At 40.2% G+C, this 288,358-nt stretch overlaps 1 protein-coding gene across 1 annotated transcript; it reads left to right on the top strand.

Annotated features, from left to right (window-relative positions):
• The first annotated feature begins 57,969 nt into the window (after positions 1–57,969).
• TAFA1 (TAFA chemokine like family member 1) lies at positions 57,970–286,530 on the top strand. Its single transcript, XM_054838181.1, has 5 exons — positions 57,970–58,800; positions 60,916–61,036; positions 236,968–237,108; positions 277,664–277,788; positions 282,644–286,530. The coding sequence occupies exons 2-5, from the start codon at positions 60,919–60,921 to the stop codon at positions 282,659–282,661; spliced, it is 402 nt and encodes a 133-aa protein (XP_054694156.1). The 5' UTR covers positions 57,970–58,800; positions 60,916–60,918; the 3' UTR covers positions 282,662–286,530.
• Positions 286,531–288,358: the final 1,828 nt, after the last annotated feature.

Below are 288,358 nucleotides of genomic sequence, written 5' to 3'. Positions count from 1 at the left end.
ATGTAACAAGAGTGAATCAGTTATAGCAGTGTTAATTGAACAAAACAGGAACCGAAAATAGAACAGTTTGAAGGAAATGCTGGATTGACATATGCTGTTTTCGTACATTTGTTGAACATTATTGAGCCCTTCTAGTGCAGTAATCAGAAAGTACGAAAATATCTGGGAGTGTTTATTTGATAGAGTTTACATTACACAGCCTGCAATACAGCCAGAGCAGCATTTTGTGATCTCTCTGATCATACAGTTCGGTTATTTCTCCTCTTTGCCAAGGAAGTTGTTATGATCAAAAATGACCGCTGAGTGACCAGAGCTGACATTTCAAAGTCTGTCTAATGAATAAGAAGCCCATTAGCAATGGGAGTCCTCTCAGAGTGGATCAGAGGCTGCGGCACTATTGCTGAAGAAGCTGCGGAGTTCACTCCTTCACTGAGGCTGTGGCATTGGATGCTTTTATCTCCCACAGTCTCTAGTTTGCTCTGCCTGGTGAGTCAATCAAGGTGGTGGTCGTTCATCCCCTGCACCACAAAGCCCGTTGTCCTTCAGGCCCTTTTTGTGATGGAATTTCTTCATCTCAAGGAGAGCAACTACAGACAGAGCTCAGATCTAGCTCACTTAATTCCTTTTTGGCAGGACTGGGCTCTCCAGTGACATTTCAATCTCCCTGGAGAACAGAAAAACTAAAGATATGGGATGGCTGGACTCATCCAGGTGAAAATCAATACTGAAGTCAACGAAACTGAATCAGGACATAATTTGTGCAAATCAGTAGATTCTCCACTGAAGTTGTTGGAATTGCTGCCATGTCAAATCTAAATTAATGCTTTACTTTAAATTACATTATAATATCCTTACTTGCTACCATGTTTGTACAGACTCAATGTTAATCACATATGGCTTTGTGCCTTTGATCTGCAAATAAACTCACTGGACTGAACAGGTCAAGCTATCTTAGGTAAAGATAAATTTTTAAGAAAAATCTTAAAAAAACCTGTACTTGATCCACACACAATTAGGTTGAAATTAAGGTTTTGGGTTTTTTTCCCAGATAAGGAGAAAGATAAAATCTATTCCCTTGAAAGGAAAGATTACTATTTAATGTTTTGTTCTTACCAGAAGAGCTCAACTCCCAGTGGCCCCCATGGCTGACCAGACTGAATACAAGGACTGAGTGTGATGAGCAGAGGGTCAGTTGAGAATTTACATTAAGTTAGCTAATATAGAATTACTTATTGTATCTTTGTCATGGTGAGATCAAATCCTCTAACACAGACAAGAATTTATGCTGTTTTTTTAAGTGGCCTAAAAGAATTAGGCACTCATCTCCAATTAATTACCTTTGCAGAAAGTGTGGTTTATATTCTTATTTCTGTTGGTACTGTAGTACACTGTAGAAACTATCTGTGGGTGAAGATTTTCTTCTGCTGGGTATTAGGGTTATGATTTTCAAAGTCAGGGACCCTTCCGAGGTGTTTGCAACCTAAATATCATCTCTAATCTAAATATAATACATTGTGAGGTCTGCCATGAATCTGCTGTACAACTATTTTTTCTTTCTGTGCATCTCTCTCTGCTCTGATCTTCTGCCTGTCTGTTTTATGTAACTTCTACACCCTGTTGTGGGAATTAACCTTTCTGGTATGTCTATATAGTACCTAGTATAAAGGGGTGTTAATCTCAGTGGGGGCCTTTGGACAGTATCATCTTGCAAGTAAGAATTTAATCTGTAACATGTCTGACCTTGTTGTTATCAATGCTTCCATGCATCCAAAGAAAAACTAATAACAAAGGGAAACAGACTCAGTTGTCATACAAGAGATGTGAATACTTAAATAGCTGCCTGCTCTCTTTCATATTTTTAAGACTTAAATGTTCATGGGTTTTTTCCCCTTGCCTATGTTAAATGAAAACATCTTTACTTGATATTCATCATTCTACAATGGCCATTTCATCACCTAGACAACATGAATAAAAGTTATTATTCTTACTCATTAGTCACTCAGTCAGGGAAAAGAGAAAAATTGAACGTTTTAGAACATTTTACTTTTCTGTCATTTTAGAGTAAATGACACTCCTAAATGATGGCCAGTCAAACCTACAGAATCTATTAGTAACTTGATAATAAGTGTGAAGGGATGCTGGGACCCAAAGGAGTCTTAAAGTGGCATTTATCAGGCATGTCACATCATTGCTACTGGTAATAAAAGCATTTTTGTTTTATGCTGCAGCGTCTATAGAGAATAATATTTTTTGTGCTATAGCCAAAAGTGATATTGCTACATTCATCACACTGTTTGATATGAAATAGCCTAAAAGCACTGGAAATTGGCTGTCATTATTTGTTTCTTCCTTTTTTTTTCCTAATCAAGGAGCCTACTACAGTGGTGGAAAAAGTTTTCCTTGTCTTCAAGTTAAGGCACACAGACACACAACAATTGTAACATTTATCCATCAGAAATCTAACCCTTTGTTTCTAGCACTGTCTTAAAGTTTTACTGTCCTTTCAGAAAGAATATGGTGAACTCATTTAATTTTCATTTTGTCTCTCCTCCTGAAAGTAAGGCTCAGTGTGTTTGGTTTACTATTACAGTCTTCCGTGGCAAAGTCTTCATGGGCTGTACTGACAATTCTGTATGTTTGGGGAGTGCAGGATGATGACTTGGGATGTTAGCTTCTGAGTGTTAAAAATCAGAAAGTAATCAGTTGCCTGTGAAGGTGAGAAAATTATTTGGCTTTCCCTCTTTATTAAATCTTTTAAATAAGATAATTTAAACAAGGACAGGTCACAACTTCACAACTACAAAGGTCTCAGTGCTATAAATCTGTTGAAACCCCTGGTGAAAGGATAGTGCGTACCGCTGAAAATAGTTTTCCCTGCTGGCATAGCTACTGATGATATAAACTAAGTTCTTTTAGGGGGGATTCTTGAAGTATGTAAATTTTTTTTTCAGGCCTGAAAGACACAGTGAGACCAAGCTAAACTTTTCAGTGTAGTCTTGGCTGGTGACACCATGGGAAACTACTGCTGAGTCACGAACTCAGTCTGTGACTGTGATAGACTCTGTTCTTTCCAAAAAATAAAAAATACTGGTAGCAGTAATGAAATGTTAAAAGTGGAAAAAAAACCCCACTAACAACAAACCAACCCCACAAAAAACCCTAGAAGAGTCTTTCTTCTTTTCAGCTGCCTTTCTTGGTAGGAAAAAGATCCATCAGTTACTTTTTATTGATGGGTCAGCCAGTCATGGCCTTGTGCTCTGTGTCCTCTAAACAGCTGCTGCAAATTTGCATGGGAAAGCTTGTGCAATTTCCTATGGAAATGTAAGGCTAGGATAGGCAAATGCATCACAGGAGCTCCTTTAATAGCAGAGAGGAAACAGAGCACATTTATCATATTGAATTCTTTCCTACAGATATTCATCATTTGCATGTAAAAATGCCATCTGATTTTCTCCCTCATAAACCCAGTGTGATGTTTTCCTTTTTTCCTGTTGTTGTTATTTTGGTTTGGATTTAAATCTGTCACTTTTGAAAACTTATGCTTTTTAAGCCCCACTGCACTCTGGAAGTAGAAACAAATGGGATTTTGAAGGACTGGGGAAGTTAAAATACTCTTTGTTGAGTGTGCTTGTGCAGTGCGATGGATTTTATAATTACTCGAGGCTGTTCCTGATGGTGGGGTTGCTCTTTGAAGCTAAATTCTGTCCTGACCATCTTTTTTCAGACTACAGAATTTGTCATATTGATGGACTGTTAAGATCTGGCATGTCTTATTAACACTCTTCAGCAGAGCAACCCACTCTTTGAAACACACAGTCAGGCAAGACTGTTTGAAGAGCTAGAGCAACCTTTACACTTCTTAGGGACCTGATGGCACCAATATTGTGAACAGTTCTCTGCACTTCTTTCATATTAAACTTATTCTGTCTTTATAATGTGCTGACATATCAGCTGATTCCATGGGACATTCAGTCCAGTAAGAGTCTGATGCTATGACAAATTACTTCAGGTTTTTAGAAGTTCATGCAGACAGACAATAAAAAAAGGCGTAACATGCAGAAACGTAGAAAAGCACCACAAATGCAGAAATGCTATACCATTAATATGGATGGCCACATTTAAACTGGGTGAATAGTTTATGCCTTCCTTTTCCTTGCTTCTTATGTCATTATTGTGATTCTTTGCACAGCAATTAAGTACTTGCAGATGAAGCAAGCTGTCACTTTGAGGTCAAATATATCACTCGTGGAGTATAGTGCTAAGCAATAGCCCTAAACAAATAAGCTTATTTGTAAATAACACTAATTTAATGAACTCAAGAACTCTCTGTATGAAGCTGTTCATCCTTTCAGAAGATATGACATGCCTCAAACCACTGGTTGAAACACTCAACAGTTGCAACAACCTGCAAACCACACTGAGAAATCATAGAATCATAGAATGGTTTGGGTTGGAAAGGACCTTTAAAGGCCACCTAGTCCAACCCCCTCCAATGAGCAGGGACATCTTCAACTAGATCAGGATTCTCAGACCCCCATCCTACCTGACCTTGAATGTTTCCAGGAACGTTTCATCTACCACCTCTCTGGGCAACCTCTGCCAGTGTTGCACCACCCTCATCATAAAAAATGTCTTCCTTATATCTAGTCTGCATCTACCCTCTTTTAGCTTAAAGCCATTACACCTTGTCCTGTCACAACAGGCCCTATTAAAAACTCTGTCCCACCTTTCTTCTAAGGCCTCTTTAAGTACTGAAAGGACTCAATAAGGTCTCCCTGGAACCTTCACCAGGCTAAACAATCCCAACTCTCTCAGCCTTTCCTCAGAGGAGAGGTGTTCTACCTCTCTGATCATTTTATGAATGCCTTCATGAATAAACACTCACATCACCCTGCACAGACTTAATTTCTTCTATGTTCCTCTTCCCCAACAGCATTCCTTACTGAAGCTGTTTCTGGCAGAGATCAGTTTGTGTGGCCTTAGAGTGACTCTTGTGGATGCTGTTTTCTGCCAGGGTCTGTTTTCCTAAGAGTTCTCTACCCCTTACTCTGGTAGTATTTGCTGATATAATTCTGAAAAGATAATGCATACACTAGCAGACAGTTCTGCAATAATCATGTCTCAGCAGTTGTCTTTGGTCACCAGTAATGAGAAGAAAGGAACGAGCTCAAGAAAATGCTCTAATTAGGTCCTGTAGATCAGAACTCTTCTCAGCTGAAATAAGCCATGTGTCTTCACAGAGCTAATGTCATTGCACTGACATGTGCGCTTTTTTTGAGGAAAGAAATTGCAGTATGTTTTAACGGACAAACCAAAATAATTTTATTATGCAAAACAAACAAACTGCAATAGACTGAGGAGAGGAAGTTCAAGGTTTGTATCTGAAAATCTCAAAATCAAATATGCTTGTATTTATATATTTATATTATTACGTATTTATACTCATATTTAGTTTGTTATGCTCTGTGCTTTATGGCTATTTTCAGACTGGGTTTCTTATGCTGTTTACAAAAATTCACCTTTTGTTTTTTCAGTCCTCAGTTTCTTTCTTGCTAGTTTCAAACATCACTCCCTCTCTTATTGGATTTGAACTAAGCAAAATGACCCACTTTTGCTTTCGTTAGTATTTGCATGCAAAGCTAGAGATATTTGCAAAGAATTCATGAATTTATTCTACAAGAAAATACTGCTCCTATTGCGAGCAAAGACAATTTTTCTATGTGAGTACAGTGAAATTTCACCAGGAGCAAGCCACAGATGTGTTTCACTGAGACAGCTTGCCATTTGTTAGTAGAAGCACCTTGCAGCTTCTAAAATATCACTTTTTTCAGGAGCAGTTGCCTCAGCCTCCACTGCATGTTCTGTTGAGTAACGTAGGTGTGTGAATTGCTGACATCCATTGCATACACACATCTACCATATATGTGCACTCTAACTTATCTACCTATGCCCTCTTTAAACAGAAGGAAAGCAGAATAGTGACTTTTTCCTGCCCAGCTATTTCTTTGCATATGTTTACCACTTTGCTTCAGGGCTGTATCCCCTACCTCTTGCTATAAGAATGAGTTGTGAGTCAAACTAAAGGTCTATCTAGGCAAACATGTTGTCTCTGACAACTGTCAAAAACAGATACCTTGGGAGGAGTAGAAGAAGGGGCATATATATGATTCTCCTCTCAAAACTTTTGCCAGACTCCAGCTGTTCTCTGTATGAGTAGTACATTTTTAGTAAACATCAATGGATTTTCATTCCATGGACTTCCCTGTCTTCCCTCAAACCACCCTACACTAGCATCCACAACACCCTCTGACAAAAGGTTTCACAGACCACATGCCTGTTGCAGGAAGTACCACTTAGCTTTGTTCCAAGCCTGGCTCAGAATTTCCTATTTCTTTTTTTTTTTTTTCTTTCCCTAATTTGAAATCAGCTTATAGCATTTCTATGACCTCTTTCCTTCTCTCCCCCTACTGATAGTATCTAGCTCTTTGTACTGCTCTTACCTTCTCGACTCCAGTCTCCTCCAGGTATTTTACATGGAATTTGTAACCAATAGACTATGAACGTAAAATCTTCAAAAGTGTATCTTGCTTAGGTGGTTCTCCTCCTTTAACTCTAATAGGACATAGGTATTTATGTAAGGAAAATGAAGTCTATGTCTTTGAGGGGTGCCATTTCAGCAGGAAATGACAAATAAGATCAACTTGTTCCGTGCCAGTTTGTCATTTTTCTGCCACTGAATGCATAGGAATTAACTTTTTATCAGCCATTCAAAGACTATCCTGAGGCATTTCAGAAAAATACATTGGAATGACTCAGCAGTAATAAAATATTCCAGGCTCAGATGCAAAGTCAAATGCAAAAACATTTCAGCTTTAACTAAACTCTTGGAAAGAGCATCCTAGCTTAGGAGCTGAATGAGGCTACAGGTAGTTTCTATCCAATTGCTAAGGTCTAATGCTTTTCCGGCTGAACTCCAGTAGTATGTCTGACATTGCTTTGAGCACAGATAATACTTTGTGACACTTACAAGGCCACAAAGGCGTTTTTTGTTGTACATCTTTGTAAATACTGATGAACTACTCTACAATAACTCATTTGTGTCACCAACTTCCTACATTCCTCTCTCCATTTAAAGGGCCTATCCTTGGTTATTAACCTATGGACACTTTGAACCCCAAGGATTTTGGAAGCTTGTCACACACATGAATGTGAAGTCTGCAGGAGTAGAAGTATTTAGCTGTCAAAAGGGCTAGAGGAGCAGCTAGCTAGCAGGAATGCACATGGAAGCTGCAACGACATCCACATAATGATTAGGAAAGGGGAGAGAAAACAGGAGTGGGTAGTTGACTGCTTGAAAAGAAAAAGCATAAAAGTACATATGAAAGCTCTTAGCATCACAGAAATCATATTGTCAAATCCAGTAGAGGAAGGATATAGATGTGAACTTTCATTTTATGCTTAGCACTCAGTGAATTCTTTGGATTCCTAGGTGTTATGAAAAATACAAACAAGAAGCCGAACTTTCACATGAAATTTAACCAATAACAGAGGGAAAGACATGATGCTCACTGTAACATACAAAAGCTTAAAATTTCCATTGAAGTTATTTTTCATGGCCACTTGAGTAGGAGAGAAAAGAAGTCAGGAAGTGTCTAAAAGGCACAAGCCTACTTGTGTCACACCTCTGTCTGCAAAGTAGGTGTTTCCTCTTCAGTGAACCAATGGAAGGAGACCGGTACCCCTCTGTCTGATCTTTCCTGACTCAGCTGACATTCCTGAGGTCTTTCAGAGTTTGGATTCCACAGGGAATGGAGGGGGAAGGAAAGTTCAGGGTGTCATCGACAGGTTTCATCAGCAGGTTTAATAGAATTTAATATCAAAACAAAAAATAAAATCAGGTCTATTCTGTATGTAAGAATTGTAAGTATTGTCCTTTTGTGATCAATGGGAAATGCTTTTTCTGATATTTGGCTGAATATTTTGCTGTTTCTGTTTAGTTAGTCTGGTTATCTGTCTTTGAGAATGGCTTATAAAGTTTGGACGTAGCAATTTTAGTTCATCCAGACTCTGGATCTGGACAAATAGCTGAATTCTTAAATTCTTCATTCTTGGGAAACTTTACATAAGAACTGATACCCTAAACAGCTAAGCTAACATAGAGTTAAAGCTGGAAGAAGGCTAAAATTGGTATCTCTAAAGTCCTTAATGTATTACTGGATGTTTATAACTACAAGGGAAAGTTTCCTGTATAAATGGGAATGAAGGCTATCACTTACAGTTCATTAATATATACTGATAACATATCATTGTATTTATTACCTAGCCTTACAGAGAGAATTCAATTCATTTGATAGAGAATAGAGCCAGATGCACCGTCTTCCATTAAAGTCGTGACTGTTAAAATGGTTGTGAGTGTTAAAATGTCACTCATTCTCAAAAAGAAAACTACTGACTGTTTTTGCATGCTCACCAGTTTGTTGCAGTCTTGTATTGTGAAACGTAGGTGATGGCATTTCTGGGACAATCCTGCATGCAAGAAACTCAGCATTTCCATCTCCTAGAAGAGGCACATCTAGTGGTGACATTAACAATGATGCATAAAACAGCAATGATATTACATTTCCTAGTCTAACTCGGAGTGATCATGCTTTGAGAGGCACCTAGATTTCTTCAGTTGTTTCTATAGCATCCTTGTATTTGTGTATACAGTCTGTGTGTATGTAGTTCCAAATCAAAGCTGATGAAGGTGGGAGGAATATAGAATGACGGAAGAGTAATGTTTGCAGGAAAAGAGCTGAAAAAAGGAGAATTTCACTTATCCGGACAGCTGGATTGCTGTGGAAGGCAATATTTGATGGAATACCCATGCAAATGTCAGGCAAGAAAGCAATACATTCTGACAGCTATCAGAGATCTAACAGAAAGATGCCTCTGAAAAGTAAAGTGAAGTTCTACAGCAGCAACATCTTCAGTGTTTTCTGTAGAGTGGAGACGTGGCAGGTAAGACAGAGTAGAAATTGGATGCTTTGGTACGACATTTCTAAAATCTGTCTGGAACTGGAGAGCAGGGAGGGGAATTGTTAAGCAGATTTTTTGCAGATCTACCAACCAGATATTTGAGCCAGACATTGTACAGCAAAAAAGGGTACATTTTCTAGTGAATTCATTGCTTTCCCATATTACTCAAAGCTTGAATAAGCAAGTTGTCAACTGCAGCTCACAGGGACAGTGAAGAAAAATGGAAGACAAGAGTATGACAGGTTGGGGCGTTAGGACTGAATACAGAAAGGGAGGACATCATGTGAGCTGAATTTGAATGGAGTCCAGGAAACTGAGATGCAAACGTGTCACCTCGTGATCTCTCTGCGCAAAGGAACTTACATGGTCAAAATCATCCAGTACTGCAAAAAAGTGCCCTACTACTGCAGAATGGTTTGAAGAGGTACAGTGTTATGACCTTTCTACTTGGGAAGACTGATACAGATATAGTAGCTCAAATAACCACTGTTCCCACTGCTGCAGTCATTCTTGTATCAAACATAAATACAGGATTTGTGCTTATCTTTCCGGGTAACAGTTTATATTTTAGTGGGAAGGCCTCTGTAAATTAATCATGCTTCAAAGACCTTATCTCCTTGTTTAGTCCATTCTCCTAGGTAAGTAATAGATGGCATAATGCAGTCCCTGCAGCTCACAAAGGATCAGAGAGCCTACTTTTGTGATTGTAGGAAGAGGGCAGTGTTTCTTTCACTTCTAAGCATGTTTTGGAAAAAAAAAAAAATAAAAATAAATGAGTGAAATATCTAAGATGTTAATCTGGAGGAGGATTTTTATCACATGTAGACATGCTTCAGATGGGATAAGACAGAAATTCTCAGTCTTGCCCACATAGGGAAATATCAGAACCATAGATTTAAGGGAGGAAGCATGTATCTAGCTTAGGTACATTTCCTGGCATTTTAATTTTAGATCTACATAAAGTGTATATATATTATTATATATATAATATGTATATAATACACATATATATTTATATCTACACAAATTTCTGGGTGTTTTGTAGGTAACTGTTTGCATCTACCCATCTGATTAACCCTTGGACAACTCTTACCTGCAAGTGCAGCCAACAGGATAATTATTTAGAGCAGCACTTTGCATCAATACTCTGCATCTTAGCAATGAATGGGTATTGTGTAGATACTAAGATATAGGGCAGACTATGCTACTAGATTACATCAGATTTTAGGTATTCAGGGATATAGCTTCAAAGCATGTATTTGAAAAACTGACTCTAAGTATAGTGCTGCCTTCCATCTCAGTTTCCATCACTAGTCATCCAGGGTATTTGGTAATATGAAAGTCTGTCTGATATTCAGTTTTTTTCATTTTACTCTTGAACCTCTTCTCCTTTGAAAAACAGTGTTAAGAAGAGGTTACTGGCTAGTTTTTCTGTAAGGTGAGCTACCATGTTATTTATACCAATTTATCCTGTCCCCCTGTCCATCTAAATCATCCCTGACTTAAAGATCACTGTTAAATAGTATATTTTTATAACACGAAATAGGAATGATTGCTATCTGGCCAAGTGGAACTGAAATAAGATCCCACAGTTTGTGATAATAGCTTCATAGAGTGTCCTGAGGGCAGCTGAGCCACTGCAGTTCTATTGATTTCAAGATATTGCATACAAGTTCTTAAAATGTATTATTAAATAGGATTTTCTCCTATTATTTGTTATAAGTAGAATGTGAAACACCTCACAGAAAGTCATAGTGGAAGGACAGCTAAGGAGGCAGGTGTGTATGACTTGAGTCACTGTAATACTGATGATGCCCACTTTATTCTAACAGAACCAGGTTTGTGTGAAACACAGACATAGCAGTTCACAGGTGGACCTCTCATTTTTGTTGTATGCCAAGTTCATACCTCTGTGACTCTTTCTTGAGATTTTTAATCCTGCAATTTAAAGGAAATGAATTTCAGCCACTGGCTTTTGCATTGCTTTCTAATAACTGCAAAATCACCCAGGTTCTTTGGAAATTGCCCAAGGATCATGAACTACAACAAACCTTTGGAAAATATTGTTATAAGTTCCAGATGCTCTTAGGAGTGTTTCCAACAGCCTTTGGTGATAAAGCCTGGACACTTTCCAAAGCTGGTAAATGCATCTAATTCCCTCCAGGTCCAATAGCTACTACAGCCTCCCTTGGAGCCTTGAACCGTAAGCACACTGTACTTTTGTTGGGTAACTCAGACTTTCCTTTAGTAGATGATCAGGATGTAATCATGTTAGCAGTGAATTTTACATTAAAGCAATCCCAAAAATACTACAAATCACTTTAAGTTTATGAATCACATCTCTCAGAAATGAACCTGAGTAACAGGAATTGTGTAAGAGTCAGATAATCCTTCCAGCTGCAGAGAACTCTGCTAGCAATTGTTTTAAGCTGTTATTGGGGGATGAAAGGACTGCTTTAGCTGTCAAACAGTAATAAATGGGGCTTTTTCTTACACAGCACTTTTTTTTTCTTTTTTCTGACCATCACCTGATCAACTGTGTATTTTAATCCGATGCTGTAATGGTTTACCTCAGTTTTTCTCTTACTGCTTTTCAGCCCAGAGACATTTTATTTCATTTGCTTACATTCCCTAATACTTCCTTATGTATCTCCCATTACAATGATCACTATTGTTTTGGATGGTTCTTGATCTGGAAGATACTGCAATTATTTTACCCACATGAGTTTCAGCCTTGATGGGGTACAGAGCAGGATTGCTATTTTGGGTAACAGTAGGCTTTGTATATGAAATCCTTTCCTTTGACCTGTACCATAGAGCATTCAAAACTAATAGCTGTAAAAATATTTGGCTGTGGGCCCGTGACTGACTGTATTCTAGTTGTAACAGCTAACCAAGTCCACCTGCCCAGCCAAGGCATAGCTGGGGACAGTAATATCAACTCTGACAGCTAAATCCAATTGGGCTATCTGTTGGGAAAACCAAGAGCAAATATCTGTTCAGCTTCAGAGCTCAGCTAAGCTGTAGCTGCCAATCTGAGGTTTTTCTCACTGGATGGGGCAACCAAGGCAGGTGAGGTTTGTATGTGTACAAGTCCCAAACAGTCAGTAGAGGCTTCAGCAGTCATCTGGGGGATTAAACTTGGATTGCGAGTGAACCTAGACCTTCCAGCCCTCTGCCTGATCCTGGTTGACATGTTTTCATTCTATTCGCAGGACACCAGAACATCTTATGAACGACTCCTAAAACTATTCCGTTTCCCAGTCAGTGCATTAAGTGAACCATTCTCACGTTATCTAATAAACCAAACAGATAACTACTGAGTCTGATGCTTCCTCACAAGCTATCCAGCTATCCTCACCATGGTGACATCTCCCATCTGTGTGACAGGTGAAGATCTGGGAGCAGCTATCTCTTGGTCAGGCAGAACACAACACATCCTATTGCATGGGGCACAGTCCCATGGCTTACATTGACAGTTTAGGGGCTTGAGCAGACAAACTTCCAAATTTATAATCCATAAGGGATCTTTTTCAGATCAATAAGATGATCTGGCTCTAGTCTCATCCAGATGCTATTTTAATCTCTCTTTATAGGACAAGTCTAAAAATCACTAAATGGTGGGAAAGGAAATGATGAAAACTTAATTCTGTTAGCATAACTTTTTAGGGATTTTTACTTTAACCTGCTTCCAATAACTCATTGGTACTTGGATTATTAGGCTTTGAAGCTGTGTATTCTGCCTCAGATTTAAGTTTTAAATATGGACAGTCTTCAGAATGGAGTGTTAGACTGCATCAACAATGTTTTTCATTACACAAACTCTAAATTTTGCGTGTAAAAGTATTTATTTTTTTCTTGCAATTTTTCTTCAGTGTTTGCGGTGACTGTAATGTCACCATCTGTTCAAGAAGAAACAGAATAAGGTGCCAGCTCAGATGTGTCAGAGAGATTAAAGCCCTGTAATGTTCCAAAATTTCATATTATGATAAATCTATCTGGTTTTGCTTCATATATGTCTATACTGGTTATTGATTATAGTCAGAATGCCCAAGTATGAGAGCCATATGTGAGAAGCTCAGGACTGAGTGGATACTCGGGGTGAAATCTTGGATCCAGAGACGTTGAAAGCAGTTTTGTTTTCTGACTTCAGTTTACAATGTTTCTGAAGTCAGTTCTAAAAATTACCTGCTTATTTTGGGCCTACTTAATAAAACACTTAATAAAACATTGCCTTAGCAGATCAAGTTGTGTTCAGTCTAGTCCTGCATTTCAGCTGTAGCAATCATCAACCTTTGATGCTTCAGTAAGAGTGATGCTTCTATTATATCCTTGTCTGAGGCAGTCTATCAGGGATGGGATTATACTAGATGTCAGGTCTTCCACCTTGGCACAGGCGGTTTTCAAGTCGACATTTTATGACTAAACAATCGTACACACTCATTTTATCTAGTGACTTTTGGGTGGGTCCTTTGAAAAATTAATCATAGACAATTTTTTTCTGCAATAGCTCTTTCTATTATTAAAATATTTATAATGTGAATTATTTAAAGAGATTCCTTTATGTAAGGGGATATTTGCCAAACAGATTGCACAGGAAGCAATGATTATGAGATCTATATGCAAGCTGCTTGTTTCTGTAAAAATATCCAACAGGACTGGATGTCCCCTTTGGAAACAATCAAACCAAACTAGAATCTGCAGAGGGACCAAATCCAATTACATTGTGACAGGATCCTCTTCTGGCATTCAGATCCATTAATCTATATAATCCGATAGTTTCTAAACTCTTCTACTCATTCAGTGTCCAAAGCACATATGAGATTTCTTCTGCCATGAAGAATCCTCTCCTCTGACAGTGAGGATTGGCTGAATGCACTCCCTTGCCAAGGCTCCAGAGTTTATCACAATGTTAAATTTCACATGACAAAGAATGAAACTGTGGTAATGGTGATACTTGCATCAACAAAGAGTGCTGTCATCTCTCTGCATCTCAGAAAGTTCTCAAGGACCTCTGGCTTCAAAGCCTTATTAGGATCTTTCCTGTTCTGCTCCAAATAGAGATTCAACCTGCATACTGTGATGTTAAGTACATTCTCCTGCTAGCATGGAGCTAGTGCAGCTACTGCAAGTTCAGAAGTAATTGTAGACATCAGAACAGGGCATGAAGGTCTGACTGAGGAAATGTTCAGCCTTGCAGATATTTTTAGATGGCTGAACATCTCTCTTAGTGTGACTTTTAGAAATAGTTTTAAGGAGATTTACATAATAGTTCACTTCTGTGTGCAGAAGGAGTATTTCTCAAGATTAATGTTGCAGAAGTTATAAGCAATGCCTGTACTGAGTACCTAATGATGACAGTCAGTGAAAAAGTTAGTGTTCAGGCTACTCCAAGACCTCTCTAGAAGTTATCATATATTGTCATTCTCCTTCAGTAAACAGTTTGAATTTAAGGTTTAAATTCAAGAAAGGTTTAAAAAAATTACCAAGCACTGAATAGTAAGATTTGACTCAAGCATAGCTAGGTAATAAATCTGCTTAATTTCACTCTAACATAAACCAGCCACCAAGTTCATAAATGCAGGTAAACACAGTAATTTTCCTTCAGGCAACTAGGACAATTTGTGAGAATGCTATCTAGGTAAGAAATGGATGCATCTTGATAGCAAGTATGTGGTATTGGAATAGTTCCTCTTTTTGTGTATACAGCAGATTCAGCAGCTACTCTGTGTAAGAAACTTGATATACTCTAGGATCAGACATTATTTGGAGAAATAGTTATGTTTTAGAACAATCTGTCTCACTTTGGAGAAGAATCAGTGCAACTGAAATGATCATTCTTTCTAGCCGGATGATAGGGTTAGCACATTCCTCGTGAAAGGCTGCAGGTGGGATTCAAAGAGCTTGTACAGTTTGGAGGGCAGGAATGCTCTTGAGATACTGCATCATGGAAGATTTTGTCAGTTCAGCAACTCCAGTATTAAAACAAACAAACAAAGAAAAAAAACATGTAGCAATGCTAATAAAGTACAAATCTGTATGAGTTGCGGTATTTAAAGTTCAATTTGAAATATAAAGCATGCTTCAGTAGTTTACATTAAAAGTAATACTTCAAATTCAGATACTTTAGTATCTCTACAGTATGAAAGTAGGAGATGATAATCTTCAAAATGCCTTAAGGCTACTTTTTTTTGAGCATTTTTAAACAAGAGCTTAATCAGTACAAGGAAATGGGTGACAAAGGCTTTAGGCATATATAAGACAACCCAAAACTCATATTGCCAAATCTCACGCCATGGACAGGATCAGATGAAACATATGACCCTGTCAAAATCCTTTTTTACACTGAATGAAACAGAAGCCTCTGGGCAAGTGAACTCAAGCATGTGAAGAAGTGAGCAAATGTTTCTAGAGTAGTTTAGTTTTTTCATAACCTGTTGAGTTTGTTCTTTTAGTTGACTTTAGAGTAGGATACCTACAGCTGTCTCAGGTACAAAGTAATGGGTGCTTAAAAACTGTGGAGTAATTATAAAGGAGACAAGATCTGAGGTCAGATCTCTACATTTTAAGGTAGTTTTGTCTCCTGTCATGCTGTCAGTCACAGCTCTGTTAGTGGTTGGTACCTAAAACCAGAAGGACTGAATAAAAAGTATTATAGTGTAAGCCAATTGTTCCCTGATGTAAAAAGGGGGGAATTAATGTTTGACCCCTGTGAGCTGACTGGCGTATGTCTGGAATATGAGATTTAATTAAACAGATGGTAGCATACATTACTGCTTTAGAAATGTGATTAATCATTATAACAGTTCTAGGTCCTTTAAAAGAATGACTAGAGCATCTGGCTTTCCACACTGAAACAATGTACACCCACCTGACAGGAATCCATCTCCATAACGTAGATGATACTTGTGTTTATGTTAATTACTTTGCATCTTTATGCTTCACTTCAATGGACAAGTGCTGCCACATTCTTTTAAATAAGGCAGATTCATTCTGAAGTTAGACTACATTTAGATTCTATCTACTATGGAATTTTAGCATCAACAAAAAGCATGAAGCAAAAAAATCCAACCTTAACCTACCAGTTTTCAAGAATCCTGGAGATGAAATTTGATGTAGACTTTTAGACTAGGAAAAGGCAAAGTGCCTTTGCCTGCTGTGGGTGTACTTTACCGAATCATCAGATCAGTAATATCCCATCACTGTAAATCCTGGGCAGGTGCACCAACATCAGTCCTAACGTGTTCTAGCTGACATGCTCACCAACTCATTTCAGAATAGTTCTCATGTTACACATGCCTGTATTCCAACTTTATCAGCAGTCAATGAACAGAAGAGCTGCCTGTCTGAAGTTCTCTGATTCTCATCTATATCGTCCTAACACCATGATTGCAGACCAGGTGTCTTAGGAGTATTCCTTACACAGGTGCTTGGCAAATGCCGAACAACTTGCCTGCGTTCTTCTGAGGGGACACAACGTGAACTTAGGAGGAGCTTGCTAATGCTGGTCAGCCCTTTCTGGTGAGTGAGTACCTTTCCTTGGATGGTTATGAGCATGGTGATTTATTTGCTTCAAATAGATATTATATTTTTTAGTCCTCTATATTTATCCACATTCTGTCATTTAGTTCCATCTGCTGTACACGGGAAATGGAGTCTTTATTTTAGAATCCAGTTCTGCAAACTGCTATCAGCTTGAGGCTTTCAGAGACTCACAGTGCTTAAAGCTGGACAGGGCCCTTATTTTCAGTCTGTTCTCTAAAGTGCATGCCTCTTAATTTATTGGTGTTGTCCAAATGCACATTGCTGGCTGATTTCCAAAGTATATAGCAGTTATGCAGGAGATGTTTGGGGCCTTGCAGGATGGGGAGATTCCCACAGAGCTCTCTGAGGTCTCCCTCTTCTTGGGAACATTTCAATCATGCTCAAAGAAATAAGATGAGACTAGCTTGAGGCTGAATGATAGCCATCAGGTCAGTAGCCAGTGTTGCAAAATAAGTACTGTAGACTTAACTGATAACCTAACTATATAGATTTCTATACACGTTTTCATTTGCTGAAAGTCACATTAAGAGCCAAATATACTTGGACAAGCCAGATTGTTCTGTTTCTCTTGTTCAGCAGATCAATGGATTAATGCTATCTGTCATTTTCATATGACTCGAAAGGCTTACAGAAATAAACTTACTTTAGAGGATTACCTTCTAGTTTCTGTGCATTTATAAATGCCATCTGTTCATATCTGAGAGCTGGGTGTTATGGTAACCTGAGTCTTTTAGACTTGAGCTAATTGCAGAGTACATGCCCATATTCATGGAGCACATATGCATGTGAGTGCATAATGCTGGCATGAGGATGATGACAGGGAAAATCCAGAATATGAGAAGCCTTTGAATGGACCTTGCCTGGCACAGTGGTCTGTTTGGAAGCAAGGAGGTTGTCCTCTCCACAAGCCCAGGAAGAAAGGAAGGTTACTTGTAATACTACAACATGCCCAGAGGCCAGGTGACAAGGGCTCTGCTCTTTTGACAGTGTAAATCAAACTTTGGGGAAAAGATGAGGGCAGGGTGGAAGCTTCTGTGCTGAAATTTTCTTTTTCATATGAACTTTGAGATATCTTGTGGGTGATTCAATGTGAAAGTGTCACCTGTTCAGTTCATTCCATCTGTACAAAGAAAAGCTCATGATTACTGTGGCCATGGAGTGAATTTCAATCATCATGCACACAATTCTGCATGCATTTACTGAACTTCTTAGGTTATTCTTCATAGAGAGTAATTTGGCATATGTACACAATATCGTCTCAAATGACTTTTGCTCTTAAAAGTGTCTTTCAGCATGTGGCCATGTAGATCTAATAAAAGTTAATAAAACAATTTCACAAAGTTGGACAGGTACACAGCCTCGTTCCCCATAGTTGACTGTTGTATTAACTACTATACTGCTATTGTTTTCCTGCTCTGTGGATCCATTAATTATGGATCAATTATTCAATTCTTTAGGAACTCAGGTGATACCTGGGCTACTGAGTTGTGAAATTAAAGCAATGCCACAGTGAACAGGAAAGAGCATGCATTTACTTTAGAACCATCATCCTACAATACTGATATTCCTAGGACAAAAGCATTTTTCTTCAATCAATAATTAAGCCAGTTCATATGAATATCCTTTTCCCCACAAGGCTTCTAACTCTTCTAGCATAATATTTGTCAAGATCTTCTTTCTGAGTAGCAATCTTTCCACATTTTTTAATGACACAATCAAAACCTGAAAGCCAAATGCCTGTTATCATCATAGGCATAATTCACTGTGCTCTATATTCTTTCCTAAATGAAACACAGAACAATTACCAAAAGAACAACTGCTTTACAAAGTGAATCTTGTAGTTCAGTAAAATTTAGCCACTGAGGATCAGCTCAACAAATAAAGTATTAATTTGCTATTTGACATGCTGGAAAAAGTGTCAAACCAAAATGAGAGTGGTGGCTTCTCAGCTGCTGGGACCAGGAGGAGTAGCACTCTCCAACATATTGCTCGCATTGCAGTCACTCTCTTGCTTATGATTTCACTTAGATTCCTGGAATGTTTAGCTATTTAGCTGGTTAAGTCAGTTCCTCTTTACCTTTGGGGAGTGAAATTTCTGATGACAAGTCTTTTGTTAGTAAAAATTGTTTGCTTTTGAAAAATGTTCTCTAGTGTAAGAGCCTGAAGAAAATTGAAACCAAATATTTACACAAAATAAAAATATGCTAACAAATAAAGATAATGGCCTGTTTTTCATTGCTCAGTCATTTTCATTTTTAAGTCATCTACATCAATCAAACTAAGTAATTAAACAAATTACAGGAAAAAATCTAACACTTTACACTTTTTTACATGGAGTAGAAAGGGAAATTAAGCTGATATTGTTTTCAAATAACTGTCATTTTACTAAAGTGCCAAGTCTTTAAAGAGTTCTATATTCAATGCACAACCTCTTTGGCATCAACTGCCATATTTTAAGTTATCTTTAATAATGCAGTGAGAGGTCATGCTTGTATATATAGGTAGGAAGGTTCTGCATATACGTTTCCATCAGGACTGAAACTGGTGGCTATCTCACAAATTTGTTAAATTTACACTGAGCCTGCAATGTACAACAGACCACACAGAATGCCACTGTGGGAGCACAGGTAAAACTGTGGCTCCTAGAAGTATTTGCAAGTATGGCTTGTGTCATTAAGCCCAGTAAGTGTGGCACTGATGTCTGTGCTGGTGTCAGAATTCTTTAAAACCTCAGGACAATGGGCGTAAATCAGTTTATGCCAAGATTTCTTCCAGTTCCATTATAAAATGCTGCTTCTGTGCTATGTAGCAAAGGGTTGTTCACACCATCCCCCTGAGGCTGTCTTGGACATCTCAGCCAAATGCTACTTAGAGACTCCAAATTTGGAAGACCAACCTTCCTCTACAGTTAGTGAAAAAATGTTAAGGGCTTCTAGTTCATTCATGACACCGAAGTTAGAAACCTGATGTTGAGTGGGTTAAAAACCTCTTCACTCTCTAAGTCTTCCAGATGCATGCATTTCATGTTCGGCTCTTGCCAAATCATTCAGCCTTCAGAAATACTTTTTAGTGCTCAATCTCTGAAGTATAGTTTAAACTTATGACCCAGAAGGACATGCTTAAAAAAAGTCTTGATTTTCTTTTTTTCCTGCTAGGTTACCTGGAATTTCAACTTGAGTAAAGCAGAGCTGTGGACAGAAAGATATGTTTGTAATTCAAGCTTATTTAGAAATAAAAATGTTTTCTGGACTTTCTATTTTGCTTTGGGGTTTTTTTGTTTGTTTGTTTGTTTGTTTTTGTTTTCCAGAGAGGAGCTCATAACCACATGTGATGGGAAAGGTTATCTTCTCTCATGTGGTCTGTGAAGGTGTGAAGTGTATAAAATGAAAGCTCAAAGTGTTTCTTTTTTTGCTTTTTTAGGTTTTAGCATTTTAAATGACAAAACAACTTACTTCAGGGTAGTCACATAGCAGTGATTTTTGGATCATGTGAGGAGACTATAATATTGTGCTGTTTTGGCTGAGCTTGTACATATCATACTTTCAGAGGTTCTTGGTGAGCAAGAAGTAAGAATGTGTACTAGGAATTCAGAACAACTTTTTGGCATGCATGATTTAACATAGCGTTACAATATAGAGAAATTTTCAGTGGGAAATCTTTAACCTTTGAAAAAGATGTGTTGGAAAATTAGTTTGTTAATTTAAAAATGAAGGGGTGAAGCTTCCCTTAGTTTCTTTTGAAAGCTTCAGCCTGCATAGATTTGCCAGTTTCTTCCAAAAAGTACTTCTCAGGTGTAATAGCTGCCGAAGGATGGTGACAAGGTGCACTGTTCTGGTGGTTATTCATTCATTGACAAACTGACTGCTTTTGGCACTAGATTTATATGGTCATTTAAAGAGAGAAAATTCAAGACCTGTAGACTAGACAAGAGCATCATAATGTGCTATTTCTCCATCTAATGGAAATGTCTGCTTCCCTGGTCACTTTTTCTTCTGCCCAAGAAATTCTGTGCCTTTGAAGGGCAGATGTGTTTTATACAGGATGTCTCTAATGAAAAAAGGCTCTTTTTTTGCCTCCTGATGGAGTACTTTTTGTGTCCATGTGTGGAGCGCTCTAGAGAGGGACAGACCTGGAGGGAATCTGAACATTTGTGGTCTGGCTGGAAGGAGCACCAGTGAGCTCAAGTCCAGTCCTCTTCGGGGATCCGTATCTTCCTGAGATGAATACAGACATTTCCAACTTACCTGTGCCAGAAGGCATAACGATCCCATGGAAGAGTTTGCCCATCACCTTTGATGTGCAAGTTGATTGTTCAGGAACCAGGAACTGCAGTCTTAGAAAGGCTGCATGTCTGGACCTCAGTTTGGCAGTCCTTTTGATGGAGCCAATAATATCAGCTTTAAAAAGCAGCTAGAGCAATTTAGATAAGTTACTTAGTCAGAAGTATTATTAATAGGCTTTTTCTGACAACCAAATAGGGATGACACTTTTCACTGCTATATATCAAACACGAGTTTTTCCCTTCTTCATGATGAGTTGGAATAGTGTTAACAACCATGGCAAACACATTTCCTGATTGCTTTTTCCTTTCTTTTTAACTTCAGAATACATTACTTCAGGGACTGCGTATTATTTACTGAATTGCTTCTGTTTGCCTCCCCCAGCCACCACCTGCTTTGTCAGCAGTCTGGGATCCAGCCGGTGACATTTTTCACTCCTTGTCTCAGAGGCACGCGGTGCTAAGTCCTGCCCAGATGCTCTTGCATGCTTTTCTGTAAAGTCGAATGATAGAGCTATTCAACTGAGCGATACTCATAGCAAGAGGGGCAGGTCTTGAGAAAGAAAATCAGGCAAACAGCAAGCTTGCCTCAGATGCTGAAAACAGTTGGGGAAGAACTTAATTTCGATTTAAAGAGTACTTCTGCTTTGCCAGTTCTGAAGTGCAACGTGTGGTAAGAAGAGGTGATTATGCTGCACAATAGCCTGAATATAGTCACTGAAACAGGTGAAATTAAGAAAGGTTCCTTCTTATAAGGCATGATGTAATGATTTCCATCATGCTTACAGCCATAAATGAAAATAGCAACTCATTACACACCAAAACTAAGCAAATACTTGAGGCTGCAGGTAGTACATAAGTAATAAAACCAAAGCCAATCTAAGGACCTAGAGGCTGAGTACCTTTTCTACTTTATTTATTAGTTTTGATCTCGACCAGAATAGACTAGACTAGAAATAACCATCCACCTGCTCTGAGCACCCTGCCAATTATTTCAATCTACAAAACCAAAATGCAATATGAACAGCTCACCGCTTCTAGCAAAGTGCAATACCCACTCAGGTATTCCTACCCCTCCTTTTCCACCAGTACTTTAATTCATTTCTCCCTCTCCCAGTGCCAGGTCACATAGATGAATATTGCAAGCACTGCTGATAGATGCAATAACTAACTATTCTTTTCTTTTCCTCATTTTTCAATGAAAAGTAGAGAATGTTGTGTAAAGTGCAATGAAAACACTTTGCAGTGTCTGGTTTTAGAAGCAGGCTTGTAAATTATCAGGCTTTTGTTCCTTGTCCTGACTTTCTTAAGAGACTGCTTTTTCTCTTCTTGTCTGTGCTTAGCTACTTTATGTAATATTTTGACCTAACAGTTTCCTCTCTATGCTCCATTCTACCTTTTAACTTAGTCAAACTTGAGAGGATCAGAAGCAATATTGCTTTTAGTAGGAGAAAGAGATATGAAAATCTGCCAATGTTCTAGCTATTTAACCATCATGTCTTTATTTCTTTTAACCTCACTGGAGGTTAAATTTGAGAGTAAAGCATATATCATTCTAAAAGGATTAACATCTTAACAGTTAACATTTTTAACAATGAGTTTAACAGGTGTTGCTGTTATTTAGATATAGATCAAGAAAACAGTTCGTTTTTCCCAGACACATAAAAACTATTCTGTGTTACAACAGTAGTTGTGAAGCCATAGATGAAATCTTAGCACCCTGTAGATCAATGGCAGAACTTCCTAGCGTGCCAGTACCTAGATTTTCAAACAAAATAAGTGCCTAGATCTCTTTGCAATCTCGACTTACAGAGATTTTGGGTTTGGATCTGTTACCTCACCGTAAATCCAGAATTACAGTGCAAAGTAACCCCATGGCAGTGAGATCAGAATTTAGCACGGGACTGCTGAAAGAATTTAAGAGACTCAGATGCCTGTATTCATGATTACTCCTTCCAGTGCTGCTACAAATATTATAGGTTCATGCCTCATCTGACTCCCCACAACTGGGTGTAAGGCTGCAGACACACATTCTCTTCTGGAGCATCTGTGCTGCTTAAAGAGGTTATGCCCCCCATCCCACACCCATCTGTCTCCTCTCCCTCTTGCTCTCTCTTTAGTTTTCATGAATCAGCTGGTACCCTCCAAGTCTTCCAGCTGTCTGTCCAAATCTCACTGCTATTAGCAATAGCCACTGAAGGCTGGGTCATAAAATAGGAAATGGGAATTCTTTCATTGAAAGGAAAAGCATTATTTTCCCTTTTCTAATCAAGGAAAATAAGTGGAAAAGATGAGATGTATTTTTCTTCAGCCCAAAGTTCAAGATGAAAGGTGGATTTCTCATTGGCTTCACTTTGTGGCTTCCTTAATTTTTTATAAAACAGAAAAAACAGCATGGTGAATGCATGAGGCATTTCAGATCTGCTCTGAGTTATGCTGCAGGGGAACCCACCCCTTCTCCAGTGGATGCACAGGATCCTCAGGGATGAGAGTCTCGGTATATCTTCCTGTTAGTATGTACCCCTTAGGTTTTGATACAATATATGTCATATAAGCTCTGAGCTGAAACATGACGTACATATTTTTTTGCTGTTTCATTTCAGGAGATGTGTTAGCTTGGTACATAAATAAATCTGAAGGTGACTACACCAGATGAAATATTAATAAAAACTCCTCCCTCTTGCTTCTACCATATCTTTGGTGAGTCTTTGCATCCAGGCAAACCGGCTAAGTGACTTTCTGAGCTGCAGCAGATGCTGCCTCTTCCCTTCTGGTCCCTCATAACCCCTACTGTAACCCCCGAGGCCTGGCTGGTTTCTCCCAGCCATCTCGGTCTCTGTGCTTGCTGCAGGCTCCTGGCGCCCTGCTGTGCACAGCTCCTTCCTGCTCTATTCCCTGAAACCTCTTTCTGGTCAGATTTAGTTGTTCCCTCAATCAGAAGCAATGTTCCCCTTCCCAAAATGGTTGCCTGACAATGGCAATGCCCTTTCAAAGGATCTTACTGGACAGACAGAGAATAAATAGATGCTATCACTCACAGGACAACTGAAAGCCTTTGCTTAATCAAAAGATGTTGTATGGCCTATTTAATATTAATAAAATTGATTTTTAAGCATAATTCAGAGAGACCCTTGATACACAACTTGCCTCATGTGTTTTATATAAAGGCTGAAAAGTGCCTCTGCATTTCTAGACTGTTTTCCTTCCATTGTTTTAGCAGCAGTAAACAGTGATGTGTTGCTCTGGAATTCCTTTGTTTGCATGCAAAACTATATTTGAAATGGCATAAAGACCTCCTTTAAATACCTTGGCAAATAAAAGGAGATAAAATCCAACTTATGGATGCAGATTGTAAAATTCCATATTCGGTGCCCTTTAAGTATTGCAATCCTATGTTCTTGAGATTCCTTACAGATATATTATCAGGCTTAGACCTCAGTAAAGGTGAACTTTATTAAATAAGTTCATTATAATGGTATTTCATAGGTTTGGGCTTGCGATTAATGGATTGTAAATTTATACTTTAAGACTAGAAGAACATGATCATATAAATAGCCTTATTGAAATTAACAGGGTTGTTCTTTGAAGAAAAATGCCATTCAGCAGAACACTTAAATGTATGCATTGCTCTAAGCATATGTTTAAGTTCAAATGAAGTCAATCTGTTTGGTTTTAAGAGGGCTTGACTGTGCTTAGGTTCCTTGAAACATTTATATTAATGTATAGGGTGACTGCTGCAGTAGCCTTGGGATGTCATTAATGTTTTAAAAACAATAGGCTTTCTAAGCACTCATGACCATTAGGTAGGAGAACTACTATTAGTTGGCAGCCAGGTTAAGACCTTAAAAACTGTCATCTGATATGTTTATTAAACTTTTGTATGTATTGTACAGATGCAAAGAAGAGAATTTAACTGCATACTAGTCCCTACTGCCAAGTGATGTAGGTAAAAAGTTGCCAGAGTGCAGTTCAAGAATGGTGGTAAGAAAAGGATTTGGTATTTCTAGTTTTTCTTCCTAAATACTTAGAAAAAAAAAATTGTGGATTTGCTCTAGAAGTAATTTTCCTTGAGTTATTTTGGACTCTCTCTCCCCGCATAGACTGTTATAGTACGTTATGGAAGAATGGGAAAGAAATCCCTGTGGTCATACTTCTCTGTAGTGGGCACAGCATAGCATGATGAAGGAGCATCGCTGACACAGCAGCCACTTCCTTACAGCAAAAATCTGCATTGTGTAAGGGTAGTTTGAAGGCAGAAGCTAATTTATTATATTTCTGTAACAAAGACATCTACTGTCTTAATTACAAGAAACTGATACAGAACTAACAGGAACATTCTACATTATTTATTAAACAAGGGTATAGAGGTTGAACGTATTTTTTGCTCTATACACATAGGACACTGTATATACAAAGGAAACTTTTATAGTAAGCATTCCAAATCTGAATCTCAAGGTCCTTATTGTAGGTAATCTATCAAGAAATGCAAAACAAACAGCATGCTTAATCCCCCTGCTTCTTAAGTGTATCTGTAGGTTACTTGGCAGCATAAAGCAATCACATGCTCCACAGAGAATTGTTTCCCTGATTGAGAGGAAATCATCCCATAATTTTTTTCTCCCCTTGATTTCCAAAATAATTTTTACAAGAGTAAGACTCAAAGTCTTTACATAGTTGCAGCCACCACTCTCTCCAAAACTGAAAGATACTGCTACTGTCCCGTTGGTGTCCATAGTCCAGATCATACCTTAAATTGGCCCCAAACCTACTGACTCTAGTAGGGAATTTCATTGGCATCACAGAGGTGTTATTTCCTTTGGCCTTAGGATCCTTTTATCTAAAGTAAGAATAATGAATGAAAGAATAGCAGCAATGATGATTGATCAAATCTGCCCCCTTTATATTTGAGCAAACCTTCCTGGACATCATTTTACATGACTGAGATTTGTCATACTTTTGGCAATGACCGAGTACATTTATAAAACCAGAGAGAGGGAGGGAGTGTAAGCATATAACCCACGAGTCCTTCCTTGCCATTTCTCATCTGTAGTCTGAACTCTGCTATATAACACTTGGTTGCTGTTGTCTTGAATAACAACATTCTCATTTGCATAAATGGGCTGATAATCTGACATTTTTTAAAGTTCTTTTCCACATGAATGCACAAAAGTAGCAGATTCATATCACCAGCTTTATGCTGGACACAAAATGGTGCAATTCAGAAGAAATTCAGTAGTGTCTCTTTTTTAAAGCCAGGCATAGATATGCATGAATTGAAAATAGCAAAAGTCCTTATCTTCCCGTTGGTATTGAGATCCAGCACAATGGGTAAATGTTGATTAACTGTCAGATACACTACACTGGGCAGTGCTTTAATCAGTTGTTTCTATATATTCCAAAAAGAGGTGCATACTTTGAATTAAAAGCTCTGGGAAAAAAAAATAAAAAACAAAAAACCCACAACAAAAACCAGTAATGCTCTTGTCAATAGGAGGTAGAGAAATACCAGAAGTCTCGTTCAAACATTTTCAAGCTTTTGTACGGCAAAGCTATGCAGGGATTAGAAAAATATAATATCAGAAATGTAAGCTTTTAACATTGCTGTTCTGCTTTAGTGAATGGCCATAAATATGATATTTATAAAGTTTTGTGTTTGTCACTCAGGGATCCAATAAAAAACCTATTAAGTTTATAATTAAAAATATATTCTGTTCCCTTTTCCAAACTCCAGACTATACTCCGGAAGTCAAGGTGCAAATTTTCTATCATCACAGACATTGACAAGAAAGATGAAGGTTTTAGGCCAAATTAGGCCCAAATTAACACCTCAGTAACTTCAGTTTCTTTAACGCGTTTGCACAAGACTAAAACTTATTAAACAGCTTGTATGATGATGGCCCAAAGGAGGTAACTTCCATTCTACTCTTACATCTGATCTGGTTCTCAGGAGCTGAGAACAATCAAAATAATTTCTGTCATAATAGTCAGCAGGGTAAGGCGACCAGTGTATGAAAAGGACATTGGGCACAGGAGAAGGCGGTGTTCTCACATGTCCTTTTCCAACTGGAACTGCAATTTGCCTTGTAGTGGATACCCGTTTTTTCCCATGCAGAAAATTCTCACTGAGCTGGTGTAAGGGCGCTGTGAGCAAGTTATCCTCTGGACATTACTGTTTGGTTGCACCTAGAAAAACAGAAAGTAGCCGTAGTCCACAGGCAGCTGACCAGTGAACAGAGCTGGCTAGTATTAATCCTTAAAATACATTGTGGTGTGATAAATTAGGCAAGTGTGATTTCCATTCCTTTGATCAAGCAATGTTGCATGCACATGCTCTCTACTGTCAAAGTTCAGAGTTGTTGTGGTCTAAATCATTTTCCAACAAAAAGATGTGGACACTTGTTTTGGAAGATCACCTCGCTTAATGTTTGTCATTTTACTTCTTAACAGATCATTTGAACAACATTTGGGAATAAATCTATTGTGTGGTTTGTTTTTTTTTTAAATTAAAGTTTACAGAAATAATGTAGATTGGCCTGCGAGTCTTCTGAGCATTCTTATAAATTTCTTTTGTGTTCAGCTCTTCCTTGAATTAAAAATAAAGTTCCCGTGAATGGTAATTTCCTCTGACAGTTGGTGTTTAGAGAAGCATTTCTCTAGTTGCAGCTTAGCGTGGATGTTAAGGAATAACAGAAACTTTTTAAATTATAGAACTAATTATCTACATGCAGCTGATCAAACACTTTGCACTTCTAGCTGTGAGCACAACTCACCACATCTGTTGGCCTCTCCCTGGGTAAGTCTAAGCTGCAGGCGCTGCTGTGAATGTTATGGAGTAGAGACATACCAAAGGCAGCGTTAAACTAACAAGCCTTGGATTTGTTAGCATGACAGCACAAAGCTTAGTGGTGGCTTTTTGCCTGGAGTCTTACCCAGTCACTTGCTGGGTGTTGGAGCCAATGGAGAGTTTGGGGGTGCCACAGAGCTGGGCAGCTGCAACTGCTCTTGGCTGTAAAGGCTAATACTGCTCTGTCCTTCACAATCTCTTTCCTCTACTGTTTGTTGGTTTGTTTGGGGTTTTTTAAGTTACTTTAGTTATACAGAACACTCACTGGGGCTACAGATTGCACTTAATTTTCTTAGAGGACAAAGGGATGACAGTGAATTGGCACAACACCAAATAGGGAAGGACTCCAAGCAGTCTACGAGGCAGTTTATCCCTCCAAGAAAAAGTTGAGTATCCCTGAGTCGTAGCTAAATGAAAGAGGAAATATGTTGAGACGGGTACAGTGTTCTCTTGAGCAGATATTGTGACGATTTAATATCCAGAATATCCTGTTCTCACTTGGATCATGAGGACTCATAGAGTTGCAGAATATATGCACTATTGATGTACAATGTACTCATCCTCCTCTATCACATGGATGGACTGTATGAATAGTCTCTTTCATATACTCTTTCAGGCTGCATGAATAATCTTTCTGCAAAGACAGAGATTTCTACATGCAGGAGTGGAAACACTGTCATCCATATGCCTTGGGAAACCCTCCACTCATGTCTGCTGTACAGTCACTAACTTGTGCTGTATGGCCAGCTTTAACTATGCATAATAATAGTACTTTAAACGCATATGATGTTCTGTTTCATGTTTATGTATAATAATGGTGCTAGAAAGCTGTATGATGCTCTGCATTCTCATTGCAAGCAGAAGTGAAGAAGCAGCTGAATCCTTTCTTGTTCAGACTCATGCCATTTTTCACCTTTCAGGATCAGCAATTGTCAGCCCATTGTTTAAAAATCCCTTGTACTGGCTCTGTTCGCAGTGCCTAAAGAGCTTGCTTTCTCTGACTAACAAAACGCTTCTTTTTATTATTATTTTTTCCTCCATTGAATGAGAGAATAAGGGCAAGCAATTTTTGATTTAACCTCCTGCTGCTGAGTTTTCAAATTTTAAAGTGTTAACAAAAGGGACTGCATGTTTTCAGTGCTGAAAGCTCTGATTATACTATGGTACAAATTTATAAAAATCAAATGCAGGCAGAGAATAGCAGGCTAGAGATATGTGACTCTCTTTAGCTGCTGGCCTCCTGCAATAGAAATTGAACTTTCTCAAGAAAGCAAGCTGTAAAAAGAGACTGTTTTACCAAGTCTTAGTCTGTATCCATTTTAGATAGATTTAGTTAACCTACAAGGGAACAACAGTATTGACATATATCACTTTGAAAAATGCTAGCTGAATGAGATATTTTTGTTTCCTGGGTTACATGCTGAAGCCATGTCATTTGTTCTAATTTTTTCTGTCCTTGCTAACCCACTCTGTTCCTGTATTTTATGATTATATGTTCACTCTCTGAACTACCCCAGAGATATTGATTACATTTTTTGGTCAGTGAACAGTATTTCAAACAGCCTACATGAAACTTAAACTTTTCTTCCTATTTATGTAATTTTTTGAACTAGAAATATAATTAGATGAGTAAAATTGTTATCCTAAAGACCCTCTAAACCTGGTAAATTACTTTTGGTGGGAAGACTTCTGGTTCCATAGTTTTCCTCAGCCAACACCACACATGAGAAAGAGTTGCCCTCAAAGGAGAAAACTAATGAGATTAGTTAAATTCGGGTGTTGCCTCAGTGGGTTTTTCCTAAGAATTAATCACTGCCTGGTCCTGTGCCTTTTGAGTCTCCCTCCTGGAAGGATAATGAATATTAAGGAAAGGAACCTTTAGGTTTTTTGAGTCTTCAGTAAAACTATGGCTACCACTGCCTGGTGAGGCACCTCACAATGCAGACCCAGGTCTGGGATTTTAAGATTCAGATCTGTTAAGATTCAGAGCACGACCAGAAAACCAAAATGGTACGGACAACGTCACCACTGCTTTTACTTACAGCTTGTTTGGTGAGAAGAGTTGGGGTCAAGCTTGTCAAGAAAGTTTGATGTGAACAAAGCTTTTGCAACAGAGTTGTTCTCTTTTTCTTTCATTCTCTTTTCTTCTATTTCCTACATGTACAGGGAGCGGACGTCTGTGTGGGCAAAATCTGCTCTCATTGCTGACACCTCGTCAAATTTTTGTGCGCAAGGCACAAGCGCTTGTATGATTCATACTGGTATGGCTCAGGATGCTGATTTGAGCTTGCTACTTGATGCTCCCTTCCTTGGAAAGCCATCGCTTGTTATTTAGGAAGGGAGTTGATAGTGTTGGTAGTGAAGGGTGTTGATAGCAGCTCAGAGCAGCTTTGCTCCCAGGCCAGTGCCAGAAAACAGATGTGTGACGTGCCATATCCTCAACAGATGGACGTGCCATATGCCATTAAAAGTGGTTATCCAACTTTCTCTCACATTGTGGATGAATAGCTCTTCACTTTTGCATCAAAGCCTTAACAGGCAAAAAAAGTGTTAGTTCCTAGGGGAGGTAAGTTACTCAAAGGAAGATTTCCCAGGTGTCTTCCAGAGTTTCTCAGTGCTCAACAGTTGTGTGCTTTTCAAGGGTCTGTCCACCTGAGAGTTTGCTGTGCCCATATTCCCAGCTGTGGAAGGTATCTTCTCTGACTCATGGTCCTGGGATTACGCTAATGCATGTCCAAGTCTGAGCTAATTTACTCTGCTTTTCCTAAGGCAGTCTTGAACCTGGGCTAACATGGCCACAGGGTGTCTGGAATGACCTGGCATACACGAGGAGCAAGCTCTCATCTCCACAGAGCAGCGACAGGGCTTGTAGAAATAAACTTGGATATATAACTGAACTCTAGCTTCCTTACAGGAAGGAGTAGAAAGTTGCACAATAGGCTAAAACCAGATACGCACGTAATTTATGTGCTGGTTAGATATCTGGATTAGGCGGGACACTTCCAGGCCATGCTCCTATACAAGCATGTAGGTACTGAACCACTCCTGTGTTTTGGGCTCACGCTCGGTTATGGGTGATGTTATGGCATTGTGTGGTTAAGTGGTATGATGGGCTATGGTATAGGTTCTTTTTGATATTCAGGAGGAAAAAATATTGTTATACTCCTAGTCATTTGTGGCCTTAACAAGAAAGCTGAGATGATCCAGGTTTTATCATTTTAAGGTGTGAAATGCACCACATAAGGGACTACATCCATTTTGGTGAATGGCTGGAAATGTTTACAATGGTAAAACATTGCAATTATACTGAGAAACATAGCTTTTATAATATAATTTGTGCTTAGAAGGCTAGCCTCCTACGAGGCCCATAGAATTTTACTGGAAATGTGCCAAAGCAAGACTGTTTCAAAGCTGACTGGCATATTGGTTTGGTTTCCCTCTCACTATAAATTTGGTTTATTCAGATGAATGACTGTGCTTTGGGCTGGTTTGTATTTTAGGTGGAGATGATCCAAAACGGGACTTGAGAGGAAAAGATTTGGGGAAAGTCTCCATAGGTAACGTCATCTTAGACCCAAACCAGCTCCTGAGGGTGGTTGTTTTTCTCTCCAAGTTATTCAGAGCCCTGAAATGAAGGAAGATTACAATGAATGGGTTTGATTTGGAGAGTCTACAGCATAATGTGGGACAATGGGCACAATAAAATCTACATAGATTGAATAATGCAGAATCAATACATGAACGGAACTGTGAGACAGGGGTTGCTATGGCATCTCCCTTATTTAATAAAGGAATAAATAAAGGAATGGAAATCTCCATAAATGGTCTCAGCACAAATTAGAGCTGTTCCTAACGGCTCTAATATATGCAGTAGCATTTTTGAAAAATTAATTATCTTCCTCCATAAACAAGTATGAGTTTTTTTGATCATGCTTAAAATGACTTTAATTTGTCTAAATTTATGCCAATTCCAGTTGAACTGTCCCTGAAACTTCACCTGGGGACTAGGGAAGTTACAAATAGAGAGATCTGTACAAGTGTTTTGTTCAAATGACTTTTGCTGTCTTGTGCAGGAAGTGTACGAGGGCAGGCATAAATACACCCCAAAATGCAGTTCCTTGGAGAATATGGAACCTAAATTTGCAAGAACTTGAGCCCTTAATTTTATTACTTGACTTAACGGGGAAGGGACAGTAGCAGGATTTACTCAGCGTGGCAGAACCGGGCTGAAGGCTGTTCTGGCAGCCTACCTGTGAATCCCAAAGTGGCTCCCAGGCCACTACACCCCTGAGCTAGAAAACCCACACTTAGATTCCAGATGGAGCTGCCAGACAACATCCTCACATGTTTAAAAAAAATCAGAGTGTCCAAGGAATGAACAGGATTACACAATTTGGGTGTGGAGAGATGAAAGGGCAAGCAAGTTATATGCAATGAATAATTAATCTATGAAGTTAAGATCTGGTTTTGCTTATCAAACATTGATTTTCTCATTTAGCCTTACTAGGATTTGATAATATCACACACATTTGAATAGTTTTGCCTGATCTGTAACTTTCAGGGTATGCTGTTTAATTATGTGTCGTTAATCATGTAGTATAGTTCTTCATCTTGAGTAGGACAGTACTGAAGCTGTGCATCACATGTTGTAGGTGTTCAGATATGTAATTTATTAACAAGAAATATTTTCTCAGTAACATTTCTTATTGGTAAAATCTCATTTGCTCTAGAAAACAGTTTCGTGTAAATGAATACCAAATGGGCATATTATGGCAAAAGGCAATATAAGGAAAATTTGGATGAAACTTTTAAAAATGTTTTTTCTTTTATTTAAAGGTTGAGTGGAGGTTTCTCTGTGCTCAAACATTTGTTACCCCTTAAATGTATCATACCCACCACATCTCCTACTGTTCCTGGAGAGTGTGTCAACCTTTAAACAAATAATTTAAAGCTAACTTAACTTTCCTGAAAAGCAGTCTAATGAATAGAGGTAACTGATGCCCACTAGTTATCACAGTCCAGAGTGCTTGGTAAATAAATTATCTCTTTTTCCCCTAGCATGAAACAGCCCTAATTTGTGAAAATGCATTTGCTAGTCACAAATATCTCTCAAAAATGCATGCAAACAAAATAGTATTTGTTATGTGCAAAAGGCCTTCACTCACTTGAGTCACAAGCAAGTTTGTACTTCAACAACAAAAAGTAAATACCAAATGACAAATGATTAATGTTTGCTTAGGAGAAAATATCATTGTTTGCTTGCAAATTCAGGCATTTTTATGGGCTTGATTTAAAGCCTACCAGTAACTGGAAAGTCTCCCACCTCGTGCAGGTCAGGCAGCTGAAGAACATGTCTTTCCCCAGATTTTTGTGAAAACAGAAAACAAGTTATGGGGCTATTTAAAAGTAGTCAAATGTAACAGGTACAGACAAGCGAAATAAAGATCATTCGAATAGCTCCGTATCTCTTGCTGTTTGTCTCAGTTACAACACAAGAAAATAGAGGCAATAGATAGGAAAACACTTCACCTTGTGAGCTGTGGGCCTGTGTAGCATCCTGGTTATGAAGGGGACTGCACTTTCAGTTACTTAGAGTCAGTGAACTGCTGAAGTTAATTAAAAGCATAAATAATTTGCAACAAGAGGATGAATGGGGCTGGGAAAATTATTTGTCCACATATTGATTGCTCATGATGTGATAAATCCCACAGGTGGTAAAAAAATTTGGGCCAGATCATTAGCTGAAAACTCAGCACTATTTGCATTGAATTCAGAAGTGCTGGACAGTTTTGCCTTACTGTAGCTCTGCTCTGTAAATCAGCAAACAAAATTTGGCAGCTGAGTATTTTATTCTCAATAATAAACTATGCTTGAAAATGTTTGTACTTACTCTCTTCTGTGGATTTGCACAGATACACTTTTCTTTGGCATCTTGTCACTTTTCAGCCAAAATATATGTTCAAATTTAATGAGAAGGTAAAGGATGCTTATTAAGTTATTAATTACTTTTCACTTATCCATTAGGCTGCATTTTTGCCTTTCTACAAGAAGATATTTAAACATCTTTTGGTCAAAAATATACAGTAGGAAAGGTTATAGCCACCCTGCTTCACAAGGGGATTTTACATGTGCCTCAGGTAGGGACAAATAAACAACTGTATTCACTATAAGATCACTTCATGCAACTTTCTCTTGCCACTAGTTAGGCCTTAATATACTTAGAAGGTTGCTCTTCTAATTTGAACTGTGTGAGACTTTGGCTGGAGGCTACTTCTGTGTCCCAGTGATAAAAGACGACATAAAACAACCCAGTGCCTGATCATTCTCCCTAGCTGTCAGTGAATCATGTTTAATAGCATCTCCATTGCAGTTTTGGCCAATTTGCTTGCAATGGCATCCTTTTCCATGGGCTTACTGCTCAGCAGGCCCTGAAGCAATCTATGAATAACTTCCCAACAGATGCTGTTTATGAATTGAAGCAAATGGCTTCCCTGTTTCTCTTTTTTCTCACTTCAATAATTTTCAGTTACATTACGATGAATATTTATAGTCCTATAGCAGTGCATAAAAATGGGAACAAGCAGACCTGTGCATTGTTTCATACGTGAGTGCTGTTCTAATGGGTTTTGGCTCAATGGTTTTAATAATGTTCTGTTGATGGACTGAAGAGAGAATGCAAATTGTAGATCAGTCACTTCCATTCACTGTTTTAGCAGACTGGGCATTGACGGAAGACTGTATTATGAGCACGTATAGTGCACCTTATCTTCTGGAAATAATACACCCCCTGGTACAAGCCTACAATACCCTTCCACTCAGCTTTATTTTCTATGAGTAATCCCAACTAACCGCATTGTTAAATGCAGGATCTTACACTACTGCAGCCTGTCCTTACTGGATTTATCAGGCTCTGGCTAAAATGGCATATGATTTACAATAAAATTAATGGTTAGTGGCAGAAGTAGCCTGTGTTACAAGTATGTCATTTCTACAAGTTAAGTTGGGGAGTGCAAAGGAGAAACTGATTTGTGATCAGCCATCTTTCTTTAACAGAACAGCGCAAAATTCTTGTTCAATCCTAAAAAGGCCACGTTACAACATTTTATAATTCTGTAACAGTTCTTCAATGTTGTTTTGCCAGGAAAAGTGGTTAGATTTACAACTGTAGATGTTTATTGAGCTTTTTCCAAGGGAACTGTTCTTGGTGCTGCTTCATTCATCTCCAAGTGTCTGATCTACTTGTCATTTCTATTAAACAATAGAAAAGCTAAAGAAATAATGCTTTTACTACACAGTAATTCCAAGATTAATAAACCCCTCTAACTTACTAGATACACTCGTACAAACATATCATCTATAAATATATACTAGATACAAAGCATGCATATTTAAATACAGAATATGTCAAATTATTGCATTTTCCATTGCTCTACAATAAATTCATTTGTATGATAAAAATAACTGGAAATATGAATGACCACAAACATTATTCACACTACACATCTTTCACACAACATTTTATTCCCCAGTAAAGAAGCTGGAAACAGGAAACAGTCTGAACAATTTCATCTATCCTAATACAGTGGCAGTCGTGGATTACAGCTTTTAAAAATCCATCGCAAATAGGGCACACTAAATAAATATGACTGTTGTGCCTATGAAACTCAGATGGTGTGATTTCATCACTTTTGGCTTCCCATAAATGAATAAAAAGCATATACCATGTTAACTTATATTATCAATTGCCATCTCAGGAAAGTAAACTGAGACATGCAGTGTGTCCGGAGTTCTAGGCCATTAAGTAGCAAAATAATACAATTACATCCATAGCAACCCACACCTCTAGAAGCATTTAACATTCTGAAGTCTCTTCTAAACAGTACTTATTGTAGAAGGTTGTAATTTCTAACTGACAGGATAATTTGACATTTAAAAATGTGTATTTGTTCCATTTTCCATCCAATCAATACCTTAAAGAGTTGTCATGTTGGATTATTAAGGCGTCAAGACCAGGTCTGGCTCCCCACACCGGGAGCTGCTGGATGGGCCCAGACCTGTGGCTGTTCGGAGAATTTGGCTCCAGCCTTTTCTCTCCAGCTCTTGACCTGGTCTTCTTCTCTAACCTGTGCCATCTGCTACAATTTCTTCATAAGTTCTTGGCACTTCTTTTCTGCTTCTTTTTCACCAGAAGAGTGCAATGTACTGGTGTCTTTCTCACATCTTTGCTGATGTTTTTTGTGGTCTTCTCTAATCTGTCCTGCATACAGTATAGCTTCATAAACAAGGCCTTCCCTTGAGACTGGATTTAATTAAGAAAGGTACCAAAACCACAGTAACAGAAAGGCCTGATTTGAATTTTTCAGTATCTTTTAGGAATGAAAAAAATGCATTAAAATGTTGACTAGATATTCACAAAAATGTCTTCTCCCTGTCAATCACACAGTGTTTTTTTATTTAATTATTCCATATAATTTATCTTCACAGTTCCCTCTATAACTCATTTCCACAGCTCCTTGCTTCTTGGACAGGATATTGATCTAACTTGCACAGAGAAGGTTTTTTAAAGGCAGTCTTTTAATAATAATCACCTATGCACAAAATCAAGGAGCTCTTTAATGTAAGCAGTAGTAGAAATTTGATCAATGCGAGTATTAGGCCTTAAATTAATTGTTTTAGCTTATACTTTAGGTAACTTTGACATCACTTCAATATCTGGTCTTTTCAGAATTTTATCATTGAGGAAACGTTACCTTCATAAATCACTGTCAGCTAAGAAATTTTGCTGGAGACATAAAATAAAGTAAGTGGTCTGAACAATTTTCCAGCTAGGGACTGAACTAGGTACCAGCACTAGTTTCAGCCCCCATGATAATGATTTAATATCTCAAAAATCCCCAGGGAAAGCAGTGAAAAAGCCCCACCCAAAACACTTGACAAAAAGTTTATAATGTGTTACAGAAGCATCTTTCATAAACTACCATTGAGATGCAGAGATTAGCTATGGCTAATAGGAAGATTGAGTCTATATCTAAGAACTTTTTTCTTTAATTCACCATACAAATTCCTGCTGAGGAATATTGCTATCACTTAAGTGTTCATTTAAAAAAAAGGTTGTCTTTTTAACCACTGGACTAAGATTGAAAGTGTACACCCAATACTCCCTCCTTATTAACCTCACTTAGGGGTGATAAATACATGCTTTCTCAGATTAATCATAAAGAATTTGGTTTTTAAGAGAAACACCTGAAGTAACATCTAGACAGTGAACTGTGGGGGTCCAGCATGAACACATTTCGGATCACACCCCCAGCTTCCCACGGGTCCTTGGGGACCATCGCTGCTGGTTGCGACTACCCTTCAGTAACAGGAACAATGGAGCAGGCAGTGGGCCCTAAGAGATGAAAGGGAAATGGATGTAATGGATGTTCTTTCTGGGAGGAGGAGATACATGTATAAATGTACATATATTCCTTCAAAGGCGTTTAATGATTTGCATGTAGTTGTGAACAGTTTTCTGTACATTTAAACAATTCTAATGCTTAGTGTTTCTAATGAGTTGTTTATTACTGTGGACCTTCCATTTACCATGCGCTGAGCAGGCTATAAATATTGCTGCTATATAAATTATTAATAAAATCAACATCTTTTATCACTTTCTTGCCTGACATAAACTATGATGAGCTGATAGTCCTACAAATGCTTTTAAACGTTCCCCCTCTCCCCCTCCCTGATACGCACGAAGAAAATATTTGCTTTTATACAACAATAGAAGTGCTTTTTCTGCGGCTAGAATAAATTTCCTCAGTCTTTCTATAGTGGATACTAATAACCAAAGTCGCTTTGTTATTACCTAACAAAAGGCTAACATGCTTTAGCTTTAAAAAAATCATATCTTTCCTATTGTCCTTTTCATCTCAGCCTTGTTTTCTGCTATAGTTAATTATTTTTCTCATAGACAAAATAAACTCCATTAGTACTGACAAGGGAGATTCAGATTAAGGGCTCACAGAGACTTGGATCTTAATGTTAACATTATTGTGTGAGCAGGAATTTATCAATTTGGGATTAAAAATTAATCACCAAAAATGTTTTAGGAGAATGATTCATAGTCAACCCAAAATACCAGAATGTTTATTTGATTCCATAGAAAAGACAGATGTCTTTATCTTAACTCTATGGGAATTGCACTGGAAAATAAAGAGGAGTGTGTCTTTAACAAAGCTAAATTCGAACCATCATATGTGATAATTTCTTTTTTTTTTCTTCTTTCTTTGCCTTTCTCAGTGTGACATGACTCAGACAAAAATAGCAGGATAATATCACAGATGTTCCTTTACACCAATCACTGGTTATTGCTTATCCAAATGATGTTTTAATACAAACACACAACTGCTCCTTCTGTTTTATTGCTGTCAAAATTTTGTTTCAAATTTAATAAATGGAGAAGTGTGAGCAGATGTGTCATTGACAGTTTGCTGTCTTCACTGGGCTGCATGGCAAGCTAGAGGATGTTAGTCACATCTGCATTTTTAGAATATTTAGTTCTGTACCTTTTTCACTCAGTCTGACCCTCCTCGGTTGGCTGTTAGGGCCGGTGCGAATGGGCTATGGCAGATGTGGAAAGCTGCTGCAATCTCGGAGCCGTACAGGCAATCAGCACCCATTGCTGGCTCCTGGAACCTCAGGTACCTTGCTGGCTTCTTGGAGAGCATTGAGTAAACTCCTTTTTCCAGCCACAGATGGTCCCTGAAAACCTTATCGATGGTTGCATTTATCCCAGATTTTTCCCAGTGTTTGACATAGTACTGTAGCATCCCTAACTGCTGCACCATTTTGGTTTCAGTCCCAGCTGTGCTCTGGTAAGACTGGCTGCCAAAAGCAGATCAATGGGAGTCTGCAGCCTCTGGGATGTCTGGGTCATCAGAGAAAGGGCATTTCTTGTCCGATGGAGGTGTTTCAGGGCATATTGCTGTATGGTGGAATTTGGGCAGGAGAGTCAGCTAGATCCTAGCTAGCAAGGATCGCCTTATCTATTGAAACAGGTCACTGATGATTCTGGGAACCAGGCAGGGAGAAATCCCAAGGAAGGAACTATCTCAGTACAACAGCTGAGGCCATAAACCACTGTGAAATAAATATACTTTATAAACATAAATTGAAAAAATAGTCCCTCACTTACAGTTTCTATGTGATTTATGTCTTTAATTTATTTAAATCAGTGACCCATCAAATGCAGACACAAAATTAGAAATTCAGCAAAAATTTCAACTGCCATAAAGAAATACTGAGGTTTTATTTGCTCTCTTCCTGCAGCTGCCTCTCCATGTTACATGAATTTATCTCAAGATGAAGCATGATGAGGAATCATCTTGCCAGAATATTATTGATCTGTGATTTGGGTACGAGGCTCAATACACTGCAGACACAGATTTGAAAGAGACAATTTACGCCCTCTCACCCCTAAATTTTTCAGAGTTCTTGGTTTCAGATATATAAATCTGTAAGCTTTTCATAGCAGTTTTGTGTCCAAATATATGCCATTTATATTACTTATGGGATTTTTGAGTAAACCAAGAATAAGTCAGTATCCTTGTATTAATCAGATGGTCATGGTTTGAAAGCTGCTGATATCCCTGTCGCATGGCCCAAAGGGGTCCACACACAGCAAGTCTGGTCTGCAAGACGCTGAAGTGAAGGGTTTTCTTTTTTTTTTTTTCTTTTCTTCTTTTTTTCCACATTGGTTACAGTGGGATTTGGTTCAAGCTCAATAAATTCAACAACAACTACTGGATCTTCAGCCGCTGTAAATTTCACACATTTGCTTCAAAAGCAGCCACTGCTTTTCACGGTGGGAATTTTCCTGCTATCTTGAGTCTACACAATTTGCAAGTGCTGAAGTTGGAGTGTCCAGCTCTATAACTTTGAAAAAGATACTGAGATTTTCCATGCGTTACTGATGGCCGCACTCTGAGCAGTACTTTTCTCCTCCTTTTTACTGTCTTTATTGTCGACTAGTAAAATGATTATTTGTACAGACATTTTCCAGAAGTATGTGACCAAATTATGCCTGCAGCATTTGAGAAAAACACTGTCCATGTATCAGGACGAGGCCAAAAATTCACAGCACAAGATTTTCTTTAGCCTGCTGTGTTTGATTTTCTTTTAGGAAACTGGTGTTTGTAACAATCTGACCCTCCCTGCCGAAATAATGCAACCCTCTTTCAATATTTGCCAGGAAAGTTACACCAATATATCAATCTTTAATTACAGAAAACCATGTCTGAGCACAGGGAAAAGGGAGAATTTTAATACTCTCCAAGACATTGATTGCTTTTGTAGCCTCTGAGAAGTCAATCAACCCGCTTGCCCCTGCAGTAGCCACTTATTCAGAATATAAGTGGTGCAGGAAGGAAGGGTTGATGGGGCAGAGTGTGCATATGGATGTTCTTGGCTTGAATGAAGCACCTCTATAAATGGCTGCCTCAATAAAGAGCCAGTTCACTTTTTCAGGCTTGGAATTGTACAAGCACTACTTGGAAAAGCTCTTTTATCTTCCATAGAATGTGGTTAGTTCCACTCATGAGTATATTTATCCCTTAGGAAGATATCTATAGGATTAGGGTCTTTAAATTGCAACAAAGACAAGTTGGACTTTCTAATGGCTATGACATTATACGTAAAAGCTCTTTCTGAAGTTAGGCCATTTAAAATATTTTAAAAGTATTTTTTGTTAATAAATTGAGCCATAAAGATGAGATAATTTCATTCAAATATTTGTTCCTGTTCCACAACGATTACCTTATTACATTATCTATGTCAAGGAAAAGCTCTCACATTCATGATGCAAATTTTCTGCAAGTGATTCTTTATAGCTATGCTCAGCTGTATGCAAAGATAGAGGCTTCCTGAAGGCCCATCAAACTCTCCTCTGTGGCATTCTGTGATGGTCAGAGAAATTTCTTTCTCAGCATGATAGGGCAAGATAATAGAATGAAACTATGATGATTTCTGCAGGAAAAGGACCAGTAACTGCTACCTGTTGTACCCTACCATACTGTACAGCATGTGAGTGCTACCCTACTATTCTAGGTGTATCTTTGCCATCTCAGTCCAGGGGTGTGTGCTATAGCCACCAAGCATGGACCTTGGCAGGTCCACATTACTTCTCATATGTTACCCATGCTGATAGCAATAGGAGAGAGAAAAGGCATGCTAATTTGTCAGCTACATCAAAAGATAACCCAGAAATATTTAACCCAGGCTCTAGCATGAGTTTGGGAATCTTTATGGATGTACAACGGGATACTGGGAAACTCTACCCTATCCTTATCCAGAGGGTGATCAAATAGTGGCTTGCAAGTCCATTGCCCTGACCTCAGTTTTTTTCTTTATTGTCTCAGAAGCTTTTCTGAATTTCCGTTTTGAACATGCACTATTCCCAGGCTTTCTGACCGCATAGTCCTGCTCTATTGCCTTGTGTCATGCTGCTGTGCTGACAGCTCCTTCTACAGCTCTGATAGTGATGGACGATGAGCGTGGCATTCAGCTGTGTCTCTGCAATTGTTATAGCCAAGTTTAGATGCAGATTTAATCTGTATCAGGCATGGATGCTCCCTGCATTTGTGTCTCATTAAGAAGATCCCCTGATAGACAGCGTATGCCAGGTTTTTGTGAGTCCTGGGAAGATAGATGATACCAGTGTAACATCAGATCCATCATAATACAAGAGAGAGAAATCCATGATATGTGATCTACCTTTGGTAAAATCAAGCCCCGCTCAAACTTTCTAAAACAATATGAACGAGTGGAATGATTTTATACCAGACCAGCTCTTTACATTGTCAGCTGTGATGCTTTTGCCATAATACTAGGACTTCAGAAGCTGAATTTACAGTACCATCAAACCACAGCTCCAAGAGGAGTCTGTAATTCTCTTTCCAGTGTCATCTCTATTGACCTCAAAATGAGACTTGCTTTTGCCATACTCTGTGGATTATGGAGCCCTCTAATGTCAAGAAGCTGCAGTGGGTGAAATGTGTCCACATCTCAGCTCCTCACCTTTGAGCTCACTCAAGTTGTGGATACTGGTAAATACATTATCCTGTGTTGAAACACAGTATAATATACTTTATGAATGAAAGACATGTATTACGTAGCTAACTCTACATACAGACTTCCAAATTGTGCTCCTGTTTATACTTTGATAACTACTGGCTCCAGTGGTACTTAATCAGGCCAGAACTCAGCATTGTATCTTTAAGAAACTGATATTTTTCTTATTATAGATGGTTTTTACTGCAGTAGTGACATACAACATTCCATGAAGTACTGATTGGAAAACGAGGTAAATAAGCACTCTGTGTTGCACAACAATTTTATTTGCAGAATAGATACAAAGAAAATTTCTGGAAGAAGTCAGTAAGTTCAAGTTAGAAATGAAATCCTACCAAACTCTTAAAATTAGTAAAAATACATGGTTACCAAAGAAACAAAAACATCTGAAAAGAGGGCCATGCCATTGAACCTCAAACATTGTCCAATTGCCAAAAGCAGAAGTAAGCTGTATTAATAGTAGAGAGTTTAGCATGTAGCAATGAGAAAATCTGTAATAATGGCTTAAAAAGCCAGTCTAATTTTCCATGACCCTACATAAGCCTAGTAATACTCATTAGTGTCTACATGAATTTGTTAAACCTTCTCAGATTGAGAAAACATGACTTCTTTCAATTTGGATTTGTTTGCATCTAAAACTTTCATATGCTGTAGCTTCCATGGGAGTGACAATAACTTATATTTGAGGATTAAGGAAATGCATTATATATTCTACATCTCAAAAAGAGTAGCTAAATAATGTAATCTACCACATTGGTAAAAGCAATCAAATGGACAGATGCCTGCCTTTTTAAGTAAGCAAGCCTGCCTGTAAAGAAGCATTCTGAATTTCATAATTAAATGAAAGATTAGATGAATGCAAGTGAGGCTGCGAGTTGATGCAGCTTGATTGTAAGAACAGAGTCATTAATAGTTATTAATGATAACTGGCACAAACTGTCAGATATCACCCATGTGTAACTAGGTAGACATGAACAAATGATTAATAAATGTGTCTTAAAGAAAAAGAATCCTTGGCTGAGACTTTGGTGAACTTGCAAGCTAGGAGAGTAGATACAATAAAATACAGAAACAGGGCATTTGTTTTAATTTTGGATATGCTGTGTTTGAATAAGGAACTCAGCATCACACAGTGATGGAAACAGCAATGTTACAGATTTAGAAGTAAGTTGCAATGAAATGCCCCTTTTGGCTCAGAAGCCTGTATTCACCCCTGACTAACTTCATTATGCTGCTCAAGCTGACACACTGATTAAAAGAAAGTCATTCCATTTACGGCTCCTTTTAATCATTAGGTAAACATAATACAGAGTGCTTCGTACGTTTGGTAAATATGAAGCAGATCAGTTATTACTCCTCAGGTGCTGATAGCACTATCATACTGGATTATCTCCTGTGTTATCAGCACCCCATTCTGCCATATAGCAACTTCCTGAAATTGCATCATCATAAACAAGAGGCCTTTGGGTATTTGCTTTTCTCTCTTTCAAATATACTTAATCACTCAGCAATACCAGGATGGTTAAATTATCTTTAGAGACAAATGACTTTGAATTAGATTCCTCTCTTAACTACATCAATCCCCCATGCGCCACTGATGTCTGTGGAACTAATACACAAAAAAATCTTCTCTGCTGGGGCCACATTCTGCCACCCATTGCCAGACCAAGGTAGATCTAATGCATAAAGCCTCCTCAACACTCATGCTACTATACGCAGAGTACCCACTTCTCCAAATGAAGAGATGGCTGAGTCTGCCCACACTGGTGTTCATTTGATGGCTGTCAAAGAATCTTCTCCTACGTCAGTGCTGTCATCCCTTACCGAAGAGAGACATTTTCAGCCTACGTGTACAACCCACTGTTTTCAAGGCAGGTGAAGGCATTGCAACAGCAGGGTGGGATTTTGAAGAGTACTGATATAGATCTAGCTCTTCCAAAGTAATGGAAGCTTTACGATTGATTTCCAGGAGAGTGGAATTAGAATACGGCTTTCCAAACCTCTTCTGTACAAAAAAATGCAGAACGTATTTTAAAATTTAGGCATGATGTAATGAGGGCCAAGCTAAACTGACGGGCCTCCTTCCTTTTGTCTCACTTATGGCCATGGAGAACCACTCCTTTTCTTGCATTTGCACTGGCACCATCTCACCTGAAAATCCAGGGAAAGCAATGGATAGGGTGCACAGAGATGGAGGGAAAGGCATTATGGCACAGGCAGTGTTTTTCCTTGGACGTGGCTGATCCTTTCCCTCAGATCCCCAGAAGTCTGGAGCCTTGCTATGGTGCCTTGCAGGGGAACCACACAGCAGGATGTGTGTCTAAATCCTGCTTAACTCTACTAAAAAATATGTTCTCTCATTCTGCAAGGAACAGCCTCCAAAGGTCCCTCGGGTAGGAGTTTTGAAAAGCTCTAACTTTGCAAATTAATAGTTTTCAGGCAGTTCCTGTCATATTTATTATTACAATTACTATTACTATTATTGACATTTTTGCCCATAGTTGCTTATGCATTTTCACAGAGCGAGGGTAAAATTGGAACCCAATTAATTTTTCCAATTCTACTCTCACATCTCTGAAAACCAAAAAATTCAGAAGTTGTCACCAGTCTGCCTATTATTTTGTTTGCTGCTTCCCTCCTGAACAGTGGCATCAAGATGAGCTTATATTTGATACCTTGTTGTCATTTCTCTTTGTTTTCTGTTTGCGAGATGCTGATGGCTCATTGCAAATTGGAGTATTCTCCCAGCATGTCAGCTGTCTGGACAAACTGCAGGAGCAGGTTAGCTGGGAGTAAAGCCTCCCAGAGACACTGGTTTAATCCTGTTTGCATGGCTTTCCCTCTTCAGTTTGCAATCGCTCTGGATTCAAAGAAGTGTTTTACAAGTTCCGATATTCAGAGCATTGTAGAGAAAAGTATTTGTTCATTCTTCCCATCAGCTGCTCCCAGAAACAGCCTTACAACAGTTGGTAAAAGGGAGGGAGGTGTTTTATTGTTCTGATTCCCTTAAAGCAGCAACACCTTGCAAGACTGCAGGACAATGTAGGCGCCGTGACTTTTTTTGCTATCACCCTTCCTAGCTTGTGTGTTCCAGTATAATGTGTCCTCACAGCTGTGATTTTCCATGGGCATATTTAATATTTTGCCTTCTAAATGCAGTAAGATGCGTTTTCTGGTCTGTTTAGAGGCTGTGCCAGGAAGCATTGTTTCTCACTTGTTAACATTTTAATGTTCTGGAGGAACACTGATCTATTTGTTAAAATTTTGTTCAAAAAACACCTCAACCAAAACTGCTATAACTCTTTTCACATGAATCTTTGCAATGACCTTGTTTTAAGCATGAATTTTCTTAAGGAGCTGTTGTATTTACTTATTTGTTTATTATTAAGGCCATTGTAGATTAAAAAAATAAAGGCAAGCAGGCAAACCTGAAGACTGCTGAGCTGAGAGACTCGTACCCTAATAACAACATACCGTGAGGTGTAGAGTCTGTCATTAGAATAAAAGTCTGGCCATGAACAACGGCAAAACTCTTATTGCCTTCAGGAAGGGCAGCATTTCTCCAGTGCCTCTCTTGTAAGAGCAGAGTTTCTCCTTCTTTGACTGAACCTTGTTTCTAATTAAGTCACTATCAACACTTTCTCTGATTTCAACCTTATTAGGAACTTCATCTATTTTTTCCCTTCCACTAAAAAATTAGACTTCTTTAAAAAGAACTATGAATCCTACAGAAATATTCTAGTTTAGACAAAACCACCATTGAGTAGCTAGGTATTTTTTGTCAAAAAGACAGTAAGATCGTGGCACTGATTTTACACTGGCGCTGCGTAAATTTACCTTTCAGTCCTGTGTCCCAGTCTCCTGTTTGCTTGATTCATTGCAGATTTTTCTCTTATCGGGTGAGTAGTTTGACCATTTGATTTTATTGTTGGTTTCTTTCCAGATGGCAGAAGTAGAGTATTTAAATATATATCTGAAGTTCAGCAGGAAATTGAAAATTGATTCTCTACAGCAGTAATCTGAGATATGGTTCAAGTTCTTGCTTCAAGTTAGCCAGAGCAAAGAGCTGAAGCAGTCTCAGGGGAATGCCAGCTTGGCAGATATTCTGGAGTGATTTCTGTGTCATCTTTGAAGAGACATTCAGAAATTCTGCATTTTTATAAACAAGTCTCCTGTTTACTGTCAGCCTTACTAAATAAGCATGGAGGGTAAGAAGAGAACAAAAAAGATTTTGAATTACCCGTGTAATACGCATCTGCCTTTTAGTGGAGGTGTAGGTGACAGATTGTCAAATATGGTGATGGTCAGATATGACTCCTTACGATGTTCTTTAGCTGTGCTGTGGCATGGCCACAGGCTCTAGTTGTGGCTCAGCCTGCTGGTGCTAGGTCTCACACACGCAGATATACAGGAGGTGGCTTCTGCCCAAAGTACTAACCCACGGATTGCAATAGGAGCCAGCGGGTTGGACAGGACAAAACCAGAAGGACACGAGATGATGGACCATTGCTGGAGCTTAGATAGCCACGGAGACAGACATCTGGTGTGTGGATGGCTGTCCCTACGTGCACACATCCACTGCTAACTGGTGTTGAAGACTCGTGGCTTGACCTCTGTCATGAAAGTGAATTTACCATTCTTTCATTTCCAAACAGTTCCCAAGGCTGCTGAGTACAGCTGAAGCAGAGGAGTGCACTCCAGTAAAGCTAAGTGCTTACTGTAAAAGTAAGTGGCATGACATAAAGTCATATTTTTACTAATGCTTCTATGAATTTGATATACTAACAGAGAGGTACTGACTCAAAATGGTAACCTTTGTCATTCTGAGTCATATATAAATGAATGGTTAAAACAGCACTTGGGTGCGGAGTTTAGTGATGTTTTTCTCAGAAAAATCAATGAAATTCATTTTGGGTAAAATATTTGCAAGGATATAAACATGACTTAGACACTTCTCTGCCTAAGCTCAAGCCTGCTTGAGCAGCACCTCCAGTGGTAGCCTATTACACGTTACTTGGACTCCAGAAGCTGCGATATGCGAGAGAGCTGAAACCCTTTTATGGTCTGGCAGGAGAGTGAGTGCAATCATGATTCACTATTACAGGCCAGTGTTAGTTCAATACACTGTTGATTTGGGTTCTGTGTCTTTTTGTTTAAAATACATTTCCACACAAATGGGTCTGGTGTGTTCAAACTTCCTAAATAATAATTCCACCAAAATTCTGCAATAAATAAATTACCCTCAGAAATCTACTGGAATTAAAAATAAATCAGCAGATTCTCTGTTTAGCAGCAGCAATAAATCCTTCCTCTATCACAGCATACACTGTTTACATTTGCCTAGGGGCTCTAAAACATTATGAGATGAAATGATTTTCCTGTTCCTTGGTGTCTGGCTGCCATAGAATTTAAGTGTTTCATGAATTTAATTGTGAAGAGAACAGTTTAACATTTTTCAGCCCCCTGTGGGGAAATGGAAGGAGGAGCCAACTGGATATTATGCTGCCTGGAAAATGACTCATATTTAAAATTTTGCTATGATGACTGTATCAGGTAAGATTCAGAAGGCCAGCAAATGACCCCAAGTCCATTAAAGCCACATGCAAACTGTCAAAAGATGGATTTGATGTCATAAGTAGGGCCTAGCCTTCTGCTTGAGGTAGAATTTCGTTCCAGGTTGCATAAATATCTTTATTTATGCAACATTAAGCCAATTTTCAGCATTTTCTTGAAAATCTGTTAGTTGCTTTCAGGCTCTCTGAAAGGTATCATATTTCATTGCATGAGAATTCATGTGTCATAGAATCACAGAATCATAGAATGGTTAGGGCTGGAAGGGACCTCAAAGATCATCTAGTTCCAACCCCCCTGCTGCGGGCAGGGACACCCTCCACGGGACCACATTGCCCAAAGCCTCATCCAACCTGGTCTTCAACACTTCCAGGGATGGGGCCTCCACAACCTCTCTGGCAACCTGTTCCAGTGCCTCACCACTCTAACAGTAAAGAATTTCTTTCTAATGTCTAATCTAAATCGACCCTCCTTCAGCTTAAACCCATTACCCCTTGTCCTGTCACTACACTCCCTGATGAACAGTCCCTCACCATCTTTCCTGTAGGCCCCTTCAGGTGCTGGAAGGCCGCAATTAGATCTCCCCGGAGCCGCCTTTTCTCCAGGCTGAACAATCCCAACTCTCTCAGCCTGTCCTCATAGGAGAGGTGCTCCAGCCCTCTGATCAGCTTCGTGGCCTCCTCTGGACTCGCTCCAACAGCTCCATGTGTCTCCTGTGCTGGGCCCCCAGAGCTGGACGCAGTACTCCAGGTGGGGTCTCACGAGAGTGGAGTAGAGGGGCAGGATCACGTCCCTCAACCTGCTGGTCACACCTCTTTTGATGCAGCCCAGGACATGGTTGGCTTTCTGGGCTGCAAGCGCACACTGCCGGCTCATGTTGAGCTTCTCATCAATCAATACCCCCAAGTCCTTCTCCTCAGGGCTGCTTTCAATCCATTCCTTGCCCAGTCTGTAGTCGTGCTTGGGATTGCGCCGACCCACGTGCAGGACCTTGCACTTGGCTTTGTTGAACTTCATGAGGTTCGCACGGGCCACCTCTCCAGCCTGTCAAGGTCCCTCTGGATGGCATCCCTTCCCTCCAGCATGTCGACCACACCACACAGCTTGGTGTTGTTGGCAAACTTTGGAGAGAGAGTTTATATCTGTAGCAACTAAAAGCTCGTAAAGAGGCAGTTGCACTCTTTTGCTGGAGCATAGGTAGAAGAAACAAAAACTACTATTGTTGCTTAGATGTAAAAGAATTTTTTTCAATGGAAAAGATCATCTGGGCTTACCTTGATTACTGAAATCAAGGAAAACATATAACTTAAGTCTGCCAAACCGTTTTTGTACAATTTAGGGAATGAGAGACAAGATTGCTATACAAGCTGAAAAAAAAAGCAAAACTACCAGTTGCGCCTCCTTTAAACATATCCCTTTATATTTTCATTTTCCAATCTCTATTTTCTTTTCTTGGTCCTCTTTTATTCAGTTTCATGTTTTGCAAGCAATATGGGAAGGATTTCTGTGCCATTGTATATGCTCACTTATTCTGACTTCTCTGCTTGGTGCACAGAAGTCAGTGTGTGACATGAACAACAATTTGATGTACAGAGCCTCCAATGCCAAAAGAATCTAGTATTTTATTCAGAAGCAAATGACAACAAAATCTTTGAAAACCTGAGAAGAAGGTGGGGTAGTAAAAGGGATGTGTGGGAGAAGAGGAATATAAAAAAAAAAGGATCAAAGCAGATACATTTCAGCTGGCATGTGATAACATACTCCTCAGTTTCCTAGACTTAAATTTGTAGCTTGCAATATATTTTAGTGATGGATCTCGCATAGCAAACTTAACCTAAATTATCGCTTATAAATTTGTTTTCTAAAAAAAAAAAAAAACCCACCCAAAAAGAATTAAATATCATCTTATAAATTTTGCTAATGTGCTTGGTAGTGAAGCAAAATCAGCACTAAGACAAAGGGTAGTGCTGACAATTTCAGTGAAGAACAAAATCAGTCAAGTATAATGTTCATCATTCCTTATTTACTTTGATAATTAGATCCCGACATTCTGCACTGTGATGTGCATGGCTTGCTTTGTTCAAGATGTTACCCACATTATTTCTTTGGGACTTGTCTTCTCTTGCCACCCACTTAACTCACATGCTTTTAGTATACACGCACTGAAAATGAGTGCTTCAAAAGTTCCTGATCCACCCAGCACCTCTCCATGTGCATACCAGATGTCACGGAGACAAAGCATCTGCTTCCACGGACACCACTGCCTGAAGCATTTCTTTGGTTCATTAAAGCAAATGCCTAGATTCAATAAATGTTCAATAAATACAGGTTCAATAAATGTTCTTTATCACTGAAAATTAGCAGTGGTGTGAATGGGTCTCTTGAACTTTGTAACTACGGTCAGGGTTAAGAATAATAGAATCTGAGTGTTGGGAATTGGAAGAAATGAAAGAGTAAATCTGAAAACAGAACAGACTGGAGACTGGAGCACTCCTGCATCTCTCTTAGGGTGGAACTGTGCATTAGCAGATGGCAGCCTAAAAACAATATGTGCTGAGAGAGCTCGAGATGTATGGCAAGATTTTCAACACCTACGCAAATGTTCAAAAGAGTATTGTCTGTCAGGGGTGGTGCAGGAATTTACAAGTTGCTTTTGTGTGGATTTCTGAAGCTATTATCTACATACGATCAGCTATGAGATGTTGGAGGCAAATTCAAGGCAAATTTTTACAAAATGGAATATGAGAACTAGTCACAATATTAATCCATATGTTTTGATGGGAGCGCTGTAAAATTCATATAAAACAGCCTAGACCCTTCTTATTGGTGGATCATGTAGCTGGGTTGCTTGTGAGAGGCAGCAGAAAATTGCAACTGAAGAGCAAATCGTGATCTTGCCATCTGCCTAGAAGGAATTATTATATAGGGTTTGCTGTCAATCAACCAACCTGTTTTGAAGCAAAGACAGAACAGTATATGATTTTTTTTCCATGCTCATTTCATGCACTAATTCCTTACTCAGAAACTAACCATTTCCAGCACTACTACAGCACGCAGGGCTCTGGCTGCAGCTCTCTGTTCAGCCCTGCAAACCAGTAGATGAGGTGTGGAAGAGAGCGCTTGGAGTGGTTTTCTTAAATAATGGAAAAGCCCATAGCTGTGACAAGGAATTAGATCTTAAGGTATTACGTTTGTTAAAGTGATGGTATCAGGGAAGTATTGGCTGCTGTATATCACATATTCATGCTGATTCTCAATTTTTTTTTTTTTGGTTCCAGTGGGAGAACTTTCCCCAGTCACTCATTTCTACCTCTTTAAGGGTCTCTCATGTTGCTTCTAATTTTTTTGGCTTGTTGGGGTTTTTTTAATGAAAAAAAAGTCAGAAATTGTCTCCGTCTGCCTGCTTTATCTTTTCAAGATTTTTCCTACAAACCCTAGGCTATAGTATTGCACACTAGCGTATTTCTTCCATAATCAAAATTGCCTTATGTAGCACCTCCAATCTGAGGATCTCCAAGCATGCCAAAATAGGTGTGTGGAAGCCACACTACAGAATCCAGGGCATTTTAGAAGTAATAAACTGAAATATAATTTAAGATCACATAGTGAATCCATTATAAGGTTTCACACTGCAGGAGGCAAGTAGCAAAGAAATGTCTCAATTTGTTAATGTTTTTCCACCATTGCCTTTCTTTGTGATAAAGTGGAAGCAAATACACAGGTTTGCAAATAAGCTATTTGGTCAATCCCCTAGCATGGTAGAAGAGCTGAGATTTCCTCTGCAGCTGGGGCCAATGCAGAGTTAGTAGACTTTAAAGTGCTATTTTCAGGGTAGCACCTGGAGTTACAAAGACCAGAAGTGCAACACTGCAGAGCTGAATTGGCTTCTTGAATTTTCCCTTTGCAGAGGTGCCAGCCAAAACTTTCTTTCCAAAATAAGATTTTTCTAAGCACAGATGCTGGATTGTGCCAGGATGGGCATTTGATGTGTGCTGGAGCACCCTGACATACCTGGGTGCCTGGAGATATTTCACAGCTAGGAGAGGCATTAAGCTCATAGCAGAGCTCTGTGCAGAGTTCCCTAGCACACAGCACAACTATCCTGGCATATTTCCCAAATCAGCCTGTTTGTGCTTTATCACTGGGATTTACTCTAAGCAAAAAGTATTTTGCACCTGATAGTTTTTTGATCCTTCAAATCAGCTAATCTCTGTGCTAGGCTGTGGACCCTTTAAAGGCTCAGGTGGGTTGAGCTCGTGAAAGTTTCCATTTCCCCAATCTGTGGAAGGAAGTGAGAAGAGCAGGGTGGAGTTATGGTGTTGTCCGCTCTAGGAGCGGGGGTAGTGGTCAAAAATTTATAGAAAGAGGTTTTTGGGTTAGGAGGAGGACAGAAAAAAAGTTAAGCCTGCTTGTAAGCTGAGATCTGTTTTTTCAAGGTTGGTACTTGGGAACTAGACTTTTTGGGGCTGGAGGAGTGGGTTCCTGGTTGTGTTTGTGATTTGGGCTCTCATGGTGTGTTGGGGAAGTTCTTTTTCTTCCCGGTGTTGTTGGGGAGGGGAGAGGGTAGCCAGGAAAGAGTTGATGTATTCTTGAGATTTGGTTTGTGGGGGAACCTGTCTGCTGTGGGTCTTGGCTGCTTTTCCTACTAGTTTCCCTGTGCCAGGAGAAGGTGGGAGGCTGGCTGGGCTGGGGGAGAGTCTGCCACAGCACAGCTGGGAAGGAGATGGAGTATTGAGCTGGGGGTGACTTGCTGCAATGCTATAGGGAGAAATTTGTTTCCTGCATAGCCCATTTCTAAGCTGATGTCTGAAATATGTGAACATTGACAGAAGAAGCTTACCTTAGCTGCTGTTGGAGCTTCCTTTTTTTCATTACCTGGAGATAATGGAGGCCTATTGTTTGTTAAGTTTAACTGAAAGGTAGGAACCTAGTAAGCCTAGAGGGAGTGAAGACAGCCCAGTGACCATGTCTGAACTCACCATATTGAATTTGCCTCTCAGAGTGTCTCAGCTACTTTGCTTCTCTTGGATTTATTTTATTTATCTTGTGGATATTGAAAACACTTGTACCTTCATGTAAAAAATTGACTTTTCAGCAGCAGAACTAAACACTAAACCTGTGCTTGAGAACTGATATTTGACATACTGAAACTGATAAATCAAATACCAAGTGTCCTCTCTGACTATAGTTATACTAATTTCAGTTCATGCCCTCTGGCCCATGATTTGTTGGCTGTAGATGGGTCTTGCATGTGGCTTTAGCTGGTCTGGAAGGGCAACTGAAGACTGACAATAGTAATAATTTGTTCTGAAACCAGGCGTATTTTGATAATATTTCATGTAATGGGTTCAACTAGGCTACTATAAGAATGTCTGGCTTGAAGGCTTTTGAGTTGAGAATCAATGAGAAGAGGACATTCTGGATTTTCAGATCAGGATGATCTCTCCAGCTAATGTATAGTTGATAAGGGATAACAGTATTCCTACTTGACAAGAACACCATGACCGTCATCACTCTAGGGCTGTTTTAACTTAGATTGCTTTGCTTTTTGGTGTCTCTGAACTGAAACTAAATAAACAACTTGTCTCCAATATATGAAGGTTATGTTTACTTGCCATGATATCCCAAGCATAGTCATGCTTTTATGGTTATATTTTGAATATACTGAGTGCTATTGAAGTTTTATTGCATGATGATAACGTACTGCACAGATAATTTGTCTTGTTAATCCTTAGCAAGTACTGATCATGTTGGCTAATAGCAAGTTACAGATAAGGCTTGAGACTTTTCTTTTTGTGCATTGTCCTACACTAAAAATAACTAGGACACAAGCTTTTTGATAAAAACTTCCTTGACAAATATAGATGTGTGGTTTTTTCTTTGTCTCCTTTCTTAGGCGTGGAAAAACTGTGAGAAGGAGAATGGCTGCTTCCCAAACACAGTAATTGTGAAGACTAAACATCTCTTTAACAAGGGATAGCAGCACCTTTAAGGTAGGCTGGGAAAAAATAACCATTAAAACTTTTCCTTTTGTGCTCTGCTCTCACTTCTCCCTGCTTTTGTCAATATTCAGTCTTGTTATTTAATCCTTCATTGTTTTTCAGTAGAAGCTACTTATGGTGCTCTCATGGCTTGTTTTGGGGTTTTTTGATTATTTTTTCTTTTTCTAATGGCTTTGGCTATGATGTCTTGCTGGTTGTATTTTCCCTGTCCGGTTGGGGAATGGCTGACAAAACTGCTGCTTCTGCCAAGCAAGGTTGGTGTGGCTGAGGTAGCAAGGAGAGGGGTGTTGCAGCAATGTGGCATGAGATAAGAGAGTGGGAAGGAGCCACCAGGTTTCTGGGTGCCAAGCACAGCAAGTGGAGCTTCTCTATTGAGCATGTTGTGCTGTTCCCTGGTGCTGCTGTGTCCTTGGCTGGTCCCCTGTACCTACATAGCTGCACCCGTGCTGGAAACAGAGCAAATTTTCTGCACCCTCTACTTGAAGTGGGACAAAACTGTCCAAACCAGCTCCTGGGCTCCCATGGGGAATGGTTTTCCTGCACATGTTATTGTTCAGCTCTGCTTCTTTAGGCTTTTGGTGTGTATAGTCTTTGCGTTTGGCCAGCAGAGGCTGTGGTTGCAGCCAGACAAATTGCCAAATATCTTTGATGTTCTTCCTTCATGAAAAATTGTGTAGCTTTCTGGCTGAGCTTTGCATGGTCACATGGTTACCTCTAGGAAAATCAGTGCATCTTCTCTTGCCACTGGAAAAGCCAAAGAAGAAAGCCTGACAATACAGACTAAAGGATCTAACGCTGTTGTAGAAGAGAGGGGAAGGAGAGGAAATGAGTTCAGTCACTGAGGTTGGACCAGACCTCCTTCAAGAGAGGAGGAAAAGTGGTAGGGACTGAGAAAGGGAAGTCGTAGGGCAGAGAAGATATTACTAAGAATATATCAAAAGTGCTAGAAAGGAGGCAGAACATCACTGTGAGCATGTGGCTGAACACAGGGGATGTGTTAAGCATTGCTACACTTGTGTGCATTGAACATAGTGTATAAGTGTTTGTACAACAGACAAACTGCTGATTTCTAGGAAGCCCATAGATTTTGAGCTCTCCCTGTCCCAAAAGAATCCTGCTTTAGTGTTTGTTCTCCCTGTTCTACTACGGAAAGAAGCCAAGAGCCAGAAACACACGGGGAGGCTTAGGGACCTGCGTAAGGATTGCTGCTTGGCTGGTTTTACTCTAGGCTTCATGTTGCTGTTCAGGCTATTGCATGTAGGCAGATCAATCTTCACATGCTCGGCTGCTGGTTTTCCACGTGGGCTGGCTTTCAGTGGAAGATAAGCTGCGTGGGGAGGCTTAGGGGGTCAAGCAAAACTTCTGCTCTGTCAGATTTAAAAAAAAAAAACCCCACTTTCAATAAATACTGTGGACATAAGCCAAATTACTGACTCTCTTGTCTTTCAGTGGAGATAAGGTAAAACTTGCTGTTAGACTACACTCAGCTCACCTGGGGTAGGAACATGTAGGTACTAAGGAGCTGTTGCCCAGGCAGCAGCCAAGACAGAGTTTGGGTCTATAGGAAAGAGCTTTGTAGGGTGGGTGGAAGCAGCTGGGAGGGATGGAGAACACAATCTGTGAAAAGCAAAGCTTCATTGTCCCAGGAGCACTAGAACTAATGAGCTTTGCATTTCAAAGGTGGCAAGCCTTCTTCAGACCCTGTAAAATACACGCCTGGGATTTGTCATGTTAAATCTCTACATGGGGATAAAGTGTGTGTGGGAGGAGAAGAGAGAGGCAGAGGAGGCAGCATGCAGAAAGTAGAGGCCAGAGGCTCTTATTTGGGTGCAAGTACCAATCTGCTGTCTGCATGAGTCTGCCTGAGTTGCATATGCTCTACTTTTCTGTGTGCACAGAAAATTGTGATAAATAGAGGTTCAGGCAGTGAAGAGCATTTATTTTTATTTGCCTATTTTTGTCATTCACTTGGCATCTCTAGATGAATGGTGGAACCAGGAGGGAAAAGGCTATTCTCCTTGTGAATACAGTCCTTGTGTGTGTGAGGCAGCCTGTCTCAAAGACACTTTGATGCCTGCTGACCCCTTGCAACCTACCTTCACCTTGGAAATATCATGCTGGTGTAATGGTCTGCTGCTGGCAACCCTGCCAGCAACCCCATGGAGTCTTTCAGAGCTGTGGATAGACAGTTTTCCATGGCCTCTGACTGGGGTCCTGATCTCTGTCCTGTCTTCTGTTTGCCATCAGATATCAGAGTGGAGGTGGAAGGACTTGCATTTGACACTTTACCTCTCAATGGCCAGGTATAGATCATGTAACCCAAAGGCTGTTCTGCCCCACTCCAGAGCCTGGATCCATCCTATCCCAGTGCTGGTGGGAGCTGCCATTGCACAAGGTGGTTGACACAACCTTTTGTCCCATCTCCCTTCTTTCTAGAGACAAATTACCCTTTCAGCCTTCCCTTTTCATGAGAAAGGATTTTGAAATATGCAGACTGTTCACTAGTGTCTTATTTTTTTCCTTCCTAATTTCTCTTTCCAATGCGTCTGTGTTTGAAGCCCCACATTCAACACATGGGCCCATGGGCACGTGTAAAGCATCATCCCCTTCCTGTCAAAGCTACTGACTCCTGAAGTGAGGAGGCTAAAGTAAAGCCCCAAAGCATCAGGTGAAGATGACACTGTGCCTGGCTCAAAAAAGGGTAAGAAGAGCTGTTTCACGTCTTGTTGGTCCACTGAAAGTTAAAATTGGCAGCAAAGACATCAAAGCAGGTGTGAGGATGCTTCTGCAAGATTTGCCAAGGACTCCTCTGTTCCTGTCTGATGCTGGGAGCCAGGGCAGGGAAGAGACTGCAAGCACAGCCTGTTTAATATTCTCTTCTGTCCCTCTGATCTCCCCCCTACCCTGCAGAAGCAACATGTCCCAGGTTTCTGCAGAGCTTGTCCTGAGCAATAGCAGCATCTGTCAGGGGTTACGGTGGCATTAGCCTCATGGAGCTGGGAGTTAGCAGCGCTTGGCAGAGTGACAGTTCTGCTGTACCTTACATAAATCTGTATCTTGCATAAATCTGTCTCTGCCTACTCTGCCAAGGTGTGTGGTCACAATTTGTCTGATTCCTCCTGCTGTCCACAAGACCTTTCAGTTTCCTAGAAGATTTGCTTCATGAGGCTCCTCTCCCTTCTCTTTCTTCACACCTCCCTGCACCATACCCTTTCCCTCATAGTTTTCCCACGAGTCCTAGAGGGAACATATTTTATTAAACAGGTGTTATTTTAAAATAAATTCCCATCACCTGCACCTCAGGTGCTGCAGAAAGCTCCCCATATTCCTATGGAAAGAAGGAAGATCTTGAGCCTTTGGCAGCAAACCACAGCAGTCCTCCACCCACCACCTTCTGCTGTGGGCTGCACCTCATCCCAGGTCCTGGTTCCTTGCTCATTGGTACTTTGTGTACTTGGTGTGCCTTGGTTGCCTCCCATCAGCTTTCCTGGACACTTCTAGACCCTTCTGAGGCCAGAAAGTAGCAGCAACTGCCCCAGTTCTTGGCCTTCTTCCAGTGCAAAGGAAATTCTTGGGGAAAACAAGAAAACCTTTATTAAACAAAACATAATGTCCCCAACCATACTAGTGCCATGTGTTTTCACATAAAGCAGCTGAAAAAACTGTTGAGCTCTTGAAAGCTGCTCAGGGACCTGCTGTGCTGTGGTGGTAGCGGGCAGTATGGAGATGGTCCACTTGCCAGTGCTCTCCTGTGTCACTTTGTCACCCCCCAAATTGCTTTATTGTTTCAAGGCTATAATAAAGAGCTTCTCTGAGCACTGTGGCAGAGACCAGTGTAATGTTCCTGTCATTCTGCAGGGCCAATCTCTTAATATGTATTACCCAATAAAATACAATGCCTCCAAAGGAGTGTATGGTCTGTCAAGTAAACTCATTGCATCTCTTGGCGAGAGTCTCCACTGAGATATATGTCCTTAGGTTCTGAGAAGGAGGTACTTGAGAGTAAGGGTACTTATTACTGTTATTTACTATTGTTTAGTGTCTGGAGCTGTTAAGCAGTGAAGATAGTAAACTCTTCTACCACAGGTTATCAAAGAAAAAAAAAAAAAATCCCATGTTGTGTTATAGTATGTACCCTGGGCTCTTAAAATGGAAGTTTGTTTTGTTTCCAAGCCTTCTTTCTTTTGTAGGCAGATGTGAGAGCCGTAATGCTAAGCAAATGGTATGTATTAAGCCTATACAATGGCTCTTTAAAAAATAATTACATGTGGTACGAGAGGGAGAGGAAACCACTCCATTCCTGTAAATGGCCACTTAAGATGTGGACAATAAATAAGTAACTGTAATAAATAATCTGGCATATCTGAGCTTTAGCATTTAGGAGGATTAAATCAGAGCTTTCTTCTCCGTTGTCTGCCGAGATGCATTGGAAATGGAGTTGGAAGGAAAGATTTCACTCAGAGTTGTGACAAGGTGTTGGAAAGCCCATGGGAGCGTGTAGGAGCCTCCTGCCCTCCCCTGTCTCTCCCCTGTGTTTTGTTACACTTTTCCTGCACCACCCCTCCCCGTTCACAAGCATGTGCCGCTCTCCTGTGAAATGGAAGAGACTCCCTTAAGTCTCATTTGCCTCTTGCAAATAAGTGCAAGAACACCGCCTGGGGAATAAAGCCTCTGCCGGCAGAATTAACGCGTCTCCCACATTGCTCGCTGGGTACTTAGTCCTTTGCGTCTCCAACGGCTTTGCCTTTCCACCAGCACTCTTCCACCCTCCTCTGCCCATTCGTACCTGCTCCTCACAGATGAAACCAGCTGCTCTTCTGCTCTGTGCAAAGTCCGAGTGCCGGTATTTAAATGCAGCTCCAGTTGCTAAGCCTCGGTGACTAGCGGAGTGCCTGCTGGGGCTTGCAACCGAGGGCTGTGTCGCTTTAAGGCATGTGATACTTTCCCGAGCAGGGATGTATTGAAATAGGCTACGGTACTTACAGCATCGTATAGCAGTGTACGTACAGCTGCCTTACTCTGCACTGCCCGCGCTGGAGTGAGGCTGCTCTGTCGTTAAACATAAACTGCTCCTCGTCCTTAAGTATCCTGGAAGCTGCAAATTATCTCAAGATCACTTCAAAGGTCTCATCAAGCAGAAGGTGATGCTAGGAGATGATTTAAAGGTGAAAATGAGAAGGTTTCCACCCCTCAAACCTTGGCCACTTTTCTGACGGCAGAGTCTGAGTGCTCCGATGTCTTTACTCTGGGAACAGGATTTGTAACGAAAAGATTTGTTTTTTTTTTTTTCTTCTTCTTTTAATCCTGATAAAGAAGATTATTGGGAAGCTATTCAAAATCCCTTATTGTGATACAGATGGATTTAAAAAAGTGTTAGATCTTTCCAATGAACACTAATAGAGTGCTCTGCTCTTGGTTGGATTACTCAGGTAAGGAGCTTCTTTAGGATTTAAGATTCAGAAAGCAGATCTGCAACTCATCAGATAATAAGTGGAGGAATACTCACTGCTGGGTTTCCTACTAAGATGATCTATGTGTAAAAGTGTGTATGTGACAGCAGTTTGCTGACAGACAAGTGCATGAAGAAATGTTTGTAAGAAATAATGAATTTCGAGCAAAAGTAGTTTGAAATAGTGTAGTTTGAGAAAGGGTTTTTAATAAAAAAGAGGAGGGAAAAAAAAAAAGGCTTTATTATTAGCTCTCTGCTTGAGTGGGTTAAGTCAGTCTGCTGTCCATGTGGTTAAGAATGTGATGCCCGAGGAAAGACAGAGGAGAATTTAGCAGTCTGTAGAAGTTTGTCTTTGCTTTGCTGTTTGGCTAGGATTTTAAAAGTGCAGTTTAAATAACCTGAATACCTGAAATATCCCTATGTGAGAGTCACCTTTCCCTCTTACCTTGTTGTATAAAAAGCATGGGAGCACCAAATACGACAAGAAGGCATTAATTCCTGAAGACACGGGAAGTCTACTGGGAGCTCCCTGAGCTGAGGGGATTGAATCTATTTTGCAAGATAAATAGGTCTAAAAAGAGAGGAGAAAAAGTACACTGTATACTGCAAAGTAAACAGTCAGAAATGAAATTAATTGTATGCTAAGCATGTATCAAACACTCTATACAGAGAAAGCAAGAGCCTCATGCTGATAAAAATGTTTTGATAATTTCTGTTAATTATATTTGTCAGTTTATGTGGTTCTTTTCAGCCAATTAGACTTAAAGCTTCCCAAAGACTGTCTGCTGCTTTAAAATCAGGGGCAAAAAAATATAAAATTACAGAGGTAATAAAATATATGCATCTATTTCACTATTTTAATATTGTTAATATTCCTTCTGTAGTGATCCCCCTGATATATCACATACAGACTCTTTATTTTTTAATTTTTGTTTAAGGATGTGATTTTTCTATGTGAGAGATTTAATCTTTCAAAGTCTTTCTTGCTCTGTGAAAATGATGTTCAGCTGATTGGATTATTAGATAGAAAATGGCATCGCGTCATTGGCTGAATAAGGAGAGTGCCTGAAGTTTGATTAATTTGGCAATACAAAATGCAGCAGAAGGTGTTGTTAAGGGAACTGGACGATACGTAGCATAGCTGAGCCTTGTAAACCTCCCAGTCCTTGCAGGAATTGAGAAAGAGCTGTTGAAGTTAAAAAGTCAGAGGCAGATTTAGTCAGTTAGTACAACAATGAATACAAGTACGAAAAATCACAATTGTCTATGTTGGATGGCCAAGTATGCCAGCACTGGGAGACAAAGAAATTGCTCTTTCATTTTGCAATGGGAATACCTTAGATTTTGACACAATCTGCCTTGTGAAAATATCAAATCTTCTATAGAGTATGTATGAAATTAAGTCTGGCCATAGTCCAGTCTCTTTACGTGCACGGGTCGAACAAAAGGAAGCTGACTTCATCTGGGGATTAGAACACAATTCTGAGAAACAATTATTTTGTTTAGCAGACAGCATCATGATTAAAAATTAATGCTTGCAAAAATCAAAACCAAAGTGTTATCTTCTGGGTCAGTATTAGCCTTCCATTCTTAGGGCTGGATTATTTTTGAAATGCATCTCAGATATCTGATGATGTTGTATGCCTATCTGTAATGTGTTTAAAGTAGTTTTGATACTATCTGGACATCATGGTTTTTTTAGCTGGCCATGTGATTTTTTTATTATTATTTTTATAACTCCCTTATAAATACAGCTATGGACCAGTGTGGGAATATTTTCTAGCCTTCTATTTAGATTGGTTTTGTTTTTTTAGTCCTCAGTTCATTAGCTTCATTTTTACCACTGAATTATTAAAGTTATCCAGGCTCCTGTGTTGACATCTTGTTACCTCAACTGTCCTTCTTGGACATGACCTTTGTTGTATGACAGCTGCATCCTGCAGTGGGGGAATAGTAACCCAGAGACAAAAGACACTTAGCAAAAGGAGTTAAAAAAAAAAAATAAATTAAAAACCAAATACTATTGTAATGGAAGCTGACTATTCTGTGTGCTGTAAGGCAATGAATAATAATGTCTGTCTAATATTTTGTTTAGAGAATGGCAGTGGTCTCTGCAATGTCCTGGGTCCTGTATTTGTGGATAAGTGCCTGTGCAATGCTGCTCTGTCAGGGGTCCCTCCATCACACTTTCCAGCAGCATCACCTGCACAGACCAGGTAGGACTGAGATCAGCTGCGGGATGCCATAAGATCGCAGGCTTTCTGCCCATGCTTATGTCTGTCTTGATAAATGACTGAATAATCATAAAATCCTTTTTATCATTTAACTTTTATGAGTTGCTTGCCTCTATATTGCACAGCATCTTTTTTTTTTTGATCGGTCTAACGTGTTTTGCTTTGCCAATCTGATGTTGGAATATTCATCTTTTAACATCGTCTTCTGACAACTTCCCAACACAGGAATCCCATTTTGAATAACTGTTTAGTTTCTCTCTTTCTCTGTCCTTATTTCTATTTTCCCCTTCTCCCCAATTCATGCAGTTCTGGAGTGGGTGTATAATTCAGCACAGATTTGGATAACTTTGCAGTTTGACCGAAACTGGACACGGGTTTTACTTAAAATACTGACACCAAATCTCACTCATAGTCGCTAGTGTTTACTTGGAGGTTGGGTGGTTGCTTTAGCATAAATGAGAGACACAGTTTTTCTAAGGTTCTCAAATTTACCTCTGAAAACTGATGGGGTTGCAAAAGTACAGCCCAGAGGAGAATTTGGGACTGTCTTTCAATGGAGTTAAATGCCTGTGAAGTCAGAATAAATCCCACAGGTTAGCAGTGGAGAATGTATCTCACTTTGACTGTTGTGATCCACAGAGACTGCACATTAGTAGTTTTATTGTGGTTTTATTAATAGAAATGGATCATGTAACTTTTTTCAATTGTTAATTGTGCTTTGAAGAAAATGTGCCGTATTAAAGATTGAGGAGTTGGCATATTCCAGCACGGTATTATCATCTGGTTAAAACTAGATGGGCCAAGAATGTCGCTTAAAAAATTTGGATCCAAGGAAAGGTGGGAGATGTTTTAAGAGCTTTAGAAATGAAAGTTGGAAAAAGTTAACTCGCAGCGATGAATCATTTAACAATGTGGCAACTAATACTTTAATGTTTTGGGTTTTTTGATCTAATGGCATACCTTCAGAGATGGATGGTCTTGAACTGCAGGTCTTTAGCAGCCTCAATGACTCAAAGTTTTCCCAACTACTTTTGTTGTCCAGAAGTCATAGGTATTGGCACTGTCTTGTAATAAAATATGCATAGTACGAAGGAATAGACCAGCTCTCGGTAGCTATGTTAAAATATCAGATTAACTAATGGTGTTATGTCTACTAGCTGGCACTAGAAGTTTGAGAGTGTTTGAAGTTTGAGTGGTGAGATTCTTATTTGGGACTTGCAGAGACATGAACAAAATATTTTTTACAATGCAATTGTAAATAATGCTGCTGGTTATTTGAGTCTCTCCCCCAGTGAAGGAAATAGGGAAAAACAGCCCAGCTAAACAGAAAGGTAGAAGGAAAACGTAATCTCGTTTTGTAAAATCAGTTGAAACAAGTGACATTATGAGAAAAAATGAGAGCTGGGCAGATTCTGAGCTCTGCAACATTTGCCTAAGCTTGAAAAATCACCTTTTTTATGAAGCAGGAACAGCAAGACACTGAGTGCATACCAAGTGTTAGGGAGATGTGAAAAATGACAAAATCTTTCACTCAGAGATGTGATACAGATAGAGTGAAGGTTTTACAGCTGCCTCATCACCTACCTAGAAACAGCCAAGCTTTCCCTCCTGCGAGCCTTTCTCAGGCAGCTTCTCCGCACCCTACGTGAATAAGATTGATGGTGTTCTGATCCCAGGCAGCCAATTTCAGTCTCTCAAGAAATAATCCACTACATTGACAGATGGGTGGAATTTGACATGATGTTCACCTCGGATTCAGATTGTGCCGCACCTGGGAAGTACCAGCTAGTGAGTGTCCTTTAGGGAAACTATTAGAGATTTTGGACAATTTCTGCTGTCACAACAGAAAATCAAGACAGTGTTTTTAATAAGGCCGTGAATTTGCAGTCTGCCAACCGAATGTGAAAGGTTGTACATAAAAGGGATGGAAATATGTTAACTAGCAAACTGAGTGATTTTAATGTATTCAACTGCAGTCCCTCAGCACACCCTATTTTTCATATTTATAATATTAGGAATGCGTCATTTACTTTTAGTTAGTCACTGTGTAAGTAAGATTAAAATGTTCAGCCAAATAAAAGTGAATAAAAAATGGATGTGGATGAGCCAGTGCATAATTTCAGTAATTTAATATTTGGTATATGAAATTTCAACTTATTGAATCATGGCAAATATAGCCGTAATCAATAGCATGCTCAGCATACCTTTTCCTTCAGTTCGTGATCTTCCATAGATAATGAGATGCTCTAAAATAAGAGATTTTGAGCTGCTCAACTCCATCGTGGGGCTACTTGGTACAAGATAATTAAAATAGCAGGTTCCACCCCATCTTGTGCTTCTCATACTTGATGAACAGAAGAGTCTCACTGAGCACAGGAAGGTGCAGGTAAAAGATAAAATCCTCATGGAGTGTATTTAGCATAATAAACTTGAACTGAAGTCAGTGGATTAGCGCAGTGAATATACCCATCTGTGTTACTGCGGGTAACTCGGTTCTAAAATGCTGGAAACCAAGGGCAATATATGAAAAGGTTCGTTTATCATCAGATTTCTGAGCTTGTTCTTTTTTTTCTGAAAGGTTCTTAAGCAAGTGTCTGAACGGGTTGAAATAGGTTTCTACAGAGTATGTGCAATCACAAAACTTTAAAGCTTCCTTTCAGTGGAGTATAATTTTTCAGTTTTATAATTCAGGACTTCTTTGTTCAGTTAGATGGAGCAGAAGGTAGGAACCTGAAAACAAATGCGATAAACCACTTTACGTGACAGTATTTGTAACTGACTGTAGCTCTACTTTCTCTGAAACGTTGGCAGGCGGGCACAGATAGTACAGGCGTAGTAAATATTGCTTGAATGTAAGATGGGTGTTGCTATGTTATTTGTACCTGTTCATGAATTCTCTCTTCTCTCATTAACACAATGGAAAGTTGGAATGCTACTGTTAAGTACTCTTAAGGATTGGTGGCTGTTCCTTTTCACTCTGATAGGTGAGGAGGGCAGGGTACGTTTTCAGGCTTTGTCACTGGGATCTGGAGGAGACCTTTGGGATAAGCTAGTTGAAGACCATTGCGGTATAATTCTCCTTGGGTAATGCATACAACTTTCCACAGGTTTTTTTATGACTATATTTCATTTTCATGAAAATTATGTTAGGCAAAGGACGTATGAAAGCATTCACAGGAAATAACTTTGTGGAAACAAATCTCCATTTTTTTCAAGCATGTCATTTCTGTATGATTTAATAAGAAAAAGCGATAATGAGAATTCCACAATGGCCGTTTTCGGCTCTGAGATACACATGGTTGTAGAGCTGTTGAATTGGCCTGAGGATTAGAGTGGGCAGGTTGTGATTTGCAGAGTTCCTGTGATAGTCTGTTGATCATCTGAGTGACGGGATTGACCCCACCCAGAGGTGGGAATTAGACCTGGCATTTGGCAAGACAGCAAGATATTAGCAAAGCAAAGGGTTCAAGTTTAAAAAGCAAAACACTCCCCCTCAGTCATACAATTCTTAGAAAATTTTCTGGCTTTGTTCCATAAGGGAGGGATGTTTTGCTCCTGGTGAGGACCATGAGCTGGTATGAATCATAGTGGATAACTCTGGCCATGTGTGGCTTAAAAATACAGGAAAGTGCATTAAATTCACCTGTAAGTTTGTGCAAAATAATTAGCTAAACATCAAGGATGCTAGGTTAGCCTTGCATACGCTGTAAAAATGTGAGGCAGACACCAGCAGAAACGTGTACCTACTGTGGCAATGCTGACATTTGCAAATATGTTGATTAAAAATAGGCCTGTTCAGAGGAAGAAATCATGGACTGAATCAAGGCTGGAATCATATGTCTACTAAACATGAAGTACCTTTTATTGTGACAGTAGTTAATGATGTACCCATTAAAGATCATCTTAGGAAGTGACTCTCTATACCTCATATTACAAGGAGGAAAATCAGCCTTGAAGAAATTCTGCACAAACTAACAAGCAATATCAACCTGAGGATGCTCTGAGTGTGTTTCTCAGTAGACAGCATTTTGCAGAAACTTGAGTCTGTGGCTGTGAGCAAAAAATTTCTTAGTTCTGATCTTGGCCTTCCAACTGATTTTTATAGCCTTGGGGGAAACCGCATATTTTCACATTTCAAAAGGTCTGCTATTTTCATATGCCCTGTGTATGTGGCAATTCAGTTCAAAACTGACTGGGAAGAATGTTGGTCTGAATCTAATTCCTCAGGAAAGCGTAAATAAAATGTGTCTTTATTTTGCAGAGCAACTGAGATTTGGAAGATGAATTCAACAGGGTTTTTGCTCTTGATATTGATAGAAGCAAGTGTAGGACTAAGTAATCAAGATATAAATGTATACAGTTTCTGTGATTAGCAAGAATTGTATTCCATTAATCATACTGTGTGAAGGCCAACTGTTGCCTTCAGTACACAACGTCCAAATTGCCATGCAACAATTTAGCCAGTATGCAGTAGATCATGGATACGAAAGCTGACAAATGGTGTTTCTTGCTGTGTTAACAAAAACAAACAAATTTATAAGCTTTCAGGCCTGATTCAGATACCATTCACACCAGTAAATGCACAAGGGGCACCGTATATATCCCAGTTTGCTCGTGATCAGAAAAACCTTCTCACAAGGAGCTATTCCAGTCACTCACTGGAAATCATCTCTCTTGTGATACCTTTCTGTTACATACTTCTGGCCTTCACAGTCTGTTCTTGAACGTGTGAAACTACCAACTGCTAAGTAAGGAAATCCAGGTTGGAGGTACTTTGTTCCTAGTCACACACAAAATATATTTGGATGTATGTGGACAAATGTATTTTGTGTAGGCAGAGAACCGATGTAATGAAATCAACACTTAAGGATGAGGCAGAATTACTAGCAGCGTGACAGCGATGAATTGCGTACTGTGCTCACGTGATGCCGTTGTTTACAGCAGCAGGCTTTATTAGAAGTATTGCACTTTTTTCTGAAAAATCAAACTTCCAAAAGAGAAACAACATGGCTATAGGGTGTGTTTGCAGGTGGAGAGTTAGCTATGGCTTTTTTTCTGGGGTCTGTAAGCTGTTACTTTAATGGGCTCCTGTTTCTCAGGAAAGGGGGAAGTGTAGGTAAGCATTGCCAAGGAGCCACTCAGTAGAGGGTCAAAGGGAAGAGGACACCTCTCTCTTCACTGGAGAAGGGCGCGTAGCTGCAAGGCTCACAGCTCAGTTGCAGGTGGAGGAAAGCTGTCACCAGTCACGCTGCTGAATGTGACGCCTTGTTACTTCTGATCCAGGGAGACGAAGCAACCTGGGGGGGAGCAGGTGTTGCAGCTCAATGGACTGTGAAGAACAGCATGGCCAAGTTGTGTGGTGGGGCACCGAGCAGACCGCTGTGCCCAGCGTAGCTCCACAGGAGCTGCTGGAAGCATGGCTGCGTTCCCTACGATCGCCCTCACAACACACCTTGTGCAAAGGAACAATGGCAAGGTGCTAACAGTGCTGTTCTGAGAGAAAGGATGTGCCTCCTGCATGTGTAGTTTGCACTCACAGTATCTGTGCTCTGCTTTGGTCCCCCCTGCTCCGTCCTTCCTCCTGGCCATGCTCCTGTCCCCATCCCATGCCACTTCAGCTCTCCCTCAGGCCTCTCTGCAGGCAGCCACACAGGCAGGCGCAAAGCACGTTCCTCTCTGCGCGGCAGGAGCTGCTCTGGGGAAACAGGGACCACAAAGAGCCTCTTGCTGCGCTGGCCCAGGCAGGCATCTTCTCCTCCCACAGCTGTGTGCTGAGCCTCCATCTCCAAGTGCAGCCTTGGGGCCTTGGTGAGTCATGAAGGGACCTTTCAGCGCACTGCGCTATTTGTAGCTTACTGTCACGGTATTAAAGACTGCGAGAATTCATACTATGGTGGTTAAGTCCCAAGGAAAATTTGGCACCTACAAATATAAACCCCAAAGGCAAACTACGTTGCTCTGCGCTGAAGTATTTCTGCTGATAACATCAGAAACCTGCCTTTAATGATTAGCCTCCTTTAGTCCAAGGCTCATTTATATTTTAAAAGGCAATATCCAAGTGCATTTCCTCATAAGATAGATGTGTTTTCTCCCATTAAGTTTCATATTGTTTTATCCTACCCTGCCTATAATCTTTGTGTTTCCTTTTGAATGTTTTCTTTTCACTGCTGTGAAATCAACCTTTGCTGTGAGCAAGATTTATTTTCCTGATGGGATTCAGCATTTTTGCTATTTTCAGATGCTCTGTACAGAACAGTTCTCTCCAGCTTATCTTATTTTTTTTGCATGGCAGCGGTGTTGGAGATTTCTTTTCATTGTGCTCTAGGCAGGGACCATGAAGACTGCAGCACAGTTGGACTCTAAATTTATGAGACTCAGTCAATGATGCACAATGGGGAATGGGGGGTGTAAATTAAGCTGAATGAAGTTAAAGCCCCATGTATGTATCTGTGACTCATATTTCTATGCTCTATTTAGAAGATTGTTATCTGACATCTCTTTCTTGCCTTCTGTATTCCTTTCAGAACAACAGTTTTCCCTTTTCCCTTCGCAGTTGGTGAAGAACCTTCTTGAACGGTCACTTCAGTGACAGCAGGTGCAGGATCACTGTTGCAATCATATGATAATCAATAATTGTGTCATAGTATTCCATTGTAATCCTTATTTTACTTTGAGAGAAGAGCTTTGCTTGGGAACTGAATTGATGGCAGAAATGGAGAACCTTACTAGTTTTTTGGATGATGTGAAAGTGATTCCTTGAGAATCACCAAGTCAAGATGGACAATCTGTTAGCAGAGGTGGCTGAAATTCCTTCTACCAGGGTGCTCTCATTGTCATGCCTTGTGTTTGAGCTACAAGTAATCTGGGAATAGTCTGCTCTACACTAGCAGCTCCCACTGACAGTCACATGTGCCGGGCGCTGTTTAAAACTGTACATAAATATTTCTTCTATGAGCTGTGAGGTTTTATTTATATATCATGCACCTTACCTTTCACTAAATGAATAGGCAATTAAAAAGGAGCTTAAATGGTGATCCTTGTCTCTTGATCATTAGGAGAGCTGCTGGTTCAGATCAAAATGTGCATTTAATCCATCCTCATGCAGGATTCAAAACTCCTGTTGGATTAATTTGGTTTTCTGCAGATGACAAATCTGAATTGAGAGCCTTCATTGTGAATCCTCTAAACACAATGAGCAAAAATCACTTCTGCAGTTAACTTGCGTGCAAGTGAAAGTTATATTGATGGAGAACTTGATCAGAAAACTCCTATGAACGGAAATGTCACTTTATTGGTAAGTGGGGTACTTGGAATTGTGATTTCCTATGTTGTAAATAATGTCAACAGGCTCCACAGATCAGCCTGTGTGCAGGCAAGAGCCTCAGGAACTTAACTGCACATGCTCTGATAAAACTTTATTATCTTTTTTTAGTGTCCTCATTAATGCTCTTCAAAAATGCCATTAAATATTTCTGGCAAGCAAAGCTTCAGTGTAATTTTACTGTATTGTTAAGGATTTATTAATTATAATCTTTTCTTGTGGAGTCTATTTATATTTGATCATGACACTAATTGGTTGCCCAAACAAACTAGAGTTAATTGTGTTTAATTAAGTGGTTGGGAGCAAGCAAGGATAGTTTATTTGGAAAATCAGTTTCATTGATTTATATGTTTATTTGTTAAAAGAACACGAATAAATGAAGGGAACTTATTGTTTAGCACCTTTTTCCCTACGTGCTGCCCAGCAATCATCAATAACACAGTTGTGACTTTGAGCAGATTCAAGAGTGGAAAAGTATCTGTTATATATATTTGCCTATACAAACCTATTAAGAAGTAAATGTTCACGTTCTGAATCATTCTGAATTTAAATAAAACCTAAAACTAAGCAGAAATGAGATCAAGTAACATTGAAACTAACAGTAAGATAGTGTTCAGAACAATGCATTTTGAAAAATGCATTTCAGAGAAAAACTTAACTTCATTTCAGATATGCCTAAAGGTGCTTTGGAGAAGGAAGGTATTGCAAAATACACTAAAATATGACTATAGCAATATTTTCTATAATAATTATATTAATACACTATATAGTTATTGTATTTCTATGATATAGTGATTTCTATATTTTCTATTACGTGTTTCAAAATCAGTTAATTTTACAGTTCAGAAACTTTTGAACACCAGCCTATTTCATGTTTTAATGTTAAAGTCAGTTCTGAGTGGAGAATTCTGAGGACTTAACGTGGTGGTTTTGGGCTTTTTTTGAAGAATTAGTTTTCCTAAGCTGAAATTGTAATTTAAAAAAAAAAAATAGTAGTTTGATATCTTTATTCATTCCTTGTTTCTGCCTTGATATTCCTTGTTGGGGGGGGGAAGTAGAAACCTTATGCAGGTAATTTCATCCCAGCAACTACCTAGAACAAGTTGTCATCCTGATAAATGAATAAATCCTCCCTAGAAGCATATATTTGGATATGCCAGTGGGTGCCTTTTTCCTAAAAGAAATCAAGACCTCACAGACTTCAAATTCAATACCAATGCAAACACAAGGAAGGTCTTGTGTGTCCTTCTAGCTAGTACCAGCTCTTGTTTTGGTTTGCAGCAGCACTGAACTTAAAGGAGGTCTAGTGTCTCCAGAAGTTTCCTTTTCCTCCAAAATCAACCTTCTCTGCTGTTTTAATAAAAGGTATTTCCCTTATCTAAAAATCTTGTTTAAATCCATAAGCTACCAGGGCTACATTAACAGTGTTTGCTGTGAATGTCATTAACTCATGAAGGCCTTTTTCTCATGAAGGTTATTTGCATGGGATGTTTTCAAATCCGGGTGGTCAGTCAGCCAGAACTCACTGTTGTGTGTTACAACAAAAACTCAAGAGATAAGCTGAAGATATCAGAGGTTTTTGAGTTTGTAATTGGTTTCAGTGTGCCAGGGCAGGATCTGACAGAGAATGATTATGTCTGAGCCAGCTCCCACATCTGTAGTATAATTATTTCTGTAGTAATATCATATTTTGGTCAGACTTTAAAATGGAGTGCTTTTTTTTCCCCCCAGGTAATTAGAAACTGCCTTTCCATGGCTGAAACCTCAGTGCTTTCTCTATTAAGGCAGCTGCCTGGGTGGTGTTTATCTTAACCTTGTTTTGAGTTTCTCCAACAAATAGATGACTCCTTTAGTTCTAATTTAGTTTCTCTTGGTATTTCTATTATCTCTTTCTAGTTGGCAGGCAAGGAAATCAGATGTGCATCAAATGAAACCATTTGTCATGGATTAGTGCATGCAAATGCCTTGATGACAGCAATAGACAAAAGCTAGTGAGAGTCTGAATGCTAACTTTGGAAGAGAAAATTAATGAGACCAAAACACTGGTGATAGCAGCCCCTAAATGAGATTACTCAATGCCTCAGAGCAAGGCGATGCTCTTCTGTCCCCTTCCTTGCCAATTTTTTTTTCTTGCTGAACTCTTAAGACGTTAGGGTAAGGCACAATGACCCCTGCTAAGGGTAGAAGTGTCCATGGGAGCTCCTGGCTTTCCCAGAGCTACTCAATGGCAGGACCTTCCCTCTGCCTGTTAAACCCCATCTGCCCCCAGAGCAGAGGAGAGGGATGGGGCTCATAGGTAGGCAAAAGTAGAGAAGACCATTGGTGGTGTTCCAGCACGTGTAGTGTGGTTTCGTTGCAGCACGCTGGGAGTCAGAAGGGCTGCCAGGCAGGATACATAACCGAATCATGTCGAGGTGGAATGTATCTTCCTCAGTGTCTTGGTTGGAAATGTTTTGCATTTCCCTTTTCCCCGAGGACAGAATTGGTAATTGTTTAATGCTGATCTCCTACTGTTGATAACACAGTGAATTGAACGAGTTGACAGCAGTTATTAGGTATTTCTCATGCTTGTGATTGTTATTCCAGTTTCTTTATGAGCCTGGTTGGACTCTTTTGAGTCCTAAAACATAAGCGCGGGCTCTGACGAGTTCCCCACTTGAAGGATGGTGTGGGGAAGAGCTGAGAGACAGTTGTGGGAAGGGAAATTTGAGATGTCCTGACTGGGAGCAGGCTGTGGACAATGAGCATCCTGTGCGCATCTGTACATTGTATTTCCATCCCTCCCAAACCACCCTTTGGAGAGCACCAGACAAAAAGGCTGTAGTTTAGTGAAAGGACTACAATGTACCCAGATTACCTGCTGTCTTCTCTAGGTTTTTCACTCCACTTCAATCTTTTTTTCCCTACTGCTTATTCTATTTCTAAATCTGTCTCCTTTTAAATCAGTTTCTTTTATTTTCTTTTAAATCTTTCCTTATGTAAGCTCTTATGGCTCTCACTTCTAGAAAAGGCTCTCTGAAATTCCTCCTCTTAAAGTCAATGCACCTTGATGTGGTGTTTGAGCAACAAAATGCCACTTGATTTCATCCCAATTAGAACACTACCCACACTTCTGCCAAATAGTTTCAAACATTGCTATTTGGAAAGAATCAAAATGGAGCTATTTGATGAAAAGATGTGAAATGCTGAAATATACTTTCCGCTTTCTGATATTGGCACCGTATTTTAAGTGTTTTCTAACAAAAACTGGGGGAAACATAGTTTATAACCTATTTCACCCATAGGAAAAATTCTCTGATCAGAATTTTTCAATGGGAAAAATTTCGCATGTACTTTGTGCCTGTCTCTGCAGCAGACTGTATGTAAGGCAATATACTATCATAGTGGTTTCTAGGTTATTTTTTTGTTTCCCCTCTCTGCCCTCATGCTTTGATTTTGTGTATTTGTACTGGAACCAGACCTTCATCCTTTATACTCCCAAAGTTTCTTGTTATTTTAATGTTGTAGTGTAGTCAAGATGCCTTGTTGAGGTCATGATGCTACCACAGACATAACCATGTTGGTCAGACCGGCTGATGCAGGCTCTGGAAAGAAAACTCTTGACTGAGCAGGACCAGTTCAGAAAACTGGAACAAATGCTGGTGATAAAAATAGGTGCAAATTAAAGGGAAAGGGATTTCTGCTTTCAGTGTGACTCATTTGATGCTTTCCTGTAGTAAAACAGTTCCTTGACTTTTTAGATGGTATTTGAATTGGCTTTGAGCTGCCTGTTGCTGCACGGTGTTTTGTGATGATGTGCTTTCTACGAGCAGTGTGGTATCAAGCAGTTCTTTTGTACCAGTCATACCCCTCTGAGGTTCGGGCTATGTACGTGTCCCCCCCGCAAACCCTGTTCTTGTGTAAATTGAATTATTTGCTTATGTTCTCTTTTGTTTTCTATCAAAGTATAGTATCTAGAGATAAACAAACTACAAAGCAGTATTACATTCATCCTGAAGTCCTTCTGATGCGGATTGTAGGTCTTTAATATGCTGCTCCCTGCATCGGAGGGGCTGTGCACTTTTTAGAGGTGAGAAGGGATTATCCCTTGGTTCTGACAGAATCTATGAATCAAAGTCTGTTTGGGGAAATTCATACAGAGTTTAAAATGCAAACCTGCTTTTAAATGTAACTACAGCAAAATAATTTCCTCTGTATAATACATGTGCATTGTATGAATTAGTACCTAAAGTTTCAGAGGTCCCACTGTAAGCTGTGTCCTGTCTGCTTTTAAAGAAGTGCTTTAATGTCCGGATTTCACATAGGAGCCAAGCAAAGATATGAACAAAATTCAAATATGCCTTTATCAGGAAGGATTATTCCATATTCTGATAGCACACACACAGATCTCAGACCATCAATATTTGCTATCAAGAAAGCATAGTTTTACAGGACACGCAATCAATACCTGCCGTGCTGTTTGGTTTTCTTTCTCTTTATGCCCAACCAGGGACAGTCGATTCCCCTGTGCAGTCTGTACACAGTGTCCAGCAGTGGAACAGAGCAATCTAAGGAAACTGAGCGATCTCCATCATGAGCATATTTAAGGCAGCTGAGATGCGAATAAGTGAGGTTTTGTTATTCTGTTCCTCACATAGCCTCTCTAAGTGAGGCTGGTGGCTGCCAGACACTGTCCTCCCAGCTGGTACCCAGAGCAGGCATCCCATCCCCAGTGCTCCGTCCTTGGCATGGCTTGGCATGCGAGTACAAGCATTGCGGTGAGCTGGGTGATGGATCATGGAGGCTCTTAGCTCCCTCTTTTCATGAAATCAAGTGCTTTAGTGTAAGCCAACTTCACGCTGGCTTAAACTTTCATGGTGGTTAAGCTATAATCTATCAGACTGCCCCAGCTGTGAGGTGTAAAGAGCCTTCACGTTCACTTACTGTTACTCAATTGACAAACAAGTTGTACCGTTGTAGTGAATTTTTTCCCCTGTGTCCGTGCTCTCAGCTGAACCACAGGCTCAGCACACGCAGACAGGCAGTTTACTTCAAATGTGGAACTTCCTGCTTTTTACTTAATTGCTTCCTTTAAGGGATGAGAAGGTTGGCCTTTGGACAAAAAAGCTTCTGCTTTAAGAGTGTTTTGCACTTGAAGGCTATGCTTCCCACCAGAATTCTGTGTTCCAATCTTTCACTGGCAGTGTAACACTGATTCTGCATAACTCAAAGCATATCTTTTATAACGTGTCTGACTTGCAAATCTTGTTAACTGAACACTGTTATCTCAATATGCTTGCAGGCCAGCTACAGCAGCATAAAATCTTGTGGCAAGATAAATCATGCCAATTTTTCTAATCGGGGAAAAATATAGACTCTTTCACTTGCTACCATTGGAAAAAAAAAAATAATCTCCTGATTGCTTCTAAAGGCACAGATTGATCTGGGGAAAGAACTAGAAGATCATTCCCAAAAGAGGACTGTGCTCTGGGGGCTCCAAGATAGAAAATCACCTGTGAACAATGTCTTGTTTGGCCCAGCCAAGGGGACTTGGTTAGGCCAGGATGCTGTTGGGGTCCTACATGTCCTTCCCCACTAATGGCCCTTTTTTTGGCTGCTGCTATTGAGTTTTGAGCCAAATGCAGAAGGTTTGCTTCTTGCCCAGTGGAACCTAGAAGACATCCAAGCTGGAGAAAGGTCTTCTCTGTTATTTATCTCTGGTTTAGCAACACAGAAGATCAGAGGTTATGTAGCTATTTACCACTATTGTCATGTTTCTTGGTAAGATTTCATGCTGTTGTAGAGGTACAGCAGGAATCCTGTGTCCCAGCTCCTATCAGGGCTACCTGGCTGGACTTGGGGAGTCCTGGGAAGGGATCCTCTTCCACAGGATCCTTCTCTCTTGCAACGTAAAGGTGACTGAACGTCAGCTGATGTCCGCTGCCTGGCTTGCTGAGAGTATCTAGAGGCTCTTGTTAGGCCTTGAGAATCAAACTAGGACTTGGTTCCATCTGTATTGCTGAATTAATGTAAAAAATGCTCATTTAACCTCTTGTGGTTATAAGCTTTTATGTGCTTGAGGAATTGTAGTAAATTTTATTTTTTATTATTGACAATTGTTTGTTTTGGTATGCTGAAGGAATACAAGGTAACTCAACATTTTGCAAACAATATTTCTTTTGTTGTGTGACTAAAGCAGTATAAGTAACTGAATGTGGGGGGTTTTTATTTGACAGCCAAAGCAAGATATCTAAGTGTTTGGTGCAGTATTTACATTTTGAAATAGGTTTATAACAGTTGGATTGTTTTTCTTACTAACTGGAAAAGAAAAAAGAAAAAAGAAAAAAAAAACTGAAACAATTTGTTGTATTTCTAAACACTGGGGGGGAAAAAGGCAAGGAAAAGGTCAGATTAATAGAAAAAAGTCTAGAGAAGGTATTGCCTCTTTCCTTACATAGATTTAAATCAGAGTATCTCTAATCAGAAGCAATGTTCTGCTGTAGAGGTTGACCATCTTTCTCCCAAAAGTAGAGCTGTGGTGTTAAGATATTGCTAGTAGGGAAAGTAACTTCCGATACCTCTGGAGTTTTCCATTTTGAATAAATAATTAGGTAGTCAGGAGAACGGAGATGGGACATCAGGATTTTTCTCTCACTTGCCATGAGAGGGGGGAAAAAAAGCCATTCCATTGCTCATGGCTAATGTAGTGTTTTATGTAAGGTTAATGGACTTTGAGACAGGCCCTACCCCTGCCAAAAAGTGAGGAGACAGAAGTGGCAGTGGTGAACTCACTAAAACTGAGCGCACAGCTCTGCTCTGAGCTGGTGGGGGCTCGTGGGTGGTGGTGGCAGACGCCAGTCATTGAGAATTAAATGCATGTGTAAAGGAGGCTTTAACAAACAAAGGACGGGTATTTCAAAAATACATTGTTTGCAAAGTTTAACCTCTGGGAAGGGCATACTTTGGATGGTTTTGCTTTTCTTTCAGAAGAAAGCTGAAGCACTGCTCGCTAACTCTGTGTGGTTCAGTAGATTTTCTGCCATGCATCTGCTGTGCTTGAACATAAGGCTTGGACTGTGGCTTCTCTCCCTGTGTGCATTTTGGGGGAGGCCAAGGCGGCACCCCGGCCACAGCAGAGCATTACTCATGGCCTCTCTTCATCCATTCAGGAAGAAGCAGGAGCCCACAGGAGGGAAAGCTAAGCTTTGACAAAATGATGTTTGTGGTACTATTGAGATGTTTTGCTGACTTCTCGGTCATCTCAAGATCTTTGCTAATTTAGTGAGCCAATTTCACTCATCGAGGTTACACTTATTCATGTCAGAGACCAATACTCCTTCTCCTTTAAGGTACATCTGTAGCAGTTATTTTGCTGTCCTTGAAGAAACACAGATTGGAATATCACTTTATTTTGAGAGATGCTTCTAGTTTTTTTTAACTGAGGCTTAGTATTAGAAATGTGTTTCTTTATCTAAGCGATAGCATCTGCTTTTGTCATTTTTATGTAAACTCAGCTCTGCTTTGCAAAGCACCACTGTTCTCTTCTGGAGAAAATGCGATCGTCTATCAGCAGTGAAGCTCTGTCAGTGCACTCTAATATTAATCGTTGAATTCAGCAGTTATTTAAACTGCATCTACTTGTGCCTTTTTCATGACAAGTTCTTGGGAAGGTGGTGGTGGGGGTAGTGGTGGGATTCATAAATGGCCGTATTAGATTGTAAATAAGAGTATTTACAGTAAATAAGTTAGGGATTATGTGCCGAAGGATAGGGATTATGTGCCGAAGGAGACCTTTAGTGAAATGCATAGACTTGTCAAAAAATCTTCTGGTAGGAACATACCTGTTTAGCAGGATAAAACTGATAAGTCTGTTTGGTAAAACAGACTGAAAGAAATAGTGATATTTTTATCACAATATAATCGGTGGTGTGCTGTTTTGGGCACTTCCCTGGAAGGTGATTCAGCTGAAGGACTCGTATCTTAGTGTTTCACTGGGCTGTTGAGTTTGAGCAGCACAAAGCACAACCCTCTTTCCAAAGCCTTGTGATTTTTGTGAAGGTACCAGCCTAGTTCTGTGTGATGTCTTTTCATGTTGCTACCCAGCTCAGTGGATGATCTGTAGCTGTCAAATCTTGCAAAGCCCCAACTTTCTGCCAGCAGAAATAGAATGGGGTGTAAACACTTAGGATTGGTTTTGATGGCCCTTCATGTGGAATAGAAAAAGTAGATTCATTTCATAGCTGACAAAGAGCTGATTATTTATGTTTCTTGGAAAACAAATAAGAATGTCTAAGAATCTTTTTTTTTTTTTTTACCATTATGGATGACTTTCCTTGTATTTTCACATCGTTCTTTCTGAATCATGACAAACTGGGATTAAACAACAAACAGCCCCTGAGATCTGTCACTTTTTTTCAATGATTTACATAGGATGGTACCCATAAATTACGGAGGCAGCTACTGGATACTGTGAATGAACAAGTACTTTTTGTGATGTAATTTTGAGAAACATCCTGTGGATTGTATCTGCAGAAGATAATGGTGCCATCCCATAAAAAAAGCTGCTTAACATGTTCAGGACACTGAGCCATGGGGCAAAGGTGCTAATTTTTTAATTTGTTTTTAACATAAACCCATGAGTTTTTATGCTAGATGATGTCACTGTCTGCCTATCTCTTTTCTCTTTGCTTTTACCATGTCATCTAAACGTGAAAAGAACAAAAATCCACCTCTTAGGAAAAAGATGAAGATTTTTTCCATCTTGCTCTTGTGCTCTGAATACTTTGACATCTGTAATACAACTATTACTCAGTAAATAATTCACCCATTTTTGGACACCTTCTCTTGTCTGAAGCATCTCTCTTCTGTAATGGGAAGTTTTGGAAAGATGCTATAAGAACAGGAGGCTTAATTTTGTTCTGCTGCTAGAGCCTCCTTATTTATGGCTGCTATTATTTTATATATTTCCTTTCATTACTCCTTGAGGAGTATGGAAGAAGGTGGCAATGTATCACCTCCCAAAATGAGAATGTGTGGATATGGCCAGACACGTCTAACCTTTTTGTTCTCAGTGGTGCAGGCATATTTGCATACAATCCTCTGTACGTTACCTCATCTTGTAGTGCAGAGACTCATTTCTAATGTACAGAGCTGGATTCTGCACTCACTTTCTTCACAGAACACTGTCCTTCCCTCTTCCCTTCTCATCTTCTCAAAATAGACCATATTGGGGATGTTCAAAGCAGCAAGGTCTTAGTCATTCTCATGGATAACGAAGTGCTAAGTGTTTCCCATCAGCTGACCATGTCTTGCAGTCAGTTATTCAAATAATTGCAAGAGTTTGGAGTTTTGCTGTATTCCTGCTGGTCTTGATGAAGACTGAAATGTTTTGAGTTTTGCTGTTGCTGAGAGCATCTTTCCTTATTGTGCAAGTGCCATTCTGGAATGAGATGCTTCCCCCAGGACCGTGGCTTGTCACCAGCCAAAGTAGCAGTGGGAATAGCCTTGTAAGGGGCAGTAGACAATCCCTACGTTGCATTGCCCAGGGGAAATTAATGTTGCTGCCTTCTTTAGACCTCTTTTTTCCCCCCTCGAGAATTTCTGCAGCTCCCTTAATAGCAGTAAAGAGATCTGTTTGCAGCTGCAGAAGCAAGATGTGTCAATATCCGCCCTGGTCAGGGCAGCAGCAGCATCGCTGCAATGCAGGAAGCTCAGCACACACAAATTTCAGTGTTTCTTGCCCATGCAACCCCAGGCCAGCCCAGCTTTGCCCGTCCTCAGGGCACAGCAGTGTCAGGCTTGAAGTGGTGCTGCCGAGGTGTGGTCCTGGTGGAGCGGGTGTTGCATGTCTCCTGCCACAGCAAGGCAAAGCCCCAGCTGGCCTGGGGCAAGAAAAAGTGATGTCACAGGCACGGGACTTCTGTCGTTCTCTTTAGTTTATGTGCACTTGTGATTTGGGTTTGACAGTGAAAACCTTCGGAAATCACTACATGGATTTGGAATGCTTATCAAATTCCCTGCTTTTTCATTATTTGTTTTGCTATTTGCCTACCCCATCCCCAAAAAAGAAGATACTCCCTTCTAATTTTTTTTAACTTTTACCTTTTGTCCTCTGGTGGCCACAGGAAGGGAGACCTCAGTGCTTACAAGGATTGTGTTTTCTAAATGAAGTACTTAAAATCATAAAGGATAAATGTATGAAACATGGGAACAATATCAATTATTGTGCCTTTCTTATCTAGAAACGTTTTTATTACATTTTGAATTAAGATTCCTGTAACAAATTCTAAAGTGTATATATAAATTCAAGTGCAGAAAGTGCCCAAAGTGTCACCAGGTTTGCTAAGGCTGTTTCTGTCAATATTTAATACTTAGGTAAGTGCAACTCATGCTGTAATCAAAGATATGGTAAATTAGTGGAAGGTAGTGCTGGTGTATACATATGTCCATACCTTTACTGTAAGATAACGCATTTCCTGCTTTACATTCCCCACATTCATATGGATTTCTTTCATGAGGATTTCAGGCACTATACGCTCCTGTACGTGGGGTAAGATTCAGAAGCTTCAAATCCATAAAATCAATCCACTTGATGATCTTCTGGTAAATAACAGCTGAGAGTTTATAGTTTGTTCAGCTTTGTGATAGATCATAATTTGGATTTACAGCCGTTTGCCAGCCTGGCGGGCAGAGGGGTAAATATCCTTCCCTCCAGGAGCCTCCAGCCTGGCAGCACCTGTGTGTGAAGTCGGAGCCCAGCAGCGAGGGGATGCTCATGGCTTCCCTGGGGAGGGACCGGTGCCTCGCTGCTCCGGCAGCTCCCGCGGCTGCCTGGCTGCCCCGTGCTGCAGCTGCCTTTTGAGATGGGGGTGTAAAGATCTGGTAGTTAGCTGTGAGCGGGGATTTGAGGTAGTAACAGCTTTTCTTTACAATAAGCTTGCCAAACATTTTGGTTTCATCTCGCTTCTTCTGGCAGTGATAGATATATTAATTAGCATTTTTATCGCATAATAGTCTATAGCCTTAAAATGTCAAATTGTGAGCACATTTGTAGATTGGGTTTAACTATTAGTGCTTTTCCAGGAATTATATATAGATACGTATTATTTCTTTATTGGCAATATTAAATCATTGTAGTTGGAGAGCTATACATCTGTTCTTTATTCATTTTTCCCCTGCCACCAGAAACATGCAGGCATCGCAGCATCTCGCCCAGCTGTCAGTATTTGAAGATGTTTTCTCTTTTTAAGTCTCTTATATAGTTATATAATATGGGGGAGCAGAGGATATAAAGGTTTCATCAGTACGCTTTTCTGTAACTTAATTTATATTATTTTTTCAAGGAGGGAAACTTCCATGCCTATGAGGAGAAAGAGGTAGACTATGAAACATTGCTCTTAATGGCAGCAATGAAAGTGTTCCGTGATTTGGGATGTTAGAGCAAGTCTGCTGGGAAACGGATTAGTAGGTCAGGAGTGGGTATTGTGATCAAAGTGCATAGTAAATTAATTTACCTCACACTCCTGCAATTTATCACATAGATATCACCTCTACACATGAAAAGATACATGAGTATGGATACAATATTGCTCTAGTGCTTCTGTCTTATTCCAGAACTTAAATTATTTAATGCTCCTGCTTTAACCTTATTGAAATATTAAAATGTGCAATCCCTTAGATTTGCTTTTGTTACAACTGTAACATTACACTTCTGTGTCATTATGACACCAGTTCATAACTGCAGCCCAGACAGGTCTTTGGCCACTTGAATAGAAAGCAAAACTGGTTTCGACTGGTAATTGCTAAGCAATTTCATCATGAACAAGGACACACCTTATAAAGAAGGGGGAATGAAAGATTCACTGACATCAGGAGCCTTTTTTAAAAGAACTTTTTCATTTTCTCACCCTTGCAACTTTTGGCTTGCAGTCATTTCCCAGCTACATAGCAGTTCTGAGTGATTTTTCAAGTTGCAGTAGTTACGCTTCACAATTAGACTCGGCTGGTAAACAGTTCATTAAAAGTATCTACTTCAAAGCAAGATGAAACAAGTCTTTCAGAGGTTTTGATGGAGAACAGAACAAAATAAAGATCCAGCTATTGTTGAAGGGCCTCTAGGTTGGGGGGTGATGGTGCAGTGAAGTGGAGCACGGGAAATGCACAGTTATGCCCTGGCCTGAATTATGGGGGATAAGAGTTCTCATTCCTGGACCATGAGGAGCAAAAGCGTCCTGACAAGGCTGCTCTGGTCTGTCTGTGCCTTTGCCCAAACCCTGCCTTGCTCCTGAACAACTTTCCCATCAAAATTACTGGAGTGGCTCTCCTCCTCAAAAACTTTCAGCTGTACAGAATATGTGCTATCAGATTGCAAAAAGATTTCCTAAAAAAAGAAAAACTCCCAATTAGCTATAGTCACTGTGCTTAATTCAATTAAGCTGAGCTGATCCCTGCTGCTCGTGGAGCCAGCAAGCACAGTGTTGCAGAGGAGAGGGTTTGCTTCTCTCGTGCTGTCCCACATCCTCTCTCAAATGATTGCTTGGTTCCTGTCTGCAGAGCCACCGACTTCTTTAGCTGGATTGCCTTTATTGCTTAGGTTCCTCTAATTAATTACTTATTTCCGGGTCTTTTAAAAATTTGCTAATTGATGTATGTAGCTGTCTGTTTCCCCTAAAGTCTGAAACAGTTTTATGTACATCTTATCCTAGTGTACAACCAGCTCAATATTAATTACAATTTCTGAGACTCCTCTGAATTCTTCATTTTCTGAAGAGAGAAAAGTTTTCTTGATGGTTATTTACAGGTAGAGGTCATGAATATCACTATATTAATCTCTTTGATTTATTAAAACCTGATAACTCAGATTGGTTCTTCCTAAAGTATTTTTGGTCCAATTAATTAGCTTTAACCGCTGGATCTAACACACATTCTGCTGTAGTAAATCATCTGCTAACAAGACTACATATTTTTAAATCAGTTCAGACTTGCTTGTGACTATGGTTGTTCTTGCCAGACTTCCATCTGAGGAAAAAATGTGTACCTGAAAACACTTACAGAGAATTCAAGTGAAAAATCCAATTATTTGGATATTTCACTCTACCTGAAATTTCTGAAGTGAAATATTGTCACCTCTAAATTTCTTGAGAATTTGACAGGAACATGAGTGGCTTTGACCATCTTTTGCATAATTTTTTTTCTGTATTTTTTTTAGCAAAGAATTATTAGCGTTGGAGTTTTTTGGTTTATTTAAGTTGTAGGGCTCAAAGCCTTTACCTTCAGTATGAAAATACAACACACGCCAGCCATCGGGGCGAATATGCTGAGGGTGCTCTCTGCATCTGGTAGTGATGTGGGATCAGCCCAGGCTCTCGTAGCTTGGCCGCACAGAACAAGGCAGATTCAGTCAGTTGAGATCAGCCGCAGGGAAGTGTGCGGGAGAACAAGCTAAACCATGAGGGCGGTAGTGTTTCCAAAAACTCATTGAATGATGAGGTGGTGCAAACATTGGAACTCAGACTCCAAAACTGGCAAGAAAAAGGTGATGGAAGAAGTTGCTACTCTCGTAGAGAAGGAGAAAATCTTTCCAAAACAGGCAGTTGGTTCTCAGTTGAGTTTTCATCATGGTGTTACTCCATCAGCAGAACGTAGGCATCAAGTTAAACTATACTGATTCAATGGCACTTTTACAAGCATTGCCCAAAAGACTTGGGGCAGTAGATAACTGTGTCCTAGGGTTCTATATAAAAGCATCTTTAGACACTCTTAAAAAATGAAATTCATTGATGGCTGATGTGAGGGACTTCAGATGAGCTGAGTGATCCATCAGAGAAAGGAGTTACTGGTTAATCAAGACACTTGATCTTAACCAGTGCAAAACAAATCTTTTCCATTGAGGTAGAAAATTTGTCATGACAACTCTTGTTGAGATCCACAAGAGTGAGCGGTACATAACTAGGTCTGCAGGTGACAAAGAAGTGCTTGGGTAGTCAAAAAGGAAGAAAGATGCAGGAACTTGAAAAAAAGAGGAGGCCAAAGCTACAGAACCACTTTGTAATGTGTTATTCTAATCACAAATCAACAATATGTTGGGATTCAAAAAAACAGATTAGAGACTTAAATGATTAATAAAAACATCTGTGTATATATATTCAGATACATTTATTTCTTATAACCCTCATTTTAACAGTTGATTGCAAATCTACCTTCTGCACTAGGGTGTTCAGTGTAGACTAGTTTTAAACTATTATATCAGTTTAGGTGCTTGTAAAACTAAAATTCAATATTTAAGTTTATCAAAGATTATCTTAATTATATGTGTGTGTGCTATGTGCTTCTCAGATTTTGTTAATAAACTAACAATTATCAGCAATTATAAAAGGTGTAGCTAAAATCTGATGTTTGAATCACTTATGCATGTGAGTATGCATAATATGGAGTGCCTCTGGTTTCTTAATCTGAACCAAACTGTGCTGCTCTGAAAGAAGGAAGATGTTATTAAAGTGAAGTATATCTGTATAGCCAGGCTATTGCCTTACAAGCTGTGGTGATAAACCTCAGGCTTAGGTACTCTTGAAAATATCCCCTACAGAGAAGTGCACACATTTGTTTATAATAAGTCAGAGACTTAGAACAGGATTTCTGCTGGTGTTTGTAGCCTGTGCCCTGGCAGCAGTCAGCAAACACTTAATTAGCATCTAAACCCAACGTTAGGGCCTCAAGGGTGACCTTCAGTAGAGGGGAGCAATCAGACACTTTTAATTTCCTAATTACTGAGTGGGGCTAATGGATGCATGGCGACATCAATTCCACAAAAACTATTCTTGTTCCTCTTGGGTTCCTCAGACTCCTTTGCTTGTATCGATTGCATCTCTGCCATGAAAAAAGTATAGGCAGTGTGAAAGAAAGCTATTTTGGCTTGAGGTGCTACAAGATCAACACTATCATAGTATACAGGGTGATTTAAATGGGATATTCCCAAAAGAGGGCAAGATACTGTGCTGATCTCCACTGAAATAATAGTTATTAATAACTGTGTTCTGCTTTTAAGGAAAGAAATGTGGAACAAGGAATTCCCTCAGAGTTGAAGGGTTTAAATTGCTCCAGTCAATAGTACACATAATACCATCAGCAATACTTATTAAATGTGACTCTCTGAAAAGGAGACACTAACATTTTTAAATGTCCATGGGTGCTCACTACTTCAGTAGCTCAGCTACTAGTTTCTACGTAGAGCGTGCTCACAAAGTATCCCTTATTCACTGAGAGCTGCTTACTAAACAGAGGGACTTAATCTGGTGTAGAGCAGGGTGGTTCTGGGTTTGCAACTTTGCTGCCAGCCAGTGCTATGGGTCAGTGCCTTGGTGTTGGATTCAGAGGCCACACGACAAATTATTTTCTTTGCAGCGCTAGGATAGGGCGTCCTTCTTCCCCCTTTCTAGCTTTTCTACACCTCTTGGTAGCATAGGTTCTGCTAGTGTAGTGACCTAGAACAAAGTAATTACTGTGCATAAAAGCACATGGTTTTACTGGAGTGAAATACTAGCAAGTGTGCCATATAGTAATTACACCACTTCAGAAATTACCCATCTAAATCAATTTGATATGTGATGTCTTTTAATGCTTTTCACCAGTTTTACATTATGAAGAATGGTAAATAACTGCTTGGTCTTTCCATGTCATCTGCTATTTTTTGTTGTGCTTTCCTGTGTCCCTCCCCTTTATTTGCCTCTGCTGGAAATGAAGTGTTTAAATCTGTTTCGTGCCCTCGGTTCCCTTTGGTCCTTTTGCTGATGTGTCTCTCTCTCTCTCTCTCCTGTTTTTGCCACTTTGCCTTTTTTTAGGGTGGGGATCATAAGTTTTACCCTTTCTTAGTATGAATTAACCGTATTCCTTCTCTACTAATTTTTTTCCTAAGTTGTTATTTTTCTAGCTCCCAAATTGTCTGACAATCATGCCTGAACTATCTTTTTTTTTCCCAACCTGACATTGTTTACTTTGGAAATATCTTAGAGAAGGTACAGCTGACTGTTATGACTTGAAGTGGAATTGCATCTGTTAACTCTTGTATAATTTAATGATTTTTTCCCTTTTTAAAAAAAAAAAACCAAAAACAATTGAAAAAAATCAATTGAAATGCAGTTCAACAAATGAATTAATGTTGGCCTTCAAAGTGAAGCAGGGGGAGTTAATGCTGGTATTTCCTCCAGAGACCCAATGCTATTTTTCTTCCTTTGATAATACCAACAAAGTGGAAGCAGCTTGGGCAGATTTGTGTGGGGAGGTGTAAAAGTTGTGGGAGTGTGGAAATAGCAAAATAAATTTATCTTCATCCCACTACAGTGTGTCATTGCAGCTGTTTATTTCAGTAGTTGTTCCACATAAAATACTGAAGCGGAGCCAGCTTCTCCGCTGCCTCAACTGGCTGCAGTATATGGGTGTTTTCAGGTAATGGGACAGTAAGCAGCGACAGGCCTGTGTTGCCACGTGTGCCTCGGGTTAGATGCAGGTCCTGCTTCTTCATCAGTTGACAAAAAACACTGCCAGGAACTGTGCCTGTAAACAGCGAAACAAATGTGAAACCTTCTGAGGAAGAGCTTGAGGTTGGAGGATGCTCTTGATTCACAGATTTGGAAACCAGCATTCTGTAATTTTATTTTTTTTTTCCATGTCCCCATTCCTGAGGGGAGCAGTGGGACAAATGCTGAAAAGGATTCTCCTGTTTCTCGGCTACCTTCTCCCTCTCACCAGGAAAGTGCCATAGTGAGTCACCTCTTCCAAAAATAAGAGGTGACTCCAGGTGTCTGTTGCTATTGACTGTGTGTGGGGTGAGCTCCAACACCAGCCTGATGAGGCAGCATCCCTGCCTTTGCAGGGCTGTGTGTTTTGGCTCCGATATAAATTAAAGCCATTACCTCTTCCCCAGGCCTCCTCTGGCACCTGTGAGTTGTCTCATTGGAAGGCGACCTCACCATCTGCTCCCAACTTCTCATCGTACCTGGCCAGAGACAAACTTTTAGCTGAGGTGTGATGCTGGGTAGGAAGGGGAGAAGAGACTTTGGACAATTAAATACAGATTATTTGGTATTTATTAAAACACAGTAACTATCAAATTTAAATAGAAAAATAGCTGTTGCAAATGCAAATTTTTTCTAAAGTTCAGCTGCTGCTAAATGAGATTCTGGTGCTCCTATACTTAGAAATGCTTAACATAAATTATGACCTAATTAACATTTGCATGGTAATCTAGACTTCCTACAGCTTATTCTGCTAATTAACACATGACAAATGATCAAGAATTAATATTTCATTGAAACATAACTTGTCCAAGAAAGCCCATTAATGCTGTAGAGAACATTTCATTGCCTTACAGTTTTATACCTGAAAAGTGTTCTGTTACAGTTAAGGTTATTATATAATTTTTGTCATAAAAATTGTTTGTTGTTAGAAAAATTACCATAATAAGGATGACTGCAGGTGTTTCAAGTTTTTTCTCAGGTCTACTTAAATACATACATGTCCTGATGTGATCAACTGGGCTAATCGGGGTTTTGGGGTAGTTGGGATTCTTCTGTAATACCCTCACTGGACTGCAGTCAGCTTCAGGTTGAAGGTTGAAACACAAAACAACTGCAAAACCCATGTGCTGTTCTTCTGTCCTTGTTTATTTGTAACGTGATAGTACCAAAGGGTAATATCCATTCTGTGTAATGCAGCGTTATGAGCAGATCTGCGGGTTGGCTCTGAGCAGGCCAATATCAGCACAGAGCACAGCATCGTGGCATGCAGAGATACCAGCTTGGGTCCTTAGCTGCTGTTGCCACATTTGCTCTGCGTTTCAAGTTTTCCCCTTTTTAATGCTGCAAAACATCCTTGTGTTTATCACTGCCACAGTGGGGCCCGCCTTCCAGCACCCTCAGCGGGACCCAGCTCCTCGTCCTCACCTTTCCTGGGGAGATTGGTCACCTCTTTGCAGGGTATGGAGGTCTGAGGACCCACTTAGAGTTTCTCATCTTAAATGGATGGCAAAGTATGGCTAAAAAGGAAAAGAGAGCTTACTCTTCAGAAAAAATACTTTCTTTAGATCCACAGGAAAAGAGCCTGATGATTTCAGTAGACATGTAAAAGCTAAGGATAATTAACACTTAAATAATAATTAATTGCTAACTCATATAACCAAGAAACTGAAGTTTTAAATCAAGGTTGTAATTAGGGTTACATGATCGATGCAGTACCAAAATCCAGTGAGCTAGTTCCTTGAGTTCAAAGTGATTAAGTACTAGCCATTCTCACCATGTATTTTCAAGCATTTCTATTTCTGAGTACTGCTTACCCAAAATTTGAATACAGATGTGCCTCCTTGGGCTGAAACAGTTTGATTACCCTTAAAAACAAATGAAAATGGATTATTTTCTTCTGTTTGTATTCCTATGCAAATAATACCACTAAAAGCAATAGGTATCCTTTTGCAGGAATATAAGTCTCACTTTCATTTTTTTGGTCATCAGACACATCTCTACAGACACCACTTGCTCCATTTCTTTTAGATAATATATCATCATTTGTTCACTAAGCAATAAATCCGCAGTGATTACTCAGTCAAAATACCTATTGGTTTCAGAAGGAATCTCAACTGCTTGCAAAATACAGGATCTGCTCTCTAAGGAAGGAGCAGAAAACATGCACATATTAGACTAACATTTGCTTTGTTTTAAAGTCAAATTAATTTTGCCTTGCCTGAAGCTGAGAAGGAACTTAATCATATATATAGAGTCTGTAATAAATCCTGCTTGACATATGGTATTTCCCTATGAGCTTCCAAAAAGGAGGGGGGCGCAGCAGATACGTTGTTCAGGGACAAAGGCCTGGTATTTCTGGAGCACCAGTTGAACTCCGACATTTTGTATTTACTTTTGTACTCTAGTTGTGTGTGCTTTTCTGGGAAAGAGCTCATAACTCAATTTTGTTGCACATGGCTGCTTGGCACTGGTCTCAGATGCAGGCGCAATGTAGAAACACGGATCTAAAAAGTCTGTTTCACAGATCGTCTCATTTCAGCTCATTTCTAACGTATAAGGTCAATGTCTAAGGTTTGAGCTTTATGGCTATCATTTTATAATAACTTGAATACATCCCTAATTATAAATTACTCATTTTTAATTCACCCTAGAGCAGTAAAGATATTTGGGTCTATATGTTATCAGTTCTGAGGTTATTAATATCTATCTTAACATTTCAACATGCCCAAACTTCTTCAAATTAAGAGTCAATTTCTCAGAACCGTGATCATGAGGAATTGTGCCTGATTAGGTTGGGGAGTCTGTTCCCCGTGTGCCCCCCCCCCCCAACCAAATGAAAAACACAGTGCAAGAATATGGGGGGTTTTGGACAAAAGGGGAATGACTGGGTTTGTGGCTGAATGGTGCCATTACGTAGCACATCGTCTCAACTATCAAATAAGTACTGAAATGCTGAGAATCCTTGTGCAGTTATTCTTCCATTGCCTTCTTGGGAGAGGCCTTAGTACTGGGTGTAACCTGTTGTGTAATTAATCATTATTGCCTTAATTTTATAATGATCTGAGCTTTAGCGGAGTCATATCTTTGAATTTCTTGTAAGGGTAACTGTTAGAAGAGTTCCCTTTGTCCGGAGATGGGAGTGCAAATAGAAATTGGTGATATTGATCTGCCAGCAGTGATATATTTTACAACTGAGTCTGAAGCATATCATCCCTTTGAAGCTCTCTTTCTTGTTTAACTATTTTTCCTTTGTTCTAGCTATTTTTCATGTTCTGGCATTGATGCCCACAATGTTAAGAGAATTGAATTGAAAAGCCCTTCAGAAATCTAGCAGCTCATGCCTGTTTACATTCTTCTGTTCTACATTACGTACTCAAACACATTTGACCCTGAAAAAAGGCTTCCTTGAAGACACTTGATTCACTGTGACATGTTACATGTATCGGCATTATGCAGGTGATGTCATGGCATTTGCCCTCTACCATACAGCCGGAGGAGAAAAGTAATAACACAAAATTTCACGTCAATCACTTCAACTACAGGTGGCCTTTCAGTGCTCCCAAAAGCTTGGTGTGCATAATTTCCCCCCTCCCCCCCTTCCAACTTCATAGGAAATAATAGGAGACTTCTAGTATAGAACTTGGTGTTAATTCAAAATATAGTACCATGTTGCATGGTTTTTTTCAACTAATAAATTGACTCTCTTGAGTTTGGAGAGTCTTTGAGTCTACTCTAAGACTACAGATTTGCTACTGTTTTTACGGGAGAATTCTGCTGAATTTCTGTTTCCTTGAAGTCCCAAGGTCATCTTGGGATCTTGAATTGTAACAACCTCTGAACCTTGTGATTTGCAGACTTAAATGATGTTACAGTGTTTCCCAAGCAGGACTGGCACTGGCCGCAGGATACAGCTGGGCTGTCCTGGATGCAGAAGCCTGTTGATGTTGCTGATGTTCCAAAGGCATGTGTAATGTTCCCTATTTGGATGCCGCATTTTGGATAAATCCATGTTTATCCAGGCTTGTGTTGCATCGTGTAATTGAAGTATCCATGTAATGGAGTGACACTAAAAGCCAGTGGCTCATTTTTATAAAGTAGTTTTCTTTGACTTTGTAACAAAACATCTTGAATGTCTTTGATCTCTGACAAAAGGTCAAAAGTTTGAGATGCAGGAGAATATTGCACATCACCCATGGATCTGGGGACGGCAGAAATGTCAGTCAGGCTCCTGACGGTTTTGCAGTAAGCAATTTCATGTCTCCAGTGGTCCTACGTCCTCCAAATGTGGAGCGCTTTCACACTTGCATCCTTCAGCTTCTTTATTTTGAACTTCTGAAGGGTGACTGTAACTTGTCCTACTGACTGAAATGAATCATGAATAATTAACTCTTGGCTTATATGGTTATTTTGAATGAAACAGTCTCTTATTCATATAGGTTACTCAGCTCTTTTATTGCAGGGTTTGGGGATAGAGCATCTTGACACAATTTTATTTATTTTACATAATGAACAGCAATCTCTTGTCTCTGCATTTTGTTATATCCTAGATCTGCAGGTAAAAGCACAGCCCTGACTGCTTCAGGAAAGGCTTTACTTCTTTCCAGTTGTTTGAAGCAAAACCCGTTTGCAAATAAACAGCACATTATTAACTGTGTTCTTTAAGAAACGCTGGGCAGTGCAGTAAGAAAGGAGCTGTTTTTCTAATTTGGCTAAGTGCAATTAAATGCTGCTAGATTTGCAATAACTGCTAAATTGTCGCTGTCATCTACTGGAAGAGACACCTCAAGTTATTGAGGGTACTGTTCGTTTCCTCCTCGCAGATAAGGGATCTGTCCGGCTGTCAAGTGTCAGTCGTCGTCAGGCGATGCTGCTACGTGCCTGGGCTTCAGAGCGTGCAGCGTGGTTAGCGTCTGGATGGCATTTTTGCTTATTCTTCAGCTTGGGTTTGCCACTTTGGGGGTGCATTTGCATTTTCAACTTCCCAAAGAATGATTTCAGGTTGTAACAGGTGGGAGTGATTGCTCAGGCAAAGAGCAGAGTGGGAGCAGTCATTTAAATGGGTAAAAATTTGGTTTGGGATATTCTTTGTTAGATAGGGCACAGCTCTGTTCCCTGGTCATAGTGAAGTTACGAGCTGTCGTTTTATCATTTTGGGGCTAGCTGCATGGACTGGCAATCACAAGGTTGTTTTTTTTCCTCCACTTGAACTTGTGCTTCCTTCTGGATATCTCTGTTTATACAGACTATTGCAGTCACAGGAAAGGTTAAACTGAGGGAGAGAAAAAAAGTGTCTTTTTTGTTGAGTTAGCAATGAATTCATCATGGGATAGTATTTTGTTGCTGAGAATAGAGGCCTTACTACTTGAATTTTGTCTGTCTCTAGCATTGAACTCTTACTCGTTTTACCTTTTTGCTTCTTGTTTCCCTTTTGAAAAGGGAAGAGCCCACCAGAGGCAGTTTTCAGCATTAATTAATTGGCATAATTTGGGATGCTGAAGAAACTCATGATAGTTCAGAAACTTTATTTTGGGCTACTGCCTCTCTTATTGATTGATGTTGCTTTTTCCTCACATATTAATTTAGTGGGTGAAAAAACATCCCTTTTTTCAGTTTGATGTTAGGCTAACTCTTCTTTTGATCTTCTCCCATCCAGAGTATCTGGAGCTCATGGAAGCAGCTGCCTGCGTGCCAGGCCACCACCAAGCAAAAGTGGCTATGCGCTGATGCACACGTACATTTCTTTCTGACATGTTTAGCTATATCGATGTTGGAAGGCAATATTTTGGCCATTGGAGCTGGTATTTACATTTAGAGCTGAACTGTCATTTTGCTTCTTGGTTTGGAGACGTGAGGCTGTCCATCCATAAGACCCAGCACGAGTGTCAGAGAGCCCTTCAGCTCATAACAAACGCGAAGGAATTGCTTCGCAGTGAGTCATCCAGTCATATAATCAAAATGTTTATAGCGTCTGTGTCTTGGCAAGGCCGTCTGCGGTGCCCCAAACACAAATTCCATCAAACAGATTGTTGCAGAGCAGCCATGTGTATTAAGTCTATTTATCAGATAATTAATTTTGGTAGCAGAGAGAAGGGATGACCATAATTTACAATGCAATTCAGGACCACGTGGAAGAAAGAACAATGCTGTAGTATTGTGAGCTGCAAACAGGAATTTTAAGTATGCCTTAATATATCTCAGTGAGTATACTAACTGCATTAGGTAACCTTCTAACCAGAAGGTCGTCCTTATGGTAACAAGGGAGTCTGGTTCACATCTGACTTCTGGGAGAACAGGACTAATTTCCTTTTGTGAGTGTCTCTTTGCTAACGGGTGGAGTTTGGTTGGTTTTTTGGTTTAGTTTGGTTTTTGGTGTGTTGTTTGTGGCATTATTTTTTTGTGTTGAGAGGAGGATGATGATGATTTTTTTGTCATTTTATTATTCCATAATCCTCAAAAAGAGATATTATTGGTTCTCTGGTAGTAGTCACATTTTAATGTTTTTAAGCAATATGATGTTTATAGGCCAGCAAAAGATTTGAAAATTATTTTAAGCCACAAATCCTGATTAGACTAGGAGGTGTGCAATTAAATTGTCTCAGACAGGTCCTGAACTCTATAAATGTGTAATCAGCCCCAGTGCTATTTCCTGGATGCATTTTGTTGCTGAGTGCCCTACCAGGGCCTGCTCAGTGACTTTACCTCTATTTCCCTCCTCCTTGCCAGGAGACAAGGAGCAGACATCATCTGTGTTTTCTCCGGAGCATATGGAGTGCTTCTGCCTTCTAGCCCTCAGCAGCAGTGCGGATCCGAGGCACGCGGGCAGGAAGAGCATTTATCCTGGCTCTATCTTTATTCCCTTAGTATTGTCAGACTTGGAGTACTCCCGTTTGATGAAACGTATACAACATGCAAAGCTTCATCTCATTTTTCATCATTGGGGTGACTTCTGTTTATCAATAGCTCAATAATTATTGATATTACATTTCCTACAGAGCAGGTAATGTCTTTTAAAATTTATTCTCCCTCCTTGCAGTTTTCTCTCCTTTTCCACAGTAACTAGCTAGAGGGGAGAGAATCGAAATGAGCATTCAGTTTTATTTTCCAGTTCAGGATCCCTTTCATTCCTTCAAGCAAAGTGCAGGTCGCACTGCAAGCACTAGATAAATGGTTCGTTTTACCTCATCACCAAGTGAAACAGTCTTGCTCCCTTTTTTTTCCTCCCCGTTACAACATGTTTGGTGTTGTGCCATTTGCAGCATTTGTAACAAGTTCCAGTGTGATGACCTCCTGAGATCCTCTCAGCAATGCTTGCAAGCGGTGCATTATTATAGCAGAAGAGGGAATGGGCAAAATTTCCTTTACTGCTGCACGATTCTATTCAGAATGGCCAGTACCTTTGGAATACGCCGTGTTATTAGTTTGCCTTTTATCTTGGGTAGCTATGATCGGTTGTGCTGACTGTTGTCAACAGCCGAGATGAGACAAGGCTTACACCAGTTGGTGTTTTAGCACTAAGAACTTGACTGTGCTTTGAGGCACGTCCTGGGAAGAGCAGCCAAGAGGGATGCCCTGGGCTGGGAGGTGCTGTGGCTCAGGCTCCTGCAGCATCCCAGCTGGCTCTTGCCTCTTCCCATCCATGGGTTGCGTGTGGGTGTCCACAGCCACTCTCTTCCAACAGGATATCAGGGCTTGGGCTGGTTAAAGTGTGGGATTTTCATCTTTTATTTGAAATAACTTTTGTTTTCCCCCTTTTTAATATTCTATTTATTAATTTTGCAATACTTTTTTTACAACTGAGTAGAGGTTCAATATTTCAACTCATCTTTCATGTTGTATCTTCTTTCATGGTGTTTTGAAAATCATTATTGCCTTGCATTGATCAAATCACAGTACCCTTTATCTAGAGCAAAGTTTCTGCTTTGAGATGCAATGAAGAGTAAGTTTGACACTTGTACAAAAATCATGTTAAGGCATATCAATAGTAAAGTAGTGCAGGATGTTACTACCATCATGTTGGAAAATATGAGAATAATAAGAACCATGTAAATTGTAAAATATATCAAATAATTTCAATACTCAACTTAAAAATCCCCAAATTTCATTTTTAAAAATACTTGATTGGAATACATTATATTTCACAATATCTTTGTTGAAGTTTGTATTGAAGTCAATAGAATTTGTAGAATTATTTTTTTTTGAGAAAGACTAGCACTTGGATCCAAGACCCTACAAACAAACAATATATCATAAGGGGGGGAAAGGCCCTTTATGACACCCAGGTCCTTACCAGAAACTCCAGAAGATTGGTGCTAAACACACTTTTTATTCTTGCTAGCTCTTTCTCAATCAGCCTCTATTGTGGGAGAGAGGGAAGGAAGAGCTATTCTTTCCTAAAGCCCTTTCATGATGATCTGGAATCCAAGACACAATCAAGTCTTTATATACTAGAGAAGTGGGTGGTAGATGTCAACCTAAATAGATTAGATGAATTATTAATGTGCATGTTTTTGAGACTGACAATAATCGGTTGAAGACGACAAATCTATTTTCATAAGTGCCTCCAGACGCAGCACCAAATTGAGGGTTCAGGCTGGGGCTCCTCAGTTTGGAGGGAAGAAGATTGAGGGGAACGTGGACACGCCTTACCAAATCACAAGGGCAGGAGAAACAGCCAACATGGAGCTGATCGCCATGCCCTTAAAAGTTAGAGCTATGGGCACTCAGTGAATGAACAGAAAACTGATTTTGAAGGACGTTTGTTCCCTTGAATGTCCTCAGTGCAGGGCTGTAGGTGCTGGGGCAGGGCAAGGGGATGGGATGGCACAAAGTGGCAGAGGCTCAATGCCGCCACACCCCCCCCCCCCCCCCCCCGTCCCTCCCCGCCCCAAACAGCACCTTATTGCTGCTGTGCTCCCACAGGGCAATTCCTAGGCTCCTATGTCATCTCAAAAAAGTCCTGTCTTTCCTTATTTTCCTGGCTTTCCCATATATTCTGGGAATGGCATATGAATTTGAGTGGAGAGAGAAGATGTTTTGGCTGTTTTCTCAAGTCCTAGGAAAGTACCATTGTAATGATAATGTGGAGGGGAAAAAGTCCTATCCCAGTTTTCCAAATCTTCTCGTTTATTCCCTTGCTGACAACCACACTGTCTCAGCTCTGGTCATCACCAGAAGCCACGTTGCTGCTTTTGAAGAACTGAACAAAATGTCAATGATATGGACAAATACTTTTGAGCTAAGTTTGCAATGTGCTTATCTTGTTTCCAGAGCTACTTAATCTCAGATTATCCAATATAAAAAATATATTCTGCTTAGCTTTCAGTTCCTCTCAGTATCCTATGTCCAAGCTTTCTGCAAGGTATGAAGCTTTATAGGGTGTAATACTATCATGGCAAATGCATGCATAATGTATTAAACTTATTCATAAACAAATACTGAGTAATATTTGCCAACATTTGCTTTGTATCCAAGGTAGTCTTTTCAACTCACTTTGTATTGATCTTTCAGCCTGATTTCCCCCTTTCCCATTAGGTTTTTTTCTGAACCACTGCCCTTAATTTTGTCCTTTGGAGCTGTAAGAATGACAGAAGTGATGCTATTGGGTTGCTTTTTGGAGAGCTGATGGTGACAGTGGCATCTTTCATTTCAGATCCCCAGGAATCTTCAAGTGTGTCACTGATATTCCCATATTATTTTCATCCCTTGGGTCAATTAAAAAAAAAAGGGAGGAGCAGTTAATCCAAAAACTCTATCACCCCCAAAATGAGAAGTGTGTACCATAGAAGCATTAACAGTTGGTGGAGCAGACACCTCTGCTGCCTTTTAGAGCTTATTTTAAATGACATGGAAACAATAGCTTTGTGCTCTGATCAGAAACATGGAAGTTAAAGTTTAAAGCGATTGAACACTATCCCACTTGTAGGGTTGTCATGAATTTTATCTGCAGCCTGCAGAATGAGAAGGGTCTCCTTGAGAAGATACCCTCTAAATCCCAAGACTGCATTTGCTGGCTTAGAGATGGAATTCTCTGATGTTTGCACACGTTTTCTAGTTTGGCACTTGTAGCTTTAAGAACCGTATGAAACATTTATGTGTTGTGCAAATGGTGCTGCTTAGTTACTATTGGATACCTGTTGTGGTACAGGGCTTGAATCAGAATTACACAAAGTCTGAATCACAAGATGCAAAACGAAACCCTGAAAACAACCCCATTTTGTTCCAAAGAAACCAATCCTTTAGTTTGAGGCTGAAGGAAATTCCTAATTCTTTCTATTTCCAGAGGGATTGTGCTTTTGTCTGGATCTGCTGTATCAGGAGAGAGATGTATGCTTGGCAACATGTTTTGTGAGAACGGTAAAAGCGCATCTTGGCTGGTGTATTATATATTCTTAGATCTACTCCACAGGGAAGAGTAGGTCGAAAGGACCATCCTGCTGGCTTTTAGCTGAGTCTCTCACAATGTGGTTATCAGTTAACTGATGAAGAACAACAATATCTTGCAAGATGCAAGATACTTTTTATGAAAGGGTGATTACCTTCGTTTTCCCCTGGGAGCTGAAAATGCTGAGCATCTCACATGTTGTGTTCAGTGCTTTACAGGACTGGCTCTAAAGGGGACATAACTATATTAGGGCTAATTTTAGGGGCAAAGACCCACAGAGAGGGGCTAAAAATCATGACACTGAGATTATAATCTCAGCCCTGCAGCTGTCCTACAGCCCCTGCTTAACTTCTTGGTCTTCTGTGGAGATCAGGAACAGGGCCACAGCTACAAACATATATGTACGTACCTAAAGATGCTACCGAAAATCCCCCTGACTCTGTCTCCCTTTTTATCAGATGTTTTGCTGTTGTGAGTCTGGCCCTTGTCGTGGTTCTTTCCCAAGCCTCTCCAAGCCCTGCCTAAAATAACCTGGTTTTGTGATAGTGTTTTGAGTTAAATTTCTGAGATATGTTTTCTCATTGGGAGGTTTTTTATTTTTATTTACTTATTTTTAAAATACTGTGACTTATTTCCTGCCAGTTTGGGGTGTTGTTTTTTTTTTCTTTGGAGCCTTGTGAGATCAACGGCCTTGTTGTTGTTTGATAGAAATGTACAACTGTCAGTGATGTTTGCTCATTCAAGGATGAAGAGACCTTTAATAATGATAAATGGTTAATAATATCAGCTTTTAATATCTACTATTTGGAATTAAAAGTGTCATGAAAGATTTTACACACTTTCAAATTGTGGTCATTTAGTGCCTTTGTACTTTTACGTGCTGGAAATCTAGCAACTATCCCCTTCGTGCCTGTTAGATAAGGAACCACAGTTGTCTGACTTCAAAGTCACTGGTCAGAATGAAAATGCAAAGATTGCTAGGGCTTTTCTAAGCATTTGCTTCAAGACTTATTTTCATTTATATTACTTGGTGATTCTAATCTTTGTTTCAATTACAGTAACATGTTGATAATATGATACCTGGGTATGGATATAATCCAAAATGGATGTATATGTAAATTTAATAGGTAGATCTACCTCTTTATCTGATTTCTGTGGGTATTACTTGTCTATACAAAGTAATACCCTGCATAATTTGCAAAACCAATTAATGCGTGGTATTACAATGCACATCTTTGGTCACCTTTTCTACAGTCTGTTCACAAACTTATTGGTTCTGGAATAATACTGGATAGTCTCAGCCACTTACCTCACCTGCCATATTTGAATCAAGCTACGTCTGGTATCTCCGTCAGTCTTGAACAGCGGGTGGGATCAGTGTGACCAGGGGTGCAAGGTCAGTTGCTTCTGTATTCACTCTTGGATCTGTTGGAGGGCTGAGGTGCAGCCTCCAGTGGCCCTGCTGGATCAGCAGGTGGGAACAGGATCCCTCTTTCCCAGGATGAGAAGTCATTCCATCAGGCCCCAGGAGTCGTATGTTACTAACCCAAAATAAACTACTGGTCTATGGGAAGTTTAGTACAAAATTTCCTGAAGTCTTTCAGATGGGTGTCAGTGTATCCCTGGTACTAAATTAGACCAGGTATTTAGCTGAAGCAAAAGAGAAAACTACCACAGTTAAGTTTAAACACTAAATTTTTTTTTCATTTTCAGCTATATTGCTTGTAATAGTATGGATTAAGGTACTCTAAGGAGTTCGCAGACATTTCTTTAGGATGACCTTCATAAGTTCCTTGGGAGTTTACTGTCTGCAATGGAGACATTCCCAATGAATACAAATTAAATATTTATACCACAACATAATATTGCACAGATATAGCGATCACCATTAACATTTCAGAATTTTTGTTTACAGATGCTGCATTCTCTCCACAGTTATTTGCTAATTCAGGCACATGCACAAACAAATGGCGTATCAAATAACTCTAACTGTTGGAGGAAATACTAAATTTTTAATTGTGAGCACCATATAGACTTGTGGCATGTATTGTTATTCTTAAATAATTGGGCTCAAAAGCCCCAGCTGAGAATAGCAATCCATTGTACAAACTTGTATAGGAATCTGGCCACGTATCATTGCAATAGAAGAGAGCTGCCATTCAGAAGACCTTTGAAGATTGCTGGGTTAATGAAGGTGTCTGAAGGTAAACTGAGGGCATTCATTCACAAATTGTGTCAAAGTGTAGTATGTGAATTTAGGTAACAGCATCGTTTCTCCAGTCATGTCAAAACAGAAATAATGCAGAGTGGAAAAAGTTACTTTAAAGCTAGTAAGTGATGTATCTTTACATAGTTTCTTCTCACTTTGGATTTAGAGTTAAATGCAATTTACAGTCCAATACTTGTAGTGGAAATGATGTTTCTTTTAAGTTGCAGTGATTCCTGTGCTTAAAGGGTACAGCTTAATAAAACACAACTTCTCTTTGAAATGTCTCTTGTCAAAACTAAACACTTTGGAAATTTTCGAACAAACATCAGATGAACTCGCTGTAATTGGCACTAGTGTGTTGAATATAAAGTACGTTACTCTTGTAGGATATGTTTGGCTGTACATTCATTTTCAGATGTTGAATTATTCTGCACACCGAAAATTTTTAGTGGCAAGAAAAATAAGTGATTGAATGAAAGTGACAAGTGGCAAAAATTAAAATGTGCTAGTAAGTGTGCATTCATCGTACTATTATGTAAACTTTATTCGGGTTGGATAGACTCAATTGGTGCACATTTTGCTGAGCACTGATCAGATTCAAGATTTTGGCTATTTCCTGTCATGTATTCTGGCCACCAGCCTAGTGGTAAGTAAGTTGAGGATATACAGGTCTCATCTATTTTGATGGTGTTTTAGTCCTTCCCCCCAGATTTCTCAACAACATGGTCATGGGATTACTTACAGTGTCTCCTCTTGAATTTCTCCTTTGTCAGTGGGACTGCCTCCACCTCTTACTGTTGCAAGATGCTGTAGAGGTATATGCCTGAAATGTTTTGAGGTGTGCTTATATTGTGGGAACAAGAAACTCTGCGTATATTCTGTCCATATGTCTACCTGCAAAGATACATGCCACTTCAGTGTTAAGACTTAAATTGCCTTTGGTTTAATAATTTATATGGTAGGTGCTATTACCTCTGGCTATATGGCTTCCAAGTGAGAGCTGGGCCACAATGGAAGAGCTCAGGTCCATCTATGCTGCCCAGACAGGTATGCCCTTAGGTGGGCATACGGTGTGGCAAGACTGGTGAATGGAGACAGGATGTGGCTGAGAAAGGGCTGAATAATCATAGGGGAAAAAACCCAAAATAAATCAAACCAACACATAGAGAAGTAAAAAGATGATGTAGCACCCTAGAGGCAGGGACATAAGAACTGAAATTAAATTAAATTGCTATATAGTATTACACTTGGAATATCCCTATTATCTAGTCAAAGAAAGAAGCATGGCTTCAAGGAAGGCCAGTATTGATATGGAAAAGGAGAAACAAAAATAAAAACCCAGTGTCCTGAAAAGGAAAGCCATGGCATAAACACATTAAAATATTTCTCACTTGGGGTGAGACCATCTGTCCCTTCAGAATATAATTTAACTTAACCAACACAATCAGAAATTAAACTTGGTGGTTCATCTTGGTGGCTATTGGTGGCTTTCTGCACCACAGCAATAACAAGCATGGAGGCTGCACTGGCGTGGGCACTGCACATCAGCCAGTGATGTGCTGCATTGCAGTGGTTTTCTCTTTGGTGCCTGATAAATCCCGATTCACTTCATAGGTTATGCAATGGGAGTGAAAATTTCCCCTGTTGTGCAAAGGACTGGTGTTTTGGGTTTTTTCTTTTTTTTTCCTTTTTTTTTCCTTGCAGATCTTTTTATTTGAAAATAAGCGTGGTACCTATGTCCTAACTCCACTCCAAATAGAGAGAATGGTTGTAGAATTAACCCATTTCAATATTGCTGGATAAGCACTGGTCTTTCACAAATGATGCTTGTGTTACCTTTTCACAAAGAAGTTCCCACCCTGCATGCTCACCTTCAGCTGCTCTTTTCTCCCTCACCCGTGGTGTTTGAGCCCTCACTGCCAGTCTTGCTTCAAAGAGCTGTTGAGGGCACGTACCTTCACAAAGGCATGCAGCCTCTAGCAAGGGCAGGCAGAGACTTGGGATGGGGGGACGATTCTTTCCAAATTGATGATGCTTTGTGCATGACAGGTGCAAATAAACTTTTTTTTTTAAATCAGAGCCTTTCTAAAAAGACTGCAGGCTAGCTCCTAGATCCCTTCTCAGCCTAGCCACTGCTCTGCTCCCCAAGCAAGACCCGTTTTTTCACTCTTTCCTCCCCGCTACACGGTACAAACAGAGCATGCATAAGCCACATGCACTCCCTTTCCCAGGAGTATCTCTCCTTAGGGACGGACAAAAATATCTGTGTGAAGAAACGTTAGCTGTGTTGCTGAAGGTATGTCACAGGCTCCAGGAAAGATGCAATCCTGGTAGCTGTGCAATTGCCAGCTTCAGTCTAGCGGATGTGGGGAAGGCATAGCATAAATTTCAGCGCTGCTCCCTCTGCTCCTGGTTATGTGTTTTTGTTGCTGACCTGTGTTACTGTGCTGCCGGGGTGAAAGCCGTGCTCGGCCCCAGGCACAGAAAGGTGCCTCGGGAGAACAGGGCTCTCCGTAAGAGTCAGGCATGCTAAAGCTGAACGAATTTCACTCCCGTGCAATTAATCACTCAGTTCTCTGAGAATAATACAAATTAGGTGCACTTGCATTAAAAAACCTCCTCCTGACAGTGCTGTTTAGAAATATGTCAGCTTCTGAAATCAATGTTTGAAGTCTTTGGTTGGGAAACCTGCCTTTTCTGAGTTCTCTTCTTGCTAGAAGACGATATCAAAAGCTGGCATCTTAACCTCCTACTAATTTTCTTCTAGTCAGTCAAATGAGGAGTTTAGCTAAATCCTTTTTCCTAGTAACTGGCAGCATAAGTTAACATCTACCTTTTCTCCCTACACAGAGCCAAAACCACACAAATGCCTTCTGACTAGGTGTATGTACATTAACAATACAGCTTCTTAAATAATCTGTTATCTAAAAAGCAGGGAAATCTGTTGCTTGTAGAGTTTCAGAATATTTCGTTTAAAACACTTGAACTGTAAGCATCTGGGGTTACAAACTTCTGGAAGTTTTGTTTCGATAAAAGGAGTAGTTTTTGGAAAAATTGCAATGGAAAAGTGAAACTTTCTTCAGCGATTCTATTCCTGAGATGTATTCTGGATTGCCTCTGCTAGAAGATGGTCACAAAATAAGTTTATGCCGCTCAAAGTCAGACAGGTACATCCATCAGGAATGGGGTAGAAATGCTTCTTGGGGTCTAATTACTCCAAGCAAGCGTGTCTGGAGCGGGCAGAATTACAGGGATATTAGGAAGGGCAATCAATTTAATACTGGCGCTACAAGAGAAGTGAGGTACGCGGGATGCCTTTCAACTCAGAAGTTGAGTTTGTGGGGTTTGAATTTGGGACATTTCTCAGCCTGTTCCTGCCTGGAAATTGCTGACTGGTGACGTGGAAGCCCAAAACAAGAATAGCTTTCATTTGTTAGAGCTTTGAGATTAGTTTGTTTGTCCTCTCTTTGCATTTCTGGGTGGTTTAGAGGGCCAGGGAGAGGCAGATACACGGCAGAATAATTAGTTTGTGGTGCATAAAGCATCCACATGGTGAAATGAGGCAAATGAGTGCCTCAGGGACGATGTGGGACGCACCTGAATTAGCCTGGGTGCCCAGCATGAGTGATAAAGCTGACCCCGGCCTGGCATTGGGGTATTAACCACCCATCGTCGCAAAGAGAGCGATAGTCACACTGCAATTTGCTGCAGTAAATCACCCGATAAACGAGAAGCAAGCAGGTGAGCAGGATTTACACAGCGCTGGCATGTCATCCTTTTACACGAATAGGCACTTAAGATGTTTGGTGCGGTTATGTCTTGTTCCCCTGGGAGGCTGGAGCCATTTTTTGTGGGGGTAGTTTAGTTCAGCTCTGAGGAGGTTTGTCCGTGCTCTTATTTTATTGCACGGCGAAAGCTGCTGATCTACGTTAGCCTGTCTTTGCTCGCAAGTGCTTGCTGTTGAGCTGCACGATACCTCTGTTTCCCCAGCAACTTCGTTAATTCATTTAAACTCTTTCTTAAAAAGTAACTTTTGCTGTCTACCTTGGGATAGGGAATTATAGGGGAATTACAAAATCCATATTACAAAAAAAACCCCAAACTAAATTTAGAGACCTCTACCAAAACAATGCGTGTTTGTGTTCCTTATCCAAGAGAGATTTACGTTTTGCTTTACTTTGTTCTTCCTACATCTATTCCTTTATCCATCACATCAAACATAGGAAAAAATGCTGAAGCTACTGAGGTATGAGTTATGCATATATTTTGGTGTGTGATGGATCCATGTTATTTTCTTCATCTAGCTATATCTTAAAAGTAGATCCCAGTTTGTGTAGTCTATAAACTGCAGTACATTGATATGGATATTTAGGAGGTAGAGTGAATACTTTGAAGAAGTGAATTCTGTATGGCTGAACACAGTGCTGGATGGAGATGCAATCCCAAAGTCCAGCCAGGGTGATGTACCTAGTTACAACCGTTACATCAGAAATAGGGATGTCTCAATCTGTTTTGTTAGTGATTAACTAGAGTATAAAAACTGCAATTCAGGGAAACTGTGATATTTGGTGGATGTACAACTATGTGCTCTGTCTTTGGCTCTGGTTTAGAAAACATTGGCATTGAGACGAGAGGAGTTTCCCCCACAGTGCTGAACTCCCACAGTCTGCCCAGTTTGATTCCTTAGCACTCTAAATAAAACCCCCAGGACGCTGGCAGAGCCTTGAAATGTCTTTGGAACTCAGGAAAATATGAAAAATAATGGGAAATAATGGGCATTAGCCTTTAATCAATTGGCACAAACCCTTAAAAATCAAATCCTTTCCGTTTCCAGACTGTGTGACAAAGCCTCTTGGGTTGCAAGAGCTCTTCTATTCCATACCTTCACAGTGGTTTGACCAGAACCAGGCTTTGAAGATGTGCGAGATGCCTTCTCGTGCTGAGCATATCCCAGGCCTTGTGTTGTCCGTATTTGCTTTCCAGACACTAGAGAGACGTGTCCAGGGCACAGCCCTCTGCCTCACACCCTGCCCCAGGGTGAGTGGCGTCTGCAAACTGTTCCAATATCAGCCACCACCGCTCTGTGTTTGCCAGGTGCTTCCAAGGAAAGCAGCGCGGGACAAGCTGAACTGGTCTCCCTGGCAGGGAGAGCTGGGCTGCATTGTCTCTGCATCCCCTGTCTGCTTGTAGGAGATTAAAATTAAACTTGCAGTAGTGTATCAAGTCGTGCACAAGCCTATTGCCTGTAGCCTGCGTGGGGACCAATTTCACCCTGCGTTTCTTCGTAGCCTAAGGCTGTCAATTCCGTGCTTTCCCTGAGCCATGAGGATTCAAAGGAAAAATAAGATAAAGAAAACAGCTTTGATTTTTATATTTTTGCTACCACCACTGAACAGCATATAATTAGCCTTTTTTTTACATATTAAAGCTAGTCTGATGATGTAATATCCATTATAACTCTAGAAGCTTAAACAGAGAAGAAAAAAAAACCAGAGGAGGATCATATGCCTGGAAATTAGCATAGGGTTTTTTCCTCTTTAGAGGAATGCCTGAGCGCATGGATGCTGAGAGAATGTGACTCATACAGAATGAGAACGAGTTGTTCTTTAGCCTCTTGATATATAATGCCTGGGATATCAAATCAAGTCCAAGCCCTGATTTCAAACTCCCTCGGAGGACCAATTTTTAATTGCATGTGAACTACTTTTAATGATGGAAGGATACCTCTTTCGGTCTTATATTTATGGGAAAAACTGAAAAAGCAATTTTATATGAGCAATAACATACTCCAAGGCATGCAGTCGTAATCACGTAGACATATTTCCTGATTGCTGGATTCACAGCTGAAGTGTAGCCTATAGAGTACATCAGCTACATGTTGCATCTCACACAGGGCTGAGTCCTGTTTATGCTGCTAGTGATATTTTGTACAGACAGCTTCCATCTCAGGACAGGAGTGTTTTGCCCTGTTTATCCTAAGGAAAGAGTAGATCTCCCTTGAATTTCCTCTGTTCAGTCAGTGCATGTGAAGAATGAATAACTGACTGGCCCTCAATTCTTTTCTGCTTTCATCAGACCCAAATTTTTAACATACCGTGATGCACATTTCACCTCTGCACACACTCATTACCTCCCTTGTTAGTACAGCGTGGACATCCCACTGGGGAATGGGGTCATGTGTTTGCACTTATTTCTGTGCAGCTCCTCTGCTTAGTGGTTTTAACTATATAATGTTTTGGGTTAGCTTTTCTTCAGTGCCAAGGTGCAAGCTTTTAGGAGATGTCACCTTCCATCCTGTACTGCGTTAGAGTGCAGGCAAAGCAATCTTTCCACCCACTAGTTGTAATCAACATACAAAGTTTGTCAAATAACTCATGGGTAATTGCTACTCTGTCTTAGAAATCAGATTGTGCTGTTGGTTCCCCCCACCCCCCCAATTAACCAGCTGAATAATGGCTTTTACAAACCCAACATTTAGAAACCCCACCCCCATTTTTTCATTGGTCATGACAAGCATCAATTTGAATTGCAGAGCACTGCTTTTGAAAGGAAAAAAATAGCACTTGGCCTTTGCCTTGTACTTTTTCCTTTATTCAGAAATCATCAACAAACAACTACCTGGCTATTTAAATAACCTTTCATTCTAATAACTTAGTTATTTGTCTACCACAACCTCATTATTTAACATTAAAAGAAGTGTTTTGCTTTGCAAAATCTCAGTGCTTTTTCTATCTGTTGCTGCTGTTCTATCTGGGAATCATCACACCAGTTGATTTTCTGCCTTTGTTTTTATGGTATGTGAGTTTAATATTCTACCCTATGCTTTCTGTGCCCTGGATGTCCTCACAGAGTTGTTATAGAGTAGCTAGGGCAGGCTACATTTATAATTTGCTTCGCAGTAATTTTCATGTGAGGACAAGCCCTAAAACAATTATTTTTGAGCTGAAGGTCTTAGAAACTTCATTTGACTAGCCAGCAAGCAAAAACCTTATCTCAGGGTTGACTGCATCCATGTCGTTCTCCCTGTTCTCTACAGGTTTTTGTAGTGGCACATCCTCAACTGCACCTGAACACCTTTCAGTGTGTATTTTGCAGCATGGTTAATATCTGGTATGTATTTTTCTTCTCACTGCTCCTTAGGAAGGGAAGCGTGAGCTGCAGTGTGCACAGGTATTTTTGTTTGGTTGGTTTATGCAATATGCACATTTCTCTGAGTTTGTTCAACTCAAGTGAATGTTCTTGAAAAGGAGGTGTTGAAGGGTCTGTAATTCTTGTTTCAGACTGGGAAAGCTGAGCATCCTGCACACATGAGCCTAATCGTCCTTACAGATTTTTTTCCACACAATGAAGTCCTGAAACATGGGTTTCAACTACACACGCCATGTGCTGGTGTGCACTGCAGGAACAGTGAAGCTCAGTTGTGTCAGCAGAGAGCAGTGCTGTGCATGCTAGTGCCTGCTGGGTGGGCTCTCCAAAGCATCACAGCCATGTCAGAGAGCCACTCTATTGTTTATGCTGGTTATCTGAAGAAACTAGTTATAGTACCATGCTGATACAGGTATTTCACTTCTAGTCTAATGAGTTTGGTGGGCACTGGGTGCCATGGCTTCACACCCCAATGTGGGTGGTTGATTGGGATTCAGGCTGTCCAAGAAGGACTTTGAACATTTCTGAAGATATTGGTGTAGAAAACAGAAGATTAACCTGATTTACTTACGATGGAAGCTAAAGGGACTGTTGCAGCTTTCTGTCCTGCATTGAATTTCTCTGATTAGATCTTTCTATCCAGGACCCTTGCACCACATGCAGACCTGACTAGGTAGGACCAGGCTGGGACTAGAGTCTTCAGCTTGCACCATTGTGGGTGACAGGGAGCAACATTTGTGTGTGCAGAAACTTGTAGCCTTGGGTTTCTTCAGTCTTATAACCACCATGAAACTCTACTCTAGACAGTAGGACCCTTGAATCCTATTTCATCTTGGCCACAAAGGAAAACTTCTAACAAATTTCATTATTTCTTCACTGAGAGTTGAATAGACCTCATGTTAATTGCGACAGTGCTTCAAATTTTCCATTAGTATATGCTGTATCATTCTTTCATGTCAGTAATTCTTTGTTCAGCCTGCTTCACTGCAGGAATATATTAAGAATCCTTATAGCCCAGATTTAGACATGCTTAGGCATGATGATTTTTCATTTATTGTTGTGCAATGAACATTGCCGAGCAAGCAGGAGGCTAACCATTTAACACCAAGTGTCTTATTAATCAGCTTTTGTTTATTTAATTTAATAAGCAGCTTTTTGATAGCTGTGAGAGTCTGGTTGTATATTTAATTTAAGCAGCACTTACTGCTTGGATCTTTGGAACATACGGCTTCAGCCTTCCTGATACTTCGCTACTGTATGGTGGCCTTTGGATCTCAAAGTTTGTTTCATCTTTTTTCTTTTTCTTTTGAAAATGCAGTGTTTTCGCATTTCATTAGGATGCCAGGGAATCCACTTTCTTGGGCTCAAAGTTTTACACTGCTTTCTCCTTAATTTTGGGAAATATGCGTAGGCACACAAAAGCCAGGCAACTGCTTGCCTTCTGGCATCAAAACCCAGAGAAGCAAGTGTTAGAAACTCCTGTCTTTGAATCCTGTCCAGTCCTTTGAGAAGTTATGGAACCTTCTTACCACCTTCCTCTCTTTCCTGACAAAAATGAGCATTATCCCATCTCTCTCTTGAATAAGTCTCAAATTATTTCAAAAACACTGCTATATGAGTTGAGGACCAGAATCCACCTCCGAGATCTCTCGCTCCGGTTCCTCTAGTTGTAACAGTCTATGGGTTTTCTTGTGCATTTGTTCTTAGAGCCATTTAAAATGCTTCTCAACCTGCTACATTCCTGTGCCTGGTGCTGCAAACCTTGTCTCCTTAGGGATTGGGGATCTGGGAGACGATTGTCGCTCTGGTCCCACTCTTCAAAATTCTCTGAGGCAGAAATCAGAGACCTGCAGGGTAACAGGGATCTGGGAAGCCTTTCTCTAGTTTCATTTGCAGTTCATGTAATCATTACTTATTTATTAAGTAATTAATCTGGTTTTATTTTTCTGAACTAGAAGATTGCCATGTGGTTTTGTACCTTCCATTAGTTCAATCATGTCACATTAACAGGATGGGTTTGCATGTACAGCCTGTAGCTCCAAGTGGCCTTGGGCATTTTTTCACGGATCCAGTAGCTGAAGCTGGACCTTGCTGTATCTAGTGAAAACTCAAGAATTCTCCTTAATATCCAGTGCAACTTGATTCAATAAAATCTTGATAAATTGAGGACAAAATATTACCAAAATACATTTACATACATGTGAGTTCCAAGATCAAGCAAAAAAAGGATATAAAAATCCGTCCCTTCGTTACCCATGATAGTCATATCTGTGCATTTTTGCAGCACTAGATTGACGTGCAGACCAAGTATTAAATTGACTTCATATATATGCCTAATTCTATTCAGCGCTGTGGGCTATAATACTGTCTTTTGAAAGACTGTTCAGGATTAAGCCTCTAACTTCACGACTCCTTGCATAAATTATTTAAATACTGTGGGGTTGGGGTGGAGAAGGGAGTTTCAGAAAAATGGGATAATTGTAATTGTCTTTGTGAAATATATATTGACAATATTAATATTTAACTATTTGATAAACCCTTTGAAAAAAAGGTACCTTCTGCTGCAATTGGCAGATCCTAATGCAATCTGAGAAATACAGAGATTGATACCTGGTTGCAGAGTGCTCCATGTCCTTGGCTGTAGCCCCCATTACGCCATTCTGATACCTAAACAGGAAGGTAAGCGAGGGACAGTTATTCAGTGCTGAAAAGCTAAAAATAAAATAAATAAAAAACCCCACCCCAAAACAACAACAGCAACCACCCTCCCTCAAACTGTTACGCAATTTGTTATATTGGCTATTAAAAAAGCTAACACCCAAAATGCCATGCTTGGCAGAAAGCCAAGGGCATAGTCCAATTTGATTTTTCAAAAGCTTGGATATACAAGTAATTAACAAAGCAAGCTTTTAAACCCAATTTAAAAGGAAAGAGGGGAGAAGAGTACTGCAACACATAATTCAGTTTCTCTTTCAGTTTATTCCCATGCTTTCATTGATTTTTAGGGGCTGTTGAGTAGTTCAGTTGTAGTCATTAGGATCCTAATTCTCTTAATTCACTAAATGGGTTGCTTGTGCCAGTTCTTAGTAATTCATTGTCCTGAAATAAAAAGAGAAAGAGCAAAGATTGACATCTGAATTGTTATTTTTCCTATTGTGTTATCTGGCAGAACAGTAAAATCAGCATTTTACAACCTTTTCCTCTCTCTGCCCTGTAATTGGAATGTAAGACGTCTCTAGTAATGATGGAAATGTCTCATCTAAATGGGAATACTTAAGTGTCTGTTCCCATGATTTTTTTTATCCTTCCAGGAACAGGAATCATATAGGATTCTTGGTACCCAGTGCCCTCTACTTCCACGTTTCCAAAGAAAAAGACCACTGTGTGCTGGAGCGATGTAATGTTCCTTTATCCAATAACAGTGGACTTTGACCAATGTTTCCAAATAGGATCTGTAAGAAAGACCTCAAACGGTTATGTGGGAGACTCAGCTCTCCACTGCAAGTGAACAGGGCCGTTATGTAGAAGCAGACATGGAAAGCTATTTTCATATGTCCATCAGCTAGAAGAATGGGCCATCTCTCTACTATTATGCTTGTAGGGCCTATGTGGATATCTAAAACATATTTCTGCTGCAAATAATGTCAAAAGGTCCATAGGTTAATTGTCTCTGAGCATTAAAGTTCCTTGGGGAGGCATAAGCACAAAACCAAATGCTGCTGTGTGCATTAGACACAGCCAGTACGGCAGTAATGTTTTCGGCACAGATAATGCTGAAGTGGGCAGCCAGCCTGCTGCCAAGCCTTGGTACCTTGGCTTTCCCAAAAAATGAGTGGCCGTCTGCAAATTAACCTGAGATGGCTCTGCACTCTAATGGAATAGATGCAGGAGCATCAGCAAGTGCTCTTTGACAGAAGAAATCCTTGATAACAGATATCAAAAATAGCCCCTGGGGAGTGGGGGGAGAAATCAGAAGCCTAGGTTGGAGGAGGAGCCAGCTTTGTACAGCAAAAGGTGACACCAAGCTCTTCATATGGGGTAACGGGCAAGAACTGATCTTGAAAAGAAGTAGGGCCTGTTATCCTTTAGCGACCTGAAGTGATGCTGGTGTGAAGGAGCTATTAAAGGGCAGTGGAGGCTGAGGAAAGATATGCCTTTAAAGTGAGAAATGAGTCATTTGAGGAATGAGTTTGCTTTTATTTTTTTATTTAATTGCTTTTCTCTCTGTCTCTATTAGCTAGATACCAGCTCTGAGAAATGTGCTATTTGGGCTTCTGGGAATTTGTCGGCAGTATTTCAAGTTTGTTTGTCTATTGGTTTTATAGACTTGTCAGCAGAAAATCATGGGAGAATGCAAATCAGGAAATCTTTAATTGTGTGTAACTTGTCAGTTCATTTCCATGAGTATTTCTCAGTAATCTTATTTCCACAACACTAAATGCATGTATGCGTTTTATTTTCATTGTGTTTATTCGTTGAAAAGCTATATTATAAATAGAAAAGTGCTTTCCTAAATGCCATCTTGCTAGCATTGTAATGTCATGTCTCTGGCACTCTCAGTTATGCCAACAAGACTATTTACTACTGCCAGTTCCAAAAAATAAGTTGTAGGCTGCTGGTCCCTGCCTGTTTCCTGCACCGGGCTTTTTTACCTCAGATCTGTATAGAACTCCTGTGAGACCCTCACGTGTTCTCTGCGCCTTCTGAGCCCATCCCTGCTGAACACCTGCCATGAAAAACTGCCATGTGGATCAAGTTGCCTTCTTGCCTCCGGTGATATGCCCAAAGTCACTCCCCGGTAGGACACCAAGTGTTGCTCCAGGCTTGGTCCTGCCCTCATTGCTTTTGTTCTTGTCCATACTTTGCCTCTTTTATTTCTTGTACTTGTCAAAAGGTTTTTCTCTTCTAGACGTCGTGCTGCTGTTTCTCTTTCCCTTATCACCTTGTCCCTTTCCTTTCTGTGTTCCCATCCCTTTCCTCTTAAAGGCAAACCCTTGTGTTTCACCTCCTCTGGCTCTCCTCCAATGGTTGCTCTCCCGGTGATAACCATCCTCCTTTCCTCACCCTCCTCCTCTCCTCCTTTTTCCTGGCACTCTAGTTTCTTTTCAGGGCAGTGGCTGACAAACAGATTTACACCACTTTACCCAAACTAGATGAAATGAATGTGCAGCTATTTCTGTTCATAGCAGCTTATTTCAGTTTACATCAAAACTGCTCTTACACGCTACCATGGTGGAAGCAGCACAGAAAAGAACCCTTTTTTTAATGCTGAAGAAGCCACCCAAGGTGTTTTGCTGGCTGATCTCCCATGGCTCTTGGTTAACCAGATGTGGGAGCATGTGGATGGGCTCTGAGGGCCATGCTTCAATTCACAGCCCCTCCGTTATCTGCTGCTTCTTCCATTGGTTTGTTTTCAGTTGAAAGAGGCATTTCCCTTCCAACTCAGCCATCTGCCTTGGTTGTGCCACGCTTTTTCTCTTCTGTCTCTAAATGGAGTTTGCACCATCTGGACCTTCCCCCTCTTAGTGGACAGAATTTGTAAATATCGTGATGGGTTTTCTGGTTGGTTTCCTCATTATTTCCTTCTTTTAGCAAGAGCGTGGAATCAGGAGACCAGCCACCTCATGGATGTTAACTGAGTCGCCCTCCTCAGCACCTCTCCTGCCCCATCTTTTCCACCTTGATTTGGGTGCTCGAGCTGGGATGTCTTCCTTGGTGTCTGTGCAAACATTAAAACATTTTATGAAAATAGTAGTGAACGATGCTGTTAGTTTCTCCTCACTGTAGTTTGATTTCCTTTATTTTAAGCGTAGCTCATTAAGACTGTAGTTCATTTTTTTACATCTCTTATCATCTATTTGTTTTCAGCTTAAATAGCAGCAGGATGGTATCTCCTTTAACCTCAATGGGCCACTGCAGCTCTAATAGTGTCTTACTGAGTTTATGGGTACTGCTGAGGGCTCATCTCTGACAGCAGCCGGGTCTTTAACACTCTACGATCATATAAATCAGTCTGATTTACCTGATTTTTATTGCTGTCGATGGAATGAAATGTCTTCATTTGTAATGATAAAATATACATTTGTACCCCCACCCTCAGCTTTGCCTTGTCTAGCTCAAGCCAAGGATGGTTACTTCTCACATCACTCAGTTTGATGTAGAGGGCAACTGTTGTTTTGTCTATAACTCTGGTTGTGAGGAGAATATAGAAGACACCTATAGGACATTTGCTCGTTTGCAGAGGGATGGATTATCCCAGCCAGCCGTCCACTTGCAGAGTCCGATGAATGGGCTTGATGCCTCCTTCAACACTAAGTATTTACTGCTTCACTGAGCTGGTCTACTAATCTAACTGCACTGAGGGTTTTAAAATAAGTATCATTGCCTTCAGCTTAATTAATTAGATTTTCTAATTGTGCTCTCTTTACTGCTGTACAAGATAATAACTGGTGCTTTAATTTAGCTAATTCAAGAAAAAAAATCATTCTTATTACTGGGTTATGGGCTTTGTTTGTTTATTTAAGGTTTCCCTCAATATAATGCCCGTAATGTTAAACTGCTTCAGACTGCGGGACAGCGTCTGCCACACACAACGTAGGAAAGATGCTGCGAGTCCTGGGTGCTGTGGCTGCTGGGTCAGGGCCTGACTCCTAACAGCCCTACAGCTGGTAATGCTGGGTTTCACACCGCTGCTGGGGAACGCATGTACCCCGCGTACCTTTTAGGATTAGTTTGCAGGATGAGGATCACGGGCCATTTAAGCCTGATCCCAATTTGTAATGACTTTTTTGTTCCTCTGAAATGGATACTGGAGAAGAGAAATAGGCCCATTGGGTGTGTTATGATCATAGGGTGTGTTTAATAGAAGAAAACACAGCAGAAAGATCCATTTGAATGGGTTTAAGATTATCATCTCTCTATGTATTGTCCTTATTTTCCAGGGATGTTTCATAAACGGTAATTGCTGCTTTGGGAACAGGCCGTTGAGAGTTCGTGGATATTTGGCAGTGACTGGAGTCAAGGGGGTTAGGGGTTTTTCCACATGAGGAAATTTACTGGTGTAATTATGCCAGGGTAATTATACAGCGCTGATTGTACCAGCATGAATACCCCATGTTTTTCTAGGATGAGGGTTGCTTTCTTCTTGTTTGTCGTGCCTGCACCATGACATGCTTTGGGTGAAAGGAAGAAAACTTTGGCAGGTATGTTCACCCTTACCGGGGCGGTGGAGCTCAGGCTGCGCCAGGTCCCAGCAAGCCATCCACAAAGGGGCATGCCATCATCTGCCGCACCACTGCCATGCAGATTTACCATGGTAAAATTAGGAAGGCTGTGTTGCACAGCCCAGTGGGGTTATTTTGTCCATGGGCTGTTCTTCAGCCAGCTGAGCATTATCCAACTCTTCTGCAGAATAATAGAAAGGAGCTCTCTAGCAGGGACGTGTCTCTCTTGGTACCACAGATTCTGAAAAGGGATGGAGCGACATGTGCTTTCAGCGAGATGATATTATAGTGCATTACTGAACAACTGAGGTATGTGAGTCTTTCAAGAGATGTAAAAGCAGCATGCTCAGTGAGTATTGCCTTCAGGACTGGGAGGAGAATACTTCCAGGCTCAGAGCTTTGCTTTGAGGCTGTGTAAGTTAGAGAGTAGAGGAGGCAATGCAGGTGAGGGGGGGATTAATTTGCTGGAGTTTCTGTGCAAGGTACAGTTAAAAGCATTAGGAGTCTTTGTGTAACCACTATTATCTAGACAAAACTAGATTTGGAATTATATGTGTTCAGGACAAAGAAATGTTGCTTCTTTCTGCAAGTCAGCATCAATGGCCAGCAGGAACCTGCCTAAAATGTTTCTCTTTGTATTTGCAATTATCATTTTTGATTAAATAAAAAAGAGGGACCTCATTTTTGTTTTAAGTACACATTCTGCAATATTTCTGCTAGTATGGGAAGGAGCATACTATGCACTTAAAAACTACTGCTCATTAATTAGCTTCTTTGATCTTAAGAGTGAAAACATCCCACCTGTGTGACAAGGGGGCTTGCAGAGTCTTCTTTAGAAAAAAGACTTTTGCTGAAAAAGCCTATCCTCTCTGCTGTGTTACGCAAACAAATTATTTTTTTTTCTTTTAGTAGGAGTGAAGTATGAGTTCTTTTTCTTTTCCTGGCTTGCTAAAAATGTGTGATAACAAGTTGACTTCAGTGGGAGTTTAGCATGGGTAAAAGCTGAAGGATCAGTCCCCATATTGTATGTGATTTTGCCCTAGTAATTATTCTCCAGTTGAACAGCTTCTCCATGGCAACTGCTTCAAATAAGTCTTGTATCTTCACCTATTTTTAAAAAAGGACATATTAGGACGTATTTTTTATTTTTTTTCACCCTAAAAAGAGAGACAAGAAAAGAATCAGACACAAGCCGAAGCATATGGGATTTGGCCAAAGATGTCCTTTCTTCCACTCGCATCCCCACCTTTTCTCTGTCCTAGGAGGAGGGGAAAAAGCACATGGAGTTAAAAATAAATTCACTACCTTGTCTTTCCACGTCCCCTTCCTGAGCCTCTGAGACATTGTGATGCTGACTTGATCAATCATCCCACATCCACCCCGACAGTTCCTTAACACAAACTTTCTTCTTCCCTCTTGTCTTCAGCCACTGTCTGTTTTCAATCTGGCAATTATTTGTCCTACTTCTGCTGTCCTCACAATCGCATTCTTGTCCGATGTCTTAGCTGAAGGTTGGGGTCTGTTAGCTGCTTGCTTTGTTTTGCACCTTCTTCCTAAAAAGTAAAGAGAGCAAAATATTCTGTGGCTGGATATTCTCTTTCATATTGGACTCATCTCATGGATCATTGGTGATGTCTCCACATGCAGTTCTCTTCCTAAAAAAAAGGAACTTTTCTGATTTTTTCGCCAGGGACTAGAAAACACTTCTATTGTCAGCAATACAATCATCAGGAAAAACATCCAATTATTTTAGACTTAAGTTTCCATTTTCATTTTAGTATGACAACTGTGGTTTCTAACAAAACTCCAAGAACAAGGGTTTCATAAGAAACTGACTTCTCTTTATAGTTTTCTGTTGTCGGAGGTCACTATCTTTTGAAATAATACATCCTTCTGGAAGATCTCTTTCCTTGATTAATTTCCAAATGTGGGGTGGTGGTTGTATGCTGGACGTGCTACTTTGTGTTCAGTTCCTTATGCTGTGCCACATTTTAAAGGCTAATGGGGTAAAATGGGGCTCCCCTCCTGCTGAACACACAAGTATGGAAACTCTGGCAGGTAAGTTCACCTGTCCCGGTGACGTGATTTTTGAAACGCTGCTGGCTGACAGTTTTGCTGGCAGGTTTTCACACATGGCTTTTTTAAGCTGATATATAAGGCCATGTTACATGGGTTTTCAGGTGAAGCAAATGTAAGGTGGCATATGGAAGATGTTACCTAATTGGTTTCAGCATGACTAGGTTCCATGTAAGAGCTATTTTGTCATTTTTAAGGTTGCCTCTGAAAGTTTTTGCAGGTTATGTCTAATTTTAAAATCACTGCTCTTTCTTGAGAAAATCATCAAATGCTGATGATTTTTAGCTGGTTTTTAGCAAATCCAGGATGACTGACGCTGGTCCTGAGTTTTGCCTTTTGCAGCTGTTCACCCCCCTGGTTATATTCTGCTCTCATCCTCCCTGCGCCACACGTTGCTGTTAGAGATCACAGAATCATAGAATGGTTTGGGTTGGAAGGGACCTCAAAGATCATCTAGTTCCAACCCCCTGCCATGGGCAGGGACACCCTCAACTAGACCACGTTGCCCAAAGCCTCATCCAACCTGGTCTTAAACACTTCCAGTCTATATTATGACCCAATAAAGAGTTTTATCTGCAGAACTAAGATGGCAACAAACTGTGGCAGAAGGTGGGAAGAGTTTGTTGGAGGATGAGGACATAATAAACCAGCTTTCTCATTTAACCTGATTTATCACTGTACCCTGAGCCACAATACTCATGCATGTCAGCAGGTGCTGCTCAGTTTTCTTCTTTTCTTTGCAACTCTCAGTGTCAAAAAAAGGGCTCATCAGGCAGCATCCACAAGTTTGTCGGTACACTATAAAGGATTGCCTTTTGCTGTTTTCTGACAAAGTAGAGACAGTGGTTAATAAAGCTAAACTAGTATTTTTCAGTCAAAATGTTGACAGCCATTTTGCGAATGCCATCTTAGCTCTGACATCTTGAGAAACAGCTTAATAATTAACATTACAGTGGAGATTTTAACTGTCTGCCAGTTCTGACTATCACCAAAACAACACACAAACTCACTAGATGTAGCAGCGGTACCTCAGGTGGGCTGGACATCAGGCACTGAAGAGCAGCTGTCATGTTTGATACGGTGCCATCAGATGGAAGAAACTAACTGAATCTTAAACAGGATGCATCTATTAAGTTTTTATTACATATATTTAGCTTGAACAGTGACACCACCAATTTAATTGTCTTTAAAAAATTAAGCCAGCAATTAAAAAATGAAGTAAATATAACTAGTAATGAAAAATCTAGGGTGGTGTTCTTTTTTCTTTTTCTTTTTTTAATATGTCTTGGCTGTAATAGTGATTAAATAGTATACTGCCAGTCAGGTTGAGAGAATAATTTGACTCTAAAAAGCTGTGAGACAAAATTTCTTGTTACCCTTGGTTCTGCACTACCTGTTTTGTCACTTAGTCTAACACCAGAGTAATTAATTCCAAAGAGCTATCTTTGGAAAACAAATAGCCCTGGCTTCCTGTTGAAAATGATAGATATCACTCTACAGGAGAATGAAAAATAAACAATACTTTATCACAGAAATTTGACCATTGTATTTAATTGAGAAGTATCCAAATTCTCCAAGTACTCTCTGATTAGTGAATTTGTATGTATATTAACGGGTAAAAATGGGTGTGATTTGGTACCATTCATCACTGGTTACACCAGTCTTTTGGTCAACAAACCAAAAATTAGAGGGCTCTCTGCACTGTTAGCCTTATCACCAAACTTTTAATAATAAAACCCCCTCAAAACTCCCAAAACAAACCTAACCTCTACATTTTGTGGCTTAATGTGGTTCCATGGACCAAAATGAAATGCTTACTGGTGTCTCGCAGACAACCAGAGAAAGCTGGGACATCCTCACTGTGGTCCTTGGAATGCCATTGTGCAGAATTTCCACGAGCAATACATTTCCACCAGGATCAGTTTCCCCACACGGCAAAGAGAAAACCCCTTTTTCAGCAGAAATAAAATGATTGATGCTGTTGTTTTTTATTACAGCTAGGTCTTAAAACATCCATTTATCCTGTTCGTCCATCCCATGCAGATTTTAGACAAAGTGACATCTTCTCCATGAGTCTCCTGAGCTTGCTTCTCTCCCTGAGGCAGGGCTCCTTCGGTGCTTGTATTTTCCTCAGGACACCCATCTCTTTGCTTGTGTAAGTAGGATAGCGAATGAAGTATTCTTTGGTGGGGAATTCTGCAAGTTTATTGTTTCATTTATTGCCGGATTTGGATTTTGAGCAAAGAGTGAAGCAGAGGGACTGCACATTGAATGCTGAAGGGAAGAATAAACGTTGCATAGTCTGCATCACTGGCTGAACTACATACTGATTTGAGCAGGGTCCTGAGGAGTGGGGCATGGAGTCATGTACGCCTCATGCAGAGGATTGATGTTGTAGGAATATACCTGACAGCAGATTGGATCCTGCTTTCTCAGGACTTGACTTTGCAACTTTAGCATTCTTCTCAGCCATTTTGTCATTATTGCTTATGAAAGAATGTATTTAGAGACCTCCCAGAAGCTTTCCTGACATAAATTCTTGTAGTCAAAACCTTTTCCACCTGAAACAGATCTCATGCTCCACTGTATTACAGGAATTATACTTCCTGATTTCAGCTGACGCCAGGAAGTAGCTATCCAAATGATGAAGAAATGACTGTGTGTCAAATCAAGAGCTAGGGCACAAGACAGCGGGAGAACAGGGCATAATTTCCGTAGTTGGAGGCCAGAGGAGGAAAGGTTGTCATATCTACCTTTCTCCTAGATAATAATATACACCACCTGTTCTACAGGTTTCTGTAGGTTAGTTTTCCTTTCTTTCTCCTTAAAGCTGTTCATATCTGAAACTACCACCTTTCAAGTAGCTGTATTTGTTTAAGATAATACGACAAGTGGATCTTAGTTGTTCAACTAGCAAGAGATATCATAAACAAGGCTGCTGAAACCCTTTTCGTACCATACCATGTCATCTTGCTGTCACAATTAACATCTAGCGAACCAGGTATTAGGTCTCTCCTCAGATGAGAGCATCCCAGCTGTTATTACAAATTAGTGACACCAGGGCACCAGACTAGATGGGAAAAACTAATTTATCGGGAGTCCAGCTTAGAATTTTGAGTCTTTAAGGAGAAAAAAAGTGAAAGCAGAGCTTTGTATGTGTCAATATCCTCTAAACTTAAAAATGCCTGTTAAATGTGGTAAACCTAACACATGCTCCTGTCAAATTACATTTCTGGCTATGGAAGATACATGAGTAGATTACGGCTTACTGTTTTTCTCAAGGTATGTTTGTTTAATCTCCATCACAATGTAACTGCAAGGCTTGCTCTCTGTGTTTTGTTATATTTATATCCTATGCCCACATAGCAAAATTCTGTCTTTTATTAAGCAGTTAAAACTGATCCTAATTTTCAAGAACCTATTAGAATGCGAAAGGAGTCATGACATTTATCTTGCAGACTCATGCTTTTGAGATCTAAATGCATGTGTAATGTCTAGTAAAGAAATCTTACTTGCTGGGCTGAAGTTTCAGGTCATGCTGAATTTACACTTGTGCAATCTTTTCTGAGGGAAAGAGCCTGTGCTTATATTTTTGAAGGGATGTAACATAATATACTTTTCACTGAGGCATTTGTACTTCCAGAAAAGCTTTTACTGCCCAAGTGCAATGCCTAGGCAGTCCTGTGGCTCGGATAAAATTAACTGGTGAAGAGGCATTCCACATTTAGTGAAAACGAAAAAACAATGTTTTGATAACTTGAGGGACTTCCTTCCTAAAAATGACCATTTGAGCATGCTGAGGAAGGTATACCATTATGTGAGTTCGTGGAAATAAATCTCAGAGAAAGATATTAGCAGGCAGGCAATATAGTCGTGGATGTGGGCTAAACTACGTGGCTGTGATTATGGATATGGAGGAGAAATCTATGAGATTAATTCCACATGTATCTGTGCATGCAAGTTAAACCTTTACAAAATAATAGCAAAAGGAATAGTGTATGCTGTGAAGTTGGAGTTGAAAAATAGTCCTGCAAGCTGCATCCTTTTTAGTTAATGAAGATGGAGGAATTTTTGTAACATATAGAAAATCAGGACTCTGTAATGTGTTGATTATCCTCCCATTAAACATTATCCTGGACATAGAAATGGAATATAAGTTAGCTTTATAGGGGAAATATTGACTAGACAGGCTGCTAACATAGAGATTGATTTTATTATTTAGGAAGGCAAAATATTAGGATACATGAGTGTTTCTTTTTTTAACCAAGATGCTATGCTGTCAGTGGTGAAATATTACTGCAGGAGAGTTTTCTTTTTATACACAGTGGTAAGAAGTATGGCTTCCTTTCTCGGCACTTCAGCCACAGATGCTATCAGCTAGACCATCTGTGGTGACAGATTTGTGTTATATCACTTAGAAACTAAGCGAAGCTGGTAAAGCCTCCTACTACAGGATATAAGTAGCTCCTGCTAAGGCTGGGATGTATTACGATTCTGTCTTACTTCGGGGGGCAGAGGAGTGGGAGGATTGTGTGGATAGAGGCTCACAATAGCTCTCAATCACATCTTCACTGAGTCTTGAAACGCTGGCATGGATCTTCTGGGACAAGGTCCACACGAAGCTCCTTCCTCTGTGTCCCCACAGGGGATAAACCTGGGACTCTTCTTGCTCGCTGCGAGTCATTAGTAAGCCTAACCAATCTGTGGAGGTCAAGGGGGACACTAAATCTAACCTCAGAGGAAGACTGTGTAGGTGCTATGTACCAGGCTCTCATGTGGCCCGTGTCTCCTCTAGAGGAATGACTCTGCAGAAAGGACAACGTCTCCTCAAGGTTACTTTGTCTTAAGGAAGGTGGATGGTGACATTTTAGGTCATGGTGGGCTTCTTCCTGCCCAGTTGTCATTTTTTTCTTTCTCCTAGTCTTCAAAATGTTCTTGGTGTTCTGGGATTTCCCAGAGAATGGTAAACTTGGATGAACATTGTTGTTAGCAAGTGACTATGGTGACCACGAATAACATTTGAGCACTGCTAGGACTGAAACTATTACCCCGCACAGGGAAAGCTGGCCCACACCAGGGACAGTTTTTCAGCCATGAGTATGCGAGAAAGGGATGATGATGGCATATACTGTCACACAGCATTTCTGTGCAGTGAAGCGTCATACAAATAGGTGTTTTGGCAAAAACATTGCAGAAAGTTTTACTGAGCCAAGAATGGAAATCTTCAGTCTTCACATCGGTGACTGTCCAGTTGAAGGTATTTGGAGATGTGTTAGACTGGAAAGATACACTTTTCATGTCTCCATAAACATGAAAGAAATGTGGTTTTAGACTTGAAAAATAAATATTGCTGCTGAGAACATTGCAATGTCCTCTTATGTTCAGAATCAGTGGGGTGTACTCAGACACCAAATGAGCACAATAGGATTTACCAGTATGAAAGCTCTCCAAGTATCTTGTGCTGAGAATTGCAGGTTTGTGAGCCCACAGAGCTATCAACTCTTTCCTCATTTCAAATTCTAACAAATAAGAACAGAGGTAAAGGAGTCAAGTACCTTTATGGGAGCTAGCATTTCATGATCTCAAGCTCCCCACCTACAAAACAGAAGAGATCATCCATTTGGTTATGTAGAGAAGTGGCCATGACTTCTTTCAGTAATAGAACCCATAAAACAACCAAAAATAAAACTATGGCATTTTACAAAATCTAAGCGATAACAAACACCTACTTGTCAGTATAAATTTGCAAAATTGTCCTTCCGTTCTTTTAAAATAAAATCCTACTGATAACTTATACATTAAATTCAGCAAAGAGACTTTCAAACAGATGATCTCAGGAAATTGTTTTTATCTTTGTCTCTGGAAATTTAGGCTTGCTACATTTCACCCACAATAATTTTGCAGAGGGAAATCATAGCAGCGGTTTTCTGGGTACTGTTCCTGTACATGGGTGCAGCCAGCTAACATTTTCCAGTTGGTAAGATAAATATTGGAAGAGTCATAAAATGAACAGCTCTTTTTTTGTGAAGTCAAGTATTTCCTGAAGGATAAATTGTTAGTCAGTTAAGTCCCTAGTTAGAAGGTATAGCTTATATGTAGTAGCTTATTGGTATCTCAGGTGTCACTATTCCTTTTCTTGATTTGTCACCTTTTTATCCTTTCCTTTTTCCATCCTCCCTTCTTTCATCTCTCTGAACATTTGGACCCCAGCTTTACAAAGACTTAAAGTAATGCACCCAGAATAGTGGTATTGATTGCAGTGGTTATCGCATGTATGGCACCTGCGGTTGCCAAAAAATCTCCACTGGAGTTTTCTTCCCTCTTCAAAGAGTTCCCAGACACCACTGCAGGGCAGAGGGCATAAGAAGAGGTTGCTGAGCCTGTCTCTTAGGCATGGTAACACAGAGGATGTGCAATGTATAGGTCGTGCTCTGATTTCCCAGCTGGCTTATCAGCTCGACGCCTGCGGAGCTGGCCCAGGCGTGTGCTGTCAGGAGGGTAGGCAGGCAGCAGGTTTGCTGTTGAGCCTGGCCCAACGCTACAGCGAAGGAGCAGGGTCCGTGTGTGACGTTACACAGGTGTCGCACTGCTCCTCTCTGTGCGCTCTGCCAGTGCTTCACAACCTCCACCTACAGCACTCCTGTGTTACTGTTTCAGGGAACCTTGCCCTTGACCCAACACCCTGAAAACTGTCCCTGAATAACACTGGAAGAAGACAGACTTTGGAAGCCTCAGTTCCTGTCACCAATCTCTAGTCTATTTTAGACACGTGCTTCTTGCGAAAATCTGTTGGTGCTGAAATACTTTGGAGGATTTGAATAAAACTGCTTAGTATAATAAAAAATATAAGATCAGTCAGTGCACCACTGAGAAACATTTAAAGTTAATTATTTTCCCTTTTTGATTTCCAGAACATATTTTTTGCTTTTAAAAATGTGAACTGGCTATAATCCGTTTTAAAGCAAAATCAAACCAGCAACAAAGACTGCTGCATTTAATTATTTTTTTTATTACATATCAAAAGTATTGCCTACAACCTATGTGTATTATTAAAAAAAAAAAAAGAAAAGAAACTGTGCTTGGTTTTACTTCAGGATCGGTGTTGTCCCTTTAACTAGGTTTTTTTCTTTATCAGGCAATTGTCAGGAGGGTTTGTTGTATGTATACGCATGGTAGGATTAAGCTAAGCTGAGACACAGCGAAGCATATTTATTAATTTAACAAGTTTTCTTGTTTATTGGAGGGGTTGCAGTCTTCAATATAACTAACTTGTTGCTTGCTAGCTCTCTGCCCTGCTGCCCCTCATGTGAAGTGGTATTTTATAATACCTTATAACTCTAGAAACACATGACCATGATGAAAAAGCCAAGTCAAGCTTCCTGGTTCGTGCTTTTGGGGAGTCTTTCTACAACGACCTTGAGCTCCTGAGCATTTTGTTGATGCTTCCATCCAAAATCCTGCCTTAGCAGATGTTTCCCAGTGTCTGTGTTTGGCGCTCTGGCCGTTAGAGGTGTGTGGCATGGTGGGTGAGGTCCATAGGGGGTTGCAGGAAGTCTGTTGGAGTTTGTCTCCAAAACAGAACAATTCTGTACTGAACACTCAACTGCCAGCATGCACACAAAGATATTTTCTCCCCAGTAACTCTTCATACAGCTAAAGTGATCAATATTTGAATCTAGTTGTCCTTGATCCCCATATCCAGTGTGTTGTTGGCTAAACATATAGCCCTGGTAATATATTGCTATAGGGAGCGTTAACAAACACTTAAAAGAGTCGAACCATGGGCTCTTGTCAGTTGGAAGGCATCCAGCCTAAACTCCTGCTCACAGCAGGGCAGGCAGAGCAGGCTTCTCAGGAGCTTCTCCAGTCAAGATCTTGAATAAGGTGTGTTCTGTGAGGTCCTAACGAGCTCTGTGGGTGAAATTAAAATTAAATGTAGACAGGAGTTACTGCAATAGAAAAGGTCCTGCTGAAAAACAGGTCATTGCTATACTGCATGTAAAAGGGGAGACAGAAGAGAACCAAAATCTTTGGCACGAATTCTGCTTTCTGTTATGTCCTTGTCATGTCCTTGAAGCCAGAAAATCCACCCACTGGATAACTTGGGTCAGAAGCCAGTTCTGCAGCAGAGACATGATGATTCTTCTGTAAAGAAGAATACTTTATTAACAATATGTTTAAGTTTTGTCAACTATCAGCCATTCATGAACTTTTGACAGTTAAATAGAACCTGAATGATTTGAGTTTTTGGCTGTCATTCAGGAGTGCTTTTGCTTTCAGGTCTGTCTTAACCTGAAAGCATGTAATTTGTTTCATTTGTGGTGCTGCATAGGAAATGAACCTAGGTCTCTAGTGCTCAAAGGCAAATGCAGTAATCATCTGCATGACTTGATTCCTTATTCCGGTAATATGAAAATTGTCAATTATGGATGAATTATGGGTGCTACTGATACCTGTAATTTGGTTCTGCAGTTTTGTAAACATATGCAGCTGCATTTAATTGTATTTTACTAGTCATGTAATTCATTAAGGTGCACCTGCAGTCACCTAAGATACAGATATTAATGAACTGAAAAGCTGTATTTCATTGTCTGCTACTTATATTGACATTTCTTACAACTGTTTGTTTTTAATCACATATCTGTGTATCTGAGATGCTGATATTAAAAAAAAAAAAAAGATTGTGAAATAAACAGACAGCATAGCTAGCTGCTGTATTTTAACTTCCTGAAAGTACTTGCTGAATAATTAATTTAAATAATTGCTTTTCCATGCAAAGCCCAAGACTGGAGGAAAGCTGTAGAATTGATTTTTGCAACAGTTATTGTGGCAAAGATGAATCATTAGATAACTGATTCCAGGGATGTGAGCTGCTGAAGCCCTTACTCTGTATTTCCATGCTTGAGTGGTGATGGATGTTGTTCAGCTCTGCCTGAATACAGTACCTTTACCTTTCATCTTCCAGTCCAATCTCTTGGAGAAGTTATCTTCAGATTTGGGAACACTCTTTTAAATTAGACATATTTTGCACAAATATGTGTTTAATATGCACAGTCTGACCCTTCTCTTCTGCTTCTAGATATTCCGTCATTTGGATTAAAACAAAAACCAAGTAGTTTTATTAGCCATATAACCACTCCTTGGTTCAGAGCATTTTGCAGAATGTACAGGTAGAGCACTGAGAATCAGACCATACAGGTCATACGTCAGATTTCTTTTTTTCTCTTCTTTCAGCATGTCTCATTTTGCCTATTATTATGGGGAAAAAATGGTGTTATGGTAGAAGCCTATGGCTTCAGCAGGTCTGGGGTAAACTCTGGCTCCACAGGGAATTGTCATAACTTTGCTGCACAGGATAAAGTTGGAAAAGAAGGTGACACAGCTTCAGTTAACTGTCTGTGTCCCTGGGAACATTGCTCCCTGGCTGCTGTCTGTATGGGAGCGCATGGAGAAGAGTGATGAGCCCATTATCTGCAAGCTGCTTAGGGGAAACTCAAACTGTTCCTTCATCACAGGAGATACACTCTAATCTCCTCTCAGTGCTGGTCTCTGCCTGTTCCTGCTCTCTGAATTAGCTACCTCTTGTCTCTGAAGAAGTACGGCTTTCTCGTCGTTACTTTCTCCTTGAACGGTTTCAGTTTTCCTTTTTACCTCAAAGGATTGTTCCCAATCAATCACGCTGTTATGCATATGAAAGAAGCCACACCACTAAAGTTAAATAGCGTAGTAGTTAAACAGAATGAACTTACTGAGTCTGAGAAAGATGTAGAGTTGCTTACCATAGGTTACAAATGTTGTCATTCCCATCCCTGAATCAAGGGTCTTGTATTTCTTGAGAAAAAGCCTCTTCTCCTTGAAGAACCTGTTCTTTGGTCGAGGATCTTTCCTGGAAATGATATTAACTTGTATATTCCATTTTCAGTGAAATATTTTTTGTCAGGAAAGTTTTCCAAGCTCTAGCTGTTAGAATACACTTTCTGCCTTGCATAAAGTTGGTCCTTTGCCCTGTAATGTAGGTCCTGGGACAAAAATAGACTGAATTCTTTCCATACATCTTGACATTTTCAAGGATGTGTAAAATTTTTGTTGCAGGTTGGGGGGAAGGGGTGTTAATTCAGTATTTCAGAAATTTCTGTGTTCTGAGTGACTATGATGACATTATGCTACAAAATGTTTTCTGGCCTTGTGTTATTCTGTGATAGATGCTTTTGAGTTGCAATATTTGTCACAAAATGGACTAATCCTATTGCTCAGATGAGGTACTTTGCTGCTTGGCACCATTTAACCACACAGTGATGGTTATTGTAAGAGCAAGCTAAATATTCTTTAGCCTATCTAGGATATTAAGTACTACTAAGCATCACACCTCCTTTTCTGGAGGTGCTTTACAAATACAGTTTCCAGCTAGGAAAATGTCAAGCTGGAAGATGAATTGGAATCTGAATGGCAAGACTTGCATAAGGGGATGCAGGTTCCTCAGATGGAAGAGGCAGATCTCAGGACAGATGCCTTCAATTAGAAGGAATTAAGGATTAATGTTGTAAATAACTTCCAAAAAACACAGGACCTGCTGGAATGAATAATCTGATGATGTCTGTCCTGACATCTGTGCAAGTGTCGGAGTGTCCAACAGTAGGAACATTTGCACAGGAACAATCGAAGTACTCATGTTCTTCTTATGCTAGAGTCTAAAAACAGATTAAAAAGTTAATTGCATATTTCTTCTGTTTCTTTGTTATGCTCATTAAGAACATTGCAGACAACTGAAAGAGAAAGCAAATAAAAAAGAAAAAGGAACTTCCATTACTGGGGAGAGGACTGGGAAATGAGGAAAGGTGGATGGGAATTTATTGTACTTCAGATTAGGGATAGTATTAATCACTAGGGGAATACTGTTCAGAAATCTGAGTTAATATGGCAACTTGGCTGTTTTATGATTCTGTTCCACTGCCTGTATTGAAATGAGGTATTAAAGACCAACTGAAATGCAGAAAAATGTTAACAGTAGGCTACATTTTGAAATCACTTTATTCAAGCTGTTCTTTCCAAGGAAGTATAGAAGAGATGAAGCATAGTTCCATTAAATTAATGTGTCGGTTGAGTCATTTTAAAGTCCTCTTTCTGCGTAATAACAGGATTTGTAAGGATAATGAGGTGCCCAAATCCCACAAGTTGGTTCATCTACCAAGCCTTGCACTTAAGCCAGTTCCAGTTAGCATCATTTTCTTCCTCAGACTCAGATGAAATCTCCTCTAAAGCTTGGCTTTCACTGGCCTTTGGAGAAGTTCTTTGTTACTACTGACATCTTATCCACTTCACTGTGCGAGGGAGCAAGATTTAGCCCTTATCTCTGCCTACACACATCATTTGAAGTTGTCTTTGAATGAGATGCTCTTCTAAGCCACGTAGGTACCTAGATTAGAGGTAAAATATCTCAGTCATTAAATGGTTCCTTGTCTTGCTGCAAGTCATGCAGTGTTGGGGAACGGCTCAGCTGGTTTTGTGTTTGCAAACCTATTGATTTTCTGCTCCTTTCCCCTCCGTCAAGCAATGGACACTAGTTATGACAGCACCTATCTCTGTTTTTATGAGACAGTTACACGCACAGCAATGAACTTCAGAAATTAATGGCTTCATGACAAACTCACAAACTTGTATGATTGCATTTACTTTGATCATTGATTTGTATACAGTCTGAAGTGTTAGAAGAGAGGAGAGGTGTATCCAACTCTCAGTTGACCAGTAAGTGCAGTATCTAATTGATTCTTTTGTGCCAAGTGGAAATTGAATTTTCTTGGCTCAGAAAAAGGTACCTATTTCTGGAGTTTGCTACCACTTAAAACACTTCTGTTTATGTTCATTATTGCCATCGCTACATAGCGTTGTCATTTGCTTTTTGCTGTTGGTTTCTAAGCACGCTGAACTAATGAACTTTAGTTTATAACCTTAATGCTCGTTTGTATAATTGGTTCTTGCTACATTGAACACTTACTCTTATATCTCAGGTCTTTTATTGTTGAACTCCACTCAAACACTTCAATGATGTAGGCTTATCCAGACCACAGAATTGCTTGACACACAATACGGGTAATTCAGTGTTTGGTTTCCTGCAATACACGTCAAGGATGGTTATCCTAAACTTGGTTTGTCTTGAATAAGGACAGAACTATGGTTATTTTTGGCATCAATAGAAAGCCAAGGGGCAAAAAAGCCCCCCAAAAACTAAAAAAAAAAAAAAAAAAAAAAAACCAAACAAAAAACCAAAGAAGAATTTTATCTTTTTTAACAATATTGGCAATTCCAGGATGCTACAAAGCACGCCTTTTGCTAACTTTTATCTTCCTGCTATCCATTGATGATTTCTGAAAGGCTCTCAGGGCAGAACTCGAAGGATGAACCACACAATGGCTCTGTATTAAACACAGCTTTAATGTGAAAATAAGCGTGGGATAGTTTGTAGTTTAATTGGTTTGTGGCTTCATCTGCCTAGAGAAGGTAGGAAGAGGGTATATAAACCATCCTCCATTCTGCAGCTTGCTTAAACCTGCACTCCCAGTGAGTAGACCAGGAGATGGTGGGTAGCTGTAAGGGCTGGGTAACACCTTGGCTCAGCTCTCCCACTCACTGGGTCAAAATAGCTGAGCCAGCACCTGCGTGTGGGGAGGTAATAATTTAGTCCTGTTATAGGCCAGCGGTAAATCACTACCCTTTCCCTCCCACAGGGAGTAGGTGATTGTGATTCAGAGATGTGTCTCTGAGTCAGGTGGCCTCCCAGGGCTCGTCGTGGGATGTTTGCTCCCGGTTTAGCGTGCAGCAATGCAGAAGAGTTGATGCTCGCCAAAACATTGCTGGAGGGGGCTAATTGCATCCAGTACTTTGCCTTTTGGTTCCTCCTAACCAGTGTCCCACCAGCCTTTTGGTGATAAAGAGAGATTTAACATCCTGAAGTTGAAGTTTACATCCACGTTTTCCAACTGTTTGTGTTCTGAAAAAAGTAGTATAATGCATAGGAATGTAATCATGGCAAAGACTGTGCATCTGCAGAGATATCATAAATGTCTTCTCGTGCCTGCATTTCAAAAGGCAGCACTACCAAAGATAAAGGAGGAATCTGAAATAGTTGAGGTAGTAGGAATTTTCTGGCAAATGACTTTCCAAAGGAAAATATCTTTCTTCCCAAATCTGAAAATGCCCATCGTGAAAAATGTCAGCTTAATGCAAATTAATGTGGAAAAGAAAATTGGAAGTTTTCTCTGGTGTATCCCTGAAGGCTCTCCTGAAGGACCATAATGTTACTGTCACTGCCTGTCTGCTGGAGGGATGGGAACGTGCAAGAATCTTTCCCTAGGGCAACAATTTCAGCCATGCTTAGATGGAGTTTTTATCTTTTTCTGGAAACTCTAACTGGGCAGCACAGGGAATTACATTTCTTTATAGCGTACAATGGTTTATTTTTAAGTAACTTTTTTTTTTTTTTTTTAAAGTAAAAGGAATCTCTAATTTATCTCTGATAAATACCCTGGCCAAAACAGAAAAGTCTGGTCAACAGCTTTGTTCTGAATGTGTCATGGGTTATTCTGTTACCCTCAGGTTTCCAAATCCTTTCTCCCAGTATAAGAGTGAATGTTCAAGCATGAGTAGGAATGCCATGTAGTAGTGCAGCAGGACCCTGCTGTGGATGAAGAACTGTGTCTTCTGCACATTGCTTTCTGATTAGGGTTGTTTCTTGACACAATCTATTTCTGAGATTCTTAAAAAAGATAAGGACATACTCTTGTTTCTGACCACTTCTGCTCCAAGACTAGCAAACACACAGGAATAAGATGACATATTTAGAATCCACCCAAATATCCAAGAAATGTCCTCTTTCTCCTTTACTGGGCCCAGTCATTCACTAACTGTTCCTAGACAGTCAGCACCTGCCTCACTCAAAGGGGACAACAATACTATTTCTTGTAAATATATTGCTAGTGAACACTTTATTAGCTAAAATGAAAGTGTACTCAAAAACCTTCCTTAGGCAGGAGTGAAAGCAAATGAAAGAATAGGAGAGATTTATGATTTTGATATGTCTTAACAGTAAGTGACTCAGACTTGTATAAGGTACCTTTTATTTCGTTCTTTTGTGCACTCATGTCATGACAGATACTCATGTTTTGTTCTCTCTGTAAAGCAGCTGTGGTACTTGTGAAAAGGCTGTCATCAGTGCCAGAGAGAGAGAAATGCTGCATGAAAAGTGGCAATGAAAGTTTTCCTGCTCCACAAGTGTCCTTGCCTTGATTTTTTTTTTTAGGAGCCGTGTAGTAGAGTAAAAGTAGTACCTCAGCTATTATGGCCATTCACACAAAATTGACTATAAATATCTCTGCCAGCTCCAAGGATAGTGTAGTTTTTCACTGGAACTTGGTTCAACCAGTATCTCCTGACCATCCCCAAGTAGTGTTGAGTATTGTCTCTGCAGAAGAAGGGCTGTTCTCCAGAGAAACACTTGCCCACAGAGCCAGAAATCTAGTGCCTCTTCCCATCTCTCTTAAAGACTCTTGGTGAGAATTATGGTCAACCTCATCTCCTACTGTCTCAAAAAGGATGGCTTACACCTCTGAAATGATTTGATCATTGATGGAGTAACCATGCTGTCAGCTATCGCTGGTGTTGGCACAGGGAACCGGTGGTGGTCCCACAGCTGTGTTGTTGCAGGACTGCTGATTTCCCAAATGGTTGTGCAGGAGATCCATGTGACCTCCTTGCAGACGATTTGTCAGGTGTTTCCAGCTTTCCTTACCCAAGGAAATTATTTTTAACCTCTTCTTCTGTTACCTGTGAATGAATTCTGTAATTCTAATCTTAAAGTTCAGGTTGAACATTAGACTAAAATTTCATGGCAATATAATTGTTTCATATGAGATCATTCCACTTCATAAAAGGTGCCTCCTGAAGGTCTGAAAACAATTTTATAAAACAGAAAGACCCAGAAACACTAATGCATCACCATCTCTAGAATTGTGTTATCTAAAAAATACTTCAAGTGCCTTTCTGCTATGCACTGTGTCCAGAATCAAAATGAGGATAGACAAATTTTTAAGATAAATTGGTTTGTGAAAAATTTATGTGCACTTTACTAGTGCAGGCAGGATGTAATCTGTTTTGTATTGAATCTACTTGAAAAAAACCCCACAATGATAATGAGATTTTTTAAAGGCACTTTTAAATTCATGCTGGCAAAAGACAAATAGTCATGACTTTTAATTTCTATAAACTTAACAGCTGGGGACAAAATAAAGCGTTATTAACTTAAGGGGTGTAAGGAAGTTGCTTTTGTTTCAAGGACGAAATAAGTTATTCTATTCTCAGTGTTATTCATCTAAGCTGTCTGTCTGATCTTTCTGCTGGTACAACCAGGCCAGTGAGTCGTTTTATTTATGCTGCTTTTACTGTTAGTAGTGAGAGAAGAGGGGCTGCAAACATCTCCGGTGATGTCTGTGTTCCCTACCCTTCGTAATGCCTGTAAAAACATTGGTTATGAAGGAACTATGTTTCAGTGGCAAGTTGCTCTGCTACTAAATGGGATATTCCTTGTATTCAAAACATAAAATGTATTACCAAATAGTGAGGAGCTTCTTAACCTTATTTTATTGTTTGGAAAAATATTATTTGTCTCTTCTATCATGACAGCCATTAATGATAAAGACATTTCTCCTTGTCAAACTGAGTTCTTACACTAATTTTAATTGCATTAAGTACAATTTACTGTTATCAGAAGATGAATAACAGTTATTTTTCTTTATCACCCTATGTCTTATATTACACCTAAGAGGTAATCTGATTTTTTTTTCATTTTGATTATGAATTTAATGGTAATTCAAAGGCCAGCCAGTTTCTTGGTATTCTTCTGTGCCTGCTGTTCCTTTTGCCTATTGAATTCAATTCCATTTATATTAGTGATTTATTTTTACTGTGAATATGTATGTTTGCCACCTGCAGACTCCTCCTGTATTTTCCCAGACTTCACCATAGAAGAATTTGTAGAGTATATTGTGTTAACAATAAACCGCAAGTTCATGTTTACATACCAAGGGGTTTCCCTTGAGTCCCAAGTCTTTACTAACTGATTTGTCATAGAGGTGAAGGGCACAACCTCTGTGTTTAGGAAATCAATAGCAGTTGCCATTTCCATTAAGGAGCCTTGGCTGAAGTTGCTCTATCTTGCATAGTACGCTGCTGTCAGTATATGCTTTTGTTTGCTTGTGGCCTGAAGCTAAAAATGGGGACAGACCAAAGAAGGTAGAGAGTTTTTTTCTCAAATAAGCATTTGAGAAAAACTTCTCTGTAGAGTTGGGAAGGACTGATCTGAAGATGGCTTGAGCAAAGAAGGAATACAGAAAAACTAGTGTGAGTAAATGTTATAAAAGGGTGTATTTACACATGCTCAGCTAAACCAAAACAGTGGAACAAAGTATAGTTTGACTTAGTGTAAAAAAAATGAGTGGAAGTGACCAAAAAAAAAAAGATCCCGCTGCAGGGAGTTTTCTTAGTATGTTATAGGGGTAGCAGACAAATACCTCTGTTCAGTAGTCGTTGAGTAGCATCTGATGGTATTCCCAGGCATCTTGAAGAGTGGCCGGTGTTTGCTGCTACTCCACCTACAGTTATTTCAAAGAGCCACATGCCAGTTAGGAGCAAATGTATTGCTGCCATTGTTTAGCTACCAAATTATGGCTTCCCCCAAGGGCTGCCTTGGGCTACAGCCCTTTATTGGTACCTGCTGCTGTCCTTTTTCACTGCTTCTGATCATCAAGACACATTTTTTTGCTGCTTACCTTTGAAGTGCAGGAATGCATATGAGTGGACCCACATGATGGTGCCATTATAAATCGAACTGACATCACTGTGAATTCTGGGGAGAAAGTGAACTGAAGCCAACCATAAACACTCCTGAAGTCAGTGTGTGAAATTACAAACCACATCTTTCATGATTTCGGATTGGCATATCCCAGTTGTCACCAACCATTTCTTCTAGGCAAGAATGTAATTTAAAAAGAGATTAAACTGTACATGACAAAGATAAACTCCCCTTCTCCTCCCAGGGTGCTACTCAAAGCTTACCTACTTACTACCGGTGTTAGTACCCTCTTCTCTCATTGTAACATCAACTTGATTAGACCCTGATGTCTCCACGTAGGACTAGAGAGATGCTCACTGGATGGGGGCACCATGAGCAGTGCTCCTCAGGACTGTGTTGGAGTACTGATGCTGCGGGAGCCCAGTCCATGAGTGCTTGTGTAGAGCCTCCAACACCCAGTTAATGACAGGAAATGATTCATCCCCCACGGCAGTGCTAAATTTGTAGCAACCACAGTGGCGTGGAAACGGGCTAGGGGAAAATTTGCTAGCCCTGCTTGTGTTTTATCATATTTCTGCCTGCAGGAGAGCCACTGTGCTATTGCTAGGAGTTACGCGCTCTCCAGTGTATTTCAAGTACTCTACCTTTAAATACTGACCACCAGCAGAATGATGCCAGTGCTGAATGCTGTACTCACAGATAGCATAATCCTAGGGAAGATACATTTCTATCAAAATTATTAAAGGGGCATCTGGTAGCAGTGTTTCAGTTAAGGCTTATTAAACACTCTCCATTTTATCCTCCATTTTCAGGGATTTATAATTTTGCTATAAAAATTCACTCAACCTTGAAACTTGGCATCCATGGTTTCATTCCAGAAGTTATTTTTAAATATACAAAAGCAGAAATATCCCTATTCTGGCAATGGCTTAAATGGATATTAACTTCAAGTCTTGCTGCATAGCACATTGGAAAGTTGAAAAAAAAAAAAAACCTGCTAAAAATTACTGCTTAAAAAAAGAAAAAAAATGTAGCCTTTGCAGCAATATAGTGTGGATTAACCACTGATCTCTTGAATGTGATCCAGTACATTTTGAAGGCTATTGCCCAGTTTCAGAGAGAACTGCTGAGACACGGATACCTCTACACTGTACTTCTTGCAGGGGCTGGAGGCACATTCTTCTCCTTAGAATGGCCTATGCCCCGTAAAGGAAGAGCCTTATAGATGGGGAGGATGCTGGAGCACAGGCAGTCCTGAAAGCAGTATGAACGAGCGATTTTAGCAAGGGAGCTTAAGCTTTGAGAGGTGGGAAATCCTGTACTACATGAACGCCTGGGAGTTTCATGAGATTGGCAATGGGCACAGTTGCACTGAGTTTGAGTGCTCTAGAGACTTACTGGGGAAAAAAAACCCCAACCTTTTCTAATTGTTAAGTCTTGGAACAAATTGCTTAGGGTCACTGTCTCCATCGTCAGACCTTGAACCGGACAGGCTAGGCATGTGTCAGTAACATCTCAGGGGCAGAGGGAGAGATGGACTCTCACATGCCCTCTAGCCCATTTTTCACTCGTTTTTTGTCCTAAAATTTGCTATGTACTTTGTAATTGGTGCTGCTTATTCCTCTCCCCATTTCACCAGGCGAGTGCTTTACACTTGTCATAAGTGGGTCCTTATTTCTTAATGCAGAGCAAAGTTTTATGTTCTCAGTAGAGGTCTCTATTTTCTTGTCCTTTTTACCTAACACATCTGAGCCTGGTGTCTTCTTGATTTCATTGGCATTTAAACTGCTTGACATCTTTAGCCCTCAAGGATGCTCTGAGCTGTAAAGACTCCTTGCTGAAACTGCTGTTGTGGAGTTATAGGTGATGCACGATTGGTTGGCTGCTTCATGCGCTAAAGAAATCAAGCAGCGTGTAGCTTCTCCCATTAAAAATTAACACTCTGCAGTAGGCAGTAAAGACCTTAAATGTTTTGTTGTTAAGCAGCAAATAATGGAAAAACACCACCTTTTTGGTAAAGAATTAAGGAGATGCTTCAAGTTAGGAGCTTTCTCTTGTTATGTGGCTATCACCGCCTTGAATCTGACGACTGGAGAAAGATGTCCAGGAATGCATGATCACGTGTGTGGGTTGCTCGGATGTTATTCCACTGTTCATAATCACACTGTTTTTACCTGAAATGGCCCTTGCGTGTATGCAATATGTTAAAAGATGGATAAGTACCTATGTGATTTGATAGTACTTTGGGTATCCTTGCATATACTTTGTGTGCATGTAAAGCTTCACGTGGCTAATTTGAAAAGAGGCCTGTGGGAAATTTGGCATAGAGTGCATTTGCTAATGCAAATAACAATAATTCATGTGGGAAAGAGTGAAAGGATTACTTAAAATGGAGCCCTGACTCCAAAACTTCCCAGACATTTGTGAATATCCTGGGTTAAGAGGCTAAGTTTGTGGTGGGGGAACTAGGGATGTGGTAATTGTTTGAGGTTACGTGAAGATGAATTGTGGGATGTCAGTGTTCATGTCTATTTTACACGCTCAGTCTGCAATGGGAGATTTGCCTGGTGCATGGGCCTCTGTTGCCCTGTTGTAGCTGTCTCAAGCTGTTCTTCACTCTGCAAAACAGTGATGACTTGAAGCCTGAGAAATGTCCGTAGAGTGAGATGCAGTGATTGGAGCAGACCTGTGGAAAGCAGGCACGTTTCCTCTGTCTGCCTGAAACGGCATAATGTTTTTTGCAAGGACCGCAATGAACGATATGAGAGGGGGCATTCTGTCCAGCCAACTGTCGCTGCTCACATCCACCTCCCCTCTGCCTATCTGGTGCATCAGCCCTCTTTCCGTTGCACCATCTAAATGCTAAATAGCAGGGCTGCTGCATGTCCGTAACCAGGCAGCACTCTCTTGCTATGCTCCACGCTGCTATCAGATGAGAAAGAAAAGTAGTTACTAAGTAATTGAAGATTTAGGAGAACTGTGAAGCACTGCCATGCAAATAAGAGGAAAAATATAATGTTATAAGAATGAAGTGTTTGTCTGGAGAAGCTCTCTAGAGTAATATAAAATGAAGTTTATCTATTTAACAGGGTTGCAGCAGAGGGGTCCTTCAGCTCATCCGGGATGTGACAGGGGCTTTACTGGGTATAAAAACTGGTCCTCGCCATCTGTCTGATTGGGAGTAATTGCAGTAAACTAGTGCTATAATAAAGACTAGTTAGAATAAATACTACTAATGACAGTAACATGTGTTATCAGTGATGTGATTGTGGGGCATTGGTGGGTAATTGCTAGTTTTAATTTTACAGAAGAAACTATCTATTGTCAACCACCCACTTGTCCAGTACAACGTGAAGAGAGGTAGCTAAGAGAGACACCTCTATTCAGACTCCCCTGGTTGCTGTACCCATGTTGCACCGTGCTCCTCTTTAAAGTATGTCCACAGCCTCCAATGCACATCCTTTATGGAAAGAAAAGAGCAATGTCACTTTGAGAGAGATCCACGGGGTTTAGACCAACTTTCCATTTCCTCAGTTAATTACCAACATAATCTCTAGATAATCTCTTCTCAAGTCTATGAAGATTGGCTGCCTTTGAATTCAGAGGACACTTGGTCTTTTTGGATCCTAGCCATAGATTAAACTTCTTCAGAGTGGAGATAGCCGTACTTTCCCGCTGTTGATTGAAACATGCTGCTGAACAGCTCTGAAGTTGGATAACCCTTCCAGAAACGCAAACAATTGCTGGCCTCCCTGTGTCCTCCCAGCTCAGAGGTGCCAAATCCCATTATAGCTCATTTCTGTGCAGACAGTCAATCATAGCCTTGTTTGATGTGAGAGGATTTTCCAGTTATGCTGGGAATGCTTTATCAATAGGAAATCACACATTATGAAAGAGCTATTTCCACCAAAGTTGCAAAGTTGTGTCTGTAATTGTATTGTTATGCATTTGTTGCATAACCCTAAAGAAGGGAATTCTCTCATTATGTTTTCTTAACTGTCCTCCTTATGACTGAGTGCTCACACCTCCCATGAAAGGAGAGATCTCCCATCTGCAGGAGACGTACCACCATCATTTGCACATCTCTGCTCTCTTCAGAGCAGGCCAAATTCCTGGGACTGTAGAGACTATATGCCTACAAAAATGCTCACAAGGTTTGTCTGCTGTCACCTCTGGGACCTTTGCAGAAGGTCAGAGAACTGTCAGAGGAAAATTAAAATTTTTCCTGGGGGAGGGGAGAAGATTTCTTTAAGTGAACAAATTCACCCTGTCCTGCATGCTTTCTTTCTGTATTACCTACACCACCTCTCCAATTCCGTGCTGATATAGATTATCTAAGGAGCCATTTGCCCACTACACACGTATGGCTGGGAGTGCGTGTGCTCAGAAACCAGCTTGATTTCTTGTGAACCACAAAAAGTTCAAGCTCGTGCTAGGCTGTCCCTTAGTAGACTCTAAGACCGTTCCTGGCCCTGGCCTTCTGGCTATGCACTTCTGATCTTAATGGGCTCACTTAAAAATGCTGGGATCTGACAGCATAAATCCATTTTGTGTCACTGTTGGAGAATAAAAATACTATTTTTTAAAAAACATTCAGTAATTTATGAGACAGCAAGAGAATCTAATGCTTAATATATGCTTTCCTGTAGGGCATCATTTCAAATTAAATTTTGCTTTTGAATGGGCATTACACTTCCAAATTTTTTCACATCAAAAAAATGCAGATACCTGCATAGTCATGTTGATTGGGTTTGTCTCTGGTTTAAGATTGGGTCTGTAGCAGCAAGTTTGTCATTTAATTTGCTGATGTTTATTTACAAACTAAACCCTATCCATATCTGAATGTAACTCAGTAAATATCTGTGTGGTTTTAACACAAGATATGACCCATCGTTCAGATATCCATACAGTAATTTCCCATGAGCTCAGAGGAAATCATTCCATCTTCCAGTGGACACCCAGCACCATTTTCTAATGTACTTGAAATTTCTTTGCTTATGAGTATTGCATTTCTCCCCCACCCCAGATATGCACAGTCATTCTAGTTTCTGGTAACAAGTTTTTGATCAGGTTTTCTTTGTACTCTCAGCTTTTGAAAGCTCAACATTGGGGTAAATTTCCCTTTCATCTTCACGTAGCCTTCTCCTCCCCTTTTTCTCTGAAAACATCTGAAATTGGCAAGGAAGAAAGTTGCAGTGCAAACATAATTTGCTTGTTTAGTTTGAAATTGTAAATCCCTTTTTTTTTTAAAAAAAAAAAATATCCCTACAGTGCAAGAAAAAAAAATCCAGCAGGGTTTTTTTATCTTGTGACATTAAAATCTGGAATTTCTACTTACGAAGAATAAGACAGCTCTTTCGTTCACCAGCTGTATGTGTTTTTACAAATGTCAGGCTTAGTTTTGAATGAATGAATGCCTAAAAATATAACTGTATACTTAAATATGGTGCCATAAAGGCGTCTGAAAAGACAGAGTTGGGGTTGACACTCTCTGGGGGGAGGAATGGTGCAAGATTCACTTCTGCCCCATCTAGGCCTGGTATTTTAAATTTTATCTGCAAAATGCAACAGCTGAAGGGTTTGCTAATCAAATCCTGCTCCCTACCAAAGTACTAAAGATATTACTATAGCTAAAATGTTTATGGCTATGTGAAATGTAGAGAAGTGGGCGAGAAATAGCTTTTAGAGAATGACAGTGATTTTGATTTAAGACACAGGAAACTCTGACTTGGTTTTCTACAGTGAAATAAATAGAAAATGGACTTAAATGCAACCTCTGAAGCCACTGACCTAACAGCCAGCAACACATGTGTTATGAAATGTTGGAAAGATTGACTCTGCACGCTGCCGTGGGATGGAGCCGTCATCCCTTGGCCGTGTCCAGCCAGCACGGCCCTGCCTGCCCCAGCTCGCTCTGCTTTCAGCAATGGCCAGTGTCTCATCCAGCCCCGTGGCGGAGACTGCTCCAGCATGACTTTCCTGTACAAAATGCTTAGAAAAACTATAAGCAGTTAGGCTGCCCTTTGCTTGTGTCCCCTCTTCCCCGCCACTGCCATGGAGCATCAATTGTCTGCAGGCTGGGACAGTCTATACGAAACACAGTTTCAGTAACTTGCTGCTGGTAGAACCCTGTTTGCTCTCTTCTCCTGCCTTGCTCTTTATTTCCCTAAGGCTGTGAAAAGCATCCAGAAATCTTGTGAGCTGGACCTATTCTATTAAGGATTATTCTTTCTGAGTCCAGAGAGCATAAAGGCTGTAGCAAGGAAAAGGCTTTCAGCTCAGCTCAGGCAGATGAGCTCTACTGGCGCTGGTGCAGCCACGTAAAATGCCACCAGCGAAAACCCTAATCCAGAGTAAGGTGTAAAGCCAGATGTTTCAGGGAGGCATGTCAGCTGCCTTTTTGTTTTCTGAAATGAGGACTGTGAGTAATCTTGAGATTGCCATCTCATGAGATACTCATGAGTGGATTTAGTAAGATTTTGGAAAGCAGTGAGTGTGTACAAAGGTATAAAGAAAATTCATTATTTCTTGTGTCGAGCTTGTTGAGTGTAAAACCTCCCTGCTCCTATCTGGTTTGCAACACAAATCACAGTTTAAAATAGTGTGTATGTTTTACATCTACATGTGTGTGTGTGTACATTGAACACTTTAAAATATATGAATTACATCCATTTACTGGTTAATAAATTCTTAAGGGAGAAGGGACCCTCCTGAATTTCAAGATCAAACATGGTCAGTTCCTGTAACGTTATATATAAGGTGAGCCAGATCCCAGCTGATATAAACTGGTGTAGTCTTGATGAAACCAAAAGAGCAGTTTAGATCAGAATCAACTGAGAATTCAGCCTGTTTAATAAGCAAGTTTCAGAAATAAACAGTTTATCCATTTTACTGTTAGAATATTTATTGTGTCAGGATATTTTCAGGCAGCAAAAATAAGCAGCTCCCAAATTTGCTAAAAATATAGAAAATACTTAAGCACTGCTAAAAGGTGTTATTTTTACTGTATGTGGTTTATTACTTGCATAATTGGCATAAAATAGAATGCAGTTCATGATAATGGTATTGTTCATACTTCTGTAATTAAGATTGTATCAGTATTTCAAGGGCATAATACCCAGTTAGAAAAATGCATGCAATTATAGCATTAATACCTTGGGAAGTAGATCTTTAGCCAATTTTTATGGGAAAAACACTGCTTTGGTTGGTGACCAGGTAGAGGAGTCCAAAGAAAATGATTCTGGGTTCCAGCGTGGCATCAGGTGTTTTGCATTCCTCACATAATTAAAAACTAATGTGGAAGTGATGCCTTAACAGACTTAACTAGCAGAAATGCAAATATTGGACCGACTTAGTATGTTCCACTTTTACAATGTATTAATTGCTGTAAATATGCAAAGGTATGCAATTAAAAGAGCAAATGAGTATTTCTAATTAGGATGGAATGGTAGTGCATTTCATCAAAGTAGGACACAGTGTGCTACTTAGCTGTGTATATGTTTTCGCCAATTAGTCAAAAAGGAATTCTCGTATGAACAATTGAGTCTTATATAATTGGAAAACGAGCACTGAAGCACCAAAGTCCAAAAACAACATTTATATTACCCAGTAACACAACAGGGTACTTCTGGCCTTCTTTGTGTCTGGGGAAAGGGATAATTCATTGCGAAACCTGCACCTGCGTGTAGGAATGTGGCTTCCTCCTTGCTGTCCGCACTGCAGCGTGCTGATGTGGGGAGAGTCCTGCTTACAGTCGGGCAGAGCAGCGCAGGTGGGACTGGGGAACCAGGTCCCCGAGCAGCCCAGGGGCAGAGCTGCTTTCTAACCCCTTGCATTTCTTCATGTGGATGTGTCTCAGCACGCCAGGCACCGTGGCAAGTGTCCACAGTACGTCGCAGTGTGACGTTGAGGATTGGAGCCTGGCTTTCCTGGCGGTCCCAGCAGCGTGTTACAAGTCGCTTATTCTCAGTGGCAGAATACCACACAAACGTGTTACCAGCGCTTTCCTAGAAAGCATTTAGAAACAGGTCTAAGCTGGAAATATAACTCCTGGCTAAAGTAATTTTTATCTGATCTCCTCCACAGAGCTGCATCTTTGTGGATGCACACGTGGGAGAGGGGCAATTCCACGGGGTTGGCCGTGTGTGGGATGTGCCAGGGTTGCACGGCCGCTTGGCCCGTGGCAAGTGACCCGCTGGAAGGCTGGGGTAGCCCAGCACCACACCAGGAGTACAGCCCTCGGACACAGATACCAAATTTCTATGCTGAACCTCCCATAGTGGGGAAGCAAACCGATTTTCTGTGTAGTCAAGAACATCCCAGTGAATACTCCACATTTTGGATGAGGGGGCACTCAGAGCAGGTGGAATTTTTCTTAGTTGACACTATGCAGTGCGTACACTCCCATGGGAAGATTTGCCTGGTGATTTAGCAAGTGAACTATTTGGAAATTTTAAGACCAGATCCCTTGTTTTTTTTTCTCAGGTGAGGGGAACAAGATTAGAAGGGGAATAACTTCTGTTCCTGACTAACATCTTTGGGGGAAGCTGTATGGAAAAGGGTGCTACTGATAGAAACCGGAGCCACAAATACGTCACTTGAGACGCCGGTTCAGACTGATGTGGGGTTTGCAGGAACAAGAGTTTAGTCTGCCTGTCATGGGGAGCTAAACACCTGAAACTGCTTTGAAAAGCCCTTGAAGGGGCAATGGAGCGTGAGAAGGATGAGGAAGAGGAGTGGTAGAGCACACAGCAAAGACCCCAACCCAAGTGCTCACGGGAGCTGCTCGGAGCAAGAATGTGCCTCTTGTCTTTGTAATGCTTTGCTGGGTTTGGGGCTGCTCTTCCTTCGCTTTTGTGTAAAGTTTCCTTGTGTTTGTGAGAATTCAGAATCTGTGCTGTGGATTCAGTAAGTTTAGGGGGTTCATTTGGGGGAAGGAGAAGCCTTTTCTCCTTTGTATAATACTACAAATGCGCTTAGATACGGGCTGTACTTAACTGACTGACAGCCTCTGTGACAGACGAAATAGAACATTCTGGGGTTGCAGAATAAAATAATATAATTCATACTGTACCAGGCAGCCTCCTGCCCTGAGCCCTGACCCCTCAACAGATATTCTTCCCATAACCTCCTGAAATATTCCCAGAGCCTCTTTCATGGTGAAAGGTAGCTTGCTTAGTGCTTCTCCTATGCTCAGAAGGCACTGGCCTGTAGCTATAAATAATTACTGACTACTCACACTGCCTAGCACAAAATTTGGATTTGAACTTTCATTCGGATACCTCTGTGCCTGTTCGTGCTTGCTGTACGTGGTAAAGTTGTGTTTTCTACATCCACCCTGTTTGCTCCAGGTTAAAGTGATTCTGTCATCTGGTTGAGATGCTCAGACAGGAAATTAAGTTGGGGGCTTTTTTGGTGTTTTCTCTCTCTGCCCCCCTCCCCACTTCCTTTCTCTCTCCCTTCTTTTCCTGAGGAGGAAGGTTTCTAAAACCTTGTTCTTTCCAAAAGTAAAGGAGGGAGTTAGTCACCTAACTCCAGTTCATCACCACGTGAGAGTTTAACTCCCTTGTGCTCCACTGGGAACCACAACCAAAAGACTGAGGTCTGCCCCACAACTGCCTTTCACAGCTTTCCTCAGGAATTGGGGATGGCCCTTGGCACCCAGGTGAGGCAGGAGTGGGGACGAGCAGGTGAAGGGGGGAACATCTACAGGTCTCTGCATCCTGAAAGCCTCCAAGTCCTGGCAGCTGCCCCAAGGGAGGACATTGCCCTTCATGCCATCTTTGCAGGATGTAAAGCCTGTGGTAGCCCAGGGATCTTCTCCGCTGGGCTTAGCTGGAAGAAGGGTCCCTCCAGGCTGGCCTCCACTGAGGGTGCACTAACCGGTGACACTTGTGTAAAAGCTTTCACACGTGCCCAGGGACTGCACCTCCATTTCCTTTTAAAAGACCAGCTATACGTGGTAATGGCAACAAATGCCTCTTGCGTCATGGCTGAGTCTGATGTGTCGACAGCTGCATTCACAGATGATGCTTCAATGGAGCGAACCGTCTTCTCCAACTTTCAACAGACCTCAAGGAATTTTGCATCCGGTTATTTGCAGGCTGTTACTTTGACAGACCTCCTACCCAAAATGCTTTGCAAAGCTCAAGCTTGCCAGATATCGAGCTTCAGATTTTGAGTGCGGGTAACTTTCCTGATATATTGAAGGTGTTTAGTACTTTCATTTGACCTTAGGTTTAACTTGCTCATATTTGTCACTGGAAAGAAAGGTGATTAGGAAGATATATGGCCCTCTATACTGATTGCAGACAGCGGATATGCAGCACTGTCAGAGTGGGCAAGTGCTGACAGAACTGTTTCAAGTTTAGTATAGTTTGGATCTCAGGCTCACATCTCTGTCAGCTCTATTTGAATATCTCCTAGCACAATTTCAATATTTACTTCATGCAGAATAGAGAACATCTGGGATTTGTGCAGCTGCTTACAGGAGTAAAGAAAAAAAAAAGTGATTCTGTGGCTTTGCCTACAAAAGCTTCAACTTTCTGAGCAAAGCTAAATGGTGTTTGGCAGTGCTATAGTAGAAAATTAGAATGAAAATGGTATAAAGGCTCCTGTTAGTACCAAAAGAACTTGTATTTCTGCAGAATTTGGCATAGCAACATCATGCATTCCCAGAACTCTCCCTATGTATTCAAAAATAATGAAGTGAAAACAAATTGGGTTTGTGCAGTACATTATATGTGCCAGGAGGCTTGTTTGTGTGTGTCTGAGATAAATGTGCGTGTGCCTATGTGCATGTGGGGTAATTGTTATCTGCTAAATGGTGTGTGATCCCCCTCCCTCCACAAATTCACATCATCACTGTGTGCTGCAAAGAGCAAAGAAATACTGGGTGCTACCATTTATATGTCTAGACTCAGTTTCCATGTAAAGAGGCTAATACTAGCTAAGAATTAAGTGGTTTTCTCTTCCTGCTACTTTTGAGGCATTTGGGAATATTTTTAATCCCTTTTGCTTTTAATTGCCATTGTCCCTGCTTCATCCTCTCCCTTGTTACCACTTAGTCCTTAGTGGTGCTTTTACACAATGTTCTGTAACTATTGAGATCTTTGATTATAAAAGGTACATGCTGTTTCCGCTGCCTTCTCTAACTGTAATTTGCACAGGGAAGTAACGGTGAAGGTGGCATTGAGGGGGTGGCCGGAGCCTTAGGAAACCCACTGACATGAAAGCGCTGCTCTGCTTTGCACCGGGTGAGGATCTGTGTCTCCTCCGTCCCCTCAAAGGTGGTTATTTTTGTCAACAAAATAGGGCTTCCCTACAGCGCCAGGGCTTTGTTATCCCAGAGAAAGTCAGCGGAATTTCAGGACAGCACAGTATCTTCCCAGATGTTTGATGCTGTGATAATACACACTCTATCGACAGCCTGCATGAGAGCTGAAGCTTTGCACTCAGGATATTAAGAGCCTAACGTGCTGCAGTAATTGCACAATTCCACTCTTGTGCTGCTTTTCTTTATTCTGTGAATCCTGATTCTTTACATAGCTCAGAAAAAATTATTAGCATTGGGCTATACCTGTGCCAGCTAATCTTTGTGAGGTAAAGTTGCTCAATGCAAGAATTCTTGTGAGAAGTAGCAGCACCTTGCTGCTAACTTGGAACTGCTGATATTATGAATTTCAAAATTCTACTATCTACCCCATCTCCTGTATACATCATAAGTCAAATTTCAAGGTACCACATGTCTGAAGTTTTCTCTACTCGTTTTCCTTTTCAATCCTATAAATTTTTCGAAGTAAATTTTAGCTTGTATACTAAATGCTTTTGACAGCTACATAGTAGTCTTTATATCCAGAATTCCTGTGTGTCTTACTGCCACGTGCCAAGGTCAGGGGCACTGCAGGTATGCAGTAAGTCAAACTGACCCTTTAGATGTTGACAATATGCTGTATGCACTGTATATTTATTGCTAACCCATAAAGCAAGTCCTGCACTTCATGAAATATTTGGATTTACCTTGTATGTCTGGAAAGTCAGTCGTGTATGGAAGTGCTAGATCTACTGCACGTGCACAGAGCGTCTTTGTTGTAAATATGCGTTAGCAGTGATGTTTCCATGGGACTTCTGTGCATCTGCAAGATATGCATAGGGTAATGGTTGCAGAGAAGGACACTTGGTCTTCCAGGAAAACTCGCTTGGACCACATGGCTTGTGGCTCCACAGTGCGGGGGACCCCTGTGCTGGCCCCTCTTTCAGAGTGGTCTTTCCTGGAGGAAGACCAGCCACATCTGAAAATGGACTGATTACCAGGCGGTGACAAAAAGTTCATTGTTGAAAATGAGAAAAAAGAAAAATGTAACTTATGGAGAAAAAAGTGTATAATCACAAAGGAAAATTACCTCTGCTCTGGAGTTTTCTATAAATGCATCATTATACTTAGGAGTTATCTAACATTTCTGTAATTGCTGCTCCACTGTGTCTCATGTTGCAGTGGAGTAATTCTGCATGTTGGTGCATATAATATAGGGTGATGGTTTTATTAGTCTCAAAGGAATGTCAAAAGTCTAAACTATATCTAAGCACTGGCATATATGAGTTGAGTGTTGTCCCTTCTGCATAGTCCTCTCTCCTGCTTTCCTAATAACTTTTGACAGTTACAGGTTGTGACTGTGCCTAGTCTAGGTATATTATTTCCATATCATTTTTGCATGGATGTCGTGGTATTTATTCATACACAAATAAAGCCAATAAAGCACATATCTAGTGCATATTTTATTACTAATGTAACATTTACAGCACTTTATTGTTAACATAAAATAATGGTACACATATAAAAAGCAAACGTTTCAGCATAAATCACTCTAAATATTCAGCCAGCATGACCATCTCATATAATGTTTCCATTTATCAATCAATATGTCAACATGCCTTGATGTATCAGATGTAAATTATCATCTAAGGTACCTTTAACTCCTCAAAATGTCATCCATTGAACTGAGTTCATCCAAGTTCACCTTTTAACTTTTTCCCTGAGATGGTCACTGTCCATCAAGTGTGTGAAGGAGGTCAGAGGTTAATGAATCTTAATTGGACTTCATTATGTGGTAATATAGCACCTCGAGTGCCTAATTATGCCCCGGTGCTGGAGAGCAATGCCATAATGTGAGGATGTAATGAACTAGAAGGCGTGCATTATCATGCACTGTAGCACTTCATGGCTTGTTATGGTTCTCTGCATTGTCTCCAGTGAGGTTTAAAGCCTGGTGCATACTAATACAGTCAAATTTCAGTTTCAAAAAGTATTTTAAACACATTCTTAAATAAGAAGACTTCTGATTGATTGATTGAATTATGCTCTAAGGCAAGCCCGGTGCTATATAACTTCTATCATTGCTATAAACTGTTGTTCTTCATTGCCTGCGATGCCAGAAGAGAAATTGTATTCCTCCACTGCAGGTGGGGCAAGGCAAACTGAAAAAACGTCCTTTGCTCCTAAATTTTATGGTGTTAATTTGCCATGTATTAATTTTCACGTATCATTTGAAAGCAAACAAAAGAATTAAAGTAGTTCATTGGGCAATAAAACTGTTTTATTCAGAGTTGTAATTAGGCTATATTATTTTCAGTCTCCCTTTGGAGGCCATGAGCAGAAAATTATTGTACTGCTGTTCTGTATGTCAATAAGTCGCTTATACTCTAGCCTTTAGCAAATATGCACGTAAGATACCAGTAAAGTTAGCAGGGCATTGCAGGAGCAAAATATACTGAGACAGTAACATATTTTAGGTACATTGTAACTACTGCTGTGTATAAATATATTTCTGTTTTCCAAAGTTTCATGTTCTGCAGCAGATGCATTTTAGCGATTATTTAGCATTTGTCATTTATATAACCACTTTGTCCTCTTATCTAAAACAAGAGCCAGGAACAGTGTCTGGTTGCTAGAAACCATATTGTATGAATAAAAGTTGGAGTAGAGAGCTTGCAAACAGCTCTTCACGGAGCTGTGTAAGGAAGTGACAGGTCTGTTTGCTAGCTTGGGTTTGGTGTTTTGTTTGGGTTTTGGGTGTGGGGTTTTGGGGTTTTTCCATTATTTTATTCATTCTAGAGCAAAATATTTTTTCTTGGTAAAAAATCCTAAGTGTAAATTTAGGTTACCTAAAACACTTCATTTGAATGAGAATGATGTTTTGTATTTCTAAGGATTCTAGGCTTCTTTAATTGTTTTGCTGTTGGTTTTTTTTTAATATATTCTAGCATTTTTTTTTTTTAGAATGACTAAACCAGATTTTAATTTGAAACAAAAAAAAAATTAAAAAGTTTTATTTTGAAAATATTAAATGAGCACTTCAAACTTTAAAAAAATAAACACCTATTTTGGCCAGAAGTCTTTGTGGATTTCACCCAAGAGAGGCAATTTTCTGTGTGTAAACTATTCAATTTTCAATTTTTCATTTCTTGGGTCATTCATTTTTCATGAGTTTTTTTCTTTTCACCTTCAGAGATTTTTATTCTTTTCAGGGGAAAACCCAACCATCTTCATTCCTAACGTTACCTGTTTGGGCTAAATCTTGCTTAAAAGTACATGTGGTCGTTTGCAAAACCAAAACAAATTCAACCCAAAGGATGACAAACAGTATGGCCACTCTAAACATCACCGCAGAGAGAGATAACTGTAGTTTGGCTTAAGAAACGTGCTGATTTTTCCTGGTATTGCAAATGGCAGCCAATTTAAAATTGTTTCATAAATAAATGATTTTCAGCCAGCAAAAAAAGCACCTTCGTTTCTAAGCTGAAACTGGTAATTTTCTTGTGGAATTTCAGTTGTTAGGAAAGGAAACCTAGTTATACGCTGCTGTCCGTACCGTCAGGTATCCTGCTTTGAATCCAATAACTGAGTTCAACAGCCTCAAAAGGGTATTAAACATCAATATCCTTTCCTCAGCGAGAACTAATCAGTTCCATCTCTCTAGCTTTTGGGATAAAATGAGGCTGCCCGGTTGCTGCAGGATTTATAGTATTTATAGCTGCCTTTTTATGTTCTCGGTTTCCATCTGCCTTTGTTTCCCTCTCTCTCGTTCACTTTATTTACATAGGATACGTGTAAGCTGAGTGTAACGCTAGAAATTGGTTCAAAAAACCAACCCGTAGGACGTTTCTGCCTTAGGAAAGGCTCCAGCAGTTTCACTCAAGAACAGAGTCATGTATCTATCTTTTTTTTTTTCTTATTTTCATTTTACAAGAAGAGCCCCTGGGGTTAAATGACCACTGGGGAGACTCTTTGGACGCAGCAATCGCTAAGTAGTCTTCACCTCTCTGGAAGTGCCCGTATCTCCTGGGAGCCCGGGCTGCAGCGCGGGCAGACCTCTTCGGTATTCGCAGTATTTGATATGGTCAGATGCTGAGGGATGGTGGGCAATGCAGATTTCTGCTATCGCTACGTGTAAACTGTGTCTACTTTTCTTCTTCCCGGGGTCCGTTCTGCATTCAGTCCAGCAGTGAGCGCTGCTGGGTAGCAAGCCTTCCTTTTGCTGTCTTCTTACAGCCCCCAACACAGTGGGACCCTGGTCCTGATTAGGCTGTCACAGCACTCTTGTAATGGCGTGTCTATTTTTCATTGATAACTTGATTCAGATAAATGATTACATGAAGAAAACAAAAATAAAAACCCCCAGGCATATGTGGTGTATGAAAGCAAATCCAGCTCCTGTTAATTTTTAGGCTGTTAAAAACCACTTTCCTACAACGTAACACATTACTATTGTCCCTAAAATGTGAAATATAATACAAATAACCAGAGGCAGAGAGGGATATATTTGCTGTATGTTCAGGTAGGGTTCATCTGGTGGAGCTCTATCACATTCTGATAGATTTATGACAGTTCAATCAGAAGTACAACACTCGTGCGTGTGTGCTCCATACCCACAGGGACAATACAGATTTCAGGAAATGGCAACGAGCATTCCAGCAACAGTCACAATTCAGGACAACAGTGTCTTTGCTCTGGATATCAGTGGCAACATCTAATTATAAAGAAGAAAACGTTAATGCTTTCCCTGTATTACTAGCATTGTGGCTGCATTAAATCTGACTTTATTTGACAGGGACTACTCAAAATTATCTCCTACAGAAATGTGCTATCAAACAGCAAGAGTATATCTTTGTCACAACAGCAAGTAGTAGCTGCTGTTAAGCAATTTTGCAAATATGGTACCTTCAGGCACATATACTATATTTCATTCTGCATTTACTGATGTGACAATTAGCCTTCAGTGTCAAGATAAAAAAGATTATGGATGCAAATATGGCTATTTCTTTTCTTTCAGTTGATTGTATCTGATCACAGCCAGATACTACTTCTCAGAGTGATGAGTTTAAATATGTTTTACTCTTTTCTTAAGGAAAAAAAATGGAAATTGACAGCAGAGTACTTAACTGCTGAGATTCATATGCTCACTTTATGTATATATGAAATGTAATTCAAGTGGCTGCAAACATTGACTAATCCAAGAATTCAAGCTTATTTGAGTTTTCTGTAGAGAAGCTTAGATTAAATCAAGTTGATGAGTTCTTTTGAGTTGCATATTACAATGTCATAAAAGACTAACTGAATTCACACCAATTGCAAGCTGGGCTCCTGCTCTCAGCACCGCCAAAGAATAGAATCACGATTTGCATCTTCTCTTCACAGACAGCAAAACTCCTCTTAGATTATTGGAGGATTTTCGGCAGATTGTCTCACTCAGCAGTAAAATAACATCAAAAACTCTTACTATGGACTCAGTTCTTATACGTGGATTTTACTATTGTAATTTTCTAAATATGAGCTATTCTTCAGTTTTGCAGCCTGGAGGTGGCTTAAAAATTTGTCTAGGAAATTCAGTGACAAGTTTGTCATAACAATATTCTGGAAAACTAGCTGGAATTATAAAAACATATAGTTGAAATTAGTCACTTCAGACTCATCTATCAGGTAGTTCGGCCCTGAAGAGCTCTGCTGAAGGACCAGCACAGTCTGAGCTTGACCTGGTGCTTCAGTTAAACCCAGCTTGTTCCCGAGCGTGCCAGGGAAGGGCAGAGCCCCGGCTCTCTCTGCTCTCCTGCTCTTGATAATGGAGGCAGCAGAGATGGTTGTGGAAAACGAGCAGTCTTTGTAATCAGAGACCTTTTCCTTTGTATCTACACCACAAATCTAGTTGCATTCTTTTTTGCAGCTTAATACCTGAAAAAAAAAAAGAAAAGCATAACAGTAGAAGGAGCACATGTGATAAAGAGATGGAGTCAGGAGCTAAATAAAGAGAACAATAAATGTTGCTGAGATCATGCTGTTGGCAAAAGAGCTGGATGGAGTTAGAAATCCAGCAGATCAGTTCAGTAGGATGAAATTCATTGAAGGATTCTAGGCAGTAATCAGAAAAACGTGTTCCAATCACAACAAAAACTGAAAAGAAAACACCGAGACGACCACAGCAGGTGTACTTTATACTGCTGGCACTCGTGAGACCTGCCAGAGAACATTATAGACGTGTGGCAGCTGAGCATTTGGGTATAAAAGGAGTGTAAAGTTGCCTTGGCATTCACATCCAATTTAAAAGAAAAGTACTGCTTGGATACATAGAAAATATTTATCTTCCAAATATTTCATATGGAGATCTTGGTGCTTATGCTGCTCTAATCAAGAGGACATTCATGGAAGAAACCAGTAAACAGCAGGTTTGAACAAATGCTTTCCCAGCTCCCAAGTAGGAATTATTTTTAATCATAAGACATAAAGCTTCCATTGGAGTAAACCTGTGATTGTTGTCTTGTGGTCATGTGAGTTGTTCCGTTGATTTCAATGAAGCTATTAAAGATGAGCATGTGCTTAAATGCTTGGCTGGGTTGAACAATAAAGAGGGTACGTTATTTTTGCATTGATACCTGACAAACACTACACTCATTTGCAACTTAACTCCCATTTCATAGTTCTGTCCTTTAAGAAAACATTGATTCACTGAGTATAAGAAAGGACTCATAGACCCATGCTGCACCAAAACAAAGGAAGACTGTTTTCCCTGCGGAGATTTCAACCATGTGCAATGACCTCCAACAACTTTAATTAAAGAGAAAATGCATACAGAATAAACCAGTACAAAGATATAGCTAGGGCTAATAATTTAGTTCAGCATCAAAAGTCAGTAAATTAGTGTGCTTCATGAAAAGCAACTGTCAGTCCTTGGCCAACAACTACAAAACATGCTGTGATGTACTGAAACATTAGGAGGGAAAGAAAAAACCCCAAACTTTTCCTGACTTCTTAAAACTGGGCACATAGTTCATATTCCTTTTAACTACCTGAGGGAATTAATTAATGAGGGGAAAAAAACCCCCACACCACAAACCCAAAGTCCACTGGGAAGTTAATTGCAGGTATCTGCTTTCCAGATCACCTGCTGCTTTGGCTGTTTTTATCCAGAACTGCCATCGTTAGCTGCTGCTGACCTCACCCTGTGAGATAGTTGTACAGACTTGCATAAAATTCAAGGTGCTGTAACCCTGCACGGTATTCACCTGAGCTGGCTTTCTGGTGATTAATCCAGGGCAGGTGATTATCAGAGAGCAGTCACCCTTCCTTTTGCATTAGCTGCAAACCTACAGAATTTCCATCTCTATTAACAGACATGGGGCTGATGGGCTTCTCCTCTGCTACAGGGTTTCATTGTGTCTCTGCTCCTCCAGCTGCTTCTTTCACTGATTGCACCTCACTCCTCTTTAAAGATACCTTTGGGGACTCCTCGCTTTCCCCTCAGAGGGATGGAAAGCTGGGTGAGGGACACTGTGGGTGATCAATCTTGACCTCTGCTTATCAGGTCTTCTCAGGTGCAGCCACAAAAAGCTGTAGCGGCAGTAGGTCTTTCTTGACTTCATCTGCACGTGTTGTCTTCTGCTGTTGAGGTTTTTTTACCTTGAGCAAGCACATCATTCAGGAAAGTGGTAGGGTGTGCAAACGTAGATTGCTTTGTAGGTTTTTCTCCAATTTTCAGGAAAAATCTATGGATTTTTCACCCCAAACTCTACTCTGTATTTACATATTGATTGCTGGAAACTTCTGTGATGTGTAGTGATGATCAGGACATAGGACTCTGCCTGGGATGTCTAAAAGTCACGTGAATTCAAGAAGTAAGGAAACAGCAGTCGTCAGCTCGTGCAGCAGCACATTTCCTGCTTTGGTCCTGTGCAAAGACTCCTGCAGGTGGAGGGAGAGATGTTCATTTGGATAGAAGGGGATGGGTACTGTCAAATTAGGGAATTATATTGTAAGTAACCAGGTTGGCCAAATTATCTTTGCTTAGTGCCTGAAAGTTACTGCTGAATTCAAGGCACGTTTGCTTGTTGGCAGCTCTCAGTGAAGATCCCTGTTCTAGGCATTAATGGAACCAAAAGCGTCACTTGAGTGGTGGCAGCTGAAGAGAGATTTCTCTTCCCTTCACCTAATAGACACTGAAAGGGCCTTGAATTCCTGGATTTAGTTGTGTGAAAGTACCAGGTATTTAGGAGGGAGAAGGAGGATAGATGTAGGAACCAAAACCACTACAAAATCAACAAAGTGTAAACCAAAGCTCAGTTCGTGCAGGGTTAGACCCTGCACGTAGCAGACCTGTCTAGTCCAGGCTAAGCCAGGACACAAGCCTGAAAAAATACTATAAAAAACAAGGCTGAAACTTGGGCTTTTACCTATGCTATTGTATTGCTTAGCTACAGATATACGACTAGAATATTCTAGTATGAATTGGACTTGATCGCTTTTCTACAAGGATGCTTAAGGTATGTAATTTTGGAAATATACATGGCTTATTTACAGAAAAGTAGGTGGAGAGACCTATCAAGAGTTAGAGCAGGTAACAGCACCGGCAAGATTTGCTGTACTCTGTTTTATTTACAATGCAAGGTAAATTTGTTTTATTTTAATATCTCACTCCCATACAAAGTATTACTGCAAATACCATGGCTGAAACCAAATAGCCAATAAAGTCCTTGAAGTATTTATTTGACCTTTTAATCTATGTATGTAGATTACAATTTACAAATTAAAACATCAAAGAAATACTTTTATTTCTTCTGAATAAACCACCAAACTGTGTTTTAATGTCAAATTTCAGTTCTAGTTCCAAGCAATTTAGTAGAACTTTTGCCAGTGTAAGGATTCAAAATTGAACTCACCGATTGCAGATTGTCACTTCTCTGGCAGGCACAGTGATCTCAGAGAAAGTCTTCTGGCTGTTAGTGTGACGTGTAGTAGCACAACCACATTTTTTATTGAAGTGTGTTTCATCTAAACTGTATCATTTAGCAAATAAAAACCATTTAGTGAGATACAGTAGACGGATGCTGAAATTGGCCTATTAAAGATGCTTTAACAAATGGTATAATGAAATTCTCTGCAGCTGAGATACTAGGCTTAATATGACTCAGAATAGATAAAGCCAATAGTGACTAAGAGTAAAAGCACTTTATAGGAGATAATTATCATTTAAGTAAGGTACTTTGCAGATGTGAGGAATTTCTGCAATACACGTCTCTTTCTGCTAGCATTAAAGGTAGTTTCCTCTCAGTAGTGACTCAATGTGGAGCAATTTGTTTCATAACTCGAGAGTTTAAAATGTAGTTTGGAGGTTTGCTAAAATGTCTCAGACTCTTCATTTTGTGATGCTTTGAAATAGGCTGTGTATTTATGAATGATTTTCCCCTGAGTCTTTATTAACTAACAACCACAAGTCCCCCTCATCTTCTAATACAAACTCCTGTGAGCAGTAGATTTTCTTGTTGCCTGCATAATATTTTCATATCCTGCAAGAAGCTATGCTTTACAGACAGATATTCTAGTAAAATACTGGCTGACTAATAAGCCGTATGATTTAAGGTCAGATTTCAAGTACGGGTTGGAATAATTGCTTTTTTTGATTACATGTAATAGTTGGATAAGTGTACTAGGTCTGGCTGGGTTATAAACGTGTGTCTCTTATAAATATGTATCTGTTCCCAGTGCGTTATTAGTATGATCCCAGTAGCCTTGTAGCCTCACCTTGATAGCTCTTTCAGACACATGGAGACTGTTGTCAATTCTGTATGAGCCAGGTTTTGATTTCCAGAATCAAATTTATTCTAATTTTGCCAATTTTTCCTCTCTGTGTGTTCAGATCAATGACTCTGAAGTTATCCTCGTATATTAGCAACTCCTTAACTTTATTTGTAGATAATAGTAAATCAAAAGTTAAGAGAAAGGCTGTGCCTGGATCATACATGGTCAAGATCCAAAGCCAAATAAAGTGACAGAGATGCCTTATGACCTGTTTTTCACAGTCCTTTGAAGTCGTCATTTTGTTCTGGGCAGAGGGACTGCTCCTGGGTAGGGCTCCTGGCAGGACAAGCTTCCCCAGATCAGGCAGAAAAGGTTGACACACACGAATTATTTTATCTGCTTAAGATGTCTTCTGAGATACACGAGTCCTGAATCACTTTTTAAGTAGGTAACTTGATTAATTAGTTTTCTGCAATACGTGTTATGAGCAGTTAGGCAGCCTTTCCACTTCAACACAAGGCACTTTTACTTTGCCAGATGTGATTTTTTTGTTTAATATACGATCTATTCAGCAACTGATCGCAATGCCCCATACAAGATTTTTAGAAGTGTTGCTGTATGTTTTAGTAGTCAGTATAGTTATTGTAAGGTTTAACGTTCGCAGCACTTCTGAAACAAATGGCTTTTCAGTGTCCATATTATTTTATCACATCAGTAATAACCTATTACATGAATATGGAACAAGTTTTATGTGACACAGCAGAGAAACAGTATTAATTTCCTATGCCATTACAATTCTCATTTTGAATCAGCAAAGGTGTGACTGAGAACCATTTCTAAAAAAACATTGTGCCATATATTGCTGTGTGAGGAATGTCCTGATAAGTTGCTGCAATTATAAAAAGCATAAATGGAATTTTACTTTTAGAGGAAAATCCCTTCTTTACATAGTTTCCTCCATCTGTGATGCTGCAGAGTAGAGCGCGACCATGCTGTTTAGATACTGGCCAGGTGGCCCATGGAAGTCCTGCAGTAGCCCCTTGCACATTTGATTTAATTTCTTTTGGACTGAATCCCATAGCAAGGTCACTTAGAGGTGTCCTCTTACCCACCGCTTTCCCATGCAACTGGTCTAGTTTGGTACCACTGCCTGTAACGCATCTTGCCTGTGACTTTCTACCTTGAAAGGGCTCCACGGCTTGTGCAGTGAGTGTTTCAGGTTAAGATTAGATTTAGGGTTAGGCAAATGTTTTTCAGGGATTGTGTTATTCACACGCAGAGGTTGGAGCTATCCCAAAACTCCTCGCTGAGAGGTTAAAATCAAATCTGCTGAATAAAATACTTCAGGCTCAATCCAACCGGGGGCTTGGGCTATCAGCACACAAGGAAACTTTCTGCATTTAAATGAGAGCAGAAGGCAGCGTGAGGAGGAGGGCAGGGGCTGCCTTGCCGTGCAGGTTGCCCAGGTGAGCATCCTTCAGACCTCCCTCCACGGAGCAGCCAGGGCCGCTCTGCGCACGCCGGTCGGCGATGTCCACGCAGGTCCTGCCCTCGTGCAGATGTCCGCAAAACCAGCCGCAGTCTTCCCTCATTTTCCCTCTTTGGACTGTACCTCCAGAGCCAGCTGTGCCCCAGTTTGTGCTGGCACATCTGATTTGCCTTTCCACACCACAGTACTTTGCACTTGTCTTCAGGAATTTAATTTTCTCGATTTCAGTGTGTTTCTCTGATTTATCAGGACCGTTTTTCTAAGCCTGTCCCTGAGAGACTTCCTCGCCTCTCCCAGTCTCTTGTCACGTGCACGTTTCAGCAGTGGGCTCTCTTTTCTAATTACTTACCATGTAAAAAGCAGTACCGTCGCCGCTGATAAAGAATGGTAATAATTTCTTTGCAGCCTGCAAAATTCAATGAGTGTTGCACATCTGCTCTAGAAGGCTATAAATGGGCTTAAAAATCTCCAAAAGGTGTATAATTATTTATTTAAATTTAGTGGGTTTATTGATTCCTGTGGAATCCAATTGATTTCATCCTTGTTAAAACCTAGGTGACTAAAGAATGTAGCCTCTTTGATAAATTAATAATTGAAAGTAATGAATTATTAATCATGGCTCTTATTCTGCCTTTGGTGACACAAGGTGCAAAGACCCCAATTAATTCCCCATCCCCACCTCTATTTCATTGAATGAGCAGTTTTCACACCAAATTCAGGTCTGTTATAAATCTAGCAGAAGAAAAATATTAAATATGCTGTCGGGCCATTTAGTTTGTAGAATGAACTATATATTTGCAGTGTTTGAGGCTTACTGAAGTTAATTCAGGGGTTTTTTAACATATATCTCTTCTGTTTTTCAGCAGAAACTATTGTATTTCCCAAGTGTGAGTTTCACTGTGTGCGTACTACAGTTGGGTGTGAAGATGTGCATTCATTCATCTCCAAATTACAGATACAAATTACAAGCATTCTAAAGCAATCGTTAAAATTATAAATCAGGTATTTGTGTGGCACAAATAGCCCTGTGGGGGGGAAACAAAAAAAAAGCCTGAAAATCAGGTCTTAAACATTGTGTAGGGCAGTAAGTGGAAGTCATCTGTGGCACAAGAAAAATTGGTTTAAGGAAGCCTTGCCCACGTTACAGGAGCAATCAGCCAAACGCACTGCACTCTGCTATTTGCTTCCATTTCAACATCGCTGTTCGCTCTGAAGACCCCATTTACTGCAGCTTCACACATCACTTTTTCTCATGATCTTGACTTCTTATTGACCTAATGGGGAGAACTCAATATGTTTTCTGGAAGATGGGATTACAGACAGCACTGAACATACGGTCTCTCCTTCTCTCATCCTGGCCTCAGGTACCTGGTGCCTCACTGGCCTGGTGACCAGCAAAAGCTGCTGCTCAGTGCCATCTCCTTGCCTTAGGAAGTGTCAGCCCTTCTAAGCGTCCTTGATCTTGCGCAAGGATTTTTAAGTAGAACTACCTCATTCCTAAGATCCTTTTTTTTTTTTTCCCCACTGAATTATTTTAAACCAAGGTATTCTCTAAAAGGATTTATAACTTTCCATTAGAAATCCTCTTCATTGCTTTTTAGCCCTTTAGGATTTTGTCAGGATTACTAACGGGATTTTTATCGCTACGGAAATATGGCTTCAGACATTATATCTTAAAAAAATAAATCTGAAGCATAGACTACCAATGAAGCAGCAAACACATTTATATTCTTCTCCAGAATAGCGTGTCTTCTAAGCCAGAGGATTCTTTAGCAAGGCTTTTTAATTTTTTATGTGTCAGAATAAAGCAAATTTCTGGCTGAGGAAATTTGTATAGATGTATAGCCTGACCATCTGGTTTACTATTTTGCTAACATGTATCTGCCATATAGGTTTAAAATACTTCACCATGTTTTGCTGCAGCTGCATCCTTGCTCATTCTGGTCCCATACTTAAATATATTCTTAAGTCTAGCTCTGCTCAGCAATTCACTTGGGATTACAAGCATGTACCTAAGTAAATCGAACAGCCTCTCAGGTGTTTTCCTGCATCAAGACCTCTCTTCTTGTGTGTAGAGGATGAGTAAAGAAGGAATTAGGGACATTAGTTCCTGCTATTCTAGACCCAAGGGGCACCGTAGAGTAAAAAGCATTCAAGCTGTCCCCTACATTTATCTCTGGGTGTACAGATCATGCAGTAGTCAAGGGATAAAAACTTTGGTTTATGACTTTATTTAATGGCTTTTCTACACAGGCTTCTTTGTCTTGACTTAAAGTTGTTATAAACATCGCACCTAGAGGAAGGACGATCAGCAGGTTTTCACAGTTGCAGCTTACTGCATATGCGTTGTGAACTCCCTGAGTGAGCGATGGAGGCACTTCACCAACAGTATTTATGTAGAGACCTGTTCCTGGCCTCGTTATGTCTCCTTGTTATGCCTAGTATATCAATAGCTGGGAATGGAAGTCAAATTAGGAAGGAAATGGGCCTAAGAAAATATTGCATTGCAGAAGAAAGTGTGTTAACCTTAGATATGGTCTTCAGGGATGCAAGAGCTGAAATCCATGCAAAAGCAGATTTTACTTCAAAAAATGCTTCCTGATGACCAGATTCTTTTCATTGTTTGTCACATGAAGGAAGAAAGAAACACATTTCCTTTCCTCTCCCACTAAAACTGCCCGTACAGGGTATGAAGAAGAGCCTTGTGTCTTTGGGAGGCTCTTTCTGCCTCTGTTCCCCCCAGTGCAGATGGTTGGTCTGGAGTAAGGAAGACTGGACTGCTGTCATAGCAGAGCATTTCCAGGTCACAGCTGGGGCAGGCTGTGGAGGGGGAAACTCTGTTTCTGAAAGCATTTTTCCAACTCTTGGTTTCGCCCAGGAGGTAGGCCCCGGTGGTCGGTCTCTGTGCTCCAGGCTCACTGAGGCTCTACATGTTCTTGTTGTAAACTGGTCAAAACCACTTTCTAAATAATTGCTTTATTTAGAAACATCCTGGGTGGGGGGGTTCTGCTGTTTGTTTTTTTGGGGGGGTTTTGGGTATGTTTTTTTTCCTGATCATTTATGTAAAGAACATTTATTGGTAAATAAGCTAGCCATCCCACCGGCTGACTGACAGTGAGTTAGTTGGTTAAAATGCATGACACTGCAGAGGTTAGCGGGTCACATAAATCTTTTAGACCCAACAACTCTGTTTTTTAATTTGAAAAAGTTTATTTAAAAATATCTGTCTGGGGATGTACTGTCAAGGCTATTTTAATTTCATATGAACTACAATTATTTAAATGACCTCCAATCTATTATATCTTATAAAGTCTAAAATGCAATAATAGGAATGAAATCCTATGATTACAACCTTTCTAGCCACTTACAGGATTATCCTTAGCAATTCTCTAGTGCTTCAGGAGGTGGGGATGGACAGACCTTTCTGAGATCTTTTCCTTTTTGATTTCTAAAAACTTTCTGGATTGCTTAACAACAAGCTGGGATTAATTAACAAGTGCAAAATACAGAGATTCCTTGGAATAACAGAAAATCTAAGCAATAATAAGCATGATCAATCCAGATCCAAGCGTCAAGGGCTTTGTCAAGCTGCGACCATATCATATCCATGAGCTGCATGCTCATCTTCTGTTTACAGCAGTATTTAGGATGTTCTCCAGCTCATCTTCATTTGCCTGAAGAGCATGAAGAGGTTTTGCAAAAAAATGCTCACAATAAAATACTAGTAATTTTTAAACTGATGAGTACAATCCTCACAGCAGGCAGCTCTATGCTATTTACAGCAGAAGTGATCTGTGTGTTTATACATTTGTGCAGGCTAAGTAGTGATGAATGTCTAGGGGGGCAGCTGGCCTCAGCAGGCACTGCCGTTGCGGAGTCCCTGCTCCCCCCCCTCGCCCAGCCCAGGTCACTTTTGTCTCTCCGTGAACTACACGCTCTGCCTCTGCACCACTAAATTATGTAAGTCAAAAATCGTGCAATAGGATTAAATGTGTGTGATGTTTAAAAAGAAGCCTGTGTCAGGTAACTTTTATTTCCATCCTTGACTTTGACCCTTCAGGCTTTAATCAGCTCTCATTTTCAAGCTCATCTTTGAACCCACAAAGGCTCTCTTGTCAAAGGCGAGACGTTGTATCTAATCACTCGATTTCAAGAGCTGGGCTTTAAAATTAAAATACCAGATATTCAAGTTCACGATAAGGACATGAAAAGTCATCCTTAAAACAAAAGTTATCAGGACTTCTTGCTGCTTCTTCCGTGCCGTGTCTGACCCGCGGTGCAGCCCCGCAGCCAGCTCTCAGCAGCACACCCGCGAGGGGCAGGCGCATGGCAGCTCCTTTCCTGAGTCAAATTTCACAAATACCGAACTTGGCAGCTCTCCTCATGCACGTGGTTTGTTTTAGCAGGGGAGCAAACACTTTAATTGCTCGGATTCCAGGCCCCGACCTCAACTAACCTTAATTAATTAATTAGATATCGTCACAAGTCATCAAGACAGCAGGTGAGGAGAGGAAAAAAGCTTCTATTTTGAGGCTGGCTCTAGGACCTTCTTGTTTGCCTTTGCCAGAGGAGGGGAGCGGGGAAAGTGCTTTCTATTGCCGTTAAATCAAGACCTGGCGTGGCTCAGGTGTGGGTGATGTGAGCAGCTGTGGGCATGACTTTGGGCTCTCTTACAGCGCCCGTCATACAGGAGTTCGTGTGGCTCCTGTCACCTCAGGAAGGCTAGTGTCCGTGCCTAGGCTTCTCTGCTGATTGGCTGAATTGATGTTTTAGAAACCAAATGCACATCAAGGCAGAAGGGCTGCAGATGGAATGGTGTTATTTCATGTAGGGGTTGGTGGTAGGCTGTCCATCAGAGGCTGGGCTGTTACAGGGCAGACTTAACCCTGGGCAGAGGATTCCAAGTCCCTGTAGACTGTCTGGAAAGTGAGGAAAAAAAGGTCCATCCAGTGGGCAATTCAAGAAAGGGGGCTTAACTGGACAGAATCCCTCTCTCTTGCTTACAAGAAGTCCCTGAGCTGCCGTCCCGGAGCAGCAGCCTCTGTGAACGTGTCGATAGATGCCAAGAGGGAGGTGGAGCAGTTGCAGCAATTGCTCTCATACAGCTTGGGGTGACTGTAACTCAGCAAGATACAAGCTTGTTTGTCTGCAGGCCCAGATTTGGGACATAACAGCTTCCTTTGGGAAGGGAAACACAGCTTTCCTGAATAATTCATGGTTTTTCTTAATTATTCAATAATAGGTGCCCATTCTTTGGTATTGAGATCCCAGATAAAATGCCAACAGTATATTATGTCTCTCTAATCTCATTTTCAGGAGTAGTTTAAGGCCAAATTTTCAAGGTTATAAAAGCATCTTAAGATAGAGATAGCAATTTTCAAGACCAGTAATTAAGTCGGGCATCCAATTCCCTAGGAGCACAACCTCTGTAGGCATTTTGTAAATGTATCTTTTGGCACCTAATGACCTTGGCATCTTTCTCAAGAACAGAGAACTGAGGGAGTTTGGATGACTTCCTATGGCTAAATTGCAGTGGAAGCTTTTGTTAAGTAGGAAATGCAAAAATGATCTTTTAGCATGTTTATTTTGTTAGCTGCTCTCTTATGATACAGCAGAAAAGATAGGTCTTGTAAAAAGCTGAAGTGACAACCGATGCTATTTTGAGGGTGAAGACATGAGTAATGTCATGTTTTTCTTCTAGTGCATTTAAAATTTTATGTCTGAGACTATGGCACCAACTTTATGTGGCATCATTAGAATGTATGTGCTTAAAATAACTCTACACTATTCATTTCTTAGAAAGTCTGAAATGCAACTAACAAATGCTAAGTCTTTTAAGCATAGTTTTTCCAGCTGCACAACACTAGATGTTTTGGCAGGTCCCCAGCACGGCTGGGAGTCCTCTCTCTGCTTTCTGTCCTCAAGATGTTTCCTGGATCAGAGCTTTTGACAAGTAGAGATTGTGGGAGTGTCATGTTTGACAGCTCCAAATCATTAGGAAGAAGTTGAACTGGAGTAAATCAACGTTCCTGCACTGATCACGGTAGTGTTAGATTTGTTTTGGTTAGTTGAAATCCTGATCCATTTAAGAAAAGATTAAATTTAGATGAATGTTTTAATGTGTTAATTGAGGGGGTTTTTACATAAACAATCTCTTTTGTAATGAAATATTGCTTCGGTTTACAGATTTATATATGTGCAGCTTTTATAGTCAATTAAATTAATAACAGAAACTCTAACAACTTAATAGAATGATTTAATAAATAATAGAAAGCAGTGGAATTTGTAATGCTTTGCTTTCCATTAGACTGGAATCTGACCACCCTGCTGCTATGCTCCTTGTACAGGAGGAAACCCTGTCCCCTCTCTGCCTTTTGGGGACTGGCAGGCAGGGGGGACCTTTCCGTATTCCCGGGTCCCGCCTGGTGAGCTGGCTTAATCCTAGGAGCAGCATGGCCACATCAGCAGGCACCGAGAGCAGAGTTAATTCTGCTGGTTGGCCTCAGCTGGAGGAACAGTGTGTTGGGTATCATCTATAATATAGACTTGCCCTAAGGGCTCAGGTCTTTAAATGTATTTAGGATCCTAAATAGGCAAGTGATTTCCTGATGGACTTGCCCAGGATCACAGATGAGGGCTTTCACCAAATGCTGTAACCCTTTCTAGTCCCTGGAAAGAGAGAGGGCATTTCTGAAAAAGGTAAAGTATGTTGCAGTGTATTAGGATTTGGGGAAAAAAAATAATATTTAATTTGCAAAAGAGAACAAGTAGAATTCATGTAACGCTGACATGAAGATTATCTAGCCCCTGCTGAGCATGTGCTAACCATACCCAGCTCCAGCTTCTGATATTGGAAACTTGGAGCTGACCATTTATGAATAAACTAAAGAACACTAATTATTTACAGAAATTAGATGGTACATAGCTGTGCACGACAATTATATTTGCTTAAATGATAATGTGCTTGTGGATAATTCACAAAGAGGAAAAATGTGATGCTCTATTTACGGCAAATTATTCACGACTGTGAAGTGATTTGCTAGGGAAATGCTGATTCTTGCCAGATACTAATCGAGCTGTGTCCAAACTTTTTAATATTTCAAGAAAGAGTGAGCCTCCCTACATCACAAGAACATTGCATAGCATAGTGTTTGTGTGTAAAACTCTGGTAACAATTGCCTAGCATGAAGGTTTGTCTCAAGAAAATGAGGCAATAATCTACACTGATACTAGATTTTCTTTACAAAAATTTCAGATCAGAACAGTGCTGCCTTGCTGACTTTAACTTGTATATGGAAACTAGGGGAAAGCAAGTGAAATGACAAAAATAATTGTTTGCTAGGCACTTGCTTCCCAAGACCCTTTCAGAAACATCAGCTTTTGCAATAGGTTTTTATGGTGCCCAGATGAAAAGCAGCAATTCCTGGTAGTTGAATTGCCCTGTGTGAAACTTGACAGCTGTCAGTCAATCAATGCTGAAATTTACTTTGTTGCTACATGTTTTATGAAAAAAATAGGAGACCATTCACACAACCTAACTGGACTTTATTAGCATAATGACAATAATGTAGCACTTCTAGAGAGGAAAAAACAGCTTAAGGGAAGTTTAACCTACCTTCCAGCCCAGTTTCTGCATGGAATGGAAGTTTTCTAACCAAGGAATCAAATATAATTTCCTAAAACTCTAGTTAGATGGTGGAAATAGCACAGGGAACAGAGAAGCGATTACTTCATGTGGCTGGTTGTCGCCATTTGAATCTGAGCAGGACACATGTGAGATGCGTGCCAGCGCAGGCTGGCTTCTTAGTTTGAGCACTTCACCTTCTTACTGTCTGACTTAGTCTCGATTAAGATGGTTATGGCTTTTGTCTCTGTTTTACTTCGTATGCCTGGGAAGTTTGCTGAGGAAGCTTGCCTTGACTCAGCGTTTATAATATGCTTGAGTGATTCAGTTAATATTATCAGGATGTTCAGTGGTAATGTTACAGCACGTGTTTATACGTGGGTTTTGTCACTAGCTAAGTCAGCAGCGCTAAGGCAGTAACAGCAGTACTGGTGATACCAAAGCCCTGTTCAGGTCAGTAACCACGTAGTTTTCAACTTTAGAGATCCCCGAATTTCAGCTTATGTGAATTGGTGTGTGGCAAAGCTAGGGTTTGTAAGGCTTTAAATATGTTGACCAAGCTGTTTGTGACTTTATGTATTGTAGTGAATACAGAGCTATGCTGAGTTTTCCCAGCTGAAGACCGAAAACTTAGTCCCACTGCTTTGAAATTGCTTTTCTGACTTTTTACAAGGCTCCAAGGGAAAAAGCCTGTGATGAGAGGCCCAGCTTTGAAAATGTAGCAGGATTCCTCTTCTGTGGTAGCTAGGGAATGGGTTTGAAATTCAAATTTATCCATATATGTGCATGTACACGTGTATTTTGAAGCTTTTTTAATATATATTTATATATTCACAAATATATATTTGCATGTATATGTTATACATACATAGATATTTTTAAAAATCAATTCATGCTAAATCATTTATAATTCTTAAAAGAACCAGCAAAGTTTTCTTCCTTGCACGAGACACAACGTATATAGTGTGCCAAGCAAAACACCAGTTCGTGTGCCAAGGTACTGGAGTTTTTGTCATTTTAAGGAAGTTAAATATAACTGATCTCAGAAGATGTTCAATGAAAATGCTTGCTTTCTTTCACACTGGTCCTGTTTATTTTTGTCAAATTCTGGCTGGTTTGTTAAATATCACTAAATGATATTTACAAGTTTGCGATGCTCCCACGGACCAGGTGCAAAGATTTTTATGTATCTAGCTATCCATATATTACATATATAAATATTCTTGATTATACATAATCAAAAGGAGACATTAATGACAAATTCCCACCTACCCATCATCAAGCACGTAACTGCATAAATATCACCTCATTTTATCTCTATTCAATTTAATGCTCAGGGAAATGGATCAGACATTACAGCCCAAAAGACTGAATATCAAGTAGCTGTCTCTGAAACTTTCCAGCAGATTAAGGTTTGCATACCTCTGTCTTAGACTCATCCCTTCATTTTACCAGAAACTTCATCTCAGTTCCCACACAAACCCACAGCTGCTGGTGTTTGAGTTTCCTCAGTCTGGGCTGCCCAGGATCTTAATACGCATGTATGACTCTACTTGCATTTATTTCTCAGCAAGGTTACCGTACATTAAGGGATGTATATGGTGGTCAATGCCATCTCAGAATACCTTAGAGCACATCAGTGACCAGTCTGCAAGGTCAGAGTCAATTTTTCCTACTTAATTCTAAGGCATTTTCAGTGATCCAAAGAACAAGGTATCACGTTCACCACATCAGTGAAAAATTCTTAATTCTTGCATGAAAGCGTAGTCGGCATATCAAATGCTGAAGATAAATTTATGACAGGAATTCCAATTCCAGCCACGTTCTTGAGTTCAGTCCACCTGAGCAAAAAGACTATTTGATTGATAGAAAAAATGTGTGATCTATCTGTCTCTAGGGTGCCATCTTTTCCCATTGTCCCTTTGAGCTCTCAGTTCTGACACAATTGAAAACAAGGGGTCAGGTTACTGCTCAAAACGGAATGATTTTATGCCACTTACTAACGTTATTTCCTTGTAGGCCAGCCAAAAAAGAGAGAAGAGTTTGACATGCTTTTATGCCCCTTGAAATGTGGTATTGAAGACCATATTAGCATACACATATTTGCTCCGTCTCTTTCTTCTAATGTACAGCTAACATGTTCTAAAATTAGTCTGAAGCAGGTTTCTGATAGAGTAGGAATATGCTTATTTGAAAGATTTCTTACCTTGATTTCTGACATAAAATATCTGAGCTGTATTGTAGATGTAGTTATGAATAGGCACAGCTTCTTGATAGACAAATGATACCCCTGATGCTTTGCCTTCCTGTTATTTTGACATTTTGCTTGTAATTGGTGATTGTGAAACTTGTAAATTAGCAAGATGGAATTATCTGATACAAAGAGAATACACTGAAATTTGCAATACTGAAATGGAATAGAAATATATCTACAACCATTTTCCTGTATTTTTTTCCATAATCGTTTCAGGTGGGTGTTTGTGTTTCAGAAACTGCAATTTATTCTGCATAGCTCCTTTCATCCAGAAGAAATGGACTACAAGGTGTTTTATAGACTGTGGTAATTTAACTTACAGCGGTAATATAGGCACAACATGGCAAACAGACCCTCTAACTGGCAGAGCACTTAATTCATGCTGAACATTAAGCACCTCGGTAGTCCCATGATGAAATCTACTTTGATTAAGTACATGCTTACAACCTTTGCCATATCGAGGACTTAATTTACCAACACTTGAACAGCATGCAGCAAAAGAAGTAAATAGGGAAGATGATAAGAAAAAATTTCGAGATGGGGGGTTGGAACTAGATTATCTTTAGGGTCCCAACCCAAACCATTCTACAATTCTATGATTCTATGATAGAAAGCACTACACTTCAAAAGTTACTGAAATGGTCACACTTTCAGAAATCTTATTGACACTTGACTTTAGGCTGGAATGTTATTTCCTGCAAAACCAAAAAAAGAGATTGAACAGGTGAGCTAGGCAAAGGCAAGAGCTTACTCCTTCCATCCAGAAACCATTCAGTGCAAAATCTGGCTCCATTTGGCTTTGTCACAAGCTCTGAGAAGAACAAGATCTTGCTCACTCTTCCCTTTGTGGTAAGCAGTCGTTCTTGTGGCATTAGTGTGTTGAATCCTAATATTCTCGAGCTCATTCAGAATAGTCACCTCCTAGTTGTTTCCCTGTAGTTCCGCAGGCGAACAAAATAAAAATGCAGCCTGCTGTCAACACAGCGGAAGAGCTAAGAGTCAGCCTTTGCCTTCGTGGGGATGGGGTTGTCACCAGGCAAGGGGAATGGAGGAAATTCCCTAAAATATCTTTTCATTTAACATAGGTAGGTGAGAAAGCATGTTGTTCGAGAAGTGTGATTGCTTATACAGATAATGTTAAAACTGTAGCACATTGAGTTTAGGGCTTTGGTGAGCAAATGGAAGGGAATATGGTGAACTGGGATCAGATTTGATCCTCCTAGAATCACACAATGGAAAGATTTCAAGCAGTGCATGAAATTTGTGCACAATCAGTTGCTGCTGAGAGATTTCTGAATCCTTAAGAGATTCCAGTGGTAGAAACAGTTTGGGATCTGTTCTGCCTCCCGTTGTATGTCTAATGGGTGTTGTGTAGAATTTTCCTATCTGGGCCTTGGATGAAAGATTGTCTTCAATTTCAGGGGATGAATTTAGTGGTCTTGGCAGTTTCTTACGTGTTTCCTTTTAAATATAAATATATACCTTTTTAAAGATACATCAATTAATCTGCTGGAAAAACCCCATAACATTTCTTCTCTTATTATTACAAGTGCAATTTAAAAGAAATATCACACAAAATGGAAGATGGAGAGATGTGTGCTGACTCTATGCTGACAGTAGTAAAACTTTTGCAGAACACGTTGAAACTTCTGTCACTAGAACTATTTTATTGCAGCTGGGAATAACAAGAACTGTGAAAACTAATCATTAGAGACAATAAAAACAATGCTTTTTTCTCCAGATAAGTAAATCACATTTTGAGAGGTAATTGATAAACTAACGCTACACAGCCAGCTGTAAATAAACCATCCATCCTAAGGATGAAATATATACTTTCTTCAGTCACAATCCTAAACCTCCATCAAAGATCTAATTTCCTCCCTTTAGCAGGGGAAAATACAAGCCTTTATCAAACAGTAATCCTTTTAACAGAAATGCCAATTAAAGCTACCCATTTCTTTATACTATATGGGTTCTTACCATCTGTCTTGCAACTCTGTACTGTAAATAAGAAGGAAAATAAAAGGATTCTCAGTTTATTATAACTTTAACTGTAGGAAACAAAATTCAAGCATTCCCTTGATGTCAACAACTATCTCTCTTGGCAACCAGTGGAAACATGATTGTATTCTTGCACTTCTCCTTGAATTAATGAGTTTGAGCTTAGTGCTCAGGGTGCAGGGCTGAGAGTTAGAGGCTGGTAACCTATAATCCAGGGCTGGAGAGACTTTTCTTCACAGGCAGACAGGCCTTTGAAACGCCTTTGGCAGACCACACAGCAACAGCTACCTGGAGTGACAGTCAACTCTGACAATACACAACGAAAATCGTGGAAGGGGGGGGCTGCAAATCGTAATGTTGCATGGAACTGCACCATGGTGTTAACAACACTTTGCACCATCGATTAAAGTTTCCTTGGAACAAATCGGTGATTTCTCATGAGCTATGTAAACACCAGGACTTATCTGGAAATGGGATATCTTTCCAGGGTATCAAAGCTAGGAGAAGTCTTCTGCACTTTTCGATGGAGTTGTACGTTGAGTCTGACCAAGGTCTTGAATCATATTTCAAAGTAATATCTCTGGCTCTCCTTTCTCTATCATGCCTACATAAATGCCTATCCTACTACTCAAAATCAGGAGATATGACAGCCAAGTCCATCCAAACTAATAGCAGTTTAAAAATGAAATGAGAGTCTCTGCTTCTGGAAGCTGCAACGTATTTTCAGGATGGTACCATGAAAATAATGCAACACTTTGTGAAGATGCTCAAGCCCTTTTTTCTTTCATGTATAAGCATATTTTAAGTATTCCATGACCCCTTTTCTTTCCTTTTATCAAGTGATTCATAAGTTTATTTCCATGTCCTGTGGGACTGATGTCCTCACAAGCTTTTTCTGTTCTGGCAACAACCTGATCAGTTGGCCAAGAGGAATCTGTCTGTGTGCAGAAAAGCTGCAAGCTTCCAAATTTGGATGAACCGTAAACTGTGATTAAAAATGGCATTAGCTGTTATTAAAAATGGGGTCCAGAGATTTGTTTTCTTTCCTCATTATGTTAGCTCTGTTTCCCAGAAGTGCCACTGTTGTCTGGCAGTGGGCACACAGTAGTCAGACGGTGGTGGATTATGGTGTGATGTGGGAGTGAGTGTGGTGAAAAGGACTTAAAGGGTGGCCCTTGCTTAAGCTGTGACATTAATATTGGTTTTGATAGACGTGTCCTATGGATCCACTGCAGTATGATGAGTTCAGCAGCTTATTTTGGGGCAGCTCCTATGAAATTGTTATAAATTTGCAAACATAGGTCAGGGAGGGAAGGTTGCATTTGATTGTGTGATCAGGTGGAAAACTAATTATATAAAATTGCTCATTTCAAGATAAAATATCTTTTTTATCCAAAATACCTCTTTTTAACTCTTTTTAAGATCCAGGAGCATAGAAATTATGTGTTGCAACAGGTATTAGACTGAATGTCAAGGAAAAAGGTATTTTTTCCCACCTGCGTGCAACAAGAGAGATGTCTACCTCAATGCCTTTATTCAGGACTTAATTAATAATGTGCTTATCAGTGTTATAAATCTTAACAAAGTTACGGGGCTGGGGGGGCGTGTTGTGTTGCCTAATTTTTCCTGTTCTTTCAGCTTTGCCTCTGTTGGTCTCACAGATTATTAATTCTGCTTCAGATACACCTTGTGTAGACCTAACCATAAGTTTCTACAGATTCTTTGTAAGTCAGCACCTTCTCCTCTGGGACTGGAGTGGCAATACCTTAATTCCCCTTTGCATTCAAAAAGTACACCGAAAGGCTTGCTGCCAAACTACTTCCTATCCTTTTAATAACTCCTTTAACTCTCCCATCTCCAGTTTGATGGCTTGTGTTTTATTGCAAAGTGAGCTTTCCTCTTAAACATAATGATACCCTTTGGTTTCTAAGTACCTAGTAAATTGGTCCCAAGGTGTCTTACGACTTTGACTTGTTGAAGCATCCACCCCATTCCTTGCACAGCTTCTGTCTTATAAAAGTATCCTTACCAAGTTTGTGGCAGGAGTTTCTGTGTAATGCTGGTGATCGTGTCATTACTGATTAATAATCTGCACATCTGCAATGCTGAGACGCGTTTGCTGCCGTGTGTACGCATGCAGAACTCCAATCAACATGTATACCTAATACAGACAAAAGTTTTACTAAAGGAAAAGACTTATGCAACATAGAAATTACTGCTTGAATTGTTTGTTAGATGTTTCTCATTCAAAAATTCTAAGAAATGGGAGAAAAATAAGATAAACTATTCAATGTAAGAGGTGATGTATTAAAATAAACAAGTCCAATCTATTGGAACATACCTGCTTCGCCATCACAGCAGCCCAAATCTTTCAGTGAGCCTGAGGAATATGATACATTTTTCAGACAAAACCAGTCCGAAATATCAGATCCATATTCTTGTTTAATTGTGCTGCCTTGGAAGCCTGATGGTGTATAAGGGTCAGTGTCAGATGTGATCCTAGGTGGCACTAAATGTTAAGATGTTCCTAATCCATGAATATGTGTAACCAGAACTGTGCCATATTTGTCCCAGAAGAATATGGAGGACTTCAGTTCCCTTTCCAGTAACGTGTACTAAGGCACTAATCATTCATGTAAAATGTGAACCAGAATGTCTCCGTGGTGAAATATTGTAGAGTGTTTAAAAAGGACTTATATCCTTCCTATGGCAAATTTAAACCAGCTCAGAAAAATTCAGAAGAGCAGATATCTCCTTCTAAATGCTCTAACTTTTGTATAGGACACATAGGTTTTAGTTTTGTAAGAATTTCATAACAGGTGTCAATTTACTTCAGACAAATGTAAAGATAAATTGGAAATCCTCTAGCAGAGTATCAGTTCTGGTGAGGAATGCTACTGTCTTTTTGGCAAATTTTACCATATCAGTTGGCACTCATAAACAGTAATTAATTAGAATAATTTACTATGTAACAAGGAAAGCAGCTTTCTTGAGAACACTTATGTAATGAATATAAATAATACCACACTGAGGGTTTTGTCAGTTTTCCTCCGTACCCCTTTCTGAATATTTTTCTCTGAATGGTCCACTTGACCTGCCGTTCATGTGGTTTTGAAATAAAACAATCCTCCTTATAGGAACACTCAGTGTAATTACTAAGGCCACTGCTTAAATAACTCTGCTGGAGTCACTCCATCTCTGAACTGCGTGAGCCTACGTAAAATAATTCCCAATGCATGTAAAAAGAAAAGGAGACGCATACAGGAAAATTGCAGATAACCCTGGGGCTGATCAGTAGGTCTACTACAATTAAATAAAAGATTTTCTGAAGGTGACCTTACGGGTGTTCATTTCTTACTCTTGTCAACAGTGGGCCATGATGACAAGGCGGGCAGAAGGTAGTAATGAGACAGTTTGATTGATCAGTGAATGTCAAATTAATTCAGCTGGAAACTAGCCAGAGCAAAACACAAAACTGCATGGTGGAATAAACAGAAGAGTGGATTTGATACTTTGGCTAGAACAATGCCCTGAAACCATTGAAAAGATGGCTCGGGCATGGAAAGGTAAAAAATGAATTGTGTAATGAATTATTTGTCATTCAAAACAAATTTGGTTTTACAACAGAAGATAAAAATTGTACGCAAATCTTAGCAGCTTTGCCAAAAGGAGAAGCAATATATTAGAAAAACGTTAGTGGGACAGATGACGAATATTAATTTATCTTTAGGCAATCTGCAAATTCAGCCTCTTAGATTAAAATCAAAGGCACCAGTCTGGAGAATTCAGTAATTTAAAACATGAAGGAAAAAAGCCCTTTTTTACTTTATTTTATATGTACAAGCACGTATCATTTTATAGAGCTTCTGCAGAATCAATCCTGAGAAGATTGGTCTATTAAATACATTTATTTGGATTTGATTGCAATCATTTATGAAATGTTTATGGTCTGCTGTATACTCAGAGGGAAACCCTGGTCTATCGAGTCAATGGCAAAGCCTTCCTGACTTCACTGGTGCTGGGTATTACTGCTGCACGTACAAGGAAGAATTGTCCCTACTGAAATCAGGTTTTTATCTGATAATTAAATTTAGTGGCTGTTTTCAAACTTACTTAATTTGACCCATTTCACTCCTCTTAGCACAAAAAACAGCATTCACCTCCTTAACAATACCTTTCCTTGAGAAAAAGTATTCACATAATTTATGCCTCCGAATACTACGTTGCTACTATTGGGCAGCTCCCTCCTTCTCAAAGTGGCTGCACATCCAGAAAACCTCGCTCCTGAATGTAGGTTTTTTGATGTAACGGGGTGGGGAGGAAGGGAAGTGGTGGGAAAACCTCCAGCATAGCCCTGTCAGCTGTACCAACCCGTTCTGCTTTGCCCCAGAGCTGTTGTCAGGTGCTGTCTTCTCAACCATCTTTCTTTAACACCAAGAAGCTGGCAGGGTAAATGTGAATTCTACACCATGGAAATGCCAGCACAGGAGTTATGTCAGCTGCCGGCAGCCCGCAATTACATAGCTGCATGCCGCTAAATGTTCTTTTTCATAAAATAAGTAGCATTGTCCTATTTAGACTGTAAAGGTACTTAGATCAGCTTTGTGATGTGAACGTAAGGCCTAGAGTGGGAATTTGCTAAAATTTCACACAGGATCCGTATTTATACCACAATCGCAAGACATACTTTTATCAGTGTAGAAAGATATCTAACTGGGCTTCATTATCAGCCCTTTTACATCTGCTGTTCTGCTGGAGGTAGAAGAATTTTCCTTCCAAGCGTAATGCTGATGTTGAGAACACGAAGAGAACTATTATAACTGGGGTTAGTTCAATTGCTCAGTGTCTCCTGGGAATATTCATACCATCACACTTGTAAATTAATTTCCTTTGGCTATTCTGTGTTCCACTTGTGTTAATTTTCTATGAAGAATTCTACAATAAGGATTTATCAACACAAGTAGTCATAGAATGATTGTTTCTGAACCAAGGCATATTTGCAAGGGCTGCTCCTGCTCACGCGTGTACCTGTTCTGCAAGCACGGGGTACTCCTGTGTCGTTTGTAAGAAATTCTTGTTTTTAAAAATTCTTACTGAAAACAATAGCAGCTTAGATGAGTAATTTTGCTCCAGTGTTAACAGAGTTTTAAGGCTCCAAATGTAATCTGTTGAACACCAGGAAAGGCTGATAGTAGGGTTCTTTGTATAGTCACAACTCCATCATCTTCGGTGTATACACTATAAATCAGGTTTTGTATCTGGAGGGATAAAAGCAAATTCCTTGAGGTGAGCTGCTCGTGCTTATGTTCATTTGCACCACGAGACTGGCCAAACCTTGAAGTCTGACGTTGCAAAGGTTCAGACACCAGGAGCTCTTCTGCACAGTGCAGAGGGAGCGAGGGGAGGGGACGCAGTGGTGGGACATGGGTCCTGTGCATTTTGCCCACAGGCACTGCTGGGCAGATCCACTGGTGCCAGCACACTTACTCTAACGTGACGCCAGGAGTGCTGCGAGCACATCTGGGCCTCACGGCACAGATTGGACGGTGGGTAGGAACAAGACATGGGAATTTTGCCACCAACTTCAGTAGGAAACAGATCGAGGTGTTGTCTTTTAATGCATTTATCTGCAGTGATTAATTTTTTAGGGAGCCAGGGACAGCCAGCTGCCACTGAGCTATCTGTTCCTAGGCTCCAACTGTTCGATAACTTCCTAGCCGGAGACGCCTTTGTCCCCACCTCATCTCTTTTTCGGTCGTTCACATTATCACTTGATAAATATCTCATGACATGATGCTCTGTTTTACCCAGGCCTGCACCTCAGAGACCTCTGCCATCCCAACCCCAGGAATGTAATGCATCAATAAAATAAAAAAAAAATAATGACTTGATGTGACATGAAGTGAGACCTGAAATACCCTTGATATTGTGTGTTAGGTACATTTCAAACCTTCACACGCTATGGGGTTTAATAGCTTACTGCAGTTCTATTGAAAAACTTTACTTTTTTCATCTGAGTAGAAATTTGTCATATACAGAGGAACAGTTAGTCAACCTGATAGACAACAGAGTCTCTTGATCTGATCTGTATAATTATACGATGCCTATTAGGTCCTTAGCTCCTTCTTTTCCTGCAACTCTAAGAGTATCAAGATATTTGTTTGGGCGCTGCCTGCCATTGATGAAAACTTTTTTTAACAGAGGACAGCACGCCTTGTTAGTGCAGTGAAATACCATATCGATGAGAAACTTCAATACAAAACTCTAGGAGCCCAGTGTGAATGCCCTGAGTTAGGAGTCTGAGCCGAGCCTGATCTCTGATGAGCAGAACCACCTTCAGGAGATGCCAATGTCTTTCCACCATGACGGTGCCTGAGCAAAGTGCTTAAACTATGTATTGTCCCCAAAGGGCCACAATTTTGAAGTGGTCTTTAAAACTGCACAGCCCATCTTTCTTCCAGGAGCAGACACTTGCACGTTGGTAAATCTCATTTGACTTCATTTTGGCACAGAAACGATCTCTTGTTTTTAGTGATGCAGATTCCTTATGTGTGCCGGAGAAAGCACAATCCTGCAATTGCACTTTCAAGGATATCTGCAGAAAAGTGATCCCTCAGAGCTTCTGATCTCAAGGCAGGAAACCCGCTGCTTTTCAGAGCAATCATTTTGTTGGTCTGAGTTTGCCCCTCTTCAAGTCTGTCATTGAATTCAATGGGAAGGATCTCAGCCCACCCACTGCCTTGAAATTCCACCTATTCTTTCTTGGAATAGTAATAACTAACTTTCTCTCCACTGTGATAATACTATTTAACTCTCCAGTTCATTTACAGTAATATCCTCCCCTAATATTTATTGTACATGTTGAATTTTTTTACCTGATCTTCATTTCCAGATAATGTCCAAATGTCTATATGATAACATTTTGATTTTCCAGCTCATGTACATTTCTCAGTAATGCAGCACTTGAATGCACAGCCATTGCTCTGAACTTTGAAGAGGTATCATAGAACTGGAACGAACCTAAAAGTTGCTTTAAAAGCCTCTCTTTAAACAATTCACGCAAGAAATCAAGTGCAAAGCATTCCATTGATTCAAGATTATTTAGCATGTTTAAATAGCTTTCCAAAAAAGCCATATATCTAAAATTTATTCACATTTCTGTAAGCATGTGCTGGTGTTTCTGACATGATTTTTATTAATGTTAAAGGAAAGGAAATGGTTTTGATTTCTCCCAAAGGAAATACCAGGTTTTAATGTGGTAAAAGTACAACCATCGTCTGCTGAGATTTCCGTTGCTGTGACTCATTTACTTGTCCTGCTCTTTCAGTAATTAGCCTAGATGAGCTCTCTTTCTACTAGTTGGCATTCCCAGAGTGTCTGAGGGGAATCCTGGTGCTTTCTGTTTGCATCAGTTGAAATGAGAAAGGTCCTGGGTCACTCCTGAGCACAGACTTTGGCATCGTGCCCCACTGAGCAATGAGCCCCGCTCGCAGGGCTCGCTGCCTTCGCTGCTCTGCCCTCTTCCCTCACCTCCTCGCTAATTAAAGTGTCGAGTCAGAGCAGGTGGGTCTGGTAGCGGCGTGCTCCTGCCAGGGATGTGGCATCTCAGAAGGGTCACCTTTGGGGAGGGAACATTTAAAAACATATGGGAGGAAAATGCTACTTGGGAGATTTTTGACACCTTGAGTTTCTAAATCGGTGCTTGGATATGAGGAGAGATTACTGCAGTGAGGTTTTCCTCTTCTTCCTAAAATCCTTTGCCACAACATCTTGCAGTACCAAGCATTTTTTTAAGTGGAGGGAGAGGGAAGGGAGGGAAGCATTAAAGATAAGGATTATATTAAGGGAAGTGGCCAACTTTGGAGCCAAGCAGCGTGGCAAGATTGAGGTACAAGAGCAGAGACTGATTTCTGATGTGGGATAATTTAACTTAAGACCATGACTATCACTCGCGGTTTTACACATTGTAATGAATGCAGGCATGCGGCAAGAACAGTTTGGGAGCATCTGATACATGAAAGCATGAATATGATATTAGGCACTTTTAATTGCTGAATTTTTGGTGTCTCAGGGCTCTTTTTTTAATAATTTCCATTGTTGTTATTCTTTCTTAAGAAGCTATAAGGGTGCTCCTTAGCTCTACAGAGTGTGTTGGACATGGAAATGTAGAACCCAATCGAATTGCTTCTATACTTTATGCTAGTAAATGATTTATTTTGTACAAGAGCAGCTTTTGTAATGCATCTCCCTAATTAAGCTACTTCAAGCACCCTTCTAAGCACAGTCTATACTGGCCCAGATTCAAGATCTGCTCAGTGCAGAGGAGGGGTACCGGGGAGCCAATTATGGGTCTCAGCCTCACAAACCCCATCTGCTCCAGCCTTGATTTCAATTAGAGCATCTGAAGGGGCGGCTCCAAGTTGCCCCAGTTGTTTCGTGGCCTCAGAGACTCTCAGCTAGCTGGGAATTGAGAAAATGGAGATTTCTACCCATTTATACCCATTGTGACTGGGTCTGTGACAGCTGAGTGTTTCCCCAGCTGGGGCCATACTCTGGATGTGCTCCGTCAGTGCTTGGGATGAGTGGGAAGAAAATATGGCCCTTTTAGTATAATCCCACTTTGCTGTCTTCTCTCGGCAATGTCTGTTGGTCCCCAATGGCCTTTTTGTGAGATGAGTGGATACTGCTCTCCCCAGACTTCCACGCTTACAATGAAGTAATTCCAAATGGTATGAAAATTTAGCCACAATACTGCAAAAGTTTCCTTAGGATATGTTTCTAAAGGAATTCTTTCATTAAAAAAGCAGAGGAAAAAGTAACAGCTTCACCAAATTCAAATGGAGATCATCAATGTGTTGATATTCTTGGAATATTTCTGTCAAAAGCATAAGTTCAGCTGTAACTATTTTTGCCAAAAATATATTTGAGCTGCAGTGTCGGGGAGACAAGATACCAGTCTTGGGACTGGGGGAAGATGCATTTATTGAACAAATGCTCGTAAAAAATTATCCACAGAGCAGTTCTAAATACAGTTGATATTTGCAAATACCATATTAACTTAAAGTAAAAAAAAAAAAAAGAGAGAGAATCTTCTGTCCTTGCTTAAGTGAAATCAGGTGGCTGGTAGGATGCCCTTTTGTAGCTTGTTTGCTGACACTTGAGACATTTAATCTCACCTGCGAAGGACTCTTGCCAAAAGAAGGGTTGTACTTGAGTAGCTCTGAAAGCAGTGCTGGTGATTTGAAATTGTAAAATCCCTAAAAGAAAATCTTCCTGCTGGAAAAGTCAAGGACAAACCTGAAGTTAAAGGGAATTGAATCAGAAATTTTTTGTAAATTATACTCCCAGGCTACTTAAGAAGAAAGTTTTATGGATGTGAGGAAAAATAACTCCTTGAGCTTAATATCTACCATTTCTGAAATAGCTGGTGAGTGCTTTTATTGTGAATGTGTTTATGTTTTTATGACTTGTGAGGAGATTCAAAACTTTGATCTAGTTTAACAAAAGAGAATCATAGCAGGAACGCTTGAGGAAGGTGCAGGGAGGCCACCGGGGAACTTTGTCAGCGGTGGTGGGTCTGCTGGAGAGTGTCCCTGCACAGTTTGCACAAAGAGCAGCTTTGCTAGCAGTGAAACTTCCAAGCAAACATCTCTTTCTGATCTCCAGAAGTCTTATTTTGGATAGGGCTCCCAAGTGTCTTTTGGTAGAATTTCCTAACACAGTGAAGCAGAAACATCTATGTTTCTGGTGGAGTTTATTCTGTCTCTAAATACTTTATCCTTCCCAGAGACACCTTACACCTGAGCTTGGAAAAAAAGCATACATCAAAATGTTCTTTTCTCTTTCTTTTTTTTTTTTTCCCTCTCCATTCTTCAATAAAGTAAATGAAGGGTATTTACAGTAAACTAAATCACCGAAGAAGATGCTTTCAGTGCCGTAGTACCCAGTTCTCTACCATCAATATCCACAGGATGATATCCAGGTCTAACATACAAAGAATAATGAAAAAGAGGATCTTAATAAAAGCAGCTTTTTCATATTTAGTTTTTTTCAAGTTGCAGAGTTATTGCTTTGCAAAAGCCATTAGAAGGCTTCTGTAACTGCACTCTCTGTTGGAGAAGGATGTCACGTCTAAAAATGTTGTCACCTTCAGAATACTGTGAAAGTCAGGGGCAAGTTATTTTAATAAGGCAGTGCTAGAAGTTGTGGGTAGAATCACAATGGAAAAGCAACATTTCCCTTTATATGGGTGATGCAGTAATCTCAGCTTCTCTGGGGAGATGGTAAGAATTATGTGGATGGTGAGATTAGCGTATTCCTAAAGCATTTAACAGCAAGAACAGCTACTGTGTTACCTAATACATTGATAATGCTTAACATTTCTGACTTGTATAGCCCATTTTTTTCAGGTTTGTTGTACCCACTCTGCCTTCACTGCCGTCAGCTCTAGCAGCCTAGAGAGATGGAGAAATAGGAAGGCTTTCTTAGGAAAGTGATTGATTGGGGTGAGACTGGGGTTCCTGCAGGAAACGATGGAAGCTGCCAGGCTCGTGCCTTGGAAAATGCCACTGAACAACAGTGCAATTTTCATAAAGAAAGAGACTTTCTGGTATGGGAAAGATATTGCATTGTGCAGGAAGAGGTTGATGGTGATTCTTGGAGGAAGGGTTAATAGGAGAGTCGTTTTGTAGCCAACATAAAATTCATCTTTCATTGATGGTTTCTTCATTTGGAAAGCTTTTCTTTCTGCAGGGGAAATCACAATAGGTGAGAGAGGGAATAAAGGAGATTTCTTACCCATTCTCCTCCGACTGACCCCAGGCCTCACAATTTATGCATTGTGCTCTTTTCTCTCCCTTGCTCCATTAGCTTCCCCCACCAACTTTGATGCCAGTAGTTAAACTGCTTCCAGTTTGGGTTTTCACAGGCTTTGCTTTAAAGTTTCATCTCGCTTTTGGAACCTTCCATCCCAATTTCCCCATGCTTATTTATTTATGCATAAAAGCTGCTTCTCAGCAAAAGCACAGACCTGGGCAGGATGTGCAGTGACATGTCTAATGTTTCCACTGTCTCATAGCAGGATTGATGGAGGGGTCATGCCAGTGCAGCAGAAGCAACACACTTCACGCAGGGCCTGGGCAATACAGAGGAGAGCTCTGCTCGGGCTTGGCTGTATTTGCAGTCTCCAATTAACAGCATTACCACCTCGAGACTCCTGCTGTGTCGTGTCTTGCTTGCCTGTCTGCTCTTAGCTGAGACCCAAAGAGCATCGTGTACTTGCACAACCTTGGTAATTATCCTGGCTACCTTGGCTCCTACCTCCCAAGCCAAGGCTGCCAATGTCTTCCCTATCAAGACTTGCCTTGTAAGCCCTTGTAATTGGCTTTTGGGGATAACTGCAGTTTACCTATTCTGCTGGCCAATTTGCTAACAAGGCTCGGCTGCCTTTTCTGGGCCTTGACAGGCTGGAGGAGGATTTTCAGGGCTTGGCTAAGCTCAGAGACTTTGGAACAGCTGTCGGTAGTACCCGAGGGTTGCCGTCGGTGGCTTCTTGTGCATGTGCAAAATGGGGATTTTTCTCATTGAAAAAAGATGGGTGAGTACTCCTTCACCACCCCCTAAACATCCTCTTCCCCTTTCCTTCCCTTCTCGCAAAACTATACAACAAATGGTGTATGCCAAGGAAAGTAATGAACCTGTATCTGGGATTTTACTGCTACTTTCTAGCTGTGTATGCTATGTCAGATATATTGAAAGTAATGGGATTTGTAACACTGTTATGATTCTGATAGCTGGCCATATCTATGGCTAATCTTATTTTTTCTCTGAGATCCCCTGTCCTTTGCCGCACTCTGATTTGATTATTTTTTTAATGTAGTGATATCAATCTCTAGGAGGCAATGTCCTGTCTCAATTAGAGTTATTAGATGGCACTGTATATAAAAAGAGGCCAAAGTGACTTGATAGTTACTTCCTTTTTTTTTTTTGTGGCTATAGACTCATTAGAAGAGCCTCATCCACTTGTGGCAGGCAGGCCAGAGCACACCTCATTAGTGTTTACTATGAGAAAATCCTGGCACGCAGCACCAAAGGTTAGTTACAGATGTATTTCATGATAGATCTAAAGCTCTCTATTTTAACACTTGCTCTAAAGTAAAGCTACTGAACCATGGCTCTGTATTGCAGTACATTAAAATGCAATGATAATTACCCTCATTATGAAAACATCTCATAGCTCTTGCAATACTTGCTTCAAAAATGTATTAAGGGGGAGTACATTTGGGATGCAATCCACAGAAGTGGGGGTGAAGGCTAGGAAAGCAAAAGTACATTTATGGACAGGAAAGGTGGTGAAGAGATGTCCCTCCCTGACTGAATCCTACTGCAAACTTCTGTCTCTCGGAAAAGGTCTAATTCAGCACTCGCCAGTCAGAGTTTTTCTATAGTCCTCCCTGGAAACAGCACTCAGTGAGACCCAGTGGTCCCCATTTATCCTATACGCTTCTGGTATAGGATTTGCCAGTTAAATGGGGTTTGTGCAGGTGCATGCTTACCCGGTACGCCCTCACACGGAATTTCTGCTTTTGGTAGTTTTGAGGTGACAAAGTAAAAGGTGTTTTAGCTGAAAACAGAACTCATTAAAAGTTAGATTTGTATTTCCAGCCTCTTCGTGCACACAGGGGGAAAAATAGTTCTTGTGCATAGTATGCAAGCCACAGGATTTGGTTTGAAGAGCTGTATTAGCCTGGAGACAAAAGAGGGAAGCCTTAATTAGAAATAAAACAAGCACTCTTTCAACCACCCTGAACTTGGCTGGATACAGAAGAGGCCTTGCAGTAAGAAAACTCCTTGATCTACCAAGTTTCCACAACTATTGCTGCCTAGAAAAGCTGTTATATTGAGTAAGAAAACAACAACAAGATATATCTTCCTATCCCAAGCAGTGGTAAGGTTTTCTGCAATGTGCTTCTTAGCAGGGGACAGCAGTTTGATAAGGATCAACATCGGATCCTTACAATTCAGTGCAAAACTTTGATGACGTATATATGTTTTACAGTTTGTTGCTTGTTCGTAGCCTCCAGGAGGCATATGAGCAGAAAACCAGCCAGTTGGGTAATCGCAGTAATTAAGAGAGATGTAAACTTTCAAAGTAGCTGACACTTAGTCATTACACCAAGCTGTCATGCTTGACTGAGCTAACGTTAATTCCGATATCCCATTATATCTGCTGATATCAGTTTAAAAGATAGCTGCTGTGTTTCTTTAGCAACTTGCAGCTACAGTCATAAAAGTATTGATTGCAGTGCACATTTGACAGATGTGAGATGTATTTAAGAGAAATTGTGCCATAGATATTCTTTTACTTAAACCGCTCAATGCCATATGGATTCCAGATATATTCTTCTGGATTTTACCAGTGAGGTGCTGTGGAATCTGCCTGAGAGGTGCCAGATTGAGGAAACACCTTGTTTTGGGCTGCATTTTTAGTTTCTTAGCATTGATTTTGGTACCTGACTACAGAGGTGATGGAGAAACAGAGAAAAAGTAGGGGTTTTAGCCAATTTCACCCTTTTGTCTGAGCCTTTGCTTCCTGCTAAGTTATAGACCTCAGCCAAAGTGAACTCTTCTCATTGACTTCAGGCTTGGATGGAGGGGCTGAGCACTGAAGTTTTCTGTTCCTTGGGAATTATCTACATGTTTAAGAGTTATTTTATCTTGTCTGTCTTTCTGGCATCAAATTGATTTCTGAGTACTGAATTACTGTTTTTAAGACCTTGTTAGATTTCATTAGATACTAAAACCCCAGCTAGTGGAAGCTGATGGGAGCCATACGCGAGCTATGGGGAAGTTCTCGTCTGCAGGACATAAACTCTATGGAAGTGGCACTCAGTGTTGCTCACAGCAGACTTTGCTCTTACAGGTCACTAGGGCACATGAAGTTTCTTTGTTCAACCTTTAAATGAGTTTTATTTTCTTTTCCTAAGTATCCCATCCCTTGCTATCTTGTAAGTTAAAATAAGATTTTTATTAGACAATACATTCTTAATTTCATCATTTCTGCATGCAGTTTTGAATCAATCCATGTGCCCACACTGAAGCATGACGAAAATGGTGGCAATCATCCTAAGATAAGAAAAAATAAGAAAAGAAAAATAAGATCATAATTTCTCTTAAAAAATTAAAAATCCAGCAACTTGAAAAACGCAGTACGCCTAATTACTTTTATCTCTTTCTTGAAAATCGTGCTAACTTATAGCATGGCAGGAAAAAAATCAAAAGCAGGCCCACAAACTTGCATGAGAAATGGGAATAGAGGAATGAAATGGCAAAAGAATTATTCATAGATTTATTTCTCTGTGTTTGGCAAAAAAATAGTGACTCTGAGGGCTTTCACAGACAGAGGCATGCTGGCATTATGAAAAAAAGGCCAAAGTTCAACTCTATCTAAAGATTCAAAAGCTGTCATCAGATCAATGTATGCCTTACAGTGTAGCTTGCAAAAATCGTTTCTCAGCTAATATCCTCAAGGACAAGATATAGTTTGATTTGGCTCTTCCAGGAGGTATTCCTGATTGCTTTGGAAAGCAATATTTTAAAATGGGGGCAAGGGAGGGACGGTGGTGTGGAGTTTTATTTTTAAAGCTCTGCAAATCACATCAATCAGCCGTGAGGATGGAACCTCTCTTTCTTTATAATATGAATCTTGAATCTTCTATTTTACGCCTAAGTGGGAATTGTTTTAATGAGTTTATGAAAATCAGTCTGCCTTCCACAATGTTTCAGGAGTTGTTTTTGTTTGGGTTAGTGCCTTCTTCTGTTTGTTGGTTTCTACACTGCATTGCAGAGGGGTTTGGGACTTCTTTTTTTCTTTTTTGTCAACCTTTGCATTTGATTTGTATGTGGATAGACCCTTAACACTGTGTAAATAGATTTGCTAGCCAATCTAATCAAAAACTGCATAGAAAGATGCTGAAAACAACAATCTAGTAGTTCAGTGTTCCTGTACTGAAGTATTGTGGAGACCAACAATTTACCTCGTCGTGTCCCCCCCCAAAGCTGATTGACACCGAAAATGAAAATGGTAAATAAATGTTCATGCTAGTTTATTTGAAGAGGTGCACGGACTTTTGGCATGCATCCCACAGCTTATTTAATAAGATTTGTGCGCAAGACTCCCACACAATGCCTACCCCCTGATGGGCAAATATGCATGCTACATGGCTACTTTTAAATGCAGAGGCCTAATTCCTATTTCTTTATTCAGTCAGCAGTGCCATTATTACCACGAAAGAAAGAGATCTTACATTTTGAAAAGCCCCAATCTTCCCCCCACAGCCCTACCCTGGCAGCGGTAGTTCCAATGAATCACATGCAAGGAATTACTGATGGAGAAATACCTTCTTTAAAATTTCTCAGGAAAATGTTTATAGAGATGCTTTTGCACAGGAGAACCTACAAAGGTCACTAACGTAACAGGCAGCCATTGCAAGTCAGACTTCTCTTTATTTTGCTCTTGCTGTGATGGGAGATTTGGTCAGAAGGCAAATTCAGAGTGTGCTGGTAGTTGACTTCATTCACTAAGCAAAATATTAAAAGGGTCAGGGTCCCGGCTGACCTGTGCTTGACTCAAAAAGGGAAGAGATCCTGTGAATTTAAAGTGTTTTACCACATAGTCTTATGAATAAAACTAAACCAGGGACAGGATTTGAGCACACCCGTGAATGGCAGCAGACAGTGGGAGAGCTGTTTTCAGGGGAAGTGGCACCCGTTTTTATTTCTACGTTTGTCACCTTGAGCATTTCTACCAGTCCTCTTGCTTGGTTTGCTCTTGTAGCTGATAATTTTACATTAAAATAAAAAAAAAAAATTAAGAAAAAAAAGATGATTTGGCTGTTTTGCATCAACTGGAGAAAGGGAGAAAGTTATTTTTCTCAAATTGTTCTGACTCAAAAGATGTCTCTCATTGTCCTGGTTTCAGCTGGGATGGAGTTAATTTTCTTCCTAGTAGCCGATATAGTGCTGTGTTTTGGATTTAGTATGAAAATAGTGTTGATAGCACACTGATGTTTTAGTGGTTGCTAAGCAGTGTCTACAATTAAGTCAAGGACTTCTCAGCTTCCCAGGCTCTGCCAGCGAGGAGGCGTGAGCTGGGAGGGGACACAGCCAGGACAGCTGACCAAAGGGATATTCCATGCCATAAGTTTTACTTTTTTTTCAGTTATTTCCTTCATCCCACTGGGGCGCGGGCAGTGAGCGAATGGCTGTGTGGTTGTTCTAGCTGCCTGCTGGGTTAAACCACAAGACTCATAGCTGGAGCGTCTGGAAGATACATCCAGCGTACGCAGCTGAACATCAGCACAGGGAATTAGAGCAGATGCTGTACAGCAGTCCTGTTAACCAGTTGAGATACTGGTAGATTGTTGTATCAGGACTGGGCAAGCCAAATTTGCAGTTATCATTTACAATGTGAAATGCAGAAGTAGCATGCAGCTTAAAGGAAACAGCAGGAGAACATTCCTTTCTCTTCTCTTCATGTATGTCAGTATAGACTATAATGGCACAAATCAACACTGGTTTTTCCATCTTTATACTGAAGTGGATTTCATCTGCCTGTTGGTAAGATGTGAACATTCCTAAATGTTCCAGGGTGTACATTATCATGGAAAGCACATCTGTGAGAAAATGAAGCACGTGTTTTTAATGGCTCTGTTTCCTGTAGGTACTTGAAATTGTACTTGTTTCACTTAGGAAAAACTTTAAATGTGTGCTCTATTCTGGCAGTGCTGCATATCAAGCTCATTCATGGAAGTGAGTTGGTTTCACCTTGATCCTGGCTTTGTCAGATTAACTCAGGCTGTAGTTTCCCAAGTCCCTGGAGCTGTATTTCTGCCCCTCTATCACTAGGCTTGCCCCGGACATGAGCTCACAGGAGTGTCAAGCCTATGGTGCTGTCCGTTAAAATAAAAAACAATTTGGTGTCCAGCTCAGAGATGATGAAAGTTACTGAGAAGGAGAAAATTTGTAACTTGGCAAGGCGTTTTTTTACAGCCACTTCTCTGAGTGCAGCTTCACCTTATTGGTTTAAAGGATGTTTGTCCTCCAGATCCTGGTACTTTTATCATTTAGGGAAAGTTGAAAAACAGATTTTATAAAACTCAATAATTTGAACAAAGATGTAATCAACTATAAAAAAAAAATGCAACCTTTAAGACGTGGGAGTCTTTCGTTTAGTGTCCTGTGCAATGATACTGGGCTGATAGTTGTAATTGTTTATCACTCTCTAACATGATCGATACGGTAGCTAACTGTGGCGCTCTCTTTCAATACCATTGATTGTAACAGCTCCGACTGACAGTCGCTTCATGTGCATTACAGCTATAGCAACATATTAACATGACTTCTGAATGGCTGGGGAGATTTAGACTCAAAGGATGCTATTCTTCACCGATTTACAGCCCTTACGGTATTCCTGAGGCTACGTGGAACGTAGATCAGTGGAGAAGTTGGCCTAGGTGAAGAGCTAGTCCATTACAGAGAAACATTTCCATTTTGGTGTATGTAAGGTATAATGCACTTAGCTCCTCTGGTACTGCTTCTAAAATGAAGTAGGGGTGCGATATTGGGATTGAAAATTAAAAAAAAACGTATTTGTTCTTTGAACACATTCACTTGTAAAGTTATTACTTGCCTTTTACATAGTGTTTGAGTCAGCACAAGTGCACAGGCATCAGAAATGCAGTCCTGGCAAAACTACCTTTCATCTGACACCAGAGTACTTTTATGCTCTGTGCTTTGCTTACTTGCACTTGGAGGGTTATTCACACGGGTGAGCTGTGAACCCTCCTCTCCAGATTGCTCTCCTTCAGCAGGAAGATCCTGAGGCAGACCATGAAGATCCTGAGACACAGACCATGGATAAGATAAGTTTGCTTTGAGCAATTTCAGTCTCACTGGATCTGCCTAGCGGTAGGACCTTGCAGACAGCTGGTTTTATGGCAGCGCTCAGCCTGCGGTACGGGTACCGGGGCAGGAGCGTGGTGTTTGAAGGTGACTGAAGTTGCTTCATTTTATTGTGGGCCAACCCAGATCTGGGAACAGATGGGATTAGTAAACCTTTGTTTTCCCCAGGATCACAGAGTAGTGTTCTGTTCTTGCACCTAAAAGTTTTTTTCTTCACATTTGTTTGTTGTTTTGTTTTTTCTTCGACGATGAGTATAAACAGTGGTAGTTAATTCCCTATCAAGATGAAGCGACCGTTCTGCTCTCTCTCAAGCTCTGACCATTAACTGAGCTGAATGAATGAATGAATTGATGGTAGTGCCTCAGTGTTTTGACAACTGTTACGTTTCTCCTCAGCCTATGCATGATGCTTATCTGGATTAGTGTGGGGGTCTACTAAATAATCTATTAACACCTCAGGTTATGGAAAGACCACCTTGAAACACTTTTAAATTATGTTCATGGGAGTCAGTCTAGAAAAAATTGACTATCAGAGTTTGGAAGAAAAAAAAATTACCACCCTCTCACCCTATCCAGTGCAATTAGTTTCTGTGCACTGGACAAATCAAACCGATCAAAATAGTGTCATGATGCCACTGACTGACAGGCTGGCTGTGAAACAGGTTCGTGTGTGTATGGCCCTGGCAGGGCCTTGGTTCGTACAGCCTACGTACCCTTCCCATTGGTATGGTGCCGTTCTTCCACGTTTTCAACAGGTCTGCAGGTTTGTCACCGCTAAATGTTGCACAACGTCCCCTCCCTGAGTGCTGGGAGATGCAGGACTTGCACCACATGCAGCAGTTAGAAGCTGCAGTAAGGGGAAATGGCTTAGAGTTTGTTGGTGCCATTGCTACCAGTCTTCACTGATAATAGAACAAATAATGAAAAGTAGATTTGCCTGCACCATAGATGTCAATGTAATCATGATTTCTTTTTGCTGTGTGCCTTTTCAAAGCTGATCCATGTCAAAGAAAGAGCCATGGTACTGAGTGGTCCAGAGCATGAAAAAGCAGCTGTCCTACATAGCATAAGTTTTGTTTCTATTTTTCTTTTTTTTTTGCTGCTCTTACCTCCTCAAATCACTAATCACGGGCACAGGGACAAAATCTGCCCTCGGCTGTATCTATAAACTCCCACTGACTTGTAGTGAGAGATTATACAGTGGGACCTGAGGCTAGAGGTTTTGCCTTAGTTTTCTTTTTTATTCTGAAAGAAACCAAAGCAAAGAACTAGTCAGAGCTCAGAATTGAAAATTAAAGACCCCAAATAAATTATTTCTGTGCGCCTACAACTTGAAAACAGGCTGTTTTCCCCCTTCTTTGTGTTGGTGTCTCACATGCTGTTTGTCTTATTAACAAGCTGACACAATCTCCACTGCCGAATAACTGAGCAAATTAGGATAGTGCTACATGCGTGTTACTTGAAGGACATGCTTCAGCTGGGATTTCCTTCAGCATCTCGTATCTGTGGAAACCTAATGAAACTGCTTTGTATTTAGTGCTTGTGATGGTGCTTCTGACCTTTTGCACTTCCTCTCCCTTTTTGGATAAGGCACCTGCATTTTGGACTTGCTTGCCATGCATGTAAATCACTGTAAGCGCTGAAATGACTTTTTCTTGATTTGACAGAGAGCACCGAGTATTGTGCTTTTGTTCCCTACACTGCTGAATATAAGAGTTGGCTAACTATACATACTGTGAGAGCTATTGTATCATGCTGTTAAAACCTAAGGAGCTTTTTATTGGACTTTCATGCTAAATAACTTTAAAGGTACCACCTGGTGTTTTTATATAAATTATAAATGTTTTAAAAATACATCAGAAAAAATACTTTAATAGCACAGTTTCCCACTGCGGAGGCTCATGCTACGTAAACTTTCGATTACGGCTATTTATCCCTTCCCCCACCAATGACAGTCTGTTTCATGGGATTCAATTATAGCCATTTATTCAGCTTGAATAAAAGATTTCTTTAGATATTTGGCCTTGGAGCATTCATTTTTATTTTGTAGGTTTGGTAGGAAACACCTACAAATATGATTTCTGCTGCAGTCCCTCAGATACTGATTGTTTGTGAAACTTGGCGTAAAGACCATCATAAAATAGAATCACCTGCAGTTTCAGAGAGGAACACAGAGTTTTCCATGAGTTTGATCTTGCTCAGTTTTACTGGGAGCTGTGAAAATAGTAGCTCTGGTATGCAGAACTCCACTATATCAGGAGTGCAGACCTGCAGCAGATCTGGAAGGTTGGGTTCTGCAGGTGATGCATGGTTTTCCCATTGAAACAGAAATCCAGTGGCTGATGCATCTGCTGAAGTGTCCTCCGTCAATGAGCGAGCTGTAGTAACAACACAGCCAGTCAGCTGAACCCCTGTGACTGTGTAGAGTCTTTGCGGTGAACACAAGGTAACTCAACTTCTCCTAAAAGCTGTTGCCCTAAGGTGTAAGAGAAGCTGCATTAGCTTGCGCTCGCCGCAGGCAAAGAGCGTCCACGTAGCTGGTTAGTGCACCTCTGCTAGCCTGGTGTAACTTGTTAAGCGGCAGTAACTTGACTGTCAGTCTAAAATGCAAGTCACTGGTGCTCCTCAATGATAAAAGAAATGTCCCAGGGTCATGGAGTGTTTCCTATTTCCTTTTTATGCGGGGCATTTGCTTGTTATCCTTCTGCTAAGGATTGTTCAGAACTGTCTGTGATAACTCCTAGGACAACAGAAGCTGAAAACCTTCTCGCTCCAGGCAAAGGTGGTGAGCGAGCCCTTTGCCGCGCGCGGCTCCGCATGCGGCTCTGCATGCGGATGAGGGCAAGCGGCATTGCTTCTCACCTCACCGCAGGCAGGAGGGAGTGTTTTATATGTAAGTTTCTGTGTTGAGCTGTGCTGCCCTGGAGTGAATATTCGTGTTGGCACTTCTGAAAATGGCAGAGAGAAAACCAGGTTGACAAAATGCACTTAGCGTACTCGTAGGTGATATATAACAGGCTGTGCTGTTAAGGGTACCACAAGGATGATGCTCTCCTGCGAGAGAGGCTACACGGTGCCAACGTTCAGTGTTCTCCCTCCTAAACAGGACTGAAGTACTGCCCACAGGGCAAAAGTTGCTTGCCTTTTTAAAGTAATTATTTTATCTAAGCAATCTTTCTCCGTCTGCTGCTTTCCTTATTAATGCTGAGTTCAGGGTAATCCCTTGTACCCCTTCTAATGAATATATGGTCTTTCATACAAAAGTCACCTTGTGTGCTGGGTTGGGTATATTCAGTCAACCACAGTTAGTAATGGGGCTTCAGCAAGGAAGGGGGATGCCTTGATCCATCGTTCCCAATGGGGGTCTACAGCCTCCAGGTGGAATTCGGCTGGTGATGAAGCTGCATCATTTCTATACTGCTGAGTTTGGTTGTGAGGTCAGTGGTGACCAGTGATGAAACTGGAGGGCAGAGAAGGGCATACTCCCAAATATTTACATATCACTGGCCTAGGTGGTCTTGTGAATTCAACAGTAGAGGAGACTTAGCAAAGTAGCTGGGCATTTGGTTCCAAATAAGGGGTTTTCCAAGAATAGTTACTCTCTGTGTATAACTCTTGTGACCATCAGCTGTGCGTGGGCTTACAATGCACTACAGATCAAAGTATTATTTCTGATGGCCTCAGAACTACTTCCTGAAGTGAGATAATATCTGCAAATGACGCATTGTAACTGTTAATGTGGGAAAACTGTCTCATGAACTAGTACAGCAAAAATAAATTAAAAAAGCAACCATAGAACTTGCAAATGTAACAATCCTGCAAATATTATTTCTCTTTGCCTTCCTATTTATTCATACATTTGTAAATGCCAAAATGTCTTTTATCTGCCCTTTCTCAAGGGCAGTTCCCTAGTGTCATAGTAATTGAAAATTAAGAATTTACAGTATCGTAATTAAATTCTACCCTTTGAACTCTTGTAGACTGTGGCTGCATATTAACAACATCCCACTCAGATCATGAGTGGCAAGAAGTATTTTGAACGCCAACTGCTGCAAGATAACATAACAAGCTCTGACAGCTCCCTAATTACCAGACTACCCACTAGTTACAAACTCTTTAATACTGTAGCAATTCTCTTCTTTGCACATAAGTCAAAAGGTATAACTAATTTGTCCTTTAATTGATATCTATATTGCTGTTTAAATAAAGGGCACATACTCCACCAATATGCTTAAGCATTAATTTGTCACCTATGAACAGAATTTGGAAAATAATTGGAATGACTGTAAAGGCTTCTTTCATTGATTTTTATCACTTTCACCAGGAAACTTTTACCTCCGATTTGATCATTAGTCATGTTAAGTGATCAGCAATGTCATGTAAAGTGATCCTAAGCGAAACTGAAATTCAGATGCTTCTGTACATGTAAAAAATTCCCACCGAGCCATGTCCCAGTGCTTGTGGCTGGGTTGCAAAATAATAAATAATTAGGCCTAAACCAAAGGTTGCACAGCCACGATGCGAGCAGGCCTATCACCTGAACAACAGCAGAAGGAACAAAATCCTGCCTGCACTATGACACCCCATTTCTAGTCTACAGGTCCAGCAAGATATAGTGGTGCCTCATCAGCAGTTTGCTCCCCAAACCAAGGAGTGGTCGTTGGCAGTGCTGAGCTCAGCTACTCCAAACCCCACCAGAACTGGCCCCCTACCCCAGATCCATTGACGCCTCTCTGCTTTTTCCGTTGGTGCCTACGATTTAGGAAAAAAGAGGTTCTTGTGGCTTGCTGGGTTGGAAGGAAGAGTGGGAAGGTGATATGGAAGCTGCTGTAACTTGATTTTCAGCGTAGACACAAAAAGTGAGCTCTGGAGGGGTCTGAAGGTAGAAGAGGATAAAACCAGGATGTCTCGCTCTTAGGAGTGTAGTTATTTCCAGAAGAGATGAGGACATGCACAAGATGTGACCAGGACTGCTGTGCAGCCTCTCTGAAGGAGGCAGCTTGCAGAGATCAATGCACGTGTCTGCCTGAAAAGCTGCTGGAGAAATGCACATCTCTCCCAGGGCTAGTAATGAATATGCTGTCGGTTTCTGAAAAACTTCTGGCTTTCTGTTCTTCGGCACTTTGAGATTGTGTCATGATTGAAGTCTTGCCTTAGATTGCAGCCAGAGGAGGTGGGAGACCACTAATGAGGCTGGTTTTGGGGACATTCCTCATGCTGTGTAAATACCCCTCAGAGAACGTACTGTATGCAAAGATAGTAAATGTTGGTTTGGCTTCTGCTTTTCTCTTTTGTTCAATGCCTGGCATGAATTTAATAGAAATGTTGCCTTCAGTGCATGTAAATACAATGTGATGTTTTGATGATGATGACTAAGATTATCTACATTATTTAGGTAGCTAAAGATGCAGGCAAGTGCTTCCAACAGCATCATTCTGCGCTTTGCTCCCATCAAGGCTCCAGCAACAGCAGAGGTTCAAATGAACTCACGTGTCCTAGCTGTACCTTAGGTTGCCTCTGACTTTAAACCCACTCCATCCTTCTCCTCTGCCTTTCATGATACAGAAAACAGACTCGATTGTTTATGCGAATCTTCAACATACCATATCCTTTGCATGCATGCTTTTAATGTATTACCACTGAATTCAAATTGCTTGCATTCAGTCAGTGAATGGCACAACAGATCTATGCTCTTACGGTACGCATAGAGGTTTGAGTTCTTTGAAGCACAAAAAAGGGCTCAAAATGTTTTTCAAAACTTTTTTTTCATGCTTCAGTTTCTCAAAATGGCAGGGCAGAACATTATCGATCTAGCTAAGAAAAGCCTCCCCGTAGTGGAAAAATAACAGGTTACCCAGAACAAGAATTTTGTGACCTGTATATAAGTTATTCAAGAGAAGCATTAGTTAAAACTTTAAACTGTTTTGGCAATCATTTTTTCTTTGTAAGGAATTTCTGGGTCATGTTTTAGTTCTGGCCAGAGTCTGAGCTGACTGCAAGTTGGGACTGTAGCAGTAAGGAAAGATGTAGTTGATAAGAAAGAGGCTTGATGAGACAAAACAAAAAGTAACATTGTGGCTGTACGTAACATCTGTCATTAAAATATTTTTAACAAACTGCATTGCTAGTAAGAAATACCTTTGTATGCTTACTTTTCCACTGCAAAGAGATAGAAAATATCAGCACAATTTAACAGAAGAATGGCTGGCAGTCTTTGAGATTTTGGTAAACACTGACTCATGCCAAACAGCAAAAAGTCCCCAAAATTCATTCATAAGTGAGCCAAAAGCTGAAATATAGACCTGGCGTGGATGAGGCTGTGGAGAGGAAGAGTAGATGCTCACTCAAGTGACAGACTTATATGTGCATATTCTAGGATGAAAGTTTTCCCGAAGTGGCACTGAATATAGACACACACGTTACCGTTACGTACAGCGTATTGTATATGATGTATGCGTGGGGCCAGTCCACTGGTCTGGTTACAGAAATTTAATGAAAGGCATCTCCACATCTCCCAAAAGAAGGAATCTTTCTGTGTTGTCCATGGCGGAAAGTTTATATTCATGTGGTTTTCCCACCACTTCTGTGTTTGCTTTGGACCTTTTCAAAGTCCCTTTCCTTCTATGTGCCACTGCGTGTCACGTGAAACTCCTTATGTGAAAGATAACGTTGTCTTAATGCCTTTGTGGGGTGACAAGTTAGTCATGACCCATCAAAATAATCCTCACCTGAAAAAAACCAGTAGAACCAGGTGGAGAGAGGGAAAGTGAGCAGATACCACTGGTTTAATGAAAATCCCAATTCTCTCTGCTTCTGGACACGACAACCTGGCTTTTTGTATCGACTGCTGAAATGTGCTGCAATCACGTAGAAGGGACCTCTAGACAGAAATCTATATTTTGTTCCTCTTCTCCCTCATATTAAGTGAGCTCTTTTGTAATGTTACTTTTTATAGCCTATAATCATGGTAATTATGTTTTGTTGAATCTTTCACAGTAGTCTAACATTTAGTAACATTTATCTCACTGTGCTGGGACTTGAAATCTTCCCTGCCATCAGATGCTAATACGGTTATATTACTGTGGCAATATGGGAGCTATGCCTAAGTACAGTTGTTACTTGTTACTGTTGTTACCTTTGTCAAATTACTTCTGGTTATTATGAGTAGCTGAAATCAGAAGGTCAGTGTTAAGCAAACCGTGAAGAAGATATAAGCAATAGATATGTTTAAATATCCACGCAAAGCGCATAGTTGTTGGGATCTCTAATGCGTTGGTCAGCATCCAGCAATCAACAGGGCGTGCTTTCAGTGTTGTGCTCATTGCAATGATTATTTCTTGTTGAAGATCCCCTCGTGTGCTTTTTCAACAGAATGCAGATGTGTCCAAAGCTAACTCAACCAGATAAATTCTCCTGAATGCTAATATTAGTATAGTACTGCCAGCTTATTTCTATAAATGCTGGACTATATAGCATCCTAGTATCATCAGATCGATATAAGGAGGTAGCACAAAGGAAAGAAGTTTAGAGAATTAATACTGTAGTTTCTGTAACATACTCTGGGAAAGGGAAATGCATATCCCTTTCTCTCCCTGTCACCTGCTCACTTGCTCTCCCACTTTATGACTGGTATTGCACTCTGGGCTGTAAACAATCACCATTAAACTCAATTGAGGCACTTCAAGACAACAGCAGAACTTACACCAACTGTTTATTTCTCGTTATGTTCCTCCAGCCTGGCCTGCTGTCATCATTCCAAGGCAACATCCTCAGCTGGCAAAAATCGGCTGAGTAAATTTGTCAGTTAGGATGCACCTTGTAATAAATGTGCTTTTATAAAAAGTCTGTCAGGTTGTCAGGTGCTTGAGCTGGTTGTTCAGAAGTCACAGATCCTGGATTGTCAGTGGGAGAGGCATGATCCACTCCAGATCATGTCTGCTCCTCGTAGCTTACTAAGCTATAGCATGGACCTTAATGTTTTTATGTTAACATCAAGCTGGAATAAGATTGATTAAAGGACTGATATTTAACTAAAAGCATTGCTGCTATTTCTTTTTCGCTTCTTTGTACCTTTTCTCAGATGCTTCTAAGCTAGGAAATGTAGTGACTACAATCTCTGCCCTAAGGCGAATCCTGTGATACACCATGCGTACTTAAGAGAGATACTGCTTCAGCAGGAGAGCAAAGCGAGAGAGAATACTTCTGCCTTAAATATGATGACACAACAATGGTTCAGAACAGTATAATTATGAGCTTTTGTGGGTTTTGTGTGACAGAACTGAAAGCTCTTTGAAGTCATGTATCTGTATTTCCATGTGGACCCAACAAGCCCATGGTGCACCCAGGAGGGGTGGCCAGGGGCACAGCTCCTCTTCACCTTGCAGAGTAGGGCTTATTTGCACACATAGCAGCACAAAAACTCACAGAGGGCTGACCTGACATCTTGTGTAACTGTAAATGATATTTAAACTACTGTAAAGGCAAATGGGTTTCAATGAAGGCAGGTTGCCATGGGTGGCACAAGCTGTGTCAGGAGTGTTTAAGAGTGAGAACCAAAGAGAAGGAGTGTCTCATCGCCTTTTGCAGCTCCTTCCAGGCATCAGCTGGCATGTCTTCACCAAGAGGTTCCTCCTCCTCCAGGTTTTTTTGAACTTGTCATCCTTTCTGTCTGGAGGCACCACCACTTCTCCCTGTAGGTTTTGGTTTCGACTCAATGAGGAGAGGGAAAGCGAACTTCATGTTCCCTGAAGCTACTGTGAGGAGCATGGGAACTTGTGACGTGTTGGGAGCAAGATGGTCTTTGCAGTAGAGATCTAAGGAAACACAGCAGAGTGAGCCCTGAAATGTAGTGTAACCGTGGTAGATGATTTTTTTTTCCCCTTTTTTTGTAATGACATTGTTCTGATGGCCGTGTTACTGCTGCTTTCAAGAAGAGCCTGGTGGTGCCCTGGGAAATACAACTTTCCCCTAAAATAGCTGGCTTGGCACAAAATCTCCCAGTGCTCTGTTCACCAATAGAGTCCCCATGCCTCCAAATTTTAAAAAAGAACAATGATGTGTGCAGCATCTGATTGCTGAGCTTTGTGCTGCAAGAAACTTGTAATATAAGAAAAGTCGTTATTGATTTGTAGTGCTATTAGAGTTTCTTTGCCCTCCCGCCACTCTGCTTCAGTGCTTCTGACAAGCAATTGGCTCTCAGGTCCTGCAGTAGAAACGAGCAAGACAAATCCAATACCGGATTTGAGCATCACTGTAAGGCTTGGGCAAAATTCAGGTTCCTATGTCTGAAATTGTAACTCTGAAAGCTCATCCAGCTACCTGCTGCTGGGGATACCTGAATGCTCTGGTTTAACAGCATGCCTCAAGTGACTGGATAAAACGTGCTAGTACTTCTGGAAGCAGGGTCCATGATCCAGGGCTTCTGCCTTTCCAGAGCTAGTTATCAGCTTTCTTGTTATCTTCACTACCCAGCAGCATGGGGTTGTTCTGCCTATCGTTTAATGACCAGGGTGCTCAGCAGAGGTGGATGATGAGGGAGGGCATCTGCGCCTCTGCTTTGCTGGTTGAATACTTCAGCTACAAAACTTCTGTGCATTAAAAAGGAAAGCTCCAGCACCAACAGCTACATTTTAAAAGCTAAAGGACTGATCAGAGCCTGTGTGTTGAAGGAAAGGCTGTGGATACATGTGTTCAGAGAGGGTCCTGCGTGGGACCTTCCCATAGAAATGAGCTGGGAGTAGGGCATTCGGTGAGAGGGGGTTAAGTCCCACATCTGAACCACATCTGCTGGTGACTAGCTAGGCAAGAGTACTGATTTCAAATGCTCTGTGCTCCAAGCATGGGATGTTTCATACTCATTTGGAGGCACTGTGTAAAAGCAGGAGTTGTAGCACCAAAGTCCTTTACTAAATCTGCTCAGAAAATTAAAACATTAGTCTTGCATTTTATCTGTCCAAGAAATTCTTCCTCATTTCATGCTTTCTAACTTTACTTAAAAAAAAAAAAATCTGAAAAATATTAACTACCTATGTATCAGTGAAAGATAAATGCAAGTTGTAGCATCAGCCATAATTGTTTGCTTGTTTTGCTTAAAATGACGTATTTTAGCCAGTTTTACACATTTTACAAATGCCTTCCATGCCAAATCATCCATGGAACATACAAATCTTCTCAATTGTTAAATTCATTAACCTAACAAACTGTGGACTAAAAGCCACATTTAAAGCATGCGTCCTAAATAGTATTCTCATTATGTGGAATCAGATTAGTCCCTAATCAAATTTGACTTGGAGCTTGGAGCAAAAGGTAATGACGTATGACCCTCAATGTAAAACAAGGATAGGTGAAGTAAGTATCTAGCACCACGATACCTCCATTTTGTGCTGTGCCAACTAATTCCATCCTTTCTGAGCGTTTTCATCATTTTGTAAACAGATTTGTACTTGTTTAGCTCCTTACCTCAGCTTCTCGCGCACACACGACATCTGCTAAGGTATTTACAGATATTCTTCCCAGCAGCTTGATGTTTTTGCACATTCATGTCACTGATGTAACTTTAATAGCATGGACCAATAATAATTATCAAGTCTATTATTGTGCCAACAGACCGAGCATTGATGGGACACCGTGGTTTGAGACACAGTGTAGACAGAACAGGAGAAAGTCTCTGCCTCTAAAAATTTGCTGTATAAATAGAAAAGGCAGGAGGGGGTAGCACATGCAAAGAGAAGGGGAAAAAATTAGCCTAAATGGAGACAAATATCTCAGTCAATTACTTCCATCCCAGAAAACTAGAGACAAACCAGGAGAGAGACTCGCAATAGACAGGAGAGGAAGGACTGAGAAAGACTGACCATAGTCATATTATGCACTTGGGTAGTGGATTTTCTTCAGGGATTTCCAAGCGTGTCTTAAAGATGTTCCTTAAGGAAGATTTAGGAAAGCATATTTCCCCCATGAGTAGTATTTCACCAGCTTGAGTTAGCCAGTGTGAACCCTTTTCCCCATTTGCTGAGCAGTTGGGACTCCAACATGGGTTGCTCACTACCAGCACCAGCCTGCTTTAAGGGGACTCCACAAGGGTAGGAGAGGTGTGTTTTCCCCCACCTGCTCCAAACTGGTAAGCTGACTCTGGTACATGGTGGGGCCATACTTAGCTGCCCATTTTCCTTCCAGTTCAAAGAGGAGCATTCAAGGGGGCAGCCAAGAGCATCCACCATGAGGTGGTGTACACCACACCTAGGAGGCGGATGATGCCGTCTTAGGTCCCCTAGTTAACCCACTGAGATGTCCTATTTATTTCATTCAGGAATATTCAGTGTGTATTAAAAAAAATTAGCATCTGTCCGATAGCTACTGTAAAGTACCTACATACAAAAGACTGGTTTGTGTTGAGGTTTTCTACTGCTATTTAAATCTTTCCTTTACAAAAACCCTGTTTTTAGTTTTTCAAGGATGCTTTCTTATAGCATCCTTTGAAACTGTCTCATGTCAAGCACTGCCATAGGTAATTCTGTCATTTGCCAACTACCTGTTGGCTTATTAAAGCTGTAGCTGTTCATGTTCATTCATAAATGAATACATATTCCAAAATTGGTTTAGCTCTTTAGTTGTGTGTCAGTAGTAAGAAGGAGAAATGGACTGCATCTGCAAAAAAAAAAAAAGAAAAAAGCAAGAATAGTTAATAATTTTTTTAAAAATCAGCCTTCTGATGTTCAGAAGCCCCAGAGAAGGACTGTCAGTTCTTTGGAGGAAAGAGACAAATGATTTTAAAAGTATGGTCAAGGACATAAGGTGAGGTTACCGCAAAGCAATTTAGCAGATAAGAGTGTGTGTGATGGTGCTGAGGTCATTGCAATCCTGCTCATGTGCTGTTAGCAGGCTGACTTGCGATAGAGTTTTAGTTACCTAATATTTGTTGCTGTCCGTCTGCAGCATTTAATGCTCTATCAAGGTCCTACGCATATTGTCCTGCAGTAGGGTAATAGACAGTTCCTTCTCCTCCCTACCCATTGCAATCACCTTGACTGATAGTGTAAATGTCTGTTTATGAATTTGCAAGTGTTCATCCTTTTCTCTTTTTTAAATTTTTGTTATTTCATGTAACATTGATGACCAGCATATAAACAAACATTTTCAAAAACTCTTTGTTCTGGAGGTTGCTTGCTTTATTTAATCAGAACTTCAGCTGTGGTACAAGGTAATAGCTGCATCGTGTGATTCTAAAAACGATCTCAGCGTGACGTTTGATGGGTTTGGTTGTGCTGCAGACATCCCAAAGACATCGTTAGTAATGTGGTGCAGAGAGCAGCCTTTGCTAATGAAAGGGCAAGGACTGAGTTAGTGCAAATTACAATGATTTTTTTCATAACTTGCACCTAAAACTAAGATCACTTTATTTTTTCCCTGTAGAATTAAAAAAGTCATCCATTTACTTTTCCTCTTTGCAGGTCATTTCTTTTCTTCAATCTTCTCAAAAAAATTGGAGGTTAAAAAAAGCTACTCAGACCAGATTCTTCAGACAGATCCAGTAAATGAATGGGATAGCTGCCTCTCTTATGATTCTCCTTTTTAAGCTACAAAAGTTTTAGATTTTTAACTTTTTGGCCCTTTTAAGTAAATGGGAGTTTTGATTTTGACTTCAATAAGGTCTGCCTTTCTCCTTCTAGAAGAAAATGTGGGTATATAATTTGAACTATATCAAAACCTTTCTGCTTGCTAAAATAAAAGAACCTGTTTCTGCCGGTTTAGCAATTACCCACAAGCAATCTGTGTGGCGACTTCTGGAGTGCTGTTTGGTGTCAGCATCTGGGCAAGAATTTGGCTCCGATAAATTGCTTCAAATTGAAAACCATAACGCAGCATGAATATGGAAAAACAGTAGGGGTAGAAAACAGTAAAAAAAAAAAAAAAACAAACCCTGAGTGAATGTGTGTCGATAACTGCTTTGCAGCTCATAACACAGCTCCTGAGCAAGATCCAGATTGTGCCTGGACTATCTGGTTCAGTTAACATATCTGCTAGGAGAAAACTCAGTGGCTCTCGTGTGCCAAACCCCTGTGTCTTTGGCCGTAGAAATATGGTCATTCCCACCCAAGTCCTCACCCAGTGCACAAACTGCTGTCTAAATGCACAGAAATTCATGGGAATTAGTTGCATGCGTTGCAAAGGAGGACACACAGCTCCAAATCCCAGCATCAGGGTCTGGAGGATGGCAGAGCAGGAGCACTAATGTGATTTCATGATAAATACTTGGGCTTCAGCATATGCATGAGGCATAAGAACTGTCCCTGCAGGCTGACATGGAGTAAGGAATATGTCGTCAAATAAGAGAAACTGCATTTTGAAGATGGTCTATTGTGAAGGTCCCTTCTTAGGAAATCTTTTGAAAAATAGAAGTACGGTAAGGAAAGGCTTCTCTTCCCATTGTTATTCCTGTCTGAGGTGTTTAGAGTCTTTTCATACTGCTTTCTTTACATAACTAAACTGATGCTGCCTTTAGGTCTGGGCACTACTTTACTGGACGACTAATAAATTAGTTGAAAAATAGGAGCTAGCTGGGGAGAAAAGAATTTGGGTCAAATCCTATAAATAGCTCCTGATGAAAAATATAGGAACAAGAGAGAATTCAAAACCATTTCATGGGAAATGCCAAAATGTTTCATTTCAGGGCTTTAATGATCCTACTTCTTAGTTCTTTGCTTTAAATCACCATTTTTTTTTAGTTTAAAAAAAAGCTCTATATACTAAAAAAGGAAACAATATTTTGTTTAGGAGTTAAATAAACCAAAACCATAATAAAATACTTTATTTTAGGTTAAATGAAGCATTTCAGATTATGCCTATGCTAAATGTGGAGGTCTTGTTGTTCTTGAAAAAGCATATATAATTTGACCTAAACCAATTTCCTTCTCAATCTCGGAACTGGGTGGGAAACAGAAGCAGCTATTTTTTCTTTCTCCTGCTCCCTGTTCCAGCTTTCTTGAAACATCACATTTCCTTAGCAGACTATTCGAGGGTGGACAGGCTTTCCTGGAAGCACATCTATCTGTGACTAGCAAGAGAATTTCTTCTGCTGAAATATTTTGCATGCGTGTTCTTTCTGAGACGGACTTTGTTGCTGCAAAATACTTTGCAGGGAACTTTCCTTGGATACGCACTCAAAGAACAGTTATTCCATGTGTGTTTTTGATAAAGCTTTGATTATTTTGGCAAATGTAGGATTTAAATTCCTGTAATATTCTGTGAGCAGTGGAAACATCCTCTGACTTAGGAGTCAAAAGACGTGCGTTTGCTAACCACCAAAGTTTGCAGGTTAGCACTGGTTAATCAGGATCGCTGCAGAACCCCTGCAATCACATCCATTTCTTTTCCAGCTAGGTTGGCTCCTGGCTGGAAAATACACCTCTAAAAGCTGCACTGACACTTTCAATGATGTCTAAATGCTCTAAAAGTTTAGTGCCACACTATGGTATCCTTATCTCTCACTCTGGTATCCTTATCTCTTTCAATAATGTTGAAAAATACTTCAGGACTGTGGAGAGCAAGGAGTTGCAGAGGCAGAGAAGACAAAAATGGAATGGTTTTGCTCAGGACGCAGCTGTTCAAGTGGGTGTCACGTCTATTGTTTTGGCTGCAATAGAGTGAGAAGCCAGGCAGTGCCTGTCCTCTGTTCTGCTCTCTGTAACTTGCATGCTCTGCAAAGGGAGAAATAACAGTGCACGTCTAGGACCCCTCTTCAGGTTGTCTTCTTATGATGGCTGAGAGCAAGGAGGGGTAGCAAGGTGGTGGAAAGGAAGGCTGGATAACCAAAAAGAGGGCAGCTGCTGTTGCCCTAGTTACTCGCAATATTTGCCTTTTAAATTTCCTGTACAATCTGGGACTGAGTGTAGCAGGGGATGTGACGCAGGGAAGCTGAAGTCGCCCGGGGTTCAGCACCAAGCTCACAGCCAGCCCCACCAGGCGCAGGCTCACACCCAGAGGGTCTGGCACACAGACGAACATCGCAGCCAGCCCCAACACTCTAAGCGATGTCAGTGATGCTCTCTCTGTTGCTCTTCTCTGGCATAGCTAAACTCTAAAATACAGCCCTAATCATGCAGACGAGTGCTGTGGCTCTTCGGTGAGTCTCCTCTGTGCGTTCTCCTGCCTTCACAGCACAGGATTCCTTTGAATTCAGTCTTTGCGCCATCTTACCATTTTTCTGTTTGGGAAGAGACAGCTCCATAGCTGAAATCAAATTTCTGGCTGCTCTTTGCTGCTGTGATTATGTGTATAGGGAGGAAAAGAGAGGAGAGAAAATCTAGACTTTCATGATGTTATGGGAGAAGGAAATAGAGAAAATGTTTATGAGAAAAAGAAAAAAAAATTCTGCAGATTTACTGTAACTTAGAGTAAAACATTTCCTAGATGTATGAATGTTATTATCTAGATCAAGAGTATTATATGGAAATATCATTTAAGTTTCATGCCCAAGTCCCAGTTTAACTTCCACTAAGTCAATATAAAAAGATTGCAATGTGTTGAATGGAAGCGAGATGTAGGTCTGTAAAAGCGGTTTTCTTTTCACAGGGGACATTGCTTTGCTATTTGTACTCTTTGTTTCTTAGGAACGTCTCTCAGAGGTACTCCCCCTTTCATTTCTCTCGTCAGAAACATGTGATTAATGATCTCTTTTTAAGCTTTATTATTCAATTTAGCTCACTAATCCAGTACACATGTGCATAGTTCTGAAAACCTGAATTGTCACCACATTCATCCAGGCTGGTATACGTAGACTTGCAACTATCTTGGAGTCTGACAAATCAAATCATTTTAATGAACAGCAAACAGTTCATGTTGAAACAGCTGTAAGCACAATATGCAAATCATGTTTACTGGTAGCTTATGCTCCAGAGAAATAATCTTTATATGACTGCTTTATTATTTACAGTAGTTCCAAAATTTAATTTTAGTCAACATTGACAGATGCCATCCATGTTAATACTTGGACTGCTATATATGGCAAATGCTAAACATATGCAGAGATCTCATGTTTGTGAGTTGATAATGTGGTTGACAAATGGGTTTAACAATATCCACTCATTTCTGAGCAGTCGGCTAAAATTCACCTGAGGTCTGTGGTAACAGAGTGAAGAGGAAGGTCAGAGGAATATGAATGAAGAAGAAATAAAGGAATGACTCCAGAGAGCAGTGGGTATAATAAAAGCATGACAGAGGATGATTAATTATATTTTAGAGTCAGATAATTCCCAGAGAATATGTGTGCATGATAAAACTTTCTAACCTTTCGAGTTGTAATTAAATAAGAGATACACTAATCTGACCAAGTAGAGACTATTCTGTTGCTAAAACAGCACTAATGCATATATTAAAAATGTGTTATTTTAAATAAGCGATCCTACCTGGCATGAATAAAGTCAGAGGCATTAAATGCAAAAGACAGAACTGAGAGTAAAAGAGCTAAATTAAAAGAAAAGTAAAGGAGATTTTGAGATGTGAATTACATTATGTAAGATGCAAGGAATGGAATTAGTAGGAACAGCTATTGCTGGAAGATAGGGGTGAAACCTTCCAGAGTTCTTCTCTACTTTTTATCCCGTGTCTTTTGTTTTGAAGATTTGCATATTTGCTGTCAATGAGTTTGGTGGCTATTCAGAAGCAACACAGGTTTCTGTTCAGGTCTCGAGTGGTTGGCAGGTTGATTTAGACAAAAATCCTGAAAAAGACTTGAGAGTGTAAACTAGTTCATATGTATTCAGCAAAAGTAAGCATAGATCATAAAAAGCATGCTTTCTCCTCTTCTATTGATTATTGCAGTTCAAAAAGCATCTTAAACTATTTCTGGATCTTGACATTAGCAGAGCTGCTCCTTTTGCTGAAATCTTAGAGCGGGTAGATAGGAGCTGTTCTGGATTGCGTGGAGATGGACCTTCAGATTGCAATTATCCTTTTAACTGTAGTCCTTAGTATTGACTACTGAGGTGCTGGAATCTCAGGTGCAAAACCAGAGAGCTTTAACTCTTAATTAACCCAAAAGGAAGAGCTTAAGGACAATGAGCCGTATCCCCCTATTTAGTGAACTTCACTTTGGTTTGGAGTCAATATGTTCATTTATAGTTAATGCTACAAGAGACATTACAACCCTCATTATCCTACCTTACTTTTAATACAAGGGCTTTGTAAACCACACGTGCAGTGGGCTGGACTGGTCTTAAGCAGGTCTGTCTGGTTCCTGAAACACCCCGCTTGTTCCTGAGGGAATGCTGGTTTCAGCTTTCCTGCTCTCTACTGCGCTTCATGCTGATTTTTGAAGGGGAAGACTATGAAATCCAGGTCATGTTATTTTGAGATGGGTGTGCTGGTGATAGACTTGTCTTGGTCTGCCTTCATGAGAAACTGTTTATTACCTTTCTCTCTCTGCTGGCTGAAAATGCACAGGGAAAAGTGGCCATAGCAAATGACTCTGGTATTTCTGATGTTGCTTCATTCTGGTTTGTTAGGAGTCCTTGAGAGAGGAGCACCTGAAGAAGCTCGCTAATCCCACCCTTTCTCTCCAGCCGATCTCGTAGCCATCCCCTTTCCAGGCTGTGGTTTCCTCTCAGCCTCCTCGCTCTTCCCCTGTGTGCCTTGCTGCACGAGACACCAGCTGGGGACAATGATGCTCTTTATCCTCTTCTTTTTCAAGTTGTCTCACTCATCTTCTATGGAATGTTTCCTGAAGCTCAAGGCTTTGCAGCCCCTGCTTTGTGGTTACGGCTGCAGGTCAGATAAAGCAGAGGTGCTCCTAAGACATTTGCAAGAAGCGCAGGATGTTATCTTGGGCTTTTTTTCTTATCAAATCCTTGGATTATTTCATTGAGGAATTACAGTGACTTCTGGCAGTGAATTTGCATAGTGAATTAGGGACTCTTGCCAAAAGAAGTAGTTGAAGAATTATGTTGGGTCTTCAATTTCTCTTTGAAATTAATATTAAAATACTAATTTGCTATTGATTATTTTTTAAGCATATTGAAATAGAAAGCATTTTTTTGAGTGATTGGTCACACCGTAAAAAAACAAACCAACACCAACCAAACCCAAAAACAAACCCAAAATAAACCCTGAACAGTTGGATTTGAGCAGGAAGATTTCCTTTTTAATAGATCTGGATGTATCACAGAAGCGCTAGCATACAGCAAGCCTTTATAGTCATGGTCTGCTTAACAGAAGCCTATCATTTGGCATTAAAATCTGAATCTGTGAAATGGTTAAGCACATGTTTAATCATAATGGATTGTGGACCCACTCATGTATGTCATTCTAAAATTTTTTCAGCTTTCTGAAGCATATTTTTCCTTAAGTTTTAAAATAATAATGCAGTGAATTATGCTGATTTCACCCTGATCTCACATTTTAATGTTGCAGGCTTGATCAGCAAATTTTAAATCAAAGCATTTCCTGTGGCTTCTTAGATTAAAGTAAAAAAATGCAGCTCAGCTGTTTATATACAAACATGCAGCAGTTATAATGAAAGAGTTGCCCACAATGCCAGTGTAACTATAGTAACCTGCGTTCATAACGATCTACGTTTAGCTGTGTTTAAAGCCAAATACGTATTTGTTTCACGTAGTATCATTCTTGTAACGGAACACAACAGCAAGAAAGGACCTGTGGATGGAAACATCAGTTAGGTGTGGAGTTTCCTACAAAATAAACCCTGCCTTTGCAGTATGCAGACTCCAAGGCTGCTCCAAGCAGAAGTCAGAGTCACTCAAAGTGTTATTTCAGCACAAAGTCAGCTGAAAATCCAGTTGTCTAAACCCTTGTCCACAGTAGCATCCACTGGCGGAGGTCCCGTTCGGCAGGGTACCGCTGACCAGCAGGATGGTGCGGGACTGATGCTCACTAACCTGCAGCAACTCCTGCATCTTCATTCTGCTATAAATATCAAAAATCAGGTGTCTGACTGTGACAGAGCTGTTATTGATTCTAAGCAATGAAAAAAGAAAATAGTAAAAAAACCAAACCGAAGGCAGGTAGAGGAAATAAAATAACAAGAGGATGTACACTGTAATCAAAAGGTCCTTTCTAGTTTTGATGCAGTTTATGATGCTCTGTTAAATAGAAGTGGGAGATTTTCAAGACTATGGTTAATCGCAAGCAAAAATAACTACTGATCGATAGAAACCTCCACTGGGAATGGAACATTGCCTGGAAATGATCTTAGCAAAACTATCTGGCTTATTGCCCTGCAAGTTTATGCAACTATTTCTTCATAGTTGTTTCAATTCTTCTTGTATGCAGAAAGGTCACTATTGGCCTATATCCACCTTTGTAGCTTGGTAGTTTCAGGGAAGGTAAGGGTATGAAAGATGACTAAATCCTCTGCTTTCACTGCTTTTAAACGCTGTGCTTTTAGTTTTGTCCAAATATCCCTCAGTGAGACTGCAAAGCGCTCAGGACACTAACAGTGCATGGCGGGTAGAGGACAGGAGCGAGCTGGGACTCCAGGCACCTTCTGAAGTGGATGTACCTGGATGATCCCAGCAAGAAAACCTCACCTCTCCTAAAGAGAAAAGCACAACCATCCTGCAAGCCCTGCAGATCTGACACGGGGGTGGGGGAATCGTTCCCAGCCCCAAACCTGGTGAGTGAGGAAAGCACAACAAGCAGAGCCTGTGAATGTGTGTTCTCTGTGCCACCTCCTTCATGAGTCCACAGCAGCCCCTCTTCTGCAGCTGCGGCCCTCCACTGATCCTTCAGAGCAAGATAGAAGATTTTATCTAGGCAGTTGTTTGGTTTATAGAAAGAAAGCAAAATAAGTATGACCAGGTTTATCTGAGCTGAGTGGTTTCAAGCCTGGAAATACCGGTAAAATACTGACCAAGGATGGTCAGGGTTCAGAATAATTCTGAACCAGTGTTTGTTCCAGGCAAACTTAAAATACGCTGTGTCTTTTCACAAGACCTAGTTGTTATAATATTATATCGTTTATGACTGCTGTCACATCCATATGTGTGTATCCCTTTGTCCCCAGAGGTTGGGTTCCTATTCCCAAATATGTGGCAGAAACGTTAGGGTGTAAAACGCATACGTGAAAGGTTAAAACCCAGCACCTGTATTGTGGGTTAGCGCAGGTTCTTACCAGAGTTTGGTGCGTCAACCTCTATGGTTAAAACAGTTTCTACAGTGGGCTAGCATGTAAGGTCATGGCAGCTGGCACCTCACCCATCTTCCTGGTCTGGCTGATGTGGTACCCACTTACCGCTGCCTTGGCTGCCAACGTCCCCTGATGCAAGGAGGCTTTATCTGCACCGGGAAGCTGTGTCCACATTGTGACTTTGAAATAAAAAGCAATATAAAGCAGCTTGAAATTAGCTGCATTTTGTTATAGCTGAAAACAAGGGCATAATTTCAAATGAACAGCACAGAGCTGTCAGTTGCTATGTTCTTTACATCTAAAAGTTTAATGCGAGTCATTGTACGTGGATGAAGAAAAAGGAGAGAGAGAAAGTGTGGGTACGTGGAGGGAAAGCTAAGGGCTGACAGGTGGAAGCGCCCAGTTTATGAGTACATTTCCATCAGGTCTGAGGTAAAACTGAGACAGTGAGTAAAAATGTAAATGACTTATATAAATAGAAGGAGAATTGAAAATAGAAAAGTAGGCAACAGTACAAGCAGGATATAATATTCATAATGACATGTTCACAACATAGGACAAAAGTTTAAAATCTTATTCCTAAATCAATAAAGAATAAAAAATGGCATACTTTACTCCAGTCAAATAGCTCTTTGAATTTCAATTTCAAATAAAGTGAAAGCAGGTTGCCATGACTACTGAGTGTTATTGAATGTCTTCATATCTGTATAATTGCTGAATATTTGTAGACAAACAGTGGCAGCGCATCTTTCGCTTTCACTTGAAAACTTGGAAGCTAACTAGTTGTTAACGTGAGTCCCCTGGTGTCTTTGTGAATAATTGGCTCAACTTTAAGCTACGATTATCTCTATCCAGGCAAAAAGATAGCTTTTCAAACAGCCATCGTACATATATCAGACCCGAATGTCGTTATGTGTTAACATACAGTATATCTTAATTTTACAGAGCTTTTCCCATTTAGATAAATCAAGGGCTGCTAACATGGTTGACATGATTTTATGAAGCTTGTCTTTGGGCTGTTTGATCTTTGCTTTTTTTTTTTTTTTTGATAGCTTTTCACAGAGAAGTGGATCTCTTCAGCACAGCCGTGGAGGTCCTGTGCGTGGAGAGCTGATGGCTTTCTGGGGCTTGTCAAGGACCTGTCACAGGGCTGTTCTATATGGTGTTTGCACACAGTGTCTCCCTTCATCTGCTAGGTGGGACATCAGCTTTAACAGGCATCGCTCGTGGTTTTGGTTTGGTTTTTTTTCCATTTGTGCTGAAGGTTTCTGTTAAACTGTTCACATGCAGAACGAGAAGTGGAATTTCCACTGTCTTAATGTATTATGCATATATACTCCACTCCATTTGCCTGCTAAATGCAGCACTTCCCACTGCCATGGAACTAGTTGATGTTTAGCTCTGCATAAGCAAGAATTGCCCCCAGTGAGGCTAATTCAGATACCCAAACCTTTCAACAACATTACAAATCTCCAATTTTGGTTAACTTGTAATTGTCTAGAAGTTAACTGCAGGGAGTGTACTTAGGTGAAGCATTCAACCTTTTGTTTGTTTTTGATTTGGTTTTTTAGTTTGGGTTTTTTGGGTCTTTTTTGCTGGGTTTGGTTTGGTTTTTTGTTTGGGTTTTTTGGGGTGGGTTTTTTTTCCGCCTGTTGCATGCCTTTGAGAAGATCTGGTCGTAAAACTGGAAGGAAAATATTTGGGGAAAAAAAAAATCATTAATCATTTCCCTGCTTTTCATCCGATTTAGAAATATAATGAAAAGTTAAGAAAACCAAAAGCACAGCTACTCCTGTCTCCCTTTTCTTTTAACTGCATTTACAGTAGCACATACATGGGAGTAAATAGGAGGAAGGTAGTCCAGAAAAACAGACTTCGTGTTGTACTGAATGGTTGCCTCTGTCATACAGCACCTCTAAAAGAATCAGGAAAATACAGGATAGTAGGGGACAGTTCTGTAAGGTACCAAGAGCTTTCAGCTCAAAGTTGTGCAAGTAAATCCATAAGTAATAAATGTATATGGAAAGCAAGCTCAGAAGGAATGAGGAAAAAGCTGAAATATTCCGGGGGGATATTTCCCCCTCACTCCACCAGCACTTGTCCTGTTCTAGAAACTATGTTACTCCTCATACAAAATTTTTGAACCTATACGTATGCGTTGCTCGCCAGCAGTAAATACAGTATAGTTCTTGGTAATTAGTTGTTATTAGCAAAATGGCAGAACTCCAAATTGCAGATCCCTTAAAAGTGCTGGCAGCACCTTACAGTACAGATCTGGATCAAATTTTGCAGCTACTCCCTTGGTACACAATTAGTTACCCAAAATCCAACTTAGACTGTACCCTAGTTCTGGAAAATAATTTAATAAATAATATTACCTGCAGTGCTCAAAGCCAGAAACATTATTTTATTTCCACTAGCTGTACTAGGATTGGTCGACTTTTTTTATTTATTATATATACAGACTTGAGGTCTATGTATAAATCAAGTTTACATTGCACTGTATTTACATAGTTCCAAAGGACCAGTAGGAGAAAAGAAGTACTGCATGAAGGTCTTTGGCCTTCCTTGGAAAGATCATTAAGCCTCTGAAGAGCACTTGGTTAGTCCTCTAATTGCTTAGAAGTTTTCTGTCAAGCCATATTAGCTCCATTGCACTAGGAGCTGAGCTGTGAAACTTTCTCCCTTTGGCACCAATATGTGCCAACGCCAACTTTTCATACATGTAACTCAGGCGTAACTATGTAAAAGAAGTTTTTCCCAATTAATGCTAAAAATGTTGTACGCTTTTTCCTTTTTCATAATAAATGGCCTCTGCTTTATCATTTTAATGAGCATAATTTATGATGTTTTGAAGTTTTTCTTTGTATTAACCCCAGTGAATTAGGCAGAGATATAATTACATCAAATTCTAGACTATCTCCTTATGTATATGAATGTCTTTAACATTTGAACAATAGGAAGAAGGAAATAAGCTAGAAAAGGGAATACATGGAATTAATCCTGTCAAGGTTCATGGACTCAGCATTTCAAAGATGTGTGAAACTTCTTTTTTTAGAGAGTTATTCCATTGACTCCAAATTTTTAAGGTCAGAAAGTGTCACTAGAATTATGTATTCCATTCCCTTGTGTAATATAGGTCACAGGATTTCATCCAGCTGTTTCAGTGCTGAGCCTCATAAAGTCTGTTGAATAAGCATATTTACTGAGGCATAAGTCAATGAACTGGAGAAATTAACTGAGTTCTCCCCTCTCAACCTGGCAAATCTCCTCAGTCTATTCCATTTTTACTCAAAATGCCAATCTTTCTTTAAAAAGATTATTTACATACCTAGAAATTATGTCTTTTCTTTAGAACTAGCATCTAATGTGTTCTTTATAGTGAAGAAAATACATATGATGTACTCATCTGAATACACGTGCACGCACACACTAGTCTCATGCTACTTCCTCTACTTAGTAAAGCATCCCTGAGAATAAATAGTATTAGTTCTGCAAACATGTGTAATCCCTTTGCCATGATCATCTCTACATCTATAATCCATTTGTTTTAAACAATGGAAATTCTTCAGAAACTTCATAAAAGCTTTATAGATCAAATTTACAAGGTGGAGGAAATTCTAACTTACAGAACACTGCTGGAATGAAGAAAAACTGTATGTGGTCTATGCTTATTTGTATAATTTCCTGGGAACAAACCTTTGCTAAACTGTTTAGGACATCGGCAGGTCATCTGTCCACTGGCCTGAAACGCTGCAGTAAAATGCAAAGAGAAAGAAATTACTCTCTAATTATGTTGTGGTCCCCAATATAGTAAAAGAAAAAAAAAAAAGTGGCCCTCATCAAAGCTTATCACTGATCCTGTGACCTGAGAGCTGCTAAACATCTCTGAAAGCCCCACCATGGTTCCCTGGATGCCACTGATGGCCAGACACCCTGCGTGCCTGCTGACTCCAAGAGAGCTGCCCAGGATGCTGGTGGCCAATCTGATGCTTTCCAAGAGCACGAGGAAATCTTTGGACCCGAGGTGGGGTCCTTCCCAGCCCATCCCTGGCAGGGAGATGGCTGCAGTTCATTAGGTGTCAGGCTGGGGTTTGAATGGTGTTAGGCGAGGAGATTTTTCTGTAACCAAGCACAGCAGAAACTCAAATGTGACCATCCTGTGGCCAGTATCGTGCTACAAGAAAGCACGCAAAGGAGCTTTATTTAGTTCCGATGCAGAAGGGATGATAGATAACTTGAAAAAAAGCAGTGTATCAGCTATACTGCAAAATTTATCAGTTGTGCATGGAGAACCTTAGAAAAAAAATAAGAGGAAATTTAGGCCCTGAACCTATATCTGTAGAACCTGCTGATAGAACTCTCATTTTCAATAAGTCTTATACTTTGGGAAAGTTTCAGTTCAGGTTCAGGTACCCGAAAAGCTTGAAAGTTTGTAAGCTATTTTGTCCATAAATAAATAGTTACCTTACATTTCTCAAGCACATCATTATACCATATTACACTATAGCATTATGTGTATATTTGGTAGGAGTGTTGTCTCTGCAATGTACCCCAAAGGTTGTACCTGCCCCCCTGCTACATGTCTGCTGCGGCAGCTCATCCTGGAAATAGGGATGGGTGCTCCAGGGAGCAGGTGGGGTGTCAGTTTAAAGGAGCGATATTTGTGCCGATGAACTGAAACCGGCCGGCAAAGGCTGGCGGCGTGCTGCGAATAGCGATCTGGCGCAGGCGGGGGGAGGTCTCCCGAATGGATTTCCAACGTCACGGCGCGGTTATCTATTGAACTGGCTGCAGTGGGCGAGGGGGGAACCAGATCGTTTCCTTGAACGCCCAGGCTGAAGTTTAGTTAGTGCTGGAAAAGCTGACGTCAAGGCTGAGCACTATTTAAAAAAAATTCTTCTCTTGTGTTAAGCATAGAATCTTGTTGAAAATAAGATTTTTCCATGTCTTAATTGTAATACAGAAAGTGTCTTTTATTCTTCCTATGCTTGAGATAGCAAGGTAATTTCAGAACTGAAACTGATTGTCTCAGACATTCATGACTCAAATATTTAATCTAAAGGGTAAAATTCCCAGAGTACTTCTCTCATCATTCCTTAGTTCTGTAGAGAATAAAAGCTTCAGCTTTATATGATCTGATATTATTTCCATTATTGGTATTATGCTGGAGGCAAATATCCTTCAAAAAGCAAAATCCACTTCCCCAGTGCTCAGTAAGTTGCACACCACAAAGGCCCAATGTCTCCTTCGCACTGTGTTCTGGAGATGCCTTGTAATCTGCTGAGAATTTAATAACAATTATTTTACTTCTTGTAGTGAAGGGCCTTTAAGATGTAATATAAAATATTCATCCAAAATCTGATGTATCCGGATTTCAGGGGTGATTTAGGACTGAAGGATGAATTTTCCAGCTAACTGAAGAGTTTTAGTAGTAGTATGCCTCTATGCATAGGTATCTGTGTACCTCTCCACGTGAGCGTGCAAGGACTTTCTCTGGCACCACTCAGATTTTACTGTTCTAATATATGCAAAGACTGCGATAAGTAATAGCTTACTCCTAAGTAGTTCATACATTTTTGGAGCTCTGTCTCTGGAAACAGGAGTAAAAGTAAGCACGTTCCTGTGTGGTAAGCAAAGACATCAAATTCATTTTTTTCCAATAACGCCTCAAATTCTTTATCTCCTTAATAACACCTCAAAGATTTTCATGTGTTCCGAGTCCAATTGCTTCCATCTGAAAGTGGTAAGAGCTGCTAGATAAGAACTTCTAAACAGCATGCAGTGTAATGTGACAAACTGTAAAATATTCTGCAATTGAAAACAGTGGGTAATATAATACACCTTACTCGTAATACAGAAAGGACCTCTTAATGATATCAGACAAATTCCTGATGTCTTTTTTTTCAGTTCTTACTGAGTAGGAATCCCATTGACTTTATCACCTCAGTGGGGCTGCAGGATTTTATCCATCCTGCCTGATATCATAACAACATGAATATGGATTGCTTTCTATATTTATTGTAATACAAGGGATTATGCTTTGTAATTATGCGTAATGAGGTCTGTAAGGCTGCGAGGGGGGGGTGTGTGTCTGCGTGTTAGCCATAGACGTGCAGGCAGGAAACGGATAAAATTTCTCTGCTGTTGATCATTTCGAAGCATAAAATGAGATGGTAGGGAAGATTGCTTACTGCAGCTGCACAAAGCAGTTACTGCATCTACGGAAGGAACTTGTGCAAATAAGCGTTTGCATGAGTGAAAGAGTGAGGACTAGAATAAATACATGAGAATTCAGGGACACTTGGCTGATAAGTGTATAATGGTGTATACATGGAACAGCAAGATCAAAGATTAGAACGAAACATTGAAGCAGACAGCCTTTGCATCACTAAAACTTGTTGCTTTCTGTGCCAAAATATCTTTGAAAAAATATTATTTGCTGCATATAATTGCACATCTAATTTGTAGATGACACAGTTGGGCTTTGATCAAACAAAGAGCAAGAGAACTGAAGACCAAGAATAAGGAATCATGACTCAGGACTGTGCAACAGACTGAGCAAAAAGAAATCATGACCTGTGCTGAAGGACAAGAGCATTAATGCATGCTTAGTCCGTTAGCAGTCCATAGCAGTCCAAACCTAGAAAATGAGAAGAATTTTTCCATAGCAGTCCAAACCTAGAAAATGAGAAGAATTCAGGCTAGATGGTAAACAAAAAACAAAAACAAAACAAAACAAAAAGTTCCCTTCTCTGTTATGGCACAGAAAGGGGGATTCGTTTCATGGTGGTTTGAATGGTTACAATACAAGTGTTTACACCTGAGCTCAAAGATCCCCTTGCAGTCAAAACCTTTGCATGATCTAATGTGCAGAATGCCACTGCCAGGCAGCAGATGCTTGACAGTGTTGATAATGTCCTGTAGATAATGCATAGCAACCAAATAATCTGCATAAGTTTTATATATATTGACAAAGACCCAAAAGACACTAATAAAGAAGAGAATTATCAAACTGTGTTAGAAAAGATAATAATTTTGCAGGAAATGCTGCATCCAGTTCGTGGCAATGTTAGCTTTGTGGACCAGATTTTCAATCATTGGAGCTGTATCAAGTAGACATATCAAGCTATAACAGCTGTGATGATCCACATTAGTCATGGATCCATTTCAGGATTCTCATTTTGGTATTTTTCAAACAGTAGAGAACAGAAAAATAATCCAATGGGTTACTAACTCTGACAAAGTTAAGTAACATACTATTTCTACTATCTGGATGTATGTGAAGTTTATTCATGGGGTGAGTTAAGATTATGAACAAAATGTGACATTTTTTTGTAGAAAATGATCTGTATATTCAATTTTTTACCTGAGTTGCAAATAGCTAGTAAATGTCAGAATATGGTAGACGACATTAAGAAAGTTATTCAAGCAAAGATGTTTTCAAACACTTACTAGTGCCTGTGGTGGTTTTAGATGGAGAGCAGAAGACATCACTCAGTTTCCTCTTGTTTTCTGATAATAACAGCAGGTAAAGGCAGAGTAGTTGTTCGAATGTACCTGAAGCTATCTGCTAAGTGCACGTATCTTTCAAGATAGTCAGGTACTGCTGAGGAAAATACAACTTAATTTTAAATTCTAAGCTAGCTGAACCTTTATGCATATATATGTTTAAAAATGAGTATGTGTTTATACACACGTACACAGATTTTAGAGATATTCACTCTGAGTATGTGCAAATACATCCTTACATGGCATTATAATCTCCACTTAAATACAGAATATGCTCTGCTTCAAAGTCAATATGTAACATTTCTCTCATTCTCCTTTATTTGCTTTTTTCAAAGAAGATTGTAGGAGTGAAGTTACACTCAATCTCTGATTTTATAGGTACAAATAGATAATATCATTTAGCATTAATTGATGACCCTTTATTATCTTCTTTTGTTGGTCTTTGAAAAAACATAATGCAGCCTACTGTTGCATGAAAGTCTTAATAGTAATTGCTATTTGGTGACTTGAAACAGGTTTCCTCAGCTTTAGCAGAGCTGGTATTTCTCAAATGGTTGTGTAGTTAAGTATTTTATTTTGCATTTGTAGCAGCCACTTGCCACGTTATCAGGCTTTTCAAGGGACAAAGACTCTAGGAGACATCGGTATTCAGGAGCAATTGTAGGACAGTGCAAAGATTAAAAAAGAATTAGAGGAACAGCAAGAAAGCAGCAGATAAATAATAAGAGGCATAGTCACTAAGAAAATGTGATTGCCACCTGCGATGGGAAGAGTGATGACTAAATGTTGTGCTCCATCTGAAAAAAACCCACCCACAAACAAGAGGGCTCATCCTGGTTTTATTTGGTGAATAGGCTCTACAGTGACTTACACCATGCAAATTATGTTGCTGAATCTAAAATATCTAATTAGTGAAATTGCAGAATAATGTCATGAAGTTCCTGGGGATGGGATTGCACTAGTTGTGTGCATGTTGCCATTAAACATTTTTATATTTTGGGGAAGAGGCAACATCTCTTGCCCCCCTGGACCATTTCAGAAGCTACTCACAGGGGACTTCATGGGCTTAGGGAAGCAGCTCGCCTGTGCTGGGAAATGCTAAGACCTAAAGAGGGTCCCAGCCCAGGTAGGAGGAGGTCCTGCAGGGAGATTTGAAGTTTGTAGATAACCGTCCAGCTGATGCAGGGCATCAGTCACCTTTAATGAGCCAGGGCTTTTTATCTGGGCTTAAAATAATAAATGGGGCGAGCCCTATAGAAGCCATTGTCAAGGTTCTTGTTTGTCTTAATTAAGACATAAGTATTACTTTATTATAATAAAGACTATTTTTTGGACATGTTTTAAATGAGCTTTAATAGTAATTTGCTTGAGCTGGAAAGCAATGAAAGCAACCGAAAAAACGTTCATTTTTTTTAACATTTTGCATTACTGCCCAACTCTTGTAGTAAAAAAGTGAAAATCTCAGCCATACAAGCTAGGTGCAAGAATCCAAGAATGAAGTCCTTTCTGAAACTCGGTTTTCTTTCCAAAATAAAACAAGCTGCCAAGTAACTTCCAGTCATTCTTTCTGTAGCAATAATCTTTCTCAAATAAATCGATGCACTGTTACTTTATTAACTCATCCAGGTAGAAAACTGTCTCTAGCCAGCCAAACAGCCGCTCCTTTAAGAAAATACCATAAATTTAACCGTATAGCAGGGAATTACTTGCCACTATGATGGCCACGGTAGATCACTAGGAAGAGATGATACAGTTGTTCATAAAGCAGTAAGTTCTGGGTTAGTGTGCTAGTTCTGGTTTGGCACTGCTAAAAATGCTCTTCCCTAGCAATGATCACTGCTTGTAGTCATTAGAGATGCGATGGAGCTCTTCATGTAGGGCTATGAGTATGATTCTACAATGTCAAAACTAGATGATTACATAATGTTATTGCTAATGAAAAGGAAATGTTAGGGGTCTAATGAGAAAGTTCCCTGGTTGTTCATGATGTGTTACTCAGAAAGTTTTGGGATTTATGGTTGTATAGTTTTGTCCAAATATGTAAATACATCATGCAGGACCAAGTGGTTTCAATGTTTTATACCTGATGCCTATGAATTTTCTTAGGAAAACCACGTTCTGTTTGGAAGTATTTCAATTTTCTGCAGTACTTTCAGCAGAGTCGAAAAAACAAATGTTATGATATACGTATGGAGTTCGTTATTTTCACCCATACTTTCGAGTAGTTTCGTAAGGGCTGTTGAAGGAAGTTGTGAAGGAGTTTGGACGCTGTATGGACACAATTAGGATGCTCTTTGACCATGTTTTGTACATAATTGTCTGTAATGTTTAAGCTGTTCCATAGTAAAGCTGCAGGACTAGAAAGCAAACATCGAAGTATATTAAATGCTCACCTGAACACCTAAAATGCCTTGTCTGAGAACATGTGCCTCGTCAGGGACTGACCTGATTGCTGCCTGGTTAACTCCTGATTTTTACTTTGTTCCGGCTGTAAGTGACAGGACTCCCTCGTTATTGGATCTCAGTGATATTATTGCCACAGTTAATTCAAAACTTCCTTCAATAATAAGATGCCAACTTGCATTGTAACCTGATAGGTATTAAGAGACAAAAGGGTCTGCAGATGGAAGAAATAGGGCAAAATTTGCTTCATTAGTTACTCCGTAGATCTGCCCTGCGATGCAATGGCTTAGTCAGCAGCTTGAGAATTTGCTAAATTTGTATTACTAGCATTGTTCTAGTTAGTCACTTGAAATACATTCTGTACAAATAAATATGACTTATGCAACTGTTTAAATTCACGGTTTGGCATCATACTAAGACACAAAGATATTTAAAAGACTGATTTATGTGGAACTCTTACTGGTTTATGCTGAACTATACATTAATATGTTGACGATATAGTGAAAGAGAGAGAAAAAAGTTTTATCATACTTCAGTGAATACAAGAATGTATTTACTTCTGTAACCATTTACAAAGGTTTGGATAATACTTCACACTTTTGAAATCAAGTTATTAGGTGTTCATAAATCAACTGTGGTGCTGTTTCTGTTGTTCCTCTGATGGAAAGTAGATGGAGAGTAGAAATCCATCATGTAAAAGGAATCTACAAGTTGTGGGAGGAGGCATTCCTTAATGGTAATATAGCTTTCATTTATTCATTTTATCTTTGCTCGGAGTAGGCACCAAATTTACTCCAGATTAAATATTAATGTAACTAAGAGTAAAGCCTCATTGTCTATTTTACTGGAGCAAAAACTATCAGGGCATAATTCAGTTGGTATTTTATAGTGCAGTTAACACTTGATATTAAAAGGGAAGCTTCTGCAAAGGTTGTAAGGATACTGAGGGTTTACTGAAGTTGTCAGGAAGCACTGATTCACATCAGTTTGGGGGGGTTGCTTTAGAAACAGTAGAGGGATGCAGCACTGCCTTTTTCAGAGTAGCTTTTTTAGCTGGATCCCTTCAGCTTCAACAGCCGGACACATTGATCTGGTGTTGCATGTTCCTTTGAACGTTTTATTTCATCCTTTCTTTCTCTTCCTTGAATTTTTTTGCTAGAAAATGAAAACAGTAAACCCATCCAATCTTGGAGGTTAACACATATGGAAAGATACTTCTGTATGAAAAAATTAACTAAGGAAAGACCTGGATTCCTGGGAATGTGGTGGATAAACTTCAGAGACTTTTTGATGATGTCCTAGTAATTGAATCATTTACGGCCCAGAACAGGGGGGAAAGGAACAATTCCACAAAATGAACTTGCAAATTCCACTTACCCTCTTGCATTTAGAGGTTGGAATCCTTCACCAGAGGCTGGAAACAGGTTGAACAGGTAAAATGAAGGCAGATTAATTTCGTACAGTCCACACTCCAGTTTTCAGTTTAAATAATTACGTAGACAGAGTGAAGTCCTGTCCAACTTGCCGATTTCTTCAGCGGGACCAGGATTTTGCCTTGAGATTTTGTGTGGCATACACGGACCAAATCTCCTGTCAACTTTACAGCTAGGAGCTGTCTTGATGAGTTAGGTTTCTTTTCAGCTACATTAATTCCTGAAAAAACATTTTAGAAAGGTACTTCAGTGGATTTTGCTACATATGCTTGGAATAGCTGGGGAAATTCAAAGTGAGTGGGAGCTGAGCCAGAGACGGAAATGTCTAATTTCTTCAAATTCCTGATCCTACTGAATCTGAACTTCAGCTTTTTTTCTTTCTTCATTCCACTTCTTCTGTATGTTATTACCATCTGATTAGTTCATTATTGCTATTGATTCTACTGTATTATCAAAGAGACAGCTTTTCCCTTCTGTTTTACCTGTGAATTATATTTAGACACCCAATAATTATTTTGATAATAGTAGGTATAAGAATGAAGGAATACTTCCTCACTCCATATGCAACACCTAGCTTGAGACTGAGAATTTAAAGCTGAGTTGAGTACCCAGCTATTTATTGGTGTCACTGTTCAGTTAAACTGATGTGCGTGTGACCTGCTGTAATCAAAGGAAAAATGAAAGTGGACAGGAGCTAGTTTGTGAAAAGGCCCAAGCATAAGGGCATTGACCTGTTACGGTATTTGGGAAAGGGAATCGACATCTCTTATCCACAGCCTAAAGTATATTTTTAAAACCATATACAAGGGTGATAGCATTTTGCCTTTTCTCCAATTGTTCTTTGATGACTGGCATCAAGAATCAAGCAGTGTGGTGGAAAAACCTTGATGTATCCCTTAGTGACATACAATACCTTGTAGGCATGGATGGTATTCAGCAGAATTGGCTTTCCATGAATAAAATTCTAACACTTCCACGCAAATGCCCTGATGACAAATATCTGCCCTCCACCACTTCAGATGTAATACATAGCCTTCCAACAACGACCTCAATTCACAACTCTGTCTGAAATATTATCACTCTGGCAATTAAGTTTGTGAAGCTCAAGGCAGTAATAGTAAAACAACAAATATGCAGTACACAGTGTTTAATATTGCTTAGCAATACTGCAAGATTAGCCAAGTGGAATTATAGATATGTGAGCATGTTTGTGCATGTATTTAATGAACTGAGCTAAAAATATATTATGGAACATATTTTAATGCTCTGAAAAAATACAGAAAAATGTACAGATTTTCTGTAATAGGCCCTGTGGGTATAACATGGAAAACTCTTCATATCTGCACAGAGACCAAAGTCAGCCGTGCTCAGCACTGACGGTTGCAGACGTGGATGGATGCTGATGTGCACGATTGCCCACCCTGTGCATGCACATCCACAGTTTTTAGTCTGGCATGCACAACTACTGCTAAAAAGTCTGTGTGGTTTGTGGTCCGTGCTGTAATATGAAGTTCTTTCACACCGCATGCAGACCAGGCTGAAAATTAAGACCTCCTTATGTTTGGGTAGCCAAGACAATGTAAAGAGAAATAATGTTCATATAACAGTGTGTGCACATGTGGGGGTGTGTATGTGCAAATAATGGAATTACTTTCATAAATGCTTGTAATGTCTTGATACTACTTTCAAGTATTTTCAGAGGTACACAGAAATATTTGTTACAGTTATATCTTATTTTTAATGTTAATTAATTAGCACTAAGAGATGTGTTTACCATAAATTAGATTTACTAAAGGTTTGGGCAGTGATTTGGCAAGTCTGGAAAAGTATGGCATAATTTTTTTTTTTTTTTTTTTTCTGAAGCATGCGAAGAGATTTGACTTAGAAAGACTGATACAGTTAACAGTCTTGGGTGATGGAGAATAGGACAAAGTGTTTCACAAGGACTTAATACCCATTCATCTAGTTTTCTAAAAAGGCAGATGATTTTCAGTGTTGATAAAAGCAGGGAAAACAAAACAAAAAATGTGAACACAGGAGGAAAAACAAAGGCTAATCTTAGCCTTCGGGCATTATTCTGCCTTTATATTCAATGGAGGGAGATGGTCATTTAAAGTGCCACTTAATCATCTCTTGCTCAAGCTAGTCCTTGTGGATGTCCCTCACAGTACTGGGCTCTAATTAAATCCTAACTACTCAATTCAAAGACCTGATTCATCTCTTCAGCAGAACATCTGCTCACTGTGCACTGTAGTTAACATGATCCAACGTGTGATGTGGTTAGCAACATTGTGCTCTGAAAATGAATAATGGATCTGTGAAGGATCATGTAAGTGAAGAACTAGGGAAGGTGATGTTGTCAAGATGTAAACTGCAGAGAGACAAGAGCACCCAGGGGAATGCGTGGTGAATTGTTTCTAGGGGCTAGCAGAAACTGCAGAATAGCGTAACAGGAGTTCAAGCCCAAGAGGATAGGAAGAAAATAGAGAAAGAGGCCAAGAATTATTAGAAAGTAGAGCTAGAGTAGTCCCAGGGGTGAGTCACTGGGGGCCACCTGCTGCTCTTCTGAGGGAAAAATCACCCATCTGGTGAAACTGCAGAGGATGATTTATTATGAAAACATTGGTTATTGGGGGGAAAAAAAAACAACCCAACAGTGACAAAGTGAAATAGGTGTGCCCAAACTGGTGAGTACTGAAACGCTTGCTTCAGCACACTAAGATAAAAGTGGGGTGGGAAATACTGGATTGAATATTGAATTCTTGAATGCTATTATGAGAATTTAAGATGTGTCTACTGATGGATTCACAGCCCCACTTCTATCATGAAATCCAAAGCACCATTGAAAACTAAGAGGAGCCATATAATAGATTTGAGAAAAAATGACGTAGCTTTTGATAAGCAAAACTTGACATGCCAGTGACCACGCACAGTAGAGATAAACTGAAACTGCAAAATAAGTTGCTATTCACAGCTCTCTTAATGAATGAGTGCAGACACTCAGGAAATTTAAGTGATGTAGGGAACTAGGTTTAAAATATATAATACGGTGTGTAATGTATGTGAAATGCACAGCATACCAGTAGTACCAGGGCCATAAAATAATATGCATCATTTGAACATGATGACTTTGCATGGGATGAAAAATGCTTCCGAATGAAGAGGAGCTCTTATTCCCCAGGATATAAGTGTGTAAGCAGACTATATTATAATTGTCCCATTTATGGGCTTCTTTGATGTTCCTTTGAAGCCCTTTGTGTTTCATCTGTCAGAATGAGTACAGAACAGATGATGGACAATTGTTCTGATCTAGTTTGGCAGGATTTATGTTCCAGGTTTGCACATGTTTAAGGGCCATTTAGCAGTGAACCTGGAATGCTCTGAGGATTTCTTAGGTGCATGGGAGATTCATCCTTAGCTTGAAGCCTAAGCACAAAGAATTTTTGGGGAGGGAGTGGCTAGCAGCAGAAATCAGAGAATTGGGGGAGATTTGGGGAATGTGCATGACAACTTTGACATTTTCTTCTTTGTTCTGTCCTGTAGCAGTGACTCTGGACAAGGGTCCACAGGGCAGGCTGTCAGATGATGAATGAAATAAGTAAAACTTTGTGTACTTCTGCTGGCATTTCATAGCACAAGACTTCTTTTGAGAGAGCATGTCAAAACTGATCTAGTTTGAGTGCAAAGAGAACACAGAAGGTGGAAGCGTGAAGGAGATTGGCTCTGGATAAGAACAGAAATAATGGCAATGCAAGCCCTGTAAAGGGGTATGAAATTCCCAATATATGATTTATGTTAGGAATATGTGTCCTAAATAACTTGGTGATACTTTGCAGTGGGTTACTATTTTCAGATGACTAGAAGAACGACCTCTGGGAGTTTGCGACTCAGGGACTGTGTTTAGTAACCCTTAAAAGAGTTTTCTCCCATTTGCTTGTCTAACCACTTCATGACTTCATGGAAAACCTTCAGTTCGTGTGTTTTATGTGAGAAAGTCTGTTATTTGTTTGAACCTTCAACTGCATATTCTCTCATAACTCCTGCACACAATGAAAATTTGTATTTCCCTGACATTTAGCAGTACCCTGATAAAGTCCTAATAATAGTTTTTTCCAAAAGTCACTCTTATTTTGGTTAGAAACATTCAAATTTTCTTCTTGACTAATATTAGCCACCTCCAGTTTAATATTTAATTTTTACAGTTGGGCAAACCTGATCTCCTCATGTGGAGCTTTGGGGGGTTGCTTCAAAGAGTGGAGTTGACTTTTTTGGTCCTCTTCTAGTCACTTTATATTGTTATTTTACTGAGTTTTGTTAACAAATGTTTATTGACTTCATTATAAATAAAGTCAGACCTAAGGTAAACACCTTCCAGAATAGCAAGTGATTTTGGAGGACTCTGGTTTGGGGCCAAAATTGAAGTTTCTGAAAGGTGTCTGGTTTTCAGCATATATATCTTTAACCTTTTCTAGCACTCAGGTCTTGTAGCACATCTCCAAGTAGACACCCAAAGTCAGCAGCTACTGTGGAAAAAATTGATTTAGTTATTCTTTTAGCTAGCAGGGTCAGTGGAGAACTGTCGTGTTCACAGGAGTTAAGTGCTAACATTGTATGCAGGCTGAGCGCTGCAGAATTGCTGTTATATGTCAGATCAGCTGTTCAGAGGACTGTCATGTGTAGCAGCTGCCCTTATAACTGTCATTTACTGTTCCTGAGAGACTAAAATTATCTTCAAAAGTTTTTTAAACACAGAATTATGAACCTTCCCTTGAAGATATCTATGTAGTTTCTTCCAGCTTATATTTTTTCTCAGTGAATTTTGAATGATTGTAAGCCCTTATTTTTACACTTCTCTAGTAGTGGCTTCCATACTGAAAATCTCAGACTTCTACAAGTAAGAGAGAAAGCATTTTCTTGATATAACTGCATTAATTTAAGAGAAATCACACCAATACATAATGCTATTGTGAAACAGCTACAGGGCAATTTTCTCTGGGGTGGGACATGATGACACACGGCCAACACGCATGCAGTTCCAGCAGTAAAGAGATTAGGATATTGGTCCGCAGCATGAATTCAAGTGCAATGCAATTATCCAAGTCAGAATCCTGTCCCGTTTCTAATGGCTTATATTGGTATTCAACATCATAGTATTTGAGCAATTTTCATGAGGGAATTCCATAGTGTTCCATGAGGAACTTTAAAACTTCTATCTTCTTTGCCTAGTGGAAATAGGCTACTGCTATTTTGGTTTTCTTCATTTCAATTCTTATAGCGTACGGAGAGTGTGAGTGGTATCTGGTTTGGCTTTGTGGTAGGAAACTGGGTAGTCTCTTTTGTGACTGTGAAAGTTCCTAAATCATCTGGCAATGAATTTTGCAATCTGATTAAGCTCTTCAAAGTTTATTTTTCCTGTTGCACTCACACTAAAGCCACCTGCTATCAGGAAGCAATGAGCGAGGCTATGATCGACGTCATGGCTTGATAGCCAGGTTATTGAAGCCTAACTTTATGGAGGGCTTTCAAAAATCTGCAGGGTGGCAGCCAATAACTAGACCTTGCTATCTTATGGAACTGATACAAAGAGCAGCGGATGATACTTCTCAGAAAATAATCTTGATAAGATGGCATCTGCTACTTTGTGAAGGGACTGAAGTTTTCTTAGGACACTGTTTCATTCCTACCAAAGGGAATTTGGCCAAAACAGGAGATTTGATTTCATCTCTTGCCATTGAGATTTGCAATCTTGCATCTTTTGCAAAGATGATTGCTATCATCTTTTGCCAAAATTACTTCTCGGTCTCTCTTTTTTAATCAATCGCCAAAAGTATCTGGGGAGTTTAGCTTAAACATTCGCTTTAACTAAACCTGTATTTCTTCAAGAAGTTTCAGTGCAGTTTTATACTTTTTTTGCTTTGCTCTGATGCCCAAGTGTGCCTACTCTTTCTCTCTCTCGGATCAGAAGCAAAGCCATAAACCCAAGAGCAGTTGACTGGAAAGCCCGTATGTTAGATAACTGTCCAGAAGGGAGCAGAGCTATCATCAGTTCGTTGTGCTGATGACCATCTGATGAAATTCACAGCATGATAAAAAGAATTTCTTATCGAGTGAGGGCCAGTGAATGAGCATCAACAGCTAAGATCAGGTTTGTCTAGAACATTGATCAGTGCATATTTTCAATCATCTTAAATATCATCCCTTTTGAAGCAGTCACACTTAGTAATTTATTTAGGACACAAAACCTCTAACATAAACAAGGATTAATGGTGGAAGAAAACTAGCAGAGACAACAGCTTTGTGCCATTTCTTTTGTTTGTATAATTAATGTTCAACATTAAGCGTTCACTCAGCTGATACATGCATAGTACCAGCAAAGTAAATTCATTCAAATGCAAACAGTTTCTCTTGTATTGTTTTTGGAACTATACGGTACATTTGTTCAGCTCCCTGGTAATACTTTAAAAGCTAATTACTTTGAAAAGTAAACAAGTATGCAAATATACATCAAGAAGTGCCAATTGGTTGTTTTTGAGGTTTTGGGTTGAAAGAGCCCAAGAAGAGAGAACCATGTGTTTGCTGAATTTCTGACAGTGCTGTATTTTCTATTTTCTATTGTAGCTCTCTGCAGTAGTTTTTGCTATTGTCAGTCTCTACAATACTTTCTTTATCCAACCTAGTTTAAAAAGAATTGGAATCAATGCTTCAAGATCGTGCAAATTTTCAGCTGAAACAAGCCAGCAATATAGCGATAGTGGGGAGGAGACCACAAATGCCCAGGAGATTTCATCTGTTTGGAAAGCAGCGAGCAGTGGAATATTTATACACAAATTGAATAGACCTCACAGATAGCTTGCCTACATTGGCTAGGGATGATAGGCTTTTGATTGCTGCAATAAAAACATGAACGAACAAAGCAGGGAAGGAGAATGACAAATTTGGGGCAGCTGTGTCTCATTGTGCCACTTCCCAGCCCAGCTTTCTCTTTGGCTGCGCACCGAGCTGAAAAGTCTTGGGTTAAGGATTCCCTCCCTGCCTCTGTCTCTGCTGCAGCTCAGGACCAGGAGCTCAGACATTCTAAGCCCATGTGCTTTCTTCTCCATGCCCTCTGTACTGACACTGTACTCTTAGATGTAAATGGGAAGGTACAGAAATTTGCACTTCCTTACTTGCTAGTTATGCCAAACATCTTAGTATTCAGCTGTGTCAGTGAAACCTCTGCGTACAAGTGCTCTCACCAGCCTTGCCTGGGTGGAAGAGACCATGAGCTCATCTTTGCTGCTTGCAGGTCATCATCAGGAGGATGGTAACCACAGCTGTTTCTGGCTGCCACACGGGTGATACTCCATGAGGCTGTTCCCCAAGTATAACCAGTGAGCAGGAGAACAAAGTTTAAGTCTTCCAGATCTAGCCAGAACCTTAGATTTTTCAATGATAAAGCTATACACGTAACGCTTAGATATAGACTGGAGAATGTCCAGTAACTTCTCAAAGGCAAGTAATACTAATACTTCCTGACCTTGATATAAGGATGCTCCTGGTTCATGTTTTTAAGGGAGCAGTCAGATTATTAAATCCCTCACTCAAAACCAGTGTGCAGCAGCCTCAGCATCTTCTGACATGACAATGACAATAATTTAGGACCTAGTACTCTCTCACTGAGCTGGAAAATTTCTCACAAGACCATCTCCTGGTCTGAGAAACTCCTGACATTAGTTTTCTGTTCCAGCACCATTAATTCACTAGCCTGCCTCCCAGTATGATCCTGTGCTTGCATATCAATCCCTCAGAATGGTCTTTAAGTCTAAAATTCTGGTTCCAGTATGGCTGAATATTGTTTATTGATGTGAAAAGCATCTGATCCTGAAAGTATTAACATATGTAGTCAGATATTGAAGAGGTGATTTGTCTCACAGAGAGAATTATGTTTTCTAACTAAGAGCTACAATGCAGGAGACTGTGAGAAGGTGATTGCAATATCAAAGGAGGAAATGGAATAAATGAACTTTCCAATTATTTCAGTAACTTACCTGCTTGATAGAGTGTGTAAATTATTGTAATTTATTTAGATGAAATTTGTGTAAGGAAAAGTATTTTTCTAGATACACTAATTTATCAGAAAAAGAATTTTTTAGATGCTTTCTGTGGATTTGTTTTTGTGGTGATTGAAATAAGACACACGTCCTAAAGCTATTATTGTAGCAACATGGATTTTCTGGCTGCATTACTTGTTCACAGATGGTTAGCCTTTGACATGGCAATGAGATTGTTCACTTCTGCAAGATGTTAGCACAGATCAATAAGAAAACTGTCTTACAGAGAGAACACCTGTTTGTCAACCAAGCCTGCCTTAAAGGTATTTCTGATATTACATTTTTGTTTGTTCGGTGGAAAGTCGGTAGTTTCCCTGGCTGCAGGGTTAAATTTCGTCTTTGTTAGTGTGCAGTTTGATAGCGGCAAGAAGAAGACTCCCTCAGGAAAAGGAGGGAAACCCACATCTTTGCATTGCTGGATATCTTAGCACGTTGGGCTTAAAACTCTGTTCCGCTTATTCCATTTTCGGCCATAAAGATATTGCAAGTGCTAGTTTAGTTTTCTGCCAGGCAAAAAGTCACTTTCATCTTTCAAGTTTTAAAATAAACATTTGGGGACTGCTCTATCCAGGTTGTGGCTCATAGGAAACAGGGCACCTGCCTATTTACTAATGATATTAAAATATGTGTTATGAGAGGTGTCACTGAAATCCAAGGCTCATAATAAAAAGGATCAGAAAAATTTGAAAGCCCAGGAAATAATGTGAGTGGAACTAGAAAAATGTGAACTAATATATCTGGAGAAAAGAAGTATTCAAGTATTAATGCTGGAAAATTGCTAGCTGCTACAGTGGAGATGAAAAAAAACAGGAAAGTGATGGCATTTTCTCAAAGAGCAGAAGGTTATAGTCTCTTTCCTTGTTGAGAACACTGCTGGAAAGCACAGAGCGCCATTTCAATTAGATATGGCATTCCTCTTCCACTCTCAGACTGTTGGCTAGATTTTCTATTACATAGCATCTGTCTCTGTTTCTGTCTATCCCTTGTTTTCATTCCTTGTCTATCTCCATAGAGCCTACATGTCTAAGCAGTAATAGATAAATGTCTGTGTATCTGGTGGTTTATACACTGATGCTCAGATATTTTTGAAACTTCATAGACTCATAGAATGGTTTGGGTTGGAAGGGACCTCAAAGCCCTTCTAGTTCCAACCCCCTGCCATGGGCAGGGACACCCTCCACTAGCCCAGGTTGCCCAAAGCCCCATCCAACCTGGCCTCGAACACTGCCAGGGATGGGGCATCCACAGCTTCTCTGGGCAACCTGTGCCAGTGCCTCACCACCCTCACAGGGAAGAATTTCTTCCTTCCATCTAATCTAAATCTACCATCTTTCAGGGTTATTAACTTGTGTTGGTTCTATGTTTTAGTTAACAGTACTGAAGAGCAGATTACAGATAAATGCTGGGTTGGGAAAATAGGGCAGATTTCCTCTCTGAAACAGAGATAATAATATTCATCAACTTAAGAGCACAGAATTTTTATCACTGTTAATAATAATGTTATTGTTATATAGTAGAATTTTACAAACATCAGTACCAGTGATATCAATGATGCAGAGAAGAGCTGTAGACATAATTAAGGTGATGGAGGCAGGCTTATGAAGAAAGATGAAGAGAAGCAGCAAATGCACAGCTTGTGTAAGTGGTGATAATGATGATGGGGGATGTGATGACCATCTAAACCATATCTGACATCTGTAAACATAGAATAGGGAATAGTTGTGTTCAGTTGGTCATAGCATTACAATTAGGGTTAATGAGGAAAACTGAGCAAAAGAAAACACACAACATTTTTTTGCTGTTCAGCCCAATGGTAGATCACATTAAACGCTAGAATGGTATCTTCAAAGGATCCCCTGTTGCAGCAGCAGAAGCCCAATTGCTTAAATAATGTGAAAATAAATTGAGCAAGATGTTCATGAGTGTGTGGAGGGAAACATTTTGATACTGGGAAAGGACTGGGCAAGATGACCTCTTCTGCTTCTCATTTCCAACACTCTATTAGAAAGAGTTGGCAGAGATGCCCTATTTCTAGTTTGCAGGCATTTCTCTCTTTTTTTTTTTTTTTATTTGTAATGAGAGCCCAGCTTATATTCAACATTATCCAAAACTTTCAAGATTGGAAACTCAGGTAGCTGAACTGAGGGTTCAGAGCATTAGGATAGTTTCTTTGGTGGGTCGCACCTGGAGCTGCACACCTTGGATGCACATGAACCCTGTGGGATGGCAGTTAAACCTGAACTATCTGAAGCAAAACATGTGGGATTGAATGAAATGCTGTTTTTCCAACTAGCTGGACATGCATCAGGACAAGTCTAAGAAGAACTGAGGGAAGGAGAACCATTTGCATGCAGTGCTGCAGTTAGCATGGCATCTGCAGCACATCAGGCTCACTGCTTTTCCTTAGGAACTTGCAGTACATGCATAAGGATACATATCTTTTTTCTTTTTGCATGATTGCCTTGAAATATATTGCTTGGTTTATTTTGGACTAAAAGTTGGGGTGGTTTTGGTTTGGGGTTTTTTAAATGTAAAATGGCTCCTTTGTGATCATAAGAGACATAGTTCAAATAATTTCCTATTTCCTTCTCTGTTTGGACCTCAGCTTTCAAGACACTTTCCCCCTTTTCATGAGGATGTGAATATGCATAAAATTTCTTGACTGTAGTGCTATACAGGAAAGAAACTGGAAATCATTAGCTAAAAGTAGTTGAGTTATATGAATTATAACCCCCTTGAGACACAGGGATTTTTCCTTGAATTGAACTTTATTGATTTTTGCCAATGAAGTGTCAATGTTTTTCACCAAAAAGGTTTTAGTTAAAAAAAAAACCTGTTTGAAAAGCAACTTTTAATTTAAAAAGCTGATTCCAAATTCTCAGAGATAGAATTTGGATGAATACTGATCATTACCAAGGGTAAACAGGAGAGAGAAAAATAAAAGCGTTTTCTGCCTGGTCTGTTTGGTTCTGCAGAGCTCCCTGCACACTGCTGCTGTTTAACTAATAAAAAATAAATTAATATGAATTTCAAGCCAATGCTGTAATGTATCACACGTGGCTTTCAAAGTAGGAAATTATTTGCTCACTAGACTTCATGTATTTCCACTCAAGTATGCAGCCCTTTTTATTCACATTATAAGGGAACAGAGTGAACTGAATTGCACATGTATTCAAAGAAGCAGTACAAATCTGAACAGGAGCCAGATGATCAATTATTAGGAGGTAGTACTGCATTGTGTTGTTCACCAGGAGCTTCAAGAGAGACGAGAAAGAAATTGTCAAAGAGAGAAACATTCAATGCAGTTACAAAAAAGGTAAAAATAGAGAGAGAGAGAGGGGAGCCAGAATAAATCAGGGTTAGAATTGTGTGCTGAGAGCTGGAGCGGAAAGACAGAGCAAATCAAGGTGTCAGGAAATAAAATATTGCTCATCAACAGAAACAGGGAGGAGAGAGACATCAAAACATGGAGACTCATACAAAAAAAGGCAGCTCAGGATAGTCACTATGGGAAAATGTAGGGGAAAGGAGGTTTGGGGAATGTTTTAAAGTAGATTGGAGAAAGAGAAAATCAGACTTCTTTTGTTTGAGATTAATGTCACTGCAACAAAACAAAAAGAAGAAAATAAGAGGAAGCAGAAGTGATCGTGAAATAAAATATTGCCACTGTCCTCTCCCTTAAAATTTTGGTGAGGGGGAGGCAACCACCCTTCCACTAAGGGTTCCCATAGAAGTGGCCGCAATGAAGAGTTAAATTTTGAGAACAGTAAGATCTGAATCCCACGTCATCCTGTGCTTCCCTCCCTCTTCCTCAGACATAGTTTGGTCCTGACCAGTAGTAAAACAGCTTAATCATGCTTAGGTCTGGATGAAAGAGATTATTCTGAGAGAGATTTTTTTTAACTCGTTAATTTCTAACCACAGTATAGTGGTCTAAAAATTAAAATATTGATGTTCATGTATCCAGTCTGTAACATTTACTGAAGGGTTTGACTGTGCTTGAAGCTAAATAAGGTTCAGTAATGAGTGTGCTATAAATTCCTTAGGCTGGAGACTACCAGATTCTTCTGCTATGGATAATGTATGGGATGTAGAATGCTTTCTATGCAAAAACTGATTGCTTCTCTTCCTTCAGTTCCATCCTCTGTCCTTCTGTACCACTGTACAGTCAGTTCCTGGCAAAGGTATCGTTTTCTACTCAAATGTAGGACCAGCTGCTGGTGGTCACGGTGTGAATGACTCGAGGAATATATGGGATGGGATAATGTGCACACTTGTCCACTGAAAAATGACTGCAAAATGATTGCTTGACATTGCTTAGCTGCAGCAGACTGTAGAATTTACTGCTGCTGCTCGTGGCACACAGCACCTGTACAGTGACATTTTCATTACATATGCTGTAACTTATGGTCCTTTGTTTTCCTTCTCGTGGATTTTGTTAACACGTGGTCAACCCCATTGACAAAAATGGCACTGCCACTATAGCAAGACAACCTATCTGTAAGAGATCCCATTTAAAGCATCTACAGTTTGATCCCACCCTAACATCTCAGTTTTATACATTGGCCAATTCTTTTAGTCCCATTCCTCCTTGTTATTTTATTTATTGCCATTCTTTGGAAGATTAATGCAGCTTCTGCACTGGTTATAATTCTCTATATCAGTCTGTCTATAGTATCTCTGCAATCCTAGCTCTTCATCACTGTACGTTTTTTATGGATCACATTACTTTCACCACCCCTTATCTACCTACTTCATAAAAACCACCTCACACATTTATAAAGCATGACAAGAGCATTACCATAAACTATGTTACCCTGCTCAGTAAACACATCATGGACTCTCCATAGGCTAATCACCTTAGTGGATAAAATTATCTGGGGATGAATTTATCTCGGCAATCATATCAAAAGACAAACTGTATAGAACAGCGTTGTTCTGCTTTTCCACAAGAGTTTAAGATCCCTGCATCATCTTGTCTTGACTGAAAGCCTGGATTTTAAAGTTGGTTATTGTTAATCTTCTCTGTAATCATTAGATTTATTTATGAATATTTAGCAGAAACCCTAAAAGTGTGAGATTTTCGTGTATCGTATGAAACAATAAAGGATACGTTATGAGTGTAATAAGCAATTTTGAGTCTCTTTTGAGGTTAATGGGAAAAGTAATACAGTTTCCCAATTTGGAGAGTAGGCTGAAGATAAAGGCATTTAATAAAAGGATTAGGCAGTTTTAGAGATCTGGAAACATCAAGGTGCTCGGGGAACGCCTGTTGGGCAAGAGCGAGACTCTGGCAGGGACCAAACAGTGCTCGCACGGTTGACATAGAATAATTTCTAAATCCTTTCTTAGTAACTACTTTCCAGGCACACTTCTATATTCATATCTCATCAGCAGCTGTGCCTAAATCATATATTTCTGACCAGCCTAATTATTCCGTCTGAAAAGAGAGTTATCCTATCTTTTCATTATATGTCTTTTCTAAGACTCGTTTAACTTAACATCCATTCTTTGGATGCCTTTTGCTGGCAGCATTTAGAAGAACAACATTTTGAGGCCCCAAGAACAATAATCTGTGGGTCACCCAAATTTTATTGTTAGGATGTTTTCAGGCCTAATTCCACTTTGGATTTTCACTGTGCTCTGGCAAGGAACTAGAGATGCCAATTTAGGATATTAATGTTCCTTTCTGTTCAGCACCAGCAATGTTCATTTCTCTACAGCTTTGTTACCTAGAAAATTTGTTATGGGGAAGAATTGTGCAGCTGTGAAGCACTGATCGGAATCGCATAGTAGGTCTTTTTAATCTCCAGTTTATACTGCCGCCTGCAGTTTAAGTTATAGGAGGAGCACTGGTTGAATGCAAGCATATTATATCTATTTTGCCCAAACTTTTTTTTTTTTTAATCCTCTCTGACATATCAAATATTAAATTTTCCAAACAACCCAATTAACTGAGGGCAAGATTTTTTTTAAAGATACTTCCAGATTTTATGCTCAGCTGTACTAGGCCTGCATCATTTAGACCAAGAAATCTCATTTACAACTGATATAGACCTTTAGGAGTGTCATATCTCACTGAAATTCAATGAAATTTAGAGTCATAATGTCTATTACTTTTTGATATGGAATTTAAGCTATTTCTCAAAAATAACGTTCTTCTCTATCTGAATTTTCAAAGTCCTGCCTCTTCGTGTACATCTCTTAATGGCATCCCAGAGCTGTAAATCCTACCACAGCTTCTAATTTCTAACCTCCATTTCTGAAAGTTACTTTAAGTTGATCTCCCTTTGAAGTAAAAAAATCTCATTAAAAGACTGAAGATCCCCACTAAGAGAACATTTGATTCTTGGCTGCCTCGTGGGTTACATATCTGTTTTTGTAGTCCATCAATACAAGAATGCTAATAGTACCTATTACAATTCACTTTCAATATTCCCCGTGACAAAAAAAGCAGTCAAACATATGGGGTACGTGCGTGGTCCTCTGCAGGCAGCTCTGCCTGATTGCTCTCACCGCTGCCTGCCAGGGACACCATACACACACAATAGGTGGCATTTGCTCATGAACTCTGTCATTTGTGTGTGCGTGTATACTGTATATGTGCATGCAAAATCATAATTAAAACTACCCGTAACTCTGCGTCAGTAACAGCTAGAAGCGAATTCCTCATCAGCATTCCTCTCCAGCCACTCTTGCCCTGTTGTCCTCTTGAGTGCCTCAGCCGACGCTGGTTATCGCGCTGCCGTTTGAGATGCAATGTGCCAGAGGCAGTAGCTGCTAGGAGATTGCCTTGTTTTTCCGGATACCATTTTTCCTTTGATTCATCTTTAAGAGATTTTTTTTTTTTTTTTTTTTAAATAAGCATAAGAATAAGGTCCTGTGCAAATTTCTCAGGAGATCAATTTGCAAGGCTCTTTAGTAGAAAGACCTATTCTCTAGTGTGTATATTGGTTTGATATGGAAATCCATAAGCCTGCCCTAGATCCACCCACATCTCATACACTGGTGTGCTCTGGGTTTTCTTTGTGAATTCAAGAGTAGAATCCGTACCATTTCTCCTTTACAAAAAAATACTTATTTTTAATTTCTGCGAATAAATGGGTTCTTCAGAATCAGAGTCTATTCTGGGTGTAAGTATAAGAATCTGTAAATCTCTCGGATAAAAAGCCTCCTGTGGCTGATGGCAGAGAGCATTAGTAGAAAGTTGTAAAAGACTACAAATCCATGTGCTAATTAGAGCTTTGCCTACCCTTGCTTCCCCTATTACGCTGAATGGAAACTAAAATACAAATAAAATAAAAAAAGGAGTATTCAAATGAAATATTAACATTCTGCTGAACAAAATATTTTAAAGATAATATTTTTCTCTAGAAATTCTTTCAGTTTGGGTTTTTGTAGAAAACTTTCATTTCATAGAAATGACCTTTTCTGTTGAAACTCCTGTTAGAAAATTAGCTTATAGCACCGTAAATAACTAGAGATGCCTGTGCTGAATGCATATTGCCCCTCTTAGCTTACGAATTGACTCCAGAATCAATGAAAACTATGGATTAGTACAAAAATAATTTCCAGCTGTAGCTGGCCTGCTTTGTCCAGCAGTTCTTCTCCTGACTCTGACCATGCGTGCAGTGGGTCAACACGAACCAAGAAAATAACATTTCTGGTCTTACTAGAAATAGGGTTGCTATATCAGAGATACAGGAATCGGGGCCTGAACCGAACGGGAATGTTTCACCACCCCCCAGGAAAAGACCCCGTGGGCTCCTGGCTGAGCTGTGATCTCCGTGAGTACTCTCTTGAGTGACCTAGGCATCGGAAGAAGCTCAAATAGGAGTTCGAAATGAACCACAAGATGCAAATCCACGGGAAACCAAATTTCGCTAGCCGCACTCCTCATGGAACTACTTGTTCTGGTCTTTTGTAAACAAATAGCGTTTTCTTTAGAGGAGGTACGCTGTGTCTCCAGAACCCTTTCATAGCAACAACATTTGAGAAAATAATATCCCAACCTAAAACTTAATGACCCACAGCGGGAATCGCTTATGCTGCTGCAGTTGCATAGAGCCTTCCCAAACTGAAAATAATATATATCCCACATAATGAACAATGAAAATACTGAATATTAATGAAAATATAAATATAAATTTAGGAAACAGACCACTGCAGTCTATTCTGATCCACTGCGCAAAAAAATCCCCAGTATATAACCAGGAGGCTTGTGGAGCATGTGCAGTGCATTACAAATTCCCATACTTATTGTAACTCCATATATAATGAGTAGCTCATGAATCTATTTGTATCAGTTACCATAATGGCAAAGAATTAACTGTGGCTTAATGCTAACTTTTTATACTTGGGTCCATTTTTCGATGGTACCTTTGTGCTACTTAAAGTTCATGGGCCAAATTCAGCTATTTTGTAACTTCACTGGAACTGATGGCACTCTGGCAGCTGAGGTGCAGTTAGCCTTGACCTTACAGAAATGAGTAAATCCCCTAAGCCTTGTCCGATTGCTCTGCAGCCGTTGTCACACTCCATGCACAGAAATGCACGCTCCTCTGTGTGCAGAAATGCATCCTGTAAGCTTGATCCTTTTCCTTCTGGAGCAGATACACGGTGTCAGCGGATTATATGTAAAACAAAAAATTGGAGTGTGATTGCACTGTGGCTGCGAGGAGTCTTTTATTTGTTCACTTATGAAGTGGCTCGTGGAGTAGCATGGGACTTTGTTTTTCCATCTGTTACATATTCCTGTCAGAAGCAAAAGTGTCATTGTGTATGTAACAGAGTAGTGGCTTATTATTTCTTAAAGTAAAATAAAGTATAGTATTTTTCCCTGAGCACAGTGTAGTCTGTAGTTCTGGCACATTAGCTGGCATAAACATTTTGATTAGAGCTTATGAATGTATTAATTACATCTGGGAAGTTTCCAAAGCTTATTCAAACTGCAAACTCTTCAAACTGCAGCCCCCAAATCTGAATTCTTTTTAGCAAATGTAAAAATGGCTGTCACAGGATTGCCTTTTCCTTCTCTAGGATGTTTGTATAAAGACATGAGGTGGCAAGGGTGCAAATTTTTTTTTACCCATTAGTTTCTGTAGGCACTTTTTCAGAAAGCCTTCAAGTGTCTGATGATTTTTGTTTTTACTGTCATGTTGTTAAACATTTGCTTGAAGTCTAAAGAACTTCAATTCTGTTTAAAGTTTTCTGTGATCTCCTAAGTCTAACAACATCTGCACATGCTTAAACATTTATCAGAAGAACATCACTGGCTATGTGACCCCAAACAGGATGGCAACGCTGGAACACAGTCTGTCTAGCTGAGGCTCTATAAATAAACAGAGCTCGGAAAACCAGTAATAGTTCTAATGAACTCTCTGGAAATGTTGATAGAATTGGTCCATATGATTTCCTTTGCTCATATTCCCGTGGTGGGTGGCTTACAGTGTAACAGAGGGCAGAATTTACCCAGCAAAGCCTATAAAGTTGTTTGGGTATCACTATTTTTTTTGAGAGTAACATGAACAAGTTCTTACAACAACCTTCAACTGGATTAGGTCGCGTGGTGCATTGACAATGAGATAGAAGCAAATGTAACAGAGGATCTGAATTCTAAAATCACTGGGCGTATGACCCCAAAAAGAAAGGCATATCTTATCTATCAACCGTCTGTGCCTCCGCCAAACAATCCAAGAAGTCTCACCTAAGCGGTGCTTTGCTCATGCATTCATGCACACATGCATTCATTATGAGTGACCTGCCCTAGGAAGGTCCATTAAGTGGAACTCATTTCAAGCACAGATGGTCCTGAATAGCTTAATGTCTGCCTGGTGGCCAGAATAAGTGAATTCTTGATGGCCTTAGACTTCTGATCACATACATGCAGCCAAGGAGGAAATGAAAACATGTTTATCATTTTGATAAACAACCTCTCTCATTGCTGCAGGATGCTCCATGTAACTCAGCAGAGTCAAATACTATTAAATTGTCATCACTGTCAAAGAGAGAACGTATAAGTTTTGCTACCTGAGTCATAGTTAATGACTTCCACAATGTATAACACAAATCAGTACTGCTGTTTGCCTTTTTTATGTTTGTTTACTGATAAGTTCAGGCTTGGCTAGAATACAGAGGCGAGTTATAATTTTGAAGCGCAAAATATGCTTTTATTATTACCTCTCAGCTAGAGATATAAAAAACAGAGATGACTAGAAAATGGCTTTTTGGCTTCTGCCAGGCAAGCACTCAGACCCTATAGATGATTAGATATTTTAAATCACAGCCACCCAGAGTAGGTTCATACTTATGATAAAATATTTCACTCTGCAGTGTGTAAACTCTAGGTGGCTTTATAATAGAAATAAAAATGAACGTGTTTTCAGGAGTTTAGTGTCCTCCAATTAGAATTAAACCATTTGCAGGTGTAACAAACAGTTGTCCCTGTTTTACAGTAAGAACGATAGATAATTTCTACAGTTTTGTATTTTAAGCCCATGAAGAACAAAGATTTCCGAAAGGCTAGGAAATGTAAGCAGAGCCGTATTGCCACAGACATTTAGTTGCCATCTTCAACAGCCCAGAATCCTTCCCAGCAGCCAATTCTGTCCCTCTTGCTTTGGTAGTCATCGCATTTCCTTCGTGCAAAGCTCAGGGTATCCTGTGAACTGAGCACTCAGAAAGGGTCAGCTGTTCTTACTAATTACCTGCTAATGTTTGGAGTGAGGAGGATCTAAGTCCCCTTAGGACATTTTCATTCACCTCCGAAGCTTCTTGAGGAAAGAGCAAAGCTATTCCCGATTTGCAAGTTCTTATTTCATTTCTGATCTTTTTTCTTATTTTCTGGGGGCAGGAGGGAATTAAAAAACCATAAGCTTCTCTTTCTTACTGGATGGATAAAGCAGCCACTTCATGAAATGTAACTGTCAACAGAACGTACGGAAGACACTTACTTTTAAGATCAATGTCAAATCCCCTGTTGACTTCAATGAGTTGGATGAGGCTGTTATTGTGGAAACAAAGCCAGAGCTACCTTAGCTCAATAGACCATAAACTTCCAAAAAAAGACATTTCTGTTCTTTGTGACGAGGATTTAAACTTTTGCTGCACTCACAGCCTATTAGGTCAATAATTCAGATTTTTTCAGGACTCCCAGCACTGTAACATCTCACCAGGTCTTGCCATAATTTAGAACCACTGAGAAAAAAATCATTGGCTCAGGCACAGAAGTCCTCAGATATTGATATTACAGCATTTCTTGGTGCTCTTCCTAACTCTCCTCAAAAAAAAAAAAAAAAATTAAAAAAATCACAGAATAAAAAGGTACTTCACAAATACATCTCAACATGTTAAATTTTTTTTAGTGGAAACTGAGGACTGATTCATGTTCCTCTCCCCGCTCTAACTTGTTTCCTCATTTGTACAGCTGAAAGAGAGTTTTAAGTTGAATCTCCCCTCCAGTATATTTGCGGTATATGTATTTCTGTGAATAATGTAATCAAGAGCGTGATTTTCAATGAGGTTTTTTCCTAGTCTCACTGTGTCCGTTTGTATTTGTCTGGGTACGTCTATTCCCATTTTATATGTGGCTTTCTAAAAGTCTAACATGTATGTGTATGATTCATAAAATATATACCAGCAAAACACATTGCATGCAATGCTATCCAGTAATCACTCAAAGGCTAAATGTGCTTTAATGGAAAAATCTGATCTCACATAAGAAATTTTCTGGTAAAACAGGGTGTGTAACATGCATAAATTTCTCCATGTGAGATGGATTTTTTTTTTCTATGTCAGCACCGGAAAAGGTCTTTTTATTGCTGTTATTATTATTATTATTATTTGCATCGCAGTTATAGTCCATGCAGATAAAAGTTCCAATTAATGTACTTAACTGTCTACTGGGAAAAACCAGTATTTTTTGATTGCTTTTATAGTTTCATTATGTTTTGCCACTCCTAAACAACTATACACTTTGAGTTAAATTCTTTATTGCTGCGGCAACTTGAGCTTCCACATAACAATTAAAGGTGTTATAAAGCTCATCCACCACAACCTATTATTTTGAATAGATAACCAAATAAGCAAGACTAGCTCATGTGGTTATTAGTACTCATACAGCAAATTAATAGAGAAAATTAAGCATTTAGCTTATTCACAGATATTTACCACACAGTCTATGTAGGTTAAAATTAGAAATGCTTATTACTGCGTACATTATCTTTATTGTTGAGTTTGCAATCAATAAAATCACAAATCTTTCTTCTCTCAGGGCATGAACATAAGATGAATTAAACCAAAGAGAATCTTTTCAGTGCTTTCAATGTGATTGGGATGGGGGAACAGGGAGTTTATCTGAAGAATTACTTCATAGAAAAATACAAGCATTTGGGGCTGAGTTGATTGTCACAATTCCTCTTACTCCTAAGAGACACTTAAAAGACCATTTGTCAGATGATGGCTTTCTGAATTGTTGGGATCTCTCTTCTGTAGCACCTAGTGGCTTTCAAAAAGCTTGTGTCAGCAGGCCAAATGCACCTAATAACTAATACATGAAGCAGCATTTCTCTCCAGATGAGTTAAATATTTACTGCTGAGTTTGTCTTGTCTCGCGCTTGCAAACTCATCAGTGCTTAACCCCATGGCCACACAACAACCTAAGCTCATTTACCCTAATGGACATTCATGGGCTTTCATCCACTGACTCACCCTAGAAGGTCAGTGGTTTGAAAACTTAATATTGTAAAACATTTCCACAATTTGCGGAGCCCCTGTTCATTGGTAGTTGTTGTACCACTTAATACTGCGGGTACACCTGATGGCACACCACCATATGACCTTAACAACATATAGTCAAGGGAGATTCCTCCCCGCCCATCTACCCCAGTGCTTCGCTACAGAAATGCCCCATTTGTAGAATCACCAGGTAACAGGACTCACTCCTGAGCAGGGAGATGCCGCTGGACTCCCAGACCTCTTCCAAGATCCCTTGTTCACAGCCAGCCATGGATCAGCATCTCCATGCCGCTGCTTCTCCCACCTGGCTGCAGGGTTACTGTAGTGTTCAACAGCTCTCAAAGTTGATTCAAAAGGAGTGAAAGCCAAAGACAGGCATAATGCTTTTTATGCTACAGTAAAAGTACAAGTTAGCGTTTCATAGTGGCGTAAAGTAATCATGTGTCTCTAGCAAACCCAAAAAACCTTCTTATACATCCTGCTCTTTAGTAGGCTGTGCACGATGTTTTGTGCTAAGTTTAAAGAAATCCTGCCAAATTTACGCCACAATTTCATAAAGTAGCCAAATATCTGTGGGGAACATACTGATGCTATTAAATACTTGGTGATTATGTGCTAAATACAACCTGAACTGAGGAATCAAGAAATTACTTGGGCAGTGCATTAGCCCACTGTGGTGCCTCATCCTTGGACCGCACTGCTAAGGTGAATGGGAATAATACACCTGACGCTTCATTTTGGCGGTAACGCATGCCTCAAACACCAAGCATTCATAAACCTTAAGCCACCATCTATCTGTCTATCACTCCTTTGTGTTCTCCACCTAATCAAACTATTGCAAATGTTCATAAAGAACAATTAGGGAAAAGACAAATCAAGCCTGGTGATCTTGTACACAACGGGAATGTTTCCTGCCCTTAAAACTGCCAATTTAGTGAGTGGGGTAGCAAAGGGAAGTGCTGTGGGACCATCCTCTAATTTGCAGAGGCTGATTGTTATCTACTCAGGGCTGAGTACTGGTATAGAACCAAATATTTGGAGAAAAAGCTTATTTCTAGGTAGATTGCCTTAGCCCCTGTCCTTGTACAAGAGAATATTTGGGGGAAGAGGCCTCCAATATTACAAGCATAAAATCAGCCATCAGTTGTTGCACATTTACTGTAGTATGTTACTTGCATTTCTTCAGGCCCAGACCTTGACACAGTCATTTTTAGGCCAAAAATTCTGCTGATGTCAGAGAAGCTTCTAATACAAAACAGGCAAGCTATATCTACTGTAAAGGGACATTTATCTGCATTTTCTATTAAAACTGAAGTATAGCAGTACGTGGCTTAGTCAGGAGCACACATAATGGGAGAAATAACATTGTAATCCCACCTGTATAGAAGCTGTGCAGAGACAGACAGGAGCATGCCTGGGTGCTTTGATTAGCCACTGCTGCTCTTCCTAATCAGAGTGTCAATATTCTCTTTTTCTTTTTTTCTTTTTTTTCTTTTTTTTCTTTTTTTTTTTTTTTTTTGCCAGAAGGAGGAACGTGTGAAGTTATAGCAGCACACAGATGCTGCAATAAGAATCGAATTGAGGAAAGATCACAAACAGTAAAATGCTCCTGTCTACCTGGGAAAGTGGCTGGGACTACAAGAAACAGACCTTCCTGTGTTGATGGCAAGTAGCTCCTCCTGTATACATGTCTCTGTTTGTGTACCATCCAGTAAATAGCTTGAAGTCTGTACATTATGCATAGGAACTTTGCTGTGTTCTCTATTTAACAAAGCAGAAAAATCTGTAAGTATGAGCATACATTTATACCACCTTGCCTGCTACTTTAGTGCGTGGTTTTGTGCACGTTAAAATTTCCTCACAAAAACGAGAGTATAGCATTCAGTGCAGGCGCCTAGGTAAGTATAACAGATTCTGTGGCAGGATCAAGCCCTTAATAAATAACTGGACAAAATTATCCCTTGTGACACTTCACAGGGTCCCCCCGGTGCCACATTAGTTTTGATTCATAAATATTTCAAGGGACAACAGCCATTCATTTTGATTTAATTAGCCATTTGAAAAGTCAGTGGCAAAAAAGATAATGAAATGAATCCTGTGGTCTTGTCCTGTAACAAACATTACAGAAAGCTAGGAAAACATCTTTGTCTTTTGAAAGACAAAGTGCTTTTTCTTGCCGTGGGGATTTTTTTGCTGAAAGTAAAGCACCATGTGTTTTGTGTCTGGGTTTCATATCAGGTCTAGCTCCACAGGGTGTATTCCTCCCTGGGGCTCCCCTGCCACCGCTGCAGGGTGAAACCATGCAGCAATCGGGGAGAGAGCCGCAGCTTGGAAGTGCTTAGCAAAATATAAATTCCATAAGAAGATGGGGAGTAAGTGGTACTAATCCCATTAGTTACCCTTCCCAAACAAGCTGCTCCGTGTTGCAGAATCCCTCTGTGCAGCAGCTTTGTGAAACAGAATATCTCGTAAAAAATCCCTTGCTATTCTTTATGGTAAAGGTCTGGTGCCAATATTTATATCACCTCGCAGCCCAAAGGTGCTTCAAAAAGCCAGGAGTTGTTTCAGCTGGAGTTGAGGTGGCCTCTGTCCTGGGCTCTCCTCACCCTTCCCATGGCTGGGCTTCCAGGGGTGGTGGTGTAGCCACAGGTTTTGGAAGCACCCAATGTTTCCCCTTTGGGTCTGTCATTTGGCATTCAGCTTCCCCCCAAGCGAGTGAGAGGGGGTAGCTGTACAAGCAAACTGGGAGAAATGTTTTGTTCTGGGTACCTTTCCTCAACCACGTGCTGCAAAGTCACTGGCGAGGGAGCAGGGGCTGGTCCCGCTGTAGCCCAAAGTTAGACAGCAGTATTGGTGGGTGTTGTGGACTGGAGGATTGTGTAGACAAAGCTCTGAGGCTTGCACATTCTGCCCCAAAAAGGTGAGAGATTGGGGGTGCCTTGGAGGGATGGAAACCTCCTATTTTCTCAGCAAGGATTTGTGGTGTGTGTGTATCCAATTTATATATTTAAGATATAAAGAAAATGTTTTATTTTTCAAAAAATACTTTCAAATTTTTAAATTTTGAGGCAGTATTTCATAGCTTGTTACACTGGCAATACGATTCAGCTTCTGAACTCGTGACTAAAAACACACTACGAATGCACCTGTGAATGATTACGCTTTAATCCACATTCTGTCATTCTGTTATTGCTTAATTACCCTGATAAAAAGAAGCTTTTCTTTTTCTGTTAAGCACACTCGTAAAACCGTAGGTGAAACTTACAGCTGGTCTTAACCAAAGATCAGCTGCACACGCCTTGAAGAATTTCATGTTCTTCAGCAGGTCATGAAAAACAGAGGCACCGGCTGGAGCAGAGAGACACCATTAATTCAGATCTCATAATTCTGTTCAGAGAAGAGGAGCTCAAAGAATGCTGCGTTAAGAAAAAAAGTCGGGTGCAGGTGTGGACTGGAGCCTAATTGCTCTGTCAGGATTACAATAAAAAGAAATGTTATTGTCTGGAATTTTGAAAGGAGTAAGGATAAAACAATGGCTAATATAAAAGCGCAAAGCTAGTCCCATTGAAGTCACTGGTAAGACTCGCAGTGACTTCAAAGCCAGCAAACGTGAACTACAAAGGGATGTCTTCCCCTTTCAAGTTCAGTTGTTGTAGTCAGCCCATAGCTTCTTTTGTAGATGGCTGGTAAACGGTTCAAAAGCCCAATATGCTGCTCGTAAAAATTAATAGAAGGGGCATTTTCTTTGGCCTTTGTTTTATCTCAGACTTTGCTTTGTGACTTTTGACATACTGACCTGTTTTGTCTTAAAACTTTGACCTATTTAGTGGTTCTGCTCCCAAAACTTCCCATGGGAGTCCCGTTGACATCAGTACTTCAACTCACACAAAGATTTGGGATTTGCTATTTCTTTTGTACATTGAGGACATTTCAGAAGTTCATCTGCTTTTTTTTTACCTTCTTTACCTACCGTAGTGAAAGGTTTAAGACCATTTAATCTCACACTGTTTTTTACACTGTATACAATTTCAAGCCATAATCTGTCACTAAGAAAACTTGCTTGGGTCCATTAATTAAAAATCCATGGGCATTCAGGTACAACAGTATACTCACCCAAACAGACTGATCACCTTTGAGAGGTGACAAGGACTGGGAGATCCCATGTTAGCAGTTCGGCTCCCATCTGTGGTTGATTATTGCCTTGAGCCATCTCCACTTGACGGCTGTTTAGTAGTATGTATAAAACAAGCTCAACCTCAGTCTTGCCGTGTTCATACCATTGGCCAAACTGTGATATAATGGGATCAGAATCAAGCTTTTGGTGTTTCTAAGTCCAATTTAATCAGAAAACACCTCATCAAGGCTGATGATTTGACAGTTTAAGTTGATGTTACAGTGGAGAGATTGCATTGCTTTTCACTCCTACCAGTCATTGCTCCGGGACACAACTGGGCTGCGTGGGTGGCACTGTGTGGAGAGCTGGCTTTGTTTTCTGTTTAAGAGAGAATACAATTATATGTAGGAGTCAGCTTAACCTTTTTAATAAGTATCAGGGGTGATAAATGGTCCTTTTGTCCTCTTGTGGTGAGATCTCATCGTGGGTAACACACCATCATGGTACACAGGACTCACATATGCAGTCCTCCTCCTGAATGAGCTGAAATTCAGGCTGACTATGTGTTATTTACACTATGAAGGGTGGGATGTTGCCATGTTTTCCCCAGCATCACTTTCTGCCAAGTCCAGCAAACCTTTTCTTCTGGGCCTCATCTTAAAAAAGTATACTGAGGCCAGGCTCTGGCAGCCTCATAAGTTATAAATTATTCCTTGCTGCTCATTCAGTAGACACTGTCCTAAAACCTGCCTCAATCACCAATGAATTATGTAGCAACAGTGAGAGTAAAACAAACCCCAAATCTTGTCATGAAACAGAGATGCCAGTTTCTGTTTCTTTGCCTCTTCTGTTGCACATTTACTTTCATGATTCCCTTCACGACTTCAAGGTTGGGTTTTTTTGAAGGATGGTTTTGAACTCTCCCTTCCCTCCCTACAATTTATCTTGCGTGCCACTTGGCAGTAGCACATACCATGGGCATCAGTCTGTTCAGCTCTCTGTCGTGGCTGTTATTATTTTCTCCTTTTGCCCAAATACCTCTCCAGAGCAAGTCCCAGATGGATTTACTTCATTTGTGTTACAGCAGCTTGAGAGGGTCCCTTTTTCTGGGGAAAACAGTGTTGAGCATGTCCAGGGAGTCCTCACCCCTCTGCCTCCAGAGCGCAGGGGACCTGTGTTAGTAACCTACTCGGCAGCAATGCTGTTGGACACAGCGTGTCCATTGGCTGCCTGAAGGTATCAGAGCAAGCTCCTGATCTACAATCCTGCCCACACACTTCAGAGATGGCTGGGGCCAGCACAGGACTTGAGTTTGCAGCTCAGACTAGCATGCAACCCCTCTAGCTTCACACTTTGATGGACCTGCTCGTTCTTATTTTTGAGTTACTGCAGGCACTTTTTGTGTGACGTGCAGGCTATTTCTGCAAGGGTTTTTTAGCCATGCTTCTGAATTTGCACCTTCCCTCTCCACTATGCTTAGAAATAGCTTGTCTTCCTTGTTTCAGAAGCCCATGAATTTTCCTCCCTGCAGTAAGCTCTGTGGGCCTATGAGGGCACCCAGGTGTCAGCACAAATAGCTGGGATTTGTCCCCTTGCTGGCTGTCGCATGGCTAGTGCGATTTGTCCTGTGGGTTGAGGTTTTATTCCTTTGTCTTTGTTAACCGATTTCTTCTTTTGGTGCTGTGGTTATCTGAGAGAAATGTTCCCAGTAACGTCTTCTGCTCCTTTATAGCAATGCCTCTTGCACCTTCCTGGTAGGGTCAGTGGGCACATGACGATTGTCCTTTCAAGTGTCAAGCCCACATCCTTTAGAAAATCTGTTCACCTCTGTGAATAAAGATCAGTTGGTGGCTCCAAAATTTTCGTTGTTTTTTCTTAAGTTAGTTTTCTGTTATTCCACATAAAACTAAAAGAATTGACTAAAACAAACAAACAAAAAAAAAGAAAAAAAACCCTCAAATATTTCTTTTTTAAATAGATATTTGTCTTTTTTAGAATTTTTCACCATTCCCAGTACATCTTTTATATTAAGTGGGACCAAGATTTCTTCTATTTTTCATGCATAATGTGGAGATATTCTTAATCTTGTTCATTACTTCATCAGAGCTTTCTTTTCCTGCCCCATCTTCCTCTTCAGTATGGAATGCACTGAGCATAGTGAAATCCTGATGAAAAAATGTGACTTTTAAATACCTTTAAAATTGCTATTTGAACCTTTTCTAGATGTACTCAGCATATTCTCAAAATATTTAAGTATTATTGAGGGATTTGCATTCACACTGCCTCCTCAAAAGCCTTTTCGCTTTTGCTTTCTTACAACCCAAGACACTTTCTTCAAATAAATGGCTGCAGACTGCTCCGGGTTTGGTGATTCTACCCGATCTTGGCATCATATGGGTTTTCATAACTTCAAAATTGTTGTGACAGTATCAAATATAAAGGTTATACCAACACTGTCATATTTAGGTCAGGACTGTAACGTCCACTTCTCATTCTTCATTGACCTAATCTTCATGCAAAATTGATGTCACCTTTCTGAATAGGCTAAGATTTTCTTCTGCGGCGTGAATAAATTTGGCTGTAAGAGCTAGAGTACAGCTATGGTCAAGTGGCAGCAGCGAATTAATTAATACATTTATGTCTCTTTTTTGGTTGTTCTTTATGGCTTGTCTACACATAACTTGCAGTTTTCTTTGGGTGCTTTCATTAGCAAAACAGTCCTGTGGTCACTTCATTTATTTTATTTCTTTGTTTTGGTTTGTTGTTTTGGGTTTTTTTAAGCAGTTCATTTTAGTTCTCAGTATAAACGACATGAATGTTTGATTGGACATGGGAATCTCTACCTTTTGTACACTCTAGAGCAAAACATGTGAAAATTCTCCTATTTGGAAGTTTCCCATTCCCTGTAAGGATACACACTTCTACTTGCCACTGCATTTTGCAGCAGCTGCTCACATTCCTTCCAGAATATCAGTAAACAGGGCTGGTCACAAACAGTCAGTGTGAAGGAGCAGGAACAGAGGCCAAGTGAGCCTGTGGGGTTACTGAGGAAATATTAATAGAAAAGTTCTGATAATATTCTTGCAGTTCTAATACTTCATATGATTGTTATAAAAATGTAATAGGAATATAAGTGATTTATAATTTTAATACTGTCACTTTTATGCTGTGAATAATGTGCTTTGTACCATATCATTTATGGTGATATTGAACCATTCTGTACAGTTAGTAGGTGGTTATGACCATGTGTTCTTTGAGGCCTTTGAATAATACATAATTTGTTCCCCTATACTGAAGTTTACTGTGTTGCGGGTAATGATGCTCTCAGACACACATGTTTTTAATGCCTAAATTTTTTGTTCCCTTCTCCTCGATCTTCTTCCAGTCTTTTTTAAACTCTTTTAGAGGCAACCTCAATATTTCTTGCACAGTTATCTGTGAAATTTGTTGGACCACAGAGTATGGAATAGCAGAAAAGCATCTGCACTGGCTTTTGAAATTGGTCACAAAGGGACTTTCATGCAGGTTGTGCATGTTGCCAGTGCTTTTAGGAAATGACGTGGTTTTAACACTGGTCAAAACCAATGAGGAAAAAGGAAGGTGCTACTAAAACGCTGTGCAGTTTCTCTGCCTCTAAATTATTCCTGTAAGAAAGGTCTCTGCAGAGAGCTGAGATGATCCGATTCCATGTTGTCTGCAACACAGGATTTGAAGCATTAGCTCTCAGGCAGCAGGACTAGTGTTTTACCTCTCCATGGTCTGCTGTTGTCCTATTTTATACCAGTCATGCTTCAGGGGAAAGGGAAATCACTCACTGATACAGAACAATAAAATGAAATTAATCCCGTATTTCCCTTTCTTCCAAACTGGCTTTGGGTACATCAAGTTTCAAATCACTCTGTGATATATGAAATATTAATCTGCATGTAAATACTTCAGTTTCCTATTAGTTTGAGGATTATCTATCACTAGCCACCATGCGGCCCTGTGAATTTACATCAGGCTTCGTCAGGACAGCATTAACAAACTGACGACAAGCCTTAATGTCCATCGGGAGCACTGTGACTTTGAACCCCCCTCACAACTCTGTCACACTACGGGATGGTTGGTGCTGCCCATCCTTGTTTTCCCATGTGCAACAGTGGGAGCAGAGAGAGGACAGCCTGCATCAGCACACGTTCCCTTTGCTGGCGTTTGCCCTCCTTTCTCTCACCCAGGACCTGCAAATGAAAAGGTCGTACCTGGTACGTCTCTCCTGGGGCAGACAGTCAGTGCAGCCGCGCTGTTGGCATGAGCTAATTTATTTTATTTTTTAAATTATAGATAAGATGCCTCTTGTAGAGCGAGCATCCATAACTGAAGAGTGCTGTGTTCCTGCAGTAGAGGTGTAGCATATCCCCTCGCAGGTCCCCGAGCTGGTGCTCAGCCTGTGCGTCCTCCCACACCACCCGTGCTACCCTAGCTCGACCGGCTAAGAGATGGGCACGGGAGATACAGAAACATCCTGGCTCTCCCTGGAGTCGGTGCAGGATTCGAGCCCTGTAGAGTCAAACGAAAGACTCCTATTGACTGTGGGTCAGGTCCTTAGTAAATGCTTTGTTAGATATAATCCTGTATCTATCAGGACTTACATCAAGTGAGAACGGTTCACAGTCACAAAGCCAATAGTTTTCTATTTATCTAATGTGTACTTTAGGTGGTATCACCAGAAAGCCTTTTTTTTTTCCCCACTCTGTGAAAATGCTTTCAATCAATTCTTATTTCTTGAAGAAAGGGGGAAAAAATGTTTTTTGAAATCCAAGGAGTCAGCTTCTCATCCCTCTAGCTGTGCTTCGGCCTAGATAAGAAGAGATCTCAGGGTCCCATATTATTAATGCACTGTCTATATAAATAACGAGCAGGCTTGGTGAATTATTCCACACTCCTGGGAAAATCTATAGCCCTGTCCTTCTGCAGCACCACTGGAACTGAGCAGGAGACTTGTATTTTTTCAATTTGGTGAATTCAGATGACTTCATTTGTAAAGAGGAAAAAAAATGTACCTGTTTCCCACTAACACCAATTTAGTAAGCTCAAAAAAAGTCACAACATATCACCTGCACTATTACAAAAAAGGAAAAAAAAAAAAAAAGAACGAGAGAGAAGCCCAACTGTGTACTGGAATATTTTAAGACTTTGCTTTTTTCCAGAAACACATCTTCTTGAAGTGCCCTTGCAGCCACCCTGAAATTGCAGCCAGGTCCTGAGAGGTGCTGACTTCAGGGGGAGCAAAAGCAAAACTGGCAGTGACGACGCAGAGTAATTAGTTCATTTACCAAGGCGCAGCAGCTCTCATTACCAGTTTGCCTTCTAATCTGCAGGGCAGAGGCTGAACGGAGCCGAGGGGAGGTATGTGCCTGACCCTGCTGATGGTGGGTGAGCTTTTGTGTCAGAGCACAGCACCGTTTCCTGAACCCAGACCATCAGGGAGCAACCTGGGGAGAGCGGAGAGGGCATGCTTCTCCCTGAACAAAAATATGTACAAATATATATATATGTGTGTGTGTTTGTGCGTGTGTATCTGTGCACTTGCTGTAGAGTCATCCTGCCATGGGCAGTACATCAAAATGCTGTTCAGATGGGTACGTATGTGTTTCCAGTGTTTAAGGTACACAGGGAGGATATTCTGGGTTGGATTTCTAGCTGACCTGGGCCAAGTTCAGGAGCAAGGGCTGCCGAATTAGGCGCTTCCCCATCTCTCAGCAAGGGCTGCGTTGTTTGTGCTGCATGCAAACATCCGCCAGGCATTAGGGAGAAGTAGACAGATGATGATGTCTTTCTGGTGTGAAGATGGTGCAGCTAATGAGATCATCTGACTGTGGGTTTATGTGAGTACATCTTCATCTCAGCTATAATTTATCTCCCTACCTATGTCTTACATTTCTTTCTTTTCCAATTGACATTGCGGTTTCCTGCATAGCAAAGCAACCACCCTTTCTAATATCAAGCCCATAGAACAGCTGTCTAATCCACCCCTGATGAAGTGCAGAGAGCTCACTTAAATCCCAATTTCCGCAGGAAAAAAAAAAAAAAACCCCAACATTTTCTTTTTCTACTTAAGAGGGGAGAAAAGCCATAAGTCATGGCACTATCTCCATCTGTGGGAGGGGTGGTCATTTTTCCAGGCTCCAGCTGACAGGTTTCAGTGCCGACACAGAGGGAGCAGAGCCCTCGCAGCCAACCAAGGTGCACAAGCAGCAGCCTTATGGTGAAATTAGAGAATGGCACGGCCACGTAGCAGTGTGAAGACACACAGGAACATATAATTACTTCACCTCCATGCAGAGGAAAGTAACCTTTCTCTAAAATACTTGCAATAATCCTGCTAGAGGCTAAATGGAAAAACAGTAGGAGTTTTCTCCTCTTATAGGTAGCATTAAGTGTTAATCACAAGACTGGAAAGAGCCTGGTAAGGGGTTTTGGAGGCAGGGAGTGCAGGCACGGAGCACAGCTGGTCACGGCAGTGCACCAGGCACGGCAGGGAGAAAGAAGCACAAGCTGAGTGGGAAAAGAGAGCCTAAATTAGAGAAAATTCCCTTGCAGGGGTGAAGCCAGAGGCAGGACCATACAGGTGAGCCCCGCGAGTTCAGGTAGCATAAGGATAGGGCACGCTGTCTGGCCAGACATGGGGAACAACCACAAGAAAGGGTTTTTGCAGTTTTTGCATACGCGGATCTAGCTTAGAGAGCCCAGATTAGCCCAGAAGAGGGGCAGCAGCCCCCTGCGACCGACCTGCAAATCTGCGGGTGGTAGATGTAGGGGGAAGAAACTTCAGCGATGCTAAGGGAGGCTCCTCTCACAACAAGCGGGCATCCAGTAGTGCTGAGGGAGAGATTTCCAAATCTCAGGAACTACTTTGAAAAAGCCTGTCCAAGAAGAGATCACAAGGCTGGGGTGAGCAGCAGTGTGTCAGAGCCAAAAAGCTTTGCCTGGGGGGAAACACAGCAGTAGCTCAGAAGAGTAAGATCTGGATATCTAGGAGGGACTGTGTTTAAGACCCTTGATGTATTCGTATCCGTCACAGTCACTGCAAGGTATGGAGTCGGGTCTATAGCTGCCCTGCGCAGCAGCAACGAGGCAGTGAGAGAAAGAGCTTTGCTACCATTTACTACATTCGTGTGGACTGATATTGCCAGCTGATACAGGATGTGTGGTGCCTCAGGAGTAAAAGGTTTAAACCTTTACACCATGCCTTTAAACAAACATTGGGTTTATCTGTGTCTTGAGCGACAAAGCACACATGTGCCGTCCAAGTACAACATTCAAAATGCATTCAGAAAGTGGTTTGACACCCAGAGACAGATTTTTCAGCTGGTGTAAACTGGTTCTTGAAATCTAGAGAGACCTGCTAGTTTGTGCAAAATGAGGACATGGTTTGTTGAGTCTAGGAACATGAACAGAATGGCGACTAGCTAATAATCCTCGCTCATGGTCTTTAGGGAATATACGGGACCAGCGTTCAGCTAATCAGTGGCCAAGAGGAGCTCAGAGAAACGTTAAGGTCGGGTTAGCATCTGTGCTGTGCCCCCTTGCGCCAAATCTGTGCAGTAATTCAGATGATAATCTATCTCTGCCAGGAAAGACTATATTACTAAATATCTAATTCTGTATAATCTCACGTCATACATCTTTTTCAGCATTGGATACTGTATTTTCAGTGCACCAGGGCTGTGAAATGCTGCTTGTCTACAGGCATCTCTAATATAGTATAGACAATACGTGATTGGAGTATTTCAGAGCACTAAGATTTTTTTTCTTTTCTTTCAAAGCTACTTTCTATCTATAAACATGGAACTTGTTCACAAGGTTTGAATGTGGTGATTAGGATTTGAACACAAAAGAAGCATATGATTAAGTAAAAATGGAAGACGCTGCTACATAGTGTGCTCTCTTTAAATTATGAAATGAGAACCTGAAGTTATTACACACTGAAATTTTAAAGAGACAATGACCAAATCTTCGTCAGAAGAATGCATATCGTTAATCCTTTTATTGATGCAGTGAGTTCAAAGGAGAGTCACTAATTTAGCGCTGGGATTCTCTGTTATGTTCAACTACATGAACTGATCTCGTAACTGCAACTAGAGGCGGACAAGTCAACAAGTGTTTAATTGATTTCAGACAATTGATTATCCATAAAATTGATCACAGACACATTTTCAGTTCCTCCTCCCAGAATACAGCCAGGTAGCTGTAGGACCCAAACCCCTCAGCAGTTTGTCAGCCCATAGTCTGTTCTGGGCGATTTTCCTGCATTAACATTGCAGAATTGCCTTATATTTAGGAATCAAGTAAGTACATTGCAAGCAAGGGATTTATTTCAAATCTTAGACTTTGTGCCGAGGAAGCGTACCATTCAGCACATATATAGCCTGCAGATTTTGGAACAGGTTTCTATACGTAGGTGTCAGAAAACGGTTTACTAATCCAGTATCTCAAAGAAAGCATAATTCCTCTTTGGGACTTAAGGTTTTCCATAGACAATTCAGTTTACTACAATAACTGCTCAAGGTTAAGCAAGCACAAGTGCTGATGTAGTATGGCAAAATTCAATAATGTTCAAAAAGTGCTGCCTCTCCCTTTAGAAACTATCATGCAAAAGACAGCGGTGTGGAAAGGAGCTATGCTCTACAATTTAAGCATTCTGCCCTGTGTCATTAGTACATAAAACCTCTTCTGCAGGCAGATGGATTGTTTTTAATATGTGGTCTTGTGTAATCATTTCCCTTTGATTACAATTCCTAGGCAGCTAGCATACAGCAGAGTTTTCAAGATGCATATGCATGGTCAGTACATTTTTTTTTTAATCTTCCTAATGCACCCAGAACTCACAAACAGCAAGGTGAAACATCAGCACAAACCATCACTCAGGAATGAAGTTGAGAAGCAAATGACACTGTCCCAACTGAGGACAATGGCAAATCTCCCATTAACTCAAATGAGAGCAGAAAACATATCTCTGTATTGGTTTTAATATTACAAAATGCCCTTTCCTTCTTCTTCAGACCCCTCCACGAAATACCATCAAATGCGGTTGTATGTAATACCGTTATGCAAATAGCAAATGAACTCTATTTCCTTTGGAAATTTCCTTTCCTCCTCTTGAAAATTGCTAACTGGATGAACACATTTTAAAACAAAAGCACCTGTAGTCCCTGTTAAATAAAAAAATAAAGCCCATTAGTACAATGAACACTTGTATCACATTAGTGAGGTCGTTATCCAGGGACACAGATACCTATTGCTCCGAGCAGTATGGGGGAAGGGAGGGAGACCACTGCTTTGAACCACAGAGCACAGGAACGAAGCAGCGAAGGAGAAAATCCATACAGTTTTTGACAGGTTGTGTTTCCTCTGGGATTCAGCTCAGCAGCAATGGCCTGGCCTCATTATTGCACTGGTGCTATTCATTTCTCGTTTGTCTGCGTGCTGTGATGAATTTGGTTCATCCGAATGTCAGGCGGGGAATCAGGTGAGGAATTTGTGGCAGAGCTGGAAAAGCGTCGTGCTTCTCCGTAGCACAGTGAGGGGTCCTTTCCTGGGATGGATGTGCAGTTCTGGCCACTCAGCTTCAAAAAAGGAGGGGAATTAAATTGGGGGCCCAGGTGTGGAGAAAGGCCAGGCTGTGTAGGAGAACGGGCAGCCTCTATTGAGAGAAAAGAGTTGTGGGGCAGCAAAGCATGATGAAGGAGTATGAATCTGGTGTCAGATCAGTGTGTGGGCACCAGGAATGGAGAAAGGCTAAGAAAACAGTGGAGGATTTAATAGATATAAACTCCCCATCATTAAATGTAGGTTGGAAATTAGAAGAACAGTCCTAACTCTTAGAGGAGGTTGGCAACAGCTTCCCAGTAGGGATGCCAGCTAGTTTTGCAGACTTCCAGTGTCTTTTGCCATACTCACAAAAGGCAAAGAAATTAGTATTATTTGATAAAATAACACTGCAGCACACTGGTGAACAATGGAGGTACCGCAGACTGACATAAGTCAAGAAAAAGAGCTGTAGAGCAGGCTCATAAGAATTCATTCGTGTGTTAGAGACACGGCCAACTGCATATGTGCTTTGTCTTTAATATAGCAAGAATTGATTCAATCTAGCAAAAAAAAAATATCTTATAACAAACAAATTACATTAGTTTTCAGGCAGCTGCATTTCATACTAACTAAAGGGTAAAGTCTAGGGGGTTGTGTGATGGTTTTTGAAATGCAATTTTTTAAAACAAAAATGTTTTGCCAATGTTGTGAATTTATGAATAAAAGAAGTAGGGGAAAAATTGCCAAGCAGATAAATGGAAAAGTTTCGTCGCATTTGGAAGTCTTTAGTTACAGTTTGGCTTTATTTGATACAGTAATATTTTATTGTTTGGTTGGCCAACACTGGTATCTTTTTTTAATCCATTTATTTGCAATAACATGCTGATAAATCAGTTTTAGCAGTGAAACCAATTAATTCTCCATTGTAAGTATTGACTTAGATTTTTTTTTAATCTGTTCTATTTGTCGGAGATGGCAGTGCTGGACTTCCCTGGATGAGCAATAATGAGGGACTATTGCAGAATCCATTTCTACTACTCCTCTGAAACAGTGCTTGTAAGTTCTGTGTGGTCATTGCAAAAAAAGCCCAGCATTTGCAAACACAAATTAAGTAAATTATAGCCTTGCTCTCTGGCTTCCATTCTTCAAATGACCCCTGGTCCCCACAAGTGGGGATTCTAGCAAAGCCTATCAGTTTGAGTTTGCAGATTTCCCAGCTGAGTTTGCTCATTAACACATGGCAGGATGGAAACTATGATCAGAAATGACCTGTGATTACAATGGACGTGGTCTACACGTGTTGTGTGTAGTCAGGTTTGGTAGAGAAAACGAATGGAGCAGGTTTTGAAATTCCTAACATTCATCATTACATACCACCCAAATCTGTTTTACTGTTACTGTTTACTGGCACTGAAAACCTTTCAAAAGCTGATACAATTTCCTAATAAAAGGAATAAATTGATAAACCCGGTTAGAAGCTTCCTTTCCGGTTGGAGCAACCCTTACACAAAGGCCTCTACTGAAAACTCCTGCAAGTGCGCGCTGTATTAAATCAGTATATATCTGAAATAATCAGGAACACTCATTTGTAACAAGCTTTGGGTTAGACCCTTTCCATGTGAACCACTTTCATTTTAAGCTCATTATTTATGGTAAGCATAGCCACACTCTTCATGCATTTTGCATATTCAATTTTCAAGCCAAAATATAGGAGCTGCATTAGCTTCAGTGCTCCCAGCAGGTAATCAGCCTCCTGCAATATCAGACCTTATGTCACCAACAGTAATGGGCTGAAATAGTCAGAGCCTCATAAGGACCGTGCCTGCCCAGTTCCTATTAAAATTAATGGGAACTGGGCATCCATTCCCTTTAGGCAGCTTTGAAAATATCAGCCAAAATGTAGTTGTAAGTATTAACCTTTAGGAAGTTAGTGTTGGCAGCCTCCCACTGCTCTGTACTAGTTTCCAAAATGAGGACATCTGATCAGGCACGAGCCCTGCGTGAGAGCCTCCAGCTCCGGTTTGACGGACCACGTCCTTAGGGGCTGCCGGCGGGGAGCAGCTGTGGGCAACTCGCACCTTCAGGCTGTTTTGGCTGAGCAGATCCTGGGGAGTCTGAAGGCAAATTGTGAGGCTGCTCTGCCACTTGTACCAGGAGCAGCCTGAAATGAATGTGATTTTTTTGGTGGTTGTTTTGGGTTTTTTTCCCCGCCCCTGGTTTTCAGAGGCCAGGAAGCCAGTCCCATAAAGGTCAGTAGATGTGGTGTGAAAAGGCTACCCTGACTGAATATGAGGCACTATGGGAGTCTGGGGCAGAAAAGCCAAAAGTGTTACTGCCTAACTGTTAAAATAAACATATTTGGTATAGAAAAAAAACCCCAAACCTGCCTGTGAATACTTTTATATATTAAACCCTGTAAGGAACTTCTGCCCTGCTGATTTTAACTTTCTTTAATTAGAGGTTTTTTCCCCTTTCCTGTCTACATTTGTAAAAAAAAATATAGCCTGGCATTTGAAAAGAAAAAGGGGATTAGAATCATTTATTATTGGATTATTATTAAACCAACAGAAACAGCAATAGAAATTCATGTTTTTAAACAACCTCCAGGTCTCAGGTCTAATCCATACAGATGATGACCTATGAGGAAGTAGCGTTACAGGAATAAATTGATTGTGGTTTAGACCGAAGGATTTCAACCCACCTAATAAACTCTCAGCACTGCATTCCCGAAATGTTACCACAGTAGCTGGAGAGCAAACTGTCCTCTTTTTACATTTTTTCGCCAAATAGTTCTAAAATAACCAAAGTGTAATCAACGCAGTGAGCAGACTGGCCATGGACACAAAATACATTCCTGAATCAGTAAATTGCTAACTGTGAAGCATTTGCTAGGCTCTGCTTTACATAGTATGAGATAAGAAGCAAATCTAACACTCTGGTCTTTATTACTGACTGCTACTAAACATGCAAGGTGATAAATGTGCTCTTTCACTTTCAGCAGTGCATCATTAGTAGAAATCCTGTAAGGACCACCTGGATCTTAATGACCTGTTATACTGCATCTTTGCCACCACTGTAAGTGCCAGCTCTGGTTTTTTAGTGGCTACCCATGCCATTTTAGGAAGTACTAATTGCATTTTGCTGAATTTTGCTGCAGTTTTATTCTGGTGTTACTTTTTTTCTTTCCCTTCCTAAATATGACTGTCTAGTAGTCTTGGACCTGGAGGAAACGCGTAGCTGAGAACATCTGCACTGGCAGATCTCAGGAGCAGTAAAAGGGCCAGCCAGAGCCCTTCCTGGCTCTGCTGAGTGCATAGGTTTTGAGCAGAATTATGGGTAAGGCTTACTGCAGTATTCCTGTGCTCAGGGCACGGATCGTGTGCTTGTTCCGCTAGCTTTTCCTGAAATATTAGGGCTTGCTAAATGTAGCTTTCTGTAGAATATAAATCAGCTACGTTAGTGTAGTGTCCTGCTTGTACAACATGCTTTGGTTACGTCTACCCTTGTATTTGCTCCCTTCGTGGGACCATACTACGATATGTCAAAGAACGTAGGTGCTGCTGCTTCTTCCTACCACGTTTTTCAGCTAAAAATGACAGGTGCCTGGAATTATTACAGTATTATTTTTGTTTGTCTTTTCAATAAGAAAACAAAACCATAGATGTTTGAGACGTTCTTGCCAGGAGTTTTGCAGAGACCAAGGGAGCTATATTTGCACTCCGAAGTCTAACAAGGAACCACAGTCTACTAGTTTATGCTGCAAAACAAGGTAGGCATCCAGCGAGGGCAAGAGCACAGGCTTTGAGTAGAGAAAAAACTTCATGTAAAGAAAAAATTGGGCTGTGGGCAACACGGGAGCGAAGAGAGGTTACGCTGCGGAGTGGGAGCAGACTTGCTGTGTTAGGTAATACTGGATACAGTAAATAACCTCAATCATGTGGAATTTTTTTCTTTCTTAGCAACCTGAAAGAGTGTGCAGTAACTAAATAGATTAAAGACCAACGCTGTTCAGATCACTGTTACTGTACCTGTGAGGGATGAGATAAAAGCGTATAGCGTGGGGGGCAGAGAGAGGGCAGACCCACAGGGTCCTGTTCTACACTCAGTCTGGGGAAACCCTAAAGTAAAGGAGATATTCCTACAGCCTGCTTTCCATTCCCATCCAAAAATACTCTTCCTTCCAATTTCTCTTTGATGTCAAAATAAATGAAAATATTTCATAGTGATTAATGGTGTGCTGGCTACACAGTGAATGCTGGTAGGGATACAGCCGATCAGTGAAGAGGATATTTTCAGAAAACCTCATCATATTTTGTTTTGACTTTATGCTGACATGTTGAATTTTGGCAAAAAAGTGATGAAATTCAGCCAGTTACATAGGCATGCATGTGCGCACGTAGACACATATGGGGAGGGAGAGTCACTTGATGATTCTGCTTCTGGAAGGTGATACCTCACTGGAGAAATGCTCCATTGCTTGACACGTGCTGGACTGCTGGTCACTATTTGCACCTGGACTGTCCTCTTCAAGGGTCATGTTTGCAGGACACCCCGTGTTGCGTGACACTGTGGGAACTGGCAGCTGCTGCGAAGCAGGTCGATGGGAGATGGAGGCGTACCTGCCCCTCACCCTACCTCTGTGCACTCTGTGCGCCTCCTCGTGTGCCACCTTTGAGAATAAAAGGTGACAAATGCCACCGCATCGCTGTTTTCTTTAGGAAATTGGCTTAGTTATTTAAAAAGTGCTTAAAAGATTTTGGAGAGAGGTCCAAAAAAAACCCCACCTAATGCAAATCAACTCAGAACAACTTCTAGGTTTTGACAGAACTTGTTAAACATAAAGCCTATACTGTATTTATTCACCTAGAGACTTCAACCATTATATACAAAAAGGAACAACTACAGCACAGTATTGTTTCTTTCACTACCATTGATCTTTAGTTTCACACTTCAATTTTGCCCTCTAGATTAAGGGTGGCCTTTTTGCACTGCTGTGTATGTGAGATGTTTAAAACTTGCTTGAGATTTCGATTTCCAGAGGGTTCTGCAAGGCTGAGGTTGTAGCTTATCTAATATTTTGACAAAGTCCAAGCTCTGTGTTGTAAAAGTCAATTTAGTTTTAAGCTGTTGTTTTCACCACTACAGTGAATAATCCAATTTTTAATTATTTTACATGTTATTTTATTATTTTTATGTAATTTTTGCTTAAAATTTAGTTGTTTGTCATTATTATAATTTTAGTGGAAGGGACACTGGAGGAACAAAGCCTTGCTGGAATAGATTGTTATCCAGTATAATCTATTGATCAGGTCAGGTAGTAAATTAACAGGAGCAGAACACCATTAAATTTTGAACTTAATTGCCTTCTACTTTTAATTTCTATTGGATATAATCAATAGGTGCCAGAGGAAAGTTAAAAGAGTTATTTAGCAAGCCGCTATTTCCTGCAGCATAATGGAAAACTACTGTTTCATCCTCTAGTTGATGCAAATAATTTGCAGTTCAAGTGTGGCCACTTAAGCATTTTATCAAAGACTCACTTTTAGTTCTGTCTTGATTAATCTTCTTCCCTTCCAGAAAGAAATGTCATTTAGGGACACAATCTGTTTTGGTTTAGCTGCCCCTTTGGTCTTTGCACTTACATTGATGTTGCAGCAACACCGTTTCCCTCCAGGATCTCTCCAGCCTGTATTCCTGTCTCTAGCCATGCACACACAGAGTGTCTTCAGGGGGTGTTCTCGGGCCATTATCTTATAATATCATTTCCTTTTCCAAGGAAATGCAATGTTGCAGCCAGTGGAAATGAAGACCATGGCCTTGGTCTTGACTTTTCTTCTTGGTGGTTCTACTAGCTTGTTTGGGCAAGTTGCTCGTCTCTCTTATTTCCCCTGCCTGCAAAACAATACCATAATCAATTGTCTTCACTGAGGTCTAGTGTCAAGCTGATGTGTTGTACTCTCTTCTAGAACTCCCTGTGCTGATGATACACCTTGTTCTGGTCTCCAGCCTACTATTCAGTTTGTTACTCCTTGTGTCTCACATTTCCCTCTATAGTAATATTTTAGAAACTTCTTTTTTTTTACTTGCTGTTGAATTCAAGTATTGCTTATCCTGCTGTAACCTAAAACCAGTTCCTTATAAATCCATATCTCAGTGCTATTATTATTTTTACACCTCTCTGAACACTCTTTCCATTACCTAGTCTTTTGCTAATAAAATGCTGCAAAGGAAACACCATGTTTCAGGTGGCCCGCTGCCAAAGCTGTATGCCCAGTATCACTGCCCTGTGGAATCACAGGGACATTAAAAAGCCATTGAACGGAGAATAGACATCTGATGCAAATTAGGGGATTATTGCAAACTTTGGTGGGCCATGGAAGCTGTATTACTGAAGCAGCACGCAGATTAAAACAGGCCAGGGTATTCATACCTCATATTTTACAATAGTGTCAGTTCTGTGCCAGTGGTGCTATTCCATATTTATAACTTTATATTGGCATAAGGTAATTCACATTCAAGCTAATGGGAGTTTTCTAGGAGTGTTGATTCAGGTTCTCGATGAGAAATGAGTATAGCCCCTTTTGCACATCTTTACAGCAGAAATAGCAGTTAGAGTAGAGAAGAGTCTACTTGAGATTTTATGAAGTGGTGCATAATGATGCACCAGATAGACAGACCTTCATAGAAGTCTCATTTTCTGTGAGAGCTGACCTATACTCCTTCTGAAAACCAAATCTCTTCAGGGATTGGCAAGTTACCCACCTCAAAATAAAGTCAACACATCCAGTGAGCCTTGCTCTGAAATCTTGACCTACATCTGTCCACAATTCTCTCCATTATGAAATGAGGATAACAGGTATTTTACTGTGAGCACATTTGATTTTATTCAAGTCCAGTATATTTGAAAAAAACATTGCTTGCTGTCTATGCAAATTCAAAAACTGCCAAATCATCAAAAGAGCTGAGAATGAATTTACCTCTTTGACAATTATTCCCTGTCACATTGTTTTGGTTAACAGGGAATTCATCACAGGGGAGTAGAAAAAAATAAAGCCTCTTGACAGTTACAAGGAATTAACTGTGCTCGCAATAATATATTTTCCAAGGGAAGGCTGGAGGGCAGAGTTTGACAGTGCTGAAGCCGTACCATGTACAGTGATGTCCTATGACCACCATTGTAAATCTTAAGCGCAGACCAGAGGGAAGGCTTGTTGGTCTGTGTTACAGACTAGTGTGAATTGTGCACGACTCGCAGTCCCAGCTCCCAGGAGAGGCTGAAATTCTTCTGTTTTGGTGATTCCACCGGTGCCCACAGCATCACTGGTCCTCATGAGCAGACAGACAGAAGAGTTGGTGGTGTGCCTATGGTATATTTAGGGAGCTGAATCACAAAGTCCAGGTGCCCAAGAAAGCCTGTGGCCAAGAAGGGAATTGGATGTGGGGCTAATTGAGGATCTCTGGCCAGGGTGGTGTCAGCAGTTATAATAGCATTCTCCATTTCCCATGGAGAAGAGCTTCTCCTTCTATTTCTCGCTTCTGCCAAGAAACGGATAAAAGGAGATTTTTCTCTGTGTCACTGAGGAGAATCCCCTTTTCATCCGAATGAATTATGCTGTCTCCAAGGCGCCAGATTAATCTGTCTATGATATCCCTTGTGTATTGTTTCTCGACTAAAACATATCTGTGTTTCTTCTTTCATGATCAGCGGGTACAAAGGAAAACTAACTCACACGGTAGTCTTTTGCTGCTACCCACTGCCATGAAAACCTCTACAGGAATGATTCAGCCCCGCTGAAGAAGAGAGGTACCAATATACTGCTCGATAAGCCAGCAAAGATTTGCTGTGCATTGGGGTAAAGTTTCACCCTTGAGTTGCCTTGTAAGAAGCCTCTGGAGGAGATGCTTTAAGCATCTGACACAGTTCCCTGGAAGAGCAGCAAAGAGAAGCAGCTGAGATGATACTTTGATGCTGTGCCTGATCCTCTCTTGAAACAACCCTGGCTTCTTCTGAGCCTCTTTGAAAGGGAAGTAGCCACCTGCATCATGCATGCAGCAGCCTAGGTCCAGTCCATACTTCCACGTGAGACAGACATTTGCAATGATCCCCAACTATTTTGGAATGAGATGCGGATAACAAGACAATATTTATGTTAAGGTTGATGATGAGTATGGTTTGTCTCAGTTGAAGCTCCTTCTCTGGCTTGCTGTCATCATAAAAACCTTGTGAACTATAGATTATTGCATTATAGGTATATGCACCAGGAAAGGCAGACAAGGTAGGAATTCTCAGAGACACACATGAATTAGGATTAAATGGAGCAAACTAATTCTCAATCAGATCTAGTCACCACTAAAATGAAGAAGATAGAAAGAGACAGAATCAAAATTAGCGAGATAACAGATTGCATTTCTGGTTAGGAAGAAGTCCTGCATTATGAAATGCTGGTGGATTTAATGTTCAATTCTACCCTTATTTGCCATGCACATTGTAAAACATATTTGCAATCACCTTCTAGTTGAATCGGGGCAGTGAGTTTTTGTTTTTCTTAGAGTACTTTATGTTTTATAGCTTAGAGCCTTGGCAGAAGTCCATCTACGGTAATATATGATTCACATCATTGTTAGGCTGGGGACTGCAACTGTTGCTGTTCTGTCTATACCCTGCTGTGTTTGTGGAAGGATCAGGATTGGAGCTGTGAGGTTTTTCTCATGATCCCTAAATCCAGAAGAGTATTTGCACCATTTTTATCCCTAGAAAGTTATCTACTGCTTACAACTCACTTTCCTGAGAAATAGTCAGACAAGGCATATTGAAAAGCAGGCTTATTTTGTGTATTCTAATACATAAGAAACTATACCAGACAGTAACCCTGTGACCCTAAAAAACCCCACACCACCACAACAACAACCCCCCTCAAAAAAAGCCCAAAAGAAATGAAAGAAAGAATCCCTCCCCCAAAAAACTCAGCTCTTTGGGGGCTTTGCAAAACAGTTCTGGGAGTTTCAGGTAAAGAGAATATATTCTTTGCATAACTGTTCAAATTGAATGTGTTGATTCTATACATAAATTGTTTTCAATTCTGTCTTGTCATTCAGTCTAAAGGGAGTTTCAGTGGCACCTTGGTGGAGTTTCTCCAAACATTGGTACTGGCAGATATAAGATGGCCTGCTTCAGCTGCAGGGAAGCTGACGGGAAGCTTCAGCTTCTGGGGAAAACTTTGCCATTAATTTCATGGCCAGCAGAACTAACAAATTACGGCTGCAAGAAACCTGTATGACATGCTGCAGATGGAAAGTTCTTTATACTGCATCACTGGTAATATGAGTGTGAAACCCCGCCATTTATATGCACACTGATTCCAACAGTTTCAGTAGAATCAGGAGATTTCCAGATCTTTGTGCTGAATGATAAGCAAGTGCATTTTATAAAGATATGCTCAACATCCCTATAAATAACAATTTTTCTTTTTGCCTTTGCAAGCCATCATCAGAAGGTGAATACTTCTTCACTTCCTCATTCCTATCCTTCATCTGCCCACATAGCCACAACAGCATGCTTGTACAAATGCATTAGAATTTCAGCCTTGCAATTTAAATGTCAAGTCTTCAATCTTATTGCAGTACATTTAGACCCTCTTTTGCATACAGCATGGCTGACTTCTTACAAATCTAGTTTTCTTAAAAATGAAAGAAGATGCATCTGTGGCCCTTTCTGATAGTCCCATTTGTTACTCTACCCTTGCAGAACAAAAACGTAATGCAGCATGCTATGCTGGGAGATCAGTCACAGACAGTCCCTTAGGGGTATTAAATAGATAGTTGTATTGTCTTTGTGGAGCTGATCTGACTCCACTTCACTAGATTTTAGCAAGGTCTCACTGAAATGCTGCTGGGATTTAGCCTCACTGTGATATAGCCAGGCATCTCGGCACGGGGAGATGATGTTGCACAGTTGTGTCCCTACTGCCCATCTCTTTCAGTGCCCTGAAAAAGAGAAAAGACAGCACAGAAATGCGTATGTATACACATATATGTAATCCATTTCACAGCTATCTGTTTGTCTAGATTTCCGCCCCCCCCCCCATCCTATATAGTTTCTTCAGATAGAAGAGAGAAGCTCTTCCTTGAGAGAAGCTGGTTGCAATCATGCTGAGTGATGATTTGGGGGGGTGTTGCAGACTGCTGAAGACAGACCCAGAACACATACACACACTGGGTGCAGTAATGAAGTTGCAGACATAACCTGCTCCTCTCTCTCTCTTTAGCACAAACTAGTATTGAGGATCTCACTTTCAAAGACTGAGGGCTTCCAGTGAGTCATCTAAATTCCACAGTTGGGCCACCTAAATGACTTGCCCTCAGTGGTTTTCTAAATTTAAAATTACAATTTAAACCAAAAAGCACTAACAACTGTACAATTCTTTTTGTCAGACTCGTTCCATTTGAAAGTAATAGCAAATACAATGACTTAAAAACATTGTTTACAGAACCTGTTAGATTTTGAAGAATTTCCTTCCAAACATGTGTACATGTGTACATTGAGAGATCTCTCTTGGGTCAGGTTTTTTTTAGTATTAGAAAAACCTTATTTTTATAGCTATATAAAATGTTACGGCCATTCCTAAAGAATTCATGAGTGCCTTTTTATTCCACTGCCCACACTAAGTGGAAGGGAACTTGCCACTAACCTCCGTCTGCACAAAGAGCACACAAATATAACCCAGTATTTCCACTGAAGCATAGTGGATATTTTTACCCTTTCTGCCCACGTCTTTTGGAGCAGCTTCTACAACCCATAGTGATCCAAGGACAGGAATATACTTTCCCTTCCACCTTGGCAGGGCTTTACTGTGTCAAGGCAGGGCTCGGAAACTGCTCTGAGATCCTTGCAGTGGAGGTGCTAAAAAAAACCATGGGAAACTGCTGTGGTGTGATGATGCACCGACTTTGCTGCATGAGCCTCCCCATTACTAGAAAAGCCTTTGGAGGTCAAAAGCTGTCCTAGTTTGACTATTTCTACCTGCTTTTTAATGAACAAATGCTGACACTTTGAATAATTCATTTATATTAAAATACAAAATCTCGAAGCACATCAGCCACTAAAGACACTTCTTTGCAGATGACATTCTGCATTTCCCTGGCCAGGACTGTTGCTCCCTGCGAGGCAGAGCTGGAAGGTCTCCCCATGAGCTCCCAAGGCAGAATTGAAGTCTTGAATGCTCCCTGGCCACGAATTGAGCCCCTGAATGCACAGTGACTGAATATTCATTTTGTCCATTCTTCAAAAAAATACTTACAATTTAAAGTACAAGAATAGCTCCATTCATAAGCCGCTATGTGAGACAAGTCTCTGCCACCAGTGCCATATCTACACTTCTTAATAAGAAGCGAACAAAGCCGATATATTACCATGTATAAAAATAATGAAAAAAAGATATCCAGAGAGAGAAATTACCTTTTTGTCATAAAGTGATGTGGGTTGATTATAAGCATGCGTATTATTTCTCTTTGTTGTTCACTTCATTGTGCAGTCCGGGAGAACAAGGAAGCCGTGTGCACCTGCTGTATGGCTGGATGATATTAGGGCTTCAACATTCGGAACAGCAGATACTTAGGGTAAAACTTTCCCCTGATTTGAGCTGAACTATTCATCACACACATAGCTGTCATTAATCTTACATGCAGAGCCAGGCTTCTCATACTTCAAAATCTTTGGAGAGGCAGCTTTTTAATCTATATTTGGTTCTTCTTTTTTCCACTACTGAGATTGATTTCTCTTTGCATATAATGCTGTAGTAGTTTCAATTGAAACAGAACCCTGAAATAAAATAGTTGAATATGAAACCTCAGCAGAGAGAAAGGAAACAATTATCTTGAAATTCTTTGGTTTTTTGGAGGTAAAAAAAATCAATGACAGCACCACTGACTGACAAAATTGACATGTATTTTAACTTCTGTTTCAAGCAATGGATTATCTTAATCACAACAAGAGGGTATATACTCCTGGATGGGGCCATAAATTCAATTAATCTCAGTAGTAATTCTCAAAGCAATTCATTTTAATATAATGCAGCACCTTGGAAGTATCTAAATTACAGCAGCTGAAGCTGGTTAAAGAGGAGAGGCAGAGGCTGCCCAGCAGTTCCTGGTAGCCGGCTCTCACCTCCTTCCACCTCCTCTCTACCACACCAGCTTGGGCAAAAGGCAGATCTGCCGGAGCTGCTCCTCTGAGCCTGGACAGGAAAAGGACAAGGACAGGAAAATGTCAGGGAAAACAAGAGAAAAAGGCAGAATGGATGTGAGGGCAGCAAATGGTAGGGGGTAAGGTCTAAGCTTATTCTTAAAAATATAGGAACTATGACAGCTGCAGGTTATGAAGTATCTCTATCAGAAGTTTCTGGTGACCAAGAGCAAAATTTTTAAGTGGTTTGCATATTTCTCTGGGCTCTTGAGCTAATAATATAGCTGTCTGTCCCTTATTTTGTAGGTCATTTACACAGCTTGTATTCTAAACCCTTCTCTCTGCTAATACTCAGAAAGGATGTTATTGGACTCCTAAACTCCTTGCCACCTTGCAGAGCTGAAGCTGGATGTATAATATTATAAATTCAGCAGTGTGTGTCACTATGGGAACTGTTTCTCCTGCCAGACAGTGTTGGGAATGAACTAGGAACTGGCTGTTTAGACACTTGTGTGTATGTGTGTGCGTTTTTCTGCCAGGCACATGCATACATAAACATTCACATGCAGATATGTAAAATTTACTGTTAAGTGTTTGCATTTCTTTGCTTCTCCATTTCTTCTTATTTTGCTTCACTTAGCATAGATTATCTCTGTAAGTCTGGCAACTAGTCAATTACTGAATTCCTTTTCAAAGGAAGGAAAAAGGAAGATTACAAAATTCATCAAACTAGCATAAATCACCATATCTTCCCCACCTGAGGATCTGACCCTCTAATGGTAGTTTCTTTCTTCTTTATAAAGGTAATTATTCTATTAAAATTAATAGTAAAATGAATACTGCTGTGCCTGAATTACATGGGATAAGCGTGAAATACTGTGATCTGTTCTGCTGTGAATTAGTAATCATAGTGTGCCTGGTGAAATCTGCATACTTTCCTCTCCTTCCCTGCTATCTACCTTGGTTTAGTTGCTAAAGCTCTCGGCAGGGTTGGGGCTGGAGATTGCTAGTGGTTTACACCGCACAGCAAAGAGGAGGTGTTTGCAGAGCATAGTACCCCTGGGTTTTAAGGTAGCAGAAGAAGTTACAAGATAAGCATGGATTCGTTTGGTATCTGAAATATCTGTGATTGCCTTTCTAAATGTGTGTGTGTGGGGGGGTGCCTGTATAAATGAGGTGAGGAAAAAAAAAAGAAAAAAAATCTGTCTCCTTTCCTCTTGCTCTTTCTGTGTGAAATTTTGGCTTTGTGACATGACTTTGGGTTCACACCGCCTGGAGTAGTGAAAGTAGTGGACGTCTCAAAGGGACAGCACTCAGAATCAGGGAGACCCAGTGCTTATGCAGGAGCTCATGGACCTGCAATAGCTTCCATTTCGGAAGGGGCTGCTTGCACTTCGGTGGTTTGTGAAAAGTTTAAAGTTAACCTTGAAGAGGATAAATGATATCAGGTGAAAGGCAACCTTTCCCACACGTGTATTGAGAGACATGCCTTGAGCCAGCAGAGGCAATTGCTTACTAAAGGAGGGCAGGAGCCAATAATGTGCCCCGTGCTCTGTGGACGTAGGGCAGAAGTCAAGGATCAGGTCTAGGCTGGCTTCTGAGGACGAGAGCGAGCCTGCCCGGCCCTCGCAGGGAAGTTTGGCCCTGCTATGCCAGGGTAAGCGCTCAGCTCGGCGAGGTGGGCTCTTCACCTCAGCACGAGCTAAATACCCCACAACCTGATAGAAAGGGACGTATGGGAGATAACTGAGACAGAGCGAGCTGCCCCCCTTCGAGCCAGGGTAGCGTTAATCCCACGTCCTTGCAGGTGTCCCGCAAGAGCCATGTGCTCAGCTTGGCTTCAGAGGCAGAGGGAGGAAATCACTGCTGCCCGGGCAGCATGGGAAAGCCCTAGCTGGCTGGATTCCCGTCAAGTAATTGCTTTTGTTAATAGGATTTTATTGTTATTAACCATATTAGGATGGTCGCAGGCTGGTTTAGATAGCTCATGTTAGCTAAATAATGACCTGCTGTAGTGACAAATGCTAACTTGTCTCAATGAAAAACTGGTTTTGCTTTCCTGAGAATAGTATGCAGCCACAATTGCTCAAAAAACAAAAAAAAAGGAGACTTATGCTGACATAATTAATATAATGTATTTTGTTTCTTTGGATAAACCTTGATCTTGACAATCCCCAAGCTAACAGAAGGTTGTTCTTTTTTCCTTCCTAAAATAGTGTGTGCAGTGCGTAGCTTAACCAGCTCAATAGAAACACTTTTACACTTTTTCACCCCAAGAAAGCAACCTCAGACAACTTGTAAAAAGGTCATATAAACTTTAGATGCAAGTCATTATTTTTAATTCATGTGGTCTATCCGTGTTTCCTAACACCTGAACAGTCTTTCCTGCAAATTACAGTCTTTTTGTGAATATAAACAGTTTATTAAAACTCTGCTATTAATTATTTAAATGAGTTTATAAATATTTGAGGAAGCCTATGCAAAAGGCACTCATAATAAATTATCGTATTCTACCTTCATCGAAAGTTAAATTACAAAACTCTGAAGACTGCCGTCTGTAAGAAAGAAATTCCTGCTGCCTGTCATCACAATGTCCAGAGTAATTTTATCTAGGTAGCTGCAAAAAAATAAGTCAGCATCTAAAGCTTAAATTAAATAACAACACTTCTGTCGTAGAGGGTTTGTACTAAATGTGACACACAATCGAGTATGTGATTGTTTAATTACCCATGCTCAATGTCTTATGGGAGGACCCATCGTTTTCCAGCCTTGACTGAGATCACAGGTGTGGAGACTGAATTAATGAGCAGAAGGGGAAATATAGGTGCTGAGGAGAAGCTTGGAGCAAGCGAAACAAGAAATCAGTCACGCAGATCGATTGATTGAATGAGAAGTCAGATACTGTAAGTGGTAGTGGAAAGAATATCAATCCTACAACTGTACGGCAGATAAACCTGAACAGTGCAGGGGGATTTCTTATATGAGAAGACAGGCAAAAAATAAAATTAAATAAAAAATGGCAGCAGCAGGATAGCAATAACTTCTCTGGATAAACTTTTCTGGAAATTCTTTTCCAGAAGGCAGGAAGCTTCAGCTTCTGAGTTCGTAGTTTTGCAGTGTTGGTTGGAAAGGCGAAGGCTCGCTTTGCAGACGTTCCCATCTTTTGAGTGCTGGTCTCCGTGCACGTGGTCGTGTGTGGCTGTCAAGGACATTGCACATTATAAATGGCAGCTGCCAATCAGGACAGAAGTGCTGCTGCAGGATTTGGGTAATGGATAATTAATCTAATTAAATAGAGGTGTCTGATGATGATCCCCTTCGTGTGCTTCTTTCTTAACTGTCCTGTGTTCAAAGAGGTTCTTGAGACGGACGTGTGGATTTCTTGAGAACTCAGTGAAGTCAGTTCGTGGTTGTACAGGGTAGACGAGGAGATGGTCCTGCTGTAAAGCCTCAGGCTGTGGACTCGTGATGGTTGATAAAACTGAAACACTTGTCTTTACAGTTTTCCCAACACTTGTTCGCTCACCTGCTTCTCCTCTTCATCCCTTTTCTCTTCCACGGGTGGTCACTGCTAAAGCAGAAAATAGATGGGCTGTGCAGTCTCTGTCCTGGGAGGTTTTCAAAACCCAGCTGATTCAAGCTCAAGCTGAAGCACCCGAGTACTTTTAATAAGATGGCAATGTTTTCCCACCATGCCAGAATGTGGGAATTCCCAGGAAGTGCATTAATCATAGCACTTACTACCCTGAGGACTGCAACGTAATGCCCACAATTAGGGGCTTCGCTACCCAATTACCTTTACTGTTTGATCTACTTTTAACTTTAAAATATTTGTGGAGGTGACTGTTTAGAAAGAAACCCCAGCTATTTCAACCTTGTGTTGTTTTAAAGTGCTTTGAAATGATGAACAAAGAGTATTACAAAATTTCATCTAAAAGAACTTCCTGTTTGCTAGTAACTATAGCAATTCTCAGTATCTTTATTTAGCTGTTTATTCTGCGAAGGGCTTCTGCTTGCATACATTTTGCAACTGGCAGAGCTGAACATATTCTGCAAAGCATTTTACACTAATTCATGTTTGGATTTGTAAAAGAACTTACGCTGGGCACGCTCAGGCTCCATTTCCATTCATTTTGTATGAGTATTAATGAGATCAAGTAGAACAAGGACAGATGTTTATGAAAAATAAAACGGTAAACTCTTATTTGTAGCGATGAGAATAGAGCTTAAGGCTTCATAGCTAAGAATCATCTGACCAGAGTGTGCGTGAGATTCCTGGAGTATCTGGAGTCTAGGACTCACAGCTTCTTCCATCTGGTTATTTTTTCAAGAGCACATCTTGTGCATTACATAGGAAATAATGTTGCTTGTAGAAATTCAGGATTATTCACTCTAAGGACAACAGAGTAGGGTCATTATATAAATTATTTGTAGCAAAGACTTACCTAGAAGTGCAATCCAGGGACTCTTCCAAGATTTAAAAAAAAAAAAACAAAAACAAAAAAAACCCCACAAAAACCAAACCAACAACCCAACAAACAAACCACTGTAAATGGTAGTGAATTTTCATCTTTTAAAATAATACAACTCAGAGTTGAATTGAATGAAGGCAAAAAGACATGAGCTGTGCCAGTACCAACACGGCCATGAAATTTCAAGTGCCTATTAACAGACTTCTCAGCTCTGTAAAATGTTTCGGAGTAAATAAGCATTATGAGCACTGAAGGAAAACATAATTTCAAAGCAAAGCTTGTCAGTTAAGGTCAGTTTAATATCCACTCATGAATTTCATTGTTTTTAAGTCTTGCTGATAAGCTTTTATAATTGACTGACTTCTCTTATTCCATGCATATTGAAGCAGTAATTAAGCTGTGATATGAGACACAAAGCATCGTGTGCTCAATTCATCAATTTTTGTTCAGTCTCACAGTTCTTGTTCCGATTGCACTGGCATTGTTGCACTGAAATATCTCCAAATCTATCATGTCAAGATTATGCATGATGTAATTTGTAATAGTAGCTAGGGATTTTGTTTACAAAAAAACAAATGTTCCTTTAATCTTTAAAACAAAATTAGACTTGTCTTACATCACAGAACAAAGAGATTTGAATGAATACAACACTTTTAATAAATCAGTAATTACCTTGTGGAGTGGCAGTTGGCTCATTTAACATAACCTTTGAAAACAGCTTCCTCCACACAGATTTTAAACAGTGCCCTTCTGAGATAAATTTTGAGAGCTGGAGTGTGGAGATTTAAGTGCTCTATAGGTGTATAATTTATACCACAGCAGTCCCCTATTTATGGAAGAGAATTTGGACCGTAACATCTCTTCACAGCGGAGATAACTGCAAGTTAAATCAACTACTCCCTAAATAAATTTGCAAGCTCTTCCTTTTGGTGCCACCACGTGCAAGTTCATAGTACCATCATTAGGACAATAAAACCCCTCTTAGTTTATAATTTCAAATTGAATTATACCTATGACGAGAGCACAGGGCACCTGACCCTAGTTTGCAGTGTGAGTTGCTTGGTTGGTGGGGATTTAAATAACACGCCACCAGCTGTAAACCAGTCTGTCATAAACGTATTTCTGTAGTTGATACCGTCTGAAAATAGCTGGTGGGTACAGACAACAGCAAAGGGCTGCTCCCATCCTTTCCCTGGGTCATCCATGGGTTACACTCATCAGGGCTTTGACCCGCATCACTTTGTTCTGAAAATCAACCAGCCATGTGCCAAGAGGCAACTGATGAAGGGTGCTGTTCTTCTGCATCTGTGTCCATTGGATAATAGATTTGTGCGTTTTGTTAGGCTGCAGGACACAACAGGCAGAACATTTTGGGGGAAAGAGAGTGTACCAAGAATGTATTATGAGACATTAGGACAAGCACAGATGAACTCCAACTACTGGAAAAGTGTTTTATTTACCAGCCATGGACCAGTTAGGCAGCTTTACTGCTGCTAGACAGGACAAAGACGTGTGATGGTGGGAGTTTTGGACATAAGTATGAGTACACTAGCAGATGCTTGCATTGGTAGGACTGGGGAGAACCAGAAGGTCCCTCCAGAGCCACATCCTGCCACCATGACAATGCCAGCAAACAGCTGCTCACACCCAACCCCATCCTTGCATGGTGGGCTCAGCTTGTCCAAAAGGACGATACCTCGAGCAAGTGTTGTCCTATAAAATTGCAAACCTGAGTCACTGAAGTGACGGCTGAAATCTGTATTTAGTCAGACACCTCAATGTATTGCTGAATCTGCCAGTACTCAACCCAGCAAGAGTTTCAGACCAGCGGTGATATTCAGACCCTTTTAGGACATTAGATTCTCATAAGAAGCTCAATAGGTGTTTTGATTCAGGAATTTTCCAGCTATGATTATTATCCTCTTTCCATCCTTTTTACGGGAAGAATAGCAGATGGCTTCATGTACTTCACACCTCTTAGCAGCCTCTTTTTCCAAAAATTCCTTGATATCTAGATTTTAGGAGAAACGTCATCCTTTTACTGCTCACACTGATCTCTGACCGTTGTGCTTTCAGTTCTTTTGCCACTTCTCCCGTCCTCACATGCTTTCTTCAGCAGCAGGTACCCAGCTGACAGCCCTCACTGTTACAGAGACACCTGGAACCCCAGCCACATATTTCAGCATTTTCTAAGCTTAGGGAGTCAGCCTTAGATCATTAGAGCACAAAAAAAATTAGTATTTTTCACAGAGAAAAACAGTGGTGAAATAATAGCTTGCATTTAAAAAAAAAAAAATGCCCTGGAAAAACATATACAAAGTTAAAAAAAGGTGGTTTTCATTGACTAATAAGACATAATCACATTATGTGTTAATAATTTCTGTAGATTCACTGGAAGAATTTTCCTTATTTGTTTATTTACAGTAATCTTCTCTGTGGACTGGAAACAACAAGATACAAATACTACACAATTTATACGCAAGCAGTACAGCAGAACTTAATTTCATAACTGATAACTTTTCAATATATTATGCATGCTTTGTTATGCCTTATAAATGCATTACAGTTATATAATTTATTCATTTTCAGTGTTCTTTCATAGAGTGCTTTGCTGCTAAGCTATGTTTCTGGCACCTCATTCAGTCGAAATTTCATAATAGACTTTCACCCTTCAGAGCCCATCTTGCAGCTTTTCCCTTCCACCTCGCTAAACCCAGCCTCCTGCAGCTCAGGGAATTCACGTTTGAGCAAACGGCAACTTTTACAGACACCAGATTTGGTCCGAAGCCTGCAAAAACAAAGGTGGATTATTTTTTTTTCCTGTTTCTTCAGTAACTGTTGGATCAGATCCTAAACACAGATCTTTGGTTTCTAATGCAAGAACAGGCAAGAACTGTTCCTCCTGGGTGCTCACTTCCACCATCGCAAGGGACAAAGTCACAGCAATTACATCTTTGGTTCAACGCAGTCATTTCCCAGCAATGCTGGTTGTGTGAGCACACAGCAGCATCAGGACCACAGCAGCCTATCAGATAAATATATACTTACACACACACACAAACACACACACACACACATATATATATATATATATATGTATATGACTTAGGGTCCCTGCAGCCACTGGAGGAATAGCAGTGCAAGGCCACCCGCAAACCTCTGGGCCCCTCCCTTTTATCATCTCACATCTCTGGCTTTTCTCTCTCTGCATTTCAACTCATTCATTTATTTGATTAATGAATTATTATTAATGAAAAATTAACATTGCATGGAGACATTTTTCTTCTTTGATGGCACACCAGTCCTCAACCCTGAAACATGTGTGTGAATATTTATAAGCAGCTTCCTATTGTCTTTCCAAAAATGTATAATTATGCTCCAGTTCATTGGCATTTCATTAAATATATAACAATAAGATTAAGCTTTCATTAGGCTATATAGAAGCAGTTCAAATAGGGTGTAAATAACACTGCAATACTGCACAAATATTTTATCAGCCTGTTCTCAGCTTTGTTCTGCAGCGAGGGACGGATTCAGTTCCAAACTTCAGTAATAAATAGCAGCAACGGGTCTCCCTAACCTACAAAAGATGAATTTTCCCCATACCGGTTGGGAGGGCATCCTCAGTCACCTGCATTCATTCCAGCTCCCTGCACGTGAACATTTCATGTTTTTATTAGTCTCATTAGCACTCATTAGTGTCAGCAGGTTGCTCTCAAATGACCCACTGTCTTTGCAGCGAGGTTATGTCAAATACCAACAAACTCACACGCATAAAATTATAAATAAAGGTGGGCGACTCAGCACTTGCCTTAGCTGCACGTTGCTGTGCATGAATTCAAGAATTTCCAAGAAAAAACTGTAAGGCTGTGTCCTAGCACTCTGGAACGTCATAGAATACACGATACACTTTTGGGGAGACGAGTTTATCATACGCGGTTTATTTTATCATTTCACATCCTTTCTCTCTGCCACAGATATCTGCAGAAACCTTTTTTGTCGACGCTTGCTCTGCCTTTCATTGTAGAAATCCACTTTCCAGACAGACAATGCAGTGAAGGTTCAGTTATAATATCAACTCTGATCCATAACTGTCAGAGAAAAAATGTCAAGCATTGGTCAAGTCTGAGCTCAGTGGAATGTGGAATAATTAAAAAAGCCAATGATGCCTTTTGAGTACAGTATTAGCAAATGAGAACCATACAGGGATTGAGAGCCAGCGGCCAAGCACAATTCGACTGACCTGGGACCTGCTGGCATCTCCGGGAAGGAGTGATGCAACCCATTGGCCTCAAGCCTGACAGCTTCTGCTTGCTCCATTTTTTTATTACCTTAAAATCTGAGACTTTGAAAAGATCTCACAAATTGACCTATAGAGCCCGAGAAAAAATTTTATTGCTTTTCACTGGCCTGCACTCAGTGCTGCCGAGATCTCTGAGATCTACCTGACTCATAAGGTAATTATGCAAATCCTACAGTTCTCCGTAAAATCTGGAGGTTTTCATCTGTGTACCTAGCTAACAAAACAGAGGTTTTTTACCTCTGAACAGCTGTACACACTTTATAAATACTCAGAGGACTTGAGTACTGTCATTTTTAATGCACTCATGGAAGTGAAGACGCACGTTCACTCACCGTGAAGGTGCCACCCATGAGAAATCGTGGTCCTACTTCAGTTATGGATGCCCCTCAGCCATATGTCTGAGCAACATTTGTTTCCAGAGCTGCAAACAGAGGGACGTGGAAAAATGAGAAAGCTGAAGCGTACGACCCTCCCAGGCTGAACAGCATTGAGGGCTAGGAATTCCTTTGCAAGGTCTAAGCTATTTTGTATGAGATCTGCTCTTTAAGAGACCATGCCTATACAGCTGAAAGTCAGGCATGTGCTTAAAAACCTTCTGGAAGCACACAGACTTCATATAATTTAAATATTATTTATTATCACGGTACCTAGGAAACCCAAGACACCTCAGTTCAAGACAACGTTCTTCTAGTTGTACAGATGCAGAAAAAAGGTCAGTCCCAAATTGCTGCAATAGAGCGTTGAAGCTCAACACATCAGTAAAGACAGAGGGGAACATACAAAGAAACAAGGCAAAAATAACTCATCCTCTCAAGTGAATAAAATTACAAATGGAAAATTGGTATAACGAGAAGATGATTTACCTGTAGTAACAGAGAAAGTCAGCAGCAGAGCTGGGATTAAACAAGCCTCGGGAGTTTCTGCTTCTCAGGCCGTTAGCCAACACCATCTCTATTAGTCATGTTGTTGTGAAGGAAGTATACAACAGCTTATGTCATTTTTTCCAATTTACCTGACAGTATGCCAGCTGTTAGAAAATGGCAGTGTAAGTGGTTTTTCACTAGTGAGTCTTCTCGTGCTGTCGAATTAGCACCCTTTTTGCTGGTTTATGCAGATCTTAAATGGAAATGGTTCAGGGACTCTTTGCGTCTAATCTGCCCTTTCAGATTTTATGGGTATATCTTAACGCAGCCCACAGGGTTGTTCAGACACGTATTACAGTCTTAAAAATATCCTACTCTGGCTGCTGAATTTATTGCAATGAAAAATCAAGAATTCTGGATGGAAAAAAATATATAAAACTTGAATTCTTTCTAAAGTTTCAGCCAGTGAATTAATAAAATGTTGTTCAAAAACCTGGAGAATATTGTAAAGATCAGAAAGTTCTAAAAGAAGAAAAAAAATAATATTATGATCTCTTTTTAATGTTTACTACAATGAAAATAAATTAAATTAACTTAGTAAGAGTGGATCTGAGGCAATTAGGAGATATGAGACATCACTTGCCAGACTGATTGCACTGTGCTTGTATTTTAAACTGGAGAAATGTCAGTTTTACCAGAGTTATGAGAGGTCTGTTATCAAAGTCTGCAAAGTATTACACTGCATGAGCATGAGATTGATGCTTCTAAAATGGGATATGATTGAATTAAAGCAGATAGTTTGATGGACTCCCTGTAGGAAACATCCTGTATTTCTCCTAGACAGCATTATTCAACCTGAAATCTTTTGTTTCAGATTTGTATTTTTTAACTTAACAGACTACTGCTTTACAAATCCCAGAGTAAATAGTATCTCAGTCTGTTTATGAAATACATAACCCTTCAAATGACAGATTCTTTCACTCCAATTTTCTCATCTTCCTAGAAGGTGTGTTCCCACCCCCGTAATTCATTCTGCACTCCATGACATCCCAATAAAGTAAGAGAAGCTACATGTCTTATTCAATTCTCTGAGATTTTGTTTTATAAGGAATAGAGGAGCACAGGGTTACAGATTCCCCTGTTCTAGTTTATATGTTGGGGTTCTTTAAAAAAAAAAAAAAAAAGAAAAAGAGTTGAAAGATTTTACCTACCTCTGTGCTATTGCCATTGCCAAAAGTCTCCATCAGTTGCAAGAGTCTCTCACGGGGAGTTTGAACTTTCCTTTAATCTAATCCATTTAGAAAATGACTCACAATTTATTGAATAAAGTGGAGAAAATTGATATCTTTTCATTAAGCTGACAAAGTCTTTTTCACTGCTGGCATCTGTGAAATGTGTTCTCTATTTAAATTTTATTTATATCAATCTTCTCTGGTGGAAACTAGATTAAAATGGAATGCTTTATACTTAGAGCAGAAACTTTCCCATCCTGCAGTGAGTGTCATACTGGTTTTGAAAACGAACTCTGTTTCTTATTCCTTGGAGTAACATGATACCTATGATCAGGAGGAAGCGCAATCTAATATCTCTATTCCTTTGTATTCTGTTTCTGTATAAACAAAATGTGTACACTTTATCACAGGCAAAAAGAGATAGCTGCTGTGGCTTTATAATAGCAAATGCAGAAGCAATCCTGGAACATTTTAATACATAGCATGTTCCCTCTAAACTGTTGAAAAATGCATGATGATACTTTGCTCTGTTTTCATATTTCAGGGTCTTCCATAAACATGAATTAAAGTTATATATTACTCTGTGAGTATTGTCGTATTGTTATATTGTTAAATATAATGTCTTTACACTTATTGTCATATATAGTTTGTCATATTGTTAAAGCAATTTCCTATATACAAATGCAGAAAAGTTAAAGGAGAATTCTGTCTACAAAAAATGTCTTTGCATTTTTTATACACACTGGAATAGCAAACATGACACAAGCAGCTGCCTGTGAGTTTCTGGGCTGTGTGTGCACATTTTCTCCCAGACCACCCTCTGCCCATGTCCTGTTAATCACCTGTAAGATGATTAGTTAGTCATCGCTTTGAATGACTGAGTAGCTGCAGTTTAATGCAAGAACTCGAAGGCAGAGAAAGATGAAACTCAACAAGTTCAGGTGTTTCAACAAGTAAGGAAGTTTTAATCAAATAGACTGTGTATTTTTTTCGAAGTGTTGCTTGATTCAAGAGGAAGATGATGGAGTGGTTAGTGTTTCCATGTTGATTTGATCTCAGTTTAGGTGTACATATTCAAAGGTGTTCAGTGCATTTTTACTGTCATCATATAATATAATGATTTGTTACGGAAATTCAAAATGTCCTCAGCCAGCTCTCTTCCTGCATCAAACCTTTGTGCTCCAGATGATGCGCAAGCACAAGTCAGAAAGCAATCACTACCCTTATGCAACCTACAAAGGTTCTTATGAACTTTGCAGGCTGAAGCCCACTGAATTCAATCTAAGCTGGAAGTACCCTGCAACCACTTAAAGCTCTGGGCATTACATTTGGGAACAAAGTCATTTTAAAATTCAATAGAAGTGTGTAAACACTAGCAAACATAAACTATTCTCTTGCTCTTTCCCTACATTCAATCTGATCGCCAGATCTCTTCTCCGTAGTTTATTTCTCTGTTTGGTACACATGATTAGCAAATGTCATTTCAAGCAAATGGGGTTTTTTGTCTGTTAATCCATGCAGACTAAATACATCAAAATTTAAATATTTTGATCAAAAATTTTCTATAGCTTTGTAAACAAAGATTTAAAAGAACAGTGTGAATTGGGCTGGAAAAAATTTTATGAAGAAAGTTGCTTTTCTCCCCAGCTCCATTACTTATATGCTTAGAGTTTAATATTCTTATAAAAGAGGCATTTTCTTGAAAAAGCTCAGATATAAGCAATCCCTTATTTACACTAGCAGGAGCTGGGGAACAAAACAAAACACAAACAAAGCAGGAGTAGTCGAACCTCTTTTATATCACATCCTTTTTCTTTCCCCATGGCTGAGGGTATCTGTCTCAGCCAAATCAGCCTTGCATGAAAAAACTCCATGCTTCATGTATTCCCCAGACAGCGGGAAGAACACAGTGAAAACCACTCCAAAATGTTACAGGTGTCTAATTCAGCATGATGTGAGCACTCACAGCCTGTGATGCCTGGTGACTAACGGGACTCTCTAATTCTCATCCGGAATTAGCAGTACGGGTCACCGAGAAGCTCAGGCTCTTCAGGATCTCGGAGATCTTGAATGCAAACCACCCCGAGGGAAAGCATCTTAACTCTCTCACATGACGGCTTCAGCACATCTCAGAGAGACATAACCTAAACGTAGAGAAGCTGCATTGAATTCCCTGGGGAAGCTTTCTTCCCCCCCTCCCCATACAGGTGTACCTAATCTCAAACGCAGCAAACTGTGATTGATTTTAAAGCTTGTTCCTGCCTCTTTGAACAGAGCTGGAGGTGTAAAACTTTGAAATCAAGTAGACCTCAAAGGATCAGCAGTGCCCAAGAAGGACAACTGGTCCAAAAGATTAAAAGGCTCTTAATAGAAGAGAAAACCTATAAACGCAAGACTCAAAGGAAATAATTTTCATTGGGCTCTGGACGCCCCTGCCACAGCATGGTGCTGAGGACTAGACCACAGCGAGCTTTGTAGTGCTTCAGACTTACAAAGGATTTTGCCCACTTACATATTAGAGACAAATAGGAGCTTTTCATCTGGAAATGTCCTTAGTTTCCCCCTCTATAAAAGGAGCCTTGTCTGCAGCCCAGCTATACTGGGTCAGGAATGGCGAGGGTGTTCATCCTTGGGTGGGCTACCTTATAATTGTAACTGCACTTTGATCACAAATTTTTATATATATATATATATATATATCTCTCTCTCTCTCTCTCTCAAAACCTGCACACTATTAGATGAATCAGTTGACATTAGAGTCAATACCCAAATACTTGGGCTGTATTTAACAACATCAGTAAGTCGTTAGATCATTTTAATTGCTATGAATGGCATAGCTTCTCCATGGTGCCTCTCAGTCTGTATTCATCTCATATTTCCGTTTTACATTGTAAACTCCCTAGGCCAGGGCGTTCAGTTCTGTGGTTTTTAGCACCTAGCACCGTAGGCTCCTTCTCCATGGTTATTTAATGCTACAGCACTGCTGCTAGTAAATAATGATGATCATCGCTTTTGATTCCGTATCACAGGATTCTCCTCACGTATTCTGAGGATGCTCCGTTCTGATGATTGCTGTGAAGGCCAGTATTTAACAGGATATGTTTTTTTAGTTTGCCCACTGCACAATCTATTATTAGAGCACAGATTCAGCCCTCATGTGCCTTTTCATGCATAGCAAAGAGAGATATTTCTTTTCTCCACTGTTAGCAGCATTAATGATACCCTTCTGAAAATGATGTGTGAATAGCATCATTAAACAGCCTTACAAGTGCAGGTGTAAAGGGTGGGGGGGGGAGGGTTGTGTTGTACATATGGAGAAATTATATATTACATGATAAAAATGAGGTATAAGCTGTAAGAAGAACTAGGAAAGACAACACAGAGAGATAGATGATCCTTGTAGATCACTTCCAACTGAACTATTCTATTCTATTCTATGCTAAGCTAAACTAAGCTAAGTTTACTTGCTCCAAGTTACTCAACTCTTCTTCTAGACCAAAGGAGCTTTCAAACGCAAGGTGTTTCTCCCTGTGTTTCAAGTAAACTCATCAGGTGAAAACCATCTCCCTGTTGGGACAGTTATTCAGAAGTCTGCTGGTATAAACACATATCAATCGAAGGCCCATTTTAGAGATACTAACTTGGACTCCTTAATTGCAATAGCTTCCCATTAGAGTTAATTATCTGGCCCAGAAATATTGTTTGTCATTTTGGTTTATTTTTCACTAAGTCAGTCTATACTTGGAGGCACTCCAGCATGGCCCACGAAATATCTTGGCCATACCATGTACCTCAACAAGTGGCAGAGGCTGGTTTGTCCAGCTTATCTGAGGAACAGAGCTGTCACCTTTCCAAAGGATGTCTTAGCTGCACTTCAAAGGAAATAAAAGTGAAATTTAATGACTGTATATTTGACCTTCTTTACAGGATTTCCCACTCTATATTTACCATTTTTATTTCCCAGAGTTTACTACCAGCTTTATGTAAAAAACAGCTTCCTTTCTGGCCCCAAGACATATTATGGCAAGTGCTATTGAAAGCGCTGGAGTCCCTCCTTTGTGCCTTGTTGAGTTTCCTTCGTCTACAGTCTCCTGCTCTGTGTGCCACGCAGAACCTCCTCTTGCAGGATGAAGTGGGCTAGTGATACACACTTTTTAGTCTGGGACTGTCTGTGGGTTTGGTGTTTTTATTTTTCGGTGTGGGTTGGAGATTAGAGAAAAAAGGACTTGTAGCTTCATCTGTGTATCTGTGAATTAAGGGGATGGGCATTAGTAGCAGCTGCAGATATGTCTTCAGGTGTTTCCGTAGGATTTTGTGAGCATAAACAGATTACAACTAGACAAAAAATAAATCAAGTCTTTAATTATGAACTCTGAAATGTCCTTAAATCAATGCATGCAACAGGCAAATTTCCAGAGGTAAATGGTGTGATACAAGGTAGTCTGCTGCTTCAAAGGTATTTTATGGGCTTGAAAACGCTATGTGGGGAGATACGAAAGGGTTAAGCATCTCTCTTGGAGTCAGCTTGCGAGAAGCTTTGACAGTTAGGCTTCATGAGTGCAACCATGAAATTAATTCTTGCCAGGGAAAACAAACCACAGACAGACCCACTCATGCACCAACTAGTCACAGTTTGCAAGGTTAGCTAAAGTTTATCAAAATCCCCAGACAAAAAATGTCATTAAGATAGAGTTAAGGTTATAGACAGATACGAATTCCCAGGCAAGAAACTTCATTAAGGTACACTCAAGGTTGTAAACATATGTGCCAATTAAATTCAAACAACAAGATCCAAACACTGTCATTATTTACAACGTTAAATATTTGGAAATTAAAAGTTACTGCTAGAGATAATATGGTTTCTATAAAATTCATAATCATGTTTCAACAAACTGAACTTCTGCTGCTCTTCAGTATTACCTTACCTTCTATTTCTAGTTCTGACGCTCCCTGCCATGGGATACTGTGAAAGCTAAAAGTCTACATTGGTTCAAAAAATTCTGCACTGATTTGTGGAAGAAAAAGCCAGCTGTGGGTACTGAAAGCAAAGCAGACACCGTTTCTTCTGGAGTACCCTGAGCCACAAGTCCTGAAGACCTGGAGAATATTCTGGGGAAAATCTCTTTTGACTTGCTTGTTCTTATATCTGTCCATAAAGCTGCGATTGGCCGCTCACAGAGACAGGCCGTTAGGGTGGATGGTCTGAAGCAGTGTCGCTGCCATCACAGCGTTCCCCGCAGTCACGGCATGATAGTAGACTAGATCTCATGTGTAAGGAAGCTATGGCAAGCAACGCACTGTCTTAAAGAACGTAGGATGCAAAACAAGTAATTAAATGTGAAATCCTTGCAACATTGAAATTTCAATTGTAGAGTTTAGAAGGGACACTCTGCCTCTTAAATGCAGCGTTAGACCCTTGAGATATTATTTAATTAGATTTTTCATTATAACATAGTTGTGAACCTTATCTTTTCTCTTTTAGCTTCAATAGTGATTGGGAAATGGTGGTGTGAGATGGAGCCCTGCCTAGAAGGAGAGGAATGTAAGACATTGCCTGACAATTCTGGATGGATGTGTGCGACTGGCAATAAAATCAAGACCACCAGAGTAAGTTGTCTTTCTGTCTATACCTAGGAGATCTTAACAGGAAAAGGAGTCACTGATAATTGCTCACACTTTTCCATCATCATGGCTGCTGTAAAAGTCTTAAAGATCACTGTATACCTCCTCAGCCACCCAACGCTTGTGGCCATAATTTAGTGATAATTTGCATGGTTTCAGGCTGGTCAGCTGAGTCCAGGCTTGATAACCAGCAGCTTGGAGCTGCTGAATTGCCAGGTCACTTTCTTACAGACATTGTTACCTCAGAAAAAAAAACGCTAGTTCACGCTCTGGGTCCCTTTGTGATGGGTAAAGGGAAGAACATCAGATGGAAGATATCTGCTGGATCCTATGTGTGTTCCTTGGCTGTTCCAGGCCACGTTTCTTAGCAGCTGTACAGGTGCTTTGTAGCATGAAACGGTGCTGAGGAGTCAAATCTGCATTTCAGGTCTTACTTCAGAGCAGCTCTAGCCCCATGCACCCGTCAGTGACATACTCAAGATGCTGAAGATTCAGGTAACACGGGCCAACAGGTGATGACAACTTTCACCGTGCATTGCTAGGCAAATGCAGAGATACGGCTGCAATGAGAGAGGCCAGGAATGAGCTGGCTAAACTTCTACTATGAGATTACCTTTGGAAAAAAAATTGTTTTTCAAAAATAGATTCTAGCTTTTCTTTTGCACTGTGCAATTTTTTCAGAAGCATTTTCTTGAAACTGCCACCTATACCTATATTCAACAATTTTAATTGAATTACTTCTATACCACCATTGAATTTTTCTCCAAGAAAATTACATGGTTGTCAAGTCAAAATATTTTTTATAAATGAATAAATTTTGGTTTTCAGTGAGGTGGAAAATAACTTCTGAAACCTGCTAAATGAAAAAAAAGCAAATTTTTAAGAATTTTTTCCCTGTTTGTTTAGAAATTCTACATACTCATACCCAGCTACTAATTCACAGGAACGTGAAGCTTAGTGTCATGATTTCCTGACTTCCTCCTCTTTCTACAAACCTAACTCTAGTCATTTTTTATGTCTTCTAGGCCTTTTGGTGAAGGAGGAGATTTTACCCCAACTGATCCCCATGCCTTCTGAATTTTTTTCTTTCCCTCCATATGATTCACCCCAGGATAAATGATTTGTATTGCAACTCTAGTTTCTTGAATGGTGCTTTCTGGCATGGCTAATCTCACCACCACATTGAATTACTAGGATACATATTAACGAGATTTTCTTTGTAGAGGGCGGTAAGTGGCCCCTGAAAACAGGAGGCATATTATCTCTTTGCCATCTCCCAGAGCAAAGGAGAAAACACGGAGGGAACTGTGATTCTTTGGCACAAGTTCTTCCTGGAGTGTTGTTGTTCCTGTAAACCACTCTATGCTCACTACTGAAATACCACTGGAAGATTGTGCCTTCCTGTATGTGCCTTGCAGTGCAATTTTAAAAAAAAGAAAATTTAAAAAAATAAAAAAACAACCCAGAAAAAACTTAGTACATGTCCTTTTCAGTGAGGCAACATTTCTCTCACTGAATTAGGGATTTAAAATGGAAGAAAGTCATTTAAAGAAGTAATATACAACATGAAAAAGAATGTTATACTTTTGTTAAATTACAATAATTCAGTACTTCTGCAGTCTGTCTGCAAATAATATAATTTAGGAATTGCATTTGCTTTTTTCTGTGAAATTGTCCTGCTCTTAACTCCCCCAATCCTCATCATGTAAACTAGTTTTAGGCGATAGCCTGCATCTAGAAGTGATTGCTAGAAATTCAGCAGCTTCATTAATATGCAGATGTATGGTCCAATGTATTCAGTATGCATTATTATATTTCATTTAAATTAAATACTTACAGAGTGAGTGCTCATAACTGAAAAAATATTTCTTCATTTACCCACAGGAGTTATTTTAATTAGCTTGTGAGGGTAGTACCTTATGGTGCTGCTTCCAGTAGAATTTTGCTTTGTTGCTTTAAAATATCATTACAGAACACAATTGACAAAGGCAACGTGACGTGATGTGCTTAGCAACTGTCTCTTGCATTTTCTAAGCAAAAATTCTACTTCATAATCCCTGAAACTTTGCTTGAATCCATGCTGCTGCGTCAAGTCTAGCAACACAAATATAAAATAATAGAAGCAATCAGATCCTGAAACAGGCATTTTTCTCTTTGTTTTGTCATTTCGGATGGCATCAGAGAAAGAGATTATGCTATAATCTGTACTGACCCCAGTCCAGGCTGCAAGATTGGGCCATGTGTGTCTGATTTATGTAGTTAAGGAAGTTAAGACAGCAGAAGCAGCAAGACAAATCAGTCAACATCCTAGACATATCTGTGGTGATTAGCCACAAAGCTAGAGCAAGTCACCATAGGCTGTAAACTGTAAAATGTTTTAATGAAGGCTTTTCGTTACACTAAATACATTTACGTTAGGCAGCTGCTGTCCTGACAAGGAAAACATTCGCGTTTATGACTCGGAGGATTAAAATTCCTATTAGTATATTCTTCAAGGCCCACAGTAAATCACATATAAGTATGTGTGTATGTAAATATATATATATGCATACGTTTATATGCACAATATATGTGATTTTATAGGGTAGTGTATTACTTCATGTTTGGTTCTCAGATGTGATTAATACTGTTTAGTGTCAGAAGAAGGTGGACTACAGATCTGGTGAAGGCGTTGCCAGCACCTCCTCCATTCCTTCCTTTTCATGCATTTATTCCTGTATTTAGTCCTTTAGCATAGCTCACTAATTAAGCTGTTAAAGCCAAAGATATAAAGCTCACAGCCTCTGTAAATCGATTTGTTTTCTATGGATGGTCAGAGCAGGTGACAAACACAGGAAAGAAATCATTTTGTAATTCAATTTTTGGAGCTGTTTCAATGCTTTTTTTTATTCCCTATTCACTCTTTTTTTTTTTAAGAACATACGTTTCAATGCTATTCTTAAAAATGTGGGGCACTTGGAGTAGTACTAGCACTTGGCTGGAGATCATACCACTACATTTCAGCAGAGCAACCGGCACCGAGGGAAATGCAAGAGCACGGTCGCAGTCTGGGTGCTGGAGATGGCGCCCACAAGGGCACATAAATGCCTGTAAGAACCAGAGCTGCTGAAAAACATGAAAACATGGCCCTTCCTGCATCCCATGTTTTGTCACTTCCCATCTGAGTGAGGGAGTCACTCACAAGCTCTTGCCATTGGATTGGTGTCTAGACATGACTTTCTGAGCGCCGCTTTGCAGGGCCCTTGAGGAGCGCAGGGCTTTCTGCCCGGGCTCATGTGCACACTGCACTGCAAAATGCCCTTTTTATGTAATCCACACGAATAACACCTGGCATTCATGTACTAGCCCTCAAAATACTTCAACAAGCTGTTTTTCTGCTGATACTGTGGAGGACGGAAATTAAAGCGTTGAGCACTTGGGGACTGGCAAAGCAGCTCAGCTCGGAGCATCTCTCCAGCTTCACAGCCTGCACCCTCCATTACAGCTCACGCACCCCCCAGTTTCCAGACTAACACTTGGTTTACCATACCTTTTGCCATCAGAGAAACGCAGGTCATTTCTGTGGTGCCCCGAGGGAGGTGAGCATCACATTTCTTAGCAGCTGCTGCTCATCTCGTGCTGCAGCAAATGGCACCCGCGGTGCCCACAGCCCCTTGGCACCGTGGTCCCTTGTCACTCCCTGCTCCTACACCAACCACACAGATTCGTGAGGCAGTGGACAAACAAGGCAGGGATGTATGCACCGCTGAGACTGAAAACCCAGGAGGGTCGCTTGTCAGTGGCAAACCAGGAGAGCAGAAAATGGGAACTGGGGGAAGGAAGGAAATGGTAAATGAAACCATTATTTTTATTTTCTTTTTTTTAAGCTAGTTGAATATGTCAGATGATTTCCAGATTAGGTTTTTCTTTAGAGCAGTGGAGAAACCCCCTCTATTTTTGTGATAAGTCTCTGTAATTAGGAGGTCAGTTCAAAGCAGTAGAGCACAAGACAGTAAATATCTCTTGCTATAGGACTTACTGCTGCATTTCATCATATCACCTAGTGCTGAGCTAATAATTTGTAGCCCTGATTTAATGATCGAGCCTGCTTGTATTCAAGTCAATTTGAGTTTCATTGCTGACCTAGTCATCCAGCAAAGGGCCAGACCCCTTGTGCCATTCATCTGCGTGTATCAGTGCGGGAAAGAAACAAAAGCTTCTCCTCGAGAGAGCTATTTTTGCTTCTGGTCGGTTGTTCTTATATCAGCATCCTAAAAAACCTCTGGGCGGTGGTGTTTCCTCTTCAAGCCATTAGTGTGCTCTCTCAGATCGATTGTGGTGTTAGTCATAAAGATTGATGGTTTTACAGTCTGTTGCAGGCCATGTTATCTCACCCGAGGTGAGTAGATGAAGTCGGTCAGACTTTCCGGTCTATTATATAGCTAGTCACTCCTGTCCCGCCCCTCTTTGGGTAAGCAGGCTGGTGGGGGCATCCAAATGAGCCTGAAAGATGGATCCATCTGCATGTCCCTGTCTAGCAGAAGCTACTAGCATCACTCTGAGAAGGGGAGGGTGGAAGGCGGGGGTGAGTGTGGCCCCATGCCCAAAGCTGTCCTGGCATCTCCTGCACCACCAGCCCATGCAATCGATGCACATCCAGGATCTCCCAGGGCAGGAGCTCGCTCAGGGTCTGCCTCTTAGACATCCTTAAATCCTGTGCCACAAGAGAAAAGAAAACCCCAAAATATTGCGATTTAGACTCACCTGTATGATGAGCAGGACAAAGTGCCATGAAGCCTGGGTCTGTCTTTCCTCTCATAACATTTTGTATAATTGACTCTTCTGCACTTTCTTACTGCAGATCCACCCCAGGACCTAACAGAGCGCCGTCTGCATGGAGACAGTGAAAGCCCTGCTGATTTATGAGGACAAAGTATTGAAAGTTTAAAACCATCTCAGCATTTACAAGCCAAATGGATTTCTTATTTGCACTTTGACTGTTTACCAGAGAACAACAGTGGCTTTACTGTGTGAAAGAAAGTATTCAGTGCAAGTAATGCCCCTGATTTTTGACAGCTCAAAAATAAAAATGAAGAAAATGGTTCCTTTGGTAAAGTTTCTGAGATTGCGAAGTACAAACAGTATAAGTTTGGATCTACAATTTACTTTATACCAGTTAAAGTATATATATATATAAATATATATATTAATATATGATATTTTGAAATAAAAGCCTCACTCTTCAAGAAATTGAATAGTACCACACTTTGCTGCAGCTGCTGTAATTTTTTTTCTTTTTTGTAACGGTCTGGAAGATCCCTACCTGTTTCAGAGAGAAATGTGGCAGTGAAGAGGCAAAGCAAACCTGCTGCGGTACAAGGACGCCTAAGAGCTACACGAATCCGACCGATGCGGCATCCAGAGCTTCCTGCTCCCTTCGGCAGAATTTCGAGGGCATTTGTTGTTCCACTTTGTGTTCTGGAGGCTTTTCCCCTTGTGCAATACTAGCATGCTGGCTTTGCTTCATTAATCATACTTACAATGATAATTCTGTCCTCTTCCAAGAAAATATTTTTAGAGCTGTTAGATATTCCATGAAGAAGAGATGGACAACTACTGAGTGAAGTACAGTATGTATTAAAAGTTTATTTGGCAGAGTTTGGTAGACTGTGAGCTCCCTTCTTATTAAAGATGTACTGTACGTACAATGTCTTCAAACTTTGTATAGCTCGTAGAGACTACAGTAAAACCCAGTATCAACTCCAAAGCTTTGCGTTGTTGGCTCACTAATTCTTTGAAACAACGACAAAGCTACTTCTTTCCAGACCAACACGCGAGAGGGCTTTTACATACAGTTTGGGTTTTTTATGAGCCCGTTTGCGATTGGTGAACAAGCATTTCAGCATAAGCGAATGCCTCTGTGCACAGCTCAGGCACACGCAAGGGACGTGCTCTTATCCCCCAGCACATGCAGGAGAACAACCTAAATTTAAGCTTCCCCCGTTGCAGGCCAGGCTAAGTCGCATTGAGAGCATTTGCCACCAGCTAAAAGCATATGTGTGGGTAATTCCATCACACAGCAAACGCACGACAGTTTGTGGTAAGCAAACTGTGTCTGAGCCCTGCTTTCGTTTCAGGAATAGTTTCTTTCAGTTTAATTTTAATCTGTTTCTTACTAAGGTGAATTCAGATGAGATGAGATACTCTTCAGCAAGGATGCGTCCACAGAGACATTGATCTCACTGCGAGCCGTTTGAACTCACATTTCTAGCTAAGCTGTTGCTGTTCACCATGCAGCCCGGTCCTTGCGTCACTGAAGAAAGATGAAATCTGAGGGCTGAAATGTGCAAGCCTAGTTCACATTCCCAGGCACTTTCGTGAGTGCTTTCCAATTAATTTCAGGGGGTTTATTCATGTGGAAAAGTATCTTGCTGTCATGCATAAGTCTGCACAATCTGTACACCTAATGCTACCAAATCAAAGAGGAATAGGGAATTGCAAAACTTGTTCTATCCAGCCCAGCTTCATTTCTTTAATATTTCCAATTTCCTTTCAGCCTGCTGACCTGTCTCTCGCAGGACCCCTTTGGCCATGCCGATCACTTTTAATCCAATGCAGAGGAAGTGCTGCACTTCCCGACCTAGAGTTGGTCAAAATTCTCCCACTAACTTACTTTCTCCTTCAGGGCAACCCTTCAATCCCTGATGCTTCAAGAGGCAGAAATTTGTCACTGTAATTACACTGTGTATTAAAGCAGCTACATGACGTGTCACGCCATACTCCACGCAGGCTTTCCATGCTGGTCCCTGCCTGCTGCTCACAGTAGAAATGGGTGGATATGCTGTGTCCAAGTACTTCTATTATTTCCCCTTCAAAAAGACATTGAGAGTGAAAAGTGTCCAGGGTAGGACCTTGTTTTTCTTCTGTGCACAGAAAGACTAAACAGGAGCATGAGCCTCACTGCCAGTTGTAGGTCCTAGCACATGGAGACCAGCCTCACTGGTGGCCCAGCTCAACAGGCCATGTATTTTCTGGCCAGAGCCACCTGCCTAAACCACACAAGATACCTGGACCCTTGTCTATGTTTTAGATACGGTCTGCCATGGCCATGTGTCCGTAGTCCCATCGTCTCAATGCAGAGAGGATCACTGCCTGCCTGATAGGTCTGGTCCCAAAATGAGATCATCAGACCAGCTCCAGGCTCACCTGCCACAAGTAAGGAGAAGCTGCTCCAAAATGAATCCTTAGCATTTCTCAATTTTACTGGAACAGCACTTTAAAAACCCCAGGACCCTCTAGAGCTAGGAAGCCCTTGGTGCACTGAGAGACCCTGCCACCAGGAGAAAAGTTGATTAAAATCCAGGATATGTTATCATCATTCCTTTAACAGTGGGAACTGAGGCACATACATAAAGCTAAATGGCCACTGAAAATCACATTGGAGGGCTATGGAAAATTGAGCAGAAATTGAACTTCGGTTTCCTTATTCCCAGCCTATTGACTCTCTGTGAGATGACCCACACACAGCAAACTAACCCGTGGCCTCTGGTACCCTTTGCCAAAGCCCGAGGTATCACCACTGAGAGGTACTTACCCCATAGCAGTGTATCTGACGTGGGTCAGACCGTGAGTAGATAACAATGCTTATGCCTGTGTCTATGAAATATGCCTGTTGAGACTGGGAAGTATTAGACTTGCTAAAATCCAAGAAGGAAATGTTGTCATTACCACAGCAAAGTTTCTTAGAGATGTTTGTGAATTTTTTTTTTCTTTGCCAGTAGGCAGCCTCAAATATCACCACACCAAATTCAGTAAACATCTGCGTCTCTTTGAAGTTGCTGCAAAATCTGCTCATGAAGTGCGGCACTGAGAAATTGCTGTTTTAATTAAAATGTTTTAGAGGGGAATTAAGGCCTTTGCAAAAATAATGACTAATAAAACGTGAAGTCAAATTAAGAGCCGGATGCAGCTAACCTTCATTGTTTCAGTGAAGCAATTGAAAACAATAATAAAAACAATTCAACCAGCCTGGAGTCACAATGATCATGTATTTCAGTGGTATGCGCAGTAACAGAGTGTGTAGCGGGAAGATGCCACAGCTGCTTTTTCACGTTGGCCGATGGAAACCCACTGTGTTTCAGTGGTGGAGTGAATGGGTCCCACATCCTCATGAGAAAGTGAAAGTCATGCCATTCTCTGCACAATGTTAAAAGGTATTTACATCAACAGAAGAGAAAGTAAAAGTTCCTGCTTTCTGGCAGAAGTCTAGACAGAGTCATGTCAGGGAAAAAAAAGAAAAATATTTGTAAATGCATCAAAGATAAACTTAGATTTATGTCAGTGTTTCTTCTTCAGATGTGTGAAACCAAGTTATGTAAATCTGAAATGTACAAGTTGGAAAAAAATACTGAAAAAAAGAAAAAAGTACCGACCATCTGCCTATTGATTCAGAAAATCTAGATTATGTGCTTCTGTCCAAAAATCTCTGGTAATAAAAAGCTCAGTGTGGTATGACTTGATATTGCTTTGAATGTGCTACATGCTATAGTTGAAGAAAAAAGATCCATGGAGAAAGTTCACTGCTGCGGCCAACAATTATGAACAGCATGATGTGCACCCAAACCTGGCATTGCACAGAGAAAGGCCCATGAAAAATTGCTGAGGGTGATACAGTTTGTAATGAGTGATGCTCTTATCAGACCTATTGATTGACCATTAACAGAGTTTGCAGATACTTTCGGTGGTGTATTGCTTGTATGTTTTCCTATCATAAAATGGTTAGTTATGTTCCTAACTCTCCTCCTTTGCCACTTTTCTGTTTCACTGTATGATCCAAATATAATTCCAGATGATGGAGAAGTTGCAGAGATAAACATACCTTGGCTTGGAAAGCACATCCACTTCATCTGAAGGTGGCAGTCTTTGTTTCTTCTCAGTGGCAGATGAATATTGTGGCCTAAAATGAGCTTCTCTTTTATCAATACCTCAGTCACATCCCAGTAACCAGGGTTTAGAGCTTGCCTGACAAAGAAATGGGTCATGCTTCTTTGCTTGGTATTCTTTTTTTTGTCAGAGAAAAATAGAAATACATTCCCCAAATAATCTTTCAGGTAGACAGAAGGAGATGTGTGTACAGGGCAGTTGGTTTAAGGCTGTCAACGCTTTTTCTAGTTCACAGGTTTGAATTCAGATCATAAGCCTGACACGTATTTACAGTTCTTTCTCTGAAATGCTCACACAGTCAAAACACTTAACTTCACAAATATTTATACTTTATAAAACTATGCTGCTCTGAGGAAAAGAAACTCAATCTTCTGCTTTGCAGTTAGGAAACCAAGACTCGTAAGATTTGAGACCTGTCCAAGGTTATGCTAAGATCTTCAGCAGAATCAGTAGTAGAACTGAGGACTCCTGGATTTGAGGTCATCACTGCAGATGGTTCATCTACGGTTCATGTCAGTGAAATTTCACTGACAGCAGACCCTGACTTTTAGCTCGGGTCACAGAGAGCAGAATTAGGGTGCCTGCAGTCAAGTGTGGACAATCACTCCCTTGGAGTGGATTTTCAAACCACTGATGCATGGAAGACCACCGCTAGACATACTCCAACATCTTCTGCTCCCACAGGGACACAGTGACACAGTCCTGCCCTAGTTTGGTTTCATGGTTCCTGAGCAGAAGCTGCTTCAAGCCTTTCAGATCAGAGCAGAGATGAGAAAAGCCCTGATGGGCTGAGAAGTAGATGTAGCCAATAGTCCTTGTTTTGGAGGTCAGGATTTCTCAGAGTTGCTCATCTGATAGAACAATTTTCAGGTAAAAGTTGACTTTGATCAGAGAAAGCGCACATTCCCTGACCTCAGGAAGTGCCTGAACCAACCAACAAGAAGCACAAATAACTTGTTCTCAACTGAAAAACGTGGCACCATTGGTAGTGGAGTAAGTCATAGGAAAAAAAAATCACTTTATTTTTGACAAATATTCACCTGTGGGCACACGTGGCAGATCTTTGATAAAATCTTTGCTTGACAAGTACTTCTAGTTCCTGATTGCAGCTCAGAAATGTACAGCTTTCCCATGTGACAGGCCTGGGTATGACATCTTTTCATGTAACACTCATTGTCAGATTATTTTTGTTCTCCCACCATGTAACAGTATGGTCAAATTTGTATGCCTAGCAACAATATACATGTTTGAGCATTGGGTTACTGACCCGCTTCACATTATTTCTCATCTGCTTTCTTTGTCAGATGACTGTCCTTGATTCAGTTAGAAATGAGGGCTACAGGCCCACCTAGATTTGAAGAAAACTACCCATAATCTAAAATATTGCTCAGGGGAATATGAAATTTCTTCCTCCCACCTGCCATTCCTCTTCATTTCCTATTTCATTTCATTTTCATTTCATCTCATCCCCTCTCTTTCACACCACTTAATTATTTTCATCCATCTCTATTAGTCCTTTATCACCACTACTGCCCCACAGACTAAAGAAAAGCAGCTGTGCTGTCAAGACCCAATTCAGGGAGCTGTTCCCTCCAACAGCAGTGATTTATGTGATCTTCTTTCTTTCCATTTT

This window comes from Grus americana, chromosome 11 (assembly GCF_028858705.1).
Source record: "Grus americana isolate bGruAme1 chromosome 11, bGruAme1.mat, whole genome shotgun sequence".
Lineage (NCBI taxonomy): Eukaryota > Metazoa > Chordata > Aves > Gruiformes > Gruidae > Grus > Grus americana.
The sequence above is the reverse complement of the archived record's forward strand: the minus strand, read 5'-3'. Positions and strand labels throughout refer to the sequence as shown.

Bases quoted from the DNA above. Each gene is read 5' to 3' on its own strand.
- TAFA1 (XM_054838181.1), top strand. From the start codon at position 60,919: ATGGCAGTGGTCTCTGCAATGTCCTGGGTCCTGTATTTGTGGATAAGT. The intron at 61,037-236,967 runs GTAGGACTGAGA...TTTTTTTGCCAG, and splicing joins GCATCACCTGCACAGACCAG to AAGGAGGAACGTGTGAAGTT. The intron at 237,109-277,663 runs GCAAGTAGCTCC...TTTCTCTTTTAG, and splicing joins CAGACCTTCCTGTGTTGATG to CTTCAATAGTGATTGGGAAA.